Source organism: Phallusia mammillata, chromosome 8, assembly GCF_965637545.1.
Source record: "Phallusia mammillata chromosome 8, kaPhaMamm4.hap1.1, whole genome shotgun sequence".
Taxonomy (NCBI): Eukaryota; Metazoa; Chordata; class Ascidiacea; order Phlebobranchia; family Ascidiidae; genus Phallusia; species Phallusia mammillata.
In genome coordinates, this window is record NC_137259.1 from 5,219,137 (window position 1) to 5,501,719 (window position 282,583).

Below are 282,583 nucleotides of genomic sequence, written 5' to 3' on the forward strand. Positions count from 1 at the left end.
ATTCCAGTTTCAAACTGGTTTTGACCGGTTTCTGCTTCCTACCGAACCTCCCAGCCGGTTTTGGGAATCGAAGATTTTGACCCGATTGTTGAAAAATCCCTAAGGCTATAGCCTTTCCGTTTTTCAATTTTTGGGGGTCAAAAAATCGAAGAAAAATCCGGATCTCGGTGGGTTTTCGCCGAAATATTCCAGTTTGAAACTGGTTTTGACCGGTTTCTGCCTCCTACCGAACCTTTGAACCGGTTTGAACCGGTTTGGGGAATGAAAAATTTTGACCCGATTGTTGAAAAGACTCTAAGGCTATAGCCTTTCCGTTTTTTCAATTTTTGGGGGTCAAAAAATCGAAGAAAAATCCGGTTTTCGGTGGGTTTTCGCCGGAATATTCCAGTTTCAAACTGGTTTTGACCGGTTTCTGCCTCCTACCGAACCTCCAAAACGGTTCAAACCGGTTTTGGGAATCGAAAATTTTGACCCGATTGTTGAAAAAACCCTAAGACTATAGCCTTTCCGTTTTTTCAATTTTTGGGGGTCAAAAAATCGAAAAAATAAACTCGGTTTTCGGTGGCTTTTCGCCGGAATATTCCAGTTTCAAACTGGTTTTGACCGGTTTCGGCCTCCTACCGAACCTCCAAACCGGTTCAAACCGGTTTTGGGAATCGAAAATTTTGACCCGATTGTTGAAAAAACCCTAAGGCTATAGCCTTTCCGTTTTTTCAATTTTTGGGGGTCAAAAAATCGAAAAAAAACTCGGTTTTCGGTGGGTTTTCGCCGGAATATTCCAGTTTCAAACTGGTTTTGACCGGTTTCGGCCTCCTACCGAACCTCCAAACCGGTTCAAACCGGTTTTGGGAATCGAAAATTTTGACCCGATTGTTGAAAAAACCCTAAGGCTATAGCCTTTCCGTTTTTTCAATTTTTGGGGGTCAAAAAATCGAAGAAAAATCCGGTTTTCGGTGGGTTTTCGCCGGAATATTCAAGTTTCAAACTGGTTTTGACCGGTTTCTGCTTCCTACCGAACCTCCCAGCCGGTTTTGGGAATCGAAAATTTTGACCCGATTGTTGAAAAATCCCTAAGGCTATAGCCTTTCCGTTTTTTCAATTTTTGGGGGTCAAAAAATCGAAGAAAAATCCGGTTTTCGGTGGGTTTTCGCCGGAATATTCCAGTTTCAATCTGGTTTTGACCGGTTTCTGCCTCCTACCGAACCTCCAAACCGGTTTGAACCGGTTTTGGGAATCGAAAATTTTGACCGGTTTGAAACTGGTTTTGACCGGTTTCTGCCTCCTACCGAACCTTTAAACCGGTTTGAACCGGTTTTGGGAATCAAAAATTTTAACCCGATTGTTGAAATGACCTTAAGGCTATAGCCTTTCCATTTTTTCAATTTTGGGGCGTCAAAAAATCGAAGAAAAATCCGGTTTTCGGTGGGTTTTAGCCGGAATATTCCAGTTTCAAACTGGTTTTGACCGGTTTCTGCTTCCTACCGAACCTCCCAGACGGTTTTGGGAATCGAAAATTTTGACCCGATTGTTGAAAAATCCCTAAGGCTACAGCCTTTCCGTTTTTTCAATTTTTGGGGGTCAAAAAATCGAAGAAAAATCCGGTTCTCGGTGGTTTTCGCCGAAATATTCCAGTTTGAAACTGGTTTTGACCGGTTTCTGCCTCCTACCGAACCTCCAAACCGGTTCAAATCGGTTTTGGGAATCGAAAATTTTGACCCGATTGTTGAAAAAACCCTAAGGCTACAGCCTTTCCATTTTTTTAATTTTGGGGCGTTAAAAAATCGAAGAAAAATCCGGTTTTCGGTGGGTTTTCGCCGGAATATTCCAGTTTCAAACTGGTTTTGACCGGTTTCTGCCTCCTACCGAACCTCCAAACCGGTTTGAACCGGTTTTGGGAATCGAAAATTTTGACCCGATAGTTGAAAAAAACCTAAGGCTATAGCCTTTCCGTTTTTTCAATTTTTGGGGGTCAAAAAATCGAAGAAAAATCCGGTTTTCGGTGGGTTTTCGCCGGAATATTCAAGTTTCAAACTGGTTTTGACCGGTTTCTGCTTCCTACCGAACCTCCCAGCCGGTTTTGGGAATCGAAAATTTTGATCCGATTGTTGAAAAATCCCTAAGGCTATAGCCTTTCCGTTTTTTCAATTTTTGGGGGTCAAAAAATCGAAGAAAAATCCGGTTTTCGGTGGGTTTTCGCCGGAATATTCCAGTTTCAAACTGGTTTTGACCGGTTTCTGCCTCCTACCGAAACTTTAAACCGGTTTGAACCGGTTTTGGGAATCAAAAATTTTAACCCGATTGTTGAAATGACCTTAAGGCTATAGCCTTTCCATTTTTTCAATTTGGGGGCGTCAAAAAATCGAAGAAAAATCCGGTTTTCGGTGGGTTTTAGCCGGAATATTCCAGTTTCAAACTGGTTTTGACCGGTTTCTGCTTCCTACCGAACCTCCCAGCCGGTTTTGGGAATCGAAAATTTTGACCCGATTGTTGAAAAATCCCTAAGGCTATAGCCTTTCCGTTTTTTCAATTTTTGGGGGTCAAAAAATCGAAGAAAAATCCGGTTCTCGGTGGGTTTTCGCCGAAATATTCCAGTTTGAAACTGGTTTTGACCGGTTTCTGCCTCCTACCGAACCTCCAAACCGGTTTAGGAATCGAAAATTTTGACCCGATTGTTGAAAAATCCCTAAAGCTATGGCCTTTCCGTTTTTGTCAATTTTTGGGGGTCAAAAAATCGAAGAAAAATCCGGTTTTCGGTGGGTTTTCGCCGGAATATTCCAGTTTCAAACTGGTTTTGACCGGTTTCTGCCTCCTACCGAACCTCCAAAACGGTTCAAACCGGTTTTGGGAATCGAAAATTTTGACCCGATTGTTGAAAAAACCCTAAGACTATACCCTTTCCGTTTTTTCAATTTTTGGGGGTCAAAAAATCGAAAAAAAAACTCGGTTTTCGGTGGGTTTTCGCCGGAATATTCCAGTTTCAAACTGGTTTTGACCGGTTTCTGCCTCCTACCGAACCTCCAAACCGGTTTGAACCGGTTTTGGGAATCGAAAATTTTGACCCGATTTTTGAAAAAAAAACCTAAGGCTATATCCTTTCCGTTTTTTCAATTTTTGGGGGTCAAAAAATCGAAAACAAAAACCGGTTTTCGGTGGGTTTTCGCCGGAATATTCCAGTTTCAAACTGGTTTTGACCGGTTTCTGCCTCCTACCGAACCTCCAAACCGGTTCAAACCGGTTTTGGGAATCGAAAATTTTGCCCCGATTGTTGAAAAAACCCTAAGACTATAGCCTTTCCGTTTTTTCAATTTTTGGGGGTCAAAATATCGAAGAAAAATCCGGTTTTCGGTGGGTTTTAGCCGGAATATTCCAGTTTCAATCTGGTTTTGACCGGTTTCTGCCTCCTACCGAACCTCCAAACCGGTTTAAACCGATTTTGGGAATCGAAAATTTTGACCCGATTCTTGAAAAATCCCTAAGGCTATAGCCTTTCCGTTTTTTCAATTTTTGGGGGTCAAAAAATCGAAGAAAAATCCGGTTTTCGGTGGGTTTTAGCCGGAATATTCCAGTTTCAAACTGGTTTTGACCGGTTTCTGCCTCCTACCGAACCTCCAAAACGGTTCAAACCGGTTTTGGGAATCGAAAATTTTGACCCGATTGTTGAAAAAACCCTAAGGCTATAGCCTTTCCATTTTTTTAATTTTGGGGCGTTAAAAAATCGAAGAAAAATCCGGTTTTCGGTGGGTTTTCGCCGGAATATTCCAGTTTCAAACTGGTTTTGACCGGTTTCTGCCTCCTACCGAACCTCCAAAACGGTTCAAACCGGTTTTGGGAATCGAAAATTTTGACCCGATTGTTGAAAAAACCCTAAGGCTATAGCCTTTCCGTTTTTTCAATTTTTGGAGGTCAAAAAATCGAAGAAAAATCCGGTTTTCGGTGGGTTTTCGCCGAAATATTCCAGTTTCAAACTGGTTTTGACCGGTTTCTGCCTCCTACCGAACCTCCAAACCGGTTCAAATCGGTTTTGAAAATCGAAAATTTTGACCCGATTGTTGAAAAACCCTAAGGTTATAGCCTTTCCGTTTTTTCAATTTTTGGGGGTGAAAAAATCGAAGAAAAATCCGGTTTTCGGTGGGTTTTCGCCGGAATATTCCAGTTTCAATCTGGTTTTGACCGGTTTCTGCCTCCTACCGAACCTCCAAACCGGTTTGAACCGGTTTTGGGAATCGAAAATTTTGACCCGATTGTTGAAAAAACCCTAAGGCTATAGCCTTTCCGTTTTTTCAATTTTTGGGGGTCAAAAAATCGAAGAAAAATCCGGTTTTCGGTGGGTTTTCGCCGGAATATTCCAGTTTCAAACTGGTTTTGACCGGTTTCTGCCTCCTACCGAACCTTTAAACCGGTTTGAACCGGTTTTGGGAATCAAAAATTTTAACCCGATTGTTGAAATGACCTTAAGGCTATAGCCTTTCCATTTTTTCAATTTTGGGGCGTCAAAAAATCGAAGAAAAATCCGGTTTTCGGTGGGTTTTAGCCGGAATATTCCAGTTTCAAACTGGTTTTGACCGGTTTCTGCTTCCTACCGAACCTCCCAGACGGTTTTGGGAATCGAAAATTTTGACCCGATTGTTGAAAAATCCCTAAGGCTACAGCCTTTCCGTTTTTTCAATTTTTGGGGGTCAAAAAATCGAAGAAAAATCCGGTTCTCGGTGGTTTTCGCCGAAATATTCCAGTTTGAAACTGGTTTTGACCGGTTTCTGCCTCCTACCGAACCTCCAAACCGGTTCAAATCGGTTTTGGGAATCGAAAATTTTGACCCGATTGTTGAAAAAACCCTAAGGCTACAGCCTTTCCATTTTTTTAATTTTGGGGCGTTAAAAAATCGAAGAAAAATCCGGTTTTCGGTGGGTTTTCGCCGGAATATTCCAGTTTCAAACTGGTTTTGACCGGTTTCTGCCTCCTACCGAACCTCCAAACCGGTTTGAACCGGTTTTGGGAATCGAAAATTTTGACCCGATAGTTGAAAAAAACCTAAGGCTATAGCCTTTCCGTTTTTTCAATTTTTGGGGGTCAAAAAATCGAAGAAAAATCCGGTTTTCGGTGGGTTTTCGCCGGAATATTCAAGTTTCAAACTGGTTTTGACCGGTTTCTGCTTCCTACCGAACCTCCCAGCCGGTTTTGGGAATCGAAAATTTTGATCCGATTGTTGAAAAATCCCTAAGGCTATAGCCTTTCCGTTTTTTCAATTTTTGGGGGTCAAAAAATCGAAGAAAAATCCGGTTTTCGGTGGGTTTTCGCCGGAATATTCCAGTTTCAAACTGGTTTTGACCGGTTTCTGCCTCCTACCGAAACTTTAAACCGGTTTGAACCGGTTTTGGGAATCAAAAATTTTAACCCGATTGTTGAAATGACCTTAAGGCTATAGCCTTTCCATTTTTTCAATTTTGGGGCGTCAAAAAATCGAAGAAAAATCCGGTTTTCGGTGGGTTTTAGCCGGAATATTCCAGTTTCAAACTGGTTTTGACCGGTTTCTGCTTCCTACCGAACCTCCCAGCCGGTTTTGGGAATCGAAAATTTTGACCCGATTGTTGAAAAATCCCTAAGGCTATAGCCTTTCCGTTTTTTCAATTTTTGGGGGTCAAAAAATCGAAGAAAAATCCGGTTCTCGGTGGGTTTTCGCCGAAATATTCCAGTTTGAAACTGGTTTTGACCGGTTTCTGCCTCCTACCGAACCTCCAAACCGGTTTAGGAATCGAAAATTTTGACCCGATTGTTGAAAAATCCCTAAAGCTATGGCCTTTCCGTTTTTGTCAATTTTTGGGGGTCAAAAAATCGAAGAAAAATCCGGTTTTCGGTGGGTTTTCGCCGGAATATTCCAGTTTCAAACTGGTTTTGACCGGTTTCTGCCTCCTACCGAACCTCCAAAACGGTTCAAACCGGTTTTGGGAATCGAAAATTTTGACCCGATTGTTGAAAAAACCCTAAGACTATACCCTTTCCGTTTTTTCAATTTTTGGGGGTCAAAAAATCGAAAAAAAAACTCGGTTTTCGGTGGGTTTTCGCCGGAATATTCCAGTTTCAAACTGGTTTTGACCGGTTTCTGCCTCCTACCGAACCTCCAAACCGGTTTGAACCGGTTTTGGGAATCGAAAATTTTGACCCGATTTTTGAAAAAAAAACCTAAGGCTATATCCTTTCCGTTTTTTCAATTTTTGGGGGTCAAAAAATCGAAAACAAAAACCGGTTTTCGGTGGGTTTTCGCCGGAATATTCCAGTTTCAAACTGGTTTTGACCGGTTTCTGCCTCCTACCGAACCTCCAAACCGGTTCAAACCGGTTTTGGGAATCGAAAATTTTGCCCCGATTGTTGAAAAAACCCTAAGACTATAGCCTTTCCGTTTTTTCAATTTTTGGGGGTCAAAATATCGAAGAAAAATCCGGTTTTCGGTGGGTTTTAGCCGGAATATTCCAGTTTCAAACTGGTTTTGACCGGTTTCTGCCTCCTACCGAACCTCCAAACCGGTTTAAACCGATTTTGGGAATCGAAAATTTTGACCCGATTCTTGAAAAATCCCTAAGGCTATAGCCTTTCCGTTTTTTCAATTTTTGGGGGTCAAAAAATCGAAGAAAAATCCGGTTTTCGGTGGGTTTTCGGCGGAATATTCCAGTTTAAAACTGGTTTTGACCGGTTTCTGCCTCCTACCGAACCTCCAAAACGGTTTGAACCGGTTTTGGGAATCGAAAATTTTCACCCGATTGTCGAAAAAAACCTAAGGCTAATCCGGTCTTCGGTGGGTTTTCGCCAGAATATTATTGTTTCAAACCAGTTTTGACCGGTTTCTGCCTCCTACCGAACCTCCAAACCGGTTCAAACCGTTTTGGAAAATCAAAAATTTTCTCCCGATTTTTGAAAAAACCCTAAGTCTATAAACTTTCCGTTTTTTCAATTTTTGGGGGTCAAAAAATCGAAGAAAAATCCGGTTTTCGGTGGGTTTTCGCCGGAATATTCCAGTTTCAAACTGGTTTTGACCGGTTTCTGCCTCCCACCGAACCTTTGAACCGGTTTGAACCGGTTTTGGGAATGAACAATTTTGACCCGATTGTTGAAAAGACCCTAAGGCTATAGCCAGGGTTGCCATACCGTCCTTATTTCTAAGGCTATAGCCTTTCCGTTTTTTCAATTTTTGGGGGTCAAAAAATCGAAGAAAAATCCGGTTTTTGCGGAAATATTTCAGTTTGAAACTGGTTTTGACCGGTTTCTGCCTCCTACCGAACCTCCAAACCGGTTTGAACTGGTTTTGGGAATCGAAACTTTTGACCCGATTGTTGAAAAATCCCTAAGGCTATAGCCTTTCCGTTTTTTCAATTTTTGGGGGTCAAAAAATCGAAGAAAAATCCGGTTTTCGGTGGGTTTTCGCCGGAATATTCCAGTTTCAAACTGGTTTTGACCGGTTTCTGCCTCCTACCGAATCTCCAAACCGGTTTTGGGAATCGAAATTTTGACCCGATTGTTGAAAAAACCCTAAGGCTATAGCCTATAGGCTTTCCGTTTTTTCAATTTTGGGGGGTCAAAAAATCGAAGAAAAATTCGGTTTTCGGTGTGTTTTCGCGGGAATATTCCAGTTTCAAACTGGTTTTGACCGGTTTCTGCCTCCTACCGAACCTCCAAACCGGTTCAAACCGGTTTTGGGAATCGAAATTTTGACCCGATTTTTGAAAAAAACCTAAGGCTATAGCCTACAGCCTTTCTGTTTTTTCAATTTTGGGGGATCAAAAAATCGAAGAAAAATGCGGTTTTCGTTGGGTTTTCGCCGGAATATTCCAGTTTCAAACTGGTTTTGACCGGTTTCTGCCTCCTACCGAACCTCCAAACCGGTTCAAACCGGTTTTGGAAATCGAAAATTTTGACCCAGAAGCGGTCGAATCTTTATTGAGCAGCGGCGCCATGTCCGAGTCATGTTAGAAACGTGAAAGAGATAGAGCAACGCGAAGTTGGCGTTCATAAAGACGCAATGGCGATAAAAGAAAAAGGCAAATAGCACGCTTCGATGCGCATGAGCGAACACGGTAGTGAGGTCGCTACAACCCCATTTTTGAAAAAAAAACCTATGGCGCTTTTCGTTTTTCGAAAGTAGGGTCAAAATTTTCGATTTCAAAAACCGGTTTAAACCGTTCGGAGGTTCGGTAGGAGGCAGAAACCGGTTTGAAACTGGAATTTTCACGCGAAAACCCTCCGAAAACCTGATCTTTCTTCGATTTTTTTGACCCCCAAAAATCGAAAAAATGGAAAGGCCTTAGGTTTTTTTCAAAAAATCGGGACTAAATGTCAGATTTCAAAAACCGGTTTGAACCGGCTTGGAAGTTCGGTAGGAGGCAAAAGCGGTCAAACCCGGATTGAAACTGGAATATTCCCGAAAAAAACACCGAAAACCGGATTTTTCTTCGATTTTTAGACCCCCAAAAATCGAAAAAACGGAAAGGTTATAGCCTTGTTTTTTTTTCAAAAATCGGGTGAAAATTATCGATTTTGAAAACCGGTTTAATCCGGTTTGGAGGTTCGGTAGGAGGTAGAAACCGGTCACAACCGGTTTGAAACCGGAATATTTCCCCAAAAACCACCGAAAACCGGATTTTTTTTTATTTTTTGACCACCAAAATTCGAAAAAACCGAAAGGCCTTAGGTTTTTTTAAAAATCGAGTCTAAATTTCAGATTTCAAAAACCGGTTTGAACCGGTTTGGAGGTTCGGTAGGAGGCAGAGACCGGTCAAACGCGATTTGAAACTGTAATTTTCCCGAAAAAACACCGAAAACCGGATTTTTCTTCGATTTTTTGACCCCGAAAAATCGAAAAAACGGAAAGGCTATGTAGCCTTAGGTTTTTTCAAATATCGGTTCAAAATTATCGATTTTTAAATCCGGTTTGAAGGTTCAGTAGGAGGCAGAAACCGGACAAAACCGGTTTAAAACTGGCATATTCCGCCGAAAACCCACCGAAAACTGGATTTGTTTGTCTATATCTTTAGGTTTTTTTAGATTCGGTAGAAGGCAGAAACTATTCAAAACCGGTTTTTCGTTTTTTTTTTGCTTGAAACAATATGAAGTCCAATATGCCGACCGTGTAGCAGTTGGGTTTTAGACGTTTGATTTGAGCGTGTAGTATAAAACATATGACACAAGTAGTTGATCAACATATAGCAGTGGTTCTCAAACTTTTTTGACCGCGACCCAAATCTGCGTATTAGGAACATCTCACGACCCAAGCCTCAAACATCAAAAAATGTAACAATTTCGAGGCCACGTCGTGGCCGCACTGCAGTCTGTCCATGTCAAAATGGCTGCAGGTTTAACGAGTTCGATTCGACAATACTACATAACACAACACACATTGTGGCTTTGCTGCACCATGATCATTGATATAAGTGAATCCCAAATTTAAAAAAACGTTTCCTTGTACGAATACTTACTAATCCTTAAACGGTAACTGTTACATCTCCAAGTTCAGTTTCGCATGATTAACTTTTATTCCCCGTGCTATGACGTAACAATCGCCATGTGCGTAACAGTACAATTGGAAGGCTATTGTCAGTATTTTGCAATGATTAGTTCGTTTTACTGCACAACGTGGTCAATGAGTGGACTTTACTACTGCTACATTAAGTAAATTCGTTTGTTTTTACTTAATGCAGTAATAGTTCGTTTGGGTAGAATTGAACCACCATAGCGCGACCCATTTTTTGAACCTGCGCGACCCACGTTTGGGTCGCGACCCATACTTTGAGAACCACTGACATATAGGCTACGTCTTGTAATCTTCTTTTGTTTACCGATTTTAATGAGGTAATCATTTGTTGCTGATCAATCAATTGTTGATTTCTTCCTGGACACGATGTTTATGGCTGATTCCGATGGCTTTTTTATAAATATTTGCTGTCAAGTCTTGGTCTGGGTTCTGCTTGTTGAATTACTGCACAAGTAAAGATAGCTAAGAATCAATTCGTCGTGTTGTGATGAGTAAAAGTACTTTGCACATATTTTTGTATTTGCACGCAAACGTATATATTACAAAACTTTTTGATACAGTACAATAATTTGCATATGCTTGTACTTTTGTTCAAAATTAAGCATAGAATGGAAAGTTTTGTTTGCAGACATTGATAGTAAAAGTAACGTTGTTTCGTCAGGTTGCGATTAATAACTTTGTTTATTTAAGTTTTAGCCTTTAAGCAGAAAAAATGATGTTCCGCGTAACAACAATATTTCTCCTCGTGACGTCATTAGTTACTGCGCAACAATGTAGTTACGTCACAGTTCCTGTCTGTGGCGATGACGTAATGGTGTCGCCTGGACGTTTAGGGGGCGAAAGGGGTTTGAAGGGTGATGCGGGGTCGCCGGGTAAAATGGGACCCAGGGGATTACCCGGACCAAAAGGTGACAATGGCATCATGGGGCAAAAAGGAGAAGTTGGAGACTTGGACGATTTTAAACAAGAGGTGACAAACAAGTTACGAAGTAAGTTATTTTGTGTGCATAATCACATTTTCAATTCGTCTTAAAACCGATTTCATAAACAGTGTTTCCAAAAGTATTTTAAAACGTTTTTTTAGGTGCAGCCAAAATCATTTTAAATTTGGACTTTTCAGAAAAATTATTTGATATTTTTTCTCAAATTGTTTTTATACGCAACGCTAAAGCAAGATTCACACCAGGCGCGGTTGGCGGATAGCGGCGCGGTTGGCGGATAGCGGCGCGTTTTTGTGTTCGACGGCAAGCGACGGGATATTCACACCAGACAGTGACTTGCCGTGACGGCGTGATTTTCTCGGTTGAAACGGCTGACGGCAAAGTTAAATCGGATTTAACTTTTCCGTCAGCCGCGATGAACTGATGGGTGAAAAATTTGGTATTCGGCGGGTGCTCGACTTGTTTATGATACATTTCTGCTTGATTTAGGTCTTTTTGTTTGTAGGTGGGTTGTTTTATCGTTATTTACCAGGAAAATAATAATGGAGTCAATGAAGTACTAATAGTATTGGTAAAAATTGTCTTGTTTTAATTGTTTTTGGCTGTTTTCAGCAAATTAATTTGAACTGATCGTTTAATATTTTTGTAAACAGTTTGAAATTAAATACTGAACAGAAACATACTAAAATTTTCTTACCAGTGGTTTAAAGAACTATTATTCACAGCTTTTACTTTAGTCTTGGGCTGGTCATTTTTAATTTACTGGTCATTTTTAATGAAATGATTTTGTAATTATGTAATCACTACTTTGCAAAAAGAAAAGTACAAGAAAGGTGCTGCTGTTGAAATTTTACCAGGAAGGAAACACTATTCATATGAGGCTATGTGTAGGTAAATTTTGGTATAAGTTCTGAATGTATTGCTCCTTTAACAACTATGATTTGTTGCAGAGGTGTAGGAACTTTTCCTTATCTACATGTCTATGACTGATTTAGCAACTCCAGTGCACCTGTTCAATAAACTTCATGGCAAGAAAAGAAAATGTTGTATGTGGATTTTCAGGTTGGTATACTTGAATAAAAATGTAGTTTAGGCTGATCAAGTGTTCCATATATATTTCCATAGAGTTCAAGATATTAATTTGTGACATGTTTGTCAGACTATAAAAAGCAATTTCCCAATAAAAACCTCATCCAACATCACAGAGCAAATTGATGAAGTTACAAACAGAAAAGTCTGTCACGAGCCAAAGAACACAAGTTTTTTTCTCCATTTGACAACATCATTGTGATTGTGCAACAATGTGCAAGTTTATGTACATGCATCTTTTTACATTTAAGCCTTTTTTGTATGTTGTTATATGACTGTTTCCTTTGCGTTTCTGCAATCTTGTGTTTTCTAAAATGTGTTCATTTATGTTATTGCTATTATATTGCCAACTTTGAAACATAATCTGTCTGTAAAACAGGAAAGTGTGTTTCAACAGCAATGACAAAAGTAAACTTAATCCAATGTTTCTGTTGTAAGTTAGTTGTTTTTGGAAACATTTTGTGGAATGATGATCAACATTATATTTTGTCATAAAATAAACTAAACGGAATTTTGTAGCAACTTTGTTAAGACGTAGAAACACTCAATATGTCAAGCACATTGACCCAGTTTTCTTAGCAACAAAGTCGTTGACGCCAACCGCACTGCCGGTGTGAAGGGCCAACGTCGCGTCAAACGTTACGCGCAAAATCCGCAACCGCCGGCGCTGACATCGCTAGCCGTCACCGTCAACCGCGTCTGGTGTGCAGAGCCCTTAAGTCGGAAAACTCTATTTAAATAACTAAATATGTATTTTTGTGCCGTCTATTTATGCTTTTTATGTCGTCTTTTTATGCTTGTTTTCCAGACATTGAAACCATGTTGACACCACCCTGCTGCTTGACGTCATCGGTTTTTGGTTACCAACGATTGCGTGACTGCAAGGAAGCATTTTGTGACAACGGTTGGACCGTAAGGGACGCACGAAAAACGTGGAGTCATAGCTGATAACAAAAAAGATTTTAATCCATACACATTAGCTGGGTTTGAGTCAAACCTATACCTGTATTCGCAAAGTTAATACTATTTAAATACCAGTATTACATTCTTGCTGTAAGACAAAGAAGTGGGCCTTGGTTAACAACTTCTTTGAAACTGCATTATCACATTTAGTTGTTTGATCATAAACATTACTGCCAGAGTACTGGTGTATATAGAATGCATCGTTCAGACGTTTCGACAATCTCTGTTGTCATCATCAGTGCAGGTTGCAGAGATTGTCGAAACGTCTGAACGATGTATTCTATATACACCAGTACTCTGGCAGTAATGTTTATGATCAAATTACTTTTCAAGTCCGTGTATAGTGTTCCTAAACATTTAGTTGTATTCGAAGCAAAAACATTGTACGTATTGCTCCTACAAAAATACATTTAAAATCATGTGACAGCTTTGGCTATCTAAGATAAAAAGGTTCCCTATCACTGTTTTTTATCCTCGACTGTTCTCGTGTTTCAACGATTTCAAAACAAAGTTAATAATACCTGATTTAACTATAAACACTGACTGCTCAAATTGAAATTGTTCATTTTTGAACAAAACCGAACCACTAAACCAATACCTGTATTTCCATGTAGATAAATGAGAAAATTGGCGCCAAATAGAAGAGAATCCAAATTATTTTGTAACTTACATTTAAGGTGATTCAACGTCGTTTTAACGGATCTGTTGATTTTAACCGTGGCTGGCAGGACTACAAAGACGGTTTTGGAAACATGACTGGCGAATTCTGGCTCGGTAAACTATTGGTTGTCTAGATGTTTAACATGTGTAATTAAAAATGCTAAAAAGGCAAACGTCTGCTGCAAAGAAAACGCAAAATGTCAAAAGAAAGAATATTCGTCCAAAAAAATCCATGATATACATAATCACTTATATCTCAGTCTGACAATACAACAGTGTTTTTGTTGAAAAATGTTCCTCCACTTTAAAATAAAGTTACCCACTGTCTGCGTATTCTTCAAGTTGAGAGCCACTTTTGTAACTATAAGAAAAAACAAATTAAGTTGGTTCTTCGGACCTTAACAATGCAAGTTTAATATAATTAGTTTTCGCTATGGGGTTTAAACTCGCAACCAAAGACATTACGTGTGTGTTTGTGTCGCATAGACATCTTACAACTTGTACAGTGTCCTTCGATCATGTCGTAAAAGTTCCAATAGTCAACAATCTTTCTACAAGCTTCTAAATTACCATTTGACTTAGGTTTGAAGAAAATGCACAAGATAACAAGCAGCCAGGGATGTCGACTTCGAATTGATCTGCGTGGATTTGACGGGACATTTGCGGTCGAGCAATACAGGTAAAGGCATCTAGCGAGAAGACACTTTGGTAAAAGTTTGGTGACTGTTTAGACCTGTCGCATAACGAAGCATAGAAAATAGCCAACTTGGTGAACCGAAGGAACAGAAAATATTCAGTTAGAAATATAAATTTGTACTATTAATCTTGAATGTCAAAAGTTATGCAATAAAAAGAGAAATGATCCATTTTTTATCACCAGTTAAAACTACAAATTAAAAAATTGTTCGCCCTTGAAAAAACATCTTTCAGGAGGCCTATGGTTTCAGTTTCAAATCAAAAAAATCAATGCGCGCCACCCATCGACTTTAAGTCCCCTTAACATCACCCCTTGTAGAAACTGTTTGACTCCAGCGCGTTTGCCATCTTTCTCCTTTGGGGCTACTTATAGTTGCACTTCATTATAGCCTGCGAGATAACGTTTTGTAGCTCTTTCCAACTTAAATATTATAGAAAAAAAATATTTTAGAAAGGTTAATATTTTAATGCCACAGTACTTATACGATATGTTTTTATATGTAACTTATCTTAACCTAATTTACAATAAAACATCATCTATTTCGTTGCAGCGTTTTCATGATCGAAGACGAATCTGACAATTACCGCCTACATATCGGTGGTTACTCTGGCACTGGAGGAGACAGCTTAGATTACCACAACGGTTATCCATTTACTACGAAAGACAGGGATAACGATGGGTAGGTCAAGGTATTGCTACCAAATAGCTCCAACACTTTTCACACGTATGTTTAAATGGACCCAACGCACATAAGTAAGTTTCGGACCAAGTCTTATAAAACCCTATTCCAGGGGTGGCCAACCGGCCAAAGCCTAAGAGCCATATTTTTTATTGTGTTACCACAAAGAGCCACATTATACACATACCGTTTCGGTCCCCCAAAACACCTTAAAAAAAACACTGCACATATGTTTAATGCTTCGTCCCTTCCTCACACACAGAGACCTGTGCTTAGCCAGATCTATTCTAAATGTCGCAAACCAACATAATAATGACACAATTTGACTTGTACAGAACACGGGCCAGTCATTTTCAACAATAAATGGTCAGTACATACACTGTCTCTCACACAAACCCCTCATTTCAACGAATCCATCAAACAAAAACATATGAATTAAAATCCCCCTTTTTTCTCATTCTATAAATAACGTGCGGTGAGATTCATTTCTGGTGAATTGCTAAAATCTTTTTTTCACTGCCAATTTGAAGGCTAACTTGACAAAAATTGTTTATTTGAAATATTTTCCCTGCTGAAAAAACTTATATAGTGGTATTTTCATCTCACGCGCACGCGCCCCAAACACCTAACGCGCATGTGCCCCAAGTGCAAAGTGACGAAACTAAACTCATTGCGACGTCATTAATGCATTCACCACCAACAATTGCTCAATTCAAACCCAAGACAAACTGCCGATAAAATATAACATTCGTCATAACCCGAAAAACAACGGATTGAAGCATTATTTACTTTGGAACACATTTGTTGCCAATATTGCTGTTGCATTGTGTCTCATTCGCATTGTACGCAACAATGAGCAACCATTCATTGTTCACAATTGAATATATGCCATCATAATCAAGCCATTTGCCACACAAAGTTGCAGTTTTAAGGCAAGGTTTGTGGCCATACCGATAATAAGTTTGTTCAAAACCAAAATTGTTAAAGCTTTAATTTAAAATTAACGATTTTTATACCAGATCGCCACATACTAACCCAAATATACACAATGGCCCCAAACTTCGACAACAACTTAAGAACCGCATAAAACCAGGCGAAGAGCCGCATGCGGCTCGCGAGCCGCGGGTTGGCCACCCCTGCCCTATTCGTTTTTTATTATACAAGTTGCACAAAACATAGTATTTTCACAGCAAGTTTGGTTGGGATGAACATATGTTTATTACTTAGATCAGTCCTGAAACGTTTATGCGTACTAGTGATCACTACACACCCTTATATAAAGCTTCGGGAGACCGGCCTTACTCGGTCGGTATAATGCCTTCAGTAGACCGGGCCAAAGTTGTAAGTCGGGCCAGGCTTGGGTTTGGGCTTAGTTTTCTTAAAAAAGAACAGGCTTGAATCGGGCCTGACTTTACACTCTGTTTTAGTATTATTTTTTTGAACCTGACCTAATGTCAAACAGCTCTGAAACGCATTGTTCGAAACCCATTGTCTATTATTATCTGTTGTGTCTGTCTGTTTTGATTTTCCTGAGGCAGCAATAGGGCTGTCAATCAAAGTATAGTGCTGTCAATCAAACTTTCGGGCCTAAACGGGCTTCTTAAAAACGATTCGGGTTCGGGCCGCGTCTCGGGCTTGTACTTTCGGGTTCGGGCTCCAATTTCAGGCCTGTTTACAACTGTGGACCAAGCGTATGATTCATAAATAGTTTAAGAGGATTTTTAAACTAATAGAGACATTTTAAAATGGTTGTTTATGAAACTGTCACCCTCCATACATCCTGTATTAACATCTAAACTTGTTGGTTCAGTTCCGACAGTAACTGTGCACTTTCGTCGGAAGGAACCCCATACGGTGGTTGGTGGTTTAAAAGTTGTTTCAATGCTGCCTTAAACGCACCATGGGGAGAATCTGAAGGAGCCTGGCGAAATTTAGTCTGGTATACCTGGAAAGGTAAAGATGAAGCTGTCAAGGAATCTACAATGAAGATTAGATGCGACTGATTCGACTTCGTTTGTAAACAAGTGTAATCAACTGACTCAAAATATAGCATATGTATGTTATCATGTAAAGTGTGTTGTTGGATGACCAATAAACTATCAATTGTACAAGCATTAATAAGTTGAAGATTAAAGTATAATTAGTACGTCGCAACATAGTTGAAAATCGGGTCGAGCTTTTCGAGACGGGTTACGGGCTTGATTTGGGTCTGACTTTTTAAATAAATTCAAGTAAGCTAATGCCTAACAGCCCAAAAACGCATTGTTCAAGACCTTTGTCTGTTATTGTCTATCGTGTTTGTTGTTTTGTGTTTGCGGGGGGCATGAAAAGGCCTTTCAGTCAAACTTTCGGGCCAAAACGGGCTTCTCAAATAAGATTCGGGTTTGGGGCCCGTTCACAACTCTGCTTCGCAAAGCTACAAAATCTACATTTTTTCGGACCAATCTTTAGCAACACCTGTCAATATTCAACTATGGATAACAAAGCCACAAGGGGGCAATAAAGCGTACTATAAACAAAAGTAACAAGAGAAAAAATGTTTTATACGGACAGAAAAATGCAACATTGTGTCTTTGTAAGACATTTTGTATTTGTTTGTATTTTTTTGCCTTTGCCCAACTTACAAAATAACGCCCACATTTCTACATTAAGTTTGCACCAAGGCCTCTACTGGTATTGTAAGATTACGTAGAAACTGAAAACCATGAAAAAAAAAACAATTAGTCGCTTCTCAAATTTCACTTTAGATATAAAGTAACTGGGTTTGTCTAGAACTTGATAAACCGGTTTCCTGTGCAAGCAATCCTTTTAGAGAGAAATTTATAAATAGAAAAGTTAGTTCCGTCCTCTGTTACATCCTTATCGCACGGTAATGTGTTGAACCCACATTAATCACCAACAGATCAAGCGCCACGTTTCCTTTTCAGCAGACAGGTTTCCAACCTAGTCTTTCCTCTCATGCGGCCAACCAAGTTAGCGAACGTTTAAAGAATTGTTGAAACATCTCACCTTTATGTTTTTGTACACTTAATTTATTGTTTAATAGCCAAGTAATATATAAGTATAAACGATTGTTTTAGTGGTATCGCTATGTTTCTCTTTCACCTGGCGAAATGAACTCTATTAAACTCAAGTAATTTGACTAAATTGCTAAAACGGTTGGTACCCTACATTAACTAATCGTCAAAAAGTTTTCAAATAGTCAAGTTCAAGAATAGCATACGTAGCCTACGCGTAGCGTATGTTTGAATCGAACACCTGTTAGTTCTGACCAATACGCTAGAAAATAGACAATTTGTGTCAACATACGTTAGAGCTCTGTTTACCACACTGTCGCAAACAAACTAATTTCTTCAGTCCAAAATGCATGCCTTAAAAACAATTTTGAATTTATCTATAAAAGGTCTAATAAACAAAGGTCGACTTCAAACACGATTATCTTAATAATGGATTAACTCAGAAATGGATTTTCACTGTGGCGAAATTCAAAGATTTTAGCCGCCTAAAATTTCATTTAGGCCCTAAATGTACAGCAAGAGCAGCTTCCGAAATGTCGAACAAGCAAAAATTTTGCTGTGCCAGACAGAACCGGACCAAACGTCTGGTGGTGACGGCAGGGATAAATTATGACGTCAATCTGAGTCTGGGGAAAGGTCTGTGGGCTAAATGTTCGTGGGAAATAAGGAAAATAAGTTACTTGTTGTCTGGAATCCTTCGTTTTAAAAGAGCAATGCGGTAGAAAATAGTTTAAAGGAAAACACAGCTTTGCTAAAGGGTGGACTCCAAAAACAAACAATGGTTTCTAATAAATAAGGTATTGCAGCCTAAATTGGTTTGTAATATTGCTGCCTAAATTGGTTGAAAAAGTCGAACTATATCATCTGAGGCCTATGTCTTAGGGCTTAAAACAATGTTGCAAATGTATATGCTTTCGTTATACCAAAAGCGGTCCCACCAAAAAGTTGACATAAATTTCGTTGATGTTTTTAGCCTCTCATGCGTGGTAGCCTTCACTCAAGCATTTTTTTAATGTTTAAAGGGGTATCTTTTCGAAATCGGAAGTTTTCAATACAGTAACAGGCTATATACGCGCATATGCACGCGAATTCCAATTACTTTGTAAGGGGAAATAGGAAATGAACTTCCAACTTCGTAATAATCTCTACGCTTGTCGTTCAGTTCTGATTCATAACAAGCCTTTGCATCCGGCACATAGGCCCAGCCAAGCTCGTTGTGGGACCTTATCGTACCGCTAGTGCATCCGCTTGTGATCCGCGGCCAAATAAAGACTCTAGTCGCCACGCAAACAAGCAAATGTTGTGTACCTTTAGGTTGTCGTACGGAGGCCTATGTATGTGGCGACACAAGCAAGGTTTGCTCGGTAGGAAGCTGTATCTGCTATTGCACAGTAAAGCATTGGTTTACAACCGGTTGAAAATCTGACCAAAAGAGATTAATTTAATATAAGAACACATAAGAAGGGAAAATGTTGTTGGTTTGCGAAATTTAGGGTTATTAAGAAACTTGTCCAAAATCAGACTGAACAAAAAAGGGTGGTCCACTAAAAAGAAGTAGGCTACCTCTGCTATGGGTTGGAATAACCACACGTGTTAGCTGATACAGTAATGTTCAGTGATCTTATGAGGACATTGTGCATATCTTCAAAAGGAGAGTCTCCTCTCAACAAATAATTTGCTATAGATGCCGGTATTTGTGTTTTTTCGGACTAATGTCAGATATAACTCAGTATACTGTTTGTTAAAATTTTGTTGAGAGCATGTGCTAAAAAAATCTGAGGATATATATATTTACGCACCACGTGTAAACAAACACATTAAGCAAAGTGTGTACAGCAGAACACGTGCGTTTAGTTGAACTACTGAACAAGCCGGCTCCACTAAAAACAGAATATCCTATTTCAACAAGGCAGCGCTAAAAGTCGTTCAATAAGATAAGTTACGAAAATAGCCTAAAAAATGATATGTTACAATAATCTCAACAAAACACATTTTCACAGTCCGATTTTTTCACACAATGCATTCATCAATTACCGAAAATGGCATCTCTCGTCTAGGATTCGCATGGGAAAAAGGCTTTGGAAATAGGAAATATGAAACCGTACACCAACGTACTGTAAAACAGCGTTTCGCAACCAGTAGGTCGCGCATGGTTTTGGTGGTTCGAATTCTAACATATTATCATAAGGATAGTGCAGTTGAAAAATAAAGAAATAGTGCAAACGAGTCTTCATAGTTTATTTCCATATCTTGGCAAAGTTGTGGCCACTGTGAAAAGCATCAGTTTTAGTTAACTACGCATAAAAAACATTCTAGTAGCAAAGCTTTGTGGCACAACAAACATCAATTGTCAAGTGACAATAAGAATAAGAACAGTTCTAGAACCAGTCGAGAGATAATTGTTCCTTTAATGTTTCAATGGTTCTTGTGTTATGTAGTTTGGAATGTTAACATGCAAAACAATATTTCTTAGATGAACACTGTATGTAATTTCAGGATTTTTCATATGTCACTTTTTAATGGTCATTTTTTCCGTACATCGTATTAGTACTTTTAAAGAGTAGGTTTAGAACTGTAAAGAGTAGAAAAGTACTGTTTATAATTAATTAGGAAATATTTTGATCCAGTAAAGCTATTCATTTTACTGATACTTATGTATAGCTTCGTTGGTGGCGCAAATAGGCCCATTTTTTTCCAGAAATTGAAAGGTTGTGTACGTTTAAGCGCAATGGCATTGAAATTTACGGGCATGTTGGAAAATAACCCGGCTGGTTTTATTACCGTCGCGTAACGTTCAGTCAAAACAGTTGGGAACATGCTAAAATAAGGGTAGGCTACATTGTTTCACGTGTGTTAAGTTAGATGATATTATACAAGACAAAGACGTATAACGACCAGAAATCTTGCGGTTGAGCAAAAGTTTATGTTCTAGAATCTAGACACAAAGAAATTTTTAGACACAGATGTACGTTTGTCGAACTGTAAACAGATCTTAAGATTTTTAGACTGAAAATTTTACAATTTATATTATTTGTTTCTCGATTTACAAGCACGATACAGGTTTGACAAGCTTTTCCACTCCAACGCAGAAAAATATCCTATAGTCAAGCACGCACATTTTTACCCGACCATATGACCGCATTTCCGTAAAGTTGTTGTTCACCAAAGTTCACTAAAGCGCGCGGTTTAGCAGTTTTTAAGTGATTTACTTTGTATTAAATGAACCTTCCTAAAGAAAACATAAAACACAGAGTTGCCTAAAACTGTAATAAATCCAGTGAGCAACATTTTTCGGCATCCAGTATAAGTTGAGTTGAGTTTATTTCGTTTGGTAGAAGAACACATAGCGACACAATAGCATTGAACAATTCTTAAGCCGGAAATAGCTGCGCAGTATTGAAATGTTATGGAATGCAAAAACAGGGCGGCACAATTGTAATAACTGGATCATAACTGAACGCGCTGCAGCTATGCGTATGATGAAGCGTCATGAGGCGGGAGCTCACCAGAGAGTAAGTTTGGTGCAGAGTGGGTGATTTACAACTGCAGGAAAAAATGGTTAGACCAGTCGAGAGGGCCACAAAAGCTAACCACCTGTGTTAGTAAAATTCATACGTTTTTCAACATTTTTTCCTATGTAATGAACATTAACAATCAAACATGAAGCATTGAAATCCCAACTTTTCTATTTGAAATAAAACCTCATGGGATTACTTTCACAGAAACCTAGGTTTGTGTTAAAATTGCCTGATGAAGTTTGTAACAGAGCGTTTGTAGCCAAATAAATAGGGCATGTCTGGTCGTAGGGGAGATCGATAAAGCAGCAGCCATTTAGGGACGAGTTTCGGTGAAGTAAAGAGGAAACGGGACAACGTTGCAAAACAACACATGGCAAGGGTAGGGGGAATTTGAAACAACCATTTTTGGTTAATAATTGCTCAAAAATGCCAACAGATGATAAAATCTGTCTGGTAAAAGTGAACTACACCAAACTGAGATCCATTTAGGGTCTAAGTTTGTTTCCTAAAACAAGAAAAGCATATTGCGCAAGATCTGAATGTGATGACAAGTATTCCGTTAGAGAAATTAACAATGAGCGTAAAAGCCATCATTCATATGGTTTCTGAAATAAAAGAAAATCTTTAAAACGCACAATAAAAATTACACACACCAATGACCGATAATATACAAACCTTTTCACCAAGTGAATAAAAATGGTGTATCTTGGTAGATTAAAAGGCGGTGTAACATGCTTTTCGCAAGAGACAAATTTCAGTTTCATCCTGAAATAATCGCCACAATCCAATATTCTAATGTAAAATATACAAACTTTATCACCAAGTGAAACAAAGGGGTGTATCTTGGTAAAAGGGGTTTTGTTTGATTTGTTTTTTCTCCAACATTTTGCCTTTACCCTCCCAGACGTTTAATTTTGCCGTTCCCAAGGGGTATAGCGGCCGAAAAGCCGAGACGGTAATTTGTAGATTTGTTGACAGATTGTGTCGGCGGTCTGCAGACAAGGAAGAAAACTTGTAAACTACATAGCGCTTGTTGACTCCAGATAAACGACGGCTAATTGGTTTCGCAGGGGTAAGAAGCTAAGTATTGCACAACAGAATAAAGTTTCGAATTTGATTGATCAAAGCATATGACTGAAACAAATTCGTTTTCGATAGTTCGCTTTGTCCAAAGTACTGTTTGAAGAAGATCTTGAAATAAAAACATGATTGTTTAGCATTAAACCAAGAGATGTTTAGTCTGCGTCTGGGACGAGTCGTCCACAGCGAAAGAATTGTTTTTAGACAATTAGGACTGTTGTGAAGTAGAGTAAAACGTATTGTTTTGTAAAACATTGTGCAAATTGCCATCTGTCATGTGTAAACCTTTAATACAAACTATTTTTTGAATAAAAAAAACGTATCCAGTACACAACTATCACTTTAGAAATCCTATTGTCATGATGTAGTTGTGGAAAGTACAGCAAACCTCGGTTAAACTTTGGTTAATCCAGATCTCCGTCTAATTCGGACAAATCTTGAGGCACAAATGATTTGTAATGTGGAAAGGCTTTAACTATAATCGACGTCGGTTAATCCAGATCTTCGCAAAATCGGGACTATTTCTTGGTTGAAACGGGTCCGGATTAACCGAGGTTTACTGATGTATTTGCCCGATTTCGATGCAGGTACACGCAATAAGCAAATTTGCATACAGTTAGTAAGTAATGATCAAGGTTATAAATAACATAACCTTGTAGCTACATCCGTTAACAACGATACGATCAACAGTGTAAACCGGGTACAGGCAATTACGGCGAGGAAAGATAATGTCATCTAAGTCTGTGTTTCCCAACCTATGGGTCGCGACCCAAAGTTAGGTCGCCTGAACTTTCTGTTGGGTCGCTGGTTTTAGTGACAATAAGAGCATCTACTTTTTATTTCGCCTTGTACCGTTATTTTTATATATTGCCCAAGGCCTTAATTGTTCCCCAACAATAATTTTATCACAACTTTTCGGGATAATGGTTAAAACTGTTTGTGGCGTCATAAAGTGATGTGTTAGCTGACGGTTGAGCGTTGTCTGGCTAATAATTCTTGGATTCAGCTCCAAGTATGGGCTAAATCAGCGGTTCCCAAACTGGGGTCCGCGGTCCTTTAGGGGTCCGTGAGGCAATTTTTGGGGGACCGCGAAGTGGTTGAAGTAATTCTATAATCTTATTTGGCGTCAGTTTGTGCCACTAAATAAGTTTAAATCAAAATAGAATTGAGAATCGACTGTCTCCATTGCTAAACAATGGCCTTTATTAAATGACAACTATCAAAAATGCAATTGTTCGCGCACAATCGTAATGTTTTTGTCCTGTTTATGATGTCACATGCTGTCTTTGGATGATTGTTATGCGCAATTTTGCATAACTAGCTAAAATCATGCAATCAACCAGGGAGTCGAACCGCTTGTCATATGGGTTCAGGTTCGGTTCGGGTTCACTTGGTTTTGTTTTTAAGGGTTCGGGTTCGGTTCAGGTTTTTAAAAATGTTTATTTTCGGGTTCTGGTTTTGTTCCGGTTTGGGCAAATTATCCGGTCCGAACCGGTTTGCGGTTTTTAAACCTATTCAAATTTTTATTCGTTTCATTTTAATTCTACCCATCATATACCTGGCCTTATCAAACTCCAAAAGAATTTTGCCCCTGCACTGTTAATTTTGACACGCCCTATAAGTGTTATCTCGCGTATTCTTCAGTGCGCTGTTTTGAGAAAAAAAGCACAAAATATCAAACAGACTGCATTTTTTACTGGTCCAAGTCCGGTTCGGGTCCAACGCCGTACAAAATATGGGGTCCAACGCCGGTTCGGGTTTTTAGAAAATCGTAATTAGCGGTTCGGGTTCGGTTCGGGTTTAATGAAATTAACCGCTCAAACCGGTTCGCGGGTTCGGGTTCAGTTCCGGTTCGACTCCCTGCAATCAACTTTCGTTTTTATGTAATACACATTTAGGTTTAAGGACCGCGAGCCCTCGAAAAAATGGCAAAGGGGCCGTTTTGAAAAAAATATGAAAAAGTTTGGGAACCACTGGGCTAAATGGACATGTTTGGTCGAAAAAACAACACTATTTGTTCGTTATAAGGTTATTAATTTGCTTAACTTGCGTAGTAATTTTCAAAAAGCTTTTCTGAATTTAAAATAGCATGTCTGAAAAAACTAAAATAGCATGTCCATGGGTCGCGAGAAACCACTAAACAAAATTTTGGTAAGTATTTGGGTCGCGTCAAAAAAAGGTTGGGAACCACTGATCTAAGTCATGCGTTGTAACAGGTTATATCTATTTTGTTTATACTTGCGCAGTGGAATAATTTTGCTGATTTAGCCGTTAAGGTACTTTTGTGTGCTTTCTGCTCTAAACGGTATAGATAAAGTAAAGTAAAACGAAGCATTTGGCCTTCATTTGGAAACAACGTTTTTGCCAAAAACTGGCAACACCAAAAAAGCGGACATAAAAAATTGCTTGATTAACAACGCAACCGTCAGAAAGCGGTATGTAAAGAAAGTATTACATTGCAGGCATTTCTGTTCGCAATTTAGTTTTTGATCATGCCGTCCGTTGACCTTTATTACAATGATCGCATCCTTTACTCTTACGTTAAACTCAAACCACCTAAACACATAAGGTCAGGGGAAACAAAAAAAAATGCAGTTGCATTATCCGCTCTGCCTTTCGATAAAAACAGCAAACTGGATAGCCTACGCTGGCTAAGATTATTTTAGTGGTTCCCTAACTGTGAGGCATGGACCGACAGTGGGTCGCAAGCGCATTTCAGGTCGGTTACGAATAAAAAGCTACTTGAGCTTTCATGATATCGATACGTTGTTATGTTTTTATAGTTGTAAACAGTGCTATTGACTAAAGTTGTCAGTAATCTGTAATAGTTTGCAGCTTGTGGCGGTCACAAACCAGTTTTGAAAAAATATCTAAGCCAAACATAAAAAAATATAAAACAACTTATTTAGTTGTAACCCTTTTACGACCGTTGTTCAGTTTTGCAGTTCATTGTGTCGAATTGCTAAAAAAATGAACTGAGCGCTTACCTCTCACGCATTTCGAAGATGCTGTAGGCTAAATATCAACATGTGGGCGGATGTTTTGGAAACCGTACAGTTTGGTTGCTGAAGGCAGATCTGAAACCTAAAGCCTATTAACTCTATACTTATTTGTTTCAGGGGATATGAAACGCGTTTATATATGTAAATGTAAATTAAGAGTATCCTGAGAAAATTGCTTATTACCCTTGAGACAATGCATAGCAAAGCAAACCAAGGACTTCAGAGAAAGTGTTCCCTCTGGTTGCTGTGGCTTTTTCTCCTAATATTGAATCGACAAGCGGAAGCGTTCAATGTACTGGAGCTTTCCAAAGGATTCATGTATGTGTCAAACAAGCGTGCAATTCATTTCGGCTACTCCGTTCTGCTTCAGGAAAACGAGTCTGGAAAAAAGTGAGTCAACGGCATAAAGCGGAAAAATTGTAAACGGTTCAAAATGTATTTGCTTTACCCTGAAATTACGTCGTTTCAGTCAGTGATCGGCAACCGCCGGTCCGCGAGGAGTTTGTTGCCGGGCCCTATACTTTTTCATGTTGAATTTTTTTAAACATTTTGCCCATGTATCCCAGAGATGACAAACTAATTTAGACGTTTTGATTGCTAAATATGTATAGTTGAAGCCTGGTCCGCGAAAAAAATTAATTTTAAAACTGGTCCGCAGTACAAAAAAGATTTCCGACCCCTGGTTTAAGTAGCTATAAGTTGTGCTTTAAACATTAATCACGACCAAAATGCTCTTTTTTGTATCGATGGACAATTTCATAAGGAACAATGCCTTTTAAAACCAGCAGGAAATTTTTAGTCACCTATGGTTAACCCTGACATTTCCTGTCACCTGAGCAGAACATATCCGGACTAGACCGATTCTTGACCGCAAGATCAGACACAGCAAATGCGAACCAATATTTTGTAAAGCCGTCATGCACTTTCTTTAACCTATGATGTGAAATTGATCAAACTAGGAATATAAACTATAAAGCGAAATTTTGAGCAATGGTCAGATATTGCAGGCTTAGTGGCGTGTTAATCATTGGTTCAATGTTGATATAAATGTTCCAAGTACATTTTTACTTATAATCCATTATTTTGTGGGTAATAGTAGCTTGTCCCAGGTGATCGTAATAACAAGCAACGTAGAGTGTTTTGTGCATGTTGGCTGGATTTCAAAAACAGTGACATGATAAAAAACTGAAAATTTAGTACTTCAATGTAAACACGCAAATCGGTTGGCGAGCCATGAAAAATACCAGGGATTGTCGACCCCTGGTGTAGCGTTTAACTTCAAAACGTTGCACGATTTTTAACAAAAAATATCTTGAATCATGTCATATACGACTGCAATTATCTAACGCTGTGCCTTTACTTATCGGAGCCTATAGGAGCTACTAAAGAATATAGATGGCGTAAGACGTAGAGATGTAATAATCGATATATCGTGCGATAATAACTTAATTTTATATTTAAATTACCGCATTATTGTTCGAAGGAAACAAAAGGTAGTTTTTAGTACATAAAAGATCACGCTTGATAACACTATGGATAAAGAAAACAAATACACAAAACCACTTTTGCAAAGGCATAGTGAACATGCTAACGAACTCCACATGCTAACGCACTCGAATCCACATACAAACAGAGGCGAATAAAACCAATTACATCGCATATAAAATTGCATATAAATCAGTTCTTGTCATTTGCGGCTTTTGCTGCATTTTTCTGCATAATGAGGAAGTGCGTATACACATCCTGCGTAATAACATTCGTTTGAACCGAACCTCTGGTAAACAAGTGGTAAAGACAAAAGTCTCGCTGACTAAAGTTAAAACTTTAGGGTTGCGGGTTTGATTCCCACAAGGAGGACTGATATAGCAATTGACGTTTTGATGCAGTTTTATAATGAATTCCCACAAAATGTATAGATTTTGTTTTACACATAGCTGATTTTGCAAAAACAAGGTGTACAAACGTATATTTTTTAATCCAAATTTTTGTGTGAATTTGTTTAATTTTTTTTGAAAATGAAAATGCCTGTTATGTACTAAGTATCAATTTGTGGTTGCTTGTTTTTAAGATACATATGGCATTTAACTTTACATGCATAGGCATATTTTCACCACCATATTAACTCCAAAGTCTTTAAATGGGTATAATTTGTCAGTGCACAAACCATTAAGTTCATGAAAAGTTTGTAAAACTTTGAACTTTAAAAGACATTCTTCTGATCAAAATGAGCAAACAGCATTTAACACAGAAACAAAAAATCAATTCAAACTCTTTAAACAGGATTTATGTTGTGTTCATTTGGTTGGAGGTAAACATCATTTTAAAAAATTGTACCTTGTAGACAATTCATTGAATTCAACAAACAAATTAGCAAAAAATGCATTTTTTTTCTTACAGATTGATAGTTGGAGCTCCAAAAGATTACAGCAACAAACATAAAGAGACTAGTAGTCGACCACGAGATGGGGCTGTTTACAAATGCAACCTTGACCTTGAAAGGGCTAGAACATTAAAGAAAAAAGAATTGTGTACTACAATCAACATCAATCCAGCTGCTAGACCACAAAGTATGTGAAATAAAATTTTAACAAAACAAACCAAACATTTTCCATGAGGGTCTGTACAAAAACACTTCTCAAAAGACCATAGGTTTTGATTTGTCAAAACATATTAAAATTAATAAAATGTGTTTACTTCCAGAATTAATATACTCATGTAACTTTGAGAATAACACAAACTTGGAATATTTACCAATGGGGGACATGAATTGGACAAAAACGAACCTACCAACTCCATCAAACAACACTGGTCCCAACACAGATCACACCTTTCAAGGTATTACATCCCAATTATACAAATTTTGTAGGTAAAATACCATGAAATAGATATGTAACAAGTTAGTATGTGGTATCTGGTTTTAATAATCTACATTCCTCTTAATTTTAAGTGTGCATTACAGTTAAAAATGTTAATTGAAATCAAGCATATTTTCTTTGTTATTTGTTTAATTTAATTAAATTGTTTTATGCAAGTTTAAAGAGCTCTTCTGGAAAATGTGATTTTATTCCGACGTTTCAACATTAAAATCACATTTGCCAGAAGAGCTCTTTAAACTTGATACTATGCCTGGCAGCAATAGCTTATATATTGTTTTATGCAGTTTGGCGCAAGGGATATTTTCTGTACCTTGAAACTTCTCTTCCACATGGTGCAGACAATCAGTTTGGTCTTGCAGCTATGGCTTCCACCCCAATCTTTCAAGCAACTTCAGGGGCATGTGTGAGGTAACTGGAATTATAAAATAACAAATACAATCTTATATACTTATGTAACTCCTTGCTCTAAAGTGAATAAACATAGCTTTTTTCTGTGGCAGAACTTTGAGAAATATATTTTTTGCAATTATTTCTTTTAAAATATGTAGTGCTTGCTTAATTCCATTTTGTACATATTGAACTTTCTGAAGGTCAAAGCTATTTTTGTCATTGTAAGGCAGTTATGTCCCTACAATCTCTACTTTGTTTTAAGTGTCAAATGATTTTCCCTATGCTTAAATCAGGAAGCACATCATGTTCATTCATAATATACCACCAAAATCATTTATAATAATACAAATATTTTTTAGATTTTGGTACCACATGCACGGGGATACAACTGGCAGTCTAAATGTTTATTTGTACACAAATGCATCTGGACTTCGAATGATTTGGAATCAAGATGGAGACCAGAAAAATGTGTGGAGACCAGGATATATTACTGTCATTGCAGAGGAAAACTACAAGGTTTGCATATAACCAGTGGTGGGATTCAGACGGTTCGCACCAGTTCTATAGAACCGCCTCATGAAATTGTATGAGATCAGCGAACCGGTTAGCATTGCTGGTTACTGTCAATGGACTTTTTGTAACAAAACCGGCTGAAAAATGTGACTTTTGTGATAGAACTGGCTGAAAAATATGACTTTTGTAACAGAACCGGCTGAAAAATATGACTTTTGTGATAGAACCGGCTGACGAAAAAATTGAATCCCACTGCTACATACAACTATCAAAATATGTAACAAACGAAACACTAGACACAGAAAAGCTTAAATTTTAAACAAATTGCCAGCAAATAACAGACTTTTTTTAATCCACCAGATTATATTTGAAGCAATTCGAGGGGTTGATTGGACTGGTGATATTGCTATTGATGATATTAACATAACAGAAGGACAATGTACTGAAGATTTGGACGGAACTGGTCAATCTGTTGGTGGATCTGTGGCCATGAATCCTCAAACAGGTAAAATAGCAAAACATAAACCACATGATGCATGACAATAGTAATACGTACCACATTATTTCTCTGGGACCTTTACTGAGTAGCAATACCTAAAGTTGTTGGGCATGATTATTCATTTAACTTAATTAATTTTTACTACAATTTAACTTGATTAAATTTAACTTAATTTATTTGGTCATTTAAAAAACAATTTTTACTCCACTCAAATGGATTTTTCCTCACCTCTAATAAAAATTGTAATTTTATAATCGGGTCTACTAAACTGAAAGTTTGCCAGATGTATTTACCAAAGTTGTATTTTTGACTATAAGATGAAGTGTTGGAAAAGAAACGGTTAATGTTTATTGTCGTTATAGTATCATATAAATTTTTAATATTGTAAGTCTACAATGTGACAAATTACAACATTTAAACAAAACAGGTGAAATTTTGACCTGTGCACCAAACTGGCGACACAACTGCAGTGGAAATATGCAAGTAACAGGGCTATGTTATTTACTGGACAATAATCTGACCATGACAGATCAGTCAATACTATCGCCCAGTCTAAAACAGGTAGAGTGTGATTAAATAATAATTGTTTTTACCAACAGCAAAGCAAAAAGTTATTTTCAGTTTCTGGGTATTACTTTGCCTATGTGGCATGTTGCTGCTACATTACACTATGATGACTTTGCCACCGTTTGTAGCATTGTTTTGTTTAAAGTTTGCTAACAATATTTTTTATTCAGTTGTATGTTACATATAAACATTTGCTGATGTATCTTTAGCTCTTTTTAATGGTGCACTTTTTATGAGTACTGTATTATGCAAAAGCATTGTCAAATGCTTGAGGGTTTATATGAAACCATTATATGACTTTAAACAATTGTTAAACAATACCAGGAAATAAACTGCACTTAAGCAAACAAACAAACAGTTTGGTTTATTTAGTTATGTATCCATACAAAAAACTATCAACAACAAATCAAACTTTTTATTTTTCTAGGTTTGTAACACTGGACAACTTGATTTAATCTTTCTGATTGATGAAAGTTCAACAGTTTTGGGCCACAACTTTATCAATATTAGATACTGGTTAAGGAACATAATTAGTTCTCTCCCAATTGGAAAGGAATACATACAGGTAATGTCATATTGTTTGATTGACAGTTAGAAAAGTTAAATGGATGTAAAACATCATTATTTTAAATGCTTGACTTACACATATTTGACAAATCTATCATTGCTTGCAGGTTGGTGTGGCAGTATTTAATGCAGATCCCAGAGTGATATTTCATTTAAATGAATTTCATAAAATACAAGACTTTAGAGAAGCTTTGAACCGAGCCCAATACAGAGGAGGTGGAACAGGAACCGGAAAAGGTTGGAGTTATGAACACAAACTTGTTTATGTATAATGTGACTCCTGTTTTCCAATGTACTTAAAGTCTGTTAAACGATCTTCTGAAATAACTGCATTTTGCACTTTTGAGCAGTCTGCTAATAAACTCGATTCAGTTTGTAACCTTTTGCCTAACCAACTATTTCCAATTGTGTTCATAATTTAAATTTATCTTTTTTAGCAATTGACTACATAACCAAACAGATGTTCTCTCCTGAAAATGGTATGAGAAAAAATGCAAAACATGTTGCAGTCGTAATAACAGACGGAAAGTCCAATGACGATGTTACTCAACCAGCAAGAAATGCCAAAGGAAAAGGTTATTGTCCTTGTTTTAGAAAATTTTCCAACGTCACAAACAACCAGATTTAAAATTCACAAGAACGAAACTGTTTTTTGGTCTAAATAATACCAACACACAAACAATACAAAACAAAGCGCAAAAATTATACCCACTTATTTTTTTAGGAATTTCAATAATCGCTATTGGAGTTGGATCAGAAGTTGTTAAATCAGAACTTATTGAGATTGCTTCAAACATTGGAAGTGTGTACAGCGAAAGTGACTATGTTGCTTTGGAGGCAATTCGGGGACAGATTAAACAGAGTATAACAGCACTCGAAAGCCAGGGTAAATATATGTACAACTTTTTTTCTTCCTTTTACAATTAATTCAGGCTATTATGTTTATTTTGCTGTGTTGACATATTATGATATTGATTAAAAGAGGATAATACCGTAAAAGTCGGGGCCCAAAAATGTGTAAACTATAAAGTAAAAGATTTGTATCAAAAAAATATAAACTAGTCAAAAAAGCAAGTGTTCTTATGGCACATGGAAGCAATGTATATGACACATGTTACAACCAAACAGCCTCCGGAAATAAAGTAATTGTGAGAACCAACATAAAAATACAGTTTTGTTAAGTTACGTTTGTTTTGCTTGGGTAAAGTTTTTGAATTTGTTTTTCGACATACATGAAACAATATATAGCCAAAAACGTCTAGGTATTGGCTTCCACCATATAGTTTACTAATAATTTAGAAAAACTTGATAAAATCATGACTTTCTGTCTCATAGGCAAAACATACACAACTGAACAGAGCCAGGCTGGGTTTTGTTCAACATTTCATAACGACGACCTAATACTTGGATTACCTGGGCTTAATGACTGGTCAGGAGGTTACGCAACTTACTCAATCAAAAATACTCCATTGCAAATGCCGGTTAGGACAAGTTTTAGAGACTTGCTTACAACATACCAAAACAACAAGAAAAAACAACAACAGAAAGATAAAAGCAATAGTACTGAACCCATACTGACAACTGAAGGAACAATGGAAATAGAGAATATGGAAACAACAATAGCCAGTTTGGTAGTAAACAATGTCACAGAAAATGATGTGACAACTGTAATTTCACCTGCAGTTACAACCGAAAGTCCACAAGTGAGTACACAGTCGCTGACAATCCCCAAGCCCACAGAATCCAGGCAGCGGCGAAGCTCAACAGAATATGAAGAGGAACTTACATCATATGAGTATTTAAGTAGCAATACAATGGTGGACATAGATGGAACTAGTCATGATCCACAAATTCCTGAAATTACAGATTTAGACACTGGATTCTCAGATGCTGACAGTTTTCAAACAACAACAATCCAGTATACTGTAGCAGCCCCACATAACGGCTTAACAACTGAACAGTCGCTAGAAAGCAAACTTCCATCTGACCAAACAGATAAAACCAATGTAAAAGAAGATCCACAAACTGATGAACACACACTGCCTTTGATTACAACCAAACAATCAAAGGTCAGGTCATCTGCAAATCAAGTTTTTACTACACCACTGCCATCTATTGTTGCAGGGGAGACAAGTGTTTCAAAAACTACCACTTCTGAACAAAATACAACTCCGGAAACAACAAATCCTTCATCCCAAGCAGAATCTGCAATAAAGCAAACTACACCCTCTGAGCATATTTCATCACATAAAATTGCAACAACCGTAAGGTCTGAAGTTTTGTCTGATGTAACAACAGCATCAAGCAAAACAACAGTTTCAAATGAACAATTTACACAACCGCAAGTGAATACTTCAACAAAAATAGCAAAAACTGTGACTGATACTACATCATTTCTAAGTGCTTTACCACAAAATACCACAGAAAGCCAAACATTTGGTAAACAATTTGCAACTGAAACACCCCAACCAACTGCAGCTGGAACAAACACTTCTACAATGTTACCACAGTATAAAGAGAAACTTAACAATAATACACAAGGAAGAGATTTTAAATCAAAAAATGCTACCTCCACACACATTAACAAACAGACAATGGGCTTAACCCAAGCATCTACATTTCATTTATCACTTGAACAACAGACAAGTGACAATAAAATGACAATTTTAAAGAGGAGTATTTCACCGACAAATAAAAATAGAAAGAAAAGATCCTTGTCAAATGATACAGAAAATGCTGATCTGATCACTGAAATGCTTTCCAATGCCTATTTTGGGTAAGTTTTTGTCTTGACAGGCTGTAAATAGTGTTCTTTGTCATACAGCGCAACATTGGAAATAGCTATTTGGTTAATCACATATTTAATTTAACAGCATGAGAATTCTCAATCGCAAGTACTTGGTAATTGCATATTCTGGTTAATTGCATAAAGAGCTTTTTCTTTGTCTGTAACAGTTTTGAATAAGGATGATAAATTCATTGTGAATTAACAGAAAAGCAAAAATTAATGGCCTATTTCCTGGTTACTCAGATCATCTGTAGATGATATGCTCACGTAAATTAAAGTAAAAGTATATCCAGATATTAAAAACAGTCCCCTTTTCTTTTAATGTTCGCAGTTTTTTTTTTTAAATAAAAGAGTATAATTAGGTTTACAATATAGGTATCTGTAGAAAAATGGTAATTTTGCTGCTACATACTGCATTAAAAAGTAACATGAATGTGTTTTATTGTATGTTTCTGCATAGAATTTTATCAAAATTGTCAAGGTTATAATTACTTATCCAATTTCAGATATGCAGTAGCCTCTGGAAGAGTCATCAGTCCAGATCAAGTGGATCTTATAGTTGCAGCACCAAGAATGATGAGCAAAGGAAGCGTTTTTGTTGTAAGAACATCCAATTTTACAGGTTTGTTAAAATAATTGCAATGCAATTCAACACAAAACCTATAATTTTTATCATCTAGCTCTTGCAGCTAAGGCTGCCACCATCACAAAGTTAAAAAAATACTATCTTAAATGCTATTGAAGTTTCAAACCATAAAATAGAGGAAACAAAAAGTACATAGTAACAAATTCATTTCAAAACATTGAAAACAAAAAAACTTAAATGTATATTTTTACCAGGTTATCCACGAACCAATTTTTTTTAATAGACTGTTGTTAAGCAGAAGCTACAAACCAACAAAACAACCCAGTAAAAAATTTTTCGATCATGAGTGGGAAACTATGCATAACATTAGTGATATACTATTATCTTAGTGGACTAAATATTTGGCCATGGATTTAAGGCTAAATGTGACCAATTGCCAGGACTCATTTCTTCAAAACTTTCGCATCTGACAAATAATATTGAGTTAACATTAAAACCTTCTTACTACTATATTTTTGACCCAAAAGTTTCACAACATTTGTAAGTAATGGTCAATGAAAAAATTTTTGCAGGTTCTATTGTTAAAGATACTATTCTTCGCGAGCATCATGGAAAGCAAATGGGAAGTTACTTTGGTTATTCTTTGTGTGTAACCGACACCAATGGTGATGGAATTGATGATTTGTTTGTTGGTGCCCCTTTGTGGTTCGACAAACTTGACAATGAGGGCAGAGTATTTGTCTATATGTCAGGTATATATTTGTATTCTTTTTGCACAATAAATTGTGTTTTATTATCTAGAAGTCAATTTATTTGTTGCCACAATTGGTTTGACTAAAGGACTATAGCAGTGGATCCAAACCAGGGAGGAGTTTTAAAACTTGATTAGAGGAACTTACTTTATTTTATTTTAAACAAATAATCTTTCTAAGGTTTGGCTTGTACGATGTAGTCTATTTGGGAAAGGAACATGCTTTAAATTGTTAAGTGAGCAATTCAACAATAAAGATTGGAAACCATAAAATTATACCAAACACCACAATTTCCAACACTATTGTTACAATATTTCCATGGCGTATTGTGGTTTTTACAGGCATTGGCAAAAACGTAGTTGCACCACAACCACAGGAAATTGTTTTGATGGGATTGGCAGAGAAAGGCTCAAGATTTGGATTTTCAATGGCAGCGGTTGGAGACCTAAATAAAGACGGTTACAATGATTTGGTGGTTGGTGCACCATCAACAGCTAGTGGTGATGGTAAGTGTGCATAAGCCTTGTTGACTTTCATAAATTGTCTGGACCAGTGTTCCCAAACTGAGGAAGTTACTTTAATCTTTGCATTTGGTTTGTAAAGGGACACCTAAGTCCTGGAATGGCCTGTAAAGTTGATAAAAGATCTTTTAATGATCATTGTCTTGTTTAGCATCTACTATGCACTATATTAGTCATATTTGTCAAAAATGTTTGGGAATCACTGGTTTAGTACATAGTGGCTTCCACAACATGCCTGTAAAGTTATGGGTATTAAACCAATGCAGGTATTTCTCTTTCTTTGAATAGGAAAAATAGACATTATTGCGGCAACCCAATCATGTCTGATTATTTAAACTAAAAGTGTTTTTTTTAACTAAATAATTTAGGAGTAAATTTTAGTTCAATATTTTGAATCATGTACATTTTACAGGAGCTATTTATATCTACAATGGCAGGCCAGATATTGGTATAACAGCAAAACATACACAAGTGATAAAATCATCTCAAAAGAAAAAGAATCGACCAGTTTACTTTGGGTTTGCTTTGTCTGGTGGCATTGATATCGACAACAATGGATACAATGGTTGGTTATGAAGTTGTATAACATCTTTGTACTACAGGTTTATCAAATTTAGTAAAACATATGTTTCTGGGCAAAGATAAAACCATACACAAAATAAAAATATTTTTTATTGAATGAAAAAAAAGGGTTTGTTGTAACTATGATCAAACAGTTTAAGCATAGTTTTAAAAAAAGCATACTATAATAATAAACACCTGTTTATGACTAACATATAACTCATGTTTGCACATAGCCTAAAAATTTTCACAAATCCGAGTTGTGTGTTGTTTTTAATAAACCAAGAAACTTTATTTTCTTTAGACATTGCAGTCGGTGCACCTGGCAATGATCGAGTTGCCATCTTGTTATCAAAGCCAGTTATACACACAAAAATGACACTTCAAGCATATCCCAGTGTTTTCAACTTATCAACTCACAACACGAACTACAGTTCAGCCTGTGATGGGAACGGAACCTTTGTGTGCAGCAATGTCACTGCCTGCTTTTACTTTTATGGAACCAATATCAGCTCCAGAATTTGTAAGTGACAGTTATTTGTAAGTGACAATGTGTTCTATTGTTTGCTAAGTTTAAAAAAATAGTTCAGTGTTCTAAGAATTAATAGAGAACTTGTACCCTTGACAAATTTCCTTGTATATCAAACAGTGGCTTTTTTACTAACTACAATCCTTGAACAATACATAATCCTAAAAACTGCAGTTTAACCTTGAATGTCTACTGTTTAAGTTTTTCCCCATTTCTTTTTTAACAGAGATTTATTACAAAACAGTAGCATACTACAACAAAATTATTCAACAACATTTTCAGAACAATTATCCATTTATTATCATTTTCTCAAACTAACAAAAACATTATAAAGCTAGTATAACCCACCTGCTATGAGTTTAACACACAGTGCCATAGTTTCAATTATACATACCATTTTTACAGCCATTAACTATGCTTTGCAACCTGATGTTGGCTCATTACCCTACAAAGCAAGGGGAAGGTTTTCAAACGAAAAAGGTAAAATAATGATGGAAATCCACAAAACAACTTGTGTTTCATCAATGCTTCTAATCAAGGTAATAGTTGAGTTTTACAAATTTTTGTTCTAATTTTTCACAGCATGCCAAATTGAAAAAGTTTGACGCTTTTCTTTTCTTTTACCAGAGCTTTGTGTACAAAAGAATCAACACATTTTTTGTAAAACTTAAAGAGACAAACACAACTAACTAAAATTGAATATAGATTTTTACAGTTTCACATGACGAAACTTCTGTCTAAAATATATATTTCTGACTAATAATTTTTCAAAATATTTCCAGTTGCCAGTTCGTAATCAACTTCTACCTATGACAGTTGTACTCACTTACTCAACAATTGGTAAAAAGATGCCTCTACTTGACATATTTGATGCAAAGCCACTCCAAACAAATGTAAGTTTAGGTACAAAACAGACAAAAGTACACTACAGTAAATTCTTTGACAATTTTTAAACTTGCAATGTTTTTACACAGTAAAGTATAAACAAAAAATGTTTTCATATCTCAAAAAAATTGTTTTATGATTACAGATCACATTTAGCAATGAATGCACCAATGGAACCTGCAAATCAGATGTCAAGACACAATGCACAACACATGGTAAACAACTGCCACCCAATCAGTTGAAAGACAAAATTGTTATTGACGTAAACAAAATGATAGCAGTGGATGTGAACGTTACAAACCTTGTGAAAACAGCTTATGATGTGCAAATGGAAGTGGAATTCAATTCATCATTGTATCTGATTCGCGTTGCACCAAAAAATGTAAGTAATGCATGAAGACTACACAACTAATATAAACAAAAAATCTTTAATACAAAGTAGGTGTTGAATTACTTGTATGCTTTTGAAATTTAAGTGTTTTAACAAGCCGAATCCTATGAGTACCATAATATCCACATGACAAAGCATCATAAATGCAATGTTTTTTTCTATGTTATCACTTTTTAAAGATACAGACGAATCCGGTTAATCGCATCATCGATTTGCCGCGGGTATTTGATGCGATTAACCGGATTATGCGATAATCCGGTTGCTATGTAAACAGTACACGCCATTAACGAAAGTGCTCATTTTCACTTCCCCAGCTAAAACAAAGTTGCAGTGACGCTCAACTATGGCAACGGGGCAGTATTTTCTCTCTTTTGTTGCCGAGAATCGAAAAAAGTACTCTCAAGTCAAAACTAGATTTATTACTCTCAGCGCAATGCATGGCGTTATGCTTCCTAACTGTTGTGGCTATGGTGCAATCGCCTAAGTGTGTTGAAGAAACAGTAGAAACACACACACTCTTAGTTGGCGCGCATGCCGCAGTTCGCTTGATTGTGCTTTCTCTTGCAGTAAGGTTTATTTGAAAAGATATGTTACATCGCATCGTAGCCAAGGGGCCCAACATTTAAATTTGGGAACTTTCCTATGAAGACGGTTTATGACGTTTTAGTCTTGTTTCGGGTAGTTTCCCTTATAAATGTGCCAGGCGTCTGCTTCATATACACGTAAAATGGCCTGTTGTTTCTAACCTATTTCGTTTTCTAGTTCAAACCAGCGCGTTAAGCGGCAAAGTGCTAGGTGCATATTTGTAAGCAAGCCCAAACCCGTACACGACCGAAACCTAGTCAAACTTACAACTTTGGCACATTTTACAGCGCAAGGGCGCTAAGGCGAGCTGCATCAGTTTCTATTATAACCCGTTAGTCAATTGACAAAAAGAAGAATTGATTTTAGCAAAACTTATTGTGGCGCTACTTTTTAGCTTACTCAGCAAAACTGCAGCTGCAAGACTAGCGTGACTGTCACGTGATCAACGTGTGATCGTTGCTTCAAAAATTTAAAGCAGCAACAAGTACTAGAGGAATAACTGCCTTTTTTAATCGGTGTTCTTCCTGATAAGTTGCGCAAGGTCACGAATAGAAGACATAAAATATGTCAGTCGTTGGCACGTTACCAATTACGTGAATCTGAACAACATCGTGTGATTACTTGCGATCTAACATTTTTTACAACCATTACGTGTTTGGCGGGTCATGAACAATATAACAGAAAACATTTTTAAACGTTTGTTTTACATTTAACATTGTTTAAATTTCAATACAGTTTAACACTTCGAATTTGGTGCAGTTCGCACTTAGTAAGAAATTACAATCAGCGTCTTTGCCGGAACACCAGTTTCGTAATTTTGACACGTTGAACTCTTCATTTAAATTTTAAACGCCTGTTATATCACTATTGGCGATTAGATAAGCCAATAAAAAAAAGGATCAATGTGCACGGCTTTAAAATAACGACTCCTTGTTATCGCACAGCGGTACACTGAACGTCGTTTTAATCTCCTAATGACTTTTCCAAAATATTTTATAGTCGAGACGTGTCATTTTCAACGTTGAAATTAGATGCGTTATTTGGTGTAGAATGCAACCATGCATCCACGTCTTTTCGTGTACATTACCTCCGGAGGATTTTACTATCATATCGTCGTTTTTTATTCGAAAAACTCGGTCTGTTCGACTTTCACATAGAGATCATCAATCCGGTTAATCGCATATTTCGTTGAAAATCGATGCGAATATCCGGTTTATGCGATTAACCGGACGATTTTCTTAACAAACGATGGGCGACGGTTTGGGATTTTTAATTGTGATGCAATTAAACGGATTATGCGATTAACCGGTAGGCGTTCGTCTGTAATATTAAAAATTTTCAATTAAAATTCTTCGCAGTTTTACAAAAAACAAAACTCGTATCTTAATCTTTGTAGGGTCAAAGGTGTATGTTGAACTTGGAGTCTGGGTTGATATCTGAAAAACAATCTCCACAGTCTAATGCTGATCAAGGTGTCAACAAATTTGGTTTGCAGTATAAGTTTGCAACAATGGGACAAGGAGAAACTTGTTTATTCACTTTGCAGGTAATATTGTTGTTGTTTTTTCAGCTGTAATGCATGTGTATATTTAGTTATTGTTTTCTTGGACAAATATTTTTTGTCATAAAAATTTACATTCTAACCATGGCACATAAAAAACACTTACTTCGTTCTAAGAACAAAACCAAACAACATATTTTTTGATATTGCACATATTGCATTGCTTAATATTGGTGGTGATAATATATGATTCTGTCTTCAGTTTGGGGTGAAAGACTACTTCAAAGGTGGAAAGGTGAATGTGAAAATCATAACAGTTACTTCAAACACAGAGGTTGACACATCTAACAATGACTGTGATGTGAACATGAATGTGGCATTTGAATCAGGATTTAACATTTATGGGTAGGAGAAGAATTTTATTCTCTTTTTTCAATAAACATTTTTTGTTTGTCTTTTGTTTCTATTCTTGGTAATAATGCCTAAATTAGACAGAAAACTTCTTCAGTCAAATAAAAAATTAATGCAACTAACTTTTAAAGAAGATTTTTATAAGAAAAAAACTTGTAAAGTTAAATGTAAAAGGAAGAAAATATAATGCAAATCCCAAGCATAACACTAAATTACAGCTCTCAATTTGGTCCACTTGAACTAATTTTTTTTCACAGAAAATCACATACAGATCAAACAACGTTCTCAAGAAAGAATGAGACAAATATTATTTCCTTTGCTGACATTGGACCAGAAGTTTGGCATCTTTACAATATTTACAACACTGGACCTTCAACTATTCCAAATATGTCTCTAACAGTAAGACATCAAAAACAATCTTACTTAACAAGCAACTTATTAGTCAAGTCTACTTGTTATCTTTTGTTGTAATAAAGTAAAAGAAATTTATAATTGCCATGTGACAAAACATTTCTTGCTAGCTGTTAATAAACTGGAATATATTACTGCTCTTTAGTCAAGCAATGTTTAAAAGCCATCTTATGTTGCAGGTTAAATGGCCAACAGAAACAAAGAGTGGTCATGATATTCTGTATTTGTACACTGTGGTATGTGATCCTCTAAGTGCATGCATGGTAAGTTAATACTAATTGACCACTTAACCAAATGAATACAAGGTGTCTGGACAAGATTACAAAGTTAAGGCAAATTGGTGAAATAAAAGCCGAGATAAAATTTGTCCTTAAACCTCATTAGCAATTTATCGCTTTTTGTCTATTAATTTAAGTTTATTAATCCACATCGACATTAATATTACCAGTACTGTACTCCATCACACACCAAGATAATATAAAAAAAGTCATTTGTAACTTACATATGTTTATGACATTTTTACATTGATTTTGTTTCATTAGCAAGATTTCGGGATTGGAGGACAAATCGTGAATTACATAAGAAACATAGAATTTAATAAATAAAGGCCAAAAACTTGTCAGTCAACAATTTTAAACCATTGCTTTTTATAGTGCAAAGACACAGATATTTTGATCAACTCTGAACACATAAATGAAACAGGCCAACTTGAAGTCTCAACAAATCGGGGAAAAGGACCAATTGACTTTGGCCATGCATTGAGCAATGCAAAAACAGATTCAAAAACCAAAAAAGAATTTCATGAAACAAGCTTAAGTTGCAGATCAAGTAAGAATTTCACTGTAATGTGACATGTTATTGTTTTATTTCGAACTATTTATTTTATGTTTTGCAGACAAAGTGGTTTGTGAAACTCTCTTTTGTGACTTTACAAATCTCAAGCCCTCAAAATCAGCAACTCTAAAGCTTGGCTTTAGAATTTGGAAGCACACGTTTTTAGCAGTGAGTTTTGTGTGAAACTGAAAACAACTAACTAAGTTACATAAATCATTTAAAAACAGTAATGCGACAACAAGAATAAAGAACAGCTAGTGCAACCATTTTTTGGCACAATAAAAGAGTAGTCTTTTACACTTGCATAAAGCACCAGGAATTGTTCATTTTTATATTTTATGTGTGAATTTGTCAACATTTTTTTTGTGTGTAAAATAAGCATGTTATAATTCTAAATAAAGCATGTTTTGGTTATTACTGCTCAGACCTTAAGTTATGAAATTTATACCTTAGCAGGATAAAATAGTTATTTACCTTTTTAGGCAAACCTCTGGAAGGTATCAATCACTTCCCAAGCTTCAGCTTCTGTGAAAAAGTCACAATTTCTTGTCTCAAAAGATGGCCAATCACTAAAAGATGAAACAACAATGGTAAAAATCAGTCTTGGCAATAATGATGCAAAGTGTATGATAAATTATAAAACCAAAACAATAGTGCTCTGACCAAACAAATAATTTGCACTACTGCTACCTAGAAATTGAAAACTTGGCCCTAATTTCAGTTCTACTCTACATGTTTCTATGCTTTGTTAACATGTTAACTTTCAATATTTAGCATAATTTTATAGCAGTATATAACAAATTTTTCATAAGAAAACATTTGTGATTGTTTGGGGGAAGTTGTAGCTTTGGGGAAAACAGGTTGGTTTAGACAGGTTTTCCAGCAAAAATTTGGTAATATAGTGAAATACGTATGTAACAAATTAATCTGAAGTTCAAAGTACCAATCTGAGGTTACACACATACACTTACATTGTCACTTCCATTGTTTTTGGCAGGTGATAACTCAAGCTTTCAATGATGAGTTTAAGGAATTTTTAGAACCAACATCTTATAAGATGAACTGGTGGATTTATGCTGCAGCAGCATCAGCTGGAATTTTAATTCTTCTCCTTACAATATTAGCATTACGCAAGGTAATGATATTCCAAGCAATTTATCAAAAAATTGTTTAAATCATGCAGATATTCAAAAGTTCCAAATAGCACATCATGTTTTGTTTTCTCATAAATTTAGTATTGACCACAATTATGTTAGGTAACTAAGATGGCTGATGATTAGGGTAACTGTCTTGTGTTCACAGGGTATTGGATTAAAATCCTGTTTTGACAACTCGTGTTTCCCTAGGCAAGAAACTTAAATGACATTTGTAGTCACCAACAACATGATTTAATACATCAAATATAAAATTATTCAACAGACTTGCAAATAAATAGACAGGTTGATGACCTACTCATTTTAGGCACTGCCCATCATGTGAGGTTATAAATAAACATAACATTAAACATAGCCCTCAAGGTTGTTAATTTAACAACACACCACAGGACATACTAATATTATGTAAGAAAGAACATGCATGTCTCACCACTATATTCATCTGAAGAACTATGATCTAATCGAGCAAAATTTTTAGGCTGGATTCTTCAAAAACAAATACAGGCAGCAGATAGAAGAGGAACTTGAATGGAAAAACAGTTTTAAATACACAGCAGCGCAACAAGCTGTTTATGAAGGCAGTCGCGATCAGCCTTATTCTGGACAAAAACTATCCACATTTCAAAGAGGTTTGCCTCAATCACCGACGTTATGATATGGCTGCAATATTGTAAAAAAATTCTGCTACAACACTGTGTGGTAAAACGTCAACACACTTCAAGTGTCTGAAAAGTGTTAGCAATATCTGTATTGTACAAACAACGATTAGAAAACAAAAGAACATCCACTCAAACACTAAACAACACAAAAAACAATTTGATTAGTTATTTTTTGAAATATAAAAATCACAAAACATAAATATTTTACCTGACAAACAGTTTAGCATGGTTGCAAATATAGATTGTTCATATCTTTTTATCTGTTTGCATTAAATTAAAACTTCTTGTTTCATTATACCATTCATACTTTTATTTGCTTTTCTGTGTTCTGTGGTAAGGTGCCATAAAATTGCACAAGAGTGCCCAAGTAACATACAAAATGCTACAGTTGGAAAACTAACTGTCATACTGTGTCTCATTGGTTAATTTGTTCCCGCTGTTTTGGGCTTTATAATGTTTTTTATAAATTCTAGTTGTATTTTTGATTATTTTGCGTCCTATTAATATGAAACTATTGTGTGCCTTCAAATATTGCAACAAATATGATGCAAATACATTTTACGCAAAGTTTAACCATTGTCATTCTGATATCCAGTTGAAACAAGAACATTTGAAATAATATAATTCACTTGACAAAAAATCTTACTGGTGCTGATTATAACAACTAGAAATTAAAATCTCCCATAACTTGGTTGCATCAGTGCCACTAGTTGCATTTGCAGAATCTGCATCGCGCCAAATACAAAATCCACGTTACTCATAACAATTTTTACGAAAAACGTTTATATGTCCGGAGTAAGTTGTTGGATGTTGAGTTTCTTTAGTTTTGTATTTTGTACTGCTGGTTTATGTAAACGAAACATTAGTAAAAATATAAACTAGGCCTACTTCACATTTTTATGTTAAATTTCAAACCAACGTTGGTCTGTATGAAACCTAATTTTATGTCAAGCATACATCCTCTTTACGAGGATATGTTAAAATAAGTTGTCCTCAAAAGACAGTTAAGATGTCCAACTGTCCTCTGCTTTTTATTTTTTTGCGTTGTTTTACTTGTTAGAATGTTTGAAACAGTTAGAATGCACAACCATTTTAAACAAATAGAAACTCCGTGGCAACATAAATCAGAACATTAATTTATAAAAACTGTTCTATGATTGCTTGAAATTCGTTAGATATCTGGCAAAAAGTATTTGTAAAAGTATATGCGTTTTTGGTGATGAAAATATGCCCTGCCCAATATGCAAGGAAAAACGAAACAGTATGTTTTTGTCTACTGGGTTTAATTGTCATGATTCTGTTTGTGATTTTGTTCACACAAAGACACCGTCATATCACAAGTTAGCATATCTTTGTTTGTTTGTTTGTTTTATGACATTGTACAAGAAACAGATTGTATTACAACCATAGCACACACGTGAGAAACTTGACAAACTGAAATCATACAGTGCACAAACAAATATGGCTAATAAATGGAACACAGATAGCACAAGGTAAAACTGATATGACAGAGTAATTTTATGCTGGGTTGGTTTCCAAAAACAAGCTTCGAACACCAAGAACGTCAGCCATGTCCACAATCGCTTTGTTAATTGCCGGATTGCCAACAAAATCTTCTTCAGGTAAAACTGGACACGACTTAGGGTGAAATTTGGAATCCTAGTGGCAAAAACAATCAGCATTAAGTTAGAAATCCAACGTCGGCGCAACTTTCTTTGACGTAACAATCTAAAACTGCGCAAAGTAAAACCACAAGTGATGTAGTAAACAGGTGAAAACCAACTAGTTATAGTATGTAAACAAATCTTTACACAGAGTTGTGGAAATAAATCAGTAAGTCATTACTTCAGCAAATTCAAGTCGTTGTTACTGTCATTCGAAGAGTTGTTACTATCATTCGAAGACCGATTTCAACATTGTATTTTAGTTGTGTTATGCTTTCATCAAACCAAAACAATTGAATACAAAACCAGCATAACGTAAATATCAATTAGTCAGAAAACGCCAGTCGCCATGGGCGCCGGCACGTAGGGGCACAAAATTTGACCCCCCTTGTGAAATTTTCTGCCGGCGCCCATGGTCGCCTTATATATTCTCACAGATATATATTCTTGCATAAGAAGACATATATATTTCACGCAAGTACGCATCTTCAGCATATATCCAAAGCCATTTGAATATTAAAAGCTTTCATTTACTTGAGTGTAATATACTAATGTACTGTTAATATGCTGTTTTTTTTAACTCTGGATTTGTAAGTTTGTAAAATTTACTTCATGCGACTGGTGGGTTAGTATGTAATATACTACAAACAAAATAGTATAATACATACTACAAATATAACATATTTTATTGGTACTGAGAGTGAATGAATACAAACTGTGTACCTTGTAAGCTCTGTGTAACTTTAAAGTGCAAAAGCAAAAAGCGAACCTCAGCAAAATCAGTCGAAGAAAATCGTCACCAAAAAACTGAAGGAAACTGTGATCTGTGTAGAATACAAAAATATTGTGTTTGGAATATACGGTACTTTAAAGCAAAAATTGGGTAATATGAGTGTATTTAGAACATGTGCGTTTTTTAAAATGTTGCCTTGCAACCGACAAATCTGTTCACACAAACTTACAGTCCATTTAGATTAGAACAAGATCTAATTGAGTTTGGCCCTTTTCGGTGGAGACTTTTATGACATCTTTAGTGTATGACGTAACAATAAGGGCGTCTAGCGCTGCAATCCAACAATTCTGCACGCACCATTCTATACATCATTACGAACCAAATCCAAATGAGTTCAACCTTTCGATTGGAATATTATGACGTCAAATAGCTACAATCCCATTGGCATATGGCGTCATTGGTATATATGACGTAACGATGATGAAGCCTACTGTTGCAAACCATCGATATATTTTTGTCATTTTGACTTCATTGGTATATGACGTAACAATAATGACGCCTAGCCCTACAGACCCACAAGAAACAGCAGAAATTTCCAAACAACACTGACCTATCGTTCTAGACCGCAAGTAAGATCTTTGTATTTCCTGGAGTGCCTTTGATATCACTTGTGAGCAGGTTTCATACAAACGGTCGCTTGTTTGGTCAAAACCACAAACTTGCAGGAATGCCATAAGTGGGGAATATAAGAAACAGGTCAAGAGACGACCCTGGCTGAATTGCTCTGCAACAAAACATTCTACATTGATATAGAAATATGAGTTAGATTAGGGTAGCATTTTTGATGTACAAAAGGTACATTAATCCTAAGAATTGTTGTTCATAGTACGGCAGGTCCATTGAACACATTATACCGAATCAGGCAGCATTGCCACATGGCAAGGCGTATGCTAGAAAAATATAGCCTGCGGTGGGATTCGAAGTCTTTCCGGGACTCGCGCTCTACCAACTGAGCCACACAGGGTCAGTAGTAAACCAGTCAAAATTCGAATCACAAATCCCGTTGCCTACCTTGCGCTTATCAGGTTCGTAGTAGGGGATCGCTGATCCCAATAGGCATATATTTATCTTAGCTAAACAATGTTGAACTACATACGAGGCAGGCAACGGTGCTTATCATTCGGCCTTTGGGCGGGTTCGCCGTGGGGGAATTCAAATTATTTTAAACAAATTCAAAGTTTACCATGAAGGTGTTTTTTGGTAAATTTTGTCCCAGTTTTAGAAGAACAATGCTCAGTATGATATTGACAGATTTATTACGATTTGCGCCTCCTCGAAAGTTACCTTTGATTGAGTTTGGTAGTTCTTCTGGGGCCATGAGGCATATCACAGGTTGACCAAACAGGTTGGGTAACATTGAGAAAGCCTTCGAATTGTCGCTATCCACAATTATCATCATCGGTTTTCGTAGAAATGGATAGAGATCGGCAGGATGCAAACTACGGAAAAGTTGACATGTTTTATTCGACATGAAATTTAAATTCGCAATGCAGAATGTTTGTAACACTTTTCCCCTGGTGCAAGGAACATTTTTCACATTCAACCAAATGTGCGGTAAAAATACTTTACACCGTGCGTAGTGTTTGCGTTATTTCAGGGGGTGCGTAGTGTATGCGTTATGACAAGCGCTTTGCAGGCCAAATGCAACCTTTTGAATAAAGGATACCTATGGATTGTATAAAGTTAACATCTAAATCGTTTCAGTTCAGTTATAGCGTATGATTTTTTTTCTGAGCAGTTTAATGTGTCTTGTGTTTTTTTTTCTATGACTTAAGAATACACGTAGAACAGCGGTTCCCAAGCTTTCTGCTGCCGTGACCCCTAGATAACAATTGTCAAGTAGCAGTGACTCCAAGGAAAAAATAGTAGTATTAACATTTACAGTATTTTTTTTCTCAACAATGAAGTGGTCCATGGGTTTATTTCATTGGGGCTAGTGGTCCATTGCCTAAAACAAGTTGAAAACCACTGTTTTATGCGACCCCAGGCAAATTGTCAGTTGGGGTCGCGACTTACAGGTTGGGAAACACTGACCAAGAATCACAATTTACAGTGATATATAACTGATTTTATTTAGTCTAATTTTGTCGACTTTGTTTAGCCAATCAGTATCGAAAGCCATACACCACTACCATATGTTATTACACAGGGTAGTTTCTTACCAAAAAAGCCTAATGTTCCGGATTCATGATTTCCATGCAATTAAAGGAAATATGCATGAAGACAAAATGTGTTTAACTGAAATTGTCACTTGACATGAAAAGACGTGAATTGTCACCTACACTTACCAATGCATGTTCTTTAACGTCGTTTGCTTTCTTGTGTTAGTTTCATCTTTTCGGTCATTCGTTATCACACCTCCAAGTTCATAACCATCTAAAAAATAGTTTTATAGCACAATGTAAGCTGATGTATATTGTGGCATTGTTATTGGCTTCTCTAACTTTACTCCATATCCAACCATTTTGTCAATGTTACGCAGTGCATAGGCCATAAAACAGGGGTTCCCAACCTGTGGTACGTGTACCACTGGTGAAGGTTTTTTAGGTGGTATGCGAGTGGAGTAGCTTCTGCGTTTTTCACAAAAACTGGATTCACAGCTTTATATTTTGTTTATCTGGTTTTGTTGACCAATTGGTGGACAGTAAACAAAAATCTCATCAAATTTAGTTGTGGTGCTTTAGTGTTATTTCAGTAGGTCAATATTATTCTTAGGAATAAAATATGATTCGATCAAACTAGTTGTTCTGCAAAAAGTGGTACGCGTGGCAGTAAAGAGCGTCCAAGTGGTCCAGTAGCGTAAAAAGGTTGGGAACCCCAAGTCAAAACTCTGGTGTTTACTAAGCCTAATGTACCAAAGTTATTTTTAATTTACAAATAGGATTAACATCTTAACTGCTAGGCTACAGAAGAATTTGGAATAACTAAACTTGACATTAGGTACTTGGGTTGGTACAACTTAAAATGTTAGCTTAATTTCAAATCCTTACCCTCTTCATTAATTTCCACATTCTTGTTTAATCGATTTTTGCTTCCGTGTGCTGACAAGTAAAGAAGGAGTGCATGAGCTGGTGGAAGCTCCTGCAAGTGTAAACTATGTTTAAAGGATGCTACATAAGTGAACTTGGTGTTTAAAACAGGCAAAACTTCTAGAGCAGTGGTTCTCAACCGGGGGTCCACAAAGCGTTTTTAGGGGGTCCACGACAACTACCTAATTTTGCAGACAACGATATTGATAAAGCACTATTTAAAAAATATGTTTCAGTGTTTAAAAATAGCATGAAACTTGCAAAATCGTTCTTCATAGGCGACAAACCAAAATGCATTGTGACATTTTAACCCCATTGTGATGCAACAGAGGTAAATTTTCAGTGGCAAACAACGTCACATCACATTGTAATGGCTCTTTATTATTGAGTTCCGATGTCGCAGCCGAGTCAAAGTGATTGAAATTTTGGTCCTGGACCAAACATGGTTGGTAATTGGTATATTCTGCACCTTTTTTGGGTTGCTTGTTAATAAAAAAGGACAAAAAATACCAAAAACTTCATAGGGGCCGCGATTAGCTTGACAGTACCAAAAGGGGTCCGCAAAGGCAAAAAGGTTGAGAATTACTTCTCTAGAGTTTGACACAGATGTGCATGCTAATGAGTTTATAAAAATAGTATGTAGTGATACAAATTTAAACTGTGTGTCAATTTGTATCACAAAATGATGGCAAATGCATTTGGTTAGGTTGTTTTTAAACGGTTAATCCAATTTTTAAACTTTTTAGCAATAGCAATTTACTTTGTTAGGTCATTCACAAACCTTAATAGCTGTGCACAAAAACGTATAAAGCTGAAAAAATGTTGGCCGGTATAACAGATATTTGTGGGGGTTTTCTCTTTTCAGCAACCGCTCAGAAGTTTCCTAAGAAAAAATATTGATTTAAAACAACTTACAGCTTTTATGATGTGATGGGGAAATACACCAGTGTGTTATATACCTGTGCTGGATTGATTTTTTCCATTGTATGGCTTGGACTCCCCGGAGATCTCTCTAATGCCTTGTGAAAGAGCAAAAATATTGAACTTAGAAGTATAGATTACACTGCATTATTAATTCAAGACAACAAGGACACATATAGGTAACAAGACACCAACATACAAACCACTATTGAATAAATAAATAATGCAGAAGAAAACTGAACAACTTCCAACTAAATAGTTAACTGGGTGATAGTTCAGAAAAAAATCTTATGCCTCAACAAAGTTTAAGTCAAATGCAATTATTTTAAATGGCGTTATTTAAATTTAAACTTAAACAACTTCAAAAGAAACAAAACAGTAAATGTGTTTCAATTATTGCTTTGTTTTGCATGGGAACAGCTAGGATATTCAAACAAAGTTTAAGTAAAAGTGTCAAACCTGGACCATCCTAAACATGTCAATTGTCAGCTCTGAGAATTTTAGTTGTGAAGGAGAGTTTCCTACTATGATGGCGTCGCCCAAAGTAATTCGAGTTTGGACACCTGTAAAAAAAACTGATGTAAAAAAGCAAAACAGTGACATAGAAAAGGATTTTGTAGGCATTTACTGTCAATAAAATAAAACAAAATATTGATAAAGGTTGCAGTCTTAGAAATAAATAATTTTATACATTGGCAGAAGGTAAGGATTACCTTTCTCAGAAGCAGGAAGACTTGAAGGTAATAATCTCATTTGTATGTCACATTTTTGATAAGTTTCAGCTTTCAGCACTTGGACAGGGTCAGACTGCATAATAAAATATATATAAATCACAATGTATAACTAAGTTTAGAAGAATTTTCTAGAAAATGGATTAATCTGTTTTTTGGCTTACGTCCAAGAACTCTTTAACTTCCAAGACAACTTGGCTCCATTCCAACTCCTCATTTTCTTGTAATATTGATTTATTGTTTTCCACTTGACGGGCGAAATCCTAAAGGTAAAATTTAATCATCTCAGAAAAACCTTCTATTAGATTTACTGGGGTTCAAAGATTTCACAAATTTAGGATAACTTTTTGGAAAATATAGAAAGATTTCAAAGCAACTTATTGTAGACACCAAGTATTATTGACAGTATATATCATAATCAGAAAATTATGTTGGAAATAAAAGTAAGAAAGTTCTTAAATGTTTGAATAAAAATTGTTTTGTACTTTTTTTGTGTGTGTGTTAAATAAACATACCGTTACAAGATCATGCACGTCTTGTTTGTAGTTGAGGAGCAGACACACTACAATAAATCTTGCATAGTATCGATGCTTCTTCAAAATGAGATCAGGGCTAAAATAAACAAACAAAAATTGAAGTACAGTAACAACCAAAAACAGTCTTACTTGGTTTAGCAAGAAAATATACATCTATTTTATTCTTTTTTTCAATCCCATTGATAATCAACAAATTAAAAACACACTTAGAGATGTAAGAAAATTAAAGTTGCAATTAAAGTTAAATATAAACAAATGCCGAAAACACAAGTCTATTATAAATCAAGAATTTTAGACATTAGAAAGAAAAATAGACAAAATCTTATTGACCCAATCGAGTGCCATTAATTATTTATGAATACGAGATGCAAAAAGTTCAAATTACCAAATCCTAAGTGGAATGACCTCATCTTGTTTTTTAACCCAATACATCTTTTCAAATCCTGTTTAGTAAAAGGCAAAAAAAGCCAAGCATTGCTACAAAAAAGCGGCCTAAAGTGTAAACATGTTTTTGAAATTTCCACCTGGTAAACTTACGTTTCTTGTGTAACATTTTTGTAGTAATTGCGAGCTCTTATAGCTGTGTAGAATTGATATGCTTCATTTAGGTAATTTGTTTCACTTGTTCTTAAGCTGTAATAAAAGGAGTGTTTGACAGTTTTAAAAACGTTCATGTAAAACCTACTGAAAAAAATGTATAATATAGTTTTAAACAGTGTTTCATACCGGAACGGAACGAAACCTAATTACATTATTCGTTCTGAGCAAATTATTTATTTCGTTATTTCATTCTGGACCGATATTTTCATTTCGTTCCAGTCTGACCGAAATAAAAATATAACGGTATTTTTGGTATTTCGGTCTGAAAACAAGAACATTTCTTTGGGGTCTTTACAACTATTAAGCGAAAAAAGAAAGAAAGTTGCAACACATAAGAATTATTGTCGGTAGTTGTTACGTCACATAACATTTGTCAATAATGGTCAAACGGATGTAAATTGTAAGAGCCTCAATTTTTATTATATCCTAACGGCGCAAAATTTTCAGCAATTGTTTCATGTCAAATGTCCAGAACGAAATACCGGAATAAAATATAACGGTATTTCGTTCCGTTCCGGAATTTTGAATAATTTTTATTTCAGTATTTCGTTCCAGTATTTGAGCCAAAAATTATTTATGTCGTTCCGGTATAACGTTCTGTTCCATTCCGGTATGAAACACTGGTTTTAAATGCATCAAAACACAACTCTACATCTGAACTTTTTGCAAAAATAAAAACAAAGCATGCCATTGACCAGTTGGTTCTTAACCTGTGTGTAATTACCCCCAAAGGAGATATGATACATTGTACGGGCTTTTTAGGTTTTGTTGCATCATTATTTGGTGATGTCATAGTCAATAATTGTAGTTTTTGATTTTTTGAAAGGGTTCATTTAAATATCATCAGACTGATCTGAGATCTCAGGGGTTACAATAATAAAAAGTTAAAAACCACTGCTATACACAGAAAATCAACAACATTATTTGTTTGTAACATTTAATTTACTAATTGAAGTTGAGGATGAATGTCAACTTTGTTTAAACTGCAAACAAGTCAAGATAAAGCAAAATAGAAGTATTTGATGAAACCCAGGTCTAAAACAACACGTTGTCCGAACTGTATTCTGTAAATTAATAGATGAACACACTAACTTTGCTTACACAAACCAATATTTCGAAGAGGCTTAACTTACTAGTAATGGTAGTAAAGTTGACCAATTTTGGACGCAATTTCCCCAATCTGCCATCGCTTCAAGTTGTACACAGTGTCAAGGATAGCTCTACAAAAGAAATAACAAAATAAAGCATATTTACTTTAATTTGTTGTTTGTAAAAAGACAACAGCAGTTATTTAAACCAGTGCTGGACTAACCATTAGGCAAAGTAGGCACGTGCCTACAGGCCAGTCAAAAATCCAGGCCACTTTTTTGATTTGCAACACTAATAATTCACTTTTTTGATTTGCAACACTAATAAATTTTTTAGTTGGTAACCCTGATTTTCGGGCCTCTTATAAAATGTGCCTACAGGCCAGCAGACCCTTAATCCGGCACTGATTTAAACCATGCTAACGTGTTATTAACATGGTGTATATGTTTGTTCAGATAAAAAACAAAACACTTTAATAATATAATTGCAATAAACTGTTTAGTTTTAGGCCAAAAACCTTTTTATAAACCTTTGGAGAGGCTGACATTTGCTAAAACAACTGTATGACAATCTTAACACTTATTACCTTTATATATGTAGGCTTATTATCTTAAAGCAAAACATCCCTAAAATGTGTAGAAATGGGTTGTTTTTATAACAGTAAGACGTTTTAAAATAAATATATATGTTCCGAACAGACAGACACTTATGCATTATTTATTTTAACGCAATTATCAGTTGCCAACCTGTTTTCTTGTTGAAATTTCCATAACTTGGTGTATGTTTCAAATGTTCGAGCGAAATATGGCTGCCAATGTCGCTGTCCATATTGTGGTAAATCACTAAAAATGGATAAATTAACATTTACATTGAGCTGTAAACTACGAAGGCAAACTTTAAACTTACTAATATATTTTTTTGGCAAACAGCAGGAGTAAAACAAAAATACTTCTTGCTTAAAAGAACTTGTATTTTTTGCTAAAGTTCTTTAGGCAAAATTATAAATTCTTTATAACAACCAGTATTTTGTCTCGCACCAAACCGGTTTAATGATAACTTTGTTGAATACACCACCTGACCAGTGCAACAATTAGGTCAGGGTGAAACGTTCAGTATTTTCTGCATAAAACTCAGCTCTATTAGATGAGGGTAAAGTATCTGGCCTAAATAGTTTGCAAAATTCATAAATTCCGTGTTGGTTTTTATGACCAGAACATTTTTTATAATCCCGGAACTTCTGTGGCACCTTATCAATTTAGGGAAAAATTATGTTTTTGTAAACAACCTCTGAAAACCCTTCCAATGTCTGGAATATTAGGTCCATTAGACAATTTTTAACCAGTGTTCTGAGTAACATGTTCTGTGAAAGATTGTCAGGTGTTCCTTTTTTGTTTGACATGTGTTCCATAAAACACTCGTCAAAATCACGACAATGGGCATAAATAGCTTTTCTTTTACAAAATGATCCAATAACACAACAAGTGAGTTCCTTTTGCCAAAGCTAATAGTTTAGTTGAGTTTGATTCGCTTACTAAAAAACTGAAACTGCTATGGCTTTTAAAACATTAAAGTTTAATGCTAAACCCCAATAATATTCTAAACATGATCCATGCATGCACAAAAGAGGTTATGATAACTGAAAAAAATTCAATTTGTTTGGTTGATTGCATTTAAAAGGTAAAACACTTAACTCAGACATAAAGTGAAACAACAAAATGTACTTTACAGTCTCAACAAGCTTTGTAATGAAAAAGTAAGAACAGTTTGTATAAAGTTTACTTTGTCACTGGCCAATAATCATATGCTTACCGTAAACCGTTGAACAATTCCTTTGAACATTCCAGTAAATCACAGAATTCTTGTACAACTTTTTTCTCGTCAAACAGTGATGTCTGTGGCTGCTCCATATTGAAGATGATTAAGCACCAAAATACATTCTTAAACCAAAATCTGCTGGCAAATGTTATTGTTTAGCACCAAATGTTTGCAGTTTTCTAAGTCGAGCGCGTTTTTTATGCAAATAATGCAGCGGCATTGATTTCTATGTTCCGCGGGGTAATTTTGTAAAATTTATTTTTAACATTTCATGCTCTGTTGTTTCCCACACTGTAAAAAAGTTATGCGTTAAACATACACTTTAATCGCAAAAAATTAGGTAGTATCCGTTTTGTACAGTGGTTCACAAACTTATACTGATTGCGTACCACCTGGCGACCTTTTCTATCGTTGAGTACCACCTAAATTTTGTTTGAATGGGTAGATCAAGAGTTCTTCTTGACTACACTAGCTAACTTATAAAACCAGCACGTTAGCAATTCCTAAAAAACGTCCTAGACATTGGTTCTGCAAAAACAGGGCTGATCAGTTGGGTCAGTTGAGCAGCAATTCTTGATGTGGCTAAATTAAAGCTCAAAGAAAGCTACTCGCCTACCACATGAAAAGCCCTGACGTACCACTAGTGGTACGTGTACCACAGTTTGGGAACCAGTGGTTAAGTACGTTTGCCTATACTAGATCGCTGTGGGCCAGCAAAACCGTTCCCTCAAATCTCGAACCTTTTATTTAAAATCGCTCATTAACGCCGGGATTCTGGATCACTCCAATTTGTTAGATAATGCAGGAGAATATCTATCATACGCTAAATTGGCGACAAAATTCAATTTTACGCCAAACAATCACGAATTCAAAAACTTTATTAAAATGATAGCCGCGCTGCCACCAAATTGGGATCGAACAAATGATGACTCCGGCGAAAAACCAAGTTTGGTAAATTTGTGCAACGAGTTCTTTCAAACATTTGACTCTCCCAAAGCGGTTTATACCAAACTTAAAAACTACACGACGGTTCTCCCTGAAAAACAAAAACAAAGCTGGGAACGCGATTTGAGTCTTGCTTCAAATACAATCCATTGGGAAAAACTGTACCAAATCAACTACAATTCGACAATGGAAACAAAATTGCGCTCCCTTCAGATAAAACTGAATTTACGTGCCGTTGTGACCAACGATGTTTTGTATTCATTTGGTGTTACAGATACAGACCAATGTGTTTTCTGTGAAAGTGAAGCTGAAACGATGAGCCATATATTTTGTAAGTGTAATTGTGTGCAGAGCTATTGGGAAGAGGTCTTTGCATGGATCTCAGCGAAATTTTTAATTTCCCTTGATGTTAATCCTGTGTAGGCTACGCCTTATTTGGTGCAGTTAACGAATCTAAATTATTGAACTGTTTACTTTTGTGTGCACGCTTTGTAATTTACTGTTGTAAGTACGCGAAAATACTTCCTAGACTTTCATTATTTTACCACACAGTAAAATCAGTCAAGAATTCTGAATACATTGCGGCTTTAAACAGCAAGAAACTTCCGATGTATAAATCAAAATGGGCAGGTCTTTAATGCTTCGTTCGCTACCTACCGAAGTGCGATTTCTTTTATCGCTCGTTCACCTTTCTTTTTGTGTATGTATTTTTTATGCTAATAAAAAAAAGGCCGACAGGTAAAAAAAAAGTACGTTTGCCTTGCGTTTCCTTTAGTTTTTTGTAAACTGAAATTGGAGAGACGGATTGCTGCCTTAAACTGACTTTTCATATTCTATTTTTAGACGGTGAAAAGCAAGCAAGTCGCCCAAAACTGGCATCTATGCAATAACTAGAAACACTGTCACCATAGACAGGTAGGCCTACCGGTAACAACATAAAACACAAACGGAATCGTACTTTGGTTTGCGGTGCGAAAAATAAAACTCCACACAGTCAAACGCAATGCTTTCTTTAAAACTAAAACTCCGTGCTAGAAATCCCATATGGCAGAAAAACAAGAAAGCGGGTAAACGACAAGGAAATACACGACATCGGATAAGGTCCTTCTTGTAAAACAGAAAACAACTGTTTTGGTATGATACATAGCACATACAGTGGTACCGAGGTTTACGCTACAATCTTTATTCGAACTCGTTTTTACAATTCTCATAAACTGGTTTTACGCCACTGTTACTTTAAAGCACAATAAATGTCAATGTGACAAACGGAACGAATCGGCTATGGCGTAAAATATAATGAATAAAGGTTACAAAATGTTTGTAGGTAGACAAGGAAAAAAATTAGGAAAATTTTATGTGCATTAAAACACAATAAGGCTCTAGTAGGCTACCTACCTGTCTACGCAAACTAGGCCTAGTAACGCACTCTAGCTTCATGTAAACGCATCCTATTGCAACGATCTAATTTACAAAACAACAATTTACCTAACTATCTTAGATTCGATTGTGTTTTGCCCAGTAAATTGCGCGTTTTGAGTTAATTGGTTGTTATCCATGTCAGTAGTACAGCAAAAAAAAAATATTCATTGAGTGGAATAGATTGCGTTTGCACGAAGCCTTACATTAATTCGGCATTTTAATAGAGTCCGTAAATTGATCGGTTTGTCATAGATTTCTAATCATAGATTGCGTAGCTGGGGAATTTGCTAGAGATGTACCGAATCGGCTAAATTTCGGTTCCCGACCGAAACCGAATATTCGGCGGGTTTGCCGAATAAATTCAGCCAATCAACCCAATCATTTATGACGTCACGCGAAGTCGTATTATTCGGCAGAAACCGAATCTTTGCAAAATGGCCGATTCGAATAAATTCGACAAATCAAATATTGGTACACATCTCGTTTTTGCTCAGCTGAATGCAAAAGCTAAAACATAAAAACATTACAGTACGTTGAAACAAGTCTTATTTTGGGGTATCATTCAATCGGAGTGTAAATGAGGTTTCGGTCTAGGTTGCATGAACACTTTGTGGTAATAAACGTACAAAGCAACTACTGATAAACTTAGGGATATTAACGCTGGAGCAGAAAAGGAAAATTCCTGAGCAATTCCTGCCACTAAGGGAGCTGCAGAGCGTGCGACAGAAATCATAGAAGAACTAAAACCAAGAAGTTTTCCTGCCTGTGAAGAAAAGCATGTCACTTAGTCTTATAAGTCCTATATCAATTAATAATGTACTAAATTAAAACTTCCGGTTATAAATTTAACTATTAAACTGTTACCTCATCAGGTTTTGAGCGCTTGGTTGTGAGAACGACACCACAAGCTCTTGAGGATGTGGTGCCAACAGACAAGAATGCCAGGCCAATTAGCAACATGATAACATTGGGAGAAAGGGATATAATAAGAAATCCAATAGGGATCATTATGGATGCATGCATCTGCAAAAATTATTACACGATGCGTAAAAGTCTTTGGAATGCAGTATCATTTTTGGAATATCGAACCAGATTTATTTATTCGTAAGCCTTGACTTATAAAGTATTTTACCCCACAGTTTGTGCACTTTATAGTCAAGGACAGCTTGTTGATATTTATTCATCATTAAAGGTAAATAATAAAAAAATGAAAAACCCATTTGCACTAAATAGCAATAATAGATTTAAACCAGCCTATTCGGTCAAAATACCTGCAGTTTTTCTTCATTTCCTGCATATATTTGATGTACAGAGACCCATCCAATTATAATTCCAAACACAAACCCAAGGAATCCATTGTATGATACCAAGTACCCAACATCTGCAGATGTAAGATCTGCGTATAACTGATTGACACCGAGAATGAATGAGGATCTGTATAACAGAACAGCAAGGGCAAATAGAAACCGAGAGATGAATAGGCCTTGATGAACCTGTATAAAAGTATACAACATGTGAAATTGCAATTAAATTTTAGTCGAACAGTATACTTATACACAGTATCAATGTAAATGTTGGACACAACATTTTGGGCAAATAAAGATGTCAAGAAACATTAGACTAGGAAATATTTTGGCTGGCATTTTGAAATAATCAACAACAAAAATTGAATGTTAAAATATTTTACTTTATCTTTAAAATGTAAAACAAATTTTGCTCCAAATGCATTTCTGAAATGAAGTTACGGTAATGAGATGTACCTTCCAATCAATGCCCTTCATTTTATCCCATAAACTCTTCTCCTTATCTTCTGCTTTTTTGGTGGTAACACCCTTTTCAGTGGTTGATTGTTCAGACAGTGGCCAAATTACAAACCATACAATTGCACCATTTAAAATGAACAATATTCCACATAAAAGAAAACACAGAGATACTGCTGATGCAAGGCCAAGCCATTTTGATACAAGACCCGAAATTGATGGCCCAATAATAAATCCAATATTGGATAATGCATTGAATTGGCTAACAGACTTTGTCTTCTCTCCAACAGAGGAATAATCCGCTAAACAATTTCTGTAAAAGTTAACACACTTTTTAACAGAACTAATATGTTCTGTAAAGTATTTTGTTTATGTGTACCTTGACGTAACAAAATATAACATAGTATGGAATGTGGCACAAAAACAAAAGTTCTTTAAAAATAAACTTTCCCTCTGCAAAAAGTTTCTTAAAAAATTAAAAACACAAAACTTAGCTTTGTTTTAATAACACTGCTTTGTAGTTTACAGGCCCAAACACTAAGAAACATGAACTATGTTACACAGCTTACACTATTCGTATTTACCTGCAAAGATCTTGTGTGTGCTTGAAGATACCAGCAACAAAGCGAAGTAGGGAGAGAAGAAGCAAAGAATAAACACACAAAGAAGATGTACCATATCCAATAGCTGCTACCATTAGACACAAGAAAAGTATTTTTATCCTGCCATGATCATCACCTAGGTGGCCCTTTTGAAAAATGTTAAGTTGTCGGTTTAACATTAGAAAAAGTATTATTAATAAAAAATAACGTACCTGTTATACAAAACACTACAAAAGTAATGGCAGAAAGCAAATGGCATACAAAATAAAACAATTTACTTACAATGATTGGACTGGAAAAAAGTTGTATTGCTCCATAAATGGACCCAAATAAACCAATAAGACTTGGACTTGCTCCTAATTCTTTAGCATGTTGAGGAACAAGTGGAAATACAATACTGACTGCAAACAAATCCTGCAGAAAAAAAGTTAAAAGCTAACTGTCTCTTTGTAACCGAAAGCAGTAAACAGGTGAGTTATTAAATTGTGTCATTTTGTGTTTTCTGTTTGGACAAACATTTTGGCTACAAAAAAATCAGCTAATTTGCCAGGAGTAACACTAAAAACAAACAAAAGTAAAATAACCAGAAAAACTATTTTATTAAACTGCAAAACGTTTGCATACATATCTAGAAGTAGAACCATTTATCAAAGATTCTGTTCTCATGCAGACAACCTAACTAAAATATAGAAACTAAAACACACTACCTGGATTTGCAAAAGAGCTAAAAAATTAAAAACAAACTTAAGCACGTAAATGTTTATTTACAACAAAAGAAAAGTACGCGAATTTTGAAGACATCGTTAAAGCTTGTTTGTATCGCAACTTTACTTACCACAAACCCAATGCAAAACAACCAATAGCATATGAGCTTGTTGGTAGACATAGTCGTATTGACAGCAATAAAAGTTTTCTGCAGTTTGTTTTTTCCAGTAACAGGTCAGAACTGAAGATATGCGATGTTTCGTATGTTTGCTGGAGCCTTTTTTCCGCGGTTTGCCCTGGTCTCGTTCATGCCGCCGGCATTTTTAGATGGGAATTTTTTGGGGAAATTCCCTGATGAATGTTAACTACGGATTACGGCACAACAAAAGTTTATAAAACATCTTTTATTACAAATAACATAAAACACATTTGTACTGCAATTTTATCACAAAATACTTCTAACAAACACATTTTATTTATTTTAAATATCCGCTGCAATAAATCGCACAAATATTTACGCAAAAGCCAATCAGGAAACCGGTAACACGAATTAGTGTGGAAACAACGACACTGTATATGGACTTCCAATAGTTATTGAATCATGAGAACACATGAAACAGTAAAGTAACATCGCTTAATGTCGTGTCGCAAACAACACATTAGCTTATGAGAACAGGAAATCAAGTTTGCAAAACGATTCGATTACTTTACACTTAGCCAAACCGGTGTCCGAAACTCATGGTTTTAAAGCACGTGACCTAAATAAAGCCTAAACATTAAATTCGTTTCAATAGATGTCAGGGTTATTCTGTTAAAAACTTTTGTTCTATGCTTTTAAGCACGTACGTGTAAACGAAATCAAACTAAATGGTATGAATCTTCATTCACCAGCAGCGAAGTGACTATAATTTCCGTTTTCCCAAGAAACTTCGGTATCAATTTTAGTGTCTTTTAAGCGTTGTTAAGTTGTACATGGAACATGATTCCTCCAGTGGTGGGATTCAAAATTATTGTCAGCCGGTTCTATCACAATAGTCATATTTTTTAGCCAGTTCTGTTCCAAAAATCCATGGCAGTAACCAGTAAAGTTAACCGGTTCGCTGATCTCCTAAAATTTCGTGAGACGGTTCTGTAGAACCGGTGCGAACCGGTTGAATCCCACCAATGGATCCATCCCTTTTCCCCACAGGCAAGCATACAGCCTGATACCGGGATTGTGAGAAAATCTTTGAACTTTGTACAAAATATAACTTACATTTCAAAAAATTGAAAAGTTTTTGACTCACCACGTGCCGTGAAGAAAAAAAAAAAACGATGATGACTGAAGAACAAACAACCTCAGTTTACGGGGCATAAGTGTTGAACAGGATACGGAATGCAGGCGTTATCCTAACTCCTCTGCACTAAAGAGAAAGAGAGAAAAAGTAAGAAAGAGTGTTACCATAGATAACTTGAATTAAGTTATCTATGGTGTTACAGCGAGAATTATTTGTTCCGCTTGGCTGATTTAAGTTCTCCTTTATTCGTGACGTATTGAAATTTGAAATATTCATTTGCAGTCAAGTTAAGTGAATTTATCCTAATTTCTTGTGTTCTATTTTGTTTATAGTGAAACTGTAAATGTTAAGAACAATAGCCAAAATGCTGAATTGTCAGTTGTGGAACCTCTAGCCGCGTGCTAGTAAAGCCCTGGTTACCCAACAGTTGGTATGTTTTATGTTCTTATTTGATTTGTGTTTAACTTGTGTTAATGTGTATTCTAACCGTAACAGGACTTATTACAAGTAATTTGGAAGTAATCTAATGTAAAATATGACCGATTAATGTAGATTTAATTTGAAACCTTGTGTTGTGTGTACTGCTAAAACTGCTTATTGTGTAGTTATCGCTATGACGTCATAATGTGTACTTATGTATGTTATTTGTGGTTACAGAAAAACCGTTGCCGTTGCTATTGACGTTGTCGCCTTGCTGTTAGTCGTCAGCGTTGCCTTTTATCGTTGAACAAGATCATTCGTTGCTTATGCAAGAGTGAGACGTCTTGGAGGACAGGCTGTAGGACGGGCGCGTTTTACAAAAAGGGTTACCTAGTGTGACGAACGGCGCAGGGCCAGGCTGCGCACCTAGCGGTCGTTACAGAGAGAATGAAAGAGAAACTCACATACCAACTTTTAGTCGTGAAACAGGATACAGTATTCAGGCGTCTTTCCATCTCGTTCCATCTGCTAATTCCGCTACCAAACAAAAATACATCTTCGTTTCCTTCTATCCTGTCACAGGCTAAATAGAGGGCAATGGATTTTTCTTTTCTTCAATCGTTCTAAAAATCAAAATTTTCAGTTCTTTAAAGAACGTCCCACGTTGTTTGTATAATGTTCAACTGAATTTTGATTGTGAGTTGTGGCAAGATATCAAGCGAAGTCATGAACAAGATTTTCTTTTGCGCTCTCATTTTTGCTGTTATTCTTGTGACTGATGTATCGGGTAAAAAAGATTGGTTCGGCTTTGGGCGTGATGACATCGACCAAGCTCTCAATCAATTACATATAATAATAACACAAAGGTAATAGTAGTGTTTACTGCGTTAACTCGATATGATCTATGTTACATCAGTAAAATCTTTGATACACCATAAATCGTATATACAAATTTGCCGGAAATTTCAGTCTGATTAAGATTTTAACTAACATGGAAGTTTTTACTCTTGTGTTGCAGGAACCAAGCCAGGAAAATAGAGCGAACATTAGGTAAAGTGTAACCAGAGAAATTACAATTATTCGCCTATCGAACGTTAGCAATAGACTTCACAACTATACATAACAAAAAGTACTTGTGTAATGTGACGTTTATATACACTGTAGATGCAATGTTGCTGCCAAAACTTGATGATTTTTTGGACAACTAAACAGACCAAACATAGAGCCCAGGTAAAATATTAGTTATTACTAATGTCGTCAAAGTGTGGATTTACACATTGGAATGACACTTTCGTTCCGTTTTCTGTTCAACAAACAATTTTGCATTTTTACCCGTACAACATTACCAATAATATACAAAACAGATATACAACTCTATTTTTTACAGATCATCCCTTAATAAGATGCAGCAGTTTAACTGATTTTCCAAATTAATCAGACTAAAAATACCTTTTCGATTTCACTGCTTTTAGTTTGTTGTAAGCAAAGAATCAGAGTTTCAGACAGTTAAAAATTTCAACTTCAGATTTTTTGAAAGAATTAGTATACCATTGCCTTCCTTTTTAGTTTTCATATTAGACTTGCTCAAAATAAGCAAAGAGTAGTTTCAGATTTCAGTATTAAATCAAACTTTTGAACCCTGTTTTGTATAATAAATTGTTTAGCACTGTTCATGTTGCAAGAAACTTATAAATGTATAATGAAACCAACAAAATGCCCACATGCCGTGGAATATTTAGCACTGTAATTGTAAAAGTTAAAAGGAACTGTAGTGTGGTAAAATTTACTCTCAAACTCTGTCTAGACCAGAGTTGCAAGTCGGGCCGGGCTTTTCGGGCTTAGGTGTTTGTCAGAAAACGGGCCTGACTTTACGTTCCGTTTCCGCCATTTTTAGTAACAATTCTCTGGCTTTGCCCTAATGCCCACCCTACTATAAAACGTATTGTTTACCCCATTGTCAACGATTGTTCATTGTGTTTGTTGTCTTCTCACTTTTTTTCTTTCTCATACTTTGTTGCAAGGTTTTCGTGGATAGGCCTGTCAATCAAAATTTCGGGCCCAAACGGGCTTCTCAAAAACGTTTCGGGTTCGAGACGGGCTTCGGGCTTATACTTTCGGGTTCAGGCCGGGTTCGAGCTCAGATTTCGGGCCCGCTTGCAACTCTGGTCTAGACTTAAACGAAGAAAGATTGTTTTAACTAACGCAATAAGCACTGAATAGGCGAAGACCTAAGTTAAAATGACATTAAAGATAACGTAACTTGCTGTTTACCCTATTTTAAGCATACAGCTAAGGCGTTGACAAAGTCATGCTGTAGCAACGCAACAGTAAAGCCATTATGACGATAAAGGAAGAGGTGTCAGCAGCACGTGAATAGTTTAGCACAGTGGTTCCCAACAGGGGATCGCGCGGGATTAAGATGGTTAATAACCACTGGTTTAGCATGATGTTTTAATAGCAATAAAATGTTGGCTGGCAATGCTAGTTTAAGGAAGGTTTAAACAGTTTAACAAAGGTTAGATGTTATAAGCTGCGTAGGTTCCGATCCCGGGATATTGGCAAAGGAATCGTTGGATTTCGGGATTTCCCGGGGTCCCAACCTTGAAATTTCAAAAAAGACTATCGTTTACAATTTAGCAAAATGAAAACTTGTATTTTAAGTGTGTTTGATGGAATTAATTATTTTATTAACTGTGATCACATGCAATGTGACGTGGTGACAGAGTCAAATCAGTGTTGGTGGTTGAACAGGATACCGGATGCAGGCGTAATCCCAACTCCTCTGCACCAGAGAGAAAAGTAAGAGAGAGAATAAAAGAGAAACTTACAAATCAATTTTTAGTGAAGAAACAGGATACAGGAGGCGCCATTCCACCTCGTCTTCTTCACCAAACCACATCGAAAAATACACCTTCGTTTCCCTCTATTCCACCATAGGCCGAATGAATTTCAAATGATTTTTCAAATTTTTAATCAACCCACCAAGCAGTTCTTTAAAAAACGCCCCACGTTGCTTGTACTTTATTCAAGTACATTTCGGTTGTAATTTGTCGCAAGGTATTAAACAGAAGTCATGAATAAGATTTTCTTTTGTGCTCTAATCTTTGCTGTTATTCTTGTGACTGATGTATCTGGCCTACGCCACCCATCCCCTTCAGGTGACATCGATCAAGCTCTCGAACAATTACAGAAAATAATAACACAAAGGTAATAGCATTTTTTACAGTGTGCACTCGGTTATCTATGCTACATCAGTAAAATCTTTGTTACACCGTAAATTGGTTTATTAGAAACAACTTTTTCAGAAAACCCGTCTAATGTAGTTTTTCACTAGCATAAGAGCTTTATTGTTTTGTTTTGCAGAAACCAAGTCATGGAAATAGAACGCATACTAGGTAAAGTGTAACTAAAATTCACAATTATTCGCATACAAAACGTGAACAATAAACTACAGAAAATACTAATTAAACTAGACATAAATTCATAACTGGGATCAGCCCTGAAGCGTCTATATCAGTGGTTCTTAACCTTTTTGTAACGGCCGAACCCCTACGACATTCTTCAGCCTTTGGTCGAACCCCAAGTTACGTCCTGGTTTTTAACCCCAAGTTACATCCAGGTTTTTAACCCATTTTGTTTGGTGGGTCATAATTAGGTTTTGTTCAAACGTAGTGGCAACAGTTACTGTTTGTCATTTTGTTAAATTCTGACATCATAATACAAGCAACTTGTTTCATGATTGCTTTAATTCCGGCAATTTTTAGTTTTTACCAAAATGAAGAAGCATTTTATTTTTAGCATCTGTACACTAACATGAAAAAGATGAAGTAATAAGTTTTTGCTGCCAACAAAATGTCATTGTTTTTCTGCTTACGAACAACGCGAACAATGCTCTTTGTTACATCAAAAAAGAAAATAAAACCTGCAGGTTTGCACAACCATTTTGCTAGGACGGCCGCGTCACAGATTCTTATTTCACCAACGGCCGTCATTTACCTAGCTGCTTATTTTTGTTTTAAAATACTTGGTTTATATCATGTATTTACCATCTAATAGGGCCCAAAAAGCTCAGATTAATTTCTAGCTCGGTGCATAGATTAAGCTGCACAGCGAGGAAATCAGTCTTAAGTGTTTATGATGTCATAATGTATATTGTAATGCTTGTGGTACCTGTTTTGTTCGCATTGTTGGCACACAATAGGCGTACAAAAAGTCTGACACATACGGTTATTAGGCTGGTAATACTCTTTTTAGTACCACTATTTTTTAATGCCAAAACTGTTTAGAGCAGTTTAAAACACCCCTGCCTAAGTTTAACCTTCCAGTGTTTTGATATTGAGCGAATACAAATTGCCGTTTTTAGCGACTACAGACCCTAAATTTTGACAAAAAACGAGTACTTGTATTGTACTTCAAAAATACCTTTGTCGAACCCCAGATTCGGCGTTGCCGAACCCCTGGGGTTCGATCGAACACCGGTTAAGAACCACTGGTCTATATTCTCTCAACTTCACTGATGTGATACTGATCAATCTGGCGATCCTATACTACGAATCTGACATGTGCAGCATGAGGCAGGCAACGGTGCTTGTGATTCCACTTTCGGCGGATTCTCCACTGAGCCTGTGCAGCTCAGTTGGTAGAGCACGAGTCCCGGAAAGACTTTTGTCGGGGGGTTCGAATTCCACCGATTGCTAGATTTTTCTGGCCTACGCCTGGCCAAATGGTGGTGGTGAATGCTTGGTGACCGACTGATTCGACATGGCACCTTTAATGGGCCTGGCGTACTGTGGCTAATAAAAATGTAATGATGTTATGTAACGTTTTATACTTTGTAGATGCAATGTTGCGGCAAAAACCTGATAATTTTTGGGAGAGAGAAACAGACCAAAAATAAAGCTTACAGGTAAAATGTTCCAAACAAATCTGTACTCCAAACAAATTTGCATGTTAACTCTTACCACATTACCAATAATACAAAACAGACATACAACTTCATATTTTACAGATGACTCTTTGAAAAGATGAAGCAATTCAACCGGTCTTTCGATTTTACAAACGCTAAAAATAAAATAAGTATTCGGTTTCATTGTGTTTTGCTTGTTGTGAATGAACAAAAAAACAACAACAAAGTTTTGGACAGTTTAAAAATCTAAAACAGGAAGTTCAAAGCTCTACTTAGAATATTGTCTATTTTTAAGCACGTTTGGAAAATGATATTTCCAGATTAGTCGTGTTTAAAACATGCAAAGATTAGTTCATTTTCCGAGACAAATTTTGGGTTTAAATTTTGTGACCTGATTGGAAAATCCCAGGCTCGGAGTTTCTCGGGATTATTACATCCCAATCGCCGGGTTTCTGCGAATAAAATACGAAGCGATAAAGTACATTTAAGGTTTTTTTTACTTAAGCGACATGACCGCAGACTTTAAAGGGTTGCGTTAAAGAAGCATATAATCGTAAAGTAAAAGCATATTTGACAAACATATAATTGTTTTTTGTTAATCTTTTTTAAACCTTATAGAATAGCACGTGATAGTTTAGCACAGTGGTTCCCAAACTTTTTCATATTTTTTTCAAAACGGAACCTTTGCCATTATTTCGAGGTCTCGCGGTCCTTCAGCCTAAATGTGTATTACATGCAAAATTCCGCATAACAATCATCCAAAGACAGCATATGACATCACAAACAGGACAAAAACATTACGATTGTACACGAACAATTGCATTTTTGATAGTTGTCATTCAATAAAGGCCATTGTTTAGCAATGGAGACAGTCGATTTCTCAATTCTCTTGATTTAAACTTATTTAGTGGCACAAACTGACGCCAAATAAGATTATAGAATTACTTCAACCGCTTCGCGGTCCCCCCAAAATTGCCTCACGGACCCCTAAAGGACCGCGGACCCCAGTTTGGGAACCGCTGGTTTAGCACGATGATTTGTTCCCGAAATCTTATTTCGAATCCCAATCCAACGATTCGTTTGCTACAATTCCAGGATCGTGACCCCGCTGGTTTAGCACGATGAAAACATTAAAATGTTGTCTGGTAGTGCTAGTTTAGGCAAGGGTTTCATCAGTTTAACAAAGATTAGATGTTATAAGCTGGGTCACGATCCTGGAATTGTAGCAAACGAATCGTTGGATTGGGATTCGAAATAAGATTTCGGGATTTCCGGGGGTTCCAACCTTGAAATTTTAAAATGCTCTACAATGTGCACGAAAACCTTTCCTTGTCCCCATGCGCCTCGCGGGATTTATGGTTGTTATACCTGTTCTGAAGGGTGTTTTTTTTTCTACTGCTTGTTCAAATAGTAGGGCTAAGTAAATGTTTTAATGTTTGGCTATAGCTTACGATTTGACAAGATTAAAGCTCGTAATTTGAGTGAGTTATACTGGAATTATTTATTTTTTATGACATGTGATTATATGCAATGTGACGTGGTGACAAAGGCCAAAATCGGACCTTTTTAACCCTTTATTGTATGATAAATTGTTTAGCCTTGTGCAAATAACAAGCCCTTACTTTCCCCACACTTAAGCAGCACATCATGTTGCTGGGTTTGAATAGAAATCTTTGAGCTGTGGGCCAGACATTCATTTAAAAAAACTTGAATAACGTGTGTCTCACCACGTGCTGGGACTAAAAAAAAGATTGTGACTGAAGAACAACTAACCTGAGCTTACGGTGCACCAGAGTTGGTGGTTATAACAGGATACGGGATGCGGGCGTTTTTCCTAAAGCCTCTTCACTAGCTGTGGTGTACTCTTTTGAATCAATGCTCGATGAACAGCTATAGCGTTTAAAGCAAAAACTTCGATTACTGATGAGATTGGCGTGTGTGTTACCTTACAATATGGTTACGATTCCTGAACCCGAAAGAACTTTGAAAATTCGTTCTTGGATTTTTAAGCATCTTCTCTAATACCACTGTTGATATCCAATCAAGAAACAAAACAAGAACTTTAAATTGTACTATGAACCTAAAGTAATAAAAAAAACATATGTAAACTTATGAATACACTGTTGCTGCCAGGCATAATGTATCAACAAAATTTTAGCTCTTCCTTCTGTTTTTACTTTAATATGCCAACGTTTCGATATCCCATACGAGACACCTTCATCAGGGTAGTGACATAAATTGCAAACACATGTACCACGTGCTGTAAAATAAAGGTTTATGACTGAAAAAAACATAACCTCAGTATAGCATACAAGTGTTGGTGTTTAAACAGATTACGGGATGCAGACGTTATCCTAACCAGGGAGTCTAACCGCTTGTCATTCGGGTTCAGGTTCGGTTTGGGTTCACTTCGTTTTGTATTTAAGGGTTCGGGTTCGGTTTAGGTTTTCAAAAATCTATATTTTCATGTTTGGGTTTTGTTCCGGTTCAGGCAAATTATCCGGTCCAAACGGTTTGAGGTTTTTAAACCGGTTCAAATTTTTATTTGTTTAAACTTAATTCTACCCATCATCTACCTGGCCTTATCAAACTCCAAAAGAATTTTGACCGTGCACTGTTTTTTTGACACGCCCTATAAGTGTTATCTCGCGTTTTCTTCAGTGCGCTGTTAAAACAGACTGCATTTTTTACTCGTTTGGTTCCGGTTTGGGTCAACCACCAAACAAAATATCGGGTTCAACTCCGGTTCGGGTTTTCAGGAAATCGTAATTAGCGGTTCGGGTTCGGTTCAGGTTTAATGAAATTAACAGCTCAAACCGGTTCGCGAGTTCGGGTTCAGTTCGGGTTCGACGCCCTGATCCTAACTACTCGGCACCACAGAGAATGAGAGAGAGAAAGAGAAAGTGAGAGAAAGAAAGGGAGACTCACATTTCAACTTTTTGTGGAAAAACAGGATACAGGAGGCGCCATTCCACCTCGTCTCTGCTAACAAACTAATTAGAAAAATACACCTTCGTTTCCTTACATTACACCAATGGCTAAATAGATGGCAGTGGATTTTTGTAATTATAAATCAACCTAACACCTTTAGACTAACACCTTCATTCCGTTTTCTGTTTCAAAAATATTTGCACGTTACCAATAATACTCTTACAACATTACCAATAATACAAAACAGTCATACAACTTTATATTTTACAGATCGTCCCTTGATAAGATGAAGTAATTCAACTGATATTTCGAATTTATTAAGACTAAAAATAAAAAAAAATGTCATCGGTTTACTGCTGTTTGGTTGTTGTAAGCAAAAACATCAGAGTTTAAGACAGTTGGTAAAAATGTCAACTTCAGCGTTTTAAAAGAATTGGTATTCTATTTCCTTCTTTCTCTTTAAATTCCATTTTAGACTTGCTTAAAATAAGCAAAGAGTAGTTTCAGTTTGACTGACGCATTGATCGGCCCCTAACAGTGCCGGATTAACCATTAGGCAAAGTAGGCACGTGCCTACAGGCCAGTCAAAAATCCAAGCCACTTTACAACAACGATCTTTGCGACAATGATTTGGCAACACTGATAATTCTATTTGTTTAGTTGGCAACCCTGATTTTCGGGCCACTTATAAAATGTGCCTACAGGCCAGCAGACACTTAATCCAGCACTGACAAGGGTTGTGACTTTTAATCATTTTATCGCTGTTGGATCATTCGCAACAGACCGTGAGCAGTCTTGGAGCTCATGATATATATTTTAATTGAGTTAGCAGGCTCCCAACATACTTATGTGAAAAAAATGTTCTCTAACTTAAGAGATCTAGAACGTTGTACAAGGTTTATGAAACGAAGCAAAGGGTACTACCTAATTGAAATTAAAAATAATTCATGCCATAAACATCAACTTTGTTTGTGTTTCGTTTCCATGGGCATAAAGTAGTCGGAAGATATCAACCTGAATTTCACACCTTCTGTGCTCATCGAGTTACAGTGCCCAATTTGTGTCTTTGCCGCTGCTCTTTTGTTTCAGCAAAGCTATTCGCTATAAAGCCCATTTGGAGTCATTTTAGTTAGATTAAGGGGTACCCACAGATAAAAGTGCATCCATAAAACTTTTCACAATTAAAACAGGACTTTCTTGTCGCGCTGATTAGACGAAGTCATGCATTTATAGCTCGGTCTTATTAGAGAATATATTCTCATGTATACATGAGTAATGATTGGGTACGCGGTGCAAGCAGTGCACAGTCCTGATTTAGTCAGTTCCATGCCCACACGCTTGTTTCAACATCATTTGAAAGTTTATGTTTATCGGGCTTCTTGCTTCTGTTTGCGTTTTTAGATTAGCCGTCGCTAACCTTATTCATCAGCAGAGAAACATTCTCTGTAAGAAGTTAAGATTGACTATCTTGACAACTTCTTTTGAAAAAAATGGGCTCATTATTGATACAAGTTTTATTGTTTTTGATGGTTTTGCTTGATGTTGCAGTTCCTGCTCCATTCGGAAACAACACAGGATCAGGTCAGTAAAAGGTTTACTTCGGTTAAGTGGTGCGTTTAATGTGCAGCGTTGTTATAAATACGTACAGTTTCAAACCACCACATTAAACTATTGGTCCGCCGAAGTTTCGTTTGGCCGAACCATTTCGATCTATAAATGCCGTTTGGGCTATGTTTCCATTTTTTTAAGTGGTTTTAAATGTATAAAAAAATGCGCAAACTTTCACAATCAACAATTTTAAAACACAGGCCACGATGTATGCAAAATATTGGGTATCATATTTTGTGTTTTCTTTCAGTGCCAGTTTTTGGGTGTGTCACAAATAAGTTCACGTGCATTATAACAACTTACAAGGTTTAATTTCAAACATCCAAATAGGGGCCTGGACATTAGTCAGCTTGTAGCCTGAATGTTTAGTTTCAGCCCAAACTTTCATGGCGTTTGCCATTTAAAATCCTCTGGAACCGAGATAAAAAGGTCATGAGCAAAACAATATCAGACAGTTTGATTTCGTGATTACGCCTAATTGTTTTACAGTTGAATCTTCACTGAAGCGATCCAAGCGACAAGCAACACTTGTAGCAACTCTCGCCAGTTTTGACGTAATTAAAAATGCTTTCGTTGAAAAACACAACGCCCTTCGACGTACAGTATCACCAGGCGCAAGCAATATGCGTGAAATTTCATGGGACGACGATTTGGAAAGACTGGCCATGGACTACTCCGCGTAAGTGTATTTTACTCAATGTTGCACTAGAGTTTAACGAAAGCTGATATTCAGTATTAGTTTGTCGTTAGGAATTGTGCATTTGCGCATAGCATAGGATTGGGCACGACAATGTTTAGTGAGGTGGGCGAAAATATTCACCAAGGTATTACTGATGCATTGTCTATTCCCGAGGTTGTCACTCAGAAATGGTTTGATGACGAGGTAAGTAACAATCTAATGTATTTCATAAAATAAGTTAAACTATTGTCTGTAACCATTGAGTTCATGTCGGGTGTGTCAATTTCAGATGTGTAACAGAAACTTATTTGAACACGAATTGGTCCCGAAATAAAGAATTGATTTACAGCACGCAACATATCAATGCACTATCCGTGTACACAGTATAGTCAATTAATGCAGTTCGTGAATGCCTGGTTTAGTGGCAACACCACTGACGGGTTTTATTGTACTAGATGGGTTCAATTGGCAAAATCTGCTGGCTGCAACCGATTTGTTGTTAATTGCTTTTGCTTCTAATGTGCAGGTAATGTACTACACATACAACGGTAATACGTGCCAAGAAGGCAAAGAATGTTCCCATTACCTTCAGGTAGTATGGGCCGAAAGCTACAAACTTGGGTGTGGAATTAGCACCTGCAAGTAAGCCGCAATGTCATTTAATTCTTAACTTTATGCAAATAAATACTGTGTATAATTATTTAAAGCAATCTTCTCGCTGGAGGAGCATCGGGAATGATCACTATATGCCATTACGGACCGCCTGGACTTACTCGGTTAGAAAACTATATTATAAAATCGCAGATTTTTCAAGCTCAATGAATATTTCAAAAATTTAAATACATGCGTTTTTGTTGTTCAACACTTGCAAAATGTAAGTTTATATTTGACAGAACGATTATAAATAATGAGAACACATTGGACAGTCCCTATCAGTCAGGAGAGGCATGCTCAGCGTGCGCCGAAGGATTGCTTTGCAACAACAGTCTGTGTTACTCTAACGGTAAATGCAAAAGGAAGCACATTTTTTAGTCTTCAAGACATATTTTATACCTAAAACGTTTTTGCTTTACCAAGTGCTTTATATAACAGTCTATTATGTAGTGCTGTATAGCAGTTAAGCAAGTGTGTACTAAAAATATTGCCATTGACCCAACTTTCAATTCATAGTCCTGTAACATTTGTGCAGCTACAACACCCACAACAACAACACCTACAACAACAACGTCTACAACAAAAACAACAACAACTACAACAACAACGAGTATCACCACGGCACCAACTACCACCACATCATCATCATCAACAACAACAACGAGTACCACCACGGCACCAACTACCACCACATCATCATCAACAACAACAACATTAACAACACCTTCAGTAGATCCGTTGTCGACAACCTCCATACAAGAAACTGTAGATGCTACAGGAACAGTTCCAACCCGGAATAATTTTACCCAAAACAGCACCGCTGCAGGTAGATATTTTTTTGTTGCATACTAGGCCTGAACAGTTAACTTGCTATTACGGTAGTGCATATCATTTATTTCTTCTTTGTGTCTAAAGAAAGCGTGTTAAATGTTGAAATTATTTTTACTTATAGGGTCTTGGCAACAATCTTCGGTCGTGACGATGCTTCTTGTAACTGGGGTGAGAGCAATGTTTTGCCTCTAGGAATTTTTTGAGGAAGAAGTCTTTCCAATCGGTTGTTGCAATACACAACTTTTTTGCTTCTTTGTCAGCCAGCGATTATGTAGCATTGGATGCTTTTGACTGGCGTGTAACGCTTTTAGAAAATGCATCGCGATTTTTGGTTAGGTTTTCTAGCTATTATTTGCGCTTTTAGATGTAATTTTGTATCTTAGCGGTTTTCGGTTTAAATTATAGCGATGTAACATTTTTAGTTTGTTGTGAAGCTAGTATTTTGGGGCTTGGCAAACAGTGAACCAAGGAACACGTAAAAACTTTTTTTGAAGTAGGTTTTATGTTGACAATGTAACGAAACATATTATGTAGTGGAACAATTAAACATAGGCATGTTATATACCTGATGTAACCAAGTAGTTGTTGTGTAAACGACTGCGGTACGTTGCTTTTTTAGAACACCGTTCTCAAGTTTCACACAATAGGGTGCCATAGCAGCTAGCTTTGTTACCTGGCCGACACGTAAACTTGTTGTTGGTGTTGACGTGACAGAATCGATTCGTCACATCCGATAATGACGTCATTTAGTAACACAATCTTTTATTTTGGCAGTGTTGTTCAACAAATGCTTGTATCGCTTATTTTCTTTTCTCTTTACACCACTGTAGATGTATTGTAGCTTTGGTTTTAAACACTGTAATAAAAACCATTGTTGGTTATTTTTTGTCCAGAAACGTTTACTTTGTTTAAAAAATGCGATTTACGGTATCAAAGTGACATGCTTTTTAGAACTGGAACGTCTAATTAACGTAGTTTGAAAAGCCACTTGACTTTATACCTAGTTAGCATAATTGTAAATTAGGCGTTGGTGATTAATGTATATCTAGGCCCACCATATTTCCACCCCTAAAAAGGAGGACACATTGTTAAAAAAGCACGAAAAAATACTTCAAACGCTAACGTCATGTTGTTTTTAATTTATTTGGTGGATGCTACTTAAAAATACCAAGAAATCATTGCACACAATTTATAATTTTACCAAATTGCAGAATCATGCAATTAGCAAAGCAATATTGGCCATCTTCTCACGAATAACCGTAAGCGTACGCACGTCTATATACTATAAAGTAAAAACAGTGCTGGATTAACCATTAGGCAAAGTAGGCACGTGCCTACAGGCCAGTCAAAAATCCAGGCCACTTTAAAATCAGTAGAAATTTGGTCATGATTTGGCAACACTAATAATTCTAATTTTTTAGTTGCCAACCCTGATTTTCGGGCCACTTATAAAATGTGCCTACAGGCCAGCACACCCTTAATACGGCCAGGTTTTTTTTAAAGGTTTGGTTTGGGTGACCGCTAAGTAGTCTTAAGAGACCGCAAGTGTTTCATTTAAATACCAAAAACTGTAGTTGTAGTTGCAAGTCCAAATTTTGGGAAACCGCTGGAGAAATTTGGGGGACCGTTTCGGTCCCCCAAAACACCTTGAAAAAAAACACTGAATACGGCACTGGCCCATAATAAAACACATGAAATTTAGGGTTGCAATTTTGTGACTAAAATGGAAAATTCCGGGTTCTGCTTTTCCCGGGATTGTGAGTCCCAATCCTGGTATTAGGATATCGATCTAAAATGTACATTTAATGTTTTTTTTTGCTTAACGACACGATCGCGGACTGTGCGTTGGGCATATTTGACAACTATATAATATTTTTTTCCAAATCTACACGGCCCAGAAGAAGAGCACACAATTACTTTGCTATAATGCTTAATTTGAAACAATAAAATGTTGGCTGGTAATGTTAGTTTGAGCTAGGTCTTGTCAATTAACAGAGATTATGAGTTATAATCTGGGATACGATCCCGGGATTATAGCAAAATGTTTCTGGGTTGGGATTAAAAATGAAACATCAAAACTTTAATAAACACTACTGGTTTAACGTCGCTGTAATAGTTGAAGAAGGACTAAAGCAGTGGTTCTCAACCACGGAACCGCAGACCCCTAGGAGCCTGTAAAGCGTTTGCAGGGATCCGCGAAAACTTCCTACTTCGCGCTCAACGGGCATTGTAATAGTTGTTAACTTGTAAATAAACAATTAAATCAACTGGCATTTTTTGCAGCATCATTAAGCTGACACTGTGGTCCAATCGCATGTGGCTAGTAGGAAGTCACGTGGTGATACAGTTGAGTAGGTTTACGACGTTGAAACGTTATTAAAGTGGGTGATAGGTTGTTTTACTTAGTGTATTTGTTAATGCAAGGGTTTATAACAATTTACAAACATTTGACACAAACCAAACAGAGAAGACACTTCAGTACGTTACAAACACCAACCACAAAAAACACACGTACTGCCATGTCAAACAGCGCAGCTCACGACGCTGGAACACTGGGGGCGTCATGGAGTATGCGTGATGAAATCTTTATTTAACATACACTCTTAGGAGCGCCAATGGTGCATACAATTTCATACGACAAACTACAAAACCCCAGGCTCTCGTATACAGCAACGTTAAGTCATCAATTTTTTTCACGTTAATCGCATTTATGGAGTAAATTAAAGCAATAACATTTCAGAGAATAAACAATGTACAAAAATGTGCATTACAATAATAACCAAATTTATGTCAAACATAAGCCTGAAGATCACTTACAATTCAAGTCGGAACAGCCTAAGTTGAATTAGCGAACTGTACTGTTTTCCTAATGTAATGTCAGACAATACGCTTTTATCCCAAGCGTAGTGACTTCCCTGTTTTCGAAAAAAATTCGGCATAAATTGTGGCCCTCAGTGGCTTTTGAGCGTTGTTAAGCACTGTACATGTAACTACCCCCCTCTCTTTCCAAAATTTTGCTTTGCACTGGAGAGAGAGGAAGCGAGAAAAGTGTGAGAGAGAAGAAAAAGAGATTCACATCCCAACTTGTTGTGGTAAACAGGATACAGCAGGCGCGTTATTCCTCCTCGTCTCCTCTGCCAAACCACACCGAAAAATACACCATCGTTTCCTTATATCCGAACATTGGCTTTATGAATCTTTTTTAATTTTAAATCATCCCACTAAAATGAAAACTTCCGCACTAGCTTTATAAAGAACGACGCACGTAGCTTGTACTTCATTCAAATGCATTTCGGTGGTAAATTGTGGCAAGATCTTAAAAAGAAATCATGAACAAGATTTTCTTATGCGCTCTAAATTTTCTGTAATTCTTGTGGCTGAAGCAGGAGGCTATCGACGTAGAAACTGGCAACATTGTGGCCGCAAGTATAATTAAGTTTATTTCGCTTGGTGAGGAACACATAGCGACACAATTGCACTAAAGCCATTACCATGTCGGGAGTAACTGAGCAACCATTATGGGGAGCAAAAAAGTAAAGGGAACAGTTGGTGGATGGGGGCTAAACATGATGTAGCTACACCGTCATTAGAAGGCGATTTGATGACTGAGTTTCACAAGAAATTAGGGTTGGCAGTTGGCACATTATGGGTAAACACGACCGGGAAAAAGAAATTGGTTGAACCAGTCGAGGAAGGCTAAAAACTAACCACCTATGATTGGAAAAGAGGGTGACGACTATAAGTATAATTTTGGTTCAATTAATTTGTGTTTTATGTAAGCATATATTTTGTTATATGTTGGGATGTGCAAACATTTTTTTGTGTAAGTGGCCTTATAGCTATTCATCGTGCGTTGTTTCAAAAGAAAACACCACGTCCAGTGCTAAGTAATTAAGATAACGCCTGAACCCGTATCCTGTTTAATCACCAACACAGATGCGCCATAAGCTAAGATTTGACTCTATATGATGGAGGGGTAAGTCCTGGCCAATGATGCCATTTTGTCAAGCTGCTTCCAGTAACGTCTTTTCACCAGGTTGTTCCTTGTTTTAGATAGGCCTACGACTAATTTTGAAAAAAAAAAAACATTTTACAAGAGTCTTCAAAGAAGCCAGAAAGTTTAAATTAAACCTTTTTGTTATGAAAACAAAACCGTGACCGCATGCCAAGTGCTTTCAAAGCTTTGAATATCAAATTTTTAAAACTGTCCTATACTCTGATGTTTTCATTTACAATAACCAGTATGAAACCGAATAAATATTTTATTTTTAGCCGTGATAAAATCGAAAGATCTGTTGAATTGCTTGTCTTATCAAGGAGTCGTCTGTAAAATAAAGAGTTGTATGTCCGTTTTGTATTATTGGTTATGTTTTAAGGTTAAAAGTACAATTTTTTTTTAGAAAACAGAAACCAAAAAGAAAATTATTCTAATCTGTCCTTCAATATTACGACGACACTTGTTATAAACAATATATTTCTCCTGAGGTTTACTTCTGGTTTGTTTCGTTGTCCTGAAAATCATTTGGTTTTTGCCGCAACATTGCATCTAAAAAATATATAAGCGTCGCATTAACTTTTTGTGGGTGAACAACTTTGAATTTGTCCACTTACATATTACCTAGTATCCTTTCTATTTCCGTGGCTTGGTTCCTGCAAAACAGAGGTTAAAAGCTCTCATGCTAGTGAAAAAATCAATTAGACTAGGGTTACCATATTTGATGATACACAATCCCTGACAAATTTATCTCAGTTAAGTTAAACCCTTTTTTCAATCCAAACACTTCTGTTACGGAATAAATTTAGAATATTTGAAAGTCACACGGACGGCGACACGAGAAATCGTTAGATACGATACTTTGATTCCTGTCAATTAACTTTTTGCGTATAGGCTTCTGTTACACTTGGCACACCATATTCGTCAACAGTGAAAGCAAATGAAACTTTCCACGTAGCACTGAATGCTGTGTTTTCTTCAGATGCGAATTTTTATTTCTGTATTTAACGCATATTTTTGCACAACTAGTAACAAACAGGTATTGTTACGCGCGCACACACACTGCAAAACGAAATAGTAACCTTATGGCTTATGCGTTAACCTGCGAGCCGCCAGTTTAAATCATTACGTTTCATGGTATAGACGCGGTTGTAGCTAACTACTAAAAACTTTCTCCGTTGCTGCATTAATTTTATAAAATATACACATATATATTTTCTTAAATTCCTGACTTTTAAGTACATTTTAACATTTCTCCCTGACTCAGATTGAAACACTAAATTCTCTGACATTTCGGGAAAAATCCTGGCGTATGACAACCCTAGATTAGACGGGTTTTCTGACACAGTTGTTTCCAGTAAAAAGATTTACTGGTAAATACAGATTTTACTCATGTAACATAGAACACATTTACAGAGTTGGCACTGTAAATACAGCTAGTACCTGAATGAGATCATTTTGTGCCTTAGATGGTGATCTTGGTCGATGTCACCAATCAAGCCACCTTGCCCAGATACATCAGTCACAAGAATCACAGCAACAAGAAAACAAAAGAAGAGTACAAAAGAAAATCTTATTCAAGACTTCTGTTTGATATATTACAGCAACTTACAACCGAAATGCAGTTGAGTAATGTACAAGTAACATGCGCCGTTCTTTTAAAGAACTGCTGCGGAAGTTTAATTTTAGTGGAGTTAGAAAAATCCATTTCCCTCTATTCAGCCTATGATAGGACAAAGGAAACGAACGGGGTATTTTTCTATGTGATTTGAAGGAGACGAGGTGGAATGGCTCTCCCTGTATCCTGTTTTACCACAAAAAGTTGGTATGTGAGTTTCTCTTTTATTCTCTCTCTCAATTTATTTCTCTTTCTCCAGTGCAGAGGAGTTAGGACAGTGGTTCTCAACTGGTGGTCCATGGACCACTAGTGGTCCATGATGATATTTTGGGTGGTCCACAGGACGTCCACCAAATTTGTTGATAAACTAGAGATGATTGCATATTATATATTGAAAGAGTATTAAAATGTTAGCTGTTAATAATAGTATATCACTTCTTAAAATTGGTTTCAAAGAATTATGTTTCAACCCCAAATGGTTGTTTCGTATGCAAACTTCATTCTTGCTTCAAATAGAAATGGTCCACGATATTATTTTTACTGGGTCGGTGGTCCATGGCCCGAAACGAGTTGAGAACCACTGAGTTAGGATGACGCCATATAAAACACTTATGCACCTCAAGCTAAGGTTTTTTTTTTAGTCAAAAACTGTTTTATTTACAGCGCGTGAGTGTGTGTCTGTCTGTCTCTTTCTCTTTGTGTAGAGGCCTGAGTATTTAAGTGCATTCCTTAGATAAAACAGTAAAACAAACGTATCACCAAATTCCTAAATTACCGTTTTCACGTCGTAAACACACTCAACTGTATCACGCAGTCACATTTCCAGTGGTGATGCGATTTGACAACGTGTCTTTTGACATAAGAAATTTCTATTACTTTGGTTCAATGGTTCTCAACCTTAATTGTTGTCAGGACCAAATGGCAGTTTTTCAAGTGTGTAAGGAGCCGCAAAAAAATAACAAATAAAAAGGAATGCGGGATAACAGCAAACAACAAGAATCTGAATAGTTTATTTTTGTTAATAAAAATTCTATGTAGAAAACTTATTCTCGGCAATAGATTGATTAGGTTGAATTGTCGTTTCATGGTAATAATAATCTTTAGTAAATTTCTGAGAGCCGCGTTTGAGAATCGCTGCTTTGGGTTCATTAAACAATAAGAAGTTAATGATTTTGTACGTTGAGGGCATCAATACTGGAATCACCGAAGATGCTTAGATGTTTCGTGCTCATGAACCAAACAGTATTTGAAGATGACATACAAGTAAATCCTAATCCTTAAACGCTAGCTGTTCATCGTTTAGTGTTTAAAAAGAATTCACCACAGCTGGTGCAGAGGAATTGGGATAACGGCCGTATCCTGTATCCTGTGTAACCATCAATATCTATGCGCCATAAGCTGAGATTATTTTTTCTTCATTAATAAACTTTTTCTCTTTACATCACGTGGTGAGTCACAAATTTTTCAATTGTTTGAAACAAATATTTGGTTCAAAGCTCAAGGATTTTTTCACAAACCCAGCATCAAGTTGTGTTTGTGGGGATGGGAGAAGGTAGAGGACTTGTTACATGTACAAGGCTAAACAATTGATACTACAATACAACGTTCAAAAATTTGATCTAAGCCTAAATAAGATAATCACAAAAATGTTGTTTAATGTCAAATTGTATAGCTCTGTCACCACGTCACATTGCATGTAATTACAGTTCACACAAATTGCGAGTATTAATCTTCTCAAATTGTAAGGTATAGCCAAGCATTAAACCTTTTGCTAAGCCTTACTGTTTCAACAAGGAGTGGAAAAAAAACACTCAGAACATGGATTTCAACCACTAATCCTGCGAGTCGATTCGTTTGCAAATATCCCGGGATCGGAGCCCTGCTTATAACACCTAATCTTTATAATCGATAAAACCTTGCTTAAACTAGCATTGGTAGCCAACTTTTTATTGTTTCATTTTTCATAACTTTGTTTCATAATACTGTAACCGGTTTAGCTCCGGAAGTTTGATTGTTATTTAAGTGGGAAAGTGTTTAACAGAAGACCCATATTTCCACACAAAAAACACAAAGTATTAATGATTTGTCTTGCAATTATTAATTAATAGCCCAAATTTAAATTAAAAACGATTTTAAAAACGCTCAGCTCACCACGTGATCTAAGGAAAAACTGTGTTTATGACTGAACCTTAACTTAAGCGCATTTTAGTGTTGGTAGTTTAACAGGATACGGGAAGCGGCCGTTATCCCAACTCCTCTGCACCAGCTGTGGTGTATTATTCGCTTTAACATTTTTTTAACGCACAAGGCACAGCCGTGTCTTGTTGCAACAAAATACCGCACTTTAAACAAACGTATAAAAGAAAAAAATTATCGTAACGTTTCTTTCTTTCTATTATCAAATGTTTGTAAATCAAAATTGCACTAGAACTAAACTTCGTATCTTCATGGGATTGGGGGGATGGGACGGGACGAAAAATATCGTTTGATTTTTATTTTTTTTACTCCCAACGTTGACAATTGCAATGCAACATAGTCAATGTAATATGGAACTTTTCTTTTAATACTTTAGGTTCTTTTGACAATTAGAAGTTGTTGATTGTATACGTTGATTGCACATCAACTTTTGAATCACCGAAGATGCATAAAGATCGTAGAGGGAGGTTTCTTAGCATTTTTAGGATCAAGGACAGGCAACATGCGGCGTTCTTCAAAGAACAAATGCGGAAGTTTTAATTTCAGGTCTTAGAAACTAGGGATGGCCCGATAGTACTGTATCGGCGCCGATACCCGATGCTTCGAGCAGTATCGGTACTCGTCCGATACTTTAGCGGTATCGGTACAAGTACCGATACTTTTTTTGAGACTTTATCATGTGTAAAATTGAAAATGAAAGGAGGCAAAAAAACAACAATCATCAGCTGTGATAAAATATTTATGGGACTACATTTAAAAAACGCGTTCGTTTTGGATTTAATGAAATAATATGACCTAATTCGCTACAGCGACTTAATGCCGACTTAATTGGAAGGTTAACAAAGCAAATTTTCCTGCATTATATCATTTAGCAGAATGTTTTTTAGGCCTGCCATCCAGTAGTGTTGCTTGTGAGCGATTATTTTCTGTTGCTGGTAATATTGTGTCTCCTTTAAGAAACCGTTGGTCACCAGAAAATTTAAACAAACTTATTGTCATCAAGCACAATGTGTGAAATGATAACTGATTACTCATTTCAATTTCTGATTACTGTAAAAAAATGTTTAGTGCCAGTAGTTTAGTGTTGTTTCTTGGTGCTAAGACTAAAATGGTGAAGTGTTTTGTTTAAGTGGTTTATTAGACTGTGTGCGTTGTCAAATTAACTGTGATGGTAAAAAGCAGTTAATGTGTTAGACTCGGTGTGTTGTTATATTAACTGTGATGGGAAAACACATTACAAATACATCAGTTTGAAAATGTTGTTGCTTGTTTGCAAAGTATCGGGTATCGGTATCGGATCGCAGTACTTTTGGGGTAAAATATCGGGTATCGGTATCGGTATCGGTTCAAAATATTGGTATCGGGCCAACCCTATAGAAACCCATGATCGGATATAACAGGGGTGACCGCGCGTTCACACTGAGAAAAAAACGTCGTTCACACTAGACAGTTTTCGCGACGAGGCATCACGTTTTTTGCTGGTGTGGACGACAGGTTTTGACGTCTGAAGACAGGTTTCGCGATGAGATAAAAGTGTAGTTTCAAACCTGATGTTGTTGAAAAGACTCACTACTATCGCTAGTTTTATTTGATTTTTGGCAATGACAGATTAGAGTTTAACCGAACTATGCAGGTCATGTTTGAAAAAGTTCCTTCAGTTTGTAGACTTTTTTGCATGCATTTCAGTTTCATAAAAAAAGAATAAACAGGGATTTAAGTGGAAGGCTTTCAAGTGTAAATATATTTTGGACTCTTGCTAAACGAAAACGCAGACGTGTACAGCTCAATCAAGATTTCCCTTTTAACTCATTGAGTTACACACATGTAGACCCAATGCAATTTTTTGAAACACGGCTCTTTGCCGTTAAAATCATGAGCTGAACCTCCTCCGCACTACAAAGTTCATTCAATTTTGTGACTTTTTCTTTAGACCATAGTATTCCTCGTTCACTCATTTTAGGCACGCAAACGTACACTTCAGTTAACAAAAATAGACAGAACTTATTATAAACCAAGCTTTGCAGTTATTGCTAGTATAAGCCGCAATGCAAATTTAAAATGTTTTTAGTGTCAGCCCTGACTTACAGCTTCGATCTGACAATGTATTTGACCACAATGCACAAGCTAGCACGCTTCTGTACAATAATGTTTTTTTTTCGTTTTTCGGAATGTATGTTGGTTATTATAAACAGTCAGTCTATTGTTAATACGTGATAGATTGCATTGTTTTATCATCGGGTTAAAATACTCGGCAAGATGGGGAAATGCATATGAAACATTAAAGGGGCCGCAAACAAAGGATCAAAGAGCCACAGGCGGCTCAGGAGCCGCAGTTTGGCCAACCCTGGGATATAAGGAAACGAGGGTAGATCTATCGTTGTGGTTAGTTAGAGCAGGGGTCGGCAACCTTTTTTGCACGGCGGACCGTTTTTGAAACTAAAATTTTATCGCGGACCGGTCTTCAAAAAAACTACAAATATTTAGCAATAAATTCGCTTAAAGTAGTTTATCATTCCCGGGATATATGGGCAAAATGTTTTATAGCATTTAACCTAAAAAAATGTACGGCCCGGTAACGAACTTCTCGCGGACCGGTACCGGGCCGCGGACCGGCGGAGGTAGAATGGCTCTTCCTGAATCCTGCATTACCAATAAAGTGTGATTATGTGTATGCCTCTCTCTTTGTCTTATTCTATTTTTACTCTTTCTCTCTGTGTATAGAGGATTTGGGGATTGCAAAACATAAGTAAAATAGTAAACAAAACGTATCCCCAGATTGTAGAATAAAGGCCCGTTTACACTATGCTTGGCGTCTAAACAAACCTCAGACAACATTAAATTCGCTTGTTTAAACATTCACTGAATGTCTTTTAACTTTTTAGAGCATGATGCTTTTTCTTTCGAGTTCTTCCTCGATTTTCTTCAAAAATGGTAATTTTGAGGTATATTGAATTTCAACGGGGTTAAAGGTTTTAAACAGTTTATCCAAGATACACACTGTCTGCAAATATGGCTTCAAGATGTCACCGTGATTTCGTTTTTACATGGGGAAACTTTGTTCAAAGAGCTTTTGGCATGTGATAAACAGGACGTGCACGAAATGCATCAAGCAATTAAATCTTTATTCTACTATGCCAAACGTTTTTCTTTCTACAATCAACCTAAATTGGCAAACGTTTGTGTATTTCTTAGTGTTTTTTATTCACAGATTAGTATCAATACCACAACGAATGTTTGTCTTTATGTGTAGAAGTATTATACAATGCTTCTACAATCACAATATCTTAAAGACTGTTGCGTCTGTTCAAACCAAGTTACTTGTCCAATATGCCAAAAAAGTTACTACTATGGGTTGTCCTGTCGTATACGTGAGCAATGCAATCAGGTCTAGATAGCCTTTGTTTGTTTTAATTAACATTTTCGACTGATGCCTTTCGTGCTTTTTTAAATCTAGAATTTAACACCTGACTTGCCTTTAGCCAACACCCATTTATTCATCTAAATTTAACTTGCTCACTACTATTCAAATACCACCGAAAACGCACGAAAACGTTGAATGCAGTAAATTTATTGTGTAGGTTAGGCCGAATCAGATAAAATAAAACAAAGAATGGTGGATCCGTTCAAGTTTTCCAAATCTTCAAAATAAATAAAATTAACGATTAGTTTGAACAATTATTGAAACTTTTTCGGCAAGTTTTTAAACACTAGCAACCACAACTGTACAAAATAGAATAAATACATTTTTGTATGTTTTAAAATCAGATTGTTATAATAACAATTTGAGTCCTGTCATGAATCTAAAATACTCTTTTCCTAAAAACTATTTACCAGAGAAATTACTGCTCCAATTCTTCAGTCTCCTCTGGTTGTTGGGTTTCCAATTCCTGGACAAGGGTTTGGAATTCCTCAGATTGCTCAAGGTCGGCCAATTCTGCACAAAACAAGGACAGTCAAACTTCAGCAACACTTTTGGTTAAATCTAGGCAAAATAGATTCTTACCCTCTTCAGTCATGTCTTCTGGTGCCTTGTCTCTGAAAAAAGTCAAAACATATATTTTTATAGGTTGATATTGGAAAAATCTTTGGGGTATTGATATCCGAACTGAAGTTTTCAAACTTACCCGACGAGTCGGACTCCAATCCAGATTGGCTTCTTGTATTTTCGGTAGATGCGGATTCCTCTACGGATGATTCGGCCTCCTCTACGGATGATTCGTCGAACAGGAATACGGATCAATCGTCGCCGTCTTCGGCCGAACCAACCACCCTCAACATCAGTGAGCAAGACAACAGCAAAAAGAAGAGCAAAAAGTGCCAACTTGTTCATGGTTTTGAGTTTTTCTACTGCAAAAAAAAATACATTTAGTTTTCCCACATTCTAACAGAATCTCTGAGAAATTATGTTCTTTTTCAACTCCATGTTACTAGGCGTAACGTGAAAATAACAAAACATTTAACAAAATCGACAACCCTAGTATTTGTTGAACAGTCAAGTTAACAACAAACGGTTTTCACCCCATGCCACAATTTTGCGAATGCGACAACCTTTGCCCAAAGTGTCTGACGTTTTGGATCCAAACTCTCCATTTATCGTTTTGGATCCAAACTCTCCATTTATATGCAAAAGATTTTTGTTTTGTTTTAGACAGCTCTTATGGTCATCCATACGCTCCCGTCCGGTTTAGTAATCCTTAGCATATGGCACATATAATCGTGATGCGGTTTAACAAACTTCTAATCACTAAACACGCCGCGGAATTAAAAATATTATTTTTTAGAGGGGGGAGGAGTATATTACAGTACGTTTTTTTTACAACTACATAACAGAGTATTGGAAAGTCAAACAAATCTATTTAGATTAAAAATGCATTTTTAAAATGTTTTGTAGCCATTTGAAACTTTACGAAAACAAACACACCTTCTGTTAAGGTCAGAAATATTTTCAGATTCTCGCACTACACAACATAAGTTAGTCGTGTGTTTGGGTACTTATTATTGAAAAACTCCGAAAGTTCTTTTCACCACCTAATCTAGGTAGCCCTATGTTTACTTGTTGGCAAAAGCAACCCTTCCTTGATTTTTCAAGGCCCGTTATCAACATGAATAAATTGGTTCTATTGCAAAAAACAGTTCCTTGTCGATGAGTGGAGCGCACCAAAAGGTGTTGGGAATTTCATTAGATTTCTGATCGCGATTGCGATATTAATTTGTGCAAATTTTGTAATAGTTTTACCAAATCAACCGTTTTGGATTTGCTAACCAAAAGTTCACGAGGAAGTTAAACTAGGCAACAATTCAACTCAAATGTGATGTCAAATGATGCCATGAACTATGCAATATTCCTGTAGGTTAATTAGGTCAGGATGTAGATATGACTTTGTGAACTTGTGTTTACTTGCTTTGTGATGTTTACTGTGCTATGATTGGACGCTGTCGACCTGTATTCCCAGGGTTCTGTCCTGATAAACTCAAGAGCTTGAGAAGATCAAGACGGTGGTATCGATTTAAATTGTGGTGACGTTTAACTTTGAGACTTATAAGCATTAACATTATCTCGCTCGGGCGCCTGCAACATAGATCTGCAAGCAGGCCCAAGTTGTAGACTCAAACGTATTTACTTTTTCATTGCCTAAATGAGATTCAAAATTTGTGCACAGAATAGAACAAATACGATGCAAAATTGCAGAGCTTAAATTCAGACAAAACCTGGCTGATTTTATTTCAAAACGTCAGAACCCGACCAAAAACGTCAGAAATAAAAAAAATGAAAGTTGTATCTGCTGGGGATTTTTTACAAGCGTGTTGTCATTTTTTAACTGGATGAACCTAAATGCCTCAAGATTTTCACGGGCGGAAGTTTTTGTCCCTTTTATTTCCTTTCTTACGTTAAATAACAAACAGAGTCATAATCCGAACCGTTGGCGTTATTTCAAGCACTTTTGCGTTATCGACAAAACGTGATGCTAATATAATTCAATTTTTTTCACTGCGGGTGGAATAAGTTTAATAATGATTCTCGCGGGCCGCACAGTTTACATGCCCTACCGCTGTCTTTCCAAACTTTGTAAGCTGATTTTACGTCACGATTTCATTTCTCCTCTTTAAGTTGGTTAACTTAAACAGGCTAGCCAGTAGTAAATGGAAAAAATGAAATGAAATCGCGACATTGAAGCAGAGGTCGGCAACCTATTTTGCACCACGGACCGTTCTTAAAACTGAAATTTTATCGCGGACCGGCCTTTAAAAAAATACAAATATTCAGCAATGAAAACGACAAAAATAGTTTATCATTCCCGGGACATATCCCGGGAGTAAACTGTTTCAATGCATTTAACCTGAATTAGTATACGGACCGGTAGCCAACTACTCGGCTTGGCGGTTGCCGACCACTGCGTTAAAGGATATCAGCAACACGTTTTGCCGATAACGCAAGAGAATATGAAATGACGCCAACGGTTCGGATTATGACTCTGCTTGTGATTTAACATAAGGAAGGAAACAAAGAGGACAAAACATCTGTCCACCAAAATCTTGGGGCATTTAGGTTTATCCTGTTTAAAAATGACTAAGACAACACGCCTGTAAAAATATCTCCAGCAGATACAACTTTTATTTTTTTTAATTTCTGGCTTTTTCGGTCGGACTTTTTGAAATAAAATCAATCAAGTTTTATCTGAATTCAAACTTTGCAATTTTGCATCGTATTTTTTTTTGGTCCATGCACAAATTTTGAGTCTCATTTAGGCAATTAAAAAGTAAATACATTCGATTCTAAAACTTGGGCATGCTTACAGACCTGTTATGCAGGCGAACGAGCGAGATAATGTTGATGGTTACAAGTCTCAAACTTCAGCGCGTCACTACAAATAAACCCATACCACCGTCTTAAATCTCCCAAGCTCCTGAGCTTGTCAGGGCAGAACCCTGGAAATACAGATAGACAGCGTCCAATCAAAGCACAGTAAACATCACACAAGCAAGTATAAATAAAAGTTCACGCATATCTACATTCTAATTAACTTACAGGAATATTGAAAAGTACATGGCATGATTTGGCTACACATTGGAGTTAACTTGTTACCTAATTTAAATTGGCACCAATTAGTATCGCAATCGCTAAAGATCATAAATCTAATGAAATTCCAAACACCATTTGGTGCGCTCCACTGGTCGACAAGGAACCAATTTATTCATGTTGATAATGGGCCTTGAAAAATCAAGTAATAGTTATACTTTTTCCAACAAGTAAACATGTCTAGATTAGTGATGGAAAGAACTCGAACAAGTAAATTACCCAAACGCACGACCAACTTATGTTGTGTAGTGCGAAAATCTGGAAAAGTTTCTGACCTTAACGAAGGTGTTTTTGTTTTCGCAAAGTTGCAAATGGCTATAAAACATGTAAAAAATGCATTTTGAATCTAACTAGATTTGTTTGACTTTCCAATACTCTGTTGTGTAGTTGTAAAAAAAAAAAATTAATTAATCTCGTGGCGTGTTTAGTGCTAGTGTTTAGGAGTTTATTAAACCGCATCACGATTATATGACCCATATGCTAAGGTTTACTAAACTGGACGGAAGCATGGATGACCATAAGAGCTGTCTAAAACAAAACAAAAATATTTTGCATATAAAAGTGAGAGTTTGGATCCAAAACGTCAGACACCGTGTCCCTCGGTTTGGGCAAAGGTTGTCGCATTCGCAAAATTGTGGCATGGGGTAAAAAACTGTTTGTTGGTAACTTGACTATTCAAACAAACACTAGGGCTGTCGATTTTGTTAAATGTTTTGTTATTTTCACCTTTCGTTTAGTAACATGAAGTATAAAATAATTTCTCAGAGATTCTGTTAGAATGTGGGAAAACTAAATGTATTGTTTTGCAGTACAATAAATCAAAACCATGAACAAGTTGGCACTTTTTGCTCTTCTTTTTGCTGTTGTCTTGCTCACTGATGTTGAGGGTGGTTGGTTCGGCCGAAGACGGCGACGATTGATCCGTATTCCTGTTCGACGAATCATCCGTAGAGGAGGCCGAATCATCCGTAGAGGAATCCGCATCTACCGAAAATACAAGAAGCCAATCTGGGTTGGAGTCCGAGTCGTCGGGTAAGTTTGAAAACTTCAGTTCGGATTTCAATACCCCAAAGATTTTTCCAATATCAACCTATAAAATATATGTTTTGACTTTTTACAGAGACAAGGCACCAGAAGACATGACTGAAGAGGGTAAGAATCTATTTTGCCTAGATTGAACCAAAAGTGTTGCTGAAGTTTGACTGTCCTTGTTTTGTGCAGAATTGGCCGACCTTGAGCAATCTGAGGAATTCCAAACCCTTGTCCAGGAATTGGAAACCCAACAACCAGAGGAGACTGAAGAATTGGAGCAGTAATTTCTCTGGTAAATAGTTTTTAGGAAAAGAGTATTTTAGATTCATGACAGGACTCAAGTTGTTATTATAACAATCTGATTTTAAAACATACAAAAATGTATTTATTCTATTTTGTACAGTTGTGTTTGCTAATGTTTATAAACCTGCCCAAAACTATCAATAATAGTTCAAAATAATCGGTAGTTAAATGACTTAAATGACTAAAAAAGCATTTATTTTGAAGATTTGGAAAACTTGAACGGATCCACTACCATTCTTTGTTCTATTTTATCTGATTCGGCCTAAACAATAAATTTATTGCATTCAACATATTCGTGCGTTTTCGGTGGTATTTGAATAGTAGTGAGCAGGTCAAATTTAGATGCACAAATCGGTGTTAACTAAAGGCAAGTCAGGTGTTACATTCTAGACTCAAAAAAGCACAAAAGACATCAGTCAAAATAGTTAATTAAAACAAACAAATGGGACAGGCTATCTAGACCTGATTGCATTGCTCACATATACGACAGGCCAACCCATAGCATTAATTTTTTGGCATATTGGACAAGTAACTTGGTTTGAACAGACGCAACAGTCTTTAAGATATTGTGATTGTGGAAGCATTGTATGATACTTCTACACATAAAGACAAACATTCGTTGTGGCATTGATACTAATCTGTGATTAAAAACACTGAGAAATATAACAAAAGTTTGCCAATTTCGGTTGACTGAGGAAAGAAAAATGTTTGTCATGGAAGAATAAAGATTCTTGGTAGCTTCATACACTAATTCAGGGGTCGGCAACCTTTTTTGCACCGCGGACCGTTTTTGAAGGTAAAATTTTATCGTGGACCGGTCTTTAGAAAACTACAAATATTTAGCAATGAAAACACTCGAATAAGTTTATCATGCCCGGGATACATGAGCAGAATGTTTAAAACATTTAACCTGAAAAAGCATACGGCCCAGTAACGAACTCCTCGTGGACCGGTACGGGCGGTTGCCGACCACGGCACTAATTGCTTCCTGTTTATCACATGCCAAGAGCTCTTGGAATAACGTTTCCCCATGTAAAAACGAAATCACGGTGACATCTGAAAACCATATTTGTAGACAGCTTGTGGTTTACTTATTTTCGATAAACTGTTAAAAAACCTTTAATCCCCTTAAAATTTCAAAATACCCAAAATTAGCATTTTCTTTTAAAGAACATAAAGAAAAGTGCCATGCTTTAATCATGCTGGACCTTAACAGAAGGTGTGCTTGTTTTCGTGAAGTTGTAAATGGCTATGAAAAAATTGAAAAAAATCATTTTGAATCTACCATAGTACGCTAGGCCAGCGGTTCCCAAACTTTTCTAAAAATTTTGCCTGGTGGACCCTTTGCAATTATTTTGATATTTCGCGGCCCTATAAAAATCAAAAAATGCTATAGGAAAAATGCAAAACCATTGTTTCTTCTAGTACACTAGTGCAATCACGATGTTTTTTTCGAAACTATCACTTGGCCATTATATCGAGGACTCGCGGACCTTAAGCCTAAAGGTGTATTTTAGCAATACTAAAGTTGATTTACAGAATTTTAGCTTATCATGTATGCAAAATTACACATAACAACGATCCAAAGACGGTTTGTGACATCACAGACAAGACAGAAAACATTACGATAGTGCGCAAACAATTGCATTCTTGGTAGTTGTCATGCAATAAAGGCTATATATTGTACAGTAATGGAGGCAGTGAATCTCTAATTGTACTTTGATTTAAACCTATTCAGTGACACAAATTGACGCCAAATAAGACTATAGAGGCACGTCAACCCTTTCGCGGATCCCGCAAAATTGCTTCACGGACCCCTAAAGGTCCGCGGACCCCAGTTTGGGAACCGCTGCGCTAGGCCTATTAAATGCGTTTTACCGAATCAGCTGGTCTCCCAAGCATTCCCATATCATTTTGAATCTATATAAATTTGTTTGACTTTCCAATACTCTGTTATGTAGTTGCAAGAAAAGTACTGCAAGATACCAACCCTCCAAGGTAATGATATTAAAAAATCTCGCGGCATGTTTAGTGTTTAGGAGTTTATTAATCCGCATCACGAATATAGGTGCCATATGCTAAGGCTTACTAAACCGCACGGAAGCGTATGGATGACCATATAAGCTGCCAAAAAAAAATTCTTTTGCATATAAAAGTGAGAGTTTGCATCCAAAACGTCAGACACCGTGTCCCTCGGTTTGGGCAAGGTTGGCGCAATAGGAAAATTGTGGCATGGGGTGAAAATCGTTTGTTGTTAACTTGACTGTTCAACAAACACTAGGGCTGTCGGTTTGTTATTATTTTCCCGTTTTGCCCGGTAACATGAAGTTTAAAAAGAACATAGTTTCTCAATAATTCTGTAAGAATGTGGGAAAACTAAATGTATTTTTTTCAGTACAATAAACCACAACCATGAACAAGTTGGCACTTTTTGCTCTTTTGTTTGCTGTTTTCCTGGTCACTGATGTTCAGGGAGGTTGGGTCCGCAAAATTTCACGCGGCATCCGCAGAGTTGGACGCATCTACCGAAAATACAAGAAGCCAATCTGGATTGGAGTCCGAGTCGTCGGGTAAGTTTTAAACTTCAGTTCGGATATCACAACCCGAAAGGTTTTTTCGATGTCAACCTAAAAAATATGTATGTTTTGACTTTTTACAGAGACAAGGCACCAGAAGACATGACTGAAGAGGGTAAGAATCAGTTTTGCCTAGATTTAACTAACAATTTTACTTAAGTTTTGACTGTCCTTGTTTTTTTTGCAGAATTGGCCGACCTTGAGCAATCTGAGGAATTCCAAACCCTTGTCCAGAAATTGGAAGCCTAAGAACCAGAGGAGACTGAAGAATTGGAGCAGTAATTTCTCTGGTAAACAGTTTGTAGAATAAACAGTTTGACAAAAATTGTTATCATAACAATATGATTTATTTTAAAACACACATAAATGCGCTTATTCTATTTTTTACAGTCGTGTTGCTAGTGTTTTTGTACCCGACAAAAAGTTTTTAATATTAGTTTAAACTAACCATTAGTTTTGTGACTTGGAATTAAAAAGCATTTATTTTGCAGATTTGGAAAACCTGAACGGATTCACAATTCTTTGTTATATTTTATCTGATTCGACCTAAACAATAAAATTGCTGCATTCAACATTTTCGTGCGTTTTCGGTAGTATTTGAATATTAGTGAGCAGGCTTAATTTAGAAGAATAAGTAGAGTTAAGTGTGACTGCAAAAGGTTACAAAAACAATAAAACATTTGTTGACTACATATACACATAATTCATCAGTAAAAATGTTTAATTAAAACAAATACAGGTTTCAAGCTAGAAAGACCTCAATGCTAAGGTATTGTGTTGTTAAAGCATTATAATATTGGACTACAGTTACATACAAACCAATCATACGTTGAGTAGTTTATATTAATCTGTGAATAAAAACCACCAAGCAGCAGTGCTGGATTAACCATTAGGCAAAGTAGGCACGTGCCTACAGGCCAGTCAAAAATCCAGGCCACTTTAAATCATTTGGCAACACTGATAATTCTAATTTTTTAGTTGGCAACCCTGATTTTCGGGCCACTTATAAAATGTGCCTACAGGCCAGCAGACCCTTAATCCGGCACTGCCAAGCAGTAGAAATCACAAAAAGTTTGCCCCTTTTCGTTGATTGTGGAGAGATAAAATTTGGCATACTAAAGATTTTTAATAGCTTCATGCTAATTGCATCCTGCTTATCACATGCTAAAATATGGAAAACATATTTTCAGACTGTGTGTAGTTTGCCAAACGCTTTTCCCTCCGTGAAATATCACTACTTCAATGTTAACATTTTCGCTCAAAGAACCTAATAAATGAAAAAGTGTTGTGTTGTAAGAAGTAACGGAGAGAAAGCCCGTAAATGTTTAAACAAGCGAGTTTAACGTTCTCTGCTTTAGTTCCTTTTTTTGGGTGTGTTTTGTTGTCTCAGCCTTTCAAACATCCAAAAAGATATGCAAGATGGATGGACGCGTGGCCACGTGGAGATTTTTACACAATAAAGTATTTCAAGGAAATTTTACTGTACATAGTTTAAGCCTAAACATAAACATAAAATGTCAAACCATCCGGTTCCTGGAAAATTTTCTCCCAGGGCTAATATAGTTAAGATCCAAATTGCGTTCAGAATGGTGCCGAATACCAAAAAGCGTATATATCGCCTTGCTTTCGGCATAATTTATCATCAACACGGAGTATTAACTGAATTTGACAACAAAATTAAGGCCAAGCAACTTTTTTATCAAGATAAATGAATTGCTGGTTTCTGTGTTAGCTGCTTCATTCTTTTCAAAATCACAGGACGTTTTTCGTGACTGTGTTAACATATGTTTTACGTTGGCGCGAAAGTTTTCCTCCAAAGCAGAGAGTCATAATCCGGACCTCTCAAATCATATCAATTTCCTGGCAGTCTCGGAAAAACGTTTCGTCGACATCCCTCATAGTAGTGTTGATTATCACGTATCATCCTATCGACGTTTTTGGCAGTTAATTACTCCCTAATATGGCCACGGAACATATTTAACCTGCATTCGACACCTCACAACACAAAACACATATGGCGACACGCTTCGAAAAGCCAAGAAGTTAATAAACCTCAACTCTTTAATAAAGCGATGAATATTATCAACGACACAGTGCGTGTAAAAATGTACATAAAAGTATTTCGTCGACTTTTACGGTGAAATTAATATTTATTTAAAATACTTTGATAAAAACTACACCAGCGGTGAAATTCAATTTTTTTGTCAGCCGGTTCTATCACCAAAGTCATATTTTTCAGTTGGTTCTGTTACAAAAAGTCCATTGACAATAAACAGTAATGCTAACCGGTTCGTTGATCTCATAAAATGTCGTGAGACGATTCTATGGAACCGGTGTGAACCGGCTGCATCCCACCACTGAACTACACCCTTCATATGTTAAACGGAAAGACATGCAGGTACTGTTTGGCCCAAATTATTTCCTGTCAAAGAATTTTTATCAGCAAGGTATGTTACTAATCATGTAACTTCATCGAAAAATCAATTCTTTACAACCACAAACGCAAAATTAAAAACAATGAGCACAACATACAACTCATTCCTTAATCCAACGGTTCTTAAACTGGGGGTTTGGAGTCCCTTAGGGTCAGTAAAGCAACTTTGCGTGGCTGCCAAAGGTTTGAAGTCATTATACAATATTTTCTAACTCAAAACTTTCGTATTCTAAAATAAACAATCAAATTTATAGACCGCGAGTTATTCGATAATCAAAGCGCCCGTTGTGAAATTATAATCAAAAAGTTTAAGAACCACTGTCCTAAAGGGATGCTGTATTTCAGTGTGATAATGTATAGTTGGTGTTTTGAACCCAAAATATCATTCACGCATCTTGATTTTATGCGTTGCATAACCCTTGGAGGAAGGCATTAATATACGGTAATGACGGTGCCTTCCTGATCTTTTTGCAGTTTTTCGTCAAGCGTTAACATATTGTGGCGTGTATTTAAAGCCCGTTTTTGGTGGTAGAAGCCACTGTTAAGGTTTGACCACACAGTAACGCTTAACTGTGAAGTCCTATGGTGTGTTGTCTGCTGGGCAAAATAGTTTGGTGTCTGGGCAAAAAAGTAGTAAAATATCTTGGGGAAGGATCGGAACGAAATAAACATTTGGGATAGAGTTAAACGTTAAGACAGAGGTTGAACCAACGCCTGTTTTAAAAGAAATAACCAAATCGGTTACCTAAAAACGGGGGAAAACAATTTCCAAGTTGTGTACCATGCATTGTGATAAATATTAGTGAGTGTTGGAAAACTAAATGCATTTTTTTGCAGTACAATAGGTCAAAACCATGAACAGGTTGGCACTTTTTGCTCTTCTCTTTGCTGTTGTCTTGCTCACTGATGTTGAGGGAGGTTGGTTCGGCCGCCGACGAAGACGATTCCGTCTTCGCCGAGTGGTCCGCAGAGCTGGACGCATCATCCGTAGAGGAGTCCGCATCTACCGAAAATACAAGAAGCCAATCTGGATTGGAGTCCGACTTGTTGGGTAAGTTTAAAAACTTCAGTTTGGATATCAATACCCTGAAAGGCATATCCAATATCAACCCATACAACAAAAATATTTTGATGTTTTTTACAGAGACAAGGCACCAGAAGACATGACTGAAGAGGGTAAGAATCAGTTTTTCCGAAATTTGCCTCAAAATTTAATCATAAACATTACTGCCAAGGTACTGGTGTATATAGAATACATCATTATCGTCTGTGACGTCACTTCACACATCTGGCTGTTAGCTTTTTTCCCTTAGTGCTGTATATACCCTGTTCTACAGTTTGTTATAATTAAATTACTTTTCAAGTCCGTGTTAGGGGTGTCCTATGCCTCAAAAATTGTTAAAAAAGTTTTGACTGTCCTTGTTTTTTGTGTGCAGAATTAGCAGACCTTGAGCAATCTGAGGAATTCCAAACCCTTGTCCAGGAGCTGGAAACCCAAGTACCAGAGGAGACTGAAGAATTGGAGCAGTAATTTCTCTGGTAATATAGTTTGTAGGAAAAGCGTATTCTAAGTTTTAGGCCAATGCAGAAATTGCCTTCATAACAATTTAACTAAAAACCAAAAAAAATCTTGTTGTAAATGATTTGTTAAATTGACTATTTGTTTTGTTACTTTCATCAAAAACTTTATTATTTCAGATTTTTTCAGGAAAACTTGAACGGATCCACCTTTCTTTGTTCTATTTTATCTGATTTGGCCTGAACAATAAATTTACTGCATTCAACATTTTTGTGCGTTTTTGGTAGTAAGGTACCTTCAGGTAACAAGGCCCCTTAAAAAACGATTGCGTATAACTGAAAAAACATTAAAGAGTTCCAAGCCAAATTTGGCATGAGGACGTTTGCAAGTTTAGTCTTTGTAGGATGACAGTGTTACAAAAATAAAACTTCTTACCGGGCCTTAACAGATGCCTATGCTGTTAATTAGGCCCAACATTTTTATGCCTTTTTAGAAAGCCTAGAAACCAATCAAATTCTTTTATAACTTGCTTCGGTCAAATTCAAGTTCAAACAAGCAACATTTGGTGGTAGTCTGGTGTTAAATTCCATTTAACAAAACTAATAATAAATTGTTAGCTGAAAACAAAAGATATAGCCTAAGTCAAAAATAGTAAATAAAGGTTAGAAGCTATCAAGTCATAATTGCATTACCCACGTATAGTAACTTGACAAGGTTCGGATACACACAGAAGTATAACATTGTGATTTGTAAGAGCATTACAAAAAATGACTTTTGAAATTGATGGCAATAATGTTTTTTGAAATTGATGGCAATAATGTTTTTTGAAATTGATGGCAATAATGTTTTCTGAAATTGATGGCGAAAATGTTTTTAAAGGCATAAATATTGAAAGCAAAAATCACGATAAGGATGTCGCCATAACGTTTTGTCGATGGAGCGAAAATGTTTGGCATGACTCAAGACTAGTGGCTCTCAAAGTTTTTAACCAAGCCGAGCATTAAAGAGCTGAAATTTCCTTCCGCGGCACAGTAACATAATTTTACGCCAAAAAATCATACTCCGGATCGCTTGTGTCATGACAATTTTCCTGAGCTGTATTGGACAAACCTTCTGTCGGTATCCGTCACAACATTTTTGTTTATCACGTTTCAGCCTTCTAAAGTTTTAGGCAGATAATAATCACTCCCTTATATGGTCACAAATGTGGTAATAGCGTGCTTTACACATCACACATCACAAAAGCCATACGGGAGGCATGCTTAACAAATTAATTTGAACGCACTATTAAGCCTATGTGTATTATATCAATAGGGCAACGCTTGAAAATGTGCAAACGTTTGCGTTCAAACTATTATCATATTTTTTCAATAACTTTTGCGCCATTGAATGTGCTAAATTTTAGCTTTTAGTGGAAATGGTAAATGAGGACAAGGTTTTTCTTCATCAACAACTAGATGTATTGACATGTTATAAAATAATATTCACACATTGAAAGATAATCAATTATTAACAACGCAAACTTGAAAATCAGTGCAAATTCGGTACAGAGTTGTAAACGGGCCTTGAAATTTAAACCCGAACCCGACCCAAACCCGAAAGTACAAGCCCAAAACCCGGCCCGAATCCGAATCGTGTTTGAAAAGCCCGTTTAGGCCCGAAAGTTTGATTAACAGTCCTGTACATTAAAGCCTCTGGAAAGACCAAACTAAGCAACACAATAGCCAATTGGTCTTGACCAATGCGTTTAAGGGCTGTTTGAAATTAGGGTGTGTTTGTTTTCGTAAAGTTGCAAATGACTATGAATAACTAAAAGTTGCATTTTGAATTTTTCATAGTACACTAGGCCTATTAAAGGCGTTGTACCGAATCAGCTGGTATCCCAAGCATTCCCAAATCATTTTGAATCTATGTAATAGATTTCTTTGACTTTCCAATACTCTGTTATGTAGTTGTAAGAAAACTACTGCAAGATACCACCCCTCCAAAGTAATAATATTAAAAAATCTCGCGGCATGTTTAGTGTTTAGAAGTTTATTAAACCGCATCACGAATATAGGTGCCATATGCTAAGGCAGTGGTTCCCAAACTTTTTCATATTTTTTTCAAAACGGTCCCTTCGCCATTATTTCGAGGGCTCGCGGTCCTTAAGCCTAAATGTGTATTTCATACAAACGAAAGTTGATTGCAGGATTTTAGCTAGTTATGCAAAATTGCGCATAACAATCATCCAAAGACAGCATGTGACATCACAAACAGGACAAAAACATTACAATTGTGCGCGAACAATTGCATTTTTTGATTATTGTCATTCAATAAAGGCAATTGTTTAGCAATGGATACAGTCGATTCTCAATTCTACTTTGATTTAAACTTATTCAGTGGCACAAACTGACGCCAAATAAGATTATAGAATTACTTCAACCGCTTCGTGGTCCCCCCAAAATTGCCTCACGGACCCCAAAAGGACCGCGGACCCCAGTTTGGGAACCACTGTGCTAAGGCTTACTAAACCGCACCGAAACGTATGGATGACCACAAGAGCTGCCAAAAAAAAAATACTTTTGCATATAAAAGTGAGTGTTTGGATCCAAAACATCAGTCGACGCAGCCCTGGCAAGGTTGGCACAATAGGAAAATTGTGGCATGGGGTGAAAACTGTTTGTTGTTAACATGACTGTTCAACAAACACTAGGGCTGTCGGTTTGTTATTATTTTCCCGTTTTGCCCGGTAACATGAAGTTTAAAAAGAACACAATTTCTCAATAATTCTGTAAGAATGTGGGAAAACTAAATGCATTTTTTCGCAGAACAATAAACAACAACCATGAACAAGTTGGCACTTTTTGCTCTTTTGTTTGCTGTTTTCCTGGTCACTGATGTTCAGGGAGGTTGGGTCCGCAAAATTTCACGCGGCATCCGCAGAGTTGGACGCATCTACCGAAAATACAAGAAGCCAATCTGGATTGGAGCCCGAGTCGTCGGGTAAGTTTTAAACTTCAGTTCGGATATCACAACCCGAAAGGTTTTTTCGATGTCAACCTAAAAAATATGTATGTTTTGACTTTTTACAGAGACAAGGCACCAGAAGACATGACTGAAGAGGGTAAGAATCAGTTTTGCCTAGATTTAACTAACAATTTTACTTAAGTTTTGACTGTCCTTGTTTTTTTTGCAGAATTGGCCGACCTTGAGCAATCTGAGGAATTCCAAACCCTTGTCCAGAAATTGGAAGCCTAAGAACCAGAGGAGACTGAAGAATTGGTGCAGTAATTTCTCTGGTAAATAGTTTGTAGAATAGCGAATTCTAGATTTTTGAGAGGACTTAAATTGTTATCATAACTATATGATTTATTTTAAAACGCACATAAATGCACTTATTCTATTTTTTACACTTGTGTTGCTAGTGTTTTTATAACTGACAAAAAGTTTTTAATATTAGTTTAAACTAACCATTAGTTTTGTGACTTGGAATTAAAAAGCATTTATTTTGCAGATTTGGAAAACCTGAACGGATTCACAATTCTTTGTTCTATTTTATCTGAATCGACCTAAACAATAAATTTACTGCATTCAACTTTTTTGTGCGTTTTTGGTAGTAAGGTACCTTCAGGTAACAAGGCCCCTTAAAAAACGATTGCGTATAACTGAAAAAACATTAAAGAGTTCCAAGCCAAATTTGGCATGAGGACGTTTGCAAGTTTAGTCTTTGTAGGATGACAGTGTTACAAAAATAAAACTTCTTACCGGGCCTTAATAGATGCCTATGCTGTTAATTAGGCCCAACAGTTTTATGCCTTTTTAGAAAGCCTAGAAACCAATCAAATTCTTTTATAACTTGCTTCGGTCAAATTCAAGTTCAAACAAGCAACATTTGGTGGTAGTCTGGTGTTAAATTCCATTTAACAAAACTAATAATAAATTGTTAGCTGAAAACAAAAGATATAGCCTAAGTCAAAAATAGTAAATAAAGGTTAGAAGCTATCAAGTCATAATTGCATTACCCACGTATAGTAACTTGACAAGGTTCGGATACACACAGAAGTATAACATTGTGATTTGTAAGAGCATTACAAAAAATGACTTTTGAAATTGATGGCAATAATGTTTTTGAAATTGATGGCGAAAATGTTTTTAAAGGCATAAATATTGAAAGCAAAAATCACGATAAGGATGTCGCCATAACGTTTTGTCGATGGAGCGAAAATGTTTGGCATGACACAAAACTAGTGGTTTATCAAAGTTTTTAACCAAGCCGAGCATTAAAGAGCTGAAACTTCGTTCCGCGGGACACTTCGCATTTTAACATTACAAAAGTTGCACAAGGAATTTTAATTTTCAACTTGTGATGGCCGAGGACGCTTTTTATTACCAATAACAAAAACATGAACTGTGAAACGTTGTCATATGCACACCAATGAAATCATCATAAAGTCCTGAAACACCAGGGAATCTTTGCACTTTGAAATAGGAAATATTTCGCGGCACACTTGAAAATCTCACACACAACACACTATTGTGCCGCGCCACACAGTTTGAGAATCACTGCTCAAGACGATGTATGCATAAATATGTATAGAAATAGGCCTTTTCTAAGTTTCAGCAAGGGCAAAAATCAATATTATTTTCTTGCATACTGTCAAGCGTTTGCCGGATTCTCCTTCGTTTGAAATGACACAGTAAAATGCACATTGTTAACTTCTTTGTCTTTAAAAATCTTTTACTGAGTCGGCATTGCCTGAAACAGTACGCAAGGTTAAGGTATTGTAAAAACGAAACCATATATTAGTTTTTGGTGTGTTAACCGGGTTTTCAAATTTTGTTTCGACGAGGTTGCCGAAAGGATGCTCAATACAGACAGGTAAAACTCTGCCTTTTTGTAAGGTAATTTGCTGACAATTAAGAGGCCATATGCATATTACCTTTTTTGCTATGTGGTAGATACTTTTTTCTTCTTGCGGTACTTTTTTCTTTCCGAAATGACGGGAAGTTTTTTCTTCCTCGAAGTAACATATGTTCCGCGTTGGCGCGAAAATTTTCCGCCAAAGAGTCATAATCCGCATCGCTTGAGTCATGACAATTTTCCTGAGCTGTATTGGAAAAACGTTCTGTCGGTATCCGTCACAACATTTTTGTTTATCACGTATCAACCTTCTAAAGTTTTAGGCAGATAATAATCACTCCCTTATATGGTCACAAATGTGGTTATAGCTTGCTTAACACATCGCACATCACAAAAGCCATATGGGAGCATGCTTCACAAAAAAATTTCAACGCACTATCAAACCTATGTGTATTATCTATAGCGCTACGCTTAAAAATGTGCAAACGTTTGTTTTCAAACTATTATCAAATTTTTTTCAATTTCCTTTGCGCCATTGAATGTGCTAAATTTTAACTTTTAGTGGAAAATGGTAAATGAGGACAAGCTTTTCTTCATCAACAACTAGATGTATTGACATGTTATAAAATAATATTCACACATTGAAAGATAATCAATTAATAACAACGCAAATTTGAAAACAATGCAAATTCGGCACAGAGTTGTAAACGGGCCTTGAAATTTAAACCTGAACCCGACCCAAACCCGAAAGTACAAGCCCAAAACCCGGCCCGAATCCGAATCCGAATCGTGTTTGAAAAGCCCGTTTAGGCTCGAAAGTTTGATTAACAGTCCTGTACATTAAAGCCTCTGTAAAGACCAAACTAACCAACACAATAGTCAATTGGTCTTGACCAATGCGTTTTAGGGCTGTTTGAAATTAGGTCAGGTCCGGCAACAGGCCACTAAGCTAAGTAAAGTTATTCAAAAAAATACTGTCGCAGGGTGTAAAGTCAGGCCCGATTTAAGTCCATTTTTTGCAGAAACCCAAGCTCGGACCTGGCCTGAACCCGACGCGAACCCGAACCCGGCCCAACTTACAACTTTGATTCGGTAATCAATAAGCGCTAAGATCAACGTAAAACAGTGTAGTTCGGACTATCGATTTAGACAACGCATAGCGTAAGGGGTATGGCAGTGTGATATCTCAGGATGGCTGGAGGCTTGAACATCTTTGTTGCAAATACAAAGGCGTTGCACGAACTCTGGCGGAAGGCAGTGATAAACGGCAATGACGGCCCCTTCGTGACATTTTACACTTTTTCATCGTCAAGGGTAAACAGATTGTGGCGTGTTCTTAAGTCCCTATTCGCGCGTAAAACGCCACTCTCAAGGTTTGACAGCACAGCCACGTTCATCTAAAGTGCGCTATGGTGTAAAAAAAGGTCTGGGTAATGTAAGCATTTTATCTTTGGGCAAAATCGGTTCGAAATAAACGTTGGGTAACTGGCAGGTTTTTGGGATTATTATCGGTAGATAAAATAATGAATGAAAACTTCTTTTAACTTGCTTAACATATGAATCGTTTTTTTATTTAGAGAAACTTCAAGAAAAACATGAACAAGTTGGTATTTTTTGCAATCTTGTTTGCTGTCGTCTTGCTTGTGGACGGTTGGGGTCGACGGCGACGAAGACGAAGCAGCCGACGCCGACGGCGTTGGTGGAGAAAGGCAGCTAATGTCGTGAAGAAAGGCGTTCACATATATAAAAAATACAAAAAGCCAATCTGGGTTGGTGTTGGATTGCTTGGGTAAGTTCCAAAAATCTTGTAACTTATCAGCTTTACTTAACTCGTGATAATCTTAAGGAGTTATTTAAGGGTATCACTATTTTAGGCTAGGATTAAGTCGCTTAAAGTGACCCTATATTTTAGCTTAATCGTGTGATTACCGTTTTTTACAGTATTTTTTGATAGATCATCAATATTGGTGTCGGTAGGATCAGGAACATTGTGCCCTTTTTTCGGGATTATTTGTAGACAAAAATGTTAACAAAAACGGGCTATACGCAGAAAGGTTAATAACTGTTTGCGCAACATAGTAGGTGTTTTTTCCTGCCCTTTTTTCCAAAATGACGAGAAGTTTTTTCTTATGTTTTTCTGACAAAGTGTCAAAATCTGAAGTATGAAGTCTGACTGTTAAGATAAATTGCAACTTTGACTATTTAGGGCCAATGAAACAAATAATGTCCTTCACCATCCCAAATTTTTTGTTCGGATTGTTGTGGATACGAATAAGTGTTCATTTATGGTAATATGTTGTAATAACCACTATATTTTTGCAGAGACAAGGATCCCCAAACCATGACTGATGAAGGTAAATTTTCAACGCACAACCTGTTCAGTTGTTATATTTTGCTGCCAGATAACAAATTTGCACAAAAATAAACGGTTTCTAAAAGTCCACCCCCGAACAATCGTATCAGGCACAGGGTTATGTTATGTTGTTTCACTTTCTAAAGAAAAGACTCCTTTTACAAGATTGTGCACAAATAATTTGCCCGAAGTATTTCTCATGCACCAAAAGGTCCTTTAATATTTTTCTTAGCAACGCTATACAACTGAGTGACATTTTTTTGCGGAAGTACAAACACATTCTCTTATTTTTTAACAGAACTGCATGAACTTGAGCAGACTGAGGAATTCCAGTCTCTTCTTAGGGAATTGGAAGACAAAGAAGCAGAGCAAGCTCCTGAAGTTCCGGAAATTCAACAGTAAAACTCAGGTGTGAGATTTGACACTTACAGTTTTAGGCAAATTGACATAAAATAAACTTGGAACTTTAGTGATTACCTCAAGGTCCATGCATATTTATTACATTGAAAGATATAAATATATAATTCAAAACTCTCACATTACCTTTATTCATACGTTAAATATTAAACCATAAATAATTACTTTTTTATAGATTACAATTTGCATTTTAGGTTTTACTGTGGAAGAAAACGGACTAGACATCACAAACGGAAATGTTTTTTTTTCTTTTTCTCGATTCGGACGTGCACAATAAATTCCAAATGCATCAATTTGTTTGTGTGGTACATTTAACAACCTGAAAAAGTCAGTTTTTGAATTTGAATTATTTACAGTTTAACCCTTAAATGAGCAATAAGACATATTTAAACAGCTTTCAGGGCAAATGAAAAATTCCTACATGACATAGAAATAAAAAAATAAAATAAAAAAAAATAGGTTACAATTTTTTTGGTTAATTAGTATTGATGAAAAAAATTTTTTTAACGATTTGCATTCAATACAAGTTGAACTTTATTAAATTTTTTATATGTTTTACGTTGTAGAGGCCCCTCCCGCCTCAACAAGTGACGACCAACCGATAAAAACGATAAGGGTAACTTTGTCGTCCCCCTATTAAAAAAGTACACACAATGGCAAAAACAGAATGCGTATTGTTCAACGATGAATTTCTTTCAAAGCCAATTGAAACTTTAACCAACCCAGGCGGATTTATTTCTCTGAAAAAACATGTTGCCTAATAAACTTCAGTTTGAAAAAAACTGAACTTCAGTTTGACGTACAGTTAAGCTACACAATGGTTCGAACAGCAGCCAAGGACGATAACTCACTAGGAGGCAGTATTACCACGATTTTATTAATTAGGTTGGAGATTTCTATTTTAAACAAAATGATCGTTTTTATCTCACCATTTTAACAAAAAAATAAAGATGTTTTGCATATCAAACAGAAAAAGGAGGCAAATTTAATCGCTGCGCTATGAATATTCGTTCTTCTGGGTGATTTGCTCTTTTTCTAAACTTGCATAAAAGTTTCCATCGGGCTTAAAATGTTTTCAACTTTAACAATAACATCTGGCGAAGTGAGGCGGAAAATTTCATGGTACAGTCATAATACAAATCACCTGAGTCATCACATTTGTTGTCGCTTTTTTGACAAAACGTTTCGATAACATCCTTTGGAAGATTCCAGTGGTTACGATTGGTTCAATATGGGCCTTTTTCACGCGGGTCCTACGTGCGATAAACAGGATGTAACGGATACATTAGGGTTGGGTTTTACAGACAGTATTTTTCCTCTTTCCAAAAACGTGCCAACGAATCCTTGAAATAAGATACCGATAGGTGGAACAAAGAGCACTTGGAAAAATTCCAACGGTTAGAGCTATTTAGTTTGGGTGAAGTTTGATAACAAAAATGTTACACCTTTTCTTGGTTCTGTTGCAATAACGGGCTGTCAGTACCCAAATCATATTGGTATTTAAATATGAAAAAAGTGAAAATGATAAAAGACAAGCAGCGCAGATATAACGGTCGCAACACAGCCTCAGCTCAACACCAACTCCAAGCCTTGTGCTGGGGCCACGTTTTTTGGATAATTCGCTACAGCGACGCAACATAGAATTGTACTTATGGCAGCGGACGGTGTCAAAATAAAAACGTAACAAAAATACCGTTATAAATAAACTGAAATACTTAGCTAATTCTAGATTTAGTTTCCATAACCTTTAACTGGTTAAAAACTTATTCGCGCCAGTGCTCTTTGCGCCTCCTTAGCCACCTGACACGGTTTGGTAACCATTGCTTTAGTCTAGACAACACATACCTTTAAATGGGTGCCATTTTTCAGTCCCATAATTCAAGTTAGCGTATTGGATCCCTAAACATTTTGTATGCAAATTTAAATGCTTTGCACGAATTTCGGCGGACGGCAGTAATAAACGGCAAGATTGTCACTTCGTGACCTTTTACAGTTTTTCGGTTTCAAACGTAAACAGGTTGGCGTGTATTTAAGCCCTGTTCGCGTAGTAAATAGTCACGCTTATTTCTATGTCAAGGTGCGAAACGGGGTTGGTACGAAATGAACGTTTGGGGTGAAAAGTTAAACGATTGCAGTAATCTAGCGACTGTTTATTTATGTTCTAAATCGATTAAAAGCCCATCTTGAACTGGGTTATTTGCCATGTTTTGGGAATTAGACCAAGATGGACAACAAGATTTGAGATGTTGAAAAAAAGTTTGGGTACATGTTCTTTTTTAAATCTTTCCAGGGTTAATCGGGAGAAACTTAACTATGTAACCTTGTTTGAATTGTTTAACATATAAATTTTGTATGTAAAACTCGATTAGAAATCATGAACAAGCTGGTATTTTTTGCAATTTTTTTTGCTGTCGTCTTGATTGTGGACGCCGGTTGGGGTGGCCGCCGACGACGACGCCGACACAGCCGACGACGGCGGCGTTGGTGGAGAAAGGCAGCTAAGGTCGTGAAGAAAGGCATCCACTTGTATAAAAAATACAAGAAACCAATCTGGATTGGTGTTAAACTTTTAGGGTAAGTTATAAAACTCGTGTACTAGCTTCACGTTACTCATGATAATCCTAAAGCCTAACTGGTGTCTTTTTTCGCTGCTTTTTTTAAAATGACAAGAAGTTTTTCTAACATATGTTGCACGATGTCGCAAAATTTTCCCGTCATTATTTAGGGTCAATGAAACAAGTAATGCCTTGCACGATCACAAAGTTTTTGTTTGAATTGTTGTGGATAAGGATAAGTGTTCATTTATGGTAATATGTTGTAATCACCACTTGGTTTTTGCAGAGACAAGGACCCACAAACCATGACTGATGAAGGTAAATTTTCAACGCAAAACCTGTTCAGTTGTTTTATTTTGCTACCAGATAACAAATTTGTGCACTAATCAAAGGGTTCGGAAAGACCACCGCCGAGCAATCGTATGCGGCACTGGGTTATACTATGTTGTTTTATTTCCGGCGAAAATGCTCCGTGCAAAAGATCGTGTACAAATAATTTGGCCAAAGTGTTTCTCACGCACCAATCAAGTAAACAAAAAATATGCCTACCTTTCTTTTTAAAACTAAAACATGTTCAATTTCTTTCTTGGGTGGCAAGTTTAGCTTTCACAATGTCCTTCATTGTTTTTCTTAGCAACGCTATACAATTCTGTGTCATTAAATAATTTATGTCAAAAGTACAAACACATTCTCTTGTTTTACAATAGAACTGCATGAACTCGAGCAGACTGAGGAATTCCAGTCTCTTCTTAGAGAATTAGAGGACGAAGGGACAGCGGAAAGCCAAGAAGCCGAGCAAGCTCCTGAAGTTCCGGAAATTCAACAGTAAAACTCAGGTGTAAGATTTTACACTTACAGTATTAGGCAAATTGACATAAAATAAACTTGGAACTTTAGTGATTACCTCGGTCCATGCATATTTATTACATTGAAAGATATAAATATATAATTCAAAATTCTTACATTATCTTTTATTCGTACGTTAAATATTAAACCATAAATCATTACTTTTCTATAGATTACAATTTGTATTTTAGGTTTTGCTGTGGAAGCACACGGTCTAGACATCACAAACGGAACTGATTTTGTTGTTTTCTCGATTCGGACGTGTACAATAAATTCAAATGCATTCATTTGTTTGTGGGGTACATTTGACAACCAGTATGAAATACGACTTTCAAATTATTACCATCCTTTACGCATAATTGGGCTCTAGGAAAAACACTAAACAACTAAAGTTATCAAAACGAATGTTTGTACATGACACAAAATCAAAGATAAGTAACACAGACAAAAACATTAGTAACAATTTTTAGTTTTCAACAAATGTAAGTTTTTCCAAAATTATATTTACATTAAACACAAATTGAATTGTAGTTTGCGCCTGATTTGAAATTTTAACCAAACAAACGCGAATACATTTTGTCAAAGAAACGTGTTGCTTGACAAAGGTAAAAAATAAAACGTAAAAAAACCCAGGTAGTCCACCGTTAAGCAATGAAAAGTTCTTAGCAGCAGCCTGAAACGGTAACTCACCAGGGGGCAGCATTGATTATTTCTGTGTTACACAAAATGAGCAGGAACTTGGCCGAACGGTCTGGCGGGCCTGACCCACATACAGACATAAAAAAAACGATCGGGATTCGTCCCCGGGAGAGTCCTGGGTTCGAACCCCGTGAAAAAAAAAAAAAAAAAAAAAAAAAAAAGCATGACCTTTTACAATTTCAACAAACCAAAGAAATGCTTTTTATATATTAGATAGTAAGACCGTCGCGAAACTTTAAAGCGCACTGTTATTAATATTTCGCATTTTCCGGTTGGTTTGCCTTTATCTTTACTTGTAACCGTTGGGCTCAGATATAATTCTTAACCTCACCAGTAGCCTAACATCTGGCAAAGTAATGCGGAAAATCGTTTGGTAAACTCATAATACAAAACTCCTGAGTCATGTCATTTGTTGTCGCTTTATTGACAAAACGTTTTAGTTACATCCTTGGAAATTTTTCATCCTTGGAGTGGCCACGATTCGGTTTGTTGGCCCTTTTTCCTTTAATAGGGCCGTGTGTAATAAACAGGAAGTAGAGGAAATATGAGACTTGCGTTTTTCATACTCTGATAGACAACATTTGTTCCTGTTTTTCAAACGTGACATTACACAACTAAGTTACATTATAGGCCCTTCATGTTGTTATTAATGCTCATACATATCGGAGTCGTTAACCCCGTTTGGTTTAGGAATATCCAAACGTGTTGATCAAGTATCTAAAGGCATTTTGACCCAATACTTGTATACAAAGATATATAGGTAACATATTCTGGTCTGATTTGATTTTAAACATGATTTATACTCACAACGATTCACGAAGTTTGCGAACTGTTCGCTCTTAATAACAGTCTTTTTGTTGTTGTTATGGGTTGGACGTAACACTTGCATTTTAATTTAAAAAAAACATTTTTGTCATTCATAAAGTAATTTGACCGCTTTTTTCATTCTTAGTACATATAAAAAGTTATTAAGCGCTTAGTTCAACTGTTTTCAAGCTTTTTTTCTAGCTAAATTTTTGTTGGATTATTAAATTATTAACCAGTTTGGCGCAAGTGCATTTAAATATTTCATATCAATTGTTTGTTCGCAATCGGTAACTTTCGATTCGTAAGTTTGACGACTTTAACTAAGTTGACTCTCTAATTCAGTGGTTCTCAAACTCATTACTTTTTTCAAAACCGCCCCTATTGTTTAGCAATTGAGACAGTCTATCTTCAATTTTAGTTTGATTTGTACTTATTCAGTGGCACAAACTGACGCCAACTTATACGTACTTCCACCTTCTCGCGGTCCCCGCAAAATTGCTTCACGGAGCCCTAAAGGAACGCAGACCCCAGTTTGAGAACCGCTGATTCTAATTCCACACGGTCAAACACTATAAACATGTGGTAAAACTTTTCCTAAATACATTTCGCGGTCAAGTCGCCTCAGTCGCCTTCACCTTGAAAACATGTGTTTAAAAAATGACTTTTAACCTTCACTTGACCCGCTTTTAATAATAAAAATTCCTTTTTAAGGTGGTTTTTTTTTCAATTACGAATATTTATGCATGGTAAATAAAAACAAAAACATGTGGTAACATTAGCATGTATTTACTAAAAGTTACTGTAGCCTAGGTTGGCTACAACACAGTTGCGTAGAAACATCATTTCATTTCAGTGAGTCACCTTACTTTAGAAATATGGAAGATCATATGCCGCGGCGTGTTTTTTCAGGCGGAAGTAATTGACCAAAGAACAAGTAAGTATAAAGAAAAACCGTTTGCCTATAAAAGTGAGAGCTTGGATTTCAAAAATAGGTCAACGTAGCACTCTACTTGGGCAAGAGGTTTATAGTCACGGGTTTTGTGCTGTATAAAACAGTAGTGCACTAAACGCTTTGGTGGCATTCGCGTTTTTGCATAAGTTTTGTTCCATTAGGTTTGAAATGGACATTAATTCCAACAAGGTTCGGACTGCTAAGAATGTGGGGAAATTTACCGCAATTTTATTTCGCAGCAGAATAAATCAAAACCATGAACAAGTTGACACTTTTTGCTCTTCTCTTTGCTGTTGTCTTGCTCGTTGATGTTGAGGGAGGTTGGTTCGGCCGCCGACGACGACGATTCCGTCTTCGCCGAGCGGTCCGCAGAGCTGGACGCATCATCCGTAGAGGAGTCCGCATCTACCGAAAATACAAGAAGCCAATCTGGATTGGAGTCCGACTTGTTGGGTAAGTTTGAAAACTTCAGTTAGGATATCAATACCCGAAAGGTTTTTCGAAAACCAACCTATACAACAATATATTTTTTGACTTTTTTACAGAGACAAGGCACCAGAAGACATGACTGAAGAGGGTAAGAATCAGTTTTGCCGAAATTTGTATCAAAATGTTCTTAAGTTTTGACTGTCCTTGTTTTGTGCAGAATTAGCCGACCTTGAGCAATCTGAGGAATTCCAAACCCTTGTCCAGGAATTGGAAGCCCAAGAACCCGAACAGACTGAAGAGTTGGAGCAGTAATTTAACTGGTAAATACCTCTACTGAAATTCATCGTAATGTTTTGACAAGACATTTATGGCAAAATACTAAGTTAGCAAATTACTTTTTGAAATGGGCAAAAACAAGACTGTTGCAGCAACAACATGGCACAATTGATCATGAGTCACTGTTTTAAATTTTACATGTTTTAAATTCTTATTTTGCAGATTTCGGACACTTGAACGGACTGACCATTCTATATTTTACAATTTTTGACCGATTCGACCTGTACAATAAATTTATTGCATTTAAACATGCCTGGTTTTAAAAATCGTTGTTGTTGAGCAGCAAAGTTGAAGGTTTTTTTCAAACGCAGTGCATATATAGCATACTTTAACACATACTTAAATTTAAATTTCAGAATTGTTTATGCCTGTTTTAGGCTTTAAAAGCTACAGTTCGCGTACAAACACAAAAGCAAAAACGAGCAATAACTGATGCATTACCTTTGCACAAAAAATAAAAAAAGTATTTGCAAAACAGATGAAAATCAATGCGATTTGATTTGGCAAAACACAGAAAAGGGCAAAAAAATCCAAATTATTTTTTTTTGTCAGGAATAAAATTACAATTATCACCAACTGAAAAACTTATTTCATGAAATTTAGTTTCTACAATCCTTAACGATATTCTACAAATCCTAACGATATAAAACTTATTCGCGCCTGTACTCCTTACGCCACTTATCGGAGGATTTCCCAACTGATGTGAGTTCTTACGTTAGCAGTTTAACAAAGTTTCAGAGTTTAGCGACCGAAATTAACTGTGTAGTATAAAAGGAACATTGTGTCAAAACTAAAAATTTAAATAGACGCAACAAACATACCTTCTTTATAAATTTTGAGTTTATAAACTGATAAACATTTTATACGGTCCCGTATATAGCCTATTAAGGCCCATGACTTATTTATTACGATTAAAATACTGATATAGCCTACAGAGCAAATAGTTTGCAAACTTCGTGAATCGATGCGAGTAGCCTACGTATTAACTTTGAATCGGATGAGACTAAAATTTATTTCCGCAAATAGAAATATAAGCAGTGGGCCTAATAATTCCTTCAGATTACTTGTGTACATGTTTGAGTGTTTTTTATGATTTACGGATTCATACTCTATGTCGGGGTTGTAAGCCGACCCGAAAAACCCAAACTCGACTCGAAAAACCCGCCCCGACTTAAAACTCTGCTCTATTTATGGGTGGTGTGCTGGGCATGCTTAAACCGAGTTATTGGTAAATGCCAGTAAACAGTTTCTTTCCTCCCATAACAAATAAGGCGTTTGCGTTTGGCAACTGGAATACGTGCTTTGCAAGCAAGCAACGAGCATATGCTACAAGATATACAGCGGAAGTTTTTCAATGTAGTCATAGATTGCAGTTTAGGGTAAATTAAAAAAAGTGCTTCGAAAAACAGGACGTTATACTATCTCGCGTGAGTTTTAGAACAGGATGGTATACAAGATGGTGTTAATACGTACAGCACGAAAAATTTCCTTTTGAGTCCTTGCAACATTTCTTCATCAAACATAGTGCGCCCCTTTTTCCAAGTAAAACGCTATGATACAGAACGTGTTGGTTATGTTTGGCATAAACGTACAACAAACTTTAGGTTGTGGTACGTCTACCTTTTACATGTTGTAGCACGTAAAGCGGTACACTGATGCGACCAGTAGGTGTCTTCGTGCTTTCACAGTGCCAGTATTGTCTTTTTTGGACTTAATAACAAAGTGGGTGGGTTTGACAAAGATAAAATGGTATTTGTCACCACATCTTGAAAATGCAAATCAATTTCTGTAAAAAACATGGAGTTTATGGTCTGGCAGCGTGCAAGGAAAACAAATTTGCTAGAGGGCCATTTATACTTTGAGAACCAGGAAGTTACCAAAAGAATCCACAACACATCACTGTAATTGCTCGTATGCCTTTGTTATCGATGGTTTGGGCGATGGGGGCCTGTAACAAGACGACGATTACTTTTTCCGTCACGGGGCCTGGTGTAGGCTACTGTGATTTAAGTTCTGAGAATGGCCGCTTACGTTTGCAAGAAGTACAATCAATGTTTGGTGTAAGTTACTGTAGGCCAAGAATATGAGTTGCCGCATTACACTTATTTATCTTACAATACAACCAAGACGTTTAACAGCTAATCTACACTACCCCATGTTACAAACACATGACTCAGAAAAAACGAGTTATTACTAAGCATTGGCTTCCCGTGTTTTTCTCTGTTTCAACACAAGGGTACTTTGTTGTTGATACAAAAGAGTAGCGCTAAGGAAGCAAACATCCTTTTGGATCATCAAGCATGGCTTTAATCAGGTTACAAACATCCTGACGCAATGGAAAGTCACTTGTTTACGAAAAATCTTTACGAAGAAAACAGATTGTTCTAAATTGATTGGGCTATTCTTTACTGGTACGATCATTATTGAACAGGGTTATTAAATCTGAGTGGAACAAATATCAGGCAATTTCTCTAAATACCTTTCTCAAAACCAAATTGACGCCACATTGCGTTTTACGAACCGTGTATCAAAAACCGCACAGACAGCAGCAAACCTAGACCGCTAAACATCCTTCTTCGCGAAAATAGGGAAAAAAACAAGCAGTCGGTTTTGAAAATGAACGCGATAAGGCTTTTGCCCCTTGCTTGGATCACCCCAGCTAGGCATTTTTGACCACTTTGAGAACTTGTAGGCTACTAGATACCGAATTCCGGACTTGGCCAAAAAAGTCCAGTGCCCGGCTATGAAATGAATGCTTTTTAATGTAAGGATGACTAAACTCAAATAGATGAGTGTATGCGTCAGCAGAAAATGCTGCCAGTAGCTCAAATCGATAGCCAAAGAATTGATAATAGCGAAAAACGTGTATTACGAACTAGCACAGAACCTAATAGAATGCAAAGCACGATCACAACACTAAATTCAGGTGCAAAATTTACACAAAATAGTGCAATGCAACGGTAATATACATAAACACATATCTTCGTTTATTATCTACTCGGCAATGTACATAAAGCAGTAAAAGAGAGTGCACCATACTTCGGATTCCGAGAACCTTGAAAGCAAAGTTTCAGCGAATTTCTGCTTCGAACGAATAGTGATTACAATGGCTTCAAAAATGCTTGCTCCACGAATGGACTAATACATCAAAATTGTAATATTTTAGTTTGTTTTTATCTTCGCCTAGTTTTTCACTGAAAAGCACAAACAATTTAAACACATGGTTTGGTTAGGCTATTGAAAAGATGATACCAGCTTAGATATGTTGGTTGTGAGGTTTCCTTGTGGTCAAAGACCTTTCATGTGGACATTGCTGACAAAATTGAAATTCACAATCTTGAAGTTGTACATTCAAAAATTAGACTTGCATTGCACAGATAAACACAATAAAAAGACTAAAAAACCTCTGATATATAAATTCCTAATAACTAAAAATCTACAATCACACATCTATATAACTTATATGTATTTATGTACACTATTGCAACGAAGTAATCCAAAAGATTAAAACATGTACATGCAAGTTTTTTAAAAACTTAACTATGCATTTTTAAGCATAGAAACTAAACACTGGCTATTAGCTGGAGGCATAGAGCGTACCAGCCATACAAACTACCAAGTATTTTGTATGTTGAAGTCTACTTTTCACTGGGAGCGACAAGGTCCAACAGCCTCTGTGAAATGTGGCCCTGTAATAACGAAAAGTAATATTGTTAAATATGAGCATTGCATGTGATAGCGCTGGTATTTATTGCAGATATAATTAAAGTTTTTGCAGCCATCATAAGAAATCATGTTTTGGTGAAAAATACTCACAAAAAAATATTTGACAACCATTTAGACGTCACGAATGATTTTTTTTTTAATTAAAATGTTAAGTTTGAATACGAAAAAGTAAAATAATTAATTCTAGTTATTACCTCTAGAGGTTTATAAAATCACTACCATGGACTAAAGGCAAAAATGTTATGAATCAAATCAACTACACAAACTTAACTACTAGTTTGCAAAACAAATCAATACAACAAAGAAAAAAAGTAAATGAAATGATAAATCCCATCTGTACAACATGAATGGTTAACAAATAATCTATGCCATTTGCAGAGATGACAGCATGCACATAATTCCAAAATCAAAAAACCAATGCTTGCTATTAAAGTGATAAGATTTGTATGAGATATGAAATGAAGACCATTACTCAAAACTCACCAGATTACACAAAAAGCCGAACCAAGGCACCCTGAGGAATTGGAAAGAAAATTGAGTAAAAAAATAATTATTAGAAATAGATCAGAGGATAATAGTACTGATTATTTGTCGAAAGTACAACAGAATCAGGTAAGATTTTCATGCACTTAAAGTACAAGAAAGTTTTGGTTAATCGGAGTATTTCCGTAGTATTGCATACTGAAGCCGGATAGTTTGTACGAAAAAAAAACGGTGTGTTTTAAACAATTTAAAGTATTCAAGGTACGTGGTCAAACCGGTTTTAGTTGTTTTAATCAATAGCCTCCCGAATTAAGGTCACCAAATAAGATGCTCTTCGTATTCAAAATCAAACTGTCGATTAGGAAACACCCAAACCACCGAGAAAAAACACAAAATAAAATAAAATAGATCAGCTTTGTTAAGTTTAACGCTTTAGTCCGAATCGACCAAAACGAAAATACAAAGATTTGGAAATTTTGTAAATGTAAATTATTTCACCCAGGCATTGGGTAAGAAAAAGAAATGTCGATTCGACATTCAGATTAGAGTGAGAAAGTTTGCCATGCTTCACCAGAAAAAAGTTTACCTTTGAAACATTAGGCGATTTTGGTCACAATAGCACCCTTGGAGAAAATTTGGTTAATTGTTTTTATGAAACACAAATAAAAAGTTTAGGCAACCAAACCTAAAATTAAAGTATCGCATTCAGACAATACAACTGTATATGAGTTAAGCTTTATGAAAGTACATTGTAACCATATTATTGGAACAGTGTTTTGGGTGGTTGGACAAACTAATATCGTTTGTCTCGTGTAAAACAAAAGCCAATGAATCGCCAGTAAACTACAGGATAAAATAAACCTTTACCAAAGGTGACATTTAGTGTTGATTACAGGATCTTTCCCGCGAATAGCAGGCATCATATGTTAAAGATTATTGCTCATATGTGCGTAAGTTTTAAAATCAATAAATTTAAATAAGATATGTGATAAAATATGCTATATGACAACAACATTCTGGACTTGAAGCAAGATACGTCGGTTGCATTTAAGCATTAAATCTGTACAGTGGCGGTTGGAGGCGTTATACCCTGGAGTATAATGTAAGCAAAACGAATTGATCGATTTAAGTGCGAATCGCAAACATAATTTTCAGAACGCCCGTAAGTGGGCGCCCCCACATCGATTAAAAAGTAATTTGGAGCGTGTTTCACATAAGCTACAAACTACTGGTGCAAATTATTCGATTAAAAAACACGTGTTTGTAAACTACAATTCTAAATTGTAGTGAAAGTGCACACGGGCATCAACAATTTAACCATCGAAAAAACGCCACAGACCATAACAGGTGCTGTGACATCACACGTGCGTGCCTGATACGTCACGCCAACGTCATCAAGGGTACTTACCGGGAACGAGTAGAAGAAAAGAACAAAAAAGATAATTAGCAAAGCGACCCCCAAAAAGCCAAGGATAAACCATTTGTATTTCCGCCATATAATGTAACGAAGGGATTTAAACGGGGAACTGAACCAAGCGAATGAGGTGGCAGGACGTCTGTGAAAATAAAATACCATTAGAAGCTATCTAAAATCATCAAAACATTCTTTAGGGCTTTAGAAAACATAGTTTTAACCGGACCGTTCGCTCTTGAACATGGCGATTATAGACAGTGAAAAATTGATTAGAATTGTTTTGACAACAAAATTAGGAATTTCGGATTTTTTAATATTTACCGTATACAAAGTTTCGTATTGTCAGTAGGTTTACGATTCTTTTGTGTGGTATTCCTGAATCGTTATGATGACAATAACATTTTGCAAAGTTACACACGAGTATTTTTCATAAATACTTCCTTTATGTTATGTAAGCAATTGGGCGGAAATTAGCATTTCGAGTAAATTTGCAATGCATGTTTAGACCATATATAACGGATTTGGTCAACTTTTTTAGGGGCTCCATCTGGGGTTTTGTATTTTGACAATTAGTTTCATAAAAGTTCTATTTACTTCGGCTTCTCCAGTTTGGGATTCAAATTCGGTTCGTCTCGGCCGGGACCTGCGGGTTTTTCTTCATGTTCGTCCTCGGTCACAATCTCCACAGACATCTCAAGTTTGCCCTACAAGTAGCACATAAACAATGAAGCGGAATATAGCAGCATGGCAATGTCAGGGAAGAAAAATGTAGCCTAGCTTGCAGTGGGGTTTGAACCTATAACAGGAGCCGTTCCGCGACTCAAATTCTACCAAATGAACTGTATACAGGCTCAGTGGTTAGCCCGTTGGAAGTCCAATCACAAGCATCGTTGCCTGCCTCGTATGCTGCACATGAGCTAGAAAATGTTAGATATTTTGACAACCAACCATCCACAAAAAAGGTCAGCTATTGTCTTCGACGATTTGGTATCGCAAAAAGTAATTACAACTTAGCCCAGATTCGAACTAGCGACCTCACACACTTACAGCTTGTTGGGTTTGTCCTTCCACCACTCGGTATAAAGGCCACCAACCCTTCAAAAGTTTCTGATCAAACAGGTTAATAATATCCATCTCGCAATTGCCTTGTAAATCCGGCACATTAGCCAGTTTGCAGTTGCGCTGAAATTTGCAGCACTTGGCCATGTTCGTCAATGGTAGAGAAATTTCGCCTTGCAAAGGAAAAGAAATAAAGCAATGAAAGATGACGTAACCTTACGTTGTGTTACAAAAAAATAGATTTTTATAAAAATCAAAAAATAAGTATTTTTACATTATAAAACGAGATTTTTGAAACACGGTTCAAGTTCATAAAAACAATTCGTTCTTAAAATTGTATGATACATATATTTCGTATTAACAGCTACATATTTTCGTATTAACAGCAAAAAAATATATTTCGTATTAACAGCAATCAGTCTTATGCTCAAATAATATATTATGATAAGAATAGATGTAAGAACCTTATTCTACTGATATAAGGTTCATTATGGCCTTCATCCACCAAGCAACAAGCTGGGTGATTCTATTTTTAAGTTTGAATGAACTGTTTTGAGTATGATAAAAACCCTACTAGAACTAGTGTTTCAAAATATCAAACTAAACGGGTTAAACTCAGGTGTAGACCGCTTATTACAGCACTCACTTATATACTCGTTGGGGCCAAACAAGTCATTGTCCCACACTTGTATATTGAGCACTGGAGGAAATTTGGTAACGGTTTTGTCCAGACTCCATAGATGCTCCTTTCTCTCCACATGGACCAACCTTTCTTGTGGCAAGTAATTGAACGGAAATATATAACGCCAATTGAACATCCCAGTGCCGTCAAGAGACCTTTACCAGCAAATAAGTCGTTGTAGCTTTATACAGTTACAAAACACACTCGATTTCATATATTTAGACGCGGCAATTCGAGTGAGTTTAAGTCATATTTTTACAATGACTCTAGCCAAGATAAATGGATTGTAAAAGTAGTCGAGTCAAAAACAACATCTCGAGTGGTGTCGAGTAGTTTAATGGCATTAAATTAGATTCAAGTCAAATCGAGTCGTTTAGAATTAGCAACTCAAGTTGGGTCGGGTTATTTTCTTACAATGACTTGAGAAAAAATAAGTGGATCCTAAGAGTATTCGAGTAGTTTAAGTTGTAGTCAATATGGCTAGAGGCAAACCAAATTGATTAGAAGCAGCAACTCGAGTGAGAGTTATTTATAATTACTCGAGACGAAAGCAGTGAACCGCAAATGAAACCGAGTGATCTGTTGGTAGTAAATTTGATCCGAGTCAAATCGAGTTGTTAGAACCAGCAACTCGAGTCAGGAACAGTTTTATGAGTACTTTACATAACGTTTTATGAGTACTTTACTTATTACAACAACGACAACAATCGTACAGTTTCTTAACACAAAAAAACAAGTTTTGAAATAATTTCGAGTAACACCTGTAATGTACATCAGTCTTTTGTTTCTTATGTTCAAGTCCAGTTAAATATCCCTTGAAGTAGATATCGGTCATTTGGTCGCCTAAAAACGAAGTATCCATCATTGGAATTTCACTACAGTTCCAAATGATCACTCGTATAAAATATCTGTAAGACAAAAATTTGTTGGTTGATTTCTATGTAGACGTAGAGCTCATCGGACCTTACTTTGATGGTTTTCTGGGATCAATGTTAAAGGGGGCTCCTGGTTCGCCGTAGTCTTTCGGAAACATATCAACCCATAGCTGAACGCTACCCTGTATAGACAAATTAAGGATTCCATTTATATAAGATACTGATAATGCAGTTAATGCGAAATATATATGTGTCAAACTCTTAACGACAATGACCTGATATGGTTTATGAACTTAAATATAACGACATAAGGTTCAGTATTGTCTTCACTCCCTAAGTAACAAACTGGGTGTTACCATTTTTAAGTTGCATTGTAGACAAATTAAGGTTTATTGCCCATTATATTACGGAGGTTTGCATAAGTATTTTGCTTGTCGCAAAAAAAAACAATAAAAGGTTACTGTGTTTGTAGAACCTTTAAACGCCCTGCATCTATACTGTCATTTTAAGGAGTTTTAAATTGATCAAATTAACTTGTTGTTACCTGTTGAATGCCAGGGAGCAGATCTGTGTAGAGTGGGCGAGTTTCAACGTGTTCCGAAACATGAGGAAAGGTCTTCAATATGTGCAGAGATAGACGCTGCTCCGCTGGACCCCAATATGGAGATGGTTTCTAAACGACAGAAACAAAAAAATTAAAACCTAAAATTTATCGTCAACAAGACTAAAATTTTCTGTTGTGTTTTTTGTTGTCGTATTGTATCTACGTTTTGACTCTTCATAAAGAGGCACGTTTTTTCATGTTGCAAATAGATCTATAGCTTCGTTTTTTTGTAATGCCGAAACACGTTTTTTTGCCTGAAGGTTGTTTTTTTCTGATATATTTACATTTCTTCTAATTAATAAATTAATTTAATAAAGAAGAGAAAGTAGCTCCAATAAATTCCTTTGAAACAACAAAAGGGGACTTTAATCCAAGAAATGTTATACAATCTTTAAATGTTTCAGGAGTCTGTCCATAACTTTTAAAGAAAGGATTTCTGCTTTTTACCTGTTTTTATGAAACAGTCTAAATATTCACCTGAACAGAAGAAAGAATCTTTCTTTTTACATTATATTGTCTGCGGGAGATTTCTTAAGTAACAAAATTGTTTTAGCATACCTTGTCTGCTTCGAATTGATCCAACCTGTAAGTCTTTCCTCCCACATACACACAAGAGTTTCCGTTCCAAACTGGTTCGTCCCACTTCTCTCGTTTCGCTTTGTCGTACAACCAGTCCTTTGGAGTCATCTGATCTCGCCAGGGGCACGGACCAGAACTTAGTATTAACACAATAAGTTAGCGATGACGTAAGACATTTATGACATCATAATCTCTTAGAAAAGTCAGAAAGAAATTAGGTGCTTGTTTGTATCACTTGGATAACATAATTTGACATGAGTTTTGTTGTGACAAACGAATTTACTTAATTTCATATCGGACAACTGCGAAATCCGTTTAATTGCATGAGGATCCTAAATCCCAACCGCAGCTATTTATTTGAAAAAAACGGCTTATATACATAACCCGCAAAAAAGTGCTTGGTTGTGCACCCAACCGGGCAAATAACCAAGCTTAGTTATGCGCCCAACCGGATCCAGGTAGGTGTTAAACAAAGTAAATACTAACGAGCAGTTGAATGCAGAACTAAACAGCTTTGTTTTGAAAAAACTTGAAAAAATTAAAATACTTTAGTGACACAGTTAGATTGTAACTTACGTGTAATAAGTATCTGGTAGTCCACACCATGCACGAAAATTGCTCAGATATCGGTTTTCAAGATCGATTACGGTTTCCCCAATTTTGTCATCAGTTCCGATCAAGTCCCAATCGAAGACTTCAACTCTTAGGTCTTTGTCCATGGGAAGCACTAAATCAAGCTCAAACATTCTGTGAAAAGAGAAAAGTCAGATAGACGTGAGTTCGAATCCATAGCAAAGTTTTGTGGGACTTCTTATGCTGTAGAGACTAAGGCAGGGGTTCCCAACCTGCGGTACGCGTACCACTAGTGGTACGCGAAGGTTTTTCAGGTGGTACGCGAGAAGTTTCCGTTTTTTTCACAAAAACTAAGTGCGCCAGGAAATGACTTTCGATGTGCTGTTAGCAAATTTACACCGCGCATCAGATTAGTTGTTCTGCAAGAAGTGGTACGCGTGGCAGAACAGAGCGTCCAAGTGGTACGAGATCGTTAAAACGTTGGGAACCCCTGGACTAAGGAGTAGCTTAAGCATAACGCTGGTAGCAAACAGTTTAAAGTAGTGACTTAGCTTTGTATTTTTTACACCGGTGTATGTGGTCATTAAGTCTGAATAAAGGTTGTTGAAAATGTTGTTTTGTCCTGATTTTAAACAGTATATACCGGATTATTAATATGATTAAAACACTATAGGAATACATTCATACTGAAACGCGTAAAAAAAGCGTAAATGCAGACCAGCGATTACGGCATTCTCACTCAAAAATCATAGTACACCAGGCCAATTAAAGGCGTTATACACCGTTATTCCGTCAGCTTCGTAGTAGGGGATCGCAAGTTCGACAATTGCTCAGCTAAGATATATACATTCAAACTGGAATCTGCCCTGGAGCGCCCATGCAGACTAGCGATCACCATACGTCATGAGGTATTTTAACAATTGTTTATGCTTTACGCCAGTGGTTCTCAAAGTAAGGGTCGCGACCCAAACATGGGTCGCGCAGGGTCAAAAAATGGGTCACGTAATGGTGGTTCAATTCTTCCAAAACGAACTATTACTGCATTAAGTAAAGACAAACGAATTTACTTAATGTAGTAGTATTAAAGTCCCCTCACTCGACCACGTTGTACAGTAAAATGAACTAATCATTGCAACATACTGACAATAGCCTTCCAATTTTACTGTTACGCACATGGCGATTGTTACGTCATAGCACGGCAAATAATAGGACAAGTTAATCATGCGAAACTGAACGCGGAGATGTAACAGTTAGCGGTTGAGGATGAGTAAGTATTCGTACAAGGAAACATTTTTAGATTTGGGATTCACTTCTATCAATGATTATTGTGCTGCAAAGCCACAATGTGTGTTGTGTAATTTAGTATTGTCGAATCGAACTCGTTAAACCTGCAGCCATTTTGACATGGGCAGACTCCTATGCGGCGACAACATGGCCTCGAAATTGAGGCTTGGGTCGTGAGATGTTCATAAAACTCAGATTTGGGTCGCGGTCAAAAAAGTTTGAGAACCACTGCTTTACGCTGTAGCTTCTGTCATAGTAGAACTTTTGATTACTGAACCAAGACACTGTTTTGAAAACTTTTCCACCTTCCAAATGTCGGATCAAGTGAGTTCGGAATATAGTTGTCCCGATCTAAGATTCTCTTCTTTCCGACTTTGATCTTTAGATAAGGATCAGCGAGTCCGTTCGAATCTTGGGGGGCAAGGTCGTACGCCCGTATGACGTAAACACGAATCTTGACCTCCTGTAAAGAGTAAAGTAAAACGTCGAAGTTCACAAAGACAAAGCACCTTGCAACTGACAACAAGCAAACAAGGAAAACACATTATGGGTAAAGATTTAAAACACTGCGAAGCTAATAGTTTTCAAGTAGTAAAGAATAGTTCGGCTAATCGACAAACCGTTTAATTGCATAAAGATAATAAATCTCAACTGTAACCCAAAAAACGTCCAGTTAATTGCATAATCTTACACCAGTCATGTGACTAACCGGATTCTGTAATAGGAATATAACGTATAGTTGCCAGCCAGTATGCAGCGCTAGTGTCTCAGTTTTCGTTTGGCCTGTATTACACAATTATTGTGGTGCCATTTAGCCGATTAGCACCGGTTCTATAGAACTGTCTCACGAAATTTTATGAGATCAGCGAACCGGACCGGCTGAAAAATATGACTTTTGTGATAGAATCGGCTAACATAAAGCTTGGATCCCACCACTGGTTATGCCGTGTTTTCAATACAACCGAAAGGTATCTGTAAGTTTTTATTTGAATTCATACATACCACTGGGTCAGTCGATGGAAGGTCTCTGAAATATCGTGGCGGAAGCGAGTCGTCCGACGGGAGGCGGTATATGCGAAATGTACCCTGAATGTGGCGAAAACAGAAAATCCATTACTCATTGCTGACATTTTGTAGTTAAATGTACGCAACATATATTATGCTACGTGCAACGTATTAACAGTATGTTTCCGCGCAAATTCAGAAGACTTTGTATCAATTATGAAACTTACGCTGAGCTAACACCATCCCTAGTTTTACAGTATTTCTGTGTAGGAACTTTTGCAAGCTGTGACATTTCTATGTTCATATCTTACCAAGGCAACAAACTCAGTTATTAGGAAATAAAATTAATACTTTGTAAACAGTAAAGATACGTGTTCGTTACGAAAAACTGCAACTTTATGACAGTCGTATGTAAAGAATATCATACTAATGAGAGATAATGTAAACGAGTTTTCACCTTAAGTTCGCCAGCATAATCGGGTTCTTCGTCGTCGTGCGCTTTGCCCCGGAACAACTTGAAGGTTTGAATGAAATCACTGAAGTAGTTAAAGTTTTCAGCTTTTTCCAACTCGTATTTGTAAACCTAAAGTGAAGATCACAGTATTTTATTACATTTTTTTATATTTTGGATTGGTAAAACGATCACAGCACTCCAAGCCTATAGCAGAGGCGTACTACTTCATCGTTATCTACAATTAGGTTTTGTTACAGCTAACTTGAAAGGAAACTTTTACTTGTCAAATCCAAACAGTTATATTTCAAAACCCGATCGATCATAACATTTCTCAACATGTGTATTATATAGGAGTTGCGGTTCACCTTGACCAAATCCATTCCAGTGTCCATGTAAACTCCACACATGGTCTTGTCGCCAATGGAAGCGTAAAACTTGGACCACCAGTCGATCTCATCCTCGCGTGGCCCCTAACAGGTGACAAGACAAGTTAATTGACATAATGTTACAAAAAAACAAACAGGGATTAACGAAACACCTTGAAAAACTTTAAAAAAATTTATTCAAAATTTATTTCATAGTGCTTATTTTGGTAAAATAATTTTATTTCTAAGCTTTTTTTTAAAGCATATAAAGTTTTTTTTTTCCGAGCCAGACTTTATACACTGTATAAACTAAACTAAATCTTTACATTTACACCAATATTAGCCCAACTTAATGTAAAAAGGAAAAACGTTACAAAAAGCCTAGACTAATTTGGTTACAAAACAGACAATGTTTACAGTTACACCAATCACGGAAATATGTTCCATGCAAGGATAATTTTTCCACTGCAAATTTCTCCTAGTAAAATTCCAAACGGGGTATTTTCCCCTTGGACACACAAATCATAAACAAACAATGGGTGGTGGCCAACAATGGTTGTCTACACCTTTTCACATAAATTCACAAATCCTGCAAATTCGAGATTTAGTCAGTAAGCAAAGAAAATTGATGAAAAAATGAACAAATGAAAATGATTTGAAATTGAATTGAAACAAAATAGTTGAGAAGGACAAATAAGCAAAATGTTCCTGTACAGGATCAGGAATAGTATTTTGCTTCGTTAAAACCATGCGACGAGTTAGTTTTTCAGCAACAAATAAATAAGACTTGTTAATCAATGAGCTCGTTGCATACTGCCCAAATACGATTAAAGTAGATTTCAAAAAGGCTTTGTATTTGTAAATTCTTGCACTTAGCACAAGAACTACTTGTGGGTAGACCACACAAAGCTAGTTCGCGAACCACTTTTAATGTAAATAGCAGTATGTGTTAACAAGCTCGATCGAAAACATGCACACAGCACAGCAAAACGACTTCACAAAACCACTCGGGCGTAACATGCGACGAGAGGGAGGGGCATGGGCGTGGCGCTACCTCGTCGTCGTCAATAAACTCATCGAATTTGTCTTTTATGGCGTCGCCGATTTTAGCCAACGAGAATGATGGCAGAATTCCGCCGCTCGATGAGCTCTGTTTTCCCGGGGAATCTGGCTGAGGTGCCTGTTCCACCTCAACTACAATCTCCACTACTTCTTGCTCTTGCGTTATGATGATGTCATCGTCGGTTTGTGTCATTATCAGCGGGGTGGTTTCAGAGACTCTCTGCTCTTCGCCGGACTTTGATGACGCAAATGGTTAGGAAAACAAAAGATGACGTGCACAATGAAGGTTAAGTAACGAAACAAAGCACATGTGAGATATGGAAATGCAGCAGACTTATATGCAAATGAGATGATATTGTGGATGGTTTATATGCAAATAAGCTACAAACCGCTTGTCGAGGCTTTTGCTTTAACTTTTTAAGGAACTGGAAGAAAAGATAAGAACAGTTTGTATTAACCAGCACATGCAAACAGGTAGAGCAGCTAGAAAGCACAGAAAATAGGGCAGAAACGGCATTCGTGTTACAGAAGCCAAGATTAAAGTTACATCAAGCGCTTAAACAAGTAAGCCTTGTCAAAACAAATGGTCAATTTTACTAATTTGTTACCGATGAAGTAATAACCGCAAACGTTATCATTATTGTGTAATTATTTGACAATTTCCATTCAATCCTTCGAGGCAGGCCTTATTCAGTTAACACTACAGATTTTGGAAATAAGCTCAATTTCTTTGTCCCTAGTGTTTAAAATTTATAATGTCTTAAAAATAACAAGTTCGTTTGGCTGTTATGTAACTTACGGCGATAACTTTCTTTCCTTTGCTCTGCTTTGGCTTGTCAACCTCGATTGCAACATCAGTAATCATTGGTTCATCTAAACATACAAAAAAACTTTTTGTAACAAGCAAAGCCGGTTTAGAACGAAAAAAACAACACGCGATGAAAAACTGAGAAAAAAATAAACGATTGCACCTCGTACGAAACTTATGATTTTACTTGAGGAGGCGTCGATTTAGGTTGTATGAGGAGGTAAGACAATAAGCATGTAGTTGTGATTCGAAAAAAAAACCACTTCGAAACACGAGCATCTTCGGCGTAAATTTTGTGTGAGAATGCTTTTGCTCAACAAAGTTCTAAATCGGGAGTAAATTTACCTACAAGATGTAAACTTGACAGATGGGGATAAATTTACTCTGTCTTTTTACAAAATTTTTGAGGTGTAACAACAACAAAAAAACCTTCGCTGGGCTTACTTTACACTAGGGCCCCTTTTGTTCCACTTTTTTAACTCATGGGTTTAAATATGTATATATGTGGGCAATATCTTTTTACAGAATCATTTTGGGTTCTAGCCCGGATTGGGGCTTAAACTGTCAGCTTTAGATGCCAAAAATAAGATTCGGTTTGAAACTAAATTTCAAGCCCGTATACAACTCTAATTTATTTTGCTCTTAGGCACACAAGAATTGAGAAAAAATAATTTCTCTTTACCATATCCCTCGTCCGCTGGTGTTGAAGTTTTCAGTTTCGGCGTTTCCACTTGATATTGGGACACATCTGTGATGATGTGCTGACCCACTGTTGGCCGACTGCCAAACTTCCGGTTGTCCTTGACCCTGATCACCACTGGAGGGAAGTAGAGACGTTCCACAGGCAGTTGCTATGAAATTGATAAAATATAAATCAGACTTGAAATACCTTGAATGATAAAACAGCAAGGGAAGAGTTACGGAATTAAAAAGTATTTTAATCAAAAATACACACCAAAAAACTTAAACATAATCAATATTTTTTGCTCTTTTTTATCGTTTCAACAATATAGGATTTCATTATCAGTATATTGCGAGTTTTTTTATGCTAATCATCGGACTATTCACCTACAAAACGATTTTTAACAAATGACTACGTTTGGGTATTACAAATTCCGATTCAAAGAAATATAAGATTTAATATACGACCAAATTCGCCTGCGTAAACAATTGAAACATATTATTTTTAAAAGATTATTTATCCAACATTTAGCTCCTACCGTTGCACGAAAGTAGACTGGTTCAGTAAAGTTTGGATTTTTCTTGAGATTCTTGATGATTTTTGTTCGAATCTCAACGTCACCAACCTTAACAAAAAATAAACAACTTATGCCAATATTGCGAGTAAACAATCTATCGATTTTATCACAAGAAATTCTAAATCTTAAAACTGCTAAAGCGGAAAAGCTCGGCCCTATTAACAACTCTGATTCGTATTACTGTTACTAAATTACTAAAGGAATGCATGTTGTATAAAAACTAACCTTTTAAACTTAACTTTATCATCAAAATCAAAAATATTAACTTGCAAACTACCGTGAACAAAATTATGTGACGAGCTGTGGATAACCTTGCTTTTTAGTTAAAGGTGTGTTTTATCGTTCAACCTAAGTAGGTTAGGGTTTCCACAAAACAGACCTCTCCTAATCTTACCTGTATAAGAATGCTTGGCGAGTTAACACTGAGAAGTTTAAAAGACTCCATGTTACGCACGCCCCATAACATAAACTCGAGTGCAGTAGGTTGCAATACAGGGCGGATTCCAAACGGAACCATGAACCCGTCGCCTGCAGTTCGACGTGGAGGCTGTACAGGAATTTCTTGTTGTTCGTGTTTCTGTAAAAAACGACTTCTTAAAAGAAATTTGTAAATTAGAGGTAGATACATTACATAACCATTATCATACGAAGACGTCTTAAATGGGGTACCCAAAAAAAGGATACATACAATTGTCGGTATAGCAAAGGATGTCGGAAACCATGAAACACAGTGAAAATCCTCTCGGTTGTATTTACTTGTAAGAAATACGAAAATAAAGTTTCGTCCACTAGGTTGCATATTTAGTAGCGTTTGCCCGTCAACACAAAACATGTATTTTTGTTAACCACTTTTGTTACACATTCGCTCGTACCGATTTCAATTGGCCTTACAATGCTCTTGTGCTGGAGAGGCAAACGTTGGCAAAATTACAACTTCTTTACAACAACAAAAACGAGTATGTTGTATAACTTTACACCTGTTGGACAAAAATGTTACTAAATACTCAAAAAACTTACCAGAAATAGTTCAAATGCGCACAGAATGCTTCCTCCAGCCATATCCCCCTTACGCACGTCCGCCCAAGCTAACTTCGCTTTATCCACTTCACTTCCGTCAAATCTCAGCAAAGGCTTCGCCCAAGCGCGGCCCATGAATTCAAGGTTACCCTACATCACAATAAGCGTTAGCTGATATGGTAAAAAAAGCAATGTAAAGCTACAACAAACAGCTGACTATAAGGATCATTTTGATAAACTATTTTTCGTTTTTAAAGGTTGAAACATAATAAACACAAATGCTATAATACTAATCTGGTTACAACGGATATTTTACTCTGCTATTATATTCGAAAACTGGATATACAGCTACTAAACTATGTTAATCAAATTACTAAACAATATTATTCAACAGGGAGACATAAAACTACCAGCCTATTAGATGTAACCTGGTAAGTCTATTCCAAAAGCTCATTACTCATTATAAAGTGCAAAAACGAAAGAAATATAACAAACACAAATGCAGACATGTAAAGTCAAGCCAAAAAACGTGCATTGTAAGATTAGTTAACAAAATGCATAAATGCATGCATAACTCCAAAACAATGGCAAGGTTGTTAATAGCATTCCAACACAAAAGTGTTATTACCAAAAGATCCATGACAAAACTGATACTTACAGGTGTTTGCACCGTTTAATCTGAAAATAATAAATGAAAAGAACTTAAATTGTCCCCTTTGGAGACAGCATGCATCCAAATGGCCTCGAGAGTCTTAAAGCCAACAAACGAAAGTTGATGTGTACCAAAATAATAACAAAATAATTCCATTGATGAACTGTTTGCTTCAATCAGCAAATAGACCAGTATCTGTTTGTACTTTGCAGTATTCAGAACAACATATTTTTATTATTTCCCTTCTTGATTTTCAAAAACATAAAATATCTGATAAACGGTTGATTTTGATTCCTGTTTATCGCCAAACTATAATAAACTTAAATCGCATGCCCCTTCACGTAATTTGCGCAAAACGTGCAACAAAAGAAAAAGGCATTCTTGTTTTTTTTTACGTTGACAGGTTTCTTTGAATGATCAGAACGAGTTTTCTTCGCAGGGACTTTGGCCGGCGTAAGACCACCAATGTGGAACGGTATCTATGACGACAAATGTCACGTGATTTATTTGCCAACCAAAATAACGACCACGTGTCTACAATAGTCTGCCATGCAGAAAGGTTTTTTGACAACATGATTAGCAATTGATGACAAAGACAGCTTTAGGAAAACAAATAAAGGTAAATACTCAGCGGTTCACGCTCATGTGTCAAATATGCGCGCAATGAAGTTGAATATATGCATAAAGACAGGCCGACAGGTGAAGTCCATACATTCAATGGATTGATTGCGCGCCCAGTGTTGACCAAAGTGCTGAATGCATATGTATGGCGATGCCAGGTGAAAAGTAAGTTTTGATAGATATAACTAATGTAGAGGGTTTGAAAGCACAAAAGTTAACAGCTGTTTGTTGTAAACCAAACATTGGAAACTGCTGTATTTGCAACAGTACGAAGACACGAGTCTTTATCACTAGTATGGCGCATAATGATATCTTTTGTTGCCGAGCTGAATGCACAATGTGGTCATGACGCCTTCGATTTGCAACACTTCCGACTTTCCGCGGAAACATATTTCAGTTTCATCGAATCCCAGTATGACAGTGAAGAGCATTTTGACGTCACACCAGCCGGGGCAGCAAGAGAAAAAGTTCATAGCGTCACAAACCATGACGCTCTGTATGCGTCGTTTTCGTGCGCTGACGTCAGGTGTTCTGGTAACCGCCAACGAGTATCGTCTTTGTTTCGACGAACTACCGGGAACTTTCAATGACGAAGACGAAGAACGACGTGATTTGGAGTCTTTTGTGACGTCATTGGGAGACAAATTCTCGTCGGAAGACACGTCATCGGTGTCTGTGAGTGACGTGTTTGAACTCTCTGGGCTTGTTTTCGATTTAAAGAGCGACTGAAAGCGGCTGTTGCGACGTTTCGGCCGGTCGGATTCAGATTGACCGGAATTAAGGTTTTCCCTGTTCCGTTGGGTCGCAAATGTAAAGGGAATCTAAGGAGAGCTTGGAAAATACTGTTTGGCCGTGGTCAGACCTCACAAAATGAGCTGTACCTTTTGTTTTTCCAATTGTAATGGTACATTTCAATATAAATGCGTATCGTAGCAACTCGGAAAACTAAAGCAAAGCAATTACAGCTTTGCTTCAAGCCACAAAAAAAATTATAGCGAGAATCAAGAACCAAGTTTCTCAAATGTTAAAAATATCAAAATCACCAAATGACCAATACGGCCACAAGAAATATCCACTTGAAGTGACTTTTCACAATGGGTAAAAAAGTCAAAAGCCAGTTTTTAATACATCGTAAAGTGATACTTTTTAACTATGTCAAAATCCTACTATGTAAGTACTTCAAGTATGACCTGTTGCCTACATAGTTACGAAGACAAAGTGTTAGATGCACGAAAAAACAACATATTTGGATTTTATAAACTGCTAAACATTTATAACCTTAGAAAATGTTATTCTTTCAACATGGACTAACATCACTTTTAAAATTGATTGAAGCCTGCTTGTTTTACAAAGCGCGTTCACCAAAAGCAAGTTAACAAAAAAAATCTGTTTAATTTGTACAAGCACTTTTCAACAAGTTTTAAATTTTTACTGAATTTTTGCTTTATTTGCTACTTACTGTTTTACCGTATTATTTGTTAACGTATTACTCTCACGAAACACCCAGACCAACTAAAATACAGGATTTCCATTTTAAATCTTACCAGTTCGTCTTTGTCGAAAACTTCCAATAAAATTTCAGGGCAGAACTTCTGCAGATAGTTCAGGTCGCCGTAGAAGTTAATATCCATCATTAAAGTCTGGTTCCAAACCGGATTCAACGTGTGGTTGATGACGTCAGTGCGTCGGCAATAATTAAGAAACGAAATCATGACAACCGGATCTATAAGCAGTTTTGAACACTTAATATATAACCTAGTTCTGTTGCGCAGTTGCGATTGTAAAAATGTATGCACGTGGTTCGTGTCCAGTTGTGGCAACTAACACATTTTGTAAAGCATGCTTTTCCAGTTGATACTTAACTGGAAAGACGTTATGTGGCTACACTAGTCCATACGGCCACTGTCTTGTAACCGGTTATTTTAAAGAGGCTTTCTAGCTCGAAATTGTGTGCACTGTTTGCAGCTTAATTAAAAGTGAGGTCATGTACTACGTCTTATTATGTGCGGCCATGGGGCAGAAAATTTTAGGTTTTGTAACAATTTTACACAACATGAATTGGTTACCATATTTTTGCATCTTTCATTTGTGATTTTAAATTTTTGCATATTTTTTGACATGTTTAAACTTCAAACGTTCAAAATCTGATTCGAATTGAAACGATGTAACAATAAACAAAAAACATTTCAAGAAACATTAAAGGGATTCGCAGTAAAAGCGTTTACCTGAAAAATTGTCCTGGTCCATGGGGAGCAGATCTCTCGCTTGATAAATATAAGCCCGCAAATGAAGTTTCGACACGTGTTCAAACATCATGTAAATTTTTGGTGCCGGCATCTTGGGCAACTTTTTCTTTTTCTTGGCTGCAAAAAAAGTAAAAAGTGAAACTTTATCGTTCGAACGCACAAAAATACCAAATTATTTTTCGCAATATACTACTAGATTATGTATGTTCTGTGAAAAACGCCATTACACTGTAAACTAAAGATTGTGACATAATAAAAATCACGAACATTTTGACACGTGACTGTAAATCTAACGTAAAAAAGGCGTAACATTTTTGGAGCTATCAGTGGTATAGTTTTCTTTAAAATCGCTTTATGAATTGAAAAAGTCAATAAAGTCATGAAATTACCGTCAGCGTCAGAGCTTTTATCTTTTTTCTTGAAAACCTTCATCTTTGATTCGTCCGATTCAAAACGTTCTGCGAAAAAATATAAGATTGAGTTGGATCAAATTGTACATGATGTGTGCAATTACTTTCCCATTGATTGACAAATACAATTCTCGAGAGCACACCGCTGGTCGCAACTATGCCATGTAATTTGACTGCTTTGTTAGATGGCAGAAATAATAGCGCCATACAGGTTGATCCGCTTAGAGACAAAAAAGGAAATGCTTGCCCACATTGCACTAAAATAGCTTAGCAGGCTGCACTTTGTCAAAAGTATTTGCGGGCTGCACAACCGTTTTACAATGGACCGTATTTGGCCTGTAAGACGCAGGTTTACACACCCCTGGTGTTGTGTATGTAACCATGTTGCCTTACACCACAATTTTTTAAACATACCTTTTTGTTTTAAGCCATTTTGTTGATTTTACGACTTCTTAAAACAATATTCAAAAAAGGAAGCAGCATATTTGAACATACAAGCTGCATAGAACTATTACTTTGACAGTTGAAACATTTCGAAGCAAAAACATTAACGCAAAACCCTATTCCTCATTTTGCTGCTTCAAATCACAGTAAGTTATTAGACAGTAAAAGACGAAACACTTGCCCTTACCTTCACCAGTGGCCTTTCCGAAAGATGTTGGAGATAGTGGTTGATCTTTCGCGTCGATTTTCTTACAAAAGATATAAAGTACCAGCAAACGTAGTAAATCTTTTCTTATTAATATAATGTCCTTTCAAGTAAAGCAACTGCGACGATTCAGGGTCATTAAAATCAGATCAAAAAAATTCAGCCTAAAAACCGCTAAATCTGTCGCTGTGTTTTATTTGTTTTACGAAAACAAATGCATTTCGCTTTTATAAGCATCATTGGTGTCTTATTCAAATAGAATTTAGAATGTTTTTCAACAAACAAATAAAACGCAGCGACCGATTGAGTGGTTTACAGTCTAAATTTTCTTAAAGTATCAGCAAAATAATAATGTTCCACAAAAGAAAAAACCTAAAGATTCGATTGACATATAGCATACTTACAATGCGGTCTAAAATAAAATTGAAGACAGCCAATATTTGCGTTTAGGTGCCGCCTTTGTTATACATTTGTTAACACCGTTGCAGAAATATTTCTAACAGCCCAGATACTCACCACTGTTTTGTCAAGATTAAAGATGGCGGCCGCTCCCCTAGATTCTGACGTTACCATCTTTCTGACCCATCGTCTTCGCTTCACCATGTCAAACGTTCCGCTCATTGAGTGAAATTGACTGGATTGGGTTTTGGCGTATTCCCACCCGTCGCCTATCGACCCTTCGGCAGCTTTCTGTATACACAGTAAAGATGTATAATGGACCATTCCGTTTAATCGCATATCCTATGGAATTGTATGAAATTCATGAAGAAACACTTCGATAAATAGCAATACACGCCAGGCAACTTGAAAATCATAATACACTAGGCCTATTTTAAGACGTGGTACCGAATCAAGTCGGTCTCGAAATGAAGTCGGACGGGTCCGGATTAACCGATGTTTACTGTCTATTTTGAAGGAAGGTTTTTGTGTGGTTTCTGAACTAACCAGATATTAGTATTGAGGTGTACATATTTGCTTATGCACTAAGAAACAGTTGATCTTGCTTACCGAGCCCTGTAGGAAGAACTTTTGGAGTTTTTGATCTAGGCAGATTCGTGTCCGGATCAGTCGTCTTCTCCTTCCCACGTGAAAAGTCTTCTCGGTTGTCTCCCAAACAACCTCTTCGTCTTCACGAGCTATTGTGCAATACTCCCAGCCTGTTGCAATACAACATATCCTGTTGTCAATGGCAAGTGCTAATAAGTCCGCCTTGGGAAATCACCGCAAAGTTTGTACATTTGTGAAACAGGTTTCTTGCACAATTTTACAAACTATGAATTTTCGAGCTATCGTGAAAATGTTATCGTGAAATTGTATTCAAACTAGCCACATCAGTCAACGTTTGAATCACTTTGAGTGGAAGTTTGGCATTTAAAGCAGTGGTGCGCCAAAGAAGGTAGTTAAGTGCACTAGAAGACGACGAAACTATGATCGCTAAACTTAATAGCTTTTTTCCATGTTTTCACCAATGGTGCGCACCGAATTGCGGTATTTTTGTACCATTTCCGTTTGGAACGGGGGTCTTTAACTGCTGATAGAATTTAAAGATTTAAAATGGATGCAGACTGGTTTGATCCCAGTTGATCACACAACAGAACAAATTATTATACGTACAATACATGTTTTAGTTTGTCTTGAATATACTTTGATTATGTTTAAATGCTAACTTTTTTAGTATGTTTAAAGTTTGGTAATCACATTTGCCTATTTATTCTATTCGAATAAGGAAACAAATGTAAGTTTACAAACAGTACACACCTTCTTCGTCACAAGCCCTATTGGTGTCTGGGGACCAGTCGTCCTCCCATTCCCAGCCTCCCTGACACTTGATGGCAGCAAGGTTCGGCACTGGATCACCACGAGAGTTCAATATTTTCTCATCTTGCCAATCACTACCCGGGAATCGATATTGGTGCTCGAAACACTCCTGTAATATAGGAAGCTGAATAAACAAAGCGAGCGTTTTTGATGAACAGTCTAGGATAAATTTAGTTGCTGCATAGCACATACTTTTTTGGCAATAAACCAAGGAATATTTTTTTGGAGTGTCGCAGTGCAGTAAAGGAATGCAAAATGTAATTTAAAATCTAGGTACACAATTCAAGGTTCTAAATATTCTCAGCATAAAGATGCAAGCCAATATCTGACGATGATAAAAGAAACTGTGGAAAGGTTGTAATGTTTCACAATCAGATATTAGCATGTTTTAAATCATTCATCTAACAATGTACATTTTTATGGCAAAAAGGCTGTCCAAATTTTCACAAAGCGAAAGTTTGCTATTTAAAAAGGTGTGTTTCAATGTGGATTAATTCGGTTATATTTATAATCCAAATTCTAAACCAGTATTCAACTATGTCATTACCAATGCTGTAAAATGTAAATCGGCAAAATTACGCAATGACCGATAGGCTCGTTTCAGAAATCAAAGTAATCGAATATTTATGAAAGCAGTGACGTATTACCTCTAAATAACTGATGTAACCTTCATCTTGCATTAGCGGAACATCAGAACTGATATGCCAATCACCTTCCCATACCCAACCAGGAGGACAAGTGAAGGAATCCTTCGGTAATGGGTACTGGAAAATAATATGTAATATTATACACTGTGAGCCATTAGAACGCCTAATTTGGCTGGGATTAACCAGGACATAACGTCTTGACCCGAGAACAGGGTATTATCAGTGCAAAATGTCAGATGCTTAAAGTTTTACAAACACGTAAATGGTGACCTCCTATGAATAGTGGTATATTACAAAAACATAGATGACATATAAAATCATCGAGCAAATACATGGTATGCCACAGACAGTACACACTGTTTTGACCTAATGCCCAGTTGTGGCATTGAACAGGTTGTCGGGCATGGTTTTTAGCTTGCTGCTCCCAAAAATCCGGAGTACTGTAACGGCAACGTTACCTCATACGGCAGTTCTCTCGTCACTAGCTGCACTGATGAGACCTTATTGGTCAAAACAATGTGCACTGTGTGCAACTTATAGACGACATATATTTAAACGAATTGTACATGTTTTTAACAGCGGTAGTTTTGATGAGTTGAAGTTTTTTTACAATAGATGTGGACTTACTGCTCCTGTGATATCCTTGTATCCTTCTGATGCCCAATTTCCTCGAATATTAAACTTGCTTTCAACCTCAAACTGAAAAAAATCAACAGTCGTTAAAATCTTCGCTTGCTACCAAGAGGTACAAAAATATTAGGAAATATTTTCCCAAATTTGTTTCTCATATGCCCACACTTTTTTATTCATTTATATTTTATACAGCATGCGATCTTAAAGTTGAAAAAAAAACACTAACTGCAAGGTGTTTAAAAATGATGTTGTTATCAGAATTTATGCTCTCGCGTAAATCAAACTAACAAGACTAATGTGTTTCCACAAATAGTGGTGGAGATTTTGATTTTAAATGTCTCTACGTACAACATAAATAAAAACGTAATAATTTAAGGTTTTAATTAATATGTCAGGTTAAAACAGTTCCTATATGTCGCCTGCAAACTTAAAAACAGATAATTCGAAATCCACAACTCAAACCAATGTTGCTAATGCATAAAACATACATGATATTCAACTAAGGCTTACTGTGTCTGCGTAGACAGATATCTGTCCAGTTGTGTTAAAATTGAAATCATTTTGGTCTTGAGCTCTTCCCAACCAAGCAAGAATTTGGAGTTGGCATGGAATCTTGTATTTCTTTTTACTGAACTTCTTAGCTGTTGGAACCTAAAAAAGTTTGTATTTTTTGTTTAAAGTTTCGTAACTATTAGGCAATTTGTGAAACGGTAAAAAGGTCGACATCGCATTTTTACGCGTTGGTAAAATGCAGAAAACGTAACATGGCTTGCAAGAGGGCGTTGATATCAGTAAAATCATAAAATGTTATCATTTTACTGACATTTAGTTGCTTTTTGAAAAAGTAGAATCTTTATATATTTGCCGTCGGAAATTAAAACTTTACAATAACTGACATGATACCTCTTGTTGTGTCATAAAAACTTTTTTTATTTTTACCTATGTTATGCACAAATTAGCAAAACAATGAGCATTAGGAAATTGTCATTATAGGTTATGCATAACTGAATGTGACTCGAGAAACAAAACAATCTAAGTCGTTTACGCATCTAAAGCTATAACCCAACATAACAAGAAAATAAGGCCTACAATTTAACGGACTTACCTTCAGCAAAACAATTTTCGGTTTTGAACAAAATCTGCCGCTGTATTCCGGGTTGTCATGGCAATGCAGGATGTCATACGCAGGTATCCTGTCACGAGTCAAAGGGTTAGGATTCGAAAATAATTTAATAAATAAATATGAGAATGGAAGCTTTGGAGATTACCTGGCGTACGCGATTCGCTTTGTCCCCGAAATCATCCAAATCACAACATCTGGGAAACTGTTTTGTGGCTAAAAAATGTAAAATAAATTTTGGGTGAAGGCATCATTTTATGCTATGTAAGTTATGCAACTGTTTATGAACACTAGACTGATTTAAACTTGAAAAACTGGAATGATGTTGGTTTCACAATTCGTTCATTAGTCGCATAGTAATAATTGCATCGGTATTTATAAACTCCTAGGTAAAGATAGGAGTTGGACCTAAGGTTATAGGTGCCTAATTATATACAGACATTAGGGCGAACTTTAACATAAAAAAGGGAAAATCCACTCCCAAAGTTAAATTAGTTTTATCTCAACTGCGCATTAATAGGGGTTTTGTACCCTTTTTGGCAATCTATGTTTTACCATAAAAGCCCGTTATAGGATGTTATAACAGTTTTTTTTTTTTTGTTCAGCCAAATAACTTTACCTGCAGACAGTGAACACTGTTTTGACCTATATAGTTCCATCTGCGCGACCAAACATTGACCAAACCCACAAACATGGTACTTCACCATTAAATCATTGACGTTTCTGACGTACCTCAAACGACACGCTGTGTAACTGTTCAAGCATGTCGGCAATTGCAGTAACAGCAGACTCAGCATCTCGACAATTCTGCCGGAGATCTGTCGCCTGATCCTGGATGAGCATAAAGGTTTGTACACGACGACTGTGGATACGTACGTCCAGCTGATTGGATGTTGAGCGCCCACGTGGGTCGGGAATACGTTTACTAGAAATAACATCATTCGATTAAAACCAGGTTTTGTTTTCTTTTGTATATTGCAGCAGATTTATAAGTTGGCCAGAAATTTGCGCCCGAACCCAAAGTACAAAGCTAAAAGACCGAATTAGGGCCGAGAATTGGTAAAGTTGCGGCACAAATGAGGCCGAGTATGAAGTCAGGCCCTCATCAGGCCCGTTTTGTTCAAAATTAAGCCCGAACCCTACCCAAAATGACCAGCCTGACTTACAACTCTACATTGTATTGTTTCTAAATTTAAAAGCCTGTAACAAGTCAGAAAATGAAAACAATTTTGCCGTGACTGCTTTCTGGGTCAGCTCTATGGTTACAACTGTCAATTTTTTTCCAGATAAATAATTTCCGACTTAATTCGAAGCAACTTTAGTAAACTCAGAATCTCGTTTTAAAATTGAAAGCGTCGAGCTTCATAAAAAGAGCTTCTTGGGACAACCAAGGTCCATTTTTTCGCTGGGCAAAATGTTACAAAATGACAGGCTAGCACAGTGGTTCCCAACCTTCCATGGACCGTGGCCCCCTAAAAGTGTCATTTTTGCCTTGTGGCCCCCTTCATGTAACCTTGTAAGTCCTGTGGCCCCCTTAAAATGTAAATGGCAAACTCATGTGGAAATTGGATACTAATATCGGCTTTAAACGCAGGTCCAATAGAGTAAATAAGGGTCCGCATTCGTAAATAGCCTCAATATAGACAAATATTATGCAAAATAGTTGATTAAATTAGGGAATTTTTAGTGGGTGTTTCTGGTAAATCTACACCTGTGGCCCCCCTGAACACAGCTCGTGGCCCCCCTGGGGGGCCATGGGCCCTGGTTGGGAACCACTGGGCTAGCACATATCTTACTTAGTTTCCAGAATAATCATGTCAAGAAGTGAAACAATTTCTGATGCGATTTCAATCTCGTCTTCTTTATCTTCAATAAGTTGCTTGATTCGGTCTAAGTCCATGGTCTGCAAAAAATATTGTGTTGTCAATAGGAAAGTAGAATTTGTTTGTGTATCAACACATTCTGACCACTAAAACACAATTTTCTGTGCTTTATAAGAAAATGAAACAAGAAAAACGAAAAACCAACTTACAATTTTGTCGATGAGTCTCAAGATGAAGTTAAGAGAAAAAAGTCGAAAACTAATTTCCTCCCAATGTGTTGTGACCATCATCACTGGTTTCTTGGCTGCCCACGGCATGAAGTGATATTTCACTCCTATATAAGTGGTAACATTTTGATTTACATTTAATTACAAAATCGGTGTAGTGTAGTTGAGAAAATTGGGCATTTTTAACAACCATTTTACCACACAAACTTCTTAGTTCCACTCGGGCTCTAGGCATTTATGGATCTAATACCGAATACGGAAAAACGTCGTTGGTATCCACATTAATCTTCACCACAGTACATGATTTTCCAATTAAAAAGTACAACAAATAAAACTAAAGTTTACAAGATTTTACAAATGAAACTACGTAATATTCATTTTAATGTGTTGGGTTTTTTGTCACGAAATATTTCATGCTAAAGATATTTAACTGCCTTTGATTTATCAAATAAATCTGAACCATTTCAAGATATATAACTTACAGTCTGATACAATATATGTCGGCCATACAATTCACCTATTGTTGTGATATGCGGGATAGTACAACTTAACAACACACACGCTAAGCTGTGTTTCGATGGTCTATAACTCTAATACGTTCCTAAAACAAACACCAACCGTCGAAGACAGGGTTTTGTGGTTCAGTCGTTGAGACCGAAGCTCCGAGATCGGCTTCGAACTTGTTGCCGTAATTTCCCATGGAAACTTCGAACTCTACACCCTCGTACATTTTCTCAATCTGACCAGCACCAGAGAAAGCCACAACCAGTCTGTATCGGCGACGACTCTTGTATTTCTGCAAAAAAATGGTTTTAAATAGGCAAATTAGGAAGACTACATCAGAAATGTAAGTTAAATCGGACTTTTCGGTTTAGAATTGGATAGAGGCTTAAGTATTTGTAAAACTCATTTGGGCCGGACTTTACAATACGCCAGATTGGTGTCACAACTCACAAGTTTACCAATTTTCGGGCTTATTGAAAAAATTCAGGCCGGTTTTGGCCTTGTAGTTACAGGTTCTGCGGCCAGCTTACAACTTCGCACTAGAAGCGTAGTAGCCATATTAAAATCAACTGCAGCGATTGTTAAAACGTCTACAATAAATGACTTCGCTAACCACATGCACTCCAGCATGTTTTGTTGTCATTCAGGCTGATTTTAAAAATTAAAAGATGTGGCGAAGGCATTACGTAGTGTAGTATAAATTTGGAGAAGATTTCATACAGCCAATGTTCAACTATGATTCTAACCACCCAGTTCGGTTTATTAGGCTTATATTATGCGCAATTTTAAAACAGCACCTGGATGACTCGAATCCTCTCTTCATCAATCGACTGAATCGAAGGTTTAGGTTCCTGCCCTTCCTCGTCCATTGAAGTTATCAGTTCAACCATTGCTCTTCCCCTGTAAGCACAACCTTCACCCTGAGGAAGAAAAAAGGGGTTTGTAAATGTTAAACAAAAAACAAAAATTATATATGACATCTCTTACACTTTCGATATTCAAACAAAAGCTGCAGAGATCAAAATGTCATTTTTATTTTCATCAATATATTCTTTCATAAATGATAAACTAGCTTGAGCTTTGCTAGACTGTAACTACTGTATTTATAGTAGATTTACTGGAGCAAATCGAAAACATCTACTGCGCTTTTGTATTTGCAAAAATCAGTTGTCATTTGTTGCAACAAAGTTTCTTCTCATATCAAAAGATTAGAATAGCAATGTTTTAGTTAGGTCAATCATAACGTGTGTGTTTCGTGACAAGAAAACCAAAGCCGTCGTATCATGAGAAACTTTATCGTTTTTGTTCGACTACGAACCTTTCCAGTGTTCAGAGCATCCAGACTATCAGCAATATCCACAAACTCTCTGGGTGATCCGTAAAAGTTGATGTAAGTTGGACCGAAAGTCGGTGGAAAACCTTTACAGAATATATTTTTAAGCTTAATGACAGACATAACGGGCCAAACAGACGTAAAAAGCGACATGTTTTATTATTCATACGATTCGGCAAATGCTCGTGCCATCATCAGTGATGTGAGGGCCCATATCAGTTACACCGGTTATAACCGCTCGAGTAACTTAAAAGATTGATGTTTCAGTTTAAACTTGTTAAGGTTTATTTAATTTAGCTATAGTGATTGTGTAGTGCAAAATAATGCTTGTAAAGTTGTAGTCACGTCAAAATGATCGATAAACAAATGTTGATTGTAGAATTGTCGCCTTAAACAGAAGTTCTGTGTACTTAGTTTGCTAATTTTGTTTCAAAAACAAAACGGGATGTTGATACGAGTTTAGAAAGGAAATGGTTTGTAAATGGGTCATGAGACCATACATAGCGGACGTTTACAAAAATACCAAGAAAAACTAAAACCAAAACAAACCGTCAACAACATCAAAAGCATCTTCGTCCACCTCTGTTCATGCGTGACCGAGTGAAAGTATCCATGCGGAACGGAAGGTAAAATAAACAAAACAAAAAGCATGCAATGAGGTAAACAGAATAGCATTCAGATGAACACACAAAACATGCAAATAATAAACAAATAGTTGAACAACAACAAAATCGTTACACCATACAGAAAAAAACGGGAGTTAAATACAGAAACACAGGGCATCAGGGTATATTACCAGCTCCACTTGCATCCTCTCCAGTCGAGGATATATGTGGCATATGGATTGTGGTCGTTCCGATGCAATCGTCGCCCCCAACTCTGTCCCTGTTGAGTACACGGATGTATTTAAACAAAGGTGTCGAAACAATTTTTTTATTTTATTCAAATGCTTTTCACTGCTAAAAAATATTGATACTGAAATCATGATTGTTGATTTTCTACTACAGACGAATTCGGGTAAGCAAGAATATTCGGTTAATCGGGACAACAAACTTGGCGAGTTGCGATAATCTAGATTCGTCTGTATTTTAAATTTGTTGATATACAAGAAGACTATGAATTTATGATGCACAGATACAAAATAGGCACATTATACACGGACTAATAAAGTCATTTTTTCAAAAAATCGTGACAGCCAGGTAACTTTGTGTATGTAGAAAACATCCAGCAGACGTTTCAAGAATCATTGTTGTCACCATCATTAAATACAAACTACTGTATTGGTATGCGTTTGAGGTTTCATTTCTGTCCCCAAATTTCAAGCAATTTAAACCCAATAAATTCATCGATTTTGTGCCACAGTCACAACGCATTGTGATAACAGTACAGTTGTTATCTTTGTGCAAATGTTGCTGAACTGAAGTAGATACGCACCAATCTTTTAATGTGAGTTTAATTGTGTCGCACATGGATGGAAACTTGACGGGAAGAGAGAGTTCTTCGTTCCAATCCGGATGATTCGATCCTTCCACCACACGAGTCTTCCTCTTTTTGCCCGCAAAACTTTGTTAAAAATGACATTCACAAATTTAGGAGCACAATTTTCAGTTTAAAAACTCTTTCACTGTGTAAAAACGGTGACAAAAAAAACAGATCAGCCAGCATTTGGAAAAAATGTCGTTCCAAAAATATGTTGTTATTTTTAAATGATTTATGAAACCAAGCAGCAAGTTAAACCAGTAAAGTGGCAAAACCTTTACCGGTTAGCTGTTGAAGGTAACGGGTAACGTCATGTTTTTCCTAAATATACTGGCTTTTCTGTTTCTTGTCACATCCACAAATAACATTAAAACATAAAATTAATGGCTTTGGATAAATACATTGCCGATAGGATATGTGCAAACAAATGAAATAAAGAACTAATGACTTTTATATTTCTAAGGCTCTTTGGGACAGTTTTGTGTATATTTTTTAAATGTTCAACATCAACCGTTTAGTGCTTTAGAAAAACGAACAGCAGCAAAAATGTTAACATTCAAATTCAAGTCCAACTTAGCTAAACTTACGTGAAAATAAGGTAAGGATCTACGAGAGTTTTCGAAATATCTTCTGCTTCGCCCATTCCCATAAGCTTCTTCATGCTTTTGAATGCCGATATATCCACTAAAACCAATTTGATAAATTCAAGCATTAAACGATATGTCTTCAATATATTTTATTTATTTATTAAGTGCTCTATTTATTTACTAAAGGCGGAAAAGTTTTGAAAACTACATAAATCACCAAACCCCCATTAAATTTGCATTTTAATCCCAACTTACTTTGAGGAAAATCTTCACCACCATAAACACGCAAGCAAAATGTCGATGGCCTCAGCGCGGCTCCTGCTGGGGTTAGAACGTTTCTAAATCGGGAAAAAACGAAACAAATGTTAAATTGTTTCCAAACAGGCGATACTTTGGCGGAAAACGAGTAGAATCTTCACTTTAAGTTTAGTTACATACGATACAAGAGAATCCGGTTAATCGAATAATATGTTAAAAAGAGTTTGGATTATCGCATAGTTAAAAATTGCCTAAAAACTTACAAAATGGTGGTGCGAATAAACTGATTCGTCTATATTGTAAAACGGAATAGCCTGTTTTTACAGTTAAGAATCGTTTTTGAAGAGTTTATTGTGTCACTGTCATCTAAAGCAAAAATAACTTTGTAGATCGCGATGACCATGCAACTTACTTCGACTTTTTAACATGTTTAAACCTAGTGTGGCAAAACGTGGTGTTTCGCAACGATATAGCCCAAGACAAGTTTTGTATACTTGTATGTCAGTTATAATTCAAAAAAGGTCAATATTTACCCTTCTATGTCGTCCTCGCCTTCTTCGGTTCTGTCGTCCTAAAGAATACAAAATAAAACATTAGCCCAGCTTTACACAACTAAAAAATGTATGAGAAGGAAACTTTTGATCCAAAAAACGATACGCGAAACTATTTATTGGCCTGATTCGGAATATAATAGCCAAAAGAGTCGTGAAAAACAACGTGCTTTACTTGCCATCTTTTAAGTCATTGGTTTCTAACGCTTAGTTAATAACCGACCCCTTTATTAAATTTGTTAGGATTACGAACTCCTGTGTGAAGTGTACTTTAAGCTTTATGTTCAAACTTGCAATAAAATTTTGCTGCTAGTTAGCCCCCTGGAGCAAATACTCATGTAAATACAATCGTTTTTTGTGCATTGCGGTTTCGAGGAGGTTAGTGAGCAATAAACTGCAGCTAACAGTCGTTACAGGTAAAACAAGTGAACATATTTGGCCAAAATACCAACATTTCTGCTTAATAAACAGGACGAGTGAAACTATTTTCAGAATTTCGGCAGCACCAAATAAACACGCGTTATTACAGAGGGAGAGAGACAAGCGTCCCCTTTTTCGTCTTGTAAAACGAGAGAGGAAATGAAAAAGGCAAATTCGCTACGGGCTGCTCATTCAATTTTGTCGGCAGGGGAGGCGACAACGCCCATACAAGTGATATTATTTGACTGAGCGTGCTATTTTTAGTTACAGCAGTAGTTATGTGTGGTATGGAACTGTTTAATTTTGAAGTACGTTATCGTTGTATATTGTAGAGTAGTGCAGACTTATGGTAAAATAAACAAACACTTTGTGTTCTGTAGTTTGTTATTGTGAACTACAGTCTGATCAATTTGGCAATGTATGCTCAGGAATTCGGTTGTACATTATCGGTTTACGGTAAAATTGTACATTACAGGAAAACAATGTAGTTTTATAAGAAACCGTAGTGGATTGGTGGACAAAAATCAATAAATATGTTTGTAGCAATTATTAGACAACAAGTTGATGCAGTCGTGGCATCAAGAAGCTCTCATAAGAAACAGGAATGTGAAGTTTTATTGCAAACGAAAGCAGCAGAAGGCGAGGCTATTTCAATAGTCAGAGTCCCAGAGACCCATGAAAAACTTTCAAAGTGTTCAAAAAAGAGACTTGCAATGCAACATGTCCATCAACTTATCAACTCAGTGGAAGGTTTCCCTGGGTTTAAAGCAAAAAGGATTGTTCATGCAAAGACGCAAACCATACCCTTAAATGACAAGACACAAGAAATTTCCCTGTACGTTGTGCCTGTGTATACAAAACCAGATATGGAAGCTGTTTTAAGATTTCAAAAAGCTTCAATACAGCGCTGTGAGTTTATGCTCCTACATAAAGCTTTACACGAAGTAAATTCTCAACCTGGTAACTATGACAATGAAACCAAACTTATGGTTGAGGTATTAAATAGGTGGTTTAAGAAGCAGTGTTCTAAGCCAAATTGCCTTGCATCACTTTTTTGGACCCCGGCCTTGGAAAGAATACATGACAATGTAACAAACCCTGCCTATGCAAGAGTTAGAAGCCAGGGCTGGTTTCTGTTAGAAAATAAGCTCACTGCTGATGAGGTGATGGAAAAAATGAAAGATGCCAATAAACCTGACCGACATATTGTTAACCCGATGTTCGGTGTTGAAACAACTGCATTTAATAAAGTTGATCGGTTAGTGGTAAATCCCTACTTCGGAAAAGAGGTGCCTCGTTATGAAGATATTAAAATTCCTGATCCAGTGGAATGGTCACAGGTGTGTTATTAGATTTTTTCTTCGTTTTTAAACACTGTCAAAGTAGATTATAAATTAGGTGATTAAACTCTGTCCAAGTAGGCTTAATAATTAAGGTGAAATGCAAATTAAGTATTGCCAATACCTATGTTAAGTAGAATTTACACTGAAATAGTTTTTGCAACCACAGTAAATGGCAAATGATAATCCTACTGTGCACCAACAAAAAACTAAATATTGATGATCAAAATATTCTTCAGCATGACCAGAATGGAGATGAAAAACAAGAACTAAGTTGGGTTGAGGAATTTCCTGTTCATCGAGCAGCAGCAGATGGGGATCTTTCATCATTACAGCAACTACTACAAACAGATAGCAGTCGATCCGAGATTTGGGACCATGCTGGCTGGGCTCCAATACACTATGCCTGCTGGTATGGGAGGGTTGATGCCGTCCTTGTGCTACTGGATGACTGGCTTTGCGATCCCAATTTATGCAACAAGAATAAGACCAGTTTATTGCACTTGGCAGCTGGATGTGGCCATTCGCAAATAGTTAAGGTTTTATGTGATCATCCGTTTATTGATAGACATTTAAGAGATAAACAAAACCGAACCATTGCCGAGTGTTGTGAGCAAATTAGATCAAAAGACTGGTTAAAATGCATGCAAAATATTAAAGAGCTGTCTCATAAGCCGTACCAAAAAGTAATTGTTCACAAAATGGATGGATCTGAAAAACAGCTGGAGTTGAAAAATGGCAGCAATAGTTTGGTATCTGATGTAATGCAGAGTTTACAACTTTCATCTGAAGCAAAGCAATATTTTACACTGTGGATCACTTCAAGCAGTCTACACTTGCAACTTAAACCAGAACACAGACTGTTGATGGAAATACAAAAATGGCCACAAGTGCTGATATATCTTGGAGGAGCAAGTCTGGAAACTTGCACTAAGGAAAAGCCAAGGATTGTGCTAAAGAGAGATGCACGCCTTCTTCCTAACATTGAAGAAAAGGTCACTGATATATCCTCAATCAGACTTTTATATGAGGAAGCAAGGGCTCAAGTTATCAGAGGACTGTACCCTTGCAGTGATGAAGTTGCCATAGCTATGGGTTCCATAGTGATGAGAGTCCTACATGGGCCATTTGACCCCAAAAAGCATAAACCGTCATACTTTACTGAAGAAATTCTGTTGCAAATTATGCAGACAAACATGCTTAGAAAAAGACTTGAAGGCTGGCTACCAAAACTTATTGCCCAATACAAAGAAATAAGTGAGCAAGGGCCAGGAGAGATTTCCCAATTGCAGCTGCTTTATCTACGCTATTGCTGGACTCAGATACCTGCCTATGGTTCAGCCTTCTTTACTGGTTATGCATATGCGACACGATTTGTGGGCAGTGAAAGAAAGCAGAGAATCGTGCCACTATATATTGGTGTAAACCACAGAGGAATTCACTTTATCAAGGTGGAAAAGAAAGCACTGTTAGTTTCATTGAGTTATCATTCATTGACATGGAGAAATAATGAAGAAGAAAAATTATTTCAAATACAAACAGGAGATCAAAAAATCAACATGGTTATCCATACACCACAGTCCTGGCTAATATGCAGTTTAATGTCAAAGCTTAAACTTAGTGCAGTCTAATAGCTTGCTGCTAAATTTTCCATTATGCATTTTTATGTTTTAAATTTGTTTTTATAAATGATTATTATGTTTGTTTTTTTACAAATTAGCCTGGTATTCTCTTTTTGAATGGTGATCTTTACTTCGCTTTGTTATCGTATGCTGCTATTTACTTTTTTCTTATTGCACTACATATTTTATTTTGAATTGTTTCTTTGTTTTAAGTTGCAACCCAAAGTTTTAATAAAACTGGTAAACAACCAATTGCAATGTAATTTTGTGTTGCTCAAATTACCACATACTATTGAAGGTGTAAACATCAGTGTTTTTGCCATTCTTCTGACAAAACAAAACACCCCTATAGTGCCATACCAATAACACCTATCGTTAACGTCAGCACCGTACCATATGGAAGGAAGGCGTTAGAACTAGTCCCAACTATAGACTAGCTATAAGGAAGTGAACTGTACGTTACAAATATAAAACTGATATTTTGGTTCGCTACATTTAGCAGGCGCAATGTAGCAAACCATGTTTTAAGCATACAAAGTGTGTTTAGGGCGAGTATCTCGTGAATTTGCACAACAAGCAAATGTAGTATACGCTTTTTATATGTATACGCAATACATGCAGATTCGTATGGTAATAACAAGTAAATATAACCTTTAACACAAATGGCCTTTGAGTTTTGACGAATTTAGCACAGTTGTGCATGTAAATAAAACATTACTTGGCTGTAACTCCCATCACACTAACTATATGTGCTCAGCAGACTAATGGTATTTTGGCAACTTACCGGCGGTTCGTCGCCTGCTCCTAACACGCATATTGTCATTTTGATGTATCCCTTTGGGGTGTTTGAAGGGTCTTCTGGGTCCGTAAGGAGTATCCATTTTTTCACAAAGGCGTGAGCTAAAAAAAATGATTTGTTTTTTTCAAATTAAAACGGTGGACAATAACAGCAAATGGATAGCAAATCTACAGCGATTATGCAATTTGTTTTTGGTAGTTCTTTGGTTTAAATTTTTTCCATTTCTTCCAACACCTAATAAACACAGGAAATAGAGGTGCGGTTTTTCATGTAATTAAGCATCGACAGTGCTAACCACAATGACCAACTGGATTAGAACATGGAGCAATAAATCTACTAAGACATCAAAGGGAATAGCTGGGATTTGAACCATCAACTTTTGGCGCTATGCCTTCGCTCATCTTGGCAACAATGTGTTTACTTCACGCGATGTTGTCTACCTTAAAGGTAACCCTTTTCCGATATTCCAAAAAATAAACATTAAAGGGGAACTTACAAGGCTGGTCATAAATAAATCCGACATCGAGTTTAAAAAATCCAATGAGCGCATCGGCACGTATCCGCATGGAATTGTTCACGTGAAACTCCACGAACATGTCATAAAGATCACGCAGAGACTCGTGAAACGTGAATAACATCATCTGAAAACAGGTATGCGATCATATGATATATACTTACTGTCATTTACAATCAGGTAAGCCCATTTTCTAATGACCAAGAATAGCCATTCTGTGTTAAGTTAATGACCCATTCATTACAGAGATCTTTACACAAACTTGTTAAACACACCATTCTTTAACATTTTTTGCATCTATTGTAAACTTGGGGACTGTAGAATAAGAAAATTTCGAAAACTTCGAAAGTAAAAACTGACCTCATTCCAAATAGGTGATGAACCTTTTCGAACTCGCGTAATACGCGTTTGGTTTTTTCCAGCTTTAACTTTCACTACTGGTTTGATGTTAGCTCCTGTAAGCTGGCGACCGCATATCACCTTTAGACGTATCTGGAAATCTTCCACTTTCTGGGAGAGCGACGAGCGATCGGCCCTGTTATGTCCACGGGAAGATATATTATAATTATAATCCACCATTGTTTCTCTGGTAATATCTATTACGTTATACATCAAGCACCATAAACGGTGCTGCTTTATGTATAATTAGCCACTGTATGCTGTTACAATTGTTAAAATATGTTGTTTCTTCAGTTTCCGTGTTGTGAAGGCATTCGTAACTTACATTTATCTGGCCCAACATAAAATAGTTTGGCGATGACAACACTAAACCATCGAGCTTTATAACTTAAACTGATTTCTTTAAATAAACGTTATTCAGCAATATATATATATATATTCATTTTTATAGGTATTGGTTTTTATTAAATTCATTTTTTTAAGGGCTGCATGGCAACTGAAACGTCAAACACCTTAACAAATTACAACGAGTATTTTACCTTCCACCCAATCCACTCCCAGCAAAATGTTGATCTTCCTGTTCAAACTCTCCCAAATCTCCGACTCCTTCATCTCCAAGTTCTCCTTCCTCTTTATCTGCAGCTTGGGGAGAGGCAGTTCCACCAGCTGCAAAAGCAGGCAGAACTTTATTTCTTATAATGCTAACGTTCCTATTTGTTTGTGATGTCACACATAGCTGTGTAATGGACTAATTCTGTCATACAAAACTCAATTGTTAAAGGTTGTAACCTTCCAAGTTGTAGCACAAATCCTTTGTTCGGAGATTATGTACTGTTACATCATAAATGTGATTAAGTTTTAATGTCTTGCCTCTTGTATACTTTGCGTCAAAATCGAAACTATGGTTTTTACGTCATTAAAGTGACGTCATATGTGGTTATGTAAGTGATAAACGTTTTTTTATTGCGTCGCATACCAGTTAAGTATAATAAATCGATGTTTCGTTGCAAAGTTATGCATAAGTGTGTTCTATTTGTTATTTAATAATGACGTCATTATTTATCACGTCAGAGACATACTAATCTATTTTTACAGAAGTTTTTTCTGGGGAAACGATTCGGTATTGCATATGCCCGAAATTGCCATAGATTTAGTTATTTTATATAACTGCCGTTGCTGTAGAGTTAGTACTGCATATGTACCTGGAGTTGCAGTAGATTTTCGCCCTCCGTCATCCCCAGGTGTTGATCTGTCGTCAGCCATGGACACACGCAGTCGTGCTGTCTACAAGTCGAATAAACACAAAATAAGTATGTCAAAAACCCGCGAAAAGTCCAAGTTGGTGTCTATAGGTTTGAAACTTACCGTTTTCTTTCCTCGAAGATCGAGTTCTTTTTCGCGACTCAACTTTAAAGCGTTGTAAGATATTGATGCTTTGCCTAAGGTTCTGTAAGGAACACACGCACATAATACAGATATAAGTTTATGTGCTGAGGTCAGTGTGTACAACTGAAAATCTATTTAGTGTAACAAAAATAGTTCCCCCACTTACCTGTATGAAACAACCCGTACAAACTTAATCTAACGGTTAAATCTGTGTGAGCAGCAAAACTATATAGTGCTTTATTCTATCGAAACTGATTTCATGACTAAAGTACAATACCTTAAAGTTATATTGTTAGGATATATGGTTGTATATTGTATATGTGTTCCTGTATTTTAACCTTCGTTGTTTTGTACTATGAACTAAAATGTAACGTTTTCAGTTAAGAAACTTAATGAAGAAATGTATTCGAAATATATTTTTTTTTAATGTGTCGTTTCTTTCCAAACTATAATCACCAAAACCATGAAATTAATTTTGGTTCGCTTAATTATATACTAATATATATGCGACACATTGAAACAAGTGTAAAGTTATGAACATTTTTAGAATGTCACTTCATGTCTGCATGACCACAAATACAACTTCCCTACAACCGTCCATTTCCAACTTGTCGCTATAAGAACTATCCAGTTACTGGTCTAACTTTGCGAAGACGCCATTGTTAAAATCCAGCGAACCTTCAATATTTAGTCTATTGTCCCAACAGTTATTGAACTGTCTGCAAGCAACATCTGGTCTTAGAAGCTCCGGAAAGCGGTCGACAGCGCGCAATATACCTTCCCGAATACCCAGAAACTTTGCCCAAGTACGCGCGTACGCCCACACTAAACTATGAGGAACGCTAATCGCCGCTTGCCCAGAGTTGTAGGCGTTCCCAAACCCGAAAGTACAAGCCTGAAACCTGGTCTAAAACTGATTTGTTTTCAAACAAACCCTAACGTAGACCTGAAAGCTGGTGAGACGTGGCAGAAAAGATGCCAAATGTAACGTCAGGCCCGTACTTATGCCAGAACCCGATCCGAAAAGCCCAATCCGACTTACAACCTCATAGGCCTACCTTGTAAAATGTTGGTAATTGCAAGATTTGAGCAGCTAACTGAGATTTGAGCAGCTAACTGAAAACTTGTCTTTAGTGTCCATTTCTTTTAGGCGGTTATGAAACAAGGGGAATGCAAAATAACTACCGCAACAACCTAGTTCCTGTTTCTATACCTTTCAGTATAAAGCAGCCGTGCAGGCAAATTTTATAATTACATTCTATAGGCTACCTCTGTCAAAACTTTTGTTAAAATTTCCTGAAACCAAAACTGAACCATACTTCGAAAAAATCGAATGGGCTTGGGAATTCCCCTCGTTTTCAGTGTGAACAGCCTGAAACTTTCCACTAAAATATTCGACAAAACGGTCACAAAAGTACCCGTTTGTTTGCTACGAAACAACCTACAATGTAAAAAAATTATTAACTAAGTTCGGTTGACATAATCTTGGTTGGTAGCTTTGATAAAAAAAAACTTTTTTTGTCATGCAGACCTCTGGTTGTGAAAGAAGAAACTTAAAAACATATACGTATACGGACCGGGGAAAAACTACCCCTTCGTGGCGCATTTTGTGTTTTGTTTGTGAATAGTGAGGGAAAAAAAGAGCTGCAACGACAAAAACTGTGGTCTGCAATTCTCTTGTGAGTGATTTGCGATTTGTCAATGCAAGGAAATGACTCATCCGGTTTCCAGACTGCATGCAAACGGCTTGGAAAAGTTTGGTAAGTTTTCAACCAATGTTTACTTTTACAAACTATAGCACGTGAATATGTTTTCTTACTTGTCGATTCCAAAAATCCCATCATCTTCGATAACTTCGAAACGAAACTCGTCTGATGGACTAGGTTGTTCGGTTAGTGCATATGTTAACGTCTGACATAAATAAAAACACTTCGTATCAGTACAATGTGGTCTTTACTAAATGCAAAACTGATTGGATCACAAACTTTCCAAACGTACAGGATTTATTTGTAATCAGTGCAGAAGCACTACTGTTATAAAAGCACAAATTAATGCAGAAAAAGCGTTTTTTTATACTCCTTCAATTTATGGATAAACAGTATTTCTTAATAAAGAAACAGTAATACTTTAAATCGTAATCTACAACGATTTGTAAGATATATTTTGCACAATATTCTTTAGATTGCCAACAAACGAAGCGCTTCAAACCATATTAAATTTCCATACTGCTTCTTTTAAACCCTTAAATAAAGCTCTAGCACAAAATATCCCAGCATGCACTATACCCTTGTTACCCAAATGTATCGTGAAGCCATTAACGAGGTAACTCGTTAAGCCGATAAGTGTTTTGCGAAGTTTTATCCCTCCTATCTCGCATGCCAATATTTGATATTAGGGTGTAGTGTAACTTCACGCAGGCCAATTCCCCTCAGCAAACATTTACGCTTTTCACATGACCCGAGTACGAGTACCACATGTTATAATATACGTAGGCTACAGGTGGTATCCAACTGTTCATATGTCTTCTCATTTTACGTGTATGCGAAATAGCGATTAAACTATTACCCGAAAAAACTTGGCAAAACTTGATTGCTTTACAAGTATATGACCCCACAAACCAGCCGTTTAAAATCTCCGATATTGCTGGTGGTAAATGCAAATGCTGATTCGAATTTCCAATCAACTATCTTATAGGTGAAAATCATTAGGTTCATTCACCCAACTTGCAAACTTAGAAGCGGATAAGAACCTTTCTTGTAAGAAAACAAAACCACTATTGCCACAAAAAGTACCTCGTTCCATGTCGGATTGTTTCCCTTTTTGTTTTTGGTCTTTTTCACGATTCCTGGTAAAAAAACAGAAAGTTAGAAATATAATGCATATAAATCGTATATACACAGTATATATCTGCAACATAAAATACAATATTTTAAAAAAGCCACTTTTTGCAATAAGTTTTAGGACATGATTTGACTTGACATTCAATAAAACAGTTACTTTGGTCTTTGTTTCCCGAAAAAAATGCATTTAGGGCTCAATAGGTGCACAAATATTACCCGCCACATAGCAATGAAAAACAGCAGGGTGTCATTTCTTGAACTTACAACAAAGACTAGAGAAATTTCACTCTCCCGGGACGCCCTACGTGCAAACACCGCCTATTTACTTGGTTTGCTGGTATGAATAGACTTCAGGGTAATTTATTCTTGTGGTTTTAAAGTAAAACAGTTCATAAGCTATATTTTATTGGCTGAAACCGAACTATGGAACGTGTATGTGAACCACCATGTTTTTAGGTAGAATTTACAAATTATTTGAATTTTTTAAAAGAATTTTTCAATTTACAAACCGACGATACTGGCGATATTGTACACAAATCCTTTTCTGTCGAACGCGCATTAGTCAAACCTTTAGCCAATTTTTGTTGGTTTGGGTAGATAAAGCAGTTGTGCCAATTGGGGCAGATGTTAAAAACGCAAGTGAAGTAGTGACAAAAACTATGTAATTTGCAGTTTTATTAGCCACCAAAATAAATCTAGTCTCTAGGTTTATAGAAAATTTGACTTTTAAACCAAAAACCTTGCGTACATACTGATTTGTTTACATAATCGCAAAAACTTTGCGGTCATTGCGGGTTTTGCTGAACTTCGTGCTTCCACCAAGCTGTACACAATAGCTTAAAACAGCACGAATTCAATGGCGAAAATTGTGGGAATACCAAACACGAGATCATGACAGTATGGGACAAACTGCTCTTGGACCCAAAGACAGTCCAAACTCCAACGATCCAATGCCCATGAGGTGACGTATTTTTTACTTTTTACAGTGGTATATGCTCAATAAAAGTTTGTTAAATTACGCCAAACACATCTACGGTAAAAGGACTTGCCGTTAATCGTGAAATTCGTTAAAAAACAAGTAAAATTTGAAACTCATACTCTGCAAAACCAATTACGGCACAAGCTTTTTAATACAAGACCTAAACAAAAACAAACAGTTTTTAATACAAGACCTAAACAAAAACAAACAGGAATGCACTCACACAAGCTGTTTAAAACTGAGTCAAACAGTCAACTTACCTTTGAAGGAAACAGTAACAAACGGTGACTTGATTTTATGTTCTGAGCCGAATTCGGCTTTCACAATTTTGACCTTAATCTCAGGCATTTTCCACTTGATGTACAAGTTGCATTTAGAAACGGTTAATTGCTAAATACATTTAATTGATGTTTTTTGTCGAAGTCTTCTCTAGTTTCCCAAATTTTCTGCAAAAAACGCTTCTAAAAAAATATTACGTCAGTTTTCAAAAAATGGAGAGTAGTAAATACAACCTACACGCAAAACAAGCAAAGAGCGGATTAACACACTCTAAAAATGGTTTCAAAAAAAAATTACACATCAACCTTATTTGACAAATCCAATGTGACCTGTCTTCAGAATAGAATACCACGCGAATCGAGTAATACATATTTAGTACACTCATCCAACTAAAAAAGAGCAGTGAACTATATTTAAGCTGAGTTTGAATTATAAAAAATATTGAATACCTGACTTCTATGTCTATCTCCAACCTACACGACAAAGGACTACCTAGCTAGCTGCCTTTCACTGATTGACATATCCTGGAAGTCGCGTATGGGGATGCAATTCTATTGCACCGTCCGTGGAGAAAGCTACAACGCTATATCAAAACAGCACAATAAAATGCCAAAACTATTGATAACACCTGTGCTGTATGCCTTAATGACCTTCACACATAAACTTAACACCCCTCTGCTCCTAAGACATTCTTTGCTGGGTAAATAACTCTTTACGCTTTGCAACAAAGGTGGTTTGCGACCAAATACTGTTTACTTTTAGGGATAGGTGAACCGTAAGTACTATAAAGCCTGTCTTCACACATACTAGAGCTAACTACACTAACATACATGAAATAGTTAATATTCTTAAGACCACAGCTGTTACTAAACAAACTGGGAAAACTATAAACCTTGTCAACATGTCTAAACTGACCAATGAATAACAATAAATTCGAATCTGTGAGCGGGAAGTCAAACAGTCTGTGTGACAAAACAATAGGCCTTTCTGCAGCCTCTTCAGTCCTACAATGTGGTCTTCTGACAGGCAGTTCAGGAAAGCGTCGCTTTTTAGGATTGCTCCGGGGGCACGTTGCTGAATTTTCCGACAGAGTATTGCGCCTTGCGCTAATCAAAAACCGCTTCGGGAAGGAAATTAAGGAAAAAGCGCCTAAAACATGATTTTGCACTGTCTTGTCTACAAGAAAGTTGTTATTGTACGTTTTAAGGCAATTATCGTAAAGGTAAAGCACTATGACACACACAAGACAGTTGCAAAAGTAAATATACACTGGTAAATTATATCTGGGTCGCTTGTTAAGCAAGAAAGCCTGCGGTTTTCTATTTTGGCAACGGAAACTGATGGAAATTGAGATCTCCGGTCCCACGATTTTGGACCAAAACTGGAAACTTGTTTGTTTTGCAGCAACTTTCCTGTTTACTATTTTCTCACTATTAACATTCTAAACTGTTTTGACCAACTCTGGTTGCAAAAATGCAACACATAGCTTTCGCATTGTGCTAATAGCCTACAACTTGTAACAAGTTTATCACCAATCCACCCATTTTGTAGTCAATCTTTAACAGTGAATATTAGCGGAACTGTGCTTCTACGATTTTCTTTCACAAATCGAGAGAGTCAACTTATCCCCAATAAACAGTTGTTTTCTGCGTGTTATCTGCGAATACAGGCGTATTTTTAGTGTGTAATTTCTATTTCATGACTATACTCAATCAAACTTTAATAAACAAGTTGCAACCAAAGTTTGGAATAATCTATCGATGTATCCCAGTGAACTAAAAGTTTCCCTTGCCTTCTGTATACCGTTACAATGTTATGGGCATATTCATCCGGCGTAATATGTTTGTTTTAGAATAGAAAACTAAACTAGCATATACTTTTATGTAAAATGTGATTGTATGTAATCGAGTGCTTTAGTTTTTGTGATTCATGAAGTTTGTTTACTGTTAACATAGGTCAATGTTACATTGTATAGACCTACCCTTAAAATCACTTTGGTTTCTAAAATCAAATTTCGGATCGGATTTCAAATTTTGTTTCTTTGCCCTTCTCTTATTACTGTGTCCCTTTGTAACACATACTACAAAACTTATTTGGCATCCAAACTTTTTCAACATTCAAATTTGTCCAGCAAATGAAGTTTTGATCATAAATAACCTACTTATGCTTGGTTATTTTGTTTTTTGTCAGGACACGATAAATAAACTTGCATTTGTACTCGTATCGGCTTGGGGAAATAACCACACAAAACCCCCAGCACGTTTTTCTGTGTTATTGACGTAACGTTGGTCGTATGGGAATGAAGGATTAAGTACTTTAAGTAGATGTGTGTATTAGCGTTTTAAAAGAGTGTGTAAATTAAGTGTTTGTCTTGTACAATGTCTTTTATAAGTTGGATGATTCTGTGCAATTTTATCATTGATTTACCGCTGATTTACCAAGTTTTGTTGGATACAGAACACAATACTCCAAAGTCCACACTTTTCAACTATTGTATTTGTAGTTCTTGTTTATTTATTTTTCATTCAGTTTTTTGTTTTATATTTTCAAATCAGTTTGTTGTATATAGTTACTGAAGAACATACCATTAATTTATGCAAAATGACAAGCCAAAGTTCTGACTTTACATCTAATTCTGCTCAGGTTTGTAAAAAAGCTTTTGTTGTTATTTTTCTTATTAATGATAAAACACTTGGACATTTTTTTACCTAAACTGAAATTGGTAGGTTGAAAAATACAGTAGTTTTAAATGTTTTTTTATGTGTCATTACATTTTGTATTAAAATCGTGGGACGTATATGAATGTAAATGTAATCTAAGATGCATTTTTTGAATTTCTAGGTACAAGGAACAAATGACAATAGTATTGTCAGTAAATTGTCAATGGTAACTCAAGGATATTTGGAAGACAAGTATCTAAAATATTTTGTACAAAAGCCTCAGCGTAGATCCCCAATTATAAACAGAGGTTATTACATTCGATCAAAAGCGGTCCGCCATGTTCTCGCCAAATTCTTGTCAGGTAAGTTCAGTTGTATGCTTATTATTTCCCTTTTTTTAAATAGTTGCTTAATGATGTGTTACCCACCAATATTACAAGTATAACAGTTTTAATCCAATATAGAAATGTTAACATAAACTAAACTAAATTTACCAGAGTTTAACATAAATTCCAACCCAGAGAAGATCAATAAATAATTATTAACGAAGAGCCATTATTAATAATAATAGTGCTTATTGTATTAAGGCAAAAAATTATAAGGTAGAACGCCGTAAGGTCAAACATAAAAATTATGAACAGATTAGTTGTGTTTACAACCCAAATATAAAGCATATGTTTTGTTCTAAGTTGTCATGCAAGTTTATAAAATGAAAAAATATTATTCTCAAAACCCTTTTTTCAATTTTTAGCAAGAAGTAATGAAGATGTTCAGATAGTTTCACTTGGTGCTGGTTTTGACACTACATTTTTCAACGTAAGAGATTTGATGAATGAAAGTGCCACAAAGCATCTCAATTACATTGAAATCGATTATCCATCAGTGATAAGTAGAAAAGTAAAACTGGCACAAGCTGCTGATTTGCTTGAAGGACAAAATCTACAAAATGACAAAAACATTATCTACAGGCAAGCAACTGTAACATTAAACCTATTTTAGGTATAGCTAAAAAAAACTTATTTTTGTGTTTTTGTAGGAATGAAAACTATTGTGCTGTTGGGTTTGACCTTCGCAAAGTGGGAACAGAACTTGCAGAGACGCTGCAAAACTGTGGAATTAATTTTACAGTTCCAACCCTGTTTTTGTCAGAAGTTGTAATGACTGTAAGTACCTTACTGCAATCCACCAAATATCGTGAAATTGAACTACCACAACTTCTATAATAAATACTGTTTTTTTCTCCTGAACTTTGTTTTTTTAAGAGTTTGGAAAAATCCGGTAGTAACCAGTAATGTTTTTGGAGCAATTTTTATGTCTCTTTTCTGCTTATAAAATGCTCAGAAATACACTATTTTGGCTTTAAAGTATATGTGACTTTTTTTCTTGTTTATAGTATTTAACCAGTGGCCAGTCACGGAACATTATCAAATGGATTAACCATTCTTTTCGCAATGCTGTGTTGGTTGTATTTGAACAAATGCTGCCAACAAATGGTTTTGGTGAAGTTATGTTAAGGTAAAAGTTGTTTTTATCATTCTACCACTAAAAAACTTTATTAATTTTACCTTTAATTTTACAGTAGAACAAGGTTGTTCAAATACCAAATTAAATTTAAATTTACTGTATGTTTTTTTAAATTTATCTTTATCTTCAAAAACATGAAAACTTCAAACTTATGTAAATTGAGCTTTATCTTTTGTAGACATTTTGAGACATGTGGAAGTCCACTGTTAGCAATTAGGGATTATCCAACCTTGCTGAGTCAAAAGAAAAGACATAATGTTTTGGGTTTTAAAACGGTTGTTGGTGTGGACATGGTTTCATTTTATCAATGCAATGTATCATCTGAAGAAAAGGAGAAAATACAAAATATTGAACCTTTTGATGAATATGAGGCCTGGCACCAAACCTGCCTGCATTATTTTATTATGTGTAGCACAAATTCGGAAGAAGAATCTGTACAAGAGTTTTGTAAGACATGTTTAAAATGTCATGAATCAGGTAAGGTAACATTAACCAGTGTTTTCCAGACAGTGAGTAACACAAATAAAATAATTGCTCAATTTTTTTCTGTCTTTTGTTTCTCTTTTTAATGTTGTCTCAGATGTTATTAGCATACCTTTTACAAACACATTAATACTAGTTTCTAATGAATAAAAACTCTTATTTTTTTTCTTTACAAGCAGAAAAACCAGAAGTTAAGGCTGAAGAAGTATCAATATCATGTAAAGAGCCATTTTCTTCAATACAAATGTTCGGACATTGTGCAAGTTCAGTTGCAACTGGTAACAAAGATTTGGAAAAACAAGTCAGTGCAATTTTGTTGTTGTAAAAGGAACTTTTGATATTAATTAAATTATTTGGGTTTACTTGAATAAATTTGTTCGAAAAATTAAAATAAGCTACTTTCGCAGGTTGATGATGTTATTCTGTTTGGTGGGTTTGGACTTTCTACCCAAAATCAACGAAAGAAAGATCATCATCGCAGATTGCACGATGGTACTTTACTCAACATTCCAAACAACAATCTTAAAACTTTAACACCAAGTAATATTGAATTCAAAACCCCAATGTACTCATCCATTGTACAGAAGCCCAATGATGAAAAAACACAATTTCTTCTTTTTGGTGGACGGTCATCCCCCAAAATGACAACTAACGATGTCAGCCTTATTACAATCAATAAAAATTGTACTGAACATGACATAAAATTAATTCCATCTCAAGGCACATGTCCAAATGCAAGATGGAGGCACACAGCTAACGTCTTGCAATTTGTTAACAACTGTGAAGATGACCAGCATACAATGTTGGTTTATGGAGGCAGAGATGAACTTAATGTCCATGGAGATTGCTGGTGCTTAAATATGAACACATTTATTTGGAGTAATGTTGAATCAAAAGTTGGCGAGAAAGATATAGTTCTTGGACGCCATTCACATTCTGCAGTCAAATGTGGTAGTGAAAAAGGAGACATTTTGTTTATTTCTGGAGGTCTGGATTGCAATGAAGAGCCTTTAAATGATGTATTATCCTTGAAGATGCTTTCACATTCTAAAGCTCTGATAGACAGGTTTGTGAAGGGGCATAATTTTTTTCAATTTAAATGTTATGAATTAAATAATGAATTAAGTTGCAATAAGATACAAGTCAGTATCTGAGCGTTCATATAGTTTCTATTGTCATCGTCAGGTAAAATAAAAGCCAATAGAAACTGTCAAAATGTTGTAATTTTTTTACATTTGCATGTTCGCTTTATATCTTCTTGCTGGGAATATTTCTGGATTATGTATCTAAATTCAATTGTGTTTTCTGCCATAGCTTTTTTACACCTTACTCCACAACTTTAAAAGAAAACTAGAAGTTGTACTTTAGTCAGTACAGCCGTTTTAAAAAAAATATGTTTTGGGGGCCTGTGGGTGAACCGATGGGTCAAACTTTAGGGCGATCGAATTTGGATTAATAACTAACATCTGTCCAAATTTGAAGCACTTTTTCTTGACCAAACAAGCGTACAAACGAGCATTAGACAGACAAAAAACATGTGTCCCCTTCATGGAAGAGTTCCCATAATAACCATACACTGTGTTCTTGTAACTATTAATCTTAATTTCTGACCCTTTTTGTTTACAGAGTGGACATACACCCTAAACTACCTCAACTTTATTCCCATACATCACACATCCATACAGACCGCTACCTAATTCTTGTTGGAGGAGTGCAATTTCCAACCTGTAAAGAACTTCATGAAAACCCGAATTCTCTTGCTGACCAAGTGTTTATCATTGACTTGAGCACAAATGCATGGATTCGGACAGTTACACTGAAAAAACCTTTTGGTCTCAACTCTTTAATGCTGCATGGACATTGTAGTTTTGTTTTTGGTAACAATTCTGAAACCAATGACATTGAAATTGCCATAATCGGAGGCGGGTGCAACTGTTTTTCTTTTGGAACATCATTGAACAAAAGTCCTTTTATGTTTACTCTAACACTCTGATTAAAAAAAATAGATTTTTGATTTGTATCAACAGCAAACTGTATTGTATTTTTAGTACAATACTGCAGTAAACCTGGGTTAATCCGGACCCGCTTGGGCCAAAAAATTTATCAGGATTAGGGGAGGACTGTGATTAGCTGATGTCGATTAGTTAAAGCTCAAGTTTTGTCCCAATTAGATGAAGATGCAGATTAGCCGAAACTGGTTTAACAGAGGTTTACTGCATTTTTATTGTTTACCAGTTTAGTTGGGTATTGGAGATACCTAAAGCATCTGCAAATAAAACAATATAATCTACAAAAACCTTTAGTGGGTCTGGTGTTTAGTAGACCGCCTTTACTTGGAGTAAACTGGTAATTTGGGGCTGATACATCAGAAAGTGATGTCTTATGAAGACACCACATTTACTAAACTCTTTAATGTTTCAATTTGCCAGCAGACTTTTCAAAAAGTCCAGCATTTGCCGACAAACTTTTGCTGTTATTGCAACAAACAAATAACAGTAAACACTCAAACCTGACTGTTTGAACACACAACAAATGAACGAAAACCTTTATTCCAGCAAAATTAACTTCAGAACAACCGCAATTATGACGCAACAATTGAAGTCCAGCATGAATTAAGCAAAAGCTGCAATATACAGCTCCACATTTTCAAACATGGTTTAAGTGGTATACCAAGACTAAGGGAAACTGCTTTGCTTTAAGATTTGAGGTAAAGAAAAAACTGGAAGCATTTGTAGCAAAGTAGATTTTTGTAGTGTTCCACAAAACCATGTGTAAAGAATATGCACTGTTTCTTTGATCAAATAATTAAGCTATAAATTGTAACTCTATTTGCCATTCAATGCTCATTGTAGCAAAGCAAAAAGTTTACTTTTATATCCAAAAGACGAAATTTAAGATTTCAATGCATTTTTACTGTTTGGTGTAACAACTATGTTACATGGTACCTTTTGCCATTGTATCGGATCACAATAATGCACTACATTATTAAAATTTGCTGCTGTTTTTCACTACAAATGTACAGTGGCACTTTTTTATGCTTGTATGGCAACAAAAAAGCCCAAACTTTCATTTATCACCTGAAACGTTTTGCATGTTGCATTGATGCTTGGATTAATAGAATGCACACCTTATTGCAGACAAAAAATAAAACTGAACACAGGTTTAAACCTGAAATAGAGATATATGTTTATGCTAATACTAGTACTGTATAGTCAAGATACAATATGCCATAGTACAATAATGTTGCTGTTTTTGAAAAATAACATGCTCTTTTAGCCAATGTTTGTAGGAAGTTTTGCATGCAGGCTTAATGCAGTCAACTAAAACACAGTTTTGCACAGGTAATGGTATTTGGACAAGGAAGAATTATATGTACATTTTTTTCTGATTTAGATTTCTGGCAACTTTGAATGATTAATATGAAATTCAAAAACCTGATAATGCTGACTGCAAAAAGTCTGTCCACAAACTTTAAAGTCAGTTCAAAAATTCAATTTTAATTTTTTTAACATGCTATGTTTTTCTGGAAAACTTTTGAAACTTCGAAACAGGATTTTAGCTCTGTACAACCATGGCACAGTTGAAGGTAAACATATATTGGAGTTTAAAGTTCAAGTTCCTCAAGACCTTCTGGCAGAGTAAAGTAGCTGTTTAAGATTTCATCTGTAACACCACTAAGTGTATTAGGGTTCCATTTTGGATTTTTGTCTTTATCCACCAAAAGTGCACGCACACCTTCCTGAAAGTCGTTGTTTCTTAAACAATTGCAACCGATCCTAAAAAAATCAAATAAAAACCATTCAAACTCGGCAAACAGTAAATATTTAAACATGTATTGAATCAGGGTAAAATTACTACTCGTTCAAGACTTCAAGGTTAAACATTTTTTCTGTATTGCCAGCCACACTACATATACTCATTGAACTATTTTACTAACATATACTTGAAGGTTTAATATATGTCTCTGGAGTTATAAATATTTTTACTCTTGGATGTATAGATGCAGGCTATGAACATTAAAACTAGAACCATTTTGTGTTGGGAACAATTATTTACAAAGCAATTTCTGTTGATTTATTGCTCTTTAAGTTTTAGTGCAGGGGTGGGGAACCTGCAGCCCGCATGCAGCCCACTTGCCTTTTTAATGTGGCCCTCGTCACAATTTTATTAAAGTCTGCAACATAGCATCACAAGAAAAAACAAACAATAAAATGTTTATGTACAAATATATCCTTGATATGAATTCTACATTATGGGTAATTTGTTTCCAATATCTTTCCATTCCGCATTATGACGTCAAACTTCCATAAAAATTGCTACACATTCAACCATTTTCTATATTTGTGACGTAACAGTCACTCGATTGCCTCTCCTTGCAGTAACAAATCATTTGCCTTGGGTGTTAGTTTTAAATCGATTTTAGAGATAGTATCGTGCGATCCTTATATTGTTAATAAAAATATGTTTTGAAAAAAAGACAGATCGGTAATGGAGCTAGGGGTTTCCAGAAAGAATGGACAAACTATGTTTTATTTGAAATAATTGATAAACCTGTATGCCTTGTTTGTTGCAAACATGTAGCAGCAAAGAAAAAGTGATAAAATATAAAACCACTTGTGTGCTTTGGGTACTTTTACACGGAATTTAAAAATAAAATAAAAATGGCCCGCCTGAAAATGTTGTGCAATTCATGCGGCCTGCAGTACTAAGTATAATTTAATCCAAAAGTCCTAATATTAAACAAATTGCAGATTTGTCTTGAAACTTTCAAAGTAGCAAACAAGTTGCTACAAAAATATGCATATTTAGCAAAACAGTAACTGCCCCCAAAAATTTATATTCAACCATAGATTAAAAACTAATTGTTGCAGTTCATGTTAATTAGCAGTGGTAAACAGACAGTTTGGCCGAAAAAACACACCACAGGACAGGAACTAATTAAGGTTTGCATATAGGCAATTGGTGAAAACAACATCTCATTAATTTTGTATAAATTTAACTATTTTTGCTAGTTTTCTCACGCCGGCTGGTTTATTCATTCAAGAAAAAAACATCAAAATGCTCATTATAGAGAATGACAGGAAACAGCTAATTGCTAAATAACGAAACCGCATAAAAAGCTTGGTAAATTGAAGATGTGACTGACTAGATTCAATTCAATTTCTGTTTGCTTTTATGTTTCATCTACTGTGTTACCTGTATTCCATTTCCAAGCATTCATCCAGTTCCAAACTTGCACCCATTTGTATTTGCTGATGCGTAACTTTCAGTGAGGTTGGAGACATCTTTTTTAAAGTGTCCAACTGCTGTTTCGCCCACTCGCTACCATCAGCCTCCAAATTCTATAAAATAAATAAAAGTTACAACCAACATTAGTACAGACATACAGAGTCAACTCAAATTTACCACTCTTTTGCCATTTACCTTAACATGTAAAAGCTAACCATTTTGTTTTTGAACTAATTGTTTTTGTTTCTATATGCATTAAACATGATTTTATAATAAAACAGTGGGTTCGTCTGCTATACAGGCATGTTGCTAGTTAGTATTCCGATCACTCATAAATAGTGATGGGACGGGTACTCGGTATCGATGGTATCGAACGATTTCAGTGGTATCGATACTCATACTCTGTATCGAAATATTTTGTCTCAGTTTTCGATACCAACATGCGAGTACCGAAGGCCGATTTACACTATAAGAACACTGAAAACTTTGTGCCAATATATGCTTCGGACAGTACAAATTTGGGAAAAAGTTCCGCCTGGTTACGTATTTTTTTCGCTATCATATGGAGATTACTTTTTTCTGCATGTGTGTGTGCATGCCTGTACGCCAGCCATGGCAGATAAATTAGCAGGTGATATGCAACTAAGTACAACACTGTACTTAAGTACTCGGTATCGACATGTGGTACTCGGTATCGGTACTCGCTTCAAAACCTGGTATCGTCCCATCACTACTCATAAAGTTACAACAATTACACCTAAGCAAAACAACTTTATTTGGGACATAATATTACAAAAACTTTGTATAGCTATTCGTAAGTTGCATATATAACCACATTTACACAACAAATATATAACCTGAAATATTTCTTCTACAGTATCTGCACAAAATATTCTTTTGATGTCATCTTCTCGATCTCGTAGTATGAGGTAATCACGCTCCCTTCCTGTTTGACATTCCTCATGGTATTTTCTCAAAATCTAGTTAACGCATTGCAGTTGAATTTCAAATTTCGTGTACAGTTTACTGATGAAACCTGGTGCCCATCTTAAGTATATAATTTTTACATTGTCTATTAAAACATTTTTCATTTAGGGATCTTAAAAAGGGTACTTCAAGCAATGTTTGAAATTATAGAAAAGCACAATATATCCTGTAAGTTTGAAATATATGTAATATGTGTGCATTAAAGACGGAACAGGATAAGGCCACAATATTTCGCTGAAGTAAATGTAGAAAAAACAAAATTGCCAGTAAACAGATTAAATACTGACAAGTATTTAAAAGCAATGGGTATGGTCATTTTTTGCATTAAATATACAGGAATCAATGTATATCTTATTTGTGTGTGGAAAATAGTTAACTAAACCAGGGGTCCGCAAATAGTGGGTCGCGACCCAAAAAAATTATTACAAAAAAAATGTAATAAATTAAGCGCACCTGTGCAAGCATGCGGTTCTCATTTAGTTGTTTAGTATTTTCCACAAACTTACATGCTAACTAAATGCTTGGGTCGCGAGAATTCAGAGCAATTTTTTTAGGGTCGCGTCAAAAAGTATTTGCAGACCCCTGAACTAAACTATTCAGACTGATATTGAACTAATACACCATAAGTTTTTTTTTGTAATTTTTACAGACCTTTAGGGAATATAGACAAGTTTACAAAATACTGGACAGCTGCAAAAAGAAAATGTAAAAATGCAGCTATAAAATGTGGTTAGAAATAGTCCATAGTTTGCCATATTTAGCCAGTTTAACAATGTGCATCATTGCGAAGTTCAAACAATACACTAATGTACAAGCCACTATACGAGTATATAAACTATCGTATATAAATACACTGTTATCAAAATGACAGCATGAGTGATGGATACAACATATACAAAACCTACATCAATTATATCCTGTTGTGTTGGGGTCTCCATTGAAACCAGTTCTTTTTCCAGTTTAGGTAACATAGTGCTGTCCACCATTCTGGTAGCCACACCAGCCTTGTACACATCTCTGCCTTTTAGCTTATAACCAGTAAGAGCAAGGTACAGACCAAGATGTTGGCTTAGTCGTGGCAGGAAATGGGAGCCCCCAACATCCGGAAACAAGCCTGTAAACACGAAACTGTACACTATAAAATTGAATACATGTGAAGATTGTATTATTAGACAGTCAGTGATAATAATCAATGAAACTACACTCTTATTGTATGGTATTAGTTTACATGGTGGTATAGCTCTTACTACATATAGTAGTAGCAAAGACTATATGAAAGCTGAGCTCCACAACCTTTTTAACTTATGTGTGTCACACTTTCAACTGATAAAACTTGTGAATTTGATAGTACACCTCAAGCTTAAATGTTAGAAAAAAGTTTTTTTTACATTTTTTTCATTAAACAAGCTAAGTATATTTTACTAAGTGTGAGCACAGCAATGCTTTTGATCAAATTCTGTTTTAAGCCCTGCTGTACAGAACAATAAAGAACAATCAAATATTAAAACAACATAGCAGCAACTTAATTTCACCTAGGACAATACTTACCGATGCCTGTTTCTGGCATGGCAAAAAGTGTCCGTTCGGTGCAAATTCTGTGTTCTCCATGAACTGAGAGTCCAACTCCTCCACCCATGGTGATGCCGTCAATGATGGCAATGTAAGGAACAAGACAAGTGGCAATGCGATAGTTCAGGTGGTATTCAGAATGAAAGAATTCTTGTCCTAATAAGTCATTTTGGTGGTTTTCAACCAATTTTATCAAAATAACAGCACTAAATAGTGCAAGCGCAACATTAATGGTGGAATCATAGACAGATTATTTTAACCCAATTCACAATTTTTTTTTTAAATATAAACATGGTTCAGAATTTTGAAGGAAAACCAAGGGGAAATTCTTGGCTGATACCTGCACTAATTTGCATGCGGTGCCAGCTTAAATAAATTTACTTGATTTTATAGTTTGATTTTATATGTATATATATCATGTGATATGCATGCCATCATCAACAACACAAAAGCTTTCTCCTGCCCACTGGCAACCATGTATAAATGTTCTTACCAGGAGCATAGTTTCCCATTCGTGCCTCATCAGTGATGGACCTTATATCACCTCCAGCACAAAATGCTTTATCCCCACTTCCCTTCATGATGATCATGGTTGTACGTGGGTCATCCTCCCATTCCTACAATTTATGGTAAACATGTCAAAAACAATGTATCAACGAAAGTATACTACATTTTTATGAAACTTTAATAGACATGTAAAACACATTATCACAATAGCTAAGGTTTTCGTTATACACTAATGCAAACCAAATTTTATTGATAATAAAACAAAAATCACAACAACTTAATACTTTTCCAATAACAGTCATGTACATTACAGGACTACTTAAAAACTTACCAACACAAAAATAAGAGTTACTTTGTATCGAACATAATGTTGCCATGAAACACAAGTTACGATTACGATATCAAATCGAACATTACCTTAATTTTTGGCAGTATCTTTTGTATCATGCTCAGGTTTAAAGCATTTAAAGCAGATGGTCGATTGAGCGTTATAATCCCAGCTCCTCCAACTTTATCAAACAATACATCATCCTCCACATATTTGGAAGACATGCTCCGAAAACACGGTATTCTGTAAAGTTTGCATGGCATGCATAAGCCAACAGTGCTTGTCCGTTGCTTCAAAGGTGATGAGAGATGCTTTGAAATCACTTGGACACGAAAAATGCTCCTAGCAGGTAACATGGTTCTATGCAATGAGTGTTCTACAGAGCTCTCTGCATTCGTTGCAACTTTTTTAGCTCTTCTTTACGGCGCTTGATGATTCTGTTTCTTAACCACAAAAAGCCTGACACTGCCACTGGAATTGCAGCAATCCTAAACAAGTTTATTGCATTTTTGTATTAACTTGCATTTATACTATAAGTACGCACAAGAACATAAGGTATACATTTCAATAAAGTCATTAGAAATTTGGTTGTAATTGCAAGGCAATTCTATTATACCTACCAAGTTATGAAAGTCTTTATATGTGGGTTCAGTTTGTTGTTGTTACTTGATAAAGTTCTTGTTGAACAAATTACTGGCTTGAAGAGTCGGCTTTGGTACTGAAATAGTGCTCCCATTGGCAGGAAGTTTTGTTTAAATGCAGTATTTACAGCAATATTAGTGTAGTATAACACAAATTCAACTGACTACACAAATCTGGAATGAATAAATATAAAAGTTTCTAGGTTTCAAATTCATATTCCCTAAAAGTGTTTTTGCACAAAATCACAATTGTTTTATTGACTTGAGTGTTAATGGTGTCATTTTTTAACATAAAGATAAAGTATGTGACCACATTGGATTTTATGGCACATTTCGCTGAGATCTCGGGTGTGCACGAAGAATTTTCAGGTGTGCAAGTGTGCACGACGAAATTTTATGGTGTGCACGAACCAGTTAAGTGTGCACCTCATAAAGAAAAAGCTAACCGATTTACAAATATTTAACAAAATCCCAAAATAACCGCCAAATGCAATTGTGCCACTGGTTAACTAATGTAAAACGAAAATTTCAAAGGCAAAACTTTTTTTAAAGAGAACAAACACACCAGGTGTCGCAAACGTAAAAAAATGTCTCAAGTGTGCAATCAAACTTGAAAAATATAGTCTCGGGTGTGCAGCTGCCATACTATCCATACTGGGTATGTGTTATGTGACATTGCAGTTTGCACCCAGACCCAACGCAAGGTTCACTCAATGACCTGAGAATAAAAATACAAGTCAAGCCCAAAAGGAAATGCTCAAAGCACATTTATTGCACTCTAGTTCCTTATTCACAGCCTAATTGCTTTTATCTGCAACCTTGTATTGCCGTTTCCGGTTTTACGCGCAAACAAGTTAAACCAGTTGTGTCGTTGTTTTTTCCCTGTTGACAACACAAATTATCGAACAGTTGTAATGCTTTACCCAAAAATAATGGCTTGCATTTTATTGTTCAGCGTAAAAGGATTTTAAAATTACGATTTCTTCACTTAAGGCACTTCAAGATCTTTAAATATGAACCAGTTTCTGAAATTCTAATCCAAACCACAACAAACTTTTGCAAACCGCCGCCACAATATCATTCAATGGAAATTTACAGCGAATCAGCCGAACGAAAATGATAGAAATCATATTACCTGGTTATAATTTTTAACGATGAAAATTTATTGCAAATATTTTGTTCTAAAAAACGTTAATTTAAAATGTAGTATATTCATTAGTATTATTTTTTCCACAAATCGCGCGAAATGAACATGTCATCGATACACGTTTCATCATGATTTCAATTTTAACACAGCTATCCGCATAGGGCGGTAGGTCCATTAGTTTATTATTACGCAACATTGCCAAATGTCCACGATAAACGTATAAAATCAACAGCAAACCAGATATGCACATCAAACAACAAAAACGTATAAAATGAACAGCAGTCAGATATTACCATGAAACATTTATTGCAACCAACCACGTTAGCATGCGTTGAACCGAAATCAGACATGTTTTTAACTGTTGGATTTAACAGCGAGATGTGTTTGCAAACGTATGCGATCATAAGTGTTTAGGCCAGTGCAGAGAGGGGACGATTGATTTCCGAAACAAGGTATCCCAAATTATTTCAAACAACAGGTATAAATAGGTTACATTTTGCATCAACTAAAGCCTACATATCTTTTAATTAAACTTTACAACATAGGCTACTGAAGTCGAACTAAGCGTTTCTTCAAAAAAATCTGTACTTAATACAGTCGTTTTTTTAAAGAAAATATAGATATCATTGGTAAAAAAATAATTTGGATCACAATAAATATTAGCTGCCTAAATAGTGTTTCGATTTAACAAAAATATTTCGCTGTATGTAAACTAGTCTGAAACGAAGCTTATTTACGATTTTTAGAACTATAAACTTTGCCGAAGCAGCTTTACAGCAGTGGTAGGCAACCGTTTTTGCATTGCGGACCGGTTTATATAATTTAAAATTTTATATCACGTCCGGCCTTTAAAAAACACAAATAATCAGTACTGAAAACTAAAGACAATTATCACAACTTTGATTCAAAGTGAACCTTGAGCAAGTTTTATGCGGCCGGGTAACAAACTCCTCATGGACCGGCACCGGGTCGCGGACCAGTGGTTGCCGACCACTGCTTTACAACACCAAACGGAAGTTACAGCGTTGAAGCCTTTGAATCCCGTCCATAAGAAAAGGGCACTCTTTTGCCCCTGTTCTTGGCATCTCTGTGCATCCTGGTTTGCTCATTCGTCCACCAGCTTCGTACCCAAACAATTTCACATTATGCTATCAAAGTAACAAACCGTTCGATATCAATGTTGAGTGCTGTCATCGTTTTGGGCGAAATTTTGCTGCCAATGGAAATCTATCTTATCAGTTTTGAATGGATCTGGTGTGCTGCTTACTTCATGCTGGGGGCATGGTCGAATGCAGCGGCTTACTTGTTGGTGTTTGTTACGCTTTGGACGAGACAGGCTACTATTCACAAAACAATCGTTCCCGGCAATTGCCGTCTAACGGTGACAAGATACACAATAAAGACTGTTTTCATTGTCAGTCAAGTAACCATCTTGGTTTTATCGTTTACAAGAACGGCCATCAGTACGAACAGAGGATGTGAATACGAAGGCAAAAATGTGATAATTTTTGCTGCCTGTGCGATATTACTGCTTACAGTAAGTCAGTTGGGCCTCCTTGGTTCTAGCTTGGCTCCACTGAAAAGACGAATTAGAGATCCCAAAATACGTAGATCAGCAATCCGAATCAGTGTGTGGGCAGCGTTGGTTGTTTTCTCCGATTTGCTTATTTTTTCTTTAGTCATTTCGTACCGAAACGAAGTAAGAAATTGGGCATCGATGTCGAATTAGAGATCCCAAAATACGTAGATCAGCAATCCGAATCAGTGTGTGGGCAGCGTTGATTGTTTTCTCCGATTTGCTTATTTTTTCTTTAGTCATTTCGTACCGAAACGAAGTAAGAAATTGGGCATCGATGTCGTTTATGTCGGTTCTTTTAAACATTCATCAGTTATTTAACGTCATTTGCCGAATTCTGTCATTTCATGATTATCGCACACGACTGTTTCCTTTCGGCTCGAACGCCAAGGTTGAACCCACGACGAATGGCAATCAAAATATACCAGTACCACTTCGAAATCGTAAAGCATTTTCTGTCGAAATGAAAAACAAGGTGGTCCCAGAAAATCTAAGGGAGGAATAAAAAATAACGAACGGAAATCCTTTTTGCAATAAACTGTTGAGTATTGTATATGTTATTTGTGTTGAATATTTTTTAATATATTTGTGCGAATGATGTTTTAACACTTCTCCCAAATCTTCACTTAAAGTTTTATGTTCCTGCGAACTGCGACTCTTAACTTTTTGAGCCTGCGAATAGAAATCGATGGAAATGTTTAGAACATGTATAAAAAAAAATTAGTGTTTGCAATTTTCTCACGAAGACGCGCAGTTTGTTGTTAATTTTTTTCTAATTCTTATGTACTTGCTTCTCCAGTTTATTTCTCTTCTCCTAGGGACCTAGTATGTAGTATTGACCGTGCCTCTTGATATACGCATATTGACGTAACATGTTCTCCCGCAATAAATTATAAATACATTTATCTATTTACAGCAACTATTTTAATATGTTTTCTGCTTATTTCGCGATCGACTTAATATCAGACCGAGATCGTTGGGCACCCCTGGTGTAGGGTTTTCCCCGCCCATTGAGATTAATTAATATGTTCGAAAAAGATTACATGCACGAACTTGTACGAGTCCAGTAATCATTTTTACAATTAGTGAAGAAACCATTGTAAAATATCATTGTTTGCAACTATATTTTGTAACCTAATAGAGAATTGGTTGAACAAACAATGGTTGTTTAAAAAACCTTGGCACACACGCACACAGTTTATTGACAGCAAAAAATCTCAAACTTTGACAAAAGAATATTTTCTAAAGCACATTATTTACAAGACAAAAAGCATTCGTAAAATTTTCACAGTTGCAAAGTTATCTCAAAGTCGTACATGTAAAGCTTTTTGCTGCTTCTTTATAACAACAAACTAAACCAAGGGACAATGTAACCGTAGCCAATTTTATCATATTAACAACATTAAGTATCAACTTATAAAACTTCTAGCTTTGTATGACATTTTAACTAAAGTATTACATTTTTGCCGGCAATTTTTACGACAAAGTCTGCAAAGTAATGAGCCAGTTTAATGACACATACTTAACACAGACTATATCTACAATCTTATCAACAAATTATGGTATTATCACAATCAACAATAAATATGAAACTTGGTTTTCGAAGAAACTTTTAACAAAACATGTATTTCGACTTCTACCTCACACTTCTAACAAATTTTGGAATACTTGGAATCGACTCCATTTGGCTTGTGTTTGGGAAACTTTTCTCACTGGCAGCTCGTCGGCTAAACACAAATAGCACGTAAGTTAGTAAGACATCTCTGCCCTACTAACAACTCGCTGTATAATGCAGAAATACTCCGCCACACCTAAATGAGGTTTACAACCAACGACCCGCGAGTCGCATCCGGCCACCAAGCAAAACTATCCGGCCCGTTTATAAGAGAGTATCTTCTTGAAAAATTCACTTAAAAGGTGAAAAAGCTTTCATTTACTACTATTTGTTTGCGCACTGAAGATAATTTTTTTATCATAATGGTCATAGTCTTTGCCAAATAACTCCATACTCGTATACAGTGTTTTTTTTAAGGTGTTTTGGGGGTTTTGGGGGATTTCTCCAGCGGTTTCCCAAAATTTGGACTTGCAACTACAACTACAGTTTTTGGTATTTAAATGAAACACTTGCGGTCTCTTAAAACTACTTATAGCGGTCACCCAAACCAAACCTTAAAAAAACCTGCTCGTATACACAGATAACTTATTTGTCCTAACTGTGTTTCAAGTCGGGTTTTAATATTAAATGCATTGTTTAAAGTTTTGGCAAAACGTGGCTAAACAATTACGACAAAAAATCGATTAAACCACGCTAAATTTGGGAGGTTTAACAACATGGTAAACATTTAACGGAACGAACTTAAAAGAGTAAAACTAGTACGGCCCGCTGCATACAAAGGGTTGCCGATCCCTGCTTTAATGCCTTCTGGTTTAACCATTCTTCAAATTTAACTATTTTGAGCACAAACTTACTTACAAGTCCCCTCTGTCGCCGTAAGCCCAACTTGTTACGTTTGATCTTCGTTCCCCTGAAAAAGATAAACATTTAAAAACACAAATGTAAAGCATTAAAGCAGTAACAATAAAAAAAACAGTGAAGTAATCAGATATAAACTACTTTTGTCACACAAAAAACACATTTTGCATTGTTGCACGCGTAACTTATCCCAATGAAAGAGTTTATTGCGACAAAGTCAAAGTTGTTGCTTCTGACAATACAATCTGTTTTTTTAACTTAAATGCATTGCTTCACCTTGAACAGGTCCAAACCAAAATCTTTGTGCAATGCAGCAAGGGCATTACTTAAATGTTGCAATGCAGCAAGGGCATTACTTAAATTTTTTTTTGAAAAAGTACTTTAAGATGACTTTCTTACTTGCAGCGTGGTCTGAGTTCCTCAACACAGACTGAGGTTGGTATGAGCCGCCGCCATACTCCCGGGCATATTGCTTTGCTTTGTTTAGTCTCGTTTCGCTGAAGACGCGCCTTGCGAAGTTGGATTCAAACGGTAGATCGCAATATCTTCTGTAATAATCCTCTTCATCATAACTGGCACCAAGATATGAGTCACATGACCTTCGGCTGCCCGATGACGCGATAGCGCTGTTGCTAGAGGGCGACAAAGATCGACGGTGCTCGCTGGATGCGGAACTGTAAAAGTAAGTTTCGTTTCAAATTACAAACAAAGCTATTTTTAAAAATCACATTAAGGAATTACAAAGTAAATATTTTTAAAACAGTCCTACGCATTGTTAAAAAATAAAGAGCAAATAGAAAGAAAACGAAATACGGGGAAAATGTTCTTTAAGTAGTAACAATTCCACTAGTTTATCATTCTCAATTTGCAATTAAGTGGGAACTCCTATTGAAAGATCAAATTTAAGAGTTGCCGGTGGCTAAAGGACCTAAAGGTATGCTTGATTTTGTTGTTTTTAAAACTACATCCACTACGTCTGGCCCAGTTCATAGCACTTTACCCAACTTGGGTTTACAAGACACGGATTTGAAGAGTTAGCTTCACTAACAACAAAAACCCTCTAAAACATCTTCATTTTTACCGTTTTATAGCATGTGTTTTCAAAATGGTTTTCTTGCATTATTGATTTTAGGGCAGTTTTAGACTGTCAATACAAAAGCCTAATTTTAGATTCATTTACCGGTCACGTTGCGCTGGTGTGCGGAGAGAATACATGCTTCTAGATCGACGGTAGGTGTCGCTGTTTCCGCCCGAAAGGTTGCGTAGAAACTCCTGCTTGTAAACGTCAGCGTATCTTCGTTCCAAAGACGTGCGGTCCGGTGATCTGGCCTGCATTTCAAGGATACTTATTAGTTGTTACCCGGCAATGCAGAAATAAAAAGAAACAAGAAAAAATAAAAATAAACGCTGAGTGTCATTTTGTTTTTCAACAAACGCTCAGTCCAGAAATCGGTCCGTACATTTTAAGTGGTAAAACAGAATTCCGGTCGTGTTACTGACCCATAACAAAAGGTAATTTTTTCGATAAGTGTTTGTCATACGGGATAAACACTATCCATTCACCCAAATTACAGTCCCTGTTTAAACCAAACCTTTCCCGTTTCTTTTCTAGCATAAACGCGTCAGACTGGACAGTTACCACAAAAAAGTAGCCTTGTGTTTTTTATCACAGTTGGCAAGAGTCGCCAACAAATGCTTAAAGATTGACTTGAATTGGAATAATGTTAATGCCTGGCATATATACTAATTTATCATGTTTGCAAAACGCCTTTAGGGCTAAGCACATCAGCACTCATCTGTCTTTTAATCCTTAGTTTGTGTACATTGCAATTTGTTTTTACTTTCAAACAAGCAAACTCATAACAATTTACCTCGCCTCGCACAGGAGACCATCGTTTCCTGCACACATTGTCGCAACTCTTGTATCTTCCAGGCATTCTTCTCGAAGGTTCCTCGTCATAGTGAACCGTGTGTGGAGGGCTGAGGTCACGAAGGTCCCGTGCACGAATGACTACAGGTCGTTTTGATCGGATGAGCGGTTTGTAATCATCGATGTCAGTGACGTCATCTTCGTCAACAGGTGATCTACGCAAAGACCCAGAGGTATAATAAGTTTCTGAGACGAAATGGTAAACTTATGTTACAGTTTTTAGCATATTTCGTCAGGTGAGTTTCTGAAGTGATTTAAAGGTGTGTGGAGTGTGTAATATCAGTTTCCGTTTGTTGCATTAACGAACCTAAGCTAATGCGACATGCAGCGGCACGATCTTGTTTTCGCTGAGTTATGTGCGTGGTTGGTTGCAATTTGTCGCTTTATATGAAATTGGTCTTACAAGATATGCCATTATCCTGATGAAGGCGTCTTGTATAAATGGCTAGGACGTCTCAACGTCGATGATTTATAATAAAACTGTTGGATGAGCAATTCTCGGTTATACTAATGTGACATTACTTTGTATGGTCAGTTGTTGTTTTTCAGTTTTCAACACCCAAAAGTAAATAAGTAAAATGTAATTTGAGTTTAATCGTTTAATCACCTGTACAATCAAATGGTGCAATAAGTCTATGACATTAACAATAAAAACACAGCAAATGCAATTTTGAGCACGTATAAACTTATACCTTCCCCTTGATTTCGAACGATGACTTGCAGGGGCGCTTCTTGACACTGGCCGTCCTCTCCTCTGCTCCCTAGGGGTGCATAAATCCAGCCAAGCATTTATCGAATTTACCCCATCATTCTCAGCATAGGAAAAGGCTTTCTCAATGATGTTTGAACTACAAAGAACTTCTGTATTATCTGTTACTATGCTAGATGATCCGTCATCACCAGTAGTCATCGAAGCTTTGGACGTTCTTAAACGTTGTGGGACAGCAGTAGCTATTTTTTCGTCATAAGGAAGGGTTGTTACGTCACCAGGGGCTTTATCCTTGTCGTCACCAGGCGCAGGGTGCTGGGTCGCGACCAAGGTGGTCCTCTTGACAGTGGGTGAGGGCTTAGGTGACAGGTTTGACCTTGGAGAATCGGTTTTCTTACTCATGCGAGATGCTGGAGAGCTAGGGGCTTGAGGTTTCTCTTTTGTCGGAATTTCACGCGGTTTTGCCGGGGGTTTGGTTTCAATAACTCCCTTCGGTTTGGTTTCAATGCCTCCCTTCGGTTTGGTTTCTTTTTTTTTAGGTTTTGGATCCGGTTTGCGTGGTTTACTGGCAGGGGACTCTTTTATAACAGACAGAGCAGGTCGTTTGATTGATGGCGGTGCTCGCTTCTTTTTTAGTGTAGCTTGCTTCTTTCCCAGCATGGAAAACTGGCGCGAAAGCTTGATGCTAACCTTTTCTTTAGGCGATTCTTTGTTTTCAATCCTGTATCGCACGTGAATGTCGACCGCTGTACGCCAGAAGGTCTTCGCTTGTTGAAGATCATCGAATTCGAATGTGGTAGCATATGGAGCGACAGTCTTCTCTGCTTCGCCCTGTAATGGCAAATTAAGACTGAAAAGCATTTTAGAAATTCTACGATATGTTGGAAACAAAACACATTGACTTATACTGCCCACTTATGAAAAGTATACCACAAGCTAATGTTTTCAATGCCAGTAGTTAATATGTAAGGCAATCATTGCTTCAACAAAAGGAGCTGCATTTTTATTGGTATGGCTACAAGGGGTGTACATTTTGAGCTATAGCTGGTCACTGAACACCAGTTCATTTCTACAGACACTTCGCAGATTTCTGTTTAGACGAGAATATGTTTTCAGTTTCTTACTTCGTGCAACTTTATTGTGACGGAGTTATTTTTAAATGCCACTGCCCAAATCGTAGCCCACGTGACCACTTGAGGGCGCTTCTTGTCTCTGATGATGACGACGCCTTGGGGACCAATTCCCACCATGATTCCTGTCATGATGTCATTTGCGTGGACACCACTTGTATGAGGCTTGGAGGGCCCTAAAAACCGCAACACGCATTGATGAAATTGTCATAAAACACTTTTTACGTTTCAATTTCGTGGTTGGAAAAGACAAGGTTGCAATTTGTGTCCTATTTCTCTGCTGAAATTGGGCTTTACTTTGGCCACCTTACCTTGCAAGGTACACATACGACATTACACAGTGGAATTTCGCAACATCATTGCAAGAAAAACGGGGAGTTGGCAACGTCTTGGCTTTATTTATATTTTATTGTTACTTTGGTAGGCCCCATGTAAGATAAATATCAGGGTATTCGGAAGTTAACAATTGCACTTCCGTAGTTTTAATTTTAATGAAACGCCGTGCTTTAACAAACACAGTTTTTAAAAATTGCGCGATCTCCAAACATATTTTAGGAAATTGATTCAGAAACTTCCACTCAAACAATGGTGAAAACGTTCAATCATAGTTACCTCGAAGGTTTGCATAAGCAGGATAGAAATGAACCCCATACATTTCCAAAGATGCAGCTAACTTGAGAAACTTCATGTCTGCTTCGGACGGGGAAGTCCCTCTCAAACAGCGATGCAACTCAATCATCTGGAACCACAAAAAACTGGTAATAAGCGAAAGCTCTATGACTAGAAGAGATCCAAAGATTAGATTTCATGCAATTAAATGCAATATTGGCCAAAATGATTAAGTCACTTGTTTTATTAAATAAATGGTTACACCTGGCAAAATTCATACCGTAAGTTGTATCTCGGCGATATTTTACGTAAAGTTTTACTCCCTTGCACATTTGTGCTTGATTTGCTGTATGTGTCCATACATATATAGATCTTCATCACAGGAAGCAGAAGACTATGTTGGTTTCTTTAAAATGCGCATGCAATGTCCCACCTGTTCTTCAAGGTCGATGTCCATGTCAATTTGCCTCTTTTCTTTCTTTTTTCCGGTTCCATCCCCAATAAACCTGAAAGCTTCAACCAGCTGTCTGTCGATTCCTTCGTTTGCGAAATCTCCGTATTCCGACTGGAGCCAATAGGACGCCAAAAGGGCCAAGGTGTGGGCAGGACATTTTAGTCGCCCAGTTAGCAAGTCTTGCCGAGTTTGAAGAACAGTATGGAACCTAACAACAAATGTGTTAGTTAAATTTATACAGTGTTGGGGTGAAAATACAACTAATATTATTGACGCCATTTGGCATGTAAAAAACACCAAATTGTTGAAAGTTTTGTGCGTAAAAAAATGTTTGTGCAGATAAGGATACAATTATTTTTTGTTGGGACCTTTCATCAATTATTAACCTGCATTTAAAATAATGAAATCGGTTCTACGTTATACAAACATATCACAAATGTCATTCTATAATGCAACATTTTTTTCTTATGGGTTCCTGGAGATCAAACGATTACCAGTATTTCTAAGCAATAATCTGCATTTGCACACGGTTCATTTGCAACAAGACTTGTTATAAGACTGATGTTTAATTAACAAAGGTAAGGGAAAATAAAACTAAGAAACGGGCAAACCTTGTAATATCTTCACACTCTGGTATTCTCCTGGGAAGCGGGTAATATTTTATCATCAAGGCAAATGCCCATATTTGACAGCGACCGGGTAGCTGTTTTCGCAGTGGTTTGTCTAGGTTTATCCACCAGTTGTAAACGGACTGTACCCCGCCTTTGTGCACAAGGCCATAGAATTTACTGTCCGAAATGTTCAAGTAGTTGCAAACGCTTGTAAATAAATCCTGACCAGTAGCATCCCGTTTTACAGTGATTGATACTTCCCTGCCGTCCAAGAAGGAGCACTTGCATGACGTCATTGTTTTTGAATTTTGTGTAGATTCTATGTTATCTCGAAAACGCTCAACATGGAACTTTCAAACATTTTTTTTCTAAATTCTTTCGCTAAAGGTAGAAAAAAAAGTTTGGATAATGGTAAGATTTTCTTAAGTCACAGCGGTGTGTAGTACGTCATCAGTATTTTTCTTTCCTGAATCTACACATTGATCTTATTTTACTTTTATCGGCATAATTGCGACAAAACACAAACTACACATTTTTAAGCATACTTATCTACAATTGCAAGTCACTTACTATGGTAAAAAGTGGGCAAAAGTTGCTACCGATATAAATTTCATCTAATCTGGAGCAAAACTTATTAGCTCAAAGTCATTGTCTTCTGATTCTAAACGATTATCGTCACTGACAAAGCCAATTACCTGCTGACTGTTTCCATAACAATGAATCCAATCAACAAAGGTCAGACATTTTTCATGACCCATCAGTAATGTGGCTGCTACAAGGTCGTTTTGCCTCAACACAAGCTAGATGTGATACAACTCAGATGCCTGCTGAAAATGTGCTTACAAACAGAGGACGACCTTTTTAATCACAGGCATTTAATTGTTCCAAGCCAACGTAAGGCGCCTGTTGAACAAACGCCGGGCTGTATTGGATTACAAAAGCTTTTGGACTGTAGGAATTTGATAGGCGTGCTTTCGTTTTATGTGCTGCTGAAAGGACGCGTCTTTTTACCGAAAGTATATTGATTTCAAGTATGTGGTGACCATGATGAGTTTATTTCAGCTTTGCCATGTGAAATAGTCTGCCCAATATCCGGTCAAGTCATGTTATGAACTGCCATTAACTTTAATGTTCTTTCTAATGAGATTTTAAGGCCTACGTGAAAATAAAAGTAGCCTATAAACCGCCACTGGGAAGTGAGAAAAAAAACAATTTTTACGTTGTTCACTGCTCGAAAAGACGCGTGCATGTACACAAAAGTTGCCCTTTTGACAACCCGTCCAAAAAACGCAACCAGTGATATTACCCGCAACTCGACGCCAGAACCAGCCCAATTGGGCGGGAAAACCACGACACTAGTCTTTAGTCAGCCAAAAAAGAAGAACAGTTGTTCAGTAGATACGTTTATTACTACATAATGACGTTTATTACGCTTAACAAAGACAGCACAAAACAAATAACACAAGACGAATAACCCAAAATTCCTAATTCCAACAGGAAACAGGATTAGAAAATAGTGGACAAACTCAAAACCGTCGCCAACTTGTCTGGTTGTGACTAAAACGAAATTTTCCCCAATAACACTAATGTAGAAAAACCGAATGATTTGAAAGCGCATTGCAGTACACTATTCGGACGACCACCACAAACAGAAAAATTCCTATACCTATACACTACATAATAAAAGATACTGCAAATTTGGTTTCAACTCGTCAGGCATATTACGAGCTTGTGTGCTTAACGGGTATAAGAGTTAAGTGAAAACGAAGTAGTACAGATGTACACTTGTCAGTTGGTGGAAAAGTAAACCAGATTGTAGCTATTGCACATAAAAAACACAATATAACTGTTGTAAAAACACCACTGCATAAAGAAATAGTAAATAATTTGGGCAGAAAAATAAGTGAATTTTCATCCAGACTTTTTATTAGGTCTATGTGATAAGTTTTTGGACAAAAACGTGTGTACTGTAACAAAAGAACTGCAGACACATTAAAGAGAGCCTAGTTAGAAACACAGAGTGCAAATAAACAAATGTTTTATTTTTTTGTTATTGATTGTGGAAATGAATTGTGGTTGTGCATTAAGAGGATGGGAAACAGATGTACAAACAAGCTACAAAAAAGACACCAACATTAATATGAGTTTCACTATGAATGGTTGACTTTAAAACTTACATACTTAATTACATAAACAAACTAATATTGCTATTGTTTGGGATTGTGGCATTTTAAATTGTTTTGGCACATAATGTCAATCAGTGTTTAAACCAGGTTTGCAATAAATTTAATATTTTATGGCACATTTGCAAAGTAAAACCATTACCGTTTTAATTTAATGATATTAATAATATTCAAAACAACAACACTTTCAAACAGTACAACCAAACTGAAAAAAGTAAGGAACATATTAAACAATCTTTAAGAATGTGGACTGCTTAAATTGTTTTACTGCATGTTGTACCAAACTCTTTGAAAGAAAATCATTGTAAGCAAAATTCAAAAATTTAGTCCTAAACGCGTACTTGAGCTTCATACATAGAGTCTACTAAGAAACAAAGTAGCTTTACTAAAAGAATAACTGCAAACGAACCACAACCTATCCCTTAGATTTACAGACATGATTTAGTATTAACTAACATTGCTACAAAATTACCTTAAAAAACACAAAACACTACGACAGAACAGAAAAAAACATTTGCACTTCCCAAGATATAAACATTTTAGCTTCATATTTACAATCAGCCAATGTAGACACAACATTGAAATATAAAGCTTTTCATGGAAAATGCTTCAGTCACAGACAATTCTAGGTTTAAAACAGAACAAAAGCTAACATCAAGTACCGACTCATCAACACGAGTATTTTTGCACAAATCTGCCAAAAAGTATTTTTTAGCAGCCTTAGACAGACACTTAGTCCATAAATATTTCTAATTTTGACCGTAAATGGTATTTTTCCAAATTGTGTCTTTAGTGGGGGCATTTTCAATTCAGTTTAGTGGGATGGTATAAAAATAGTTTGAGAACCAACAATCCATGCCAAATGCTACAGTTATAAAGGTGCAAAGTCCAGAATTCAACTGGTCTATTCATTAAAGGTAATAAGACAAACAGAAGAGCATAAGAGAAAAAGGCAAACCACAGCACTTTGGGCTAATCTATCCCACTGCTCTCTTCTTAAAGCTGAGAGCTTGGTCATCAACCAGTAACATTGAAGATTGTAGACTCACTGTAAGGTGTCTTGTTAACATGCCCCACCCTCCGGCTTTTGCTTGTCATTAGTTTCATCTTTTTTCTGTCCGAGGGCATCCGGATTTTGCAGAGGGTCAAGCTCAGCAAAGAGGTTAAACCAAGCAGACATGTTACCTTTTTGATCTAAATGCAAAAATCTTTATATTACTATACTTAGAAACAGACTAATAAAAGGGCTGTTAACATTAGACTCAAAATTATTATTTTGGAAAAAAGTTGATTGAAAAAACAGTTTTTTTGTTAACAGTTCTGTACTTAACATCTAAGAGCCCCACCTTTCTTGGCCTGGGGTTTGGGGGCAGCCCCTTGGCCCATGTTAGGTTGACCCTGTTGCTGTTGTTGCTGGTAGTTACCCATCATAGGGGTGTTACCAAACATGGATTGATAAGATGGGGGCTGCATCTGACCCATCATTGGGGGTGCCATTTGTTGCTGGGGGTAACCGGATGGAACCATTTTTTGTTGTTGTTGCATTTGAGGCATGTTTAGTGGCATTTGGCCCATCTGGGGAGGGTGATTGGCTAAAAAAGGCAAACCATTCAAAATCACAAAAATCAGAGGTTAGAATATTTTACAGCATATAACAAAAAATTCAAGGTCTATCCATAATGTTTGATGTCTGTACAGCAACCAAACCAAACAACTATGTAAAGCAGGGTCCCCAGCCTCATTAGGTACATAAAACAACTTTGCAGTCTCGCATTCCATCCTTACTTTAAATTCAAGAAATCACTTTGATGTTTCAAAAATATCGACGAAAATAAATCAGAAACCAAATAATCGAGTCAGAGACAAGTTGTGAACATTTAATGCTCTGGTCAGTTTGTGCAACTGTTCGGCCGAGTTTAAAAACAGCGATACTCAGGACATAGTACTTGGGTTCTGGCTCGGCTCGACCCATCCCTGCAAAATATTGTGCCAGTGGCCTCATTTAACCTAGGTTAAATTGTAAGTAACATACCAGTCATTGGAGCCCCAGTGGTCATCATATCCATTAATTGGGATGGGAGATATCCAGATGTTTGAGGAGGATTTGAGTTTGGTGCCTGCATAAGTCCACTGGAGTCAGGGACCTTTTGGGGTACTTCTCCAGCTGGCTGGGGCACGGGGGCTTGGGTGAAGTCACCAAAGACAGACAACCATTGCGATTCCAAATCACCACCTGATTCTGTACATAAATGAAAAGTCCTTCAAATCAAAAAGTTCCCCTCTGTCAGACTACCAAAGCACATTTATAATCATGTAGTTCAGGGGTCGGCAACCACTGACACGCATGCCACGATTGGCATGCAAAATGGTTTTCATGGCACGCCAACCGATTTGCATGTTTATATTAAAGTAACAATTTAAGATGTTACTTGGTATAGTTTTTATCATGCCATTTGTCTTAAAACTTAGCCTTACATGCACCATACACTCTACTTTCTCCTTATTATTGATAGCTGGTGGCACGGACCACTATTATTCAGAAAAATGTTGGCATGCAAGGTCATTAGCACAAGTAAATTGGCACACGTCACCTAAAAGGTTGCCGATCCCTGATGTAACTTGTGCCATGTAAGTCAAAGATTTAAAGTTTCCTTACCTGTCTTTTCTTCCTCTCCTAGGATGTCATTGAGAAAGTCAAGATCTTCCTTACTTGGCTGCTCGAAATCTGTGGTTTCCAGGTTGCCAAGCAACAAGTTATCATTGTCTTCTTGTTTTGCCTCAGTTTGATTTTCTGTGAATATTACAAAATTAAATATGCTGGTAAAACAATTTCACAAAATAGGTTTAACCTGGAAGACTGGTACCAGTAGAAAATTTTATCACATAATGTAACATTTAAATCAGCATGAAAGCATGTTTGAGTTCATATAAAATCAAAAGCATGTCAAAGTTCATGCAAACCATTGACAGTGTTTCTCAAACAACACATATGGACATATATACCAGAAACAAAACTTATTCTTGTAATTGCTGTGCAACATGCATACATTTTTGACAATTTTAAGTTTCAACTATTTTTTTAATGTTGTAACAGCTGTATTAAAATAAACAGTACCAACAACTTGGCACACAATATAATTTTGTGTGCCACAAAAAATAATAATAAAAAAATTGTTCTACGTAATTTAGCTGGCTAACTAAAGTAACAAAAATAAATCTTGCTTGGAAAATTTAATTGGTACAAAAAAAGAAACAAAAATTGACCCAAAAAGCATAGTTTTTGAATAAAACTCAATATATGCAAAATGAATTTCTTCAAAAATAAGAACAAAATAGCATTTTAGCGCTTCAGCAGGCAATGCCTTACCCCCAACCCCAATTAGTGGTTCATCTACTGTGTTACATTCGTCAAGCATGCGAATGTCATGATATACATCACCGTGCATGTCTGACAAACCGTTTGGGCAATTTTCCTCGTCATAAAAATTTAACAATGAATCTAAGAATGAAATGTGCATTCGAAGACATGATGGAATTACACATCATGCAAATGTGAGTCATGACAGTATAACTTCATTTTGACCTTGATTTTATGATTGAAAAGCATGCATGCTTGTATGATAACTTTAATAATCAAAACAAGGTTATTGCTAACACCAATGTTAAAGTCTATAACACACAAAAAACATGTTTTCAGTACCTAAAAATGTTGTGGTTGCTATGTTATTCATTTTATTTTTTTATATCCTGATAAACTTATGTTTTATTTCTTGTTTAGGATGTAGGATGCTATTCCATGGTGAAGATGATTTTTATATGTTCACATTGCTTAAAGACTGATTTAAGTGTTCCGAAAGCTTCAGTTTACTACATATATATTATCCTGCAATCGTCCGTAACAAGTGTACAATGGTTAAGTACAATTTCTGTACAAGCACAGTTTTTGTGAACATAAAAATTGAATGTTTTCCTACCTTTATCACCATTCCCATTGTGAATATTTAAACTGTTCATGGGGCCTTCGATTTTGTCTCCACCATTATCCCCTATTTCCTGATCACTTAGGCTTATCAACCTGCATAATTAGAAAAACATTTTTTACAGTATGCATTGTACAGTTTACTGCACCAAGACATTCAATGCAGAAAATAGAGGCAGATGTGTAGAGCCCGCAAATTAAAAGGCTTATAGCCAGGGTTGCCATACCACCCTATTTCTAGGATTTGTCCTTATTTTGAAGGGTAATGTTTTACAAAAATGTATTGTCCTTATTTCTTCTTTTTGACTTACGTCCTTATTTTGTCTTATTTGCAACAATTAATGTTAAATCCCTGCTACACGTAAAAGTAAACCTATACCTGAGCTGTTGTGAGATGTACGAAGTATTTTTAGCAAACATAGTGTTGCTGGAACAATTTTTTTCCGGCCAAATATTTTGCATGTGATATGACATGGTTCGTATAAATGCAAAGATTTGTTCAAAAACGTTTGTTTCGTTTGGTATAAAAATCAAATTTTGCAGTTGCCCTTATTTTGAGGTTTATGTCGATGGCAACCCTGCTTATAGCAGTGGTTCCCAACTAGAGGGAAATTCTTTCCTAAGAGAGGAATTTTTAAACTTGAGGGGAGGAATTTTCAATTTTTACATGTGATTTGTAGATAAACACTTCACTTACTGATCAGTATTTTCTTCGGTATTGTTTTCGTTTTCGCTAGCAGACTGTTTTTCGTCATCAGACTTCTTGCATTGGTCGAGGTCCTGAATAGGATTCAATCCCTTCCATTAGACAACGCAGAAGAAATTCCAAGCAGAAAAACAAATCAAACAACAAATGTAAGAATGAAGTGGGGTGGGATTGTGGCAAACATGCATACTACTTTTGAAAAGGAGTAAAAAATTGTTAAACTACATTTAAATCAGTGGTTTTCAAACCCTGGCAGGTGACATTAGGTACTTTGGTAAAAAAATGGAACGTTTTTAGTGTGGATTATTATGTAATGAACACTTGTAATCATGTGTTACATGCTATTTGTGCTACAAACAGTTTTCAATAATCATATACATACAGCATACTTGTTTTAATTTATTTATCAAACGTTCCACTTGCATGCACCTAGGAAAAGATTGGAGATCAAGTTGCTATCATAGGAAGCCATATTCCAAGCTACGTTTTGTTAGTCCATACTATACCTAAACAGGCGCCTTAAATAACAATTGAGATGATTTTTTAAATCCCTAAAATTTATGATATTTGCGTAAAATGAATTTGTTGCTGGTGTATATTAGGCACTAATTTTAAATCAAAGATCAGAATATGTGAATTTTTTGTAAAATACAACTTGGGTACACCAATGCTGGAAATAACCAAATGTCCCCAAAGCATAAAAGCTTATTTTTTTTTTACTCTGAAGTACAGTGTCAGCTAAACTAAACTAAACCAATCAAGAAATTGAAAACTGAAACCTGCTTGCGGTAAAATATATTTGTTTGTTGCTAGGTGTTTTTAGACTTAAGGAAACTTTTAAAGGACTCATCTATGCTTGCAGACTCAAGGTTAAGAAACACTCCAGTATTACCACCCCAAAACAAAACAAAAATCATGCAATTATACATGCTTAAGTATCTAAAAATGTACCTAGGAAACTAAGTAAATATTTAAACTAATAAATAAAATTATGCAACATGCACTAAAAAGGTAAACAAATTGGTGACAAAAATATGATCAAATTTGAAAAATCTTTTAGAAATCATTGTGTAAAAACACCCACATTGAACTGATTTATGATAATACTTAGTGATTGACTGTTTTGTCATTAAAACACATATTAAGAAATGTATACCTTCAGTAGCTTAAACTCATAGTGTTGGTAGTCTTTGATATTTTCCAGAACTGCTGCCATTGTACGAGCAGTTTTCTCCCAAAACTTAATCAATTCATTCTGGTATGGCACAAGGACATTGGAAAAAAGGTTACTGCGTGATGCACAAAGTAGATCAACCTGCAAAAAATACATGTAAGTCAATTAAAGTCTTGTAATGCGTACAGTGTTGTGCTTGTGTTGCCTAATCGGGGTCCTATTTGACATCAAGTTTAGGTTTTGAGGCAAGTCATCAAATGACCCTTTTTTCTACATGTATGCATATTCGCAAGCAGTCAATTTACAGTACAAATGAGCTAGTTTCGGGCTTGCTTTTTTGATTCATCTTATAGTTGCACTTTTTGGATTAGTGTTGAAAAGAGGGAGTAGTGCATGTTGAGAATTTGCTCGAACATCCTGCTTAATGCAACAAGTTTGGTTGCACATTACCATTCATACAGAGACCAACGCATGTAAGAACTACAATGACATTACTACAGTTTGGAAAACACTTTCAGATTTTCATGTCACAAAAACAGGGAGAAAAAAGGTCAGACCACAAACATAGAAGACAAATTAACCACATAATGTGGTTTGTACTAGTGATGAACCGAACCCTCCTAAAAAAGTTCAGACCAAAACCTAAAATCCCCGTTTCTATGGATGTTTTCAACTGAACCATATTTTGTTGATGTGACATGTGAGTAAACTCAATTATGACAAACCAAACCTAACATTTGGCAGCAAATAAGTGTATTTAATACATACAGCAATTAGTTTGTAATGTTTCTGCCAACTGAAACTTCGGTGCATCACTAGTTTGCACAGATAAGTTAACTGTTTTGTTACAAAAAAATACAACACAACAAACTTTAAAAAAAAAATTTACCTTCTGGCAAACAGCCCACTTTAATTTATCAAACTTGTCCTTATTCAATCGAACTTCATTTTGCACCTAAGAACAAACACAAGTGAAACAAATCCGACACACGCCTGTAATTATCAAACATACCCTTCTGAATTTTTCCAGTTTTTTATACTGCTCAGGATCTAGATTAGAAGAAATATCTTGCATCCATCTTAGTGAGGCTCTGTAATTTGTCCTTGCAGCTTCCATTTGGTCGACAGATAAAACACTGTCCCCAACTGCACGGTAACGAAAAGTCTCTATGTCATGGTGCAAGCGACCCAATGGATTGCGAAGCGCTAATCTGAATGGTGAAAAAAGAGAAGTTATATCAACTGTGGTTGATCAATGCTTTTAAATGATTGCAATTTACCCACTAACAAAAGCATTGACTTCCTAAATTATGTTCTACAAATACAGCCAGTTTTTGTTTTTCATTTAACATCTTACCGGTCACATTTAAACTAGAATCTCCCAGCTTGTTGATTGGTGGATAAAGATTACAATGAATCTTATAATCTGTCAGGGATTGTATGTAGTTTTTAAAAAAAAGGTTTCTATCACTTTTGCCCATGTGGGTTGCAATGCTAAATGCAACAAACAATTTCAATGATTTTGTAGTTTTGATCAATTTTTCCATTTAAAAAAAAAGTTTTACACAGACAGTAGTAAACTAGAAGAGTGGCTTTCTGATATACTTCCATTTTATATATTCTATACGATATTTACCAATTTACTATACACATCATTTGATCTACACATATGATTGTTTTTGTAAACAAAAACTAATGGGTCCCCACATGCATGTTTGTGCGGATTTACGGTAAACAAATGTTGCGGTGATTTTTACATTCTTAAGGACAAATTTTTAGAAAGCATTAACCCAACAATAAAAAAAAATGTTCGTATTCTTTTTGCACTATTATTGTCATGTAATTACAAAAACATTAAAAAAACGTAACAAAGACTTAAATCTAATCTCTTGCTTTGACCCAGATATAGTCCTCCAAGGTCGGGCAATTTTTTTTAGAAAGCTGTAACAGTTGTGTTACAGACACTTTAAATTAAAAAGTGTATACATAACAAATTGTTTTTCATTTAACTTTGTTTCGCAAAACGAGTACCATTGACCTGTAGTAACCTCTCAGGGTGCACACGCCAAACGACTGTTTGACCTTTTGACACCGTTTTCAATAGCACGCCGTCATTCGTGTTCAACAATACTGTTAAGCCTAATTTATACATGCCTTGAGTATTGACTCCTAAATTGATTGTTAAAAAAACGCTACGTTATGAAGAAAGTTCTGAGCTGTGTTTGTAATACCGACGAGTTGACCTTAAGTAACCCGTGATCATGCGGCGGCCAACCTGACAGCGAGCATTTAAAAAAACATTTATTTGGCAAAAAAGTCAAGTTAATTTTTTCATCTTAACTTTTATTAACAAAGTTTTTCTTGACATATACAAAACCGAAGCACGGTTATTAGGCTTAAATCACGTCATAGGTGTAAAACCTTCGCCAAAACTAAAAATGTGAGTGATAACTTATTAAAACGACATAGCATTGCTGTGCAAAACAGCTGATTTCTAATCACTGAAACGATGTCTCGTAAAACGTCTGTCCGACGTCAAGCTGAGCCCTCCCGCTATCGTAAACCAGTGAGTTACTCTCTTGGTACTTCTGCCTACAGTGTCTTTCTTGACCAAACGAGCGTTAGACACATTTACGTTTCGGGGGCCTGTGGGTGAATCTCTGGGTCATACGGGGTCAAAATTCACATGGACCATCTTTAGACCAATATCTGTAATGTGTGTAAAATTGAAAAAGTTTGAACCATTCTTTCTTGATCAAAACGTGGGAACAATAGCCGCGCTAAAAATTTCACGTTTTGGGGTGCTGTGGGTGAACCGAGGGATCAAACGGGGTCAAAATTCACATGGACCATCTTTAGACCAATACCTATTATGTGTGTAAATTTGAAAAAGTTTGAACCATTCTTTCTTGACCAAAACGTGGGAACAAATCCGCGCTAAAAATTTCACGTTTTGGGGGGCTGTGGGTGAACCGAGGGATCAAACGGGGTCAAAATTCACATGGACCATCTTTAGACCAATATCTGTAATGTGTGTAAATTTGAAAAAAAAACAAATCTGCGTTAGAAAGAAAAAAAGAAAAAAGAAAAAAGAAAAAAAGAAAAAAAAAATATAGACAAAAACAATATGTGTCCCCTTCAGGGAAGGGGACACATAATTAGGTTTTAAAATGGATGTGTGTCAAACCTAGCAACCCAGGTGTACTTTTGTCACAGCCATACAAACTTGTAAGCCTATTCAAAATGATCTGACATTACAACTACCAAACAAATCATGATTGATTTACATGGCACAGCAGTTTCCTGTCTATAGATCAGTCCATTAGAGCAACACAGTCTGCCCATTAATACAACTTGTCTTTTTAACAACAGGTTCTTCGTACAAATGAACATAAATATATATGATATGTTATGAAAACTACAAGAACATGCCAAAAGTGATATTTAAGGTGTATCACTCCTGTTTCAGAAAATACTTTTAGCTAAAATATTATGTATATAATTCAGGAATATATATTAAAAGCAATGGACATAATTTGTCTTATTTGAAAGCAGTACTAAAATTTGTATTCAAGGCAAGGGTTTCATTAAAACACAATTGTGACTCATTTATTTAATAACTGTGACATATGTTTAATTTATTTCAAAACAATAACAGCTTGAACAATTTCATGAAATATGTCATGAAGTAAATTTGCATCAAAAACATTGTGCTGGTTTACAAGGCAATTGTATTTTGAACATTATATGTGTTATTATATGTTTGTGTTGACAAACCTTTGTTGTGCAGTGTAACACTGTGATTTTCCAACAGCAGCCATCATCTTGCCAGCTTGAGTTTTATCTTGTGCCCCCATATCTTTCAAAAATCGTCCCATGCAGTTTTCATCTCGTGACAGAACTATAAATCATGATCATCAAGGCTTGTTTCATTCAAGAATATATAGTCAACTACTACAACTCTTATCCATTAACTTATCCATTGCAAGAATACTATTCTGCAAATGAGTATGGTGACTTAGATAATACAAAAACTCAATTGCTTATAATTTTTGCTTATAATTAATTTTAAACTTACCACAAATGCAGTTTTGATAATTTTCCACAGCCTTGATCAGGTCAGCACAGGTTGTTTGAACTGTTCGAAAGAGCTGAAATTAAAAAACACAAACATACTGTTATGTTATTTTTTTAAAAATTGGTGGCACACTCGAAAGCGTAGTATTTTGCACGAAAACTGCTACACTTGTTTTGTAATGAAAAATTTTTCTCACATCAAGCTTTGCATCCAACTCAGAATCACTGGACACAATGCACTGATCATCTGACTTTCCCAATTTCTTGCGAAGGACCTGCTTGGCCGTCCAGAAATCCCTTTGCAGTTTGTTGACTGTTGAGAGGTTTGCCTCAAAGACATTTCGATCATATGATTCCCCAGAAAAACCAGCATTGTCACTACAATACAAACTTAATTAAAGTTTGGTAAAGTACAAAAAATAGCCAAATTCTATACTCAATTTGTGAATGCAACGCTAACTGTGTACAAATTAAATGCCAGCAGATACCTGCAATTGTAGCTTTAACATTTTGATGTTAAACATGTGTGAATTAATGTAATCAATTTTATATTTTTGTGTAGAAAGTGAAATAAATGATAGTTTAAACACAAAATATCCTTCAAATGTGTGAATGTACAAACATCAGTAGTAATTTAACAAGCTTGTGTTTAAGTTGTGTGATTAAAACTTGTACAGTTTTACAGCATATGTGCGATTGTTTGGACATATGCTCACACATTCAGTCAATTTTACATAAACATTATAGTTTCCACACACACTAAGTGTAATAAACTTTAGAGCAATTCTTAAACATCAAAATTTTATCAAAAAGCTTTGTTTCTATTTGATTATTATGAAGTATAGAGTATAGACAGCTGACCCGACACCATCAAAGTCAAAAATGCAAAAAATTGCATCTGTTTGATGCACAACTTGTAGTAAAAACTATAATAGAAGCAGAATTGCACAGTCCAATTGCACATAAAAAACGCAACCCACATTAATCAAGCCAACAAACATTAAAAAAGACACTCACTATCGATGCATGGACATTGTGATTACTGATTTGTGACGATTCCAGTTGGATTTCCAACAATTCCACTCGCGTTTTAGCTTTCAAGCGTTACCAATTTAAATAACAGTTTTAACAATTCATTCCAGGTTGACAAGCAAACGTTCTTAAGTTAGTAATATAAATATTTGTCAACAATACAAAAATTATTCCAATTTGTTAATAAAGATCGTCATCATCAAATTCGTCACGCTTGACATATTGTGGTGGAAGAAGCGTGACCACTGATCACATAGAAGTTTTAATTATTAAAATAAATTAAGTTAAATTATTAGAATAACATTTATTTAAGTTTTTATTTTATAAATGCTACAACTCCAAAAACTGTAACAATTTTATGCAAGAGGGGTAAAAATGCAAAGAAGAACAAGGGTAATAACTTAACTGTGTGCAAGAAACCGCAAATTGTTTTGCTCGTTTGCGTACACCACTCAACTTCTTTTTGACACCTGCTACAGACTATAGCAGTGGTTCTCAACCTTTTTTCTTTCGTGGCCCACTTTCATTGCACAAAAATTCTGTGGCCCAGTAAATTTTTATGAAAGAAAGAAACAACTATAAAGTAGGTTCAGAACAAAAAAAAACTGCAGGACATATTTCAAACAGATATTAAGTTCAAAATATGTTAATGCAAAATATCATAAAACAGCACTTTCCCTTCTTTAATCAAGCACTTTCAGTTATAACCGAATAATTGGACCATTGATATTCTGCTATTATCTGGCTTTATTGTAATCACAAAGTAGTTTATTACATCATAAACATATAGGGTTGCAGAAACTCAAAGTAACTTTATACCGTAAATAGAATAATTCAAATTAATTTACATTCCTTCTCAATTCCTCCCCAAGCCATTATTCTTGTAAAATTGAGTGTAGTGACACAAATAAAAGTAAATTCTTAAAAAAATGATTTCTATTTGATTGGTCTGTGGCCCAATCAAAATGCTTCCATGGCCCACCAGTGGGTTGAGAACTGGTTGAGAACCGCTGGACTATAGCCTTTACTTGATTGTCTTGTTTTTATTTTTGCTGTATTTTTCAAAGAACTTATTTATGTTGTTGCTGTTGGAAACGACGCAAAAACTAAAAATAATTGCCGGCTTTAAATCGTTTAACTAGAGCCCATATCGTTTCTGGCTCTGGTAAAACTGTATTTTATTTTCATTTGATTTTGAATATCTGTGGTATTACTTTAACAATCTAAACAACAGCAACGAATTTTGTAGTTGGTGCAAATACTCAATGGAACTTGATTTGACACAGAAGTGCTAAAACAGTTGCAACAAAACTATGTGAAGCGACAAAGTTGCTATTTAGTATTTCTAACTTTGCTGATCAAACTGCCTAATCAGCACGTGATCAGCAGAAGGAATTTTGCTTTTAAAAGGCAAGAAGCGAATCCCGTGATCAGATCGCAGTTAAATCGTCAGGGAAATTTTTATACGCTGCAGGCAAACATTTACTTACCGAGACTGCTTATATACAGGACCTCAGTTGGGACCTTCGCTATTAGTACAGCTAACTTCATTCAAGTTTGTTATCATTCAGAAAATTGTCATTGTCTTGTATGCAAAGAGATTCGTTTCACTAATAGCGAAAATGCCAAATAGGTTAGATACCGCTGTATCGAAGCACGTAGGGTTTACGTGGAAAAATGATTTGATGACGGCTTTACATACCAATACAATTCTACAAATCGGCTAAAAAATATTCAAAGTCTAATCTAATATTTCAAGATTTATTGTTAGGTTATATACGTGAGCCAGGTAAAAAAGTTGTACAAAAATTGCGAAAAGTTTACTGGATTGTCTGGAAAAAACAGTTTGTCTGTATTTCTTTTCTTTTCAGTGAACCAGAAGTGTCAGTTTGGTGAAACCATTTTTAGTGAAACTAAGAGTGTAAGTCAGGGGTCACCAAACTACGGCCCGCGGGCCGGATCCGGCGCCCCTTTAAAAATCGGCTCGCGGGCTAAGTTTGGAAAGACGGCGGTAGGGCATGTAAACTATGCGGCCCTCGCGAATCATTATTAAACTTATCCGACCCGCAGTGAAAAAAGTTTGGTGAACTCTGGTGTAAGTGGTAGATAAATTAATAGTTTTAAACCTAAAGGCGGCACCGTTACCTTTACTTTGTTACAAACGTTTTATCACATTATGTCGCGCTTTATGCATTTGCATTCTTACTTTACCACTGAAACCAATACTGGGCTTTTCTTTACAAAAGCATTCCCCTTAGCAACTTAGCAATTTCGGTTTGATAGAGCTTAAGTGTAGGTGGTAAATTAATAGTTTTTAACCTAAAGACAGTAGGCCTACCGCATTTGTGTACAGACAGTTTTACGACATATACGTTCTGTGTTGAATGTATTTGCTTTGTTTCTTGACAACCGAAACCCAAACTGGGCTTTTCCTTATACAAGCATTCTCCTCGGCAACTTTTCAATTCCAGTTTAATATAGCCCGTCCAATAGTTAAATCAGATCAATGCAACTTGCGTCAATAAAACAATGGCACAATGCTGAGCGTCCAGCAACAACGTCAGCATATATAAGTGACCGACAAATGGCAAATTAGCATCAGACTGCATTCAAGCAACTTGGGAAATGTTTGTGCATTACGTGTGTTTGGTATTCTTTACTTTTTCTTGCGGACAGGCCTTGGCAAATGCAACCGACATTCAAGGAGACTGCGCACCTGCGGTTCACTCGGGGTAATTATTTATTACGGAAGAAAATAAAACTGTGATCGTACAGAAAAACAACGACTGCTTTCAGTAGCGTATTAAAAGCTTCAGTATTGTATCACAAAATACTGAAGAGCATGGTTATTGTAGGCTTTGTAATTTTATTACGATCATTTTTTTAAGTTTAGAAGATATTGGTCTGTTTGACTGCAAGTCAACTTTACTCTGGTTGGAATATTTTCGTCGTTGTGGTTTGAAATTTTGCTTTTCCTATTGAAAATATATTGTTTAGGTGCAAGTTCTTCTCCCAATACATGCAACTGTGGTGCGATGCTTCTAATGTGTCAGAGATCCCCGATCCAGCAACGATACGAAGTTTCGGTCCCGCAAAATTTGCAACAACGTTGTATATCAATAGAAGCTGTATTACCGTAATTAATACGGGTATGAAATCTATTTTTTAAGTAGACCATATATTTTGCCAAAGTTTACAATATATTTTCAATTCTATTCAGAAAACTTGAACAAGTATGGAGATTTAAAACTGGTGGATTTTAACAACAACTTAATTGAAACGCTGTCAGACTTCACATTCTTCTTGTGCAAAAAACTTAAAACAATAAAGTTGTCGTACAACCGGATTGAAGTTGTTGGACCCAAGGTTTTTGCAGGTAGGTATGCTAACTGCTAGTTACACAACTTTGTCAAAAAGCATTGTTTGCACCGGTTTGATTTTGTTGCTCAAAGTGTCTAACTTATGTTTTACTAAAACCATTGTTAATTTTGTTTATTAATAATTATTCTTTCCACAACAAAATTTAATTACAATTAACCATTACTGTTTCTCTCTCAGGACTAAAGCGACTAAAAGTGCTGAATTTGAACCAAAACGAACTCTCTGTTTTACCTGAGAAGTTGTTTAACGAGTTAACAAGACTTCGGGTTTTGGACCTTAGCAGTAACAAACTTTCACATATAACAACAAGGATATTTCAAAACCTCCTGTTTCTGAAATCGCTTGATTTGAGCAAAAACTGCTTGAAAACTCTGACAATGTGGAACTTGAGAGGACTTCCACAGCTCAGGTAGCAATAACAACGATTTATATGTTTGTTATTTTTCTCTTAAGGGTTTAAATCCTGAAAAGGTTTGAAAGATAAAAAAGAAAAGTCCTCTGGTACGTTTTAACCTTGTCCTATAGCTCAATGGTCGGCAACAACCTGGCCGCGGCCAGGTTCCGTAAGGGGTTCGTTACCGGGCCGCATAAAACTTGCTCAAGGTTCACATTGAATCAAAGTTGTAAACTGTAATCAGTTTTCAGTGCTGAACATTTGTGGTTTTCAAAGGCCGGTCCGTGATAAAAAATTTTAGTTTCAAACCGGTCGGCAGTATAAAAAAAGTTGCCGACCCCTGCTATAGCTAATAAACACTTTATGTGAACAGGAGTTTGAATCTGCGTGGAAATGCCATAAACAGAGTTGAAAGATACGCGTTTTTCAGCTGCCCTGGCTTACAGACCGTGGATCTACGGGAAAACGCTATTACCTGTTTCGACGAAAGACTATTCGAAAAATCGTAAGTTTGATACTACAGTACATGTCTGAACAAAACAGAATGGCTTTTGTCCTGAGCAAAGAGATTATATCATAACTAGTTTGTGAAACATAGCTGCTTTAAAACCTTTTTTACTATGTTTAGTTCGTTGCGAGTAACGAAATCATGTTCACATAAACAGGGGTTAAATATTACGGTAACAAATATGTTCAACAAATGTATGTTTTTTGTATGTAACCAGTAATCTCTTGCGCCGATGCCCCACTTCAGGTTGCTATTTAGCATTTGTTGCGTGCAAGTAATGGAGGCATAAATATTACACCAGACCAAGACAAACTTACATTTCCTCGTAACTCGTAACAAATCTATTTACACTGCAATCAAAATGTGTAGGAGAATCGTCTATGTCATAAAAACAAATAACCTTTTCACCTGTCGCTTTCAGTTATAGACACCCAACCCAAGCAGGCGATACTTAAGTGTTGTTTATGACGAGTTCATTTGTTGTTTGTTTGTTTGTATGTATTACGTTTATCCTCGTTGGGCGGGAAACGCCTGATGAATTCGTTTTGCTCACTTCATGTCCGACAAGGTACTTTGTTTTTCCCAAATTGATTATTTTGTCTAAGGGTCTAAAATTTCCCAAATTGATTATTTTGTCTTTGCTTAAGTTCAATTTAATCTATCGGTATCCACTGGATTAGACCAATCCCGTTATGGTTTTCCTTAGAAAAAGACAAGTGATCGAGACATGTTTAGAACCCATAACCTTGTTTAAACAAACACCAATGTTAAGCTCTTTCTTAAACATTTTAGGGAGATATCGACCATTTTGCTGAATGACAATCAAATACAGATACCAAAACCGAACTGGTACAGAAACTTGCCGCGCAGCAATCAACGGAAATTTATACAGGACGTTGAATCCATAACTGCAAACAATAAGTGGATGTGTGACTGCAATGTGTTACCTTATCAGGTAAAACAACTTTGATATTTTACGCAGTTCCTATAATGGGTTTGGAGATCATAATACACATAAGCGTTTCTTGTAAAGGGTTTTGCAGCTTTGGCTGTGAGTTTTGAATAAACTCCTTTGCTTGCAGCAAACTCCTATTATATTTACTGTACATTTCAGCACTTTCTCAGTGTTGAACTTAAAGACGTGGACTTTTGGGTCCGAAAGCTGGACATCGAATGCAGTGGACCAGCTGCCTTCAAAGGTCAAATGCTCAGCAATATTTCGGCACCAACAATTAACCAATATTATAATAACACATGCCACAGTCTTCTTCACTTCAAGTGGGACCCTTGTTTCGCCAAGCATCCATCTGTTGGAACGAAAATTCACGCGACTCCAGCAAGAACCACTAAAATGCAAACAACTAACTCCATATTTGGAGTTGAACCTACATTGCAGACGGTGCTGAAAAACAAGTCACCAAACTTAGAACATTTGCAATACGCTTCATTTGTAATTATGTGTTTGCTTGTGGGTGCGTTTTTTGTGGCCTTGGTTCTCCTTCTAGGCATGTTCCATCAAAACAGAAAGGAGACTCGACAACAATATGCGAAAGAAACTTGTTTCCAAACGGACGAGAGTGTCGTGTTTGTCGGAAGCCGTTCGTCTTTTCAAGATTCTGTTTAATGCAAGTAAACAGGGAGGTCTACATCAAAGTATATATATACCGCTATTAGATTTATTGTACCTGATTTGGGATTAAAACTGACAAGCACAAGACAAAAACCTTACCTGTTGAATATGATTATATGTGTTGCATATTTCTCTTCATTTAAGTTAATGTTGGAAATAAGTTTCGTAGCCGAGACAGCCATTCCTAATCACGAAAACACTTTGCAGCGTTATGGTGGCTAAAGAAAAATCAGATGCCATACAAATGCAACTAAACCAGTCACATTCGCTTTATTATCGTTATATATTTTGTCTTCTTTATGATCGGTATGTTCTTGCCTTGTTTTTATTTTATTCGCTTGGTGGCGTAATTGGTTTAGTAACAGCAAACCTAGATACCGACCATTGTCTACTTGTTGAATTGCAACGAGTGCTTATGAATTGTTACTTGCGTCACCAGTGGTTCCTGACTCGTTATCGTTTTGAATCTCTGGGATGGTGTGTCCTGTTTTTATTCGTTGACGATGGTTCTCGGTCGTTTGGTAATTTTTGACAGTTGTTTGTATTGCATTTATGAGGATCTTAACTTTGAAATTATTTCGAAACTTTTTTAAGACGCCTGCTGTTTTAGGTCGGGTGATGCGCCAATTTGATGTTAAGAAAAATAGCCGGCTTAAAATCATTTTCTCAAACTGCTCTAGTACCACACAGAAGTATCAAAATTCCTACCTATTTAACCTGAACACCTTGTTGCCTTTTAATTTTTAGTTGTTTATAAAAAGCCTCTAGTTCGAACCAAATAAGTAACAATTGCGTAGCCTACAGATGTTGATTTCCAAAACATTGCATTTTAGGAAGGTCTTTAAAAGTGTTATCTATGTTCAGTGATTACACCACTTGCTTGCTAATGCTATGTGTTGTTGTTTTTCAGACCAGTCTAACAAATTTTTGTTTCGTGGTTCTATTTTCACCAAAGTTTAAGCTAGGCTTAGCCATTCGGCCTTTAGAATGTAGACTGAGCCTATACAAAAACCGTCGTGTGTGACTAACCAGTTCCTGTGGCGCCCTACATTTTTGCTTTGGTTCTTCACGTGTACACGAAAGCTGAATGCACATAAGGTGTACCCTCTTCGGCCCTTCCATAATGCTTCTCCTAATGACCTAAAAACATTTATGGCAGGGGTTAGTGACTTAGTGGAGTCTTCATGCTTATGGGACCAACGCCATCCACATATTTTTATTTTCTTGTTTTGATTTGAATGTTCTGAACGCGAACGAGTGCACATTTCAGCTTGTCGTGTATAATGGACGTTGTTTACTCTCCACTTGGACTTGTTGCTGTTCACCACAACGTGAGCGAAAAGTTGCCGTTCAACACAACGTGAGCCTAAAGTATGAATCACTATTCTTCAAATATTTGCGTGCAGTAATTTTTTTGCTTACATTTCCACATTTGTTGAAGGATTGCAAAACTAGCATCTGTCGCTTTCTTGAAAACGGCAAATATGTTTTGCTCATTGGATTAAACGGCCACAAACAAAGAACGCTTTGTCATCGTAGGAAGTTTTGCGCGGCAAACTGTTTTTAACCCAATACAAGTATTTTAAATGAAAAACGTTCGATAGGGAGTTTTTTAACACCAGTTTTTCAAAAAATATGTTGCTATAAAACATGAATTATTACTTAGTTTGGTTTTATTGCTTTGATGAAAGCCGTTTGTTATGATGACCAACATGCACATGCATAGGATTGGCACAAATACCTTGCAGCTGCAGGTATAAACCAATTACGTTTTTTCAAATAAAAACTGAAGATAGTGATAAACCTTTATAGAAAAAAGAAATGTAAGTAGAGCAAAGTATGTGGATTTGGGCAAATATATCACTGACTTTCTTATATAATAGTAAGCAATGGTTGACACAGGCTCTATGCTTATGCCACTGACAACAATGCTCTCTTTTACACATTTAAGTAATAAATTTATTACTTTATAACTTAAATTACACATTTAAGTAATAAATGTGTTATGTTGTGCAACAACAAAACTTGCATATGTTGTTTTGATGTTAAAATTTACGTTATATGCCAAAAGGTTAAGTTGTGAAATTTGAAACCTATTATTTGCCCTGTATTTTATTGGCAATTGTTTAGATGGCTGTTTTTTTCTGACATTCCAAGTAAGTAAAAGTTTAGTTACAATTTTTGCCTCTTTTATAGTTTTCTTTTTATTTTGTTATCTTATGATAGCTGGTTGATTTCTGTACCAAAGCACTTGTTTTTTAAGGAATATAAGGTTATAAATACTCCATTTTCTAAACTTTTGTAGCATTTCTACTATTAACATAAACATTAAACAGATAAGTTATGATAGTTTTTACAGAAATCTCATCACTGTTATATGTTTAATTAATGGAAGGCATATCGACAATACAATCCACAGCCAAACCTGTCTTTAAAATTTGCTTGAGCCTAATTGTTCAAGGGTTGATTTGCAACAGTAGTATGTCACATAATATAAACTGTAAATCCACTAAAATATTTAGACACAAAATGTTTCTTTTAAATTAGTTGATCTTATTTAGGACTCTTATTTAAACTTATGTTGATTATAATTAATACATCAATTAATATTTATTTATTTTTGTTTACAGCGCCCCCGAATAAACATGATCATTTTCAGAAAAAAACAAATCAAAAGCAATGATTCTCCATTCTATGGCATTCTACAAAAGTTTGGAAGTGTTATGTGTTTAAACACAGATTTCTGGATTAAGTAAACTGATGTTCAATGATATTAGTTTGTTGACAACCTGTGCTACAAATGTTATACCTTCAATGTTGGGTATTGGAACACAAAGAGTATGAGGGAAAATTGGAAAATTATGCTGTGGTTATACAAACAACAACTCAAAAATGGTTTGATGGTTTTGCTTTCATTTTCAGCAGGTAATCAGGTAATAAAATGTTAACTTGATTTGTGGCTGATTTAAACTTGGCTTTGTAATGGTGAATGGCTAACATACAATATGTTTTTTGTGTGTTAAAAGTAAAATTAAGAAAATATTAGTCCAGGAAACAAGTTTGCAAAAGACTTCAGTTTGAGAAAGAGACAGGTCATCAACGAGAAATGTACTTGGTATTGATATGTACTGTAGTGGTATACGTGTTATGAGTTGCATTTCTACAAAACTTAGTAAGAAGTGTACTGCAAGTTAATATTTTCCAAAAGATTAGACAATGATGGACAGCATACACCTTTATGAGGTTTGAATATAGGGGTAACTTGAATACCACTTGGAAAAAAGGAATCTTCAACAGTTACGTCAAAAAAAAAAACTGCTTGAGTTTTCAATCAGGTTACTGCAAACATGTGATTTACGGTTAACCGCCGCCGCGGTGTCACGTGTTTTGAGCTTGCTGTTTAGCTTTTCAGACATTACGTCATTTGTAAGTCCACCCACACAGTTTCGCTTGGTTGCTCAACAAACTTTAGGAGTTCCGTTGAGTTTGTGGCGAAAGCTGTTATCCACATGACTACAACAAATATAAAGAAAAACGTACAAAAGAAAGTGGTGCATGTGTAAAAACGTGACAGTTACCACGTGGACATGACAACTTTACACCTTGGTAATCACAGTATTCATACTTGTCCAGTTGGAGGTCCGTGTTTTGTAATTTTTTGCCAACCAGGATATAAAGGCTCCAGCGATCAGTAGCAGTAAAATAACTACTGGGATACTAAACCAAACCACTGGTGGATATTTTTGGGAACCTGTCTTTTTCTGCACTTCGACATGCATTAGGGTTCTTGCCTTCAACTGGTTGTCTTGTGGTAGGAAAGAGTAAGACACGGTTTGTGCACTATCAACTTGATGTGTGGCATTACACTTGTTGGCAATAGCTATCTCCAAGTCGGTAATTTCGGTGAGGTACTTGTTTGTGAAGTTAATAGGTGAGATGCATTTAACTTCCAACTCTGCGATCATTTCTTGTACGTGACTCTTATTGCTGTGAGTAGTTTGTAGAAATTCCTACACAAAAATATTTTAAGTGTTGATAGCAGGGATGGCACTACGGTACGATTTTTGACATTTGGTACGGTACGCTCTGCGTATCGAGGTACGGTCAATGCCATCCTTGGTTGATATTTAAAGAAGTTTGTAGGCTATCGCTCAGACCCATAAATTTTTCCCAGACAATTCAATTAAACCCAATACAGTAGCGCAACACAAACGAAAACCTCTATTTACATTTTGCTGTTTGGGGTTTAACCAAAATGCATACAGCGTTACTGACACTATTCAGCCCATTGACGTGAAACGACCTGATAAAGCGAAGCGAAGTAGTGAAAATTGTGACTGTACAATACACATCCTAAATTCAACTTAGTTACCAAATAATCCAATGCGTTACAGTCACATTTCCATGGATTTTCTTGCATTCCAAATGCTATTGATTGGTTTGTGTCCACCTTGTAATTCAGCATTACATTGAAGAACCATTCCTTATGCGGGGTCACCAATCTATTTCCTCCCAAATGTAGGTTGCGAAGATTGCTGAAAATGTCATCATAATATTTTTAATTAAGATAGGCTACTGGGGTTTTACAAACTTAAGAGCAAACAGGTATCGCTGTATCCTACTAAAGGCAAACATAACCAACATAAACTAAAAAACTTAGATGATGTTAATTGCTGGTTGACCTGATTTTTGCACTTTTTTCTATCTTTAATTGCCATCTTACCGCAAAGTGGAAAAAAGCTTTGAATCCAACGAGTGCAGTCTGTTGTGTCGTAAGTCGATGTGCTCGAGCAATGGAGAGTGTTTAAAACTTCTTGCGTCGATCGTCAGAAGTTTGTTATCGTGAAGGGTCAATTTTCTGATAGAAAAGATAAACATTATCAGACCTGTGGTATTAATAAATAAGTCATCATCGCTGTGGCAAAACTGTTTGGGTTTTCATTTCAAGGTTGTTGTTTTCTATGTAAGTTATGGCACAAGTTGGGATAATGTAGTTTATTTTGTCGCTACAAGGTTTTTTTAAGCTGTTGTTGTGCGGTTTAACAAGTAGGTCTATAGCCTACAGCGGTTCTTTGTATTTCACAACTTTCCAAATAGGCTACTTTAAATAACTTACTAGTTTTGAGTTGAAACATTTGTATGTAACACTTACTTTAAAGATTCCATTCCTTCAAACGAGTAATAGGCAATTCTTGAAATTCGGTTGTGGCCAAGTTCCAAAACCTTAAGCTGCTTAAGAACTTCATTTTTTGTGCGTGGCCATTCTCGCAGATGATTGTGTTTTAGAGAAAGAGTACGAAGTTTCGGAACACCGGCAAATAGTTTTGCTGTCAAATGCTTTATCAGGTTTCGGTCTAATATTAAAGTTTCCAATGCTGGTAGGTTTTGGAAAACGCTATGGTGGATTTCTGACAACTTGTTATGATTGAGTTCGATGACTTCGAGGTTTGGAAGACCTGTATACATGTAACTATCTGTTACTATTTCCTTTTTGAAACAACAACTCAAAACATGTCCTTTGGCGACACGAGTAAACTCAAGCATACCTAATTACTTTAACATGGTTTAATGAAACTTGTTTTGAAATGTGCTGCATTGTAATTTGAACTACAGCTCAGCTTAGGGCCTACTCCTCCACACAAAGGGTTGTGTCGTGGGTTCAAATCTCACAAGTGTATAGTTTCTCTTTATGTATGACTTGCTTTTATTTGTATTGGACGTTTTTGCGTCAACCAACCTTTAAAAGAGTCTTGGTGAATATGAGTAATGTAGTTGTTGGAAAGGATTATTATCTCAAGTTTGGGGCAGGATTCAAATGCCGATGGTTCAGTTTTAGTTAAAAGGTTGTTCGATGCATCAAAAACGATAAGACATGTGTACTCCTCCAAAGCATCTAAAAAATAAGCAGCTGTTTTTACTCGACCCAGGCCCGCGCGCAGCAATCTTACAACGCAACACACACACCACACATTGCACATGATCACAAGACGACTGTGGTTTGTAAAAACACACTCCAAATATGTTCGATGCAAACACAGACTTATTCATTTTAAAAAGTTTAACCTTCCTAACAGTGTCTGTCGGTTGTGCCGCACAATTATCTCATGTGACTTTTGCAAAAGTTACCCGCTTTATAAACAAACGGGGTTTTACGGGTAAACACGTAAAAATCCAGTAGGTTGTTGTTGGTAGGTCATCCAACTTAAAACTAGTTTTTAAAGTCTCTTAAAAATGTAAAACCATTGTTGCTGTCATGGGACTCCCATAATACCTTTTCATTTCGGTTGATCGACATTGCCAAATTTTATGGTATTTTCTGCTTGTTTGGTTTTCTGATACAAACAATCTATCATTATTACACTAAATGCAACTGGCAATTACCTTTGGTAATTGTGGTCAGACAGGATGAGTTGAAAAACAAGGACAGTGACCTTTCTGGTGGAGCGTAAGCTACAATGTCAGCAGGATTTGGAATCACTGTAAAGTCTGTCTCATCGCACCATAAGTCCATGGTCCGGTAATCAAGGTAGCACCTGATCAACACAAAACCAAAAAGTGGTCAACAACTCTATTTGTTTCTGATGTTTACTAACCCTAAGTGGCATTGAGTGTTTGCAAAATTTCGCTGACATGGTTGTAGCGCACTGTTAACACTCATTTGGGTTGTTTTTTGTACGTTGGCGGCCTAAATCTGCCCTGATGTTGGGTGCAAACAAAGTTCCGTAAATAGAACTCAGTAAAGGGCAAATAAGATGTAAATAATGTCCCACACCTACCTTGTACACATGTTTGAATTGCAATACATACCTTATATGGAAGAAGTTGTTTCAGATTCTATATATGGCGTGGATAAACACTATTGATATGATGGTAGCCGAACTGTGTGGGTGGGCTCATAATATTTGAATGTTTTTTTTAGAAGAAAGGACAAACACACTTTGAATGCCCCATTTGTCTTGCAAATATATGCATTAAAATATGGTGCAACCAACCAACCTAGATTTCCTATAATTTAAGTGTGCGCCTTGCTTATACGTAAGTTGACTTTAAACTGTGCAAAATCGTTTTATTTGTCACCCGATAGTGCGGAATATGCATGCACAAAACAGTAAATAAGATTGCAATTATAGAGAGGTTTAGCTAACAAAAAATTACACCAATGAAAGAATCTATAAAACCAATACTTTGTCATGAACGGGTTGCTAGTCGTACCTGGAACCATTTTTAGCTTTAGGACATGATGGTGATTTCATGGCCTCGGTGAAGATAAGAAAACTCAGTAGCAACACAAATGGTTGTATGGCAAACATGCTAAGTTTAAAAAATCTTACACCTAAAATGCAAAACCTGCTTTCAAAGTTGGCTTACAGCGACTCCTGGGACTCTTGGCAGTTTGTCGTCACGCTGAATTGATTTGAAAAAGAAAAATTCTACCGTTGGCAACCAAACCAAGCGAACTCTTTAGATAGCAAAGCAAGCCACTAGAATTGATTGCAATGTGAATGATAAATAACAATTTAGATTTGATTTCTTTTTTAGCATCATCACTAGCATGACGAATGCCTAAAGCAACTAGCTGGAACAAAGCTACGTTAGCCTACACTCAGCTCTACTTGTTGTAGCATTGCATTGAATAATACATGTTTAGTTTTATGCATATTGCACCTCCGAGCAACTAACATGCAAGACCCGTAGTTGCTAATGCTAGTACATGTGTATTACGCAGACTGCATCTTCTGCAATGCTTTGCACACTTTCTGCCTGGAAAGTTGAATGCCGGTAAATGCATTCAACGCTCACTGAAAGGGTTCAAAGCTAAAAATTGAAATAAAGCACACGAAATAAATTTTGGTTGCACAATTTGCAGAAATATGGGTAAAACTTTAAAAGCTCGCACGAGACTGGCGTAAACAACAAGTGGTGCAATCTAGTTGTGTTTTAAAGCTTTGAACGCCTACGCCACCTTTTTGGGATTCCCCGAATACTTCCCCCGCCGGTGAAAAGCAATTTTGATCGGCGGAAAACAGCTGCCTTTCATCTACAGTCTTAACTGTTTGTTCGCACAAGGGTATATTTGGTTCTTATTGTTCGTATAGCTTCTTTGCAGAACTTTCCTCTAGTTACAAAGCAATTTAGCGCAGGCCTTAGTAAAATTGAACGATCTTCTACGTTATACGTTAAAAGCACAACTGTAAGCTAACTGTTTAAACAAGTAATAACGAGATAAATTTTCTAACAATTCAACATTTTTTAAAACTGTTTAAAATTGAAAGAATATAATTTGAGAATAGCTTAAATATAGTAGGGTGATAACTAACTAAGCACATCACATATTTTACGTCGCATTTGTTTGTATAATTCAAATAGTCAACAAGACAACAACGGTAATTTTGTGTAAGCATATCTCTTTGTTTATTTGCAGCGTTGACCACAGTTTTTTTGGGGACATAGCAAAACGTCTCGCAACATAACAATTGAGAAGTTTTTGAACTGGAAAGTTTTCGTAACTGTCTGGACATCTTTCCCAAACAATCTTTTTCCTTTTTTTATGAAGTTTACTTTCTTACTGCAACTAAACACACTAAAAGCTTTTGATTTTGATCACAACCGCCTTAGTTGTTCGCAATATGATAAACAAAAATGAACTCATCCAAGTGTTACTGATCCTGGTATTAAACTTCAAAAGATACCGAAAACGTGAAAGTCAGATACCGAAAGCCCATAATACCGGGGCTTCGTAGCAGACGGTGATCCGTAACGAAAAGCAAGTATCGTATACCCCTTCTTTTTGGGGTGTTTTCCACATGTTTCTTTTTCTCGCGTTTGTTTAAGCAATCTTTGTACGTTATTAGAAGCCGGTAATTGTGATCTGACGTAATTAAAACGCATAGAATGATGTAATGGCTGTTGCAGTTTTGAACAACTCAGTTCCGCTGTTAAGTTCCGTCCACAAATAAGCGGACGTATAGGTAAAATTTTTTTACATCAAAGTACAATATCCGTTCTATAAATACACATATGTATAAATATGCAATACACATATAATTTGCTGGACGATGTTTGTTGAAATTTTTAAAGTGTAAGAATTTACTGTTCATCTACTAGCAGTTGTTTTACTCGCAGTGCATAAACGACCAGAGTTATATGACCTAAAAATAAACACTGATGATCCGTACCCAACAACAAACCACATTTACGGTCCACGTCGGTTGTTTGACGTTGCGTAAGTGCTTCAGTACATTTAACGTTTTGCCAAACAACACTTCCATTGTTTGTAGTTTTGCTGAAACTTACCGCGTTTCGGTCCAGGCAAACGAGTGTCGTAAATAGAGCATGTTTTTTGTGCAGTGTCTATAGTTGCTTCACCGAAAAGCTGAATACGACTCCAAAAAACACCTTTTGGTACATGTCAATTCCGACTATTTTTGCCATTATCTTTACTTAGGTTAAATTGTTTAGTCCATATACATGTTTCGTTTTAAGTTTAGAAATAGCGTTACGATACAGGGAAGTAGATGTTCAACACGCGACAAAATCCCCAAAGATCAAAAAGTAAACATAGCACTATCTTTCTGGTGCTTTTTAAACTTTAGGGAACATACCCACAGTGACAGGGTGCAAATCCTGTCTAGCAAACCTACCCTATACTCTCGACGTAATGTCCTACTACATCCAGATAAGAAACTGTTTTTGCTTGCGATAAGACAACCTAAGGTTAACGTACCCCAGTTAAGCTGTGATGAGAGGTGTGTTATAAACAACCATCGTCAGCTGACAAAAATAGAATGTGCTTACATTTTGCACTACAAAAACGTATTATGGCGGATTTTAAAATATACTCAACGTGTTCAAGCAAAAATAATCATGTTTAACTCTGCGTATATTTTTGTGTGTGTAAAACTGTATTTTTACGTATTACTCCATACAACCACATTGGCAGCGAATTGCACCACTGCTATCTCGGCACTGTATATTTTAATGACGGACGTCATACCACCAATCTTCGTCGATTTGCGTGTATCGTGTTGTGCTTTTCAGACTTTCCGGGACAACTTTTTTCTTCAAAGTAATCATTTTTTGCATCTATTTCAACAAAATGATATCAATAAGAATGTTATCCGCAACGCCTCCATAAGAGTTCGGAATCGCTTATCCGCTGGGAATACCAACGGAGTCATCTTGTCTTGGGTTTGTGGTTTTGTCTGCTGGCGGTGGTTTTGTGTTTATCAGGATTATTGTCAAAGTTTTGTCTGGGACTTGTTTTAGTAATCCAAACAAGACATCTTGTCAATGATAAGACACGTTTGCGACTTACTTCATGACACCATTGCTTATTTGAATAACATTGTGTAAAAACAATTTCTCACTGATCGGTTTCTCACAATTTTACTTCCTTTTTTACGGGGTTCGAACCGAGGACGCTATCGGGGACGAATCTCGATCAATGTTTTTATGTCTGTATGTGAGTCAGGCGCCCTGGACCATTCGGTCGACATCGGTAAAAGTTTGTACCTGAGAGTAATCCACTTTAGATTACTCCAACTGGTGTTGGGAACCTGTATTTGCGACAAATCACCTCAAAACATATTTAAGATCATAGGCATATGACCCATTGGGTAATTTGAATACAGTCTGAGAAATATGATGTCGCCACTGTTTCGCCTATAAAAGCGGATCACTTATCACGTGAAGTCGAGTTAAAGGTTTCAATCCGCTTAGTCACATTATTCCGAATCCGACTCAAATCTAATTGGTTTACCTTCAATGTAGACAAAAACAGTTTATTCTAGTTTCCTAAACGCTTTACAGCAGCATATACGTGAATTTCGTTACATGCATCGTAATATGCCAATGTCATAGTGGTGTTGTTTGGCACAGCAAGAATGAAATCAATGAAAGATAACCTACTAAATCGACGTCAAAGGTGGTTGTAATTTCAAAGTGAAAGAAAATTGTATGTGGTAAAAAATTAACCCTTTAAAACGAAAGCAGAACGATGTTACAAATTAACAACGTACGAAGAACCTTGCCATCCTGTATAAATAAAACCGACCAAGTTTTGAACAATACTTTATTTGGCAAAAAAACATTAAGTGCACCGATTGAGTAGCTTGGCCCAAATTAGCAAAAGAGGAACCGGCGCTGTGGGGGTATTGGGGTTTTCCGTGGTGAGGGAACGGAATGTCGCAAACTCCCCCCTTTGTTTCACTGCCAAAACCGTAAACACAGGCAATTGTTCGTAGTGGCTTACCGTGTCGGTCTTTTTTGACTCAGTTGCTTTCCTTGACGCTCAGATAATGTACGTTTATGCGTAACTTTGTAACTACAAAAGTTATAATTTGCAATAACGCTTGGCTGGCACATACGTTTTCCCACGAGAGACAAAGTTGAATGCACTAATTATTAGTGACTAATACGTTTGTAATTATTGTCCAAGAAACTCATAGGGGTCGGCAACCTTTAGAGTGGCGCGTGCCGGTTTACTTGTTATTTCCATGTGGCAATGGCTTCGCGTGGTAATATTTTTGTGGGTAATATGTGGTTTGTGCCACGTGGTCTTAATAGTAAGCAGAAAGCAAAGTGCTTTGTGCATGCGGACTGGATTTAAGACAGTGGCGTGATAAAAAAAACTGAAAACAAGCAGTGTAATAGGTTAAATTCGTACTTAAATATATACACAAATCGGTTGGCGTGCCATGAAAAATCACCTCGCGAAACAACCTTGACACGCGTGTCAGGGTTGCCGACCCCCTGGTATATAGGATTTGCATACAAACTACCATTTTTTATCAGCACATTGCGATTGTAAAATGTTCTATAGAAAACGTTTCAAACTGTGGCGAAAAGAACCACCGGTGGCGAAATTCAGGAACTACTACCGCACTCGCGAAATAACCATTATAAATTTATCACACCGTGTCATTTTGCAAGTTTTCTTTGTGACGGCAAAAATTCCATGGATTAAGGTTACCAACGCGAAACTAGTTTTGCTTGGGTAAGAATGGATGACGTAACGGTTTCTGGAAGCAATACAATTTAGTTCCGCAACGAATTATTTTCGATCGTGGTAATTTGTTTACCTCATTATATATTTCAATAGTCTGTATCTTAATCGTCGTTCGTTTAGTTCAGGGGTCGCCAACCCGCGGCTCCGGAGCAGCATGCGGCTCTTTGATCCCTCTGATGCGGCTCAGTTTTTGAATTTACCAAATGTTGTACATTTGAATAAAAATTATGTGACGATTAGGCCGAACACGAAAATTGAAGTGCAGTGACATGACTGTACTCGCTTGTCGTAGTTACCTGCAAGCCCATCTCTATACCATCAAACGTGAAGTCTGAAGAGGCAACCTGGCGGCGCGCAAGTTAATACGCAATATGAGACAATACTGTTTTTGTTTGCAGTGTGTGTGCGCGCGTAACAATAGCTGTTTGTTAATTGTTACGTAACAAACGCGTTAACAAAGGAATACAAATCTGCAAAAACAGAATATGCAACGCTACGTAAAGTTGTTTTCTCTGCTGACGAGACTAGTATACCAGTGTGTCTAATATGCAATGAAACACTAGCTAACAACAAAAAGTCGAAAGTCATAAGACTAAAAACGTTTCGCATTTCATTTTTCATTTTAAAACAACTTTGTGGCTCCCAGTATTTTGTTTACTACGTGAAACTGGTCCGAGTGGCTCTTTGAGTAGTAAAGGTTGGCGACTCATGGTTTAGTTATTTCTAAAGTTTGTTCGCAAAAATATACCGTTACGCAAGTTGGTAACACGATCCAAAAACGTATAAAGACGACCTGAACATAGCTGGCAATTTGAACAGGAATTCTAAATTACCCTTTTGTTGGTATTACAAGAAACTGATGCCAGAAAGATCCCAGAGTTTAAAATAGACTATGATCGAACAAACACAAGTACGCGTTTCCTATTTCCAATTTTGTAATTTTCCGTACCTTTTCGAAAGGATAAGTGAAACTACCTGAAGGCTTAAGTGGTTTTGCGTCCGGTAATAAATGTAGTTATTTTCTCCGTTATATTCCAGTGAAAACACACCTTAGTGTATGCGAGACCACCTTTGTGTATACGATGTAACTTAAAAAAATCAGATAGTATCTTATTTTATCCCGACCATCTCATACGTTATTGCGCTTATAGTAATAAATGCATGGGTATTTGGGTTATTTGTCAATTTTTGACCCACATTTCATTTAATTGTTTGTTATAGGTAAAAGTGACCCTCGTTATATACGTAGTAATATACGTGGCAATTCAACTCGGAACAAAAACGCCAGGTTTCTAATTAAGTTGACATCGCTAAAATTTAATTCGGGTTAGAAGAATATATGTTCATGGTTTGATTTGTTTTCAAGTACCTGTAGATTGCTAGAATACGTTATTTCGTGGCCCGTTCTACTTTAAAAGGAACGATTTTTATGTGCACAAATTAACAATATTACCTAATGATGACCGTTGTGCTAAAGTTTTACGTATGATAGCCGCTACTTTCCAAACTGTTTTTAACCGACCAAGAAAATCCAAGAATAAGCTATTCAAAGCAAAGAAACTATTGTTTGCATTAAAACGCCCACTGGCATTTTTAAGTCATAAGTCATGTCAAATTTCATGTAGGTACATTAACTTAAAACCTAGTAGTTTCCCAAGGGAGATTGACGCAAGAATTTCTGATTTTCAAACCCTCACGTGTGATATTTTAAATTAATTTAGACCAAATTTTTAATGTACCAAATATCTTTGGTTTGTACCAAATATATTTGGTCCGTTTTGACAGACCTTCTTATGCAGATGCAATCACCAATTACACATTACTCCAAAATCGAGATAATATACATCCTCTCTCTCCAGAAAACAACTCGCACACTCTTTGGGTTAACTATAATTGCACCCCAAAAAGTTGCAATTCACAAATAATCGTGTTATATCTTCAATACTCATAAAACGTTTGATTCAAAAGCTTGTTCTATTTTGGCTTGCCTTTACAAAACGAAACAAACACATTTAAATGTAGAAAACAACACAAAGTGGAACCTTGTCATTAATTCGATTAAAAGGTTGTTAATCAAATCAACAAAATACAAGGCGATATGACGGACAACAGAATGATGTTGGCAAAGAGACGATGTATAGAATGAACTTTACTTTTACTTATGAAACCTTATAACTCCTTGCATATTCGGATTAGAAAAATAAAATAAAAAAGTAAGTGCGTTAATAAAGTTAATATATGATTGGAGCGAAACAGTGTTAATGTGTCACCACAAACCTTGACAAAACGGGAGAAATTTCTCTCAGAAGATAAATTTACTCTAAGTTCGAGCACAAATAATGTTAGATTTTAGTTTAATGCGAACTGAAGTAATATTCTGCGCAAAGTGTGACTAGCCATTAAAAAACAAACAAGAAAAATACACGACAACTCAAGAAAAAACACAAAAATAATAAAATAAACACGTTAAACGGTTAGATTTGGCAAATGCAATTGATCAAACGTTCAGGGTATATTAATGTTAAAAATTAATGTTATTGTTACTATCTGATAAACAACTCCTTGCCATTTTCTCTTTGCAGCTCTGCTTAGGGTTCCATTATGAACCTTTCAAAATATGCTGAGGTGTTTGTCCAAGCTGTGCTGCACAGGCTCAGCGGTGTTGCAAAACTAAATTTCAACACAAGCCACAACTCCCGCGTGGGGCGTGGATTGTAAGGGTAGTAGCCTAATTAGCAATGTTTACTCTTATGTAAAGCGAGTTCTGATGTAGTGAAGAAGCGCTTTGGAAGCTCTAACTTTGTTAAGACCCCAGCTATTATTGTTATTTAGCATCCAATCACACAACAGTAATTGAATGTTCCTGGATTTCCATTGCCGAATTCTTATCTGTTGTTATACTTTGTGTGTCAACCTCCCTCACCGTTTGCACCTGTATCGGTAATTTCAAAGGTGTCTCGCCGTCGTCTTCACAGTAAGCAATCTGACCCTCGCCCACCGAATGATAGGCGCTGTCCGAACGGTGTCTTGCGATCTTTGGGGATCTGGCTTGCGGCGTTTTGTAATGCACACCATTCAGGTCTTTGGTTATAACTTGAGGGGGGTCGTTTAAAACAAGTTGAGTGCTTGTGGTTGTTACCACGGCTTTAGGTTCCGTTTGTGACTCTGGGTCAGATAGTAAAGGAAGATTAGTATTAGCTGATCCTGCTGGTATCTTGTCCTCTTTCTTTTGGATGCGTGGTGTTTCTTTTTGAGGTTGCTTTTCTTTAAGTTTGTTTTTGCGTTTTCGCCGGCTAACAAACACAGCGATTACAACTATTACCACAATGCTGGCAACAACAAATGCTACAATCAATACCAAAAGCACACTGATTTTAAACTCGTCTTCAGTCCCAAACGCTTTTGGAGACGGTTGCTCCACCGGTTCTGTAACTTGTTCTGTCGTAGATTTTATGGGGTATGTTGCAAGTGGATTAACATTTTCAGGTGGCAAAGTTTCCTCTTTTTTAGGCTCCACATCCTCTTTGGGGATCGAATCTTTCTTTTCCGGTGCTGCGATTACCACAGCCGGGGTTGAGATGCTTGCTTTGCTTGTAGCCGGTGATGGTTTTGTGGACGTTGGTTGTTCTTTCGGACAAAATATCGGAAGAGACAACGTGCTAAGCATTTTTCCCGCAGCGTTTCCAGTTTGACATTGAATGTCCAGAGTAGTCTTCCACTGCGGACTTGTGATGCCGTTTTTAAGGAAATACTAACAAGAAGTACAAAGGTCATTTTACATTGGAAATTGATGTTCAAAGTGACGTTGTAGCTCCGTATATACCACAACAGCTAAAATGTCATTAGTTTACCCTTCCATTAAAGCTTAATACCAAGCACTCATACCAGAGTCACAATAGTCACAGACACAATCGCATGACCACCGAGTTAAATTCGTATCCAACTTTGAAGCTTACCCAATACTCATAGACACAGTCGCATGACCACGGATTGCCGTTTACGAAATATTCGGATGAGAATGAAGGCAAACTTCCGCTATGACTCGAGGTCCTGAATAAATCGGGGTCTGGGTAGGTCAGCTGGTTGTTAGCAAGTAGAACGTACTTGAATTGTCTGCAAACGAAAAAAACAAATGTTCTGGTGGCTTGATTTGTAGTGTTATAGTTTTTTTTGTGACAAGCGATTTTGTTTGATTGATAAAATCACCAAAATGCGTTTGACTTAGATGTCTAAATGCATGTAGGAATTTTGAGGTGTTTTCACTTTCAAGGGTTTTTAGCTACCTAGGACAAAAAAATCAAAAAAGTTTTCCTAAACCGAAACAGGTAATTTAAATGACCAAGCTTAATCTCGTAGACGAAGTCGAAAACCTTGTAGTTTTATTTAGTCACATACATATGAACACGTAAAACTCTAAATGATTTTATCCTTTATAAATCAAAATGAAGCGGAAATCGATTTCAAATTTTCATTAACCTTTCTCGAAACTTTTGTGTGTTGTTTATAGTGTTGATGTTATTTTGTCGAAGATCAAGTTTATTCAATTTCGGATAATAATGAAGGTCCATTCCGTCGAAACTAGTCAATCTGTTGTCTTTAAGAAGTAGAGTTCTACACAGAAATACAAACCATCAAATTTATGCTATCTGTTTAAATACATGTTGGTGCTGTCCCAGTCAGAAAATATCTCGGAGTTATCCCCGGGCCAAACTAGGGATTTGGGACACTGTTCGAATTAGCAGTGGTTTATCTTAGATTAACTCAGATAAGTGTTCTTACACATTTTTCTTATTTGAGGTTGTGGAGACGATGTTTTAACAAGTAAACAATATTTTAATTCATGTTATTGCAAACTATGTTAATCTTGTGGAAAACTGTTTCTATGATTATCTGCGATAACCCATGGGTAAATCGTGGAAGTACCGATGGTATTTTCGGAATCCTGTGTTATTGCCAAATCAATGACTTTACATCAAATTTACTGTTTAAATAAGTTTAAATTTGTATCTAGCCTACACAACTAATACCCTATAGGCCGACATAAAACGCGTGGGCATATAAATTATCAATAGAGCTTTTTTTTACACTCGCTGTACACATTTTTTTCGTTGTTGAAACATACAATACACAAACTATGCGAACTATTTTAAAATTATTGGCTGGTTTCGTCACTGTGAGTCCAGTTATTCCCGCGTTTTATCTTTTTGAAAGAGTTTGGCAAGGGACCAGACTTGATTTCACTACAACGATTTAGGTTTTGGCGGGTGGCGCGTATTTACGTGGATTTAAGTTGTTTGAAGTCCGTTAGTGCATAAAATACTTAGTGTATTTGTTTAGACTCTATAGGTATTAATTAAAGTTTGTGGAATACATTGCTTCATGAAACAAGCCATAAGGCAGCAGGTTTGTGGAATGTATAATGACATATGTAAAAGTCTTTTAGATGTAGGCCACGTTAACTGCTAGCAACACTATGTTTACATTTTCCAACTTACTCTGTATATGTTAAATCTTATTTGCCAGTAATTGCCGATTTCTATTGATTCCCGCATTTCCTCAGTACAACTTGTGTTGTAATCTATTGCGTTGTGTGACGTAATAATCGACTACCAGTTTTGTGTGATAACGCAGCGTGATTTAGTCCTTTTCGTTGCTGACTTCCGTGGAGCACGGTGCTGCGTCGGTTTTATTAGAAAAGCCGTTTGTTGTCGTGTTGACGATTATTGGTGAGTCACTTTGTATATATATGTGTTTAATGACTCCAAAACGTGAATTACTACAATAAATGCGAACTTAACTGCAATGACTTAAAATGTCATTTTGCTTTGTAATATTTGTACTGTACGTGTAGTTGGGTTCATTTATCCAACCATATTTATTTTCTGAGGAGTATTGCAATTCACATCTTACAAGGATGCAACAATTGACAAAATCGAAAATGAAGTTACCGTTTCTCTGGCTGGGGATTGGAATGGGAGGCGCGAGGAGAGAAGAAAAAAATTGAAAATTTAACAAATGAGAGTGACAGCAACACCAGTACGGACACCACACCATGTGAAGACTGCGATGACATGGAATGAAATCCAAGTTTGGGGCAAAAGTTGCATCTGGCAAAATGGCAAAATACTGCCTAAACGACTTTTGCCCCAACCTGCCGTTTAAACTGTTCGTTTGTTTATTATATCCGTGTGCGCGTAAGTACAATGAGAATAAATAATTGTAGCGGGTATTTTGCATTTGGTGTAAAGCAGGGATACGTTTGGCCAGGCTACTTCCACGTTAGGCCCATACATAAGGCCCTACCAAGGGAAATCAGCGATAATCTAACATGGGCCCGATGTTACCTTTCCTGTCTCCCGCCAGTGATAAATCTATGGGGTATCTCCAATCATCAAATTATGGGCCATACTAAACTCGAAGATATTTCGACTAAGGCCCGCACAAAAATTTCCGACTGGGGTGGAAAAACAACAATTTCTTTCAACGTAATCGAAACTAATATGAAAACAGCATTTATAAACATTTCAGTTAAATGCGCTTAGAACAAAAACTGTATTTAAATTATATTAAAATCGTATAAATAAAAATGTGTATGGACCTTGGTCCTATTTAAATTAGTAATGATAAGTTCTTTTAAATGATCCACAAAAGCTATATTGGTCGAAACTAATTCCACAATTTTAATATGACCAAGTTGGCATATATTTGCCCACCTTAGACTGGGAAATTTAAAATCCCCGTTCCAGGGAAGGCTTGTTAATTGGTTTCCGCTGAGGTCCAAAATTTCCACTGATCTTAGAGACCGAAACGCATCGGGATGAATAACAGATATACGGTTGTTTGCCAACCGAAGTTCCCTAAGGCTTCCCAAGTCGTTGAATGCAAACTGCGTAATTTCAGTGATGACATTGTCGTTGAGATCAATCAAAGTGAGATTTGGAAGGCCTACAAAACATATTGGGATTTTTATTCCTCACTTAACTTGAAGTTTAGCTAAATAACAGTCTACACTTATAAGTTGCTCTTAAATTTTCGAATTGGTAAGCTTTCGTTTTATAGTCAATAGGATGAATTTAGAAGCCGAGCTTATACGATAAACACAAATTTAAAAGTGTTTAGACAATTCGATTGTTTAATCCCAAATAGTGCTCTATTACAGTGGTGGACAACCGCCGGGCCGCGGCACGGTACCGGTCCGCGACGAGTTCGTTACCGGGCCGTACAATTTTTTAGGTTAAATGGTTCAAATCATTTTGCCCAAGTATCCCGGGGATGATAAAGTAATTTAGGCGTTTTCATTGTTAAATATTTGTAGTTTTTTGAAGGCCGGTCCGCGATAAAATTTTAGTTTCAAAAATGGTTCGCAGTAGAAAAAAGGTTGCCGACCCCTGCTCTATTACCAATTTGGTGCTCTATTACCCAGAACACAAAAGTTTAGGCTTTTAGAAATTACGACAATTTCTTTTAAACGAAACAACAATAGTTTGTCAAAAATCAGAAAGAATTTTACAATACCTGCAAATGCATGCTGATGGATAGTTTGAATTTCGTTGTTAGCGAGAGAGATATTGTGAACTGTAGTACAATATTTGAACGCGTTGTTTTCAACATATCTTATTTGGTTTCCGTTCAAGTTTACCTCTTGGAGACGTGGGTACGGAGCCAGATCCTCTGCAAAGTGTAGAATTCCTTGTACTAGATGTTCAACAGAGTACGCTATGCTTGATATTCGATGTTATACTTGATGTTAAACACCAAAGCGAGCAAGAAATATCACTTAGTAGTAGTTATCGTAAATTCAAAGTCAAAACATTTGCGTAACCCAATCAACTCAAAAAGAGTGGCAGACGGGATCGTCAGTGTAATCAAATTAATATTTCTGTTTTAAATAAAAGATTACACTGACGCTTATTGTCTGCCATTCTTTTTGAGTATATTTGGTATAAGATTATTTGATAAGTGAAGACAGATCCGTGGGTCACCACCCTGTTACACAGGCGGATTCTTGTAGTCTGCTATGACATTACACTTACATTTGCGTTAATTGATGAAAATATCAACTGATTTTTGACTCACGAGGATATATTCTTTCGATGCAAGTACCGTTTGCCCATAGAATTTTGCCCGTCTGTGGTGGAGCTGGACTCACTATTTTGTCTGGTATGGGAATTCTAACGATGCTAGTTCCGTTGCAAAGAATTCTCCAGCTTCTAAAGTTGTAAAAACACCTAGAAGGCACAATGGCACTCTGTTAAATTTGCAGGCCTGTTAAGCCGCATTGATATGCATGATGTATAAAAGGAATGATGACAAATGCTTGACTCTGATGACGTCATATTTTGCATGAAACAAATTAGGTTTGGCAAAAATGTTTGATAATTCTGTTCCTTTCGCAGGGTTTAACATTGCGTGAATAGTATTTCAAATATATTTCTGGTTCACGCTGGCATAAACCAAACCTTGCTATTTGACAGTTTGAACTTAAAGGATCAATGGTGCATTTGCAAATGTGGCGAAACTGCAACCGAGGCAATGAAGCAAAACCTTAACAAAGCTAGGCAAACTAGTGTTATTATCTTGTGGGATTCATTATGTGAAGCTCTTACGTTGATTTACGACCGGTGCAGCTTCCAGCGTTGCCTAGGCTCATCGTGGTCCAAGCCACAGATAGCATGAACATCACGGTCTGTATAGACCGATGTTGTTTTTGACAATATAACATTGCAAATATCTTAATGTCTGTCTAAACTTTGATCTGTAACTTACAAGTACAACATCTAAGTTCAAAATCATTCATTGTTGCAAAAAGACAGAACTGTTTAATCAAAAGCTTTCGTGAACAAATATCTTTTGATGAAATCTACAAAATGTAATACAACCGTTACATGGCCTTTACTGTCAATGCATGGTAAAAACCCTAAGCATTTAACAGGCCACCTGCCATGTCGAAAACTAGTTAACACCTAATTCTAAGAACTGGTATGGGACTTTTGGGAACCAATGTTTGCTCAAATGGATTTTTCTCGCGACAGTGCATGTGTACACAAACTATAAGAGCGATTTCTGGCTACAGTGCGTTCTCGATCAATTGCGGCTATCTAATGCAAACACAAAACGGCAAATGCATTGAAGATTACACATATGCTTGGTCCGTGTTAGTATTAGTAACATTAACTTTAAATAAAATTTGTCACAAAACTTTGGGTTTAAAAGCTTAGATTTTCCGTGGGGAGTTGTAGAGCCATATCAGATGGATTGAAACTATCGGCATAATTAACGTTGTTAAACGTCCTTTCTGTTTCTTCAAGTTATTTACATTCTGCTTGACTATATATTGCAATAAACACTGATAACTGACCAACTCTCACTTGTCACTTGAAAGAACGTAAAAGAAAACGTTATTTAAAGGTCACACTGTAGCAAAAATGAACAACAAGTATGTGTTGTTAAACCAAAATGCCACTGTCATATAATAATTATATACCCTTGATCTAAAGTTGATGTAAACGAGGTGAAACCTCCTGACACGCGAAATAAATTTAGTAAAAGGTGGTTTTGGAAGAATGCGATTGTAGACAGAATCTCTTCAATTGGCTGAACTCATCACAATGCCAACGTTACCTGATAGAACAATAAATCAGGTACAGTTCCTCTTATGGGACGCATTGTCTTTGAGTCAATATACATTTTACTTTTTCCACGGATAGGTCGTAATCTATTTACATTTGCGGTCAAGTTTATAGTTCCACTGTTGGCTAAGTGCTGTATTTCTTATGACTGTGGCCAAAGAACTAACATTGTTTCTCTTTATATTAACGTGTTCGTGGGAAGGTTTTAAATATTAACGCAAAACGAATTAGTTCCGGGTAAAACTACCTAATATGGATTTTTTGACAATTTGCAAGAATTAATAGCACAAACGTAGCTATGTTAAACGATTCGTAACTGTGAGCAGGTGCCATCGTAACGCTATTTAAAAAAATGTTCTACCAAAGTTGCAATAAATTGACTTAAATCTAAAAAAATCTACGTTGGCCTTCCAAAGGAATTTTTTGAATCTTTTGATAGCTTTCGTTACGTTTTAGTATTTCTTGAAACTGCATGAGTGATGGCTTTGTTTTATTTGTACATTTTTTTAAAGATGTCCTTTTTTAGTATTTAAACAAAGATAATAGTATCACAGGTGCTCAGTTGTCCAACGAAATACCAAATAAGGAATCTCAAAGGTGAAAGTTTTTGGTTCCTCCGAAATTGTAAAATCGTTTTGTACGAGCTCCTCGCTTTACAAACCGTCCCTGGAAAACCCCTGGTCCTTCAGTTGACGAAACTGACTTGTTTGTATTTAAATTGACCTGCTAAAACTTCCCGTTGCCGCGGCTAACTTTCGTTTCTGCTTTACTGCATTATTATTATATATGACTTTTTCCCACTGCGCCAATGTCATTTTTACTTTAGCCATGGCCTTGTACTGCTGTTTATTTTTACATTACGATTTTTTCCTGCAACCAGATATATTCGCATGTAATGCTATTGCGATTAGGGCAGCACATTACCGCACCCGTTAAAGCAAAACACAAACCAAACTTTTAGTTACATTTTACTTAACGTATTGACATAACTTGATGTACACAACGCCTATGTACAAGATTGAAGGAAGTCACATGTTCGTAACTTACATTTGCAAGTGCTTGAACTAAAAACTGCTATAGGTTCAGATAAAAATGGTAGCAAAACAGTACGATTAAACAATTCAATAATTAGTAAAGTGCCTAAAAGACTCATCTGGATAAAGCTAAAGAATACTGCAGTTAGACAGTCATTGCAATGTGACTAAATACATTCAACAAATCAAAGCTAACATTTGTACAACCAGTCCAAGCCAAAGGGAAATTCTACAACATTTACAGTATTCCTTCCAATCTGCATAAACTTGAGACGTACTTTTAGTTTCTATAAACCGGAACTTTTGTTTTATTCGCGCCAACGCACAGGCTATTCTAGGCTTTGAAAATTCACCTTGTGAAAGAGAGGTTCTTTTTCGCTACGCTCGACTGCTCCTTTTAAAGTGGGTTATTTCCCCGCGCGTTTCTCCCCACTGTAAACAAGTGCGCGTTGTGTGCGTAAATTTGATAGCCCGAGAATGGCGGGAAGGCAAAGAGACGTCAACTACTAAAGTACTTAATTGTTGCCTACTGAAAGTGTATGAATGTAGATTACCACCGTTGTAGGCTTATTATGTTGATCGCTTTTGTGTACGTTTGCAGGATGTAATGAGGTGTTTTGCAAATCATGTTATGTTCTTCAAATCACTACCAAACGTCGTTAAAGTCTTTAACGTCTTTTAGTGACTTTTAACAAATGTTGTTGGCACAGTTACACGTGCAATGTCCGCTTGTAAATATTTTGCTTAAGCCTTGAACTGTTACCACTTTTTCAAGAAAAAACTAATCAAATTTACTTTGCCACATTGTAGACTTTGACCCCCCTATTATTAAGGATTATCTCTCATGGACAATTGGCTTGTGGTGTTGCTGGAATTGAGTGGTCAATGTAATGAAAATATCTATCATTTTAACAAAGAAGTTTGACAACAAAATTCGTTGCTTAATCGCAGTAGTTTGCCTTCTTCACTTCTACCTACTATTTCGTCTCGTTGATCAAAGTTTTTACGTGGTACATGTCCAAGCTAGCCCTGGTTCTTTGAATCCGCAGACCATACAAAGTCGTTGAATTGTGCAACACCTGGGTATTGTCGCAAACTTTTCAGCGATGGACTGGAAATTCCATTTGTGCAACTACTGTAGTTGCATTGGGACGGTTTTACAGAAATACGGTTATTATAATAGGCTATATGAACTTGGTCATGTTACATGGGGTTCGCTTTAATGCATTGGCAAATTGAACACTTTGTAATCAAATAGGCACACTAACAGATGATCTCTGTGTTTGGTAACTGTAGGCTAGCTAATTGCAATTACTGCATTTGCATAAACACCAATAATTCAACACTTAGTTTTGGATATGTTGCATTTGCAAAGATACTTACAAAGCTAGCAGCGTTGCTTTCTTCGAAAACAACCCAAGGTCGAATTTCAACTCAACAAGCCTATGAGAATCCGAAACGTTATTCTGTTTCCCCCTGTTCAGGACAGTTTCGACAAGGGTTGATTGTATTCTTTTTCGTACTTTGCTATTTTATAGTGCAATGTATGGTCTTCGTGGTTGGTAACTGTTGGCTATATCCAATTGCAATTAAAATCAACAGAGAAAATTTAACACTCGGCCATAGTTTTGGATATGTTGCATTTGCAAAGTTGTTTGCAAAGCTGCAGAATTGCTCCTCACGCAACAACCCAAGGTCGAATTGGCAATCAGCACAAAATCTAAGAGGAACCGAAATTTTAATCACTTCCATGTTGCAACCCTATGCCCTCTTTAACGGGTAACAAATGCAGTGGTTCCAAAGGGCCCATACTACACTTCTCCCTGTTATTTACTTGTTTACCAAAGTCGACGTGCCCAAGTTGACCGTAGTTCGCGAAACCCAGGCCAAACAAAGTCGTCCATTCGTGCAGCAGCTACGTATTTCCGAAATTTGAACAATCGCATTGGAACACCATTTACGAAACTATTGGGGGTGGTATCGTTACGATTGTTGTCTGCAGGAACGTATGCATGCTGCAAAAGGTTCGGTTAAACGCTATTTGAACACTTTAAATAGGTATAATGGTCTACGTGTTTGGTAACTATAGGCAATTGATTTGTCCAGTTACTGCATTTGCACAAATACAGAAACAATCACTATTAGTTTTGCATATGTTGCGTTTGCAAAGATACTTACAAAGTTAGCAGCGTTGCTTTCCACGAAAACAACCCAAGGTCGCATTTCAACTCAACACAACAAGTCTATGAGGAACCGAAACTTTATATTCGCTTCCTCCAAACCTTAGTTTGCAAGCGCAGCAAATCCAAAGAACATGTCCAGAATACCTGTTTTACATATTCGTTTGCTCTTGTTTTGTTTTTCGTGCTTTGTTATTTTATGGAGCATATCGAGTTACCTTTATGGCTTGAAAACATTTTAGGCTTAAAAAAGAGAACCCCACAGGATTTGTCAAGGATGTGTTTGCCGCACTGTGCTCCGACCTTACCCTCGACTAATTTTGCACGCTGTGTGAAGTTAAGATATGGGCGCAGCAGTTGCTCTTTATGCTGGCGCCGTTGAGGTGTTTACCAGCTTGGCTAATCTACACGTAAGCGTACATAATATCCAATGATCGCTTTTGTGCCATTACCTAATGGTTTTTTGTACCAAACCCTTTTATAATATATCAACTCCGCGCGCCTTCTTATGGTAATGTTTTTGACGAAACACAGGTGCAGTCTACATTTCTTTTGTACACTGTTACTTTCACGTTTTATAAAAAAAATAAAAATAAAACAAGTTAGGTGTATTTTAACTCCCTAATAAAACGCTTGGGGTCCGCGAACCCTAAAAACTTCCTTTTCTCAGGTATACCTGTATACCACCAGAGTGAAGCCAGTGAGCAATCGCTTTGCGCTAAAACTAAAAAAGATACGATACTGAAATTTGGACACAATATTCTACGCTTTTAAAGCTATTCTACGCTTCAATATTCTACTTTTTTTAGTGTATACCCTGTGTTTTTTGGTCGGATTGTTTGTCTGCAGACATAAGTTTTGATTGTTCAAAATAAACTGGTAAGTTTAATCATTTACAGCAAAAAGTTCCCACAGAAGTGCTCTTTACGTGTTTCTAGAAGGCTGCTTACTTTAAGAGGCAAAAAGTACCGACAATTTACCAAGATTTATTATAATCCTGTTCCTTAGTGTTCTCATACTTACAGGATTTTCAACCTAAACATTTTTGGCATAAACATACGAAAAACTAACATTGTCTTTGGTTTGTGTCTACTTGACCGTAAAATTGCAGTCTTTGGTACCGATTGCGTTTTATGGGTAATTTGTTTTTGTGGGAATTAAGCAAACAAAGCATCCGCGCTTGAAATGACCGTGGTTTACGTATAACTGCAAACTATTTGAATCTATGTTTAGTTTAGTCGATTTGGTTTCGCCAGATCTATTTCATCAGGCGAAAGCAGCACTTGCGATGCAAAAACCGCAATTTTCTGAAACGCTTTGATGTGCAAATTTCAGATGAGACTTTGCATGACAGGGTATACAATTATTATGCCCATTTCAGCGGCAATTGTAATGTAGGTATATTTAGGGCATTTGTTACCATGGCGACTGTCTCCTTTACAGATTTTTTCCTGCCAACCATAAAGTTGTACCGGAACTTTCTAAGCGTATATGTGAAGAAATTAGTAAAAAGCGAATGCAAATTTAACAACAATCGGAAAGGATAGTAGTATCACCTAAATTTTACCTAACTGCACAGATTACCGCCATTAAATTGATCTCCGCAACAAGCACAATGCATGGAAGCGGTAGTTTATTAACAGGCACTTTGAACAAACAGGAAGCAGTGTACGCATTATTTCGGCAAAAAAACGATTTGAACTTTAATTAACATGACAAGCATACTGTGAATGAAAATGGACGAAAATACAGTGTTAGTGGAACGCAGAATAAACATACAAATGTTTACATGCTGTAATTAGGCCCTTGTCGCATAGAAAAAAAGCGAATGGATAGTTTTGGCACGTAGTCGATTGTAGAGCACCCTCAAAATTTGAACAAGGAATACAAAAGTAAAAATACGATATGACGGTCTATGTTCAGCATTATAATGAAAAAACATTGTTCGAAGTACAGTTGGCCTCTGAAAGTCGATTTGTACAAAATATGAAATTACGTCGGGAAAACCCATAGCCATAAAAAATGAACGCAAAAACTGTTCGTTTTTGTTCCAAGCAAAACTTGGAGAATGCTGTTTAGTTGAACGTATGTATAGTATCATGTCGCAAAACGTGTAAATAGAAAGCACTGTGATAGCAAATTAGAGGAATATTCCTGATGTACTTTTGGGTAAAGCAATTCTGTACAGCGCACCAGCAGTTTTGCTTTGATCAACTAGGCGGCTTCAACGACAAGTGGAACTTTTTCCGACACTCAAGCATTTTTCTAGCAAAAGGCTCTAACACAGCATTCATGCTACGTTTATAGTAGAACGAAAATGATAGTTCAACTGTTCGAATAATTCGATTCGGTTACGGGTAGGCATTTGATGCTGACATAGCGCTTACGACGTCTTTTCGTTGATTTACACCTCTAAGTTTTTAACGTCTCACATTGACGTGCAACAACATTATTGGAAAGCATGTGACCTAGAATGGAAGTACTTTATGTGTGTTGTAAGACATATTAAGTTTGATGGACTTTAAACTGTTCATAGTTTCCCAGCTTGGATCCACAAATGATTTAAAACATTTGTAAAAGCACCTATACAAGAATAAAAAACAACACGAAAGTAGTGACATTAACGAAACGGCAGACCCATACACATGGTCGTCTCGCAAGTACACAAGAACTACCAAGTTTGATCATTTTAGTCAACGGATTGAACGGCAGATGGTAATAAAAAACAAAAGACTGTATTTGACCACGAAAGCTTCTTTTGTTCAGTTAAAGAGGAGCGAATCCTAAAGGGTTTTTTTTTTCAGAAAACTTTGGAACCATCCCTGTATGCTGTACAACGCCTTTGCACATAAAAATTGGACAAAACGTTCAAGAGCTTTTGGGGGCCATGAAAAGACTTTCGTTTCGCTAAGTGAAAATTGTGCTGATCTAATGATCACACGATGCATCTCATGTAAAAAGCCATTTAAGCCTTGAAGTTTAATTTTACCCCAATTTTGCTTGACAAATTGTTGGATCCACCCCCTTTGTTTTTAGTACAGTGCGTTTGCGTCTGCATAGCGTGGGTTAAAAGCGCAGGCGTTACAGGCTTGCGTTAGATCAGAATAGCCGCTAGGCTAGAACATTATTTGCATTGAAAGTTTCGAACAAATGAAGCATTTTTTACAAAAGATAAGAACAGACTGGTTCGTTTACAAATAATTGCCAAACTAGTGTTTTGAAATAAGTTTGACTTCTTATGTTTTTGTTATGGTTATGGTTTTCCAATTGCTCGTTATGGAAAGCCATAACCATAACAAAAACACAAAAAAGTTAGAAGGGGGTCATTGCTAAAACTTGATTGTCATTGTTAAGAAGTAGAGCATGAATAGCCGCTTGCTAATCTTGTTTCCCCTTTATTGCCGAAATTATTTGGTTTTGAATTTAGAGCTAAGCAAACCACGACTTGTTTTCCGAGGGTCTTTTTTCCGATCACTACTGAACCGTGGATCGAAACCGTTCGGAAATCCGAAAAATATACAAAGCGTTTTTTTCGTCACTTGGTGTTTTAGCGGCGAAAAATCACTTGTTGATATTTCCACAATGCATACAAGAGCCTTGAGGAAGTTCCATTACTATCTTCACCGGATGAGAGGACTCTAACTTCACGAACGAGTTCATTTGCGTCGGTGATCCGTGGCCTTCTTGTGTCACGTGATGTTGCTTGGGAACTGTGTCGCCCTGCTCAAACACCCCCTCTTGAATATCCTGCAAATTGGAAAGAAAACTTAAACCCTCGTCTTCGTGATTAGAATAACACCCGCTGTCGTTCCGGTTCCGTTTCGGACAGCAATTGTTATTCGGATTCGATTCGGGATCAGAATAGACGTGATTTTGTTGCGACTGATTTTGTTGCGCATTAAGAGGCATATTCGGTGTTGTCTGTTCGATTATGTCTTCCCGGTTTTCCTGAACAAAATTTGGATTCTGTTTTTCCTCATCCTTGTCTTGTTTCACCCGACTTACACTGCACCTCAAGCGTTTTACGGCAACCAATATGCTAATCATTACAAGACAACCTATTACAACCATTATAACAATCCAAAGTTCTCTAGGTGGGGATGTGCCCGTTGGCGCTTTGTCATTGCTTGCTACAATAGTCATGTTCTCTTTTTTATTGTCAACCATTTTATCAGCAGTTATTTTCGGAAGAACTATTTTTGGTGTTGTACTTTTGGTGGTTACTATAGTAGTGGTTGTTGTAGTGGTGGTGGAGGACTTGGTAGTTGGTGGTTTGATCGTCGGTGGGGCTGAACAGTTTTTGTTTTCTTCCTTTGACTCACAAACATCGAAGTAGGACTGTTTGAACCGACTAAGCTTTCTTCCTTGGTACTTTGCTGGTAAACGGCATTCTACGTCGAGCGCACTCCTCCATTTCTTAGTTACGATTTCGCTTGTCAACATATGCTGTAAAAAAAGTTTTTTTTAAGAAAACGTGTAGCCTGTTTAGTCTGATTTCCAAACAGTAAATCTTCTGAAAAAATTCTGAAATTTACCCAGTATTTGAATGTATTACCCTCAAATAAATTTTGTTTACAAATTTGCAGCAAAAAGGGTGTAAATAGGGCCGCCGTCAATCCAATCTAAGAATTCAGGCTTACAAACGTTTGCATACAACCGTTTTGAATCTATAATAACGGTTAAATGCGTAAAATTCTCCACCAACCCGATTTCAATGTAAACATGCAGGTAGATTTAGTGTCTGCACCCCAAAGCTGACACTTAAATAACCTTATCCAAAAAGGAAAACAACAACTTTCACGTACCCAGTAGAAGTACGCAGAGCAATCACAATTCCACAGGTTTCCGTTTACGTAGGTTGCAGCGTCGGGCTCTTTGCCGTGTTTGAAAACGCTCCGGAACCAATCGGCGTTCAAGCTAGCCAACTGGTTACCGCTCATTTGCACGCTTTCCAGCAACCTGCAAAAGCAGATGCGTTTTAAGTACTTGTGCCAAGTTTACTGTAGTGGCGGTTTGGGCTTGTGCTAAGGCGTTTGATAAGGTTTACGCCATGGCGTCTTGCTGGTGATGGTTTGCTAGTAGTTCCATTGCGTACAAGGGGAGTGTTTAAAGTCCAGTGTTTTGCGGCTTTTCGAAACATTTAAGCGACATTGCTCTAACCAAGGGGTGCACAACCTTTTCGCAAGGACGGCCACATTCCAGATCCTTGTTTCTTCAACGGCCGCAAAATGTGTTCTTGTTTTTATTTGTAAATCACCGATGTAAGGAAAAAGGTTTCCCATACATATACCATCTAATGGCGCCTAAAAAACCCAAATTAATTTCTGACTTGATTTAAAGATCGAGCTGAACAGGATGTCGATCATTCCTAACTCTCATGAAGTCACCATCTACATTGTGACGCTTATTGTGCCTATTTTTTCGCATTGTTAGTCCATAAAAGGCCTACAAAAAGTTGGACGAATGTGAATACTGTGCTGGAAAATTTATTTCCACCCCCATTAAAACTATTCAGACCAGTTTTGAAATTCAAATATCTAGCAAAAGAGTTTTGTTTACGTCACAGCCGTTGGCCCATGTATTTCAATGTACACACATGTTCACGGCCGCATAAATTCGTCTCCGCCGTCGCGTTTGGCCGGACGTTGTGCACCCCTGCTCTAACCTATAACGACTTTTTGTTTTAAAGTCGTCATAACACACTACTTTGCAAATAGTTGAATAGACAACATTAAAATACTCTGCAAAAAACACTTTTAGTGCAACATTTTAAAATACTGCAGGCACGCCTGAAACAAAACCAAGTTTATTTATTTTGCTTTCGAACCTCATTTTGAAATTCTCGGAGCCGGTAATGCATGAAATGTTGTTATCTTGCAGGTTAAGGTTCGCCAGTTTTGTAAATACTCGTAGCTCGCCCCCATTGAACGACTGAAGTAGATTCCCTTGCAAATTTAGAGTTCTGCAAATAGGCAAATACAAAAATATCGTATTACTTTTTCCTCTTATTTTGTTAAACTTTTATTAATGGTAGAAAGTGGTCATGCACTAAAAACGAAATCAAGACTTTATTTTATTTTCACATAAACTATTTTAAACATTAATCAGTATTCTAATAAAAACTTTTCAAATTCACTTTATGAGTAAATTCTATGCGCCTGTTTATTCAACACTTTGCGATGGCCACATAAAGGAATACTAGTTTAGATGAACAAAGTACTTTATTCGTACCCCAGATTTTGAAACACAGTCTCGTAACCCCAATCAAGGCGTCGAATTTTGTTTCCACTCAAGTCCAAACTCTTCAGTTTTGCCAATCCACTGAATGCATTTGTCTCTATTACCTCGATTGCGTTATTTGCCAAAGTAAGAGTTTTAAGGTTTCCGAGTTCGGTGAACAACGTTGCGCTGATCCGAGTTAATTTGTTGCTGCTTAGAGACAAGACTTCGAGTTCAGTCAAACCTAAAAACACAAAGCCTTGTTAATAGAATATGAATTCGTTCAGCCAAATTTTAATGCCCAGCAGATTTAACATAAGACACTTCTTCTCTGCATTAGATTTACAAGACATGTTTTATTGTAGAAAACTAAACAAACGTTTGGTGATTTCAGGTTGAAGTTTATTGTGTTTTAAATTTCATACAACCTAAACGTGTACTACGCATATCTTTGTTTTCAGTAAGGGGTTAAATTCTAATCATAGAGTGCAATTCAACAACTAGAGGATAAAATGAAGCCAATAAGGAATTACAAACATAAAGTTGATCACCGAGTTTTCCCAAGGTAAATTGCAACTCGTGCACACAAAACAAGTGGGTTAACCAGTGGGTTGCTATGAAGCAATGATAACGGAGAAGAGTTTCTCTTAGCATTCACCAAGAGGTTAAGCAAACACTTGGGAAACCACAGTGCAGTGATTTTCTCCCTACATTCAGACTAAAAGCACACAATTTAGGCTGATAAGAAAAGACTGGGGATTTTGTGATTAGTTAATACGTCCAAAGTGTCAATGGGACTTGTCCTATTGACGTGTTTTATGTGTTGTAATGTACTAGCACGTTTTATTTAAAAGTTAGTAGTATTGTCTATTCTTAAACACGAAACACTGCTCCCATCTACAACGCAACTTGGTAGGATACTAAACCTAGGATTTCGGAATAACATGGTCCAAGGCCACCAAAAAATGTTTGTTACTGGTTTCATTGCTTGTTCCGTGTTACTGATTGCATCAATGGCCAATCAAATATTTTTTGTTATTTTTACATTTTATTCTGGCCTGGCACGGAAGTAGCACAGACATGAGACCGATAGTGCCCGAGGCAACTTAGCACGCTTGTTCGTAGTCTTTCTCCAAGAATTCTTTGTTTGGTTTCAATTATGTCCTGAGGACAGAACACGAATTTGACCACAAGTATTTGCTGAAATGTCTCGGTATTGCCAAAAAAATTTCAAAAAGGGCTAACTTGGCACAAAACCCTTTTAAAATACAATATAATTAAAAAGACCCGTTATACTGCATATAGTATGTTGTTGGTTTTCGAATTGAAAAAAAAAACATTTCTTAAAGCTCATGGGACTTTTAAGTTGATAGAATTTTACCCTTAACGTAGTTTCACCTACCATTAAACGCGTTGTCGTCAATGTGAGCAATTTGGTTGTGGGAGAGAATAAGGGTGGTCAGCTTGGTGCAAGCGCGGAACGGCTGTGCACTGATGCGTGTCATCTTGTTGCCATCCAAGTTGAGAACTTGAAGTCTAGTGTATGGCACCAGATCACCTGGAACAAGCACAAATGCACCATTGAAACGGAGTTTAGCGAAGTGTATCCCCCACATCATGTTTTGGCGGTACATAACAAAATGTTGATGTGCATGATAACCCCGCTAGTGCAGTGGTTAACCAGTGGCGTTTCAAAAAGTACGCGAGTAGCTTTCTGTTATATATATTTAGTTCAAGTCAATTCAAACACCTTAAAAAAAAAACTGTGTGTACCCATCACATGAAAGTTGAAAATTCATTTCTGGGCAATTGTTTTATGTATTTTCAGTCCGCGGAAGCGTGCCGCGAAAGATTTTAGCTTGTTGAAGCCATACGAAGTGGAAACTAGAGTTTTGCAAACAATATTTTACAAAGACTTCATAATACAGGACATAGTTTATATGTAACCGATCTAAATTAATGATTAACGGAACAGGATATTGAAGACCCATTCAACCATTAAACCTGGCGCACGAACCTCGGAATCGTTGCACCATATTCTTGTTTGCTGAACAACTAATAACTGTAGCTGAAAAAAGCCTACGATTCGCCTCACTGAAAGGGTGATGCAAGTAAACGCAAAAGGCCATGTTTTTAGTGAAAAAATGGAGCACACTTTATTATGCATTACAATATCGACAGATACAGGGTCTTTGAGCGTAACAATTTTAAGATAACAGTTGTACTGTTGGTTTTAGCACCGCAGGGCAACACATTTACGGGGTTTGATTCGAAGTTTGTTTATTAACTATTTTGTTATCGTCACTCGAACTTTGGTTTTATGCTACAACATGTGCAGGTGTTGGAACGAAAATGCAAATAAGTAACTAAAGTCACTTTCAATTGATTGTACCCTGGCGTTTGTAGTTCTTTGCGCCTATATTTACCTTTTGCTATTACCCCACTGTTCAAAGACCCCCTGTTGATTTTGACAATGGCCTCACGGTGTTTACTGTTATACCAACGTATGGAATTGCGACCCTTTGTGCACACTGTGCGGTTCAGGGTTTAGATTGTTTTGTTAACCAATCGAGTTTATTGAATTCAAATCAGAAAGTCGAATTGCAGTGGAATGGCCTTTGTTGCTTTTGTGTGTATAGAACGACAAAGATTTTAGTCCTTATTCAAATGTTTACAGCATCAAACACGAATATCTCATTACTCGCATATTCCTATCAACCTAACAAGGGTCAACCCCTTAACCCGATTTTAAGACATATAAATTTGGTTTTACTTTTATTACAAACTGTGTCAGCCTTTGGAAAAAACAGAAAAATCCACTCACTTTCTTCAATTCAAATCCACTTTCTTCAACCCAAAGTATTACAAAAAGAAATAAACACACCTACTTTTACAGACGAATAGGTCGGTTATTGCAACATTGACACCATATGATCGTGTTTAAACTAATGGCGATTTTAACTTGCTGTGGTTAAAAATTGTCCTAACGTATAAAAATCCACGACACAAAGTTTTGTTGTCAGCTAAAGATCTAAAGTTAGAAAAGAAACCAAACACAACTTACTTTGGAGGTTTTCGAGACAAGTTGAGTTGAAAAACAGACGCATGCTATAAGCTGGATTCATGTAAGCCTGAATAGTGTCTGGATCAGGGATTTGTGTGAGATTTGAATCGTCACACCACATCTCCTCTGTCTTGTAATCAACATAGCACCTGCAAAGGAGAAATTGCTTATATAGTTGGTGAGCCTTTAATATCTCATAGATTTATTCAATTTCAGAAAACTAAAGTGCAATGGTTCCTTTTCTTGGGCGAAAGGTTGACAAGAATTCGGTCTGGATCAACGTACAAACTAATCATAAATAGGCATTTTGCACAACCAAAACGTTTACACAGTTTACGGTACACAATGCATATAGTACATGCATTATACTATATCAAGCATAGGTCAGCAAAACCAAGCCTGTGGTGGGGTTTGAACCCCACCTACGCAATAACTAATTATTTTGTTATCTTAACAAACATTTCCACCTACATCTTATCTCTTTTCGGTGTTCCGTCTTTGCAACTGTACGCAAATGTGCATTCGATCCACACAAGGACTCCAACTTTGGCGATAATCAATTGCAAGTAACGCATCTTCCCCCGTTTGCATTAAAGCTGTGTTCTAATAGTTAGCTGCAAGCTGTTGGCAACTTATATATTCTAAGATACCAAGCAGCTATAGAAGCCTGCAAAAATGTAACATAACAAAGTACTCCGACGGTGTTAAAAGTGTCACACTGTTCAAAACAGTGGACTTCGTTTAGTGTTTTATGTTCAGCGTAGGTTTGACACAGGTTTTACCAAATCATTTTCTTTCTAAAATTCCGAGAAGCATATAAGAAAGCGAGCAACGCAGGTGGTACAAGCGTCTAATTTATAGACATCCATCCTTCAGTAATAGTGTTTGCCACTCTCGTAAATGGCCACAAACGCTTTGTGCTACCTACATTAACGAGTTTTACCGCACGTCTTTTGCATAGTTACTTTCTAACCCCAAAAACAAAAGACTAAGTACTAAAGACTACATTAACTCAAGAGTTTCTGTTTAGTCTATGTTGGCAAAATGCCTTGACCCGAACTGCTGATCTGGTCCTAGCAATAAGTAATCAACAATCATTGCAGCTGTCGCCAGCTCGATAAAGGTTAATTTATTCCCTAGTGGTTTGATCTGATTTGTACCCTGAACCACTAATGTAAATATTATGGTGCTTGCATTAACGAGACTAGTTGCGTTAAAGAGACTACTTTGGTACAATTTTAGTGGTGACCGAACGAGCTTTATGAAGTCACGTATGACGATGCTTTGCATTTTTTAAGTAGCACGAATACATAAACATAAAAAAATTCACACAAAACACGGATTGAGTTAGGTATTTCGAAAAAAAGTAAATTTTACATGGTTGCAATGAAACGAATTAGTAATTTTTTGTCAATAGAGTTTTTGGTCCTGATTGTTGGATGAAAGCCTAATCTCTTCGCAAGCAAATGCAGCAGGTGCTTAGCAGCTCAACGATAAGCGAGAGACGCCGCGCAAGTAAACAAGCCTGTCGTTCATAGCGTGCAGACTTCCGCAGACCACAGCGAAGCCGGATTTTGACCTTATACTTTGCTGAGCGACGGCCCGTCTCGCTCTTGCTCCCAGCGCAACGCAAACAACTTTTTTTTCAACGCTTGAACGCATTTGGAGAAAGATGTGCGCTTGTTTTGTACAATCCGCACCCAGTACCTATTCGCAATGTTGACTCACAAAACACATTTGAAATTAGTTGAACCTGACTACAAGTGAACTTATTACAAAAACCTTTTAAGGTATTTACGTTTTAATATATCGCTCAAAATCATGAGTAGTTGTGTAAAAACTGTAACAAAAAATGCCTGCGCCATTGCAGTAATACAGACAACTCGACGGCTAAGCCAATGCCTTGTAAGCCCTTGTTTAAGTAGCAAGTTTTAATCCTGTTCAAGTAACAGAAAACGTTAGTACAAAACAGCTGCATCTGTTTCAATGCTTTAACACACTATAAGTTTGCAGAAGTAATACCATCTTTTTGCACTTGTACATAAAACAACCTAGCAGCTTTCGAGCAACGAGCAACTTATCTTTTATCGCTTAAGAAGGCTAATCCCCCGTTCGCTGCTCAGCTTAGCCCAGAGGCGCCTTTGTTTCTTGGCAACAGGGCGCTAACGGTTGCTGTTTGTCAAGTGAAAAAAGAGAACAAGTTTCCCGCCGGAGAGGTAAGTGAGACTCTATTCCGCTCGCCGGGGTTTCCCACCAGCAACCCTGTTTAAACATACGATTTTGGGCTAAAAGCCTTTTTTATGCGAATGTCCTAATATTTGAAATTGTTTAGGCTTGAAATTTAGGCTTATTCTGTGTTCCTGTGCGGAAAGCGGTTGTTTTAATTTAATGCAATTACCGGTATTGGTTTCCTGTCAACCTGAGTTTTGATTGAAGAGCGAAACCAAAGTTTCTGTAATAGCATAGCAATTATGTTCCGGTTGTTAGGAAATCCGACAATACACAGTGCACGTTTTATGCAAATATACACTTTAACACAGTTACACAGCGCTCCATACATTTGACACCGAAATTTGATGCTTCTACTTTAAAATATAGGAATGATTGTGTGTTCAAATGACATTGATTTTCCCGGCCAGCAATTTGCATCAACGGGTCTGATACCCCCATAAACTTACCAAATGTGCATTTTACATGCGATAAATTTGGATATTTTTCACTCGGCACTCTAACGAAAGTTGCTGTCAACAGTATGGATGGAGATCACCTAGTTGGAATAATAGGATCAGAATCAACTAAGAATACAATCTTACAAAAGCCTTGAGCTTTTGACGTCAATACCCATTGTACTCTTGTCCTCCGACCTGAGCGTTTTGTTGTAGTTAGTTTTTGTGTAGTTTGGGACACCATAAACCCTCTTACACCAAGGAACACACTTCCGTCTCCTAAACGTTACAACAGAGGTGATTGCCGTTTGCACATGTGGAATATTAAATTTTGTTTACCCGTTTTGTATAAGGTCGCAGGGTTTTGTATCAGCAACAAAAACTGACCAATTGCTTTAAAAGATATAACACTGCGTACAAGCGTCATTGAAATACTACCTGCAAACTTTTTGCAATCTGATCCTAGTGTATTGTATTGCTATGACGCACAACTTTTGAAGAATTAGTTATGTCATGACCTAACTTGTGGCCTTTGCTTGTTTTTTTTCCCAAGCAAAAAATGAAGTTGTTGATATTTGAAACCAGTTCTCTAATCTTTTGTATTGTCCGTGTGAACGATTTTCTTTGGATCAAAGTACTCCAGGCCTATTAAGGGTAGTAATTAAATCAGTATCCCGGCATACGGAAAAGTAGAAGAACCTGCGGTGAGTTTCGAACCAACTACAGGAATCACATATGCACCATTTAAAAATGTGCATACTCGTATCTCTGGTTTGCTTGAAGGCTTTGGGGCTAATGCTTTCGTACAGGCTTACCCTTTTAATGAGGTTCGAACCCAGAATGCTCCCGATGAAGAATTCGATCATGTGTTTGTGTTGCTGAATATTGGCTTTGAATCATTCCAACAACTGCCTAGTTTTTTATTGTGATTTTTACTGTAGAAACGCACCGAAGTTTCATTTGTCCGAATATGCTGTTTTCCCCACTAATTCAAAACGTCAAATTTTTACTAATTGCTGTACCTAGTGTTCATAAGCCACGTTGCGTGTAAGCTATATGATTTTTCCACTTACGTATTGCAACAGTTGTATCGAAGTGTCATAGCTGAGTTTACTTCCATCAAACACGCACATTTTAGTTAAAAACATTCTGTAAAAAGAGGATTTCAGTTTTGGCCTGATTCGGCCTAATATTCGATTCGGCCCGAACCTTTTAGGGCAGTGGTTCTTAACCTTTTCGTAGTCACGGACCCCTTTTATGAATTTTGTAAGTCTGCGGACCCCCAACGCAACTTACCACAAGTCTTTTCATGTTTCACGTTTCTTGCATTATACCCTGTCATGCTTGAAGCATTTAAATCCGCCTTCACAGTCCTTCAAAATCAATGACGTTTCTGTATTGTAGTGGCCAACGCATCGAATTGATAATTTCTGGTACTGTATATATAAGTTTACAAATCACTTGTCCTATAAAGTCTATTGTCCATGTGTGTTATGATGTCACAATAGCGAAAACAATTACAAAAAGTATATGTTCTTGGCCCAATTAAGGTGTAATAAACAGCGTGCACTCGTATGCAGGATTGTAAAAACGGTTGAGAAACTTAAAAATATTCTTCTGTTGGTTAATGATACTTAAGATATTTCCCTCCGTGGACCCCCTAAAACCAGCTCACGGACCCCTTGGGGGTCAGCGAACCCCAGGTTAAGAACCACTGTTTTAGGGCAACACTAACGTTTTTGCGCTTTAACGACATGTAGCGGAAAATATATAACGTCATAAAACACGCAAGGAACAAACACTTGCTCACGCATGCTTTCAAGAAATATCATGTTCCCAATGTCAACAAAGTTTTAATTCAGTTGATTACCTTTCGTTTTTTACATCAGACGTTTACAAGGAATATTTGATTGAGTTTAATCGGAATTGTGACAAAATTCGGTTTAATCATCTAAAACCGGTACGTCACTATTATGGCGTTTCAGTCAAACCAGTAGAGATTTCAAAATAATGGCATAGACGCCAACGTAAAGACCTATGGAATGTTCAGTTCACAAAAATTCAATACACACCATGTGCACATGTTCATTCCTGCAAATGTTGTTTTCAAAAACTTTGACCGAGCCCAAGCCCGAAACCGAGCAAGAACCTGAGGCCAGCAGCGTAGAAAGGCCTAAAACTCCACGTTGGCCTGCTGTGGTTAGTTTTAAGAAGAATACGTGTTGCACAACATTCAGCCAAAACCGCATTTACCATTCCAATGAGTCTTTCCTCCTCGATAAAAAGCCTCTACTTTCAACTGATTTCACCTTTAGGTAGACTTATATATAAGTCTAAAGCATTTTTTTTGTAATGACCTATTTGTTTGCGTTTACTAAAACAGATAGAGATGCTTTATTCTGAAGCTCGTGTTGCTTAGTTTGGGTGTTATTTTGATTTCATTAATTATGTGGGTAGTTTTTCATTTTTTTGCTTGATGTGGTTAGTCTTCCAATATATTTGCTACAGTAACTGCACGAAAATCAGTAAAAAATGTACAACATGCATAGAGAGAGTGTAACAAATTAATTTGCGCATGAGTAAGGAACTGATTAAACACGAAAAAGTCTCTACAATTTTTTGGCAATGGGAAAACTTAAAATATGCCCCAATTACAACACATATAGAATATAACTGCTAGCAAGAAGATTTTAAAAAACAACGAATTTTAAAAATTTACACAAAATCAGTTCCACTTTCCCACTTAAAGATTTCGATTTTTTTTAACTGACAAAAATCAAACACGACTTTTAGTTTGAGTTATTGTTCAATTTTAGAACATTATTTATAACCTATCATTTTCATAGGCAGGGTTATCCGCACTCAATTCCACTGTAACCTTTGGCTTCTCATTTTCCATTTCTTTATAATTGTTTCCGTTTTTCGGTTCGGGAGGTGCTTTGTACACCAGGCAGGCGACGAAGTAAAACACTCCAGCCAAAAAGTTTCCCACCATGGCTAAGATTTAAAGCAAAATAACATAAAATATTTTCTATTTTAATACTTGTATTGTCCTGTAACCAATAGTTCTGTTAGTATAGCACAAATTTTATGCCTTAGAGATTTGGAGAATGAATACATTTGGCATACAAAACTATGAAACTAACGCAGATGTCACCAAAGTAAGTCTGTTTAACTGAATACAATTATTAATATTTCGTCTGAGAGTGTGTATTTATTAAAACATGTGTAATCAATACAAAACATCAAGCCAATGCTGCAGACAGAGCACACTGTTTTTTTTCACCGGGTTCGAACCCAGGACACTTCCAGGGACGAATCCCGATCAGGTTTTTTTAATGTTTGTATATGGTTTAGACGCGCCGCACACAGAGCACACTGTTTTGACCTACAAGGTCTCATCAATGCAGCTGGTGACAAGAGATCGGCTGGATGAGATAATGTAACCATCTTACAGCACTCCAGGTTTGCTGGGAGTGTAGGACTAAGAAGCCAAGCCTCACCAACCCGTTCGATGCCACAACTGGGCTTTAACGACCGAAGAACTCATTCACAATGCCCAAACAACTGTCTAAAAACCAAGTAATTTCGGCTCAGTGTCACAGTATCAATATAAAAGCATCAATCCAATACCTTTCGTCACCAGCGGCAATGATTAGACCAGGGGTGGGCAAACTACGGCCCGGCAAAGGAGTTCATGCGGCCCGCCAAATGTTGGGAAATTTTAAAGAGAAAGCTACCGAGCAACGCTGAATAGTGTCATAACCACATGCGTAGTTTTTAAAAACTACCGGGGATGTTTACGTGCTTTAGCCTGTTGTTTCTGCCACGTTATCATGCACATATTCACTTAAAACAATTTCTTCGTTCGATAAAAGTTAAAGCTATTCACGTTTTCAAATACAGCCTACTTTGTACTGTTGACGCCAAAACTTTGGTCACTTTGGATCAAGTTTAGGTCGTTGCAGTACATTGTTGTTTAATGTTGGCGCAAGGAATTTATTAACAAAAAAACGTGGTGTAGCCTATGTTGCAATAAATGCTTGTTTATTTTGAAACAATTATAATTGTAACGTTTCAACCAATGTTTGTGCAAACAAATTGACAACAAACGTATTTCCACATAGCTGAAAATATACTATGTTAATATTTTGGGCTAAATCATGCACGGGTGCACAACCTGCGGCCGTACGGCCACATGCGGCCGCGGAGACGAGTTTGTGCGGCCGTGACCATGTATGTCAAAATACATGTACAGGCTGCCATGACGTAACTAAAACTATTTTGCCAACTATTTCGGTTTTTAAAATGCCAAAAACAGATTTCGTGAGACAAAAAAATTACCAGCCTAAGAACCACATACGCCCAGCTTTTTATCCGCTTATTGTGTGCAAACAATGCGACAAAAACAGGCACCGCAATCGTCACAATACCGATGATGACGTCATAAACAGCTAGCTCCGTTCAGCTAATCTTATGCACCAAGTTAGGAATTATTAATATGAGCATTTTAAACGGCTTTGAATCGTATATACATGATATAAACCTAATTCTTTACACTAGTTATTTAAAAAAAAATTGGTGGCTGTTGGTGAAATACTATGCGGCCCGATAAGATTAGGAACTTTTGAATGCGGCCCTTGCACTGAAAAGTTTGCCCACCCCTGGATTAGACCCTGTAGGTCGAAACAGTGTGCACTGTCTGAGGCTTATCATGTCTGATCAAATCTGGTAATTAATTAAAGTACAAAAAGACACGAATAAACTTACACAAAGTGATGAACCCTATTGCCATCTTGCGGTTGTCGTAGATCCAGCAGGATCCTCGTGATCCATCACACTGACGAGTTTGCCACAGTAAACAAGTTGTGTCCGTAACAGCTCCGTAAATAAAAGGACCAGGAATCGTTCCAGCCGCACGGACGAAAAACCACGAAACACCAAGAGCAAAAGTTCGTAAAGATTCAGGAACGGCCCTAAAAAAATATTTCGTTGTGTAATTGCAAGAACATCTCCTATTGTTTAAAGCTTGATTTAGCACACTACGTTGAGGACTAGTTTATATATTGGGCTGTGGATAATATACTATGTAGGTTGGACTTCAATTATACGTAATTCTGTTTTTATTGACTGTTATTAACTACCGGGTAAAATCACTTTATTGCGAGTAAGACACCTCATGTCTTCCACAAAATCAGATTCATGTTAACGGATGTTGTATTAAACTTTAATGCATAGAATAGTTTGTTTTAGATAAAAAGCCCGCACAACATTTATTGATTTATACAACGGTTTGTTGGTGGTCAATAAAGTTATAAACCTCAAAGGTCAATAAACCACAAGGTATTATTAGTTTGCCCAACCAGTACGTGAACAAATTGACCTTAATATTGATTAATCACAAACAGAAGACTCAGTTTAATATCACGTACCTTAGTTGTGTCACAAGCACCGGTGTTAAAGGAATAAATGAAAACATGATGGCAAAGAACATGACGCCTAGGAATCCGTCGAGCGTTGTACACGATTCGTCGCATCTTCCGGGAGTTGCTGTTCCGGTTGGAATTCCGGTCGGGTTAGAAATGTTGGGATTGATACAAGAACATACGGAGTAACTCTTAAAAAAATCGCCACAACGCTGTTGTAATGCTTAAGTACGCAAGATTTCAAAAACAAATCTCCTTGCAAGATTGGTTATGAAACCCGTCTTGAGTACGGCATTTTTTCGAGCATAAAAACTATATTAAAAATGCTGGGATAGATGGGACAAGATTAATTTACTAACATCACAACCCAAAAAACTAAAAGTATTTCATGCGACAACATTAAGCTTCGTAGCAGATTGGTTGATGGCACACCTAGTCATTCGTGGTTCCGCCAATTGAAAATTAAATGTGTAGTTGTAAATGTCGATGATGTGTGCAACGTAAAATTAAACCCCATGACCCTTTACCATATCTGCTAAGTCGCGGTCATGAGCGTTTAGAAGGGCAATTAAGCGCTGACAGAAAGTTTGTTTGAAAATTGTAATTTCCTTATCCTATCATTGCGAACTGTTTATATACGTTAACACTAAATCTTTCTCTTTAAATTTCTTCAACTCACGAGACAAAAACTTTCGTCATGTGGAAGGTTTCATACCGAGCGGATTTTTCACATAGATTATTGCAAAAGCTATTTGTTAAATGACTTGTATTACACAGCTTAATTAAAGGCCTCATCATGCCAGTCAACTTGTTCACATATATGTGTTTAATGCTTTTAGATTTTCAAAACTAATTTAATGTAAACTTACCATCCAAATTTACTGTTAGTATTAGATTATTAATATTCGTTTGTCAAATTTGGTTTCAAACCATGTATAACTTCACTGATGCTATTTACCACTGGTAATGTAACGTTCTCCTCAAATATAGGTACAAAACATCCAGCGTGGCACGGTGAAAAGTATGTATTGCCATCTGCTCCACACACTGGGATGAAAAACTCTTCCTGGCATCTGCACTGCGAGTTGCACCGCGATGTTATGTTTCCGGCTCGCAATCTGTCAAACCTTCAAACAAAACACAAAAGCATTGTTAAAATGTTAGAATGCTCTTCAAACATATTGACTTGTGTATTTGTTGTCATAGAATATTGTTATACTTGTCTGAATTTCCCTATCAAGTTTATTAAGCCTAGTAACAAACAAGAAGTTTGTTTTTTGTAATTGGGTTGCTTGTATGCTATCAGTTAAATGCCAAAACTAACTCTTATGTTCCTATTAATAATATACGACTTGTTTTATATTGTTTAAATCTAGTAGGTAAACCCTAACAAATAAAAACACTTTTTCTTCTGATGTAGCCCACTAAATGTCCCTTCTTAACCGGATTGAAGTCACCTTCACCTAAGGCCTAAGCGGTATGTTGCAATAGCAACGTTTATGCTTAAATTGTCCAAATTCTGCTAAACCAATCTTCAATTCTCTTTAGCCAGCGGTTCCTAACCTATTTCGACTAATTCTTTCCAATTCAAAACATTTTCATTCCTCCCTAGTATACTACAGAGTAGATGCTAAACCATAGTCAGAACATTTAAAATTGGATGTTTAATCAACTTCGCAGGTTATATTTCCGGAGCTTAAATGTTTCCTTACAAACCACATGTCAAAATAAATGTAAATTCTTCTCCGGTTGGGAAACACTGTCTCAGACTTTGGTCTTTATCTATTGTATTAGCTATGGGACAGAAGAAACGTATTTCAATGTGTTCAACATACTGATAGGGAACGGCCACTCCTGGAACTCTAGCGTTGTTGCAGTGAGTAAAACCGATAGGGGAGAGTGCGACCACAATCATCAACGAAATGGCGCCAAACTTCAGCATAGCAGGAATCTTCCATTGCATTCTGTTGATGACAATTCCAGCAACAATATGTCCCAGCGCTCCACCGGGCACCAGTACTGCGCCTAGATTATAGAAAAAAATTTATAATTAGTAAATTTCCTTATCAGTGTTGCTTAGTAAACCTTTCCTTATTAATGAAATCTAATTGCAAAGGACTTCCACGACAGGGTTATAAATTCATTCCGCTACTAGATATTTATGTTTTTCCGCTACTAGATATTTATGTATTTATACGCTATTTTTGCGCTTTCCGCTACTAGATATTTATGTATTTATACGCTATTTTTGCGCTTTCCGCTACTAGATATTTACATTCCGCTACTAGATATTTATGTATTTATGCAGAAACTAATGATACTTATGAAAGCAAAATGCTTTAATTTTGTAGACAAAAGAAATACAGCGCAGCGACTGATTGGGTGTTTTCACTTTGAAATTTCTTGCAGTGTTGCTTAATCACTTTTCCTGTACTGAGGGCAGTCTTTTGAACTATGTGATTTCAAATGCCTCCAAAAATACATTGTATTTCGTTAAAAAATTTTATGACCAAACTATTTATATTGTTGTTCATAGATACTTTGTTGGTGAAAATTATGATAATCTTTGCCTTTTCATGGTACCGCGGGTGTTTAAAATAGACATGTACGGTATATTCGGTTTGTCGTACATCGCTAGTTTAAACTTCTTTCAGCGCCATGGAAACGCCCCCAGGTGGGCGTTGACCCATGTTGAAAAATCCTGTCCTCTTGTTTAAAAGACAGGAAATTAAAACACGCTTAGCTACTTTTTGTTGTCAGACAAAGCATGACCAAGCAAATAACTTAGTTTGGGCATAAACTACACAAAAGTTATGCAGTAGGCTATTAGGCGTCAAACACAAAATTCACAAAACGTAAAGCGACTATGTATACACTTTCTTATGCTTACCAGCCAACTGTCCCGCTCTTCCAACTGACAAGTGAAATTCGTTTTCAATAAACTTTGTCATAAATGCTGAGTTGCCATTGATCACAATAGCCTGGAAAATTCCACCTGTTATGGTAAGCATAAATACAGGGTTTTTTACGATTATCAATAGAGCTTTCGGAAGGTCTGCAACTGATGTTCCAAAGCCAGTTATATTTGCCATCACAGCTCCATTGTCTTGATGAGTTTCGGTTTGACGCTTCGCCCGAACTGCGTTGGTACCTGGAGAAATAAAAAGCAGTGGAGGTAATAAGTGCTGCAAAATTTGAACAAATTACTTGTTTGAGGTACAGAAATAAAAAGTGAACATTAAAATAAAGTTTACATTTTGCAAAAACTTTATTTTGTTAACATTGTTACATTGTGCAAAGAACAGAAAACGTTTGTGACAGGATATTATGTGTGAAAATGACTTTATAAGTCCGAATCAGGTCGTACAATAAAGTCATCTTTAAGATAAAAAGATTTAGAAATAAATGTCACGTTTAAGACTAATACAAATCCGTCTTTCTCACCTGGAAGTTGTTTAGGGAAACCAAACAAAGGTATGGAGACTAGAAAGCAAGCACCCATGGCCATAAGAGGACCCAACCACCACGCACCTACCCAACGAGGATCAAGAAATGTAAGGCCTTGTCTGAAAGATAAGTTATAATTCACAGAAAACCTTTGAAATGAAGCAATGTAGGTAAAAGTTGGTGGCTGAATGACAATTTCAATCAGTGGTTTTAACATTTGGGTCATTATCCACCAATACGGCCATTTTTTGTTTAATCGAATATTCCGTTTAATCGAGTATTCCGTTTAATCAAATATTCAGGATAATCGAATATTCCGTTTGATCGAATAGGACATGGTTTCGTAAAACAATAACATAATGGAAACTTTTATGCGAATCATCGTCACTTACGAGCCAACTTTGTCAAAGTCGACAAAAAGTTTCAACAGAAATTCTCCTCCCACCAAAAATCCGACGATTGGACCAACAATGGAGGACGCGTTTACTATCCCTGCAAAATATATCCAAAGCAGCTTAGGCAACTTGAAATCTACGTTGTTTCAACAAACAAATTATGTACAAAATTACATGCTCTTAACGTAAAGTAAATTCTTTAAATTTTGTCTCAAAAAGAGGAATTATTTTTTCTTTCATCGCCTTTACTGGTCAAGACTTCAATGTCAAAACAATCTGTTGGTCATTCGATAAAAATGCCCATGAAGGCATTTACCCTGGTTTTGGAAATTTGGCTTGTTTCGAGTTATAACCAAGGTTCTCTAAAGTTTATAACGGGGGACTACCTTTTTTACTTTATCACGCTTAGAGGTCAAGTTTGGGTTTGGGTTTTCAACAAAAGAGGTATAAAGTACAATTGGTCTTAAAAATGAACTTACCGAGGTACAAGGGAGCTTTGTGTTTTGACACGCTATCCTCGATGAACGCAATCCCAGCTGTAAACATTGGGGTCATTCCGCATCCCATAAGTAAAGTACCGAGCAGCAAAACTCCCATATACCAACTGAGATCTTCAGATTGTGTGCAGCCTGTATTGGTTGCGTTGCTATTTGGAGCCGCACATACAACTAAAGAAGACCAATAAGTTGTTGTGCTTTACATAAATTGATGTGGTTCCTGGAGTTTAACATTGTTTATGTCTGAATACCTTTTTAAAGGTATTTTTTCTGTGAATTTTTAATTGCTTTTAGGAGCCGCACATACAACTAAATCAGAAAAATAAGTTTTGCTTTACCTACGTTTTTGGTTCATAAAACTTAAAACTATTTTTGACCGATTACTTTTTACAGTATTTTGTGTGTGAAAGAATGGAGCCATTTTAAATCACCTGAAGTGTCCTATAGCGTTATGGTTGTGTGGCCAAGTGTGCAAACCGATTTTGCTGATAGATAAACTAAGTCCCTTTTATGGATAAACTTAATCTCGTCTGTCAAAAGGTTTCATTACAAATCGTGACCATGAGACGTGCCCACTCCTAAAATGAACCGGACACCTGCTGGTCTCATACAAAGTCAATTCTCCGTGAAGTTCCGCTCACGTGGAATAACACGTTTAACACGTTCCATTTTTTTACACTTTTTGTCGAAATGATCCGGGACTTTCGGCATAACACTCATAATATAATTTGCACTTGCATGCATTTCTAGATTGATCCCGTAGAAAACATTTACACCATATTAAATAATAATAATAATAGACAGAATTGTATGAGTCGCTCGTGTTACTGTAGGACAGGAATCATCCTCCCTCTTAAATCATTGAAAGTACGGTCAAAAGAAAACTGCCGTAAAAAGTGGTTTAACAGTTAAAGTTTTGTAACTGCTGTGAACTGATCCAAGTAATATTTAAACGTCAAGAAGTAGTTATTTTATTGCAGGATTTGAACTTGACCATCAGAACCTGCCACTACGCAGTGTGCTTTTCTTTCGCAGTCACATATCTAAGTCATTTCAAAAAGCACTATCCCAAAGAATACAAACAAACAAATGTTTATTCCAACTCAGTCGGAAAATTCTCGTTTATACTATTTTCTCGTTAAAATTATAGACATATACATGTAGATTATTTATGACCGGGAAGTTTACATCAGAGCATACATGATACCAAGGTGAAGATCTTACATGATTTTCTAAAAATAGTGCATAAAACAAAAACAAAAAATGCGGCCTTACCTTGAAGTCTTCTGGTTCCGAATTCGTACAATGGAGTTGCAATATGTGGCAAAGCGTAGATGAAGGAGCCAAGGGCAAACACCGCAGAACCAATAGCCACAATTTTCGGCCTGCTTACACCAGCTCCAAAGTATGATATGAAGATGGCGAGAACACAAAAGCTAATATCGTAACCAACGACGATCAGTGCTGACTGCGTGCTGCTGAGACCAAATCTCCTCTCAAGCGAACTTACATTCAAGTTTACAACTCCTCCGGTCAAAAATGCTGGAAAAGATAAATAAGAATTTGTGGGTAAGCTTCCACTTGCTACAACCTTGGAGGCACAGTTTTGTGGTGACCCGACTAATAACCTTCATTTTTCAGCAAGAAAAAGGTTACTTTAGGATTGGTATTTTGCACCCTCTTATACAGTAAATGAAAATTTCATAACAGACCACAGCAATTAGTCTATATAGCAGGTGACCGACGGATCCGTCTTCTCTTATAAAATGTCTAAAATTACTCAAAAAGAGCGGCAGACGATGAGCTTTGGTGTAATCTTTTACATGTAGTATTCTTACGTTTTCACCGCTTTGAAACTCTAACTTTAAAGCAACAAAAACATATGGCTCGCAAGCACGTTAATTAGATACACGAGAAGTTTGCGTCAAATAATTAATTACATTGGAACAGATAGAAGAAACAGGCGGCCACGAGAAATCCAGTTGCATTATTGCAGACTTGGAGACAAGAGGGAGCCCAGCATCCTATCTTGTATCTTCCCTCTTTCGGGAGCTCTGCTCTTTTTTCCCTTTCAGTTTCTTTTTCGTTTGGTGCCATAAAGGTTTTTTACTGAGAAAATTTGGAATAGCAAATTTCTTACTTCATCCTGAAATATGAAAGGCGTAAATAAGAGGTTGGTTATAATGTTAAATTACATATGTTTTATTGAATGCTGACTTTGCAGTCTCAATACTTCTTTCAAACGACGGTTCTCGGTTTTAATACGCCGGGAGGTAAAAGAAAGAAAATATTTTCTAGGCATGAATGGTCAGGATTTTAATGAAACTTATCTTAAAATAATCTAAGGGGTGAATTAGAAACAGTATAGAGTATCGTAAAAGTTATAACTACTGTTCTAAATTTTCTAAAAATCGCACCGATTCTTTGTGATACGCTTTCCGGTGTTAATCTACGCTTCAATGAACACCAATGCAGAGTGTTATGTCGGGTCGGGTTCATAAACCGAGCTCGATTCCGGCCTGACTTTGCACTGGGCACTAATTTCCCTAACGTTTGGGTTCAACTCTGGGTTAGTTTCGTAAAACTCCGGGTTCAGGTCGGGCAGGATGCTTGTATTATTGTGTTCAGGCCTCCATTACAAGCCTTGCAACTCTAGACTAACGCACTCATCATTTCACGACGAACACTGGCATAGTAACGTGAGACGCCATTGCAAATATTTACGATTCGGTTCTGTGCGTTTGTAGTTAGACTTGCCGTGACATTTTTGTGCTTAGATAAAAATAGTTTCAGGTCTCAATGTTCTACCAAGATGGAGATGAATGAGTTTTATTCTTTATTTTTTAAGCCTTTTGGACCTAAATTGTTTGGTGGAAAAAATTAAACTATTGAATTTTCCAGCTACAAACGAAATTAAAATCTCGATAGGTCATGGATATGAGGCCAATTACCAGACATTCAAGTGTTTAATTGTTTGCCTTTGAATTCATTAAAAACAGGATAGCGTTAAAACTTGCTTTAAAATTAGTGCAATTGTAACCTCAAAGATATTTCTCGAATGTCAGGGGAAACAGGATCTCTCGGTTTGATTTACTTCAAAGGGGTTTTAAATGTTATTGGCATGTTTTTTGGCATAGCAAAAACATCAACCGTATAAATAATATCGATGCCATGCATGGTTTTATGGCGAGGCTGGGGTTGTGGCTTCGTCGAGTTCAGCAGGGAAACGCTGCATCGTTCACGAACCCAGATGCGGCCCTTGAAAGTCTCCCAAGCATTCCCATATGACAAGGCATAGCCTGAAAATCTAGTCTGGGATGGGATGGGATTCGAACCCACGACAGGAGCCTTTACCGGGCTGGCGCTCCATCAACTGAGGGCTGGTTCTAGTCATACAAAATACTTATTGGGATTTGTCCTCGGGAGCCTCTTGGATTTGAACTCAGTGGAAATTTAGGTTTGTTTTAATTTAAGAAGTTTACATTGGAATAAACATGGTTTTAATGCTAACATCAACATCTACGGTATAGCATTTGATGCATATAATAATGCCTTTACATAGTTTTGTGCTTTGTTATGTAACGTACTGCTTTGTAGTATTGGCAAAGGGCGTAACAATTTGTTGCACGGTATGATTGTGGCTTCCTCATTTCGCCACGCGCGTTACGCTTAACTTGTCAGCAAGAAACATAACGAAAAAGGCCCTTTATTGAGAGCACAGTCTGTGTTTGGCTTAACATGGCTGAGTGGACATTTTCCCTTGCATGAACTCTGCTCTTAAGTGGGGTGGTGGTCATCTGTTTACGTGGTCATCTTGTGTTAAAACTACACCATTTGTTACGTCAATGGATTTTCCCTTATTAGGTTCCATGACAAGGTTTCTTCTTATTGTTAAAACACAAAAACACACGTGATTTATTTTAACAAAGTTTTTGCAAAATAAAGGACTTTTTAGGTCATTTAGCAGGTTTCTTTTAAAAGCAAAAAATGTTCCTTTTTTGTAACTCTTCATTGTTTTTCTTGTCCTAAATGAAAAGGAAGGGTTTTTTTTATAACAAAAACAACTTATGACCACCAAGAGTATTACGTTTAAACTGTTAGGACAATCCATGTTAGGAAAATGAAAAATCGTAGCATTTAACATTGAAGGGCAAATAATATCACATTTAAATAGCAGTCAACAGATATGCAATTTATATACTAACACACGATGCAATGTAAGAGCCCTATATTTATTTTTAAGGAAAAATGTTTACCCAATAAACAACTGTGGTTTCACACACACTAAAGTAATAACAAAGCTATAGGCAACAAAAAATAAACTATGAATGCTTTAGAAACAAATAAAGTATAAAAAATTAAAAACATTGTCACCATCATCTGCGTTTCACTTTTAGCCTACCTGTCACCTCTAATTAAATGTTTACGTGATTATAATGACACTTGCAAATTCAAAATAATTCGAATGAAAATAAATATCTCTCACCTATTAAACAATTGAATATCTTCAAACACACTGTTATCTAACTTTCAACCACCTTAAAAACCAATACAGTTTAAACATGCAACTTCTTGAATAAGTCTATATTTCAACAATAACTTGGCCACTCACTGAGATTATTTTGCACAAAAAGAAGCTTTGCCAAAATACGATTCCTTACATGCTTAGAAGACGGCCATCACTATAGCGATACAGAAATCGCCAAAAACGCAAAAGGCAACATAATGTTTTCAGTTGGTCCCAAAACCGTTGAGAATCTACGATGGCCGCAAAGGCACTTGACTCGAAAGGTCAGGCCGCGAATGCCGGATCTAAATTTGCCGAATTCTTGTAAGCAACGTCATCACTTATTTAATACACTAAATCACAAAACGAAACAAAAACTATTCTCATACCTCACAACTAGATCGAATTTTAAGTTCACCATGCGGGTTTATTTACGTCAAGTTTAAGGCAGTCTTTTGTATCAGTTTCCAGTTTTTGGTATCTCCGTTATCACATAATATTACTACTTCATTATAGTTTTTTCTAATGAGCTTACGTTTTTCTTAACAACGACTCATAATCCTGCCGAATGATTGCTACAGAACTGGTTCTACAAGCTCGGACATGCACAATATGTGTAGACGAATTAACCGCAGAAAGAATTTGCACCGACGTTAGTGAGAGTTCGACACAATCTGTAACAATTAAGTTCGTAGATCGGGTGATTTTTGTCTTTCATTGAACAACAGCCATAAATAGTGATCCGACCTGCCCACTCTGCCCAACTTTACAATTTCGTTTTTGCATTCATTCCATATTTTTACTTAGTCTTCTTACCAACGCTTTTTGAACTTTTTACTAATTTACCAGAAAAGGTTCACACGTCACACGAAAACTTTTTTAGTCTTTGCTATATTTTTATCTTAGGCAACTGTTTTTTAATTTACCAATTGTTTAACTGTCACTACTATAATACACAATAGCCTGATGAAAAATTACCCTACATCTAGTTACCTACGTACTCAATATTGAAATTAAAACAAACATCCCGAACAAAACAGTCATATACGTTAAAAACTTCTGGTAACGCCTTTTTCTTGTCTCATGTTTTCTTCGACTTATTTTGTGACCCGTTTTTTTGCTCAACTGTGACGAATGACCAGGTCACCTTTAGCTCTCGAGGAGATTTATTCACCCCTAAATCTAGAAGCACGTTATTTTAAATCTTGGACTTTTCTTTATGCATTTGTCTGCGATATGAAAATTGCTTTTGCTGCTGTCAGATTGAGCTGAATTAGTGTCTCCAATTGCATCTTCTTAAACTACTACCTGTAAATGGTACCGACCACAATTTAACAGTATCGCATACCACTCTTTAGGTTGTTGTTTTTTGCTAAGAAAGTCTGGTCTCTACACTAACCAAAGTTTACAAAGCGTATGATTTTTTTTAATAACTGGGCAAGGTATATTTGACTGCTATTAATTTTGCTTGAATGTTTTTAACTGCCTTGGTTTTAGTATCAACACATACGCTTTTCTGCTGTTTAAAACCCGCGTAAAAAGCAAGAAAAGAGATGTCATGTTGCATTAACTGCGCCTTCATGGAACCAACTAGAATTGGCACTCGTGGCAATGTATCAATGCCGCAGACGTTATAGTGTTAGCAGTAAAAACTTGCCATTTTTACAAAAAGCAAAACTGCAATTTGCATAATATGTATCCACCTCTAACTTGTAAACTTTGCTGCTATACAGTACTCATTTACACATGTTAAATAACGTTGTCACCATCGAATTTTCTGACTAACTGCAGCAGTACAATTTCAGCAGTTTCGGGCAACGCTTGGTATACCACTTTTCAAAAGAACACGAAAGACGGCGGCTCATTGACACTGTTCAAAAATTAGGTTTAACTTTCTATTGTTAAACTCAAAGAGAGAACTTCTCCGTCAACACCTTATACGTTGCGAAAATCGTGTCATTTACAACTACTAAGCAAGCTTCAGGTGACAAGTTATTAACTGCAGTGTATTCCCATTACTGCAGTCTAGTTTATAAGTAGCAGCAGACTGAAAAGCCATGCCTCACCTAACTGTTTGAAGCCACAGCTGGGCATAAACTACAGAGAAACAGATCCACAATCACCAAGAAAAATTGTTGCATTTCTTTTCCCAAAGCTCGCATTTTATTCTTATGTCTATGATATATGTTTGCACTTGAATTATATTAGGTAACTTCTTAGCGTTTAACAACTGAAGATGTTTACAGAAGACACATGGTTTTTATGCTGCAAGACCTTGTAGCGTTACTGAGTGTCCGTTAATGGGTCTGTTTTGCATTCGTTTGGTGGCGCTCGTGGACAATTTAATCAGGTTGTGATCACTTTACTATGTTGTCAAATTCCACAATTAGACCAGAGTTTTAATTCAGGTCGGGTTTGTTTTTTTAACATTCTGTGCCGATAAATATTTAAGTGTCATCACTCAGTGAAGTAGATAGTTGCTGGACTTAACCTAATGCCCAACAGCCCTAAATTCTGTACAGCAGTACTTTTGTAGGTTTCGATAGGGTTCGGACCCGCTTACAAGTATGCTTAAGACTCCCTTTTTTAAGCAAAGAAAAAAATGCCATTAATCTTCTAATTTTAATTTTTGTTCGACATTATTATGCTGCTTCCGCAATGCGTAGGCAGAAAAACCGAAACATAACAAGAGTATGTCGCTAAATTGGTTTCAAGATGATATAAATCTTACGTAATGTAGCTGACAAAGTAGTTCTGTATTGTTTATAGCAGGCTTAATCGCCCGTAGTATTGTTTGGCAGGTGTAAAACATAATTTCGGCAGCAAGTCACCGATGTGTTTTGATGAAAAGTTAAGTCAAGCGTGTGGAATTGCTGGAGTGGGTTGGACCAAATGTCCCGAAATTGGAATTTGACCGCATTGTTGTTTCTTTTCATAGTTTTATAATCCGGTTAAAAATTTTTTTTTCAAAAACTAAGTGGGTTTATCGAACGAGTGATCTTTTAAGTTCGTTGTTCTTTAAACCTATCTTTCCTTCCGCCCACTACCTCTTACTTGAAAGTAACCCTTTATGCACCTACCGTATCGTATCTTTCTGGTCTATACTGATTTTATCCTAAAAATACTGAAGTGTGATTTATGATATTTCTAGCGCTCTCTGTCGGTTCAAAACGTAGGCGTTTTTAATGCTTATAACCTGAAGTTCAAAGTTGCATACCAATGTTGCGGGGGTTATGATCCGAAAACAATGTGATAAATGCAGCTGATGAGCTCGTTTCGCACGAACGTATCTTTAAACAACGTTATTTCTAAACTTAGCCTAGCAGTGGTTTTGCTCCCCCACAGCTTTTCAATTTTCTTAGCAAAAAGAGCATTGCGGCAAACGACGGCTATTTGTGCAACTTTCATAAAAAATGATAACTTATGTGCCTTTGTTACAAGAAGAACAGTGTTGGGTAGCTGACATTACCCTGATGAAGCCCTTTATGGGACGTCGAAACGTCGGATGACTTGTTCATATTCATAATTAATTCATAAAAAATGTGGGGTAAATGTTAATATCAAAGGTGACTAAAAAGATAATATAAGCAATAATATATATCGGCAAACAGTTGATCACCATAGCTCTGGGGATAACATAATGGCAAACAGTTGAACACTATAGTTTGGGTGCGCAACCTCTTAAGGGCCCGTGTCGATTTGATAATTTTTTTCATGCGGTAATGGCTTCGCGTGCCAAACTTTTTGGGGGTAAAAGTGGTTAGTGCCAGGTGATCTTAGGAAGCATAAACAGAGTGTTTTGTGCTTGTAGGCTGGATTTTAAGACAATGGCATGATAAAAAAAAACTGAAAACAAGCAGTGTAACAAGTTAAATTAGTACTTCAATAAAAGCACGCAAATCGGTGGCGTGTCATGAATAATCACCCCACGTAACAACCCTGGGGTTGCTGACCCCTACTGTAGTGTAATGAACTCAAGCGCTACATAGACAAGTAATTTGTCATACACTTTGAGATGCAACAATTCTAGGAAATATTACCATCCGGCCTCACATTACATTAGCATGTTTTAAAAGTTTTGTCTCTTTTTTGGAACCAAAAGTCGTGAAAAGTAGTTGCACGCAATACCAACTAGTGAACCTGAAAAATATTTGGTTTCTACACAATCCCGATCGTTTCTTTGGCCATCAAAGGAATCTCTGCCCACACGTTTTTCGCCGCCCATGCGCTGAATGGCTTAAGTCCAACTTATTTATAGAATTTTCAAAGCCGGTCAAGGTTCACGCGTGCAATCGTAGGAGGAAAATTTTGCCCTTGACACCATTCTCCATTATGACATATCTATTTATCAAGATTTGTTTGAACTAAAATAGCTTTGAGGTATTATTATACACTTTTACCGGTTCCACTAGACAGGAGACTTGTACTTGCCAGACTGACTTAAAATAGCTTTAAATAAAAGCAAAGTCTTATATACCGCCACGCATATATTACATGTACAATTTTGTCTGTTCGAAAAGCAGAAAAAAACGGAGAGGATCTGGAAATAACACCAAATACATACATAAAGCAGACATCGTTAAAGTTGCTTGGTAAGACAATCACTTAAGTCTAAATCTACTTCACTTCTTAGAGCTGGATACTTTTTCATCCATCAGGTTTTTCGAGAAAATATGTTAATTTTGAGATACATTGAAATGCGCAATTATAAATATAAAGTATAAGTTTGCACCAACCGCAGTTCAAACATTTTTTGAAATTTGAATATAATTGCTGATGATACAGCGAAATAACGTCGTTTGAATGAACTGTAGCAGTAAATTCTACTAATGTTTTTTTCACGTTTAACTTTCAAACACTATGAACATCGGTTAGATAGCGCAACGGTCTTCTATGCTTAAACTGGATCATTCTTCACATTTCTATTTTATGGAAACACAAAAGAACTGGTAAAAAACACTGCTTTTCGGTAAACTGTTAAAAAGCCGAAAATAAAGATACGATTACTTGTTGCGGAAAAGTTAAGAAGAAAAGCACAAAACATATAGTACAGCGCAGTAGCTAGACGCTTTCAGAATACACCAAGTTTTTTTCGCCATCACGGTGTGAAAAAAAAACATTACAAAAAAACGATTTTTAATGTCAAAATATAAATAGTAAACGCCACAGCATACAGTTACATTTTTTCAGCCTTGATCTAAATTATCCTTATCCTGTTGGTACACTAAAAAGGGTGGTGACGTGCTTTCCAAATTATAATTTATTTTGTGTATTTTCCAGCCATCATGGTTATTATGAGAAGCAGTAGAAATAAAAAAGTTTATTGTAATTGCAAATTACCTTTGCAATTTAATATCCCCTACAGATGCCAGCGTTATTGCAAGTTTTCGATGTTCGCCAGTTTTACTAAGTTTTTGCCCAAATAAATCGCGCAAACAATAGGACTGTTATCAAACAAATAATTACTCATTTTTTTCAATTGTTAGTTATTCAAAAATTCATCAATTTTTTTATCCCTTTTAAAATAAAAACGATGCAAGTTTACAAACACACATTTTTACAAGTTAACATTAACACAAGATATATTGTGTTTTATGATAGTGTTTACATTTAGCTTTATGATCTATTAATGACAAGAAAAATATATTCAGTTACTTTCGATTTCTTAAAATTATTCAAACCAGCAACTTAACGAGCTACACGCGGTCCCAACAAAACTAAAAATACTAAATTGCCAAAAGCACAGTAAAGAGAAAGAAACCACAAGGGTATTTTTTCGCGGGGTTCGAACCCAGGACACTCCCGGGGACCAATCCCGATCAAGGTTTTTTTTATGTCTGTATGTGGGTCATGCGCGCCAGACCATTTGGTCAAGTTCCTGCCCAACTACCAGGGTATTGGTACGTCATGTAGCATTGTGGCGCACTCGCACGACAAGAGTGGTGTGACGTGGTAAACGGTTGAGTGGTTTACGATGTCACCTTAACCGTGCGTCACGACAAGAGATAAATCGCTTGGTTTCTTCGCACTTGTTTGCTGCACAGTTTTGCTGCACGTTTTGAAAAACCCCAATCGACCCATTAATAGTTTTTTTTTTAAAGATTTTCCCCAAATTCTAAACACGCACGGCGTCCGTATCGACGCAAATTTAAATTGAAAACCCCCTTCAAAATCTTTATGTTCACGTGTAACTGCTAAATCGTGACAATGAAGCATTGAAATAGCACACGTTTTTGTTAACGTGGCTGACATACGTGCACAAAAACAAGTGCTACGATTTCGCTTTTTCTAAAATGAAACTCTGCTATTTTGTTTGAAATTCTGGGCGTTTCAGCACTAACAGCAGTCACGTTCATTTGAATAAAGTGTTTATACTGTTTGCATGTGATGGTCGAAAAGAGGCGAGACCATGTTTCAGTTCTGCTCTGGTGAAGTCTTTTAACGTTGGCTGACCCTTCAACTTTTTTAGATGTTAACTTTGTTTATTTCTACTGTGCTATTTGAAGATGCGAAATTTGCAACGGAATTTTGCAATGTCCACGGTCAAAATACCTAAAACGTTTTTAACTTTACAAACAAGTTGTGACGGTTTCGTAAAGCAAAACGGAGATGCTTGCGTGATATCAATGTTATTAGGTTTAGTCACTGGAATTTACGTTCACCGAACAAGCTATAAAATGTTCTCATTGACACATACTTGACCTAGTTTTATTGTGCTTTTACCATTCAAGATTCGGAGTACAGTCATCAGTCTGCCGTAATTTTTACATTATATTACCCCGTTACTTACTACTTTATTATTCGAGCTATGTGGTTTCCGTCTTTCGGGCAGACTAAACATAGTCTTAAAAAATAATGAGTTACCGCCTTGGTCTCGAATCGTCGTAACATGAACGAAATAAGCAGTCCCCTCTTGTTATCCAAATTACGACTTCTCACGGGTAAAGTGTTTGATTCTATTTGAATAAGACGCAATAATGGTAGACTGGTAGTTCATTCAGAGTACTAGTATGTTGTTAAACAATGTACGAAAATGCATTTTTTCCACAGATAAACGTGTTGACATTTGTATAATTTGACTCACATTTGCACATTATTAAGTTTCTCTGAAACGGACTGATTGTGATTTCTCCTATTTTTTTGATAGTAGCGGGAAATTCGCTTGATAGCAACGGAAACAAATGTTTTCATAACGTGCTCCTTTCAGTTCGTTTCTCCCTGTAGTGGTTAATTTAGTGGGTAAACTTCAACTGGGAATGAGGACAGACAATTCGGTTCTAGTCATTTTGCTGACATGTTTATTCGGCGCTTGGAAACCGACCAATAAATCGTATTCCAAACGTTTTCAACTTGTTTCCGGCCACAGAACACGCAACCAATTGAGAGAATATCTCAAACCATTTTTAGGGGTAAAATATACAGGAGAAGCATTCACACTTAATATATTTCTTCAAAACAGAATTTTGATAAGTGATGTAAAATATTTTAAACATTTTAATGAAATTTATTGGTTGTGAATGTTCTACAAATTATATGCAATCATTTTTAGTTTATTGCCAAACATAATAGGCGACCTCTGGGCCACGCATAAAAACGGACCACCTGTTTTACATTTTGCATTGTGATCGAGTATTAAAAATAGAATCGTGAAATATTTTCTCCTTAGACTGATGGGAGTTTATTATACATCGCTTTGACTAAAAGCAGGAAACAATATAAATGAGACACTGTATAAGACAAGTAGATCGCCAGAACATCCAGACAGACATCTTCGAGACAAATTTAAAAAATCATTCATATCATTATAGGATTTAGTCATTCTCCATTTAGGATTTTATCACCAAATTCTGACCATGTTTTAAGAGCTGTAGTAGGAAATTTGACGTTATAAGTTATCTATTACATTGTTATTATCTTAAACGTCAGCTAAGTGTAAAGAAACGTTATTCGAAATTTGGGCGAGTCCCTGTTATTTCTCCCTTGGCACCAGACCTTTATCAAACAAAAACGTATTTTTCTTCAGGCTTAATTTAAAATATACAAAGCAAAGTTCAAAATACATTGTTATGCCTTTCGCTCCATTATACATTTATGTAAACGTGGTTTGAAATACCGCCTTTTGCAAAGTTCGCCAACAATTATTCGCCTTACCAAATGTATAAACAAAAAGGTCAACTGAAGGTTGAACAAAAAACTAAAATGTTACTGATTTGCCTTTCGCATTGAAATTATTTGGAAGTTTTGTTGAATTAGTTCGCCCAAATCAACCGAATCATTTTGTGACGTCACTCGAGGTCGTGTGCCAGGATTTTGACAAAAATGCAACTTTGAAACAAAATTTGCATTAAAATCGCTGATTCAGTCCAAACGTTCGGTGTATCGCTATAGTTTAAGCATTACTATCCTCAGTGATATGCGTTAAATCCTATTTCTTTTTACGATTTATAAATCTTGTCCCAAATATATTAAACTGTGCTCCAGCTGATTTAAACGCAAAAGAAGACTTTTTTTAATTTTTTCACGTTTATTGAGTTTTAATAAATATAGAAAGGTCAAGTCGTCCGCAAGCAAACGTGATTCACGCCAAAACAAACGATTGTGACGCATGAACAACGACACAAGGCACGATACTTCAAAGAAAACCACAAATTCGTGTGTGGTTTGCGTTTTCTTAAACAACCCTCAACTAAAGCTGTTTTTCTCAGCAAAAGATTTTAAAATACAGTACAAAACTTTTTTGTTAGTTAACGCAATTAGTGGCTTCTTGATACGGGTTATTTGCTGTTTTTAAGAGGGTTTTGTATTCCAAAAACCGCCTTGCGGCCTTTTGAGGTTTCCCTAATCTTAATAGCTTTAAGCCCATAATCGTGTTTACACAATGAACAAGAAAAATTTAACTGAAACCAGTCTGACAGCCAAGCGCCTATAGACTAAACAAATACAGACATGAACGGGCCACAACAAAACACAGACTTTGTAACTTACAGGAAAGACAATGTTAACAGCGTTTCAATTTGAAAAAGCGACACATGTACAAAAAAAATATCACAATATTATCAAGCCAGCAATCGACCCCGAGTAAAAATCATATGAAAACTAACGCACGTTAAGGACATGTCAAAAAACTCGATGTTTAAAATTGGATTCCATGCTACATTTACGGCAAACAAAAGCACAGTACATTATGAACAATGATTAGTTAATTGCAGGGCTTTAAAAATTTAGTGGTAACGCCCACATCTTGGTGTTTTAAATATAGACGTAGGCGGTGCATATTCCAGGTCATGCATTGCGTTTGTGGGGTGCTTCGTATTTTGCGTTTGTGGGGTGCTTCATAGACAAAAATTGCAACCGTGAGCGAAAAGGCTGCTTCGTATTTTTAGACAAAAATTGCAACCGCGGGCGAAAGGCTGCTTCGTATTTTTAGACATTACTGTCAAAGTGGGCGGTAAGGGTATTAGTGTTCAGAATTTCTGTTTCAGTAAATTGGATTCTTAACACCGGTATTATGTTTCAAACTTTATTTACAAAACGTGACAAGATTGAGCTCATTATCTTTAGCATGTGCCAAAGGGTTTTCTTATTCTAGGAAATTGTAAGAATTGGAAATAATCTTATTTCACAGGCAGAAAAATTCTGTCTGCAGGGGGACATTGAACCTGTCTTCTTTGTATGAAAAAGTTTTTAACTAGAAATTAAAGACCTCTCCGAGTTTTTCGGTGAAATATGATTCATTGTACCTCTGATTACCACTTGCAAACAATTACGATTGGTGAGGAGTGCCGAAAATGTCAAATGGCAAATCAGAACAAAATAAAATTTTGTGCAAAACATATATGATTAATCACATTCAATTCGTAAAATCTAGTGTGTTTTTTTATTTAAACAAGTGTCTTAAACAGCCACAGTGGTTCACTGAAAACTTGGGGAGCAATGCGTAATGCTCCTGGAAATGTTCATGTTATATTTGACTCATAATTTTGGCACCGATCAAGGAATTTTTTTTTATAAGTAACTGGTGACTCAGTGTTTGTAAAGTCGTTGCATTGAACAAGAACAAACAGAAAGTATTGAATGTTGCTGCAAAGTAAACTATGGGACTTGGGGTCGTACCATGTACGCTGTGATTCAATACCTGGAATGTGTCAATGAACAAGTTAAGTAAACGAAAAAGTAGAATACTGCATTCGGGGATTCAAACAGGCGGCCAGTCAAAAAAGTATTTGGGCGTAACCGTACAGGCATTGCACTTTAAAAGGTGTTGGATATTGGAATTGCAGCGAAACAAAACACAAAGCTAATAAAACTTGTAAAAACAAAAAATATTTTTAGCATTTTTAACCGAGACTGAAAAGCAATCAAGATTGTCACGTTGCAATTTCATTACTACTACATTTCGATTTACTGTTTGGGCGTTTGTTTGCTTCATAAGACAAATAATCTACACTAGCATTTGCTTTGACATTTTGTCCAGATGGTCCTTGATACGAATACGAAACCAGTTGAAAGGTTATTTGTGTTTTCCTTGGGCGGTATAAACGCTTTAGGGCAGAACCCTAAAGGGCATATCGTGCTTTTCGACCACTTCCAAAACGACCAGGAAAAAATATGAATCAATTTGGAAGACAGTGCGGTGTATGCATGGTTCTTTTCGCGTTGTTATTTCGCATCCGATCTTTCAACATAGAATTGAGGACTCGTGTTGTGTTGTATTGGTCTAGCATTGCATTCAATCTCTGTTCCGTTTTCATTTTGCACCATGCGCAGGTATCGAAGCTGTCAACAAAATCGAACATCTTGGTAATGCTTAATAAACTATTATTTACATTTACGGAAATACTTTAAAAGCTAAGTTGCAGACAGTGCACACTGTTTCGACCGATAAGGTCTCATCAGTGCAGCTGGTGACGAGAGATCGGCCGCATTGGCTAGTGTAGCCATCAAACGGCACTCCAGTTTGTGGTGAGCAACAGGGTACAACCCCATACATCACCCAGTCTGTGCGATGCCACAACTGGGCATACACTAGCCAATGCGGCCGATCTCTCGTCACCAGCTGCACTGATGAGACCTTATAGGTCGAAACAGTGTGCACTGTCTGCAGCTTATCATTTATTGGCTCTATGCTTTTACTTTAAAAGCTTATTGATAACTAGCTTGGAACGGTGAATTGTTTTGCAATGTACAAAAAATGTATCTTTTCAAAACAAGTTAAATTTTAGGAACAGTTTTTAGTCAAATTGCTGCACTTAATCGCACGAAACTACCTCGCAACTTCTTTTATGAGCGTCAAGTAGTTTGCCTTTGACAAGCAACATGACGTTAGCTGAGAACCCGCTAAAACACTTGATGAATCATGTCTGCTATCAGATGTTTAGATGGAAAACATACTTAAGGCGCCCTTAAAACCTCTTAAGGCAATATTTTTTCTATAAGCTTACATGTATTCCATCGTATGCTAGGCATTGTAAGCGTCTGGAGTGGTTAATTGCAACATGGCGAAATCAGGTATTCTCGAAAACATCGCTGTCAGTAGTTTCTTCCGTTTAAGCGCTTTAACCACAATTATTTCCCAGTTTTTGCTTTTGAGGTTTTAGTAGAAACTGTTTCGTTACACAACAACATCAACAGCACATGTTTCCAGGAAGTATGAATTCGTTGCCCAACAATTTCTGTTTTTTAAACTCAAGGTCATTTTTTAGCCAAAGGGCATTAATAAAAAAAAATGTTTTTTAGTCGTTCAGGTTCAAAATACGAACATTCGTGTTTTTTTATAAATTTAGGCATCCTTGGAAAAAACGTTTAACGAAACAGTTTAAAACTATTTAAGTAAAGGATATAAATATGACGGCACTAAAAGGGCAATTTTTCCTCCCATTTACGCCTACACGATAAATCAAATTTGTGATATTTTTATCGCTTGGAACAGTCAAGCCTATTATCTGACGCCTGTGAGAAATCAAACTTAACCGTTTTTGGTATTTTGCGTAGGTTGGGCAATTTTCTTCTTATCTATGGGGTTGGGGACAAATAAACAATTAACTTAAATCCAAACAAACAATTTAACTTTTAACCAGGCGTAGATGGTTTATAAAAAGGAACGTACTTTGATATTACTGGTCATTTCACGATGTCATATCACCAGTAATGCAATAAATTGAATTTCGTTTTGAAATTGGCGAAACTAATTTTCTCTCCAACATGTTATTTTCAACATGACTAAAGTAATAAACCAGAAATTGAATTTATAATTCTATGTACGAGTGAACGGTGTATAAATGTCTACCTTATTACATCGTGGAGAATTGTCACATTTTGGAACATAAGCGGCTTTTTCGTCAACACTAAATGCATGACTTGTACTGCGCAGATTGCATTTACATTTAATTTGTTGTAAAGGATTCGATTTATCCATTTTCCCTCAATGGTCCCCCTCCATTGTTTGGCACTCCAGTAACTTTGCGCAACTATTTCCGGCTTGGTCATGGTTCAGTGCAACTTTGTCACTATGTGTTCTTTCACCAAGCGTAATTAACTCAACAAAGGGGAATTAACTGGGCTTACCTGATTCGTGCTAAGTTCAATTGGAGTTATAAAAACAGTCCATAGGATATTTGTGGAGCAAGGTGGAATGGTCAACGAACCATCGTATTGAACGGCTCGTTTGCGAACGTGGCTCTCGCTGGGACCGCGCATGCTTGAATCTTTCAACAATCTGCAGAAAAGAATTGAAAATGTTTAAAGTATATGAAGCATATAGGTTAAGTTTATTTGTTGAATGTAAATATTTTGAATATTTTGGATGTTTGGAATGACTACTGTGTGTGGTTTGTTACAGCGTATTTACTCTACATTCACGCTGCATGAAGAGCTTAGACTTGACCTTAACCCTATTGTCTGATATTGCGCAAAATGTTTATCTCACATTTCACCAAGGGAGGAAACATTTATGACAAATCACTATGTGATCCGAGTTCTTGCGATTTTAGTAATTTCCAGAAATTTTAGGAGATAAAGATCACCTCACAGTTATGAGTCGGCTCCGATCTTATACGAGTCAGGTTTGGGTTTAAATTTGAATAACACGTTTTTGAATCCTGTCTTCACACGAGGCCATGCATGTGTCTTAATGTTTTGATTTCACCTTAAAACCTAACTTTGAGACTCAAAATAACAAAACTTTGGGTTCGGACCAGATTTCGGAGCTGTATTATTGGGTTCGGGTTCGGCGTTTAAAAGTGGTAATGTTGATTCTATTTGAATACGATACCGATGACTCCGCAAATGCGAAATATACATATATATTGAATTCGTAAAGATGAATGACTTGATGTTTAAACAAATTTGAACCAATTTGTCGCAATCTTGGTGTAGAATTTTCAACTTTCGTTGTATTTCAATTGATTTGTTTTACTGACGTTCTGATCACGTTGCTTATACTTCCATACTAAGCTGCGTAGTTTAAATTCCGTTTGAGTTTGCTTAAATATTTCTTTGTTGTTTTTACGCCATGGTATAATCGTATGTTTTTAGTGTGTTTACGAAAAGTGTAGCTGACGGCTTCTGACATCATTTATCGGACCATCGTGATGTCATTAATCGCAAACATGAGTCAGTACGTGACATAAGCCATCGCTACAAAATTCCTGAGGTGACATCTACGTAATTTACAGCCAAAGTAAAAAAAAGAAACGTTTCTCGGGTTACACCTGTGGTAACAGTTACCAACGCTATCCGCTCATTTTCACCAATAACATAAACCTTGTGGTTTTGGTCTCAAAGATGATTGCGTTTTTGTTTTGCGTCGGCTAAAAAACTCCCCAGAAATCGTAAACAGGGTCCAACGGTCTCTTAGGCGAGTCACCGTTTTCCAGATAGGCTATGCGCAATAACATTGAATCACTATGAGGTGTTTTGCTCAGCGTCATGGCACTCGGCACGTTTATGGTCCAAAAACAAAAGGTGAAAATTACTTTCAAACTTGACAAAAATTTAGTTGAAAAATTTCGTCCTAATCGTAAACACGTCATGCGGTGCGAGACGGGTGTTTCCAGGCTTACGATGTCATAAGTATTTCACGGTGGGCTGGCATAGCTGTTTGGTAAACAACGATTGCCATTTCAGTATTAAAGGGGAAAAAATTAGTCACGTCGTATACGTTTTTCACCCGCTGCGCTAATACTTTGATCTGTTTTGTAAATTTTGTTGCAAGCCATTTACAGCAAATTAAACTCGCCTGGATTATTGTTGGTGATTTAAGGTCTTAAACTTGATTTACCGATTTAAAAATTGAAATAACTTTAGAGCCAGGTTCAAACAAACTTTTGGTACGTTTGTGAAAATTTTCAAATCGATAATATGCTTAAATATACTTTGTATTCGATTTGTCATGTAATAAAGTTTCATAAAATGACATAAAATGAGCATCAACATATAAGTTAAATTGCAACGAACTTGTTTAAAAGATCACCATCCTTGTTTACGGGTCTCTTGGAACCAACATGGTCAATCACTGGAGCAAAATTGTTAAGTAGATCAGTCCAGTGTTCGTTAGTTGATGATGATCTTTCCTGCAAAAAATTAAAAAAAAATTAATTTAACAATTTAACTTCAAGTAATTTTTATATTGTTTAAATGATTTTTTTCTTTCAACCAGTGCACGACTAATGGAAATCAGAAAGCAGTCATTTAGTTTACTAACGGCCGCAAATACGTCAATTGGATCCTTAGATTTAAAAGCTGGGCATATTATGTTTGATTAGTCATTTTTACCTTAATCAAGAAGGCCAATGCATGTCGCTTATGGCCACGGGATCGGCTTTGGTGGTGAAATACTTGCATCTAGAAAAACAGGGTCACTTGTGTAGTAAATATAGTTATACTGTAGAGCTGTGGTTTCTTGTGCGCCAGTTGTGGTTGCTGACCGCAAATATGAAACGAAAACCGACACCATCAGCTATTCCTGCCTTGCGTTTTGAGCTTGTCATGTGACGGCTTTAAAAATCGTTAAAAATTAACTATTTAAAACAAGCGATAAAAATCTGAGGTGGGAATTTCTGAAGTCAACGGAAAAATGTACGTCACAGCCACATACATTTTTATGAATATATAGTGTTATACTGTAGTAAGCAACTTTTATAAGTTTGTTTGAATATAAGATTCACTGGGAAGTTAACCAGACTGTAAGGCAAAGTTAAGACTTCAATTTCGGATGCCAAAAAAAGTTAATAACATTTATTCTAATCAAAACGATGCTTGCATTTTAGGACCTATGCAACAGTGTTCGCTTTTTAAGAAAGTTTTACTAAAATGTTTATTGATTTTTTTGTATTTATTTTCTAATTTTTTGACAAAATGTTACGACCAAATTAGGTTAGGAACCCATACAAAATAAAATAAAGTATGTGTTTTCAATTATTGAGCTAAATTCCCGAAATATATCTTTATCATGATTGGTTGGTTTAAACGTCAACTTTGAAATTTGCTTAGGTCCAGCAAAAGGTTTTGACCTTTCTGACGTCAACTGACCTCTGCTGCGTAACGATGCTTGTTGATTGTATGCTCCGAGCCTCCTCTATGGCGGCCACCCCATTTAAAATGCACGAAGTCGACGAACAATCTTTTGGGTCTTTCCCATGCAGATCTTGTGAACGTATAAACTGATCGTTTTGGCACGGGCCACATCGTAACTGTACGATTCAAAATTTGTAAATTAGTTACATACTAGCTCTACGAAAAGCATGATATAAATCTAGCATGTTACTTTTGGTAATTAGACTTTGACCTGACAACGCTTTTACATCCTATGTCGACGTTTATGAAGCATTATGCATATGTAGGTATGTATGTGTAAAATGTAAAACCGCATTTTTTTGAAATCGTACAAAACAGTCTGGAAATAGGGCTTTGTGGTTACGTACTATGTAAGTGTGCAAAATATATTAATCGGTCCAGAAAGCCGTTTAGTGTTTTCTATGGTTCATTTTGATGGTAAAGCAGCCTGTATATGTCTCTTCAATCATTGTGGGATAACTTTACAACGTTACATGAGATTGTGTTCGGTAATAAAGGCGCCGCAACCGACAACAATTTATTTTTAGGGTTGTAAGCTGGCTTTAAACTGGCGGCCGACCCAACCTTGAAATTACAAGCCCGAAACCGCGGTTTTGTTGAAATAAAGCCGTAATGGGCCCAAAAGAGTTACGTTACAAAGAGAAATTCCGACACAGGTGTGGTCAAGTATGAAGTCATGCTTAAATCAAGCCCGTTTTGTCCCAAACTGAAACCCGAACCCGGCCTGACACACAAAGCCCGGCAACGCCGGACCGAAACTAATGTCAACATAATACCTCAGAGTTTCTTTTTAAAACAGTGTACGTTGTATTTCGGGTCGATTGCACATGTCCCGAATTTTCAAAATTTTCACGTCGGCTCTTAAATTGTATTCCATACACCGAATTGGTAAATATGGGTATTAACTTACTGTATCTTCCTGTGTTTTTTATTTCCCATCTCTTAAACGACTGCGCTGCCGTCCAACCGTCGCAAACTTGTGGACTTAAACCGTTATTTGGGGGAGACGACGTTTTTATATCGGTTGGTGATTGTGTTTCAGCGCGTCCACATTTCGGATAAAGTTTCTGCCATTCCTCTGGTGGGGTTACTGCAAAAAATACGTAAACTTTCTATGCATTTCAAATACGATTTCTGAAAACTTCATATTCTGTTGAGGTGTTTCTGAACCACAAGTTGACTTTTTTGAAACGTGTGGTCGAATCAGCAATTTTCGTAACTTGACTTACATGATTGTATAATCCCATTCTGAAGACGTATAGATGACGTATAATCCCATTTTGGAGCCTCTCTATCAATCAAATGTGAACCTTCAAAAACAGTACAGTATATTCAAACTTTAAACCAGAATCTTCCGGCTCGTTGCTTGGTGGATAATGACTACAATGAACTTTATGCTTATGATTCAAATTCCTTAAATCAACAAGTTATTTATCCTTATCGATTCTATGTTGACCGGTCAAATACTTATTAAAAGCGTGTTGTGCTATGCCACTCGTCTTTTGTCTGGGTACCTGGGTTTACGTTTTCCATTTTACTCTTCCATCAGATTACGCAACGTTTCGTACGCATTGTTTTTTACGTACCTATATCTCTAAGTCTTCTGCATTCCACTGTTCCAATCCAAAAGACGAATAGATTGTATATAGTAACTGATGATGGTTGCATGTTTAGATATGATGTGTGTTAAAATGGGTTTTTTTTTACAAAAAATGTTATAGTTTGTTATTTATCGCTTCTGTGACATAGAAAATTATAGAATAATACAGTAAACCTCGGTTAATTCGGAACCAAAAGAATTGTCCGTATTATGCGAAGATCCGGATTAACCGATGTCGATTAGTTTAAGTTCTACAACGTTATAAATCATTTGAATTTTGTCCGAGTCATGTTTAACCGAAGTTTGCTGTAGTACTAAATGTCAAAACGTAAAAAGAGATTTTTTGCAATAAAGCAAATAACCAGTGACGTAACCGTCAAGTTATGAATAATTTGTTTCAAGAGACGAGTGAATCTTTTATCGTTTGTACCAGGGGTTCCCAACCTTTTTTGCTGCTCATACCCCTTTGTCAGGTCAGAGCATTCTTCGTACCCCAAAACAATTCTGATGGAATTTTTCAGATATATATTGGTAAATTCAATTGCTTTTATAGCTAAATTCAACGTTAAACCGGCATTTCACTACTTTCTCTAGTTCTAGAAGTGGATAGTAGACCGTTTATAGCAGGTTTATAGCAGACTTCATTGAATGCCTGTTTTATCTGTGTATTTTTTCCTAACTTTATGCTGTGTTGGTTATTGCTGGCTGCAAGTAACAAAGCATTGCTATGGGACAAATGAGGCTTCCTACTAAATAACAACAATTATTTGTATATATTTTTTTCAAAGCAAAGACCGTAATGGCATACTCCGAAATAAAAATTTACTGCTGTGAAATATGTTTGAAAAGCTGCTCCGTGGCCCAAGGATCTTCGTATCCCTTAATGTCCAATCTTGTACCCCCAAGGGATATGATTAGCACCAGCTGTGAACCCCTGGTTTACATTCATACGGTCTCAAGTCACAATTATTAAGTGACTATAAATCCTTCAATAACAAGTAAAAGGCCACTCTGTCTACTAACTACCGAGAACCTATAGCCACAACTCGCTGAACGAGTAAGTTGTGTACGACTCGTACATTTTGTGCACTACTGAAAAGCCATGCCTCACCAAATCTGTTCGATGCCACCGCTGGGCATACATTTGTTGCATTTCTTTTCCCAACGCTCGCGTTTTGTTCTCATTTCTCTGATATATGTCTACACCTAATTTATATAAGTTAACTTCTTAGCGTTTAGCAACAGAAGATGTTTTTAGAATACTCGGGGATGTTATGCTACATGTCCTTATAGCGTTAGTGGGTGTCTGTTTTGAGTTTGTTTTATATTCGTTTGGTGGCGCTCATTGGCATTTCAGTTTGTGACCACTGTAATACATGGACTTGAATTGTAGCTTTACTAAGAAAATAATTGCCAGCAATCAACCCGCTTGTTTCCGCTTGTGCCTTATTCATTTTCACTGTTATTGACAATTGTTTTTGTCGAAAAGATTGCTTTATAAAATGTCCACATTTATTTTAAATCATATACAAAGCAGTGTTGGCTTGGTCTAAGACAGGGGTGGGCAAACTACGGCCGGCAAAGGAGTTTGTGCGGCCCTCCAAATGTTCGCAAACTTTGAAGAGAAAGTTACCGAGCAACGCTGAATAGAATTATAAGCACAGGCGTAGAGTTTTAAAAATACCGGGGATGCGACTTGCCTAAACACAGATACTTTTTACGTGCTTTAGCCTGTTGTTTCTGCCATGCAAATCGTCACTTGACACAATTTCTTTGTTCGATAAAGTAAAAGCGGTTTACGTTTTCAAACACAGCCCACTTTGCAATGTTTGCAAAAAACTTTGCAAAAAACTTTGCAAAAAACTTTGGTCACTTTGGATCAAGTTTAGGTCGTTGCAGTTCTTTGCAAACGAACATTAAACACGGCTACTAAAAGCGGCTCGCATTGTTTAATGTTAGCGCAAGGAATATTAACAAAAAAAAACGTGGTGTAGCCTATGTTGAAACAAATGCTTGTTTATTTTTTAAATCAATTACAATTGTAGCTTTTCAACCAATGTGTGTACAATCATTAAAGTGACAACAAACGTATTTGCACATAGCTGAAAATATACTATGTTAACATTTTGAGCTAAATCAGGAGTACACAACGTCATGCGGCCGCGGAGACAAGTTTGTGCGGTCGTGGCCATGTATGTTAAAATACATGTACTGGCGGCCGTGACGTAACTGAAACTATTTTGCCTAATATTTTGATTTTCAAACTGCTAAAAAAAGATTTCGTGAGACTGGAAAAAAGATTACCAGCCTAGTGACCACATACGCCAGGCTTTTTACCTGCTTATTGTGTGCAAACAATGCGAAAAACAGGCACCGCAATCGTCACAATACAGTTTATGACGTCATAAACAGTTAGCTCCGTTCAGCTAAACTAATGCACCAAGTTAGAAGTTATTAATCTGAGCATTTTAGACGACTTTAAATGGTATATATAGGATATAAACCTAATTCTTAACACAAGTTATTTTAAAACAAAAAACAAGCAAACAATTGGCGGCCGTTGGTGAAATACTATGCGGCCCCATAAGATTAAAAACCTTTGAATGCGGCCCTTGCACTGAAAAGTTTGCCCACTCCTGGTCTAAGACAATGGCATGATACAAAACTAAAACAACAGTGTAACAGGTTAAATAACAGGTAGTACTTCAATATAAGCACGCAAATCGGATTGGTGTGCCATGAATAATCACCCCGCGTAACAACCTTGGGGTTGCAGACCCCTGCTCTAGTGTAATGAACTCAAGCGCTACATAGAAGTGATTTGTCATACATTTTGAGATGCAATTCTAGGAAATATTACCATCCGGCCTCTCGTTGCATTACCATGTTTCAAAAGTTTTGTCTCTTCTTTGCAACCAAACATCTTTATAAATACTTGCACGCAATACGAACTAATGAAGCCGAAAAATATGTTTTCTTGCGGCTACGAAAAGAAATCTCTGCTCGCACGTTTTTTCGACGCCCATGAACTGAATGGCTCAAGTCTAATATATTTATAGAATTTCTGAAGCCGGCCATGGTTCAAGTACGCGTGCCATCGTAGGAGGAAAATCTTGTCCTTGACCCCATTCTCCATTGTGACATGTCTATTTAGCAAGATTCGTTTAAACTAAAAATAGCTTTGCGGTATTATTACACAATTTACCGGTTCCACTTGACAGGAGACTTGAACTTCACAGACAGACTTAAAGTAGCTTGAATTAAAGCAGGAGCCCCATACGGCCACCCATATACTACGTGTACAATTTTGTCTGTTTAAAAAGCAGAAGAGGATCTGGAAACAACACCAAATATGTTCATAAAGCAAACATCGTTAAAATCGCTGTTCTAGACAAGCACTTTACTTTGAATTTAAATATAAATGCTAATGATGCAGCAAAGTATAACGTCGTTTGAATGAACTGTAGCAGTAAATGCTACAAATGTTGTTTTTTCACCTTTACCCTTCAAACACTATGGTTTATTTTTCACATTTCTTTTTCCTGGAAACACAAAAGGACTGGCAGAAAAATCACTACTTTGGGTAAACTGTCAATTTAAGATTGAATACAAAAAATAACATAAAATGCCATTATTTGTTGCGGAAAAGTTTAACAGAAAAGTACAGCGCGGTGGCTAGACGCTTTAAAAATTTTCACTCTACCGGTATGTGAAATAAAAACAGTACATAAAATGAAAATAAGCTATTACGTAAAAATACAAAAATAAACACCACAGCATAAAAGTAAGTTTTTTCAGTCTTGATTTAAATTACCCTTATCCTGTTAATAGTCGGCACAATGAGAAGGGTTGTGGTGCTTTCCAAATTATAATTTATATGGTACTTATTTAGCCATCATGGTTATGAAAACAGTAACAGAAAAATACTCAATTGTAATGTAACAACCGTTTGTAAAGTTTTTGTCGTATTACAAATTTTCGAATTTTTGAAGTTTAAGCCCAACTAAAAGACGCAAACGATAGTGATGTTATTAAACAAATATTTATTCATTTGTGTGAGATTTTTGATTATTTGAATTTTTTCTTATGCAGTTAACCTTTGATGCAAGTTTACAAACTCACATTTTAAGAAGTAAGATATATTGTGTCTGTGGTAAATAGAAAATTTATAATGCATTTAGTCAATCATCGTTACGTGTTCGTGCTACCATTACGTGTTAATAATCACGCGATTAAGAGAGCACGTTTAAACTCAAGTTTCACTTATAGGGAGAATCAATGTAACATGTCGTTAACCTCAATCTAATGGGGTTTTCTTTGCTATATTTTTGTTTTCCTTCAATATAACGTCAGGAATTCGCGTCAGAAAAAAATTTAAAACGCGTGAAGTCTTTATAGTTTTAAAAAGTTTTGACGTAGTAGTTTTTAACCACGGTTATATGTGAAGAAAACAGTCACTAAAAAATGGGATTCAGAAGTAAAGTAGTTTCGGACCAGGGAATTACAGATAACAAAAACAGACAAACTGAATAACTAAGCAACATTTTTCGTTTCATCATAGTGTTCCTATTTAGCTTTATGGTCTATTAATGGCAAGATTTTTTTCATTTACTTTCGATTGCTTTAACAAATTTAAGCCAGTAACTTGACGAACTGCAGGTGGTCCCAACAAAACTCAACATTAAACAAGCTAAAGCACAGTAAAAAGAAAGAAACTACAAGGGTATTGTTACATCAAGGGTATTTTGGCATTGTGGTGCGATGACACGACAAGTAATGTGACGTATAGGTAAACGGTTGAGTGATTTATGATGTTTTTACCGGTGCGTCACGACTTGGGGTAAATCGCTTGGTTTCCTCGCACTTGTTTGCTGCACAGTTTTGCTGCACGTTTTGAAAAACCCCAATAGACACTAATAGTTTTTTTTTTCTTTTTTTTTCTCTAAACTTTAAACACGCACGGCGTCCGTAATGACGCAAATTTAAATTGAAAACCCCCTTTAAATTGTTCATGCTTACGTGTAACTGCTAAATCGTGACAGTGAAGCATAGAAATAACACACGTTGTTACCCTGGATAAAACAGGAAAATATTGACCAATGTATTTAGTGAAAAACGTTCCAGGAAAAATGTAACATGACTATCAAAAACTCTCACGATTATGTAGCCAAGACAGCAACACACTGGCTAAACTTTGTTTTTAAGACCTAAAAAAGTAAAAGGAAAATTAGTTTCAATGACCTTATCGTTTGTCAGACGGATCAGTAATCAAGATGCGTATTTGCCTAATCAACCCTAAAATTTCATGATTGAATTATGTTGAGGAAATTTGATGCTGTTTTTTTTTCTTCGTTTCTCATAAAATATTGTTGACGTGTCTCAAGTACGTGCGCAAAAACAAATGCCATGATTTCGGCTTTTTCTGAAATAAAACTCTGCCATTTTGTTTTGAATTTCTGTGCGCTTGGGCACTAACACTCAAGTTCATTTGAACAAAGTGTTTACTGTTGGCATGTGATGGTCGAAAAGAGGCGAGGCCATGTTTCAGTTCTGCTCTGGTGAAGTATTTTAACGTTGGCTGACCTTTCAACTTTATTAGATGGTAACTTTGTTTATCTCTTCTGTGCTATTTGAAGATGCGAAATATGCAATGGAATTTTGCTATGTCTAAGGTAAAAATACAAAACGTTTTTTTTTTACTTTACACACAGGTTGTGACGCTTTTCGTAAAAGTAAAACGGAGATGCTTGCGTCATATCAATGTCATTAGGTTTAGTCATTGGAATTTACGTTCACCGAACAAGCTATAAGCAATAAAATGTTCCCATTGACATACTTGATCTGTTTTATAGTGATTTTACGATTCAAGATTGAAAGTACAGTCATCAGTCTGTCGTAATGTTTACATTATATTAGACCGTTGCTGACGACCTCATTATTCAAGCTGTGTGGCTTCCGTCTTTCGGGCAGACTAAACATAGTCTGAAAATAATGAGGTAACGCATTGGACCCGAATCCTCGTTACACCAACGAAATAAGCGGTCCCGTCTTGTTAACCACATTACGACTTTACACGAGTTAAGTGTTTAATTCTATTTGAATAAGGCGCAATAAATGTAAAACTGGATAATTCATTGTTGATCAGAGAACAAGTATGTTGTTAAACAATGTACGAAAGCACATTTTTTCCGCAGTAAACGTGTTGACATTTACTGTATGTTGTTTGAATTACATTTACACCTCAATAAGTTTCCCTGAAACGGGCTGATTGTGAAATGTTTTTATTTTTTTAAATTGGTTTGGGGTTATATGGTTATTTTTTTAGTATTTTAACTATTGTAATGAAATTTATTGGTGGTGAATGTTCAACAAACTATATGCGATCATTTGTAGTTTATCGCCAAACATAAAAGGTGTCCTGTGGACCACCCATAAAAAACAGACTCCCTGCATTACATATTGCATAATGATGGGAAGAGTATTATTAATAGAATCATCAAATACTTTCTCCTTAGATTGGTGAAGTTTATTATACGACGCACTGGCTAAAAGCAGGAAACAATAAACCGACATTTGTTAGTGAGACACATGTGTAACAAAATGCCGGAAATGTGTGGTATAACATATGTGAAAATAATTTATGTATGTGTCATCTGCTTGTCATCTGTTACACGTTGTCCTGATTTCTTTCCATTTCAGTCGACTCGAGCAGCATTTATTTATCTCCTCGAATGATGTATCATTCACTGCATGTTTATCTTGATCTTCATATTGCAGTCTTTGCCTCCCTCTTGATATTTTGTCATGGAGGCGACCATGTAGGCACGAATATTCGATTGGTTACCGTTTTTCGAAGTAACGTTGACGTTCTTTGGAAAACTACACGGGTCTGTTCAGTCTAATGACGAATATAACGGCATAAGAAAACGTAAACAGCGATATGCTTTATTATTCAATCAATGAGGAACTCTTAACGTGTATTCGATGTCATTCTTGCGGCATATAAACACGTCGCGTTGTGCGTACTTGGGCCGTTATATTCGTCATTAGACTTAGGACGTTCTGACATCTTATTCAGACACTCTGGGTGCCACTTGTATGAGACAAGTAGGTGGAATTTGTTCGCCAGAACATCCAGACAGACATCGACGAGACAATTTAAAAGGGAAATATTCTAGAGCACTTATACAAAAAGTCGGTCAAATCATTTTGGCCATTCTCCATTTAGGATTTTGTCACCAAATTTTTTCCATGTTTTAAGAGCTGTAGTCGGAAAGTGGACGTTATAAGTTGTATATTACTTTGCTATCATCTTGAACGTCAGCTAAGTGTAAAGAAACGTTATTCGAAATGTGGGCGAATCCCCGTTATTTCTCCCTTGGCACCAGACCTTTATCAAACAAAAACGTATTTTTCCTAACGCTCAGTTTCAAATTTACAAAGCAAAGTTCAAAATACATTATTATGCCTGTCGTTTCACTTACATTTATGTAAACGTAATTTGAAATGCCGCCCTGTGCAAAGTTCGCCAACAATCATTCGTACTACTGAATACTACTGAACAAACTGAACAAAAAGGTCAACTAAAGATTGAACCAAAAACATATTATTAATGTGAGCGATGTTTATACTTTATACTGTTAAATTGTTTGAGTGAAAAAAAAAACTTTTTTGACGTTTAACCTCGCCTGGACGCTTAACCTTTTATACAACGATGCTATTCAGTGATGTTTTACATAGTGTTTACATCACTACAAACCTTTTTCATTGAAATTATTTGAAACGTTTGTCGAATCAATTCTGCCGAATCAACCGAATCATTTGGCGTCATTTGAGATCGTGTGCCTGGTTTTGACATAAATACAATTTTGAAACTAAATTTTCATTAAAATCGCTGATTCGGCCGAACAAGTTTACCGAATGTTCGGTGTATCACTAGTTAAACATCACTATCCTTCGTGTTAAGCGTTAAATCTCATTCACGTCATTGCACGCCAATACACACGATCGTCATTGCACGCCAATACACACGATTGTGACGCATGGAACACGTCACAAGGCACAATACTTGAACAAAACTTCACATTCTTGTGCGGATTGCGTTTTCTTGAACAATCCACAACTAAAGGTGTTTTTCTCAACAAAGTATTTTAAAATACAGTACAAAACTTTTTTGTTAGTAAACGGAATGATTGGCTTTATGATACGGGTTATCTGCTGTTTTAAGGAGGGTTCTGTATTCGAAAAACCGCCTTGTGGCCTTTTGCGGTTTCCTTAATGGCTTTAAGCCCATAATGGTGTTTACAGAATGAGCAAGAGATATTTAACTACAACCACAGTCTGACAGCCAAGCGTGTGGGTTGACCAAATATAGGCGTCTGGGCTGAACAAATATAAATATAGACCAACGGGCCACAGTGTTTCACAAACAAAACACAGGCTTTGTAACTTACAGGAAAGACAATGTTGACAGCGTTTAAATTTGAAAAAGCGACACATGTACACAAAAAATATCACAATATTATCAAGCCAGCAATCGACCCCGGGTAAAAATCATATGAAAACTAACGCAAGGGCATGTCAAAAAACTCGATGTTTAAAATTGGATTCCATGCTACATTTACGGCAAACAAAAGCACAGTACATTATGCACAATGATTAGTTAATTGCAGGGCTTTAAAAATTTAGTGGTAACGCCCACATCTTGGTGTTTTAAATATAGACGTAGGCGGTGCATATTCCAGGTCATGCATTGCGTTTGTGGGGTGCTTCGTATTTGTAGACAAAAATTGCAACCGTGGGCGAAAAGGCTGCTTCGTATTTTTAGACAAAAATTGCAACCGTGGGCGAAAGGCTGCTTCGTATGTTTAGACATTAGTGTCAAAGAGGGCGGTAAGGGTATTAGTGTTTAGAATTTCTGTTTCAGTAAATTGGATTCTTAACACCGGTATTATGTTTCAAACTTTATTTACAAAACGTGGCAAGATTGAGCTCATTATCTTTAGAATGTGCCAAAGGGTTTTCTTATTCTAGGAAATTGTAAGAATTGGAAATAATCTTAGATTCACAGGCAGAAAAACTCTGTCTACAGGGGGACATTGAACCTGTCTTCTTCGCATGAAAAAGTTTTTAACTAGAAATTAAAGACCTCTCCGAGTTTTTCGGTGAAATATGATTCATTGCACATCTGATTACCACTTGTAAACAATCGCGATTGGTTAGAAGTGACGAAAATGTCAAATGGCAAATCAGAACAAAATAAACTTTTGTGCAAAACAGGTAATTAATCACAATCAATTCGTAAAATCTCGTGTTTTTTTATTTAAAAAAGTGGGTTAAACAGCCACAGTGATGGTTCACTAAAAACTGGGGGGGCAATGCTTAATTTTCTTGGAAATGGTAATGTTATATTTGATTCATTTTTTGGCACCGATCAAGGAATTTATATGCCTCAAGTCACCGGTGACTCAGAGCTTGTAATACCGTTGCATTGAACCAAAACACACAGAAAGTGTTGAATGTTGCTGCAAAGTAAACTATGGGACTTAAGGTCGTACCATTCACGCTGTGACTCAATACCTGGAATGTGACAATGACCAAGTTAAGTAAACGAAAAAGTAGAATACTGCATTCGGGGACTCAAACAGGCGGCCAGTGCCTGGTTTTGACATAAATACAATTTTGAAACTAAATTTTCATTAAAATCGCTGATTCTGCCGAACAAGTTTGCCGAATGTTCGGTGTATCATATGTTAAACACCACTATCCTTCGAGTTAAGCGTTAAATCTCATTTCCATTCACCATCAAGAATTTTTCAACTTCGGCTTTGTTCCAATTATAATATAACTATGCTCCGGCTATGTTAAACTCGAAAGAAAGTTTCAGTTTTACTGGTTTTTCAATTTTTTTCATGTTTATTGGATTTTAATAAATACAGAAAGGTCAGGTCGTCCGCAAGCAAACGTCATTGCACGCCAATACACACGATTGTGACGCATGGAACACGTCACAAGGCACAATACTTGAACAAAACTTCACATTCGTGTGCGGATTGCGTTTTCTTGAACAATCCACAACTAAAGGTGTTTTTCTCAACAAAGTATTTTAAAATACAGTACAAAACTTTTTTGTTAGTAAACGGAATGATTGGCTTTATGATACGGGTTATCTACTGTTTTAAGGAGGGTTCTGTATTCGAAAAACCGCCTTGTGGCCTTTTGCGGTTTCCTTAATGGCTTTAAGCCCATAATGGTGTTTACAGAATGAGCAAGAGAAATTTAACTACAACCACAGTCTGACAGCCAAGCGTGTGGGCTGACCAAATATAGGCGTCTGCGCTGAACAAATATAAATATAGACCAACGGGCCACAGTGTTTCACAAACAAAACACAGGCTTTGTAACTTACAGGAAAGACAATGTTGACAGCGTTTCAATTTGAAAAAGCGACACATGTACACAAAAAATATCACAATATTATCAAGCCAGCAATCGACCCCGAGTAAAAATCATATGAAAACTAACGCACGTTAAGGACATGTCAAAAAATTCGATGTTTAAAATTGGATTCCATGCTACATTTACGGCAAACAAAAGCACAGTACATTATGAACAATGATTAGTTAATTGCAGGGCTTTAAAAATTTAGTGGTAACGCCCACATCTTGGTGTTTTAAATATAGACGTAGGCGGTGCATATTCCAGGTCATGCATTGCGTTTGTGGGGTGCTTCGTATTTGTAGACAAAAATTGCAACCGTGGGCGAAAAGGCTGCTTCGTATTTTTAGACAAAAATTGCAACCGTGGGCGAAAGGCTGCTTCGTATTTTTAGACATTTGTGTCAAAGTGGGCGGTAAGGGTATTAGTGTTATTTCTGTTTCAGTAAATTGGATTCTTAACACCGGTATTATGTTTCAAACTTTATTTACAAAACGTGGCAAGATTGAGCTCATTATCTTTAGAATGTGCCAAAGGGTTTTCTTATTCTAGGAAATTGTAAGAATTGGAAATAATCTTAGATTCACAGGCAGAAAAACTCTGTCTACAGGGGGACATTGAACCTGTCTTCTTCGCATGAAAAAGTTTTTAACTAGAAATTAAAGACCTCTCCGAGTTTTTCGGTGAAATATGATTCATTGCACATCTGATTACCACTTGTAAACAATCGCGATTGGTTAGAAGTGACGAAAATGTCAAATGGCAAATCAGAACAAAATAAACTTTTGTGCAAAACATATATGATTAATCACAATCAATTCGTAAAATCTTATTATTTTTATTTAAAAAAGTGGGTTAAACAGCCACAGTGATGGTTCACTAAAAACTGGGGGGGCAATGCTTAATTTTCTTGGAAATGGTAATGTTATATTTGATTCATTTTTTGGCACCGATCAAGGAATTTATATGCCTCAAGTCACCGGTGACTCACAGCTTGTAATACCGTTGCATTGAACCAAAACACACAGAAAGTGTTGAATGTTGCTGCAAAGTAAACTATGGGACTTAAGGTCGTACCATTCACGCTGTGACTCAATACCTGGAATGTGACAATGACCAAGTTAAGTAAACGAAAAAGTAGAATACTGCATTCGGGGACTCAAACAAGCGGCCAGTCAAAAAAGTATTTGGGCGTAACCGTACAGGCATTGCACTTTGAAAGGTGTTGGATATTGGAATTGCAGCGAAACAAAACACAAAGCTTATAAAATTTGTAAAAACAAAAAATATTTTTAGCATTTAAACTGAAAAGCAATCAAGATTGTCACGTTGCAATTTCATTACTACTACATTTCGATTTACTGTTTGGGCGTTTGTTTGCTTCATAAGACAAATAATCTACTACACTAGCATTTGCTTTGACATTTTGTCCAGATGGTCCTTGATACGAATACGAAACCAGTTGAAAGGTTATTTGTGTTTTCCTTGGGCGGTATAAACGCTTTAGGGCAGAACCCTAAAGGGCATATCGTGCTTTTCGACCACTTCCAAAACGACCAGGAAAAAGTATGAATCAATTTGGAAGACAGTGCGGTGTATGCATGGTTCTTTTCGCGTTGTTATTTCGCATCCGATCTTTCAACATAGAATTGAGGACTCGTGTTGTGTTGTATTGGTCTCGCATTGCATTCAATCTCTGTTCCGTTTTCATTTTGCACCATGCGCAGATATCGAAGCTGTCAACAAAATCGAACATCTTGGTAATGCTTAATAAACTATCATTTACATTTACGGAAATACTTTAAAAGCTTATTGATAACTAGCTTGGAACGGTGATTTTTTTTTGCAATGTACAAAAAATGTATTTTTTCAATACAAGTTAAATTTTAGGAACAGTTTTTAGTCGAATTGCTGCACTTAATCGCACAAAGCTAGCTCGCAACTCCTTTTATGAGCGTCAAGTAGTTTGCCTTAACGAGCAATATGACGTTAGCTGAGAACCGGCTAAAACAATTGATGAATCATGTGTGCTATCAGGTGTTTAGATGGAAAACATACATAAGAGGCCCGTATAACCTCTTAGGGCAATATTTTTCAACATACACGTTGTACTTCGTATGCCAAGTATTGTAAGTGTTTGCAGTGGTTAAGTGTATGATGGCAAAATTTGTTATTTCCGCCAAAACTCGCTGCCAGTTTCTTCCTTTTAAGCGCTTTAACCGCAATTAAGTTCCAGTTTTTGTCTTTGAAATTTTAGAAGGAACTCTTTCGTTACACAACAACACAAATAGCGCATTTTTTTGCTGGGCGTATGAAATCGTTGTAACAATATCTGTATTTTTTAAACTCAAAGTATTTTTTCGCCAAAGGGCATTCACAAAAAAAGTTTGTTTTTTTGTCGTTTAGGTACGAAATAAGAACATTTGTGTTTAAACATTGGAAAAAAAACATTTAACGAAACAGTTTGAAACTATTTTAGATCCCAAAGCTTTTAAGTAAGGGAAATACGTAGGACGGTACTGAAAAGGCAATTATTCCTGCCGTTTACGCCTACACGATAAATCAAGTTTGTGATATTTTTATCGCTTGATACGGTCAAACCTATTATCTGACGTCAATAAGAAACCGTCAAACCGTTTTTAGTAATTTGCGTAAGTTAGACAATTTTCTTCTTATCTATAGGGTTGGGGTACAATCAAACTTAAATCTAAACAAACAATTTAGCTTTTAACCAGGCGTGGATGGTTTATGAAAAGAAACATACTTTGATATCACTATGGTCGTCTGACAATGCCATATCACCATTAATGCAATAAATTGGATTTCGTTTAGAAATTGGTGAAACTATTTTTCTCTCTAACATGTTACGTTCCATAAGGTTACAAGAACAAAAACAAAAAATGCATTTCTAATTCTATGTACGGGTGAACGGTGTATAAATGTCTTCCTTATTACATCAAGTATTATCACATTTTGGAACATAAGCGGCCTTTTCGTCTTTTAAATAAGACTTGTACTGCGCAGATTGCATTTACATTTAATCTGTTGTGAAGGATTCGATTTATACATTTGATCTATCCCATATCCGGTGGTGGTCCCCTTTGTTGTTTTGTACTCCAGCATAACGTTTCAACGTTGCGCAACTAGTTCCGGCTTGGTGATGGTTCAGTGCAACTTTGTCACTATGTGTTCTTTCACCAAGCGAAATAAACTCAACTTAACTCAAAAAAGGGGATTAAACTGGGCTTACCTGATGCGTGCTAAGTTCAATTGGAGTTATAAAAACAGTCCATAGGATGTTTGTGGAGCAAGGTGGAATGGTCAACGAACCATCGTATTGAACGGCTCGTGTGCGAACGTGGCTCTCGCTTGGACCGCGCATGCTTGAATCTTTCAACAATCTGCGGAAAAGAATGTAAAATGTTTAAAGTGCATAGAATTTATAGGTTAAGTTTATTTGTTCAATGTAGATGTTTCGAATATTTGGGATGTTCGGAATGACAGAGTACTATTCTGTGTGGTTTGTTACAGCTTATTTACTTTACATTCACGCTGCATGAAAAGCTTAGATTTGACCTTAACCTTATTGTTTGATATTGCGCAAAATGTTTATCTCACATTTCACAAAGGGATTTATGACAAATCACTGTGTGTGATCCGAGTTCTTGCGCTTTCGAGAAATTTCAGGAGGTGAGGTCATCTTACAGTTATGAGTCGGCTCCGATCTTTTGAGTCAGGTTTGGGCTTTAGTTTGAATAACACGTTTTTGAATCCTATCTTTACACTAGGTCACTTTTGTGTCATAATTTCACCTAAATTTCGGACCCTACATAACAAAATTTTGGGTTCGGGCCAGGTTTTTGGCTTTTACTATTGGGTTCGGGTTCGCCTTTCAAAAGTCGCAATTTTGATTCTATTTGAATAAGATAAAGGGTGAAATATATATATTGAATTCATAAGATTGAATGAGTTGATGTTTTAATAAATTTGAACCAATTTGTCGCAATGTTGATAAAAAATTTTCAACCTTCGTTGTATTTCAATTGATTTGTTTTACTAGCGTTCTAAACACGTTGCTACTTCCATACTATGCTGCGTAGTTTAATTCTGTTTGAGTTTGCTAAAATATATCTTTGTTGTTTTGACGCCATGGTTCCATCTTGTAGTGTGTTTACGAAAAATAAAGTGTAGCTGGCGCCCTCTGAGATCGTCTATCGGAGCATCGCGATGTCATTAAGCGCAAACATGAGTCATTACGTGACATAAGCCATTGCTACAAAATTCCTGAGGTTACATGCACGTAATTTGCAGACAAAAAAAACGGAGAAGGGTTTTTCGGATTACACCTGTGGTAACAGTTACCAACGTTTTTGCATCATTTTCACAAAAAATGAACCTTGTGGTGAAGTTTTATGTAGATGAGTTCGTTTTTGTTTTGCGTCGGCCCAAAAACTCCCAGAAATCGTAAACAGGGTCCAACAGTCACTTGTCACCGTTTTCCGAGTCACCGTTTTCCGAGTATGGGCAATAACATTGAATCACTATGCGGTGTTTTGCTCAAAATCATGGCACTCGGCACGTTCATGGTAAAAAAACGAAAGGTAGAAAATTCTTCCGAATTGAACTTAGTTGGAAAGTTCGTCCTAATCCTAAACACACCGATGCGAGATGGGTGTTTCCAGGCTTACGATGTCATATCTAATTTGCGGTGGCTGGCATGGCTGTGTGGTAAACAACGAGTGCCATGTCAGTAAAGGGGAAAAAAATAGTCACGTCGTATACGTTTTTTGGTCGTCTGCGCTAATACACCGATCTGTTTTGTAGATTTGTTACGAGCCGTTTACAACAGGCTAAACTTGCCCATCTTATTGCTGGTGATTTAAGTTCTAAAAATTGAATTACTGATTGGAAGAATTGAAATATCTTTGGAACCAGGTTTAAAACAAAAATTTGGTGTGTTTAATTGCAACAAAAATTGCTAAAACAAACTTATACCGTATGTCATGTAGTGAAATTTTATAAAATGACATAAAATGAACTACAACATATAAGTTAAATTTCAACGAACTTGTTTAAAAGATCACCATCCTTGTTTGCGCGTTTATTGGAACCAACATGGTCAATCACTGGAGCAAAACTGTTGAGTAGATCAGTCCAGTGTTCGTTCGTTGATGATGATCTTTCCTGCAAAAATCCAAAAAATAATTCAACTTCATGTTAATTTGTAAGTTATTTTTTACTGTTTAATTTCGATTTTTCTTTAAACCAATGCACGACTATTTGAAAATCAGAAAAATCAAATCAGACATTATTTTACTAACGGCCGCAAATACGTCCATTGGACCCTTAAGGTCTAGAAGCTGAGCATTTTTTATTTTGCCAGTTTTATTAGCCATTTTTACCTTAATCAGGAAAGCCAATGCATGTCGTTGACCACGGGATCGGCTTTGGTGGTGAAATACTTGCATCTAGAACAACAGAGTTACTTGTATAGTAAATATAGAGCGGTGGGCTCTAGTGCGCGGATTTTGGTTTCTGACCGCAAGTATAAAACGAAAGCCGACACCATCAGCTATTTATAAACTAGGCACCTTGCCCTGCTTTTTGAGCTTGTCATGTGACGGCTTTGAAAATCGTTAAAAATTCAACCATTTAAAACAAGCGTTAAAAATTTATTTGGTGGGAATTTCTGAAGTCAACGGAAAAATATATGTCACAGCCACACATACTTTCATGAATATAATTAGTTTTATGCTGTAGTAAGCAAATTTTATAAGTTTGTTTGAATATAAGATTCACTGGGAAGTTAACCAGACTGTAAGGCAAAGTCAAGACTTCAATTTCGGATGCCAAACAAAGTTAAGAACATTTATTCTAATCAAAACGATGCTTACATTTTAGGACCTATGCAACAATGTTCGCTTTTAAAAGACTTTTACTGAAATGTTTATTGATTTTTTTGTATTTATTTTCTAATTTTTGACAAAATGTTACGACCAAATTAGGTTAGGAACCCATACAAAAAAATATATTTTCTATTGTTAATCTGAATTCCCGAAATATAATATTACCATAATTGGTTTGTTTAAACACCAACTTTAAATTTTGCTTATGGTCCAGCAATAAGTTTTGACCTTTCTGACTTCAACTGACCTCTGCTGCGTAGCGATGCTTGTTGATTGTATGCTCCGAGCCTCCCCTATGGCGGCCACCCCATTTAAAATGCACGAAGTCGACAAACAATCTCTCAGCTCTTCCCCATGCAGATCTTGTGAACGTATAAACTGATCGTTTCGGCACTGGCCACATCGTAACTGTATGATTTAAAGTTTGTAAATTAGTAACTTACTAACTCTACATACGAAAAGCATGATATGAATTTAGCATATTACTTTTGGCAATTATATTTTGCCTGGCTATTGCATCCTATGTCGACGTTTATGTAAGCACTGTGTATATGTACGTATGTGTAAAATGTAAAACTGCATTTTAATTTGAAATCGTTCGCGGTTGCGGTTACGTTCTATATAAGTCTGTCAAATGTATTTACCGGTCCAAAAAAAGCGTTTAGTGTTTTCTCCTTAAATTTGCATCGCATAATTTCGATTGGCAAATTTACAGTAAGGAAAATGGTTCATTTCGATCGTAAAGCAGCCTGTATATGTCCCTTCGATCATTGTCGGATAACATTACAACGTTACATGAGATTGTGTTCCGCAATATAGGCCCCGTAACGGCTAGGAAATTATTTTTTGGGTTCTAAGCTGGCTTTAAACTGGCGCCCGACAAAAACTTGAATGTACAAGCCTGAAACCGGGGTTTTGTTGAAATTAAGCCGTAT

The 282,583-nt window shown here is 36.6% G+C and overlaps 24 protein-coding genes and 5 long non-coding RNA genes across 45 annotated transcripts in view; 14 read left to right on the top strand and 15 right to left on the bottom strand.

Moving 5' to 3' along the window:
* Positions 1-10,216: 10,216 nt before the first annotated feature.
* Positions 10,217-16,648, top strand: LOC145205486 (microfibril-associated glycoprotein 4-like). Its single transcript, XM_080078227.1, has 6 exons — positions 10,217-10,506; positions 12,356-12,459; positions 13,188-13,284; positions 13,753-13,849; positions 14,418-14,546; positions 16,357-16,648. Exons 1-6 carry the CDS (start codon positions 10,230-10,232, stop codon positions 16,547-16,549), a joined length of 897 nt encoding a protein of 298 aa, XP_079934353.1. The 5' UTR covers positions 10,217-10,229; the 3' UTR covers positions 16,550-16,648.
* On the top strand, positions 10,717-12,065 carry LOC145205487 (uncharacterized). Of its 4 annotated transcripts, none has more exons than XR_013853672.1 (3): positions 10,717-10,963; positions 11,409-11,520; positions 11,618-12,065. It is a non-coding gene; the product is annotated as an uncharacterized LOC145205487 (long non-coding RNA). The 4 variants fall into 4 exon arrangements; XR_013853670.1 differs by lacking the exon at positions 10,717-10,963 and adding an exon at positions 11,190-11,349; XR_013853671.1 differs by lacking the exon at positions 10,717-10,963 and adding an exon at positions 11,190-11,345 and having other exon boundaries at positions 11,584-12,065.
* A 4,225-nt stretch (positions 16,649-20,873) lies between the features above and the next one.
* Positions 20,874-41,870, bottom strand: LOC145205350 (uncharacterized). 2 transcript variants are annotated; one of them, XR_013853640.1, is made up of 3 exons: positions 41,805-41,870; positions 25,347-28,451; positions 20,874-25,238 (listed from the first exon to the last, which is right to left on the bottom strand). It is a non-coding gene; the product is annotated as an uncharacterized LOC145205350 (long non-coding RNA). The 2 variants fall into 2 exon arrangements; XR_013853641.1 differs by lacking the exon at positions 41,805-41,870 and adding an exon at positions 37,499-37,559.
* On the top strand, positions 25,357-43,716 carry LOC145205344 (uncharacterized). Its single transcript, XM_080078039.1, has 29 exons — positions 25,357-25,553; positions 27,561-27,730; positions 27,864-27,998; positions 28,324-28,447; positions 28,789-28,945; positions 29,303-29,447; positions 29,869-30,002; positions 30,436-30,573; positions 30,683-30,812; positions 31,013-31,150; positions 31,300-31,461; positions 31,911-33,351; positions 33,870-33,985; positions 34,522-34,701; positions 35,043-35,207; positions 35,635-35,787; positions 36,088-36,306; positions 36,718-36,851; positions 37,095-37,205; positions 37,343-37,579; positions 39,570-39,719; positions 39,937-40,079; positions 40,343-40,484; positions 40,676-40,759; positions 41,150-41,324; positions 41,392-41,498; positions 41,813-41,920; positions 42,328-42,465; positions 42,963-43,716. The coding sequence occupies exons 1-29, from the start codon at positions 25,357-25,359 to the stop codon at positions 43,137-43,139; spliced, it is 5,610 nt and encodes a 1,869-aa protein (XP_079934165.1). The 3' UTR covers positions 43,140-43,716.
* Positions 43,717-44,477: 761 nt separating this feature from the next.
* LOC145205345 (protein SCAI-like) lies at positions 44,478-54,541 on the bottom strand. Of its 2 annotated transcripts, XM_080078040.1 has the most exons (16): positions 54,316-54,541; positions 53,253-53,348; positions 52,551-52,637; positions 51,355-51,450; positions 50,797-50,893; positions 50,446-50,544; positions 50,264-50,357; positions 50,010-50,113; positions 49,589-49,648; positions 49,411-49,512; positions 48,591-48,681; positions 47,889-47,976; positions 46,885-47,039; positions 46,151-46,324; positions 45,531-45,631; positions 44,478-44,802 (listed from the first exon to the last, which is right to left on the bottom strand). In XM_080078040.1, the coding sequence occupies exons 1-16, from the start codon at positions 54,411-54,413 to the stop codon at positions 44,662-44,664; spliced, it is 1,683 nt and encodes a 560-aa protein (XP_079934166.1). In that variant the 5' UTR covers positions 54,414-54,541; the 3' UTR covers positions 44,478-44,661. The 2 variants fall into 2 exon arrangements, with proteins under 2 accessions (XP_079934166.1, XP_079934167.1); XM_080078041.1 differs by lacking the exon at positions 53,253-53,348.
* A 1,719-nt stretch (positions 54,542-56,260) lies between these two features.
* Positions 56,261-61,030, bottom strand: LOC145205348 (solute carrier family 67 member A2-like). 2 transcript variants are annotated; one of them, XM_080078042.1, is made up of 7 exons: positions 59,883-61,027; positions 59,330-59,461; positions 59,030-59,193; positions 58,446-58,758; positions 57,957-58,178; positions 57,550-57,708; positions 56,261-57,448 (listed from the first exon to the last, which is right to left on the bottom strand). In XM_080078042.1, exons 1-7 carry the CDS (start codon positions 59,931-59,933, stop codon positions 57,248-57,250), a joined length of 1,242 nt encoding a protein of 413 aa, XP_079934168.1. In that variant the 5' UTR covers positions 59,934-61,027; the 3' UTR covers positions 56,261-57,247. The 2 variants fall into 2 exon arrangements, with proteins under 2 accessions (XP_079934168.1, XP_079934169.1); XM_080078043.1 differs by lacking the exon at positions 57,550-57,708 and having other exon boundaries at positions 59,883-61,030.
* Positions 61,031-64,769: 3,739 nt separating this feature from the next.
* On the bottom strand, positions 64,770-68,562 carry LOC145205349 (uncharacterized). The gene is made up of 3 exons (XR_013853639.1): positions 68,129-68,562; positions 66,747-66,807; positions 64,770-66,510 (listed from the first exon to the last, which is right to left on the bottom strand). It is a non-coding gene; the product is annotated as an uncharacterized LOC145205349 (long non-coding RNA).
* A 1,978-nt stretch (positions 68,563-70,540) lies between these two features.
* LOC145204670 (cysteine-rich secretory protein 3-like) lies at positions 70,541-73,312 on the top strand. Its single transcript, XM_080077263.1, has 9 exons — positions 70,541-70,867; positions 71,384-71,573; positions 71,645-71,777; positions 71,863-71,866; positions 72,029-72,215; positions 72,281-72,349; positions 72,467-72,576; positions 72,763-73,053; positions 73,180-73,312. Exons 1-9 carry the CDS (start codon positions 70,777-70,779, stop codon positions 73,248-73,250), a joined length of 1,146 nt encoding a protein of 381 aa, XP_079933389.1. The 5' UTR covers positions 70,541-70,776; the 3' UTR covers positions 73,251-73,312.
* An 11,106-nt stretch (positions 73,313-84,418) lies between these two features.
* Positions 84,419-85,238, bottom strand: LOC145204858 (uncharacterized). Its single transcript, XM_080077464.1, has 4 exons — positions 84,991-85,238; positions 84,870-84,901; positions 84,698-84,800; positions 84,419-84,504 (listed from the first exon to the last, which is right to left on the bottom strand). Exons 1-3 carry the CDS (start codon positions 85,194-85,196, stop codon positions 84,706-84,708), a joined length of 333 nt encoding a protein of 110 aa, XP_079933590.1. The 5' UTR covers positions 85,197-85,238; the 3' UTR covers positions 84,419-84,504; positions 84,698-84,705.
* A 3,494-nt stretch (positions 85,239-88,732) lies between these two features.
* Positions 88,733-89,567, top strand: LOC145204986 (uncharacterized). The gene is made up of 4 exons (XM_080077610.1): positions 88,733-88,976; positions 89,065-89,096; positions 89,166-89,268; positions 89,484-89,567. The coding sequence occupies exons 1-3, from the start codon at positions 88,771-88,773 to the stop codon at positions 89,258-89,260; spliced, it is 333 nt and encodes a 110-aa protein (XP_079933736.1). The 5' UTR covers positions 88,733-88,770; the 3' UTR covers positions 89,261-89,268; positions 89,484-89,567.
* Positions 89,568-91,577: 2,010 nt separating this feature from the next.
* On the top strand, positions 91,578-92,427 carry LOC145204998 (uncharacterized). The gene is made up of 4 exons (XR_013853573.1): positions 91,578-91,849; positions 91,939-91,970; positions 92,043-92,145; positions 92,347-92,427. It is a non-coding gene; the product is annotated as an uncharacterized LOC145204998 (long non-coding RNA).
* Positions 92,428-95,121: 2,694 nt separating this feature from the next.
* LOC145205229 (uncharacterized) lies at positions 95,122-96,073 on the top strand. Its single transcript, XM_080077898.1, has 4 exons — positions 95,122-95,340; positions 95,434-95,465; positions 95,726-95,828; positions 95,988-96,073. The coding sequence occupies exons 1-3, from the start codon at positions 95,144-95,146 to the stop codon at positions 95,818-95,820; spliced, it is 324 nt and encodes a 107-aa protein (XP_079934024.1). The 5' UTR covers positions 95,122-95,143; the 3' UTR covers positions 95,821-95,828; positions 95,988-96,073.
* Positions 96,074-98,600: 2,527 nt separating this feature from the next.
* Positions 98,601-99,385, top strand: LOC145204957 (uncharacterized). Its single transcript, XR_013853566.1, has 4 exons — positions 98,601-98,793; positions 98,883-98,914; positions 98,987-99,089; positions 99,305-99,385. It is a non-coding gene; the product is annotated as an uncharacterized LOC145204957 (long non-coding RNA).
* A 2,651-nt stretch (positions 99,386-102,036) lies between these two features.
* Positions 102,037-103,714, top strand: LOC145205178 (uncharacterized). Its single transcript, XM_080077839.1, has 4 exons — positions 102,037-102,440; positions 102,974-103,005; positions 103,303-103,413; positions 103,616-103,714. The coding sequence occupies exons 1-3, from the start codon at positions 102,247-102,249 to the stop codon at positions 103,404-103,406; spliced, it is 330 nt and encodes a 109-aa protein (XP_079933965.1). The 5' UTR covers positions 102,037-102,246; the 3' UTR covers positions 103,407-103,413; positions 103,616-103,714.
* A 1,806-nt stretch (positions 103,715-105,520) lies between these two features.
* On the top strand, positions 105,521-107,109 carry LOC145204928 (uncharacterized). Its single transcript, XM_080077541.1, has 4 exons — positions 105,521-105,995; positions 106,263-106,294; positions 106,684-106,812; positions 107,014-107,109. Exons 1-3 carry the CDS (start codon positions 105,796-105,798, stop codon positions 106,803-106,805), a joined length of 354 nt encoding a protein of 117 aa, XP_079933667.1. The 5' UTR covers positions 105,521-105,795; the 3' UTR covers positions 106,806-106,812; positions 107,014-107,109.
* A 2,236-nt stretch (positions 107,110-109,345) lies between these two features.
* Positions 109,346-110,293, top strand: LOC145205032 (uncharacterized). The gene is made up of 4 exons (XM_080077668.1): positions 109,346-109,733; positions 109,826-109,857; positions 109,927-110,029; positions 110,208-110,293. The coding sequence occupies exons 1-3, from the start codon at positions 109,537-109,539 to the stop codon at positions 110,019-110,021; spliced, it is 324 nt and encodes a 107-aa protein (XP_079933794.1). The 5' UTR covers positions 109,346-109,536; the 3' UTR covers positions 110,022-110,029; positions 110,208-110,293.
* A 2,597-nt stretch (positions 110,294-112,890) lies between these two features.
* On the bottom strand, positions 112,891-153,659 carry LOC145203878 (myoferlin-like). Of its 6 annotated transcripts, XM_080076230.1 has the most exons (55): positions 153,412-153,659; positions 152,125-152,177; positions 151,152-151,243; positions 149,312-149,393; positions 149,149-149,230; positions 148,486-148,612; positions 147,908-148,082; positions 147,530-147,674; positions 147,019-147,134; positions 142,835-142,872; positions 142,299-142,381; positions 142,044-142,140; positions 141,412-141,540; positions 140,774-140,862; positions 140,527-140,559; positions 139,963-140,063; positions 139,442-139,564; positions 138,759-138,936; positions 138,123-138,247; positions 137,887-137,993; positions 136,823-137,015; positions 136,239-136,306; positions 136,076-136,163; positions 135,481-135,621; positions 134,965-135,036; positions 134,338-134,454; positions 133,631-133,799; positions 132,881-133,029; positions 132,389-132,562; positions 131,855-131,915; positions 131,203-131,271; positions 130,793-130,930; positions 130,112-130,290; positions 128,342-128,425; positions 127,295-127,444; positions 126,672-126,854; positions 126,239-126,325; positions 125,701-125,869; positions 125,010-125,083; positions 124,203-124,445; positions 123,149-123,253; positions 122,787-122,912; positions 122,327-122,410; positions 121,630-121,787; positions 120,044-120,214; positions 119,447-119,603; positions 118,829-118,957; positions 118,378-118,466; positions 118,171-118,317; positions 117,374-117,564; positions 116,716-116,900; positions 116,263-116,372; positions 115,663-115,810; positions 114,255-114,285; positions 112,891-113,734 (listed from the first exon to the last, which is right to left on the bottom strand). In XM_080076230.1, exons 1-54 carry the CDS (start codon positions 153,497-153,499, stop codon positions 114,259-114,261), a joined length of 6,498 nt encoding a protein of 2,165 aa, XP_079932356.1. In that variant the 5' UTR covers positions 153,500-153,659; the 3' UTR covers positions 112,891-113,734; positions 114,255-114,258. The 6 variants fall into 6 exon arrangements, with proteins under 6 accessions (XP_079932356.1, XP_079932355.1, XP_079932358.1 ...); XM_080076229.1 differs by lacking the exon at positions 114,255-114,285; XM_080076232.1 differs by lacking the exons at positions 114,255-114,285; positions 124,203-124,445 and adding an exon at positions 124,600-124,635 and having other exon boundaries at positions 153,412-153,651.
* Positions 143,488-146,486, top strand: LOC145203879 (krev interaction trapped protein 1-like). The gene is made up of 2 exons (XM_080076236.1): positions 143,488-144,612; positions 144,852-146,486. Exons 1-2 carry the CDS (start codon positions 143,806-143,808, stop codon positions 146,241-146,243), a joined length of 2,199 nt encoding a protein of 732 aa, XP_079932362.1. The 5' UTR covers positions 143,488-143,805; the 3' UTR covers positions 146,244-146,486.
* A 2,293-nt stretch (positions 153,660-155,952) lies between the features above and the next one.
* LOC145204493 (tRNA wybutosine-synthesizing protein 4-like) lies at positions 155,953-160,111 on the top strand. Of its 2 annotated transcripts, none has more exons than XM_080077069.1 (9): positions 155,953-156,073; positions 156,272-156,452; positions 156,842-157,058; positions 157,127-157,253; positions 157,484-157,605; positions 157,793-158,091; positions 158,274-158,398; positions 158,505-159,163; positions 159,724-160,111. In XM_080077069.1, exons 1-9 carry the CDS (start codon positions 156,032-156,034, stop codon positions 160,088-160,090), a joined length of 2,139 nt encoding a protein of 712 aa, XP_079933195.1. In that variant the 5' UTR covers positions 155,953-156,031; the 3' UTR covers positions 160,091-160,111. The 2 variants fall into 2 exon arrangements, with proteins under 2 accessions (XP_079933195.1, XP_079933196.1); XM_080077070.1 differs by having other exon boundaries at positions 155,954-156,073; positions 158,277-158,398.
* Positions 160,112-160,630: 519 nt separating this feature from the next.
* On the bottom strand, positions 160,631-167,559 carry LOC145204494 (3-hydroxyisobutyryl-CoA hydrolase, mitochondrial-like). The gene is made up of 8 exons (XM_080077071.1): positions 167,338-167,559; positions 166,807-167,205; positions 166,376-166,499; positions 165,862-166,038; positions 165,219-165,427; positions 164,184-164,306; positions 163,294-163,439; positions 160,631-161,873 (listed from the first exon to the last, which is right to left on the bottom strand). The coding sequence occupies exons 2-8, from the start codon at positions 167,071-167,073 to the stop codon at positions 161,702-161,704; spliced, it is 1,218 nt and encodes a 405-aa protein (XP_079933197.1). The 5' UTR covers positions 167,074-167,205; positions 167,338-167,559; the 3' UTR covers positions 160,631-161,701.
* Positions 167,560-171,610: 4,051 nt separating this feature from the next.
* Positions 171,611-178,374, bottom strand: LOC145205450 (uncharacterized). Of its 2 annotated transcripts, none has more exons than XM_080078174.1 (10): positions 177,998-178,374; positions 177,366-177,594; positions 176,936-177,062; positions 176,318-176,499; positions 175,177-176,024; positions 174,426-174,639; positions 173,735-173,883; positions 172,954-173,228; positions 172,555-172,606; positions 171,611-171,808 (listed from the first exon to the last, which is right to left on the bottom strand). In XM_080078174.1, exons 1-10 carry the CDS (start codon positions 178,291-178,293, stop codon positions 171,718-171,720), a joined length of 2,463 nt encoding a protein of 820 aa, XP_079934300.1. In that variant the 5' UTR covers positions 178,294-178,374; the 3' UTR covers positions 171,611-171,717. The 2 variants fall into 2 exon arrangements, with proteins under 2 accessions (XP_079934300.1, XP_079934301.1); XM_080078175.1 differs by having other exon boundaries at positions 171,743-171,808; positions 172,551-172,606.
* Positions 178,375-179,384: 1,010 nt separating this feature from the next.
* On the bottom strand, positions 179,385-191,362 carry LOC145204506 (islet cell autoantigen 1-like). 2 transcript variants are annotated; one of them, XM_080077097.1, is made up of 13 exons: positions 191,134-191,362; positions 190,314-190,494; positions 190,118-190,190; positions 189,817-189,940; positions 187,052-187,250; positions 186,929-186,994; positions 186,022-186,180; positions 184,857-184,957; positions 184,155-184,255; positions 182,837-182,971; positions 182,213-182,419; positions 181,527-181,772; positions 179,385-181,374 (listed from the first exon to the last, which is right to left on the bottom strand). In XM_080077097.1, exons 1-13 carry the CDS (start codon positions 191,148-191,150, stop codon positions 181,244-181,246), a joined length of 1,740 nt encoding a protein of 579 aa, XP_079933223.1. In that variant the 5' UTR covers positions 191,151-191,362; the 3' UTR covers positions 179,385-181,243. The 2 variants fall into 2 exon arrangements, with proteins under 2 accessions (XP_079933223.1, XP_079933224.1); XM_080077098.1 differs by having other exon boundaries at positions 184,857-184,939; positions 191,134-191,342.
* Positions 191,363-192,506: 1,144 nt separating this feature from the next.
* LOC145204812 (uncharacterized) lies at positions 192,507-197,948 on the top strand. Its single transcript, XM_080077403.1, has 7 exons — positions 192,507-193,880; positions 194,146-194,297; positions 194,369-194,524; positions 194,707-194,938; positions 195,297-195,428; positions 196,224-196,386; positions 196,546-197,948. The coding sequence occupies exons 1-7, from the start codon at positions 193,774-193,776 to the stop codon at positions 197,053-197,055; spliced, it is 1,452 nt and encodes a 483-aa protein (XP_079933529.1). The 5' UTR covers positions 192,507-193,773; the 3' UTR covers positions 197,056-197,948.
* A 1,746-nt stretch (positions 197,949-199,694) lies between these two features.
* On the bottom strand, positions 199,695-204,431 carry LOC145204813 (uncharacterized). Its single transcript, XM_080077404.1, has 7 exons — positions 204,274-204,431; positions 203,443-203,594; positions 202,799-202,954; positions 202,214-202,517; positions 201,785-201,919; positions 201,434-201,596; positions 199,695-201,071 (listed from the first exon to the last, which is right to left on the bottom strand). The coding sequence occupies exons 1-7, from the start codon at positions 204,369-204,371 to the stop codon at positions 200,658-200,660; spliced, it is 1,422 nt and encodes a 473-aa protein (XP_079933530.1). The 5' UTR covers positions 204,372-204,431; the 3' UTR covers positions 199,695-200,657.
* Positions 204,432-211,398: 6,967 nt separating this feature from the next.
* On the bottom strand, positions 211,399-216,990 carry LOC145204671 (uncharacterized). The gene is made up of 6 exons (XM_080077264.1): positions 216,975-216,990; positions 216,584-216,739; positions 215,782-216,013; positions 213,545-213,679; positions 213,025-213,181; positions 211,399-212,819 (listed from the first exon to the last, which is right to left on the bottom strand). The coding sequence occupies exons 1-6, from the start codon at positions 216,988-216,990 to the stop codon at positions 211,908-211,910; spliced, it is 1,608 nt and encodes a 535-aa protein (XP_079933390.1). The 3' UTR covers positions 211,399-211,907.
* A 6,515-nt stretch (positions 216,991-223,505) lies between these two features.
* LOC145204809 (uncharacterized) lies at positions 223,506-232,476 on the bottom strand. 3 transcript variants are annotated; one of them, XM_080077402.1, is made up of 8 exons: positions 231,666-232,474; positions 231,195-231,343; positions 229,533-229,688; positions 228,143-228,374; positions 227,739-227,873; positions 226,717-226,870; positions 226,123-226,357; positions 225,559-225,658 (listed from the first exon to the last, which is right to left on the bottom strand). In XM_080077402.1, the coding sequence occupies exons 1-8, from the start codon at positions 231,767-231,769 to the stop codon at positions 225,636-225,638; spliced, it is 1,188 nt and encodes a 395-aa protein (XP_079933528.1). In that variant the 5' UTR covers positions 231,770-232,474; the 3' UTR covers positions 225,559-225,635. The 3 variants fall into 3 exon arrangements, with proteins under 3 accessions (XP_079933526.1, XP_079933527.1, XP_079933528.1); XM_080077400.1 differs by having other exon boundaries at positions 223,506-226,357; positions 231,666-232,476; XM_080077401.1 differs by lacking the exons at positions 231,195-231,343; positions 231,666-232,474 and adding an exon at positions 230,955-231,143 and having other exon boundaries at positions 223,506-226,357.
* Positions 232,477-236,406: 3,930 nt separating this feature from the next.
* On the bottom strand, positions 236,407-248,165 carry LOC145204565 (solute carrier organic anion transporter family member 4C1-like). The gene is made up of 12 exons (XM_080077158.1): positions 248,112-248,165; positions 245,566-245,771; positions 244,901-245,167; positions 243,608-243,796; positions 243,126-243,225; positions 242,731-242,852; positions 242,177-242,437; positions 241,122-241,311; positions 240,245-240,413; positions 239,293-239,477; positions 238,631-238,836; positions 236,407-236,857 (listed from the first exon to the last, which is right to left on the bottom strand). The coding sequence occupies exons 2-12, from the start codon at positions 245,720-245,722 to the stop codon at positions 236,685-236,687; spliced, it is 2,019 nt and encodes a 672-aa protein (XP_079933284.1). The 5' UTR covers positions 245,723-245,771; positions 248,112-248,165; the 3' UTR covers positions 236,407-236,684.
* A 12,177-nt stretch (positions 248,166-260,342) lies between these two features.
* On the bottom strand, positions 260,343-265,373 carry LOC145204672 (carbonic anhydrase 6-like). Its single transcript, XM_080077266.1, has 8 exons — positions 265,292-265,373; positions 264,935-265,015; positions 264,616-264,795; positions 263,661-263,821; positions 262,905-262,973; positions 262,587-262,702; positions 260,697-260,847; positions 260,343-260,351 (listed from the first exon to the last, which is right to left on the bottom strand). Exons 1-8 carry the CDS (start codon positions 265,371-265,373, stop codon positions 260,343-260,345), a joined length of 849 nt encoding a protein of 282 aa, XP_079933392.1.
* A 9,902-nt stretch (positions 265,374-275,275) lies between these two features.
* The window catches only part of LOC145205639 (carbonic anhydrase 1-like), a 9,003-nt gene continuing 1,695 nt past the window's right edge, over positions 275,276-282,583 (bottom strand). Inside the window, exons 4-8 of the mRNA XM_080078370.1 lie at positions 281,896-282,056; positions 281,145-281,210; positions 280,811-280,926; positions 278,993-279,143; positions 275,276-277,478 (exon numbers count right to left, since the gene is read on the bottom strand). Of these exons, the coding sequence (XP_079934496.1) occupies positions 277,362-277,478; positions 278,993-279,143; positions 280,811-280,926; positions 281,145-281,210; positions 281,896-282,056 (611 nt within the window). The 3' untranslated portion in view covers positions 275,276-277,361. The remainder of the gene's footprint in view (positions 277,479-278,992; positions 279,144-280,810; positions 280,927-281,144; positions 281,211-281,895; positions 282,057-282,583) is intronic.

Excerpts from the sequence above, each read along its gene's own strand:
- LOC145205345 (XM_080078040.1), bottom strand. The coding sequence starts at position 54,413 with ATGGAGCAGCCACAGACATCACTGTTTGACGAGAAAAAAGTTGTACAA. Across the intron at positions 48,682-49,410 it reads TTTTGTGCACAGCTATTAAG|GAGCTTCCACCAGCTCATGC; the intron begins GTTTGTGAATGA and ends TTACACTTGCAG. Across the intron at positions 45,632-46,150 it reads CTTGCGGTCTAGAACGATAG|ATCACAGTTTCCTTCAGTTT; the intron begins GTCAGTGTTGTT and ends TATTCTACACAG.
- LOC145204506 (XM_080077097.1), bottom strand. Across the intron at positions 189,941-190,117 it reads TTATCAAAACTGCATTTGTG|TTCTGTCACGAGATGAAAAC; the intron begins GTAAGTTTAAAA and ends CATGATTTATAG. Across the intron at positions 184,958-186,021 it reads ATGAGTTTAAGCTACTGAAG|GGATTGAATCCTATTCAGGA; the intron begins GTATACATTTCT and ends GTCTAATGGAAG.
- LOC145204986 (XM_080077610.1), top strand. The coding sequence starts at position 88,771 with ATGAACAAGTTGGCACTTTTTGCTCTTCTTTTTGCTGTTGTCTTGCTC. Across the intron at positions 88,977-89,064 it reads GTTGGAGTCCGAGTCGTCGG|AGACAAGGCACCAGAAGACA; the intron begins GTAAGTTTGAAA and ends GACTTTTTACAG. Across the intron at positions 89,097-89,165 it reads AGAAGACATGACTGAAGAGG|AATTGGCCGACCTTGAGCAA; the intron begins GTAAGAATCTAT and ends TGTTTTGTGCAG.
- LOC145204809 (XM_080077400.1), bottom strand. The coding sequence starts at position 231,769 with ATGCGTTACTTGCAATTGATTATCGCCAAAGTTGGAGTCCTTGTGTGG. Across the intron at positions 228,375-229,532 it reads TGACGACAACGCGTTTAATG|GTTTGACTGAACTCGAAGTC; the intron begins GTAGGTGAAACT and ends TTGTGTTTTTAG. Across the intron at positions 226,358-226,716 it reads GCTCTGCGTACTTCTACTGG|CATATGTTGACAAGCGAAAT; the intron begins GTACGTGAAAGT and ends CTTTTTTTACAG.
- LOC145205032 (XM_080077668.1), top strand. The coding sequence starts at position 109,537 with ATGAACAAGTTGACACTTTTTGCTCTTCTCTTTGCTGTTGTCTTGCTC. Across the intron at positions 109,734-109,825 it reads ATTGGAGTCCGACTTGTTGG|AGACAAGGCACCAGAAGACA; the intron begins GTAAGTTTGAAA and ends ACTTTTTTACAG. Across the intron at positions 109,858-109,926 it reads AGAAGACATGACTGAAGAGG|AATTAGCCGACCTTGAGCAA; the intron begins GTAAGAATCAGT and ends TGTTTTGTGCAG.
- LOC145204565 (XM_080077158.1), bottom strand. The coding sequence starts at position 245,722 with ATGGCACCAAACGAAAAAGAAACTGAAAGGGAAAAAAGAGCAGAGCTC. Across the intron at positions 243,797-244,900 it reads CGGAACCAGAAGACTTCAAG|TTGTATGTGCGGCTCCAAAT; the intron begins GTAAGGCCGCAT and ends GGTCTTCTTTAG. Across the intron at positions 241,312-242,176 it reads AAGAGCGGGACAGTTGGCTG|GCGCAGTACTGGTGCCCGGT; the intron begins GTAAGCATAAGA and ends TCTATAATCTAG.
- LOC145205450 (XM_080078174.1), bottom strand. The coding sequence starts at position 178,293 with ATGACGTCATGCAAGTGCTCCTTCTTGGACGGCAGGGAAGTATCAATC. Across the intron at positions 177,595-177,997 it reads GAGTGTGAAGATATTACAAG|GTTCCATACTGTTCTTCAAA; the intron begins GTTTGCCCGTTT and ends ATTTGTTGTTAG. Across the intron at positions 177,063-177,365 it reads ACATCGACCTTGAAGAACAG|ATGATTGAGTTGCATCGCTG; the intron begins GTGGGACATTGC and ends TTGTGGTTCCAG.
- LOC145205344 (XM_080078039.1), top strand. The coding sequence starts at position 25,357 with ATGCATAGCAAAGCAAACCAAGGACTTCAGAGAAAGTGTTCCCTCTGG. Across the intron at positions 28,946-29,302 it reads TTGCAGAGGAAAACTACAAG|ATTATATTTGAAGCAATTCG; the intron begins GTTTGCATATAA and ends TTAATCCACCAG. Across the intron at positions 36,852-37,094 it reads CATCAATGCTTCTAATCAAG|TTGCCAGTTCGTAATCAACT; the intron begins GTAATAGTTGAG and ends AAATATTTCCAG.
- LOC145205229 (XM_080077898.1), top strand. The coding sequence starts at position 95,144 with ATGAACAGGTTGGCACTTTTTGCTCTTCTCTTTGCTGTTGTCTTGCTC. Across the intron at positions 95,341-95,433 it reads ATTGGAGTCCGACTTGTTGG|AGACAAGGCACCAGAAGACA; the intron begins GTAAGTTTAAAA and ends TGTTTTTTACAG. Across the intron at positions 95,466-95,725 it reads AGAAGACATGACTGAAGAGG|AATTAGCAGACCTTGAGCAA; the intron begins GTAAGAATCAGT and ends TTTTGTGTGCAG.
- LOC145204812 (XM_080077403.1), top strand. The coding sequence starts at position 193,774 with ATGTTTGTGCATTACGTGTGTTTGGTATTCTTTACTTTTTCTTGCGGA. Across the intron at positions 194,525-194,706 it reads TGGACCCAAGGTTTTTGCAG|GACTAAAGCGACTAAAAGTG; the intron begins GTAGGTATGCTA and ends TTTCTCTCTCAG. Across the intron at positions 196,387-196,545 it reads GCAATGTGTTACCTTATCAG|CACTTTCTCAGTGTTGAACT; the intron begins GTAAAACAACTT and ends TGTACATTTCAG.
- LOC145204494 (XM_080077071.1), bottom strand. The coding sequence starts at position 167,073 with ATGTTACCTGCTAGGAGCATTTTTCGTGTCCAAGTGATTTCAAAGCAT. Across the intron at positions 166,500-166,806 it reads AGATACTGCCAAAAATTAAG|GAATGGGAGGATGACCCACG; the intron begins GTAATGTTCGAT and ends CATAAATTGTAG. Across the intron at positions 161,874-163,293 it reads TGCTTGGAAATGGAATACAG|GATCGGTTGCAATTGTTTAA; the intron begins GTAACACAGTAG and ends TGATTTTTTTAG.
- LOC145204672 (XM_080077266.1), bottom strand. The coding sequence starts at position 265,373 with ATGCAACCATCATCAGTTACTATATACAATCTATTCGTCTTTTGGATT. Across the intron at positions 265,016-265,291 it reads CAGAAGACTTAGAGATATAG|GTTCACATTTGATTGATAGA; the intron begins GTACGTAAAAAA and ends CTGTTTTTGAAG. Across the intron at positions 262,703-262,904 it reads CATTGGCCTTCTTGATTAAG|GAAAGATCATCATCAACTAA; the intron begins GTAAAAATGACT and ends AATTTTTTGCAG.
- LOC145205348 (XM_080078042.1), bottom strand. The coding sequence starts at position 59,933 with ATGTCTACCAACAAGCTCATATGCTATTGGTTGTTTTGCATTGGGTTT. Across the intron at positions 57,709-57,956 it reads GAAATGAAGAAAAACTGCAG|ATGCATGCATCCATAATGAT; the intron begins GTATTTTGACCG and ends TAATTTTTGCAG. Across the intron at positions 57,449-57,549 it reads AGCGCTCAAAACCTGATGAG|GCAGGAAAACTTCTTGGTTT; the intron begins GTAACAGTTTAA and ends TTTTCTTCACAG.
- LOC145203879 (XM_080076236.1), top strand. The coding sequence starts at position 143,806 with ATGTTTGTAGCAATTATTAGACAACAAGTTGATGCAGTCGTGGCATCA. Across the intron at positions 144,613-144,851 it reads ATCCAGTGGAATGGTCACAG|CATGACCAGAATGGAGATGA; the intron begins GTGTGTTATTAG and ends AATATTCTTCAG.
- LOC145205178 (XM_080077839.1), top strand. The coding sequence starts at position 102,247 with ATGAACAAGTTGGTATTTTTTGCAATCTTGTTTGCTGTCGTCTTGCTT. Across the intron at positions 102,441-102,973 it reads GTTGGTGTTGGATTGCTTGG|AGACAAGGATCCCCAAACCA; the intron begins GTAAGTTCCAAA and ends ATATTTTTGCAG. Across the intron at positions 103,006-103,302 it reads CCAAACCATGACTGATGAAG|AACTGCATGAACTTGAGCAG; the intron begins GTAAATTTTCAA and ends ATTTTTTAACAG.
- LOC145203878 (XM_080076229.1), bottom strand. The coding sequence starts at position 153,499 with ATGCCTGAGATTAAGGTCAAAATTGTGAAAGCCGAATTCGGCTCAGAA. Across the intron at positions 147,675-147,907 it reads CATCACCTATTTGGAATGAG|ATGATGTTATTCACGTTTCA; the intron begins GTCAGTTTTTAC and ends ACCTGTTTTCAG. Across the intron at positions 136,164-136,238 it reads AAGCGAATCGCGTACGCCAG|GATACCTGCGTATGACATCC; the intron begins GTAATCTCCAAA and ends GACTCGTGACAG.
- LOC145204928 (XM_080077541.1), top strand. The coding sequence starts at position 105,796 with ATGAACAAGCTGGTATTTTTTGCAATTTTTTTTGCTGTCGTCTTGATT. Across the intron at positions 105,996-106,262 it reads ATTGGTGTTAAACTTTTAGG|AGACAAGGACCCACAAACCA; the intron begins GTAAGTTATAAA and ends TGGTTTTTGCAG. Across the intron at positions 106,295-106,683 it reads ACAAACCATGACTGATGAAG|AACTGCATGAACTCGAGCAG; the intron begins GTAAATTTTCAA and ends GTTTTACAATAG.
- LOC145204858 (XM_080077464.1), bottom strand. The coding sequence starts at position 85,196 with ATGAACAAGTTGGCACTTTTTGCTCTTCTTTTTGCTGTTGTCTTGCTC. Across the intron at positions 84,902-84,990 it reads ATTGGAGTCCGACTCGTCGG|AGACAAGGCACCAGAAGACA; the intron begins GTAAGTTTGAAA and ends GACTTTTTTCAG. Across the intron at positions 84,801-84,869 it reads AGAAGACATGACTGAAGAGG|AATTGGCCGACCTTGAGCAA; the intron begins GTAAGAATCTAT and ends TGTTTTGTGCAG.
- LOC145204671 (XM_080077264.1), bottom strand. Across the intron at positions 213,182-213,544 it reads ACACAAAAGTTTCGAGAAAG|ACAATTCAAGTACGTTCTAC; the intron begins GTTAATGAAAAT and ends TTTCGTTTGCAG. Across the intron at positions 212,820-213,024 it reads ACTGTGTCTATGAGTATTGG|TATTTCCTTAAAAACGGCAT; the intron begins GTAAGCTTCAAA and ends ACTTCTTGTTAG.
- LOC145204813 (XM_080077404.1), bottom strand. The coding sequence starts at position 204,371 with ATGTTTGCCATACAACCATTTGTGTTGCTACTGAGTTTTCTTATCTTC. Across the intron at positions 203,595-204,273 it reads AAAGCTAAAAATGGTTCCAG|GTGCTACCTTGATTACCGGA; the intron begins GTACGACTAGCA and ends TGTGTTGATCAG. Across the intron at positions 201,920-202,213 it reads GAAGGAATGGAATCTTTAAA|AAAATTGACCCTTCACGATA; the intron begins GTAAGTGTTACA and ends CTTTTCTATCAG.
- LOC145204670 (XM_080077263.1), top strand. The coding sequence starts at position 70,777 with ATGGGCTCATTATTGATACAAGTTTTATTGTTTTTGATGGTTTTGCTT. Across the intron at positions 72,350-72,466 it reads GGACCGCCTGGACTTACTCG|AACGATTATAAATAATGAGA; the intron begins GTTAGAAAACTA and ends TATATTTGACAG. Across the intron at positions 73,054-73,179 it reads CCAAAACAGCACCGCTGCAG|GGTCTTGGCAACAATCTTCG; the intron begins GTAGATATTTTT and ends TTTTACTTATAG.
- LOC145205486 (XM_080078227.1), top strand. The coding sequence starts at position 10,230 with ATGATGTTCCGCGTAACAACAATATTTCTCCTCGTGACGTCATTAGTT. Across the intron at positions 13,850-14,417 it reads TTTGCGGTCGAGCAATACAG|CGTTTTCATGATCGAAGACG; the intron begins GTAAAGGCATCT and ends ATTTCGTTGCAG. Across the intron at positions 14,547-16,356 it reads AAAGACAGGGATAACGATGG|TTCCGACAGTAACTGTGCAC; the intron begins GTAGGTCAAGGT and ends TTGTTGGTTCAG.
- LOC145204493 (XM_080077069.1), top strand. The coding sequence starts at position 156,032 with ATGACAAGCCAAAGTTCTGACTTTACATCTAATTCTGCTCAG. Across the intron at positions 157,254-157,483 it reads TGTCAGAAGTTGTAATGACT|TATTTAACCAGTGGCCAGTC; the intron begins GTAAGTACCTTA and ends TCTTGTTTATAG. Across the intron at positions 159,164-159,723 it reads TCTAAAGCTCTGATAGACAG|AGTGGACATACACCCTAAAC; the intron begins GTTTGTGAAGGG and ends TTTTGTTTACAG.